Consider the following 288,358-nt stretch of genomic DNA (forward strand, 5'->3'; position numbering starts at 1 on the left):
GGCTATGTAGGGCTGTTTTCGGCAGCCACTCTGTTGACTCAGCCAAACATGGCTGCTGCTGGCTTCAAGGTGTGCATTGCGCCTGCGTGACGTGATGCATCATCTGTGACAATAGAGCGTCACTGTTGTGGTATCTTCTCTGACATGTTTTCTCACCCTTGAGAAAACCCACTTGATTGGTTGAAACATGTCTGAGAAGATACCACGACAGTGACGCTCTATCGTCACAGGATGCATCACGTCGCGCAGGCGCAATGCACACCTTGAGGCCAGCAGCAGCCATTTTTGGCAGAGTTAACAGTGGCTGCTGAAAATGGCCCTACAACGCCACATTGTGGCCAGCAGAAGAGTAAAAAAAACTCCCTGGACTCGTGCACGGCAATCGAGCATCCCAGACGGAAAGTCCTTAGTATTGTGAGGTCTCTCTTTACAACCCCCCCCTCTCCTCCGGGTCTAAAGAGACCTACAGCATCTTTCAAAACATTCCTTATTTTGAACAGAATATGCAGTCTATAACAACTGGATCACTCCAAACAAAATGTATTTATTTTAACACAACCCCCCTCCAATGGGGTCCACCTGGAAAAACATACAGGCAGACCTGATCAGACCGCTTGTGTGAAAAGGGACCTTAGGAGGTGCCTCTCCCCTCTCTTGCAGGCCCAGCTCTTGCTGCCATTTTCATCTAACTGGAAAAGGGCAATAAACAATCAACACGACCCTGGTTTTCAGGATTGTGACTTAACAAAATGATTACAACTATCTTCCACTCTGCTTTTTTGTGTATTGATGCTCTAGAACAGTGGTTCTCAACCTGGGGGTCGGGACCCCTTCAGGAGTCGAATGATGATTTGTCAGGGGTCAACAAATCCTGGGCTGTTCCTAAAGCCCACACTGCTTTTGCCTGCCTTTTTGCAGCCACCCAGCAGGCCTGTTCCTGGAGCCCATGGCCGCCCAGCTGGGCTCTTCCTGGAGCCCGTGGCCGCCCACTCGGCCTCTTTGCAGCTGCCCATTCCGTTTACAGCATGGGTGGAGGGCAGAGACTAAAGGACAGTTGACTGGTGAGGAATGTGAAGTGGGAGGGGCTGGAGGAGACCCTATCTCCAGATTTCGGCATAGGTGTCACTGCTACGAGATACCACAAAGTCGGAGATACAGTGAAGCCAGGGACACAGTAACACTACCTGTGATTATAGTGGCCATTAAAAGTCCCCACTACAGTTCTCAGATCAGCAGATGACCTTGATCAAGAGCACCTAAGTTGGCTGATCAGAACTCCCCCCAACACTGCCACTGATCCCAACTCCCCGCCAGCACTGCCACTCATCCCATTACCCCACCCCACCAAGGAGTAAGAGAAGGAATAAAAATAAAGAATACATGGAACGGAGAGGAAAACAGGGGAGGAGAAAAGAAAAAGATAAAGAACAAGAAAGACGGCTAGAGAGAGGGATGGGGGAAAAAAAAACAAGAAATTAGGATAGAGAGGGATAAAAGAGAAAGAAAGGAGAACAAAGAGAATGAGTGGTACATCCTAAAATGTACTATAAGGGGTTTAAATATTGTACGAGTGGAAGAGACTCAGGGAGAGCTAAATGTCCGTGGGTTAGGGGCACAAATTACTTGTCTTGCCTTGGGTGCTGACAACCCACACTACGGAAAAAATAATAATTTTACTGTTAGGGGTCCCCACAACTTGGGAAATTTTCTCAAGGGGTCACGGCCCTAGAAAGGTTGAAAACAACTGCTCTAGAAGATGTCATGAGACAAATATCCAGAATAGCCCTAATCTCCATTCATATGCCCAGAATCTTGTAGCAATACAATGGACAGCTGAAGTTACCTGTACCTACCGTGCATTTCCTTGTGTTAATGCACAGTAAAGGAAGCTGAGAGACTTGTGTTGGAGCAGGCCTGTTTCTTTTTTTTTCCCTGTGTTTTGGTGCATTGCCAGCCCATTTAAAATGAATGCACAACACAAATTAACCCAATGCATCTTACTTCTAGGCCTGCATATAAATTTGCACTGACAAAATCATCAGAAGGATATGTCTAATGTTAACTATTTAGAGACCTAGGGTCATCAACCTAAGCGTATGGTAAAAGAATACATAAACTGTATACCTTTAGTGAAAAATACTCAGTATAGGCAGAAACTGAATGTTTTGATATTGTAGTTTGACTGTAACTTCTGTTCATGCATTACATACACAAAAATAATGACACATTGCGTTAATATGAAATAAAAACTTTATTTGGGACAGTGTACTCCAGTGGATCAACATTACAGTACAAAATGAAACCTGGGAAGTTTCCTTTTACTTCACATAGTGGTAATGCTGGCTACTCATTTGAAGTATTTGACATAATACAAATTATTTGGACCACAGTGTGAACAGGTATAGACTACAAACATATGCAGCATAGGACCTCAGTAGCCTGATGTAGGTTAGACTTCTTACTACAATTTAAGGCCTTGTTCACAAACCTGCACACCAAGGCCTTATTCACATGGCTTTAGCTTCAACAAGAGCAAAGTGTACTGTAGAGCAAGCTTTGCAAAGTATTTGTGAAACGTTTGGCAGGTTTGAGCAGCTTTATTGAAACCTTTAGGCCTCTTCTACAGGTGTGACAAGAACAGGCAATTGAGCTATGGTTGTACCACCCACCTAAAGCCTTACAGGCGTTGTGATGGCACTTTGTTTATTCAGCATGACGTACATGCAAAGCACAGGGTGCTGCTATGTTGAGAGTGACTGCATAGCGTTTTTTTTTTTTCTAAAGTTAGTTCACCTCCAGTTCCAGTTTGGGAATGTTAAACACAGATCTTAATAGGAGTGCTGACTGTCACTTTAAACAAGCTGCTAGCAGGCTTTTAACAAACTTCACATAGTGCAAATGCCAGTTAGTAGCTTGTTTAAAGTGACAGTCGGAACTCCAATTATGATCTTAAGCAGGTGCTGATCTGTGTCAAACATTTGTTGAAGGCCAAGTTCACTTTTTGAAAAAGATAAAAAAAATAAGTGCACATTTTTTGAATTTTGTGCATTTATTATTTTTCTTAGTCTGCATATCGCAGATGCAATCTCGGGCTCCTGCAGACCCTCAGGATAGAGGTCTGACTGTACCAGGTATGGGCACAGGCAGTTGCATCAAAGGACAATGAGGACACTCACCAGTGCCCTCTCAGCTCATTGAGAACTAAAATCCATCAGCTGCCATGGCTGGCAGTGCTTGTAGACACTCATTCACAGGAAACTGTGGGTGAATCCCTGCAAGCAGTGACGGCTGGTGCTCAAAATTTTTTGGGGGGGCGCAAACAAACTGAAAAACTCTAAAAAAAAAAAAAAAAAAAAACCCCATCAAACGCTGCCTCAGTCTGACTGGGAACTTGTCTAAACAACAAAAGCTATACGTTTTGTTGCCAGCCTGCCAGGAATATTTAAAAAAGATCATTATACTTTGGTAAAGTGCAGTCCTCTGAGAGGCAGATATATTTGGGTAAGGTTATTTTCGTTTTACATACAGCGTGCTGAGTGCTGACTGAGTCTTACTTACCTTACAGTCAGCTCCGCTCGGGCTGTGCGTTCCACGGAGCTGCCAACGTCACTTCCAGTTCACCACTAGCATACAGAAACCGGAAGCGACCACTGCAGTTAACTAAAAGAACAACGCTCCCACCCGTAGTAATACTACGGGCGGAAGCTGTTCAGCGCTTTGGAATGCACCACAAAGCATGTCAAAAGCCTACAAATGAAGCGCCTCGTCTGCAATCTAGTGATTGCATTAAAATGGCGCTTCCCATAGTGCACGGCGCACATGCACAGTGCACTTTTTTGTGACTGCTGGGTGGCGGCCCCTGTTCGCCCCCTATGGACGGGCCCCGCCATTGCCTGCAAGGCTGTGCTGTTTTCAAAAATTCTGACAGAGGATGGGATGCAGTAAGAAGATCCCCGCCTGCTGTCACAGGGAGGGAGGAGAAGCTGCAAATGCTGGAACAGGTTACATGTTCCACCCTAAAAACGGCAGGAGCATGTAATATGCTACAAAGGTGAACTTAGCTCTTAACACAGCCAAGAGCCACACAGGCACCATGATTTACATGAATGTGCTCTGAGTCGGTATATCAGTCCAGGAGGTAGATAGTGACCCTGGATGCCTGAACAAAGATGGCATGGTCCTTCTGGAAAAAAACCATGGTCTCTGTGAGAAGAAATAATTAGCTTAAAGTGTAATACTGGCATCATTTAGTATGCATGACCTCAATGTGAAAAACATTTTGGAGCTGAATTTAAAAGGTGTCAATAATTGTTTTTTTGTAAAAGCTTGCTGTACATACTGCTCTTATACAGTTTACAGCCTGTGTGAAGAAGGCCTTAGATTTACTGAACACATAGCTCTACGGATATACAGCAGAGGTCAGCCAGCTTCATGTGGTACCTCTTAAAAAAGGTACTACCTCTTAGGCAGTAATGGGAAACTTGCCCAGCATGCACCCAATAGAGGTGACAAAGAATAAGGAATTTCCCAGAAGACAGATAATTGTACTAAATAAAGAAACAGATAAATGCTTTAGCAGGACTGGCTCACAGATTGAAGAGAAATCAATATTGGGTTTATGTAGGCAATACAAACAGCAAAGCTTAAGTGCGGTGTGGATGCCTAATGCCGCGTACACACGATCGGACTTTACGGCATACTTGGTCTGGCGTATCGGATTTCGTCGGAAAATTCGATCGTGTGTGGGCTCCAGCGGACTTTGTTTTCTCAAAAGTTTGACGGACTTAGATTTGAAACATGTTTCAAATCTGTCCGACGGACTCGAGTCTGGTCTAAAAGTCCGCTTGTCTGTATGCTAGTCCGACGGACAAAAACCGACGCTAGGGCAGCTATTGGCTACTGGCTATGAACTTCCTTGTTTTAGTTCGGTCGTACGTCATCACGTACGAATCCGTTGGACTTTGGTTGATCGTGTGTAGGCAAGTCCGTTCATTCGGAAAGTCCGTCGGACAAAGTCTGCTGTAAAGTCCGCTCGTGTGTACGCGGCATTAGTAACCAACAAATCAGATTTCACTGTGCAGAAATCCAGTGAGTGAAAGATGATTGCTGATTGGTTGCTAGGGGTTACCACACAATATTTTTCTCCTGCCTTGCTGAATGAGCCTGCATGTAGACAAAGCTTGTATTAGACCAAAGCTTACCAGATCAGTGCACACTGAGGATTTCTTTGGGGAAGGTCAACAAAAAAACATTGTAAAAAATATATAAAGTTTGGATTCAAGTATAAATATCAGGAAATTAGAAAAAAAAATAATAATCAGGTACGGTATAGAAAGAGAAATCTTGTATTGTACATAAAAGCATACACTAAATCAGGCACTGAAATAAAAGTGATTATTTTTTTTTTTTTTGGAGAATTTCTGCTCACACTGCATATCATTAGAATAATGTTGGGTTATGTCAAACACATTCTAACATATGGTTTAGTGAATACCTGGCTACATGATGGGAGCTCTCTAAACAAGTTCACTTTGTTTTGGTGTGTGCAATACAGATTCATGAATGTTATAAAGGAATAGGTGGAGGCTGCTTTGTGGAATCGTCTTTCATGAAGCACTAATTGGCAAATTATTTAACAAGACAAAAGCAGAGGTGATCACTTTTCAAATCCTCATGCTACGTGTCAAACACATTGAGGCTCCCACTTCTGAACTTTGTTCTTGGGACAATGATCGATAAGTATTCAGATAAAGAATTCTGACGTTTGTCCAGTCTTGCAAATCATCATTCTTGATCTGGGTCACAAACCTTAGAATTATTCTAGCCAGTTGGCCAGCAGCCAGTCAGATAGCATTGCAGTTACACAAGTTTACACAACTGAGTCTCTTCTGGAATCCACGCTTCTGGTAATCCCCAAGATTTTAAAAAGTTAGCCTTTTTAATTGGCTCGGTTCCAATAACAACCAGGCTATTAATGACAACTGCATTTTGGTGACAGCAGTTTGCCTGAAAGGTTTCATTCCACCTTTTGAACACAGAATGATTATCAGGAATTGTTGGAATATACTGCACTTTTATTGAGTTCTCATATAGTATGAGCTTCTCATAAAAAGAAAATAAAAAAAGATTGCACTTTCACATTGGTGCAGTTTTAGGGGCTGGTTATACAAAATCACCACAGATAGGTGGCTAGGGACGTTTATACTTCTCGGCTTCTATAGAAAGGAAACAAAACATTTTAAGTAGAAAACCAGCTTACTGCTATATATGCAGCTATGATCATTTAAGGGACTACAAAAAAAAAAAAAAAAAAGGAGCACAAATTAAAAAAAAATAGTACAATCAGTGTTTTCCTGCATTGAACACACATTTCAGGCCTTTTGGGTTGAATTACCATACTATACACTAAACTCTGCATGATTTCCAGGATGTACACTGGTGCACCCTATAGTCATGTATATACAAGCTGGTGGGGTTCAAATGCAGTTTTAAGCTTAGATTTTAACAGCAGTCTGCAGTTTTATGAAGCCCTTAGGCTTTTGTATTAACAAAACTTGGCTGAGGGGAGGGTGTCAAACATCTACATGTGGAGCTCTTATTTTGATTTGGTAAGGGGTGCAAAGGACCCCTGGATCAATTTACCTTGAGTGGAAAGTGCTCCTGAAATATATTATATTCAGGGCTGCAATAGGTGAACAGATCACACAGAACACAAAGGCCGGCCATAGATGGTTTGAATCTCAGCCGGTTCAGCAGGAACCGGCCAAGATTAGAACCATGTATGGGCAGGCTGAATGTACCCAAGTTGATTGATCGGAAGAACACAGTTGTTTGGTGGGAGGGATCCCCCTCTCTTTCCTGCAACCCTCACTCCGTGTATGGCCTTCCTTAGAGATCTGTATATCTTCAAAGCAATAGTGCTGTGCTTGGGGTCACTTCTTCAGACTACTATTGTGAAAAGATGGAATATTGTTCGAAAGACACAACCTCTTTCACCGACCTTACTTTAGGCATCAGAGCCTGCCTTAACCCTAAATACACAAAACATGAGATTTGGGCCAGATACCCAGGTTAATACAGACAAGCAGGCCTCCAACTAGACAGATAATTTTGGTAGATTGGTACGGTTTTCGTTTCTATAAGGTGAAGCTGGGGATGCATTTGCACTCCCCAAACTCCATAGCCATAATACATGCCCACTCAGAATATAATGTGTACACATTTATGGAAAGATCTTTAGGCAGTCAGCACCTGCTTATATGCCTGATGTCAAAAATCTGTTTTACACTACTTTGACCGATATCCCATTAATATAATAAACATTATATTAGAGGCAATAAGGGTAATAGTAATTAAGACCACATTAATATTATGTAAACAGGGATGTCCAGTGTGAAGACTATTAAGACTCCATGGATCACTACTAGTCTCTGCGCCCGATGTCTGAATACCTTGCTTTACACAGGATTCATTCCAATTTATTTTTTGCATAATTTCCTGTCCCCCTCAAAAAAATTGTCTTTATAATCCAATAACCTAGGAGTAGACCATCACCATGGATGAAGCAGCAGATCAATGGACTGTCATGGACCACTTTTCTTTATTCTGATCTTTTCCCATAATTCCTCCCTCTGGTCACTGTACATGCACATACCACACTATGTTGATAATGGTGAAAGACATCAATAGACAAACAGGTCGTATGTGCTGACCCAGCTGGATGGGAAGCTCCAATCTGGGAATTTATGAAGAAGTGCATCCAGCTGAGGAGAATGCTGATTAGATCCAAAGAAATAGTGAGATGCTACAGCAACTGTGACCATCCCATCAGAATAATCATCTGAACCCTGAAATAGACAGATATATATATATTACACATGTTCCAGGTCTAAGCACAGATTGTATCACTCAGTTACCATTTTGAAAGAAGCTGTGACAGATAACAAAAACAGAGCACTTTAAAACATCGGCTTATATAATTAATTTGTGCTGAAGAGTCAATACACTATTTTCAAACCAGTCACAAGAACAGGCAGCCAATTTTTCTCATTTATTCATCTCTCCTTTCACCATGAAAAAGGGATTATTTAGCAGATCATGATGACCTGCTTTATAAATCTTCATATTCATATAGGTCATCCAGTGAAATCCTGTTTTCATGGTGACAGAAGTGAGAAAGGTATATTATATGAGATATAATGATATGAGAGGTATAATAGATGAGAAAGGTAAATTTGTTGCTTTTTTTGAGACTGTTCTGATGTATAGTTTCATTAGATTTCCAAAGTGCAGGTACGAGAATCAAAAACAGAATCTAAATGGTTGTTTGGGACAACTGCCATATTTCTTTGAATCAATAAATACCTACTTGGCCTAACTGGGGCTTCTGTAAGAATCTAATTGGGTCAATTTTAAATAAGAATGCAGGCTTACCTAGAAAATATCTTTGCTCCATTATTTAACTTCATTTAGATCAGCGGTCTTCACATTGGTTAACACAAACTAGTAGACCAAACCATGCAATGAGAAGGCCATGCGTGTAGTACTTACTAACTAAGCCAAAAGTAGGGGACAACCAAGTGGCAGTGGGTGCTGAGCAAGCAATAGCATTCTAACACCTGGCAGTTTAACACAGGGAGTACAGGGGTGAAGTGATCTCCTGCCTGATGCTGCCTGTATAGTCCCAGCCGTGATGTCACTACAAGGAGTGGAGCGGGACATGGAGCCTGTAATCGTCATGCGTACTGAGCACACCAATAGCTGTGTGTAGCAGCCATTTTATTCATATGGTCAGCCATTACATTTTGTTCTGTGTTAAAACAGGGATCCAGCACCTCTGATTGCTTCTCCCCCCTCCTCCAGAACATACACTCAGAACTCTCCATTACCCAATCCACAACTTATATCTGGAAATCCAATTAAAACTGTCACCCTTGCAAGCTTGAGCAATCCAGAGAACAGATACCGGTCGTAAATAGCTCAGTTTAAGGGGACGGCCAACACACAGCTCTGCTAGACTGGTTAGCAGTTATATATCTGAAACTTCAGCATGTTTTATAACTCATGAAATAATAATAGCACAGACAGAATCTAGACATATTTACCTCCCTCAGTTAATTGGTAGCATTTTGAGCCCAAACATCGTTAACCTAGAAGTACTGGGAGCAGAACCAGTCCAATTCATCTCCTAGGTGAACTGGGCAACCCAAACCTGTCAAGTTTATATTCATTTCACAGCTAAATTCTAGCTGGATAATAATCTGCATGCTAGAAGGCTGTACCCTTTAGGTACTCAGAGATATACAATCCTATAGAAAACTGTATCTGGGACATAGTCATAACCACAGTGACATCCAAGAAACCACACCTCAGCTGTGTAATTGGTCAGATGGCCTCTGTCAACACCCCTTTGATACCAGAGAAAAAAGGGAATGCCAGGACAGTTTGACAGCTCTGGTTAACATCAAACCAAGGAACACCTAACAGGACTTGTGAAAGCCACTGTACTGTGGCTTCCTTTTAAACTCCTTTTATTTTTCTGTTGCATTATTGTCTTTATTTTTTTGTAACACCCTTTTTCTGTAAATATTTTATTTGCATCATTTTCCCTTTTTTATTATTAAATCCTATTTTGAAAAAAGTTGAAAATTGTCTCTAGAGCTTTTAATGCAAACTAAAAGAATCTCTCTGTCTCTTGAAGAGTGCTACTGTAGTATAAATCTCTGAAGATACCACATACTGTGGTGACAGTGTGCGTTACAGATGTTTATTCTAAAATCATAATTGGTATTGCAAATCTTGTGGAGGTTCCAACTCTTCAGTAAAATTTGGTGGTGGCAATTAAAGGGTTAATTGCTTAATTAACTTAACACAGTGACAATCGCTCTCAGGCTGCTGGCACCTAGATTGTGGGCCCACGAGCTGGAAAATGTTTGTGCAGGGTGCAGCTGAGATTGGCATTGGTGCGTAAGTGACAGCATGGTGTGAGATTGCCCAGTCCTGTGTCACTCGCTGGTGAGAAAGGCAGGGGTCTGATACAGCGTTTCGTCGCAGAGCCCAGAATTGCCATTGAACACCAATGATGGGGCAATATTCTACCCACTGACCACTGATGTTGGGGTGTTTATTCCTCCCAATGATCACTGACACCGGGGCATTTATTACTCCTACTGTCTACCAATATTGGGGCATTTATTACTCCTACTAACCACTAATGCCAAATCATTTATTACTACCACTAATATGACATTTATCGTTCCCACGGACATTTGATACCTTTATCATTTCCACTGAACAAAGAGAATTTTTTTACTTCTTCTTGTACTCCCACTGACGCCAGAGCATTCATTTTTCTTACTGGCCCTCCAACACCTGGGAGTTTATTACTCATTTACAACCTCAATTCAAAAAAAGTTGGTATGCTGTGTAAAAACTACATAAAAACAGAAGACTGTGCTTTGCAAATCAAATGAACCCATATTTTATTCACAATAGAAAAAACTTTCCAATGTTTAAACTATGAAAATGTACCATTTTAAAAGAACATTATTCTGAAATTGTTCGACAATTTTTAAACACAGCTTTTCAGACTGACCGACATCTGCCCATCTTTATTTTTGATACATTATGACTCTCTAAGATGCCCTTGTTATAGCCAATCATGTTACTGATCTGTTGCCTAACCTAATTAGATGCAAAATGTTCTTCCAGCTCTTCCTTGTTAGTAACGCTTACTTTGCCAGCTTTCTGTTGCCGTGTCCCATATTTTTTCAGATGTGTTGCTGCCATCAATTTCAAAATGACCCTTTTTTTTCTTTTTTTAAATGATACATTTTCTCAGTTTAAACATTTCATATGTTTTCTATGTTCTACGTAAAAACCAGAATGGAATGAATGATTTGCAGATCTCATAAACCCATATTTTTTCACAATAGATTTTACACAGTGTCCCAACGTTTTTGGAATTGGGGTTGCATCACTCGCATTTTTTTACTCCAGTCCAGTCTAGCTTCCAAACAGTCAGACAAACCTTGAACTTATGTAAATATTTTGGGGACCCCTTATTTAGAATTTCTGACCCTAGTAATGCTTAATATCATGCTGATAACACATGTATGAGCATGAAACTAGGCAGCTTACATGGACAGCAACTATCAAATAGGTAACCAAAGACACCTTACTTTCAGAGGTTAGTTAGAATCAATCTCAGACAAAGCAAATTAAGCTAAATACAGAGGCAAACAAATATTTTATGTGCTATTTTGCACAATTCTAGTTAATCATTTAAAAATGAATATACAGATTTTTACTTAAGCCCAGTTCAGACTGATTCCCTTAAATATACAATGCTGAACATAGATTTTTGCTTTTCTGTTCAAAAACACAAAAGATTACTTCTACATTTAATCTGACAGTGTCACAAAGTCGGCCCTTCAAGGGTTATTTCTTGTGCTCACCTTCAATTCAATCCAAAATTTCCATACTGGAGCCTGCAGGCCATGGGAGTAATATACAAAGTAGTCCCCACCATTGCTTGGCACTGGTATCCCATCACCCAGAGACCAGCTAGACAGCACAAAAGGGTCATGTGGGCGCACATATACCGTCATGTGACTTGGTCCTAGGGTGAAAAAAATAAATACATTTGAAAACTTTGCAGTGATTAAAATTTTGATATATCGCTATTCTCTTTCCACTACAAGGTTTCCAACTATAGCAAATATGAAAACTTTAGTTATACAGATTGTTTAAGGAAAACAGAATGATAATACTGACACTATTGGAACACTCTCATGCCCAGGAAAGGCACAAAGAACAAACAATATTACAGATTTACCTTAACTTTAAAATCATACCAGACATGGTGCCCAGCAGTGGATGAAAGCAGAGATCAGCTATGTCCCTAGGGAGCTCCACATCAAGAGTTCTAAATTCAACAATTATCCATGTTCTGCCCTTCATCCCAAGAAACATGCGTTATATTTTTGGACTCAAGCTCATTTAAGTCAGCCGAGTGTCCACTATTAGGGCTTTTTTTTACATGGTAGTTATAGGACTACAACTACTGCCAGACAAACATTGCACTTCTCTTGCACAACAGCTTCAATAACAAACAGTTGATCGCTCTGTAATCCAAGTAGAAAATTAACTGGTTGTTATTGAAAACTTAGTCTGTCTTCCTATGCTGACTGCCTAAAAATGCTAGTTGTCCAACTTCACAAACCCAAGATATGAATGCTGGGAATAAAATTGAAGTTTTATAAAAAGAAAGGTCAGCAATTACATTCCACATTTTTCGGTCATCACGTTTACTTTAAATTCGGTTACATTAGTTAACCACTTCCTGACCGCCTGGCGTACATATACTGCGGCAAGGCGGCTCTATTACGCAAAATCACGTACCTGTATGTGATTTTGTCGATGGCCACTGGGGGGCGCATGCGCACTGCCGAAGCAACAATCAGGCGCTTATTGGCCACAGGGGAAGCTAATCAGCGGGCCCGCAGGATGCGATCGCAGAGACAGAATGGTACTTTGCTGCCATTCCACGCAATTTTAATGCGTGACATGTTAAGTATCCATTTATTCAGCATAACAATCTTTCATATTTTACAAAAAATTTGGGGTATATATTGTGTTTTGTTTTTTATAAATTCATTAAAATGTATTTTTTCCAATAAAAAATTGCATTTGATAAAAGTTGGCAGTGACTGCAATATTGTGGCGGACTATCAGAAAATAGTTGACACTTTGCAGGAACCAGTGTTAAAAATATGCATGGTCACTGTACTAATGACACTGTCTTGGAAGGGTTTGGACATCTAGGATGATCAAAGGGTTAACTGTGTGCCTAGCCAGTGTTTTTGTGTACTGTATGTATTGCTTTCACTAAGGCCCCTTTCACACTGGGGCGGTTTGCAGGCGCTATCGTGCTAATAATAGTGCCTGCAAACCGACCCGAAACAGCCGCTGCTGTCTCTCCAGTGTGAAAGCCCCGAGGGCTTTCACACTGGAGCGGTGCACTGGCAGGACGGGAAAAAAAGTCCTGCTAGCAGCATCTTCGGAGCGGGGAAGGAGCGATTTATACACCGCTCCTTCCCCACTCCTGCCCATTGAAAACAATGGGCAGCGCAGCTATACCGCCTGCAAAGTGCCTCTGCAGAGGCGCTTTGTGGTGGTTTTTAACCCTTTCTCAGCCGCTAGCGGGGATAAAACCGCCCCGCTAGCGGGCGAATATCGACGGTAAAGCGCCGCTAATAATAGCAGCACTTTACCGCCAACGCCGCCCCAGTGTGAAAGGGGCCTAAAAGGAAGAGATCGTTTTGCTTTGCAGACAGCGGATCATCTCTTTCCCCCCTCAGAACTGAGATAAAGGGTAGACTAGATAGTCTTTGATCGCCTCTATGGCCTTGGAGGACAGGAGCGATGTTTACTTCCACCGGCTCAGCTTGGGTTGTTATTCTTCTGATAATGACTTTTATTATGTTCTAAGGCCAATGCAGAGTTTACATAAAGCAACTGTACAATAAAATATATACTGTTCCACAGAAAAATATATGGAGAATTTAACCGACCTTTAACCTCAAAGTTCAATCGAGTAGCACCCCATGGCATCTCTTCCCTGGATGCAAGTTTAAACACCATGTTTTCAGACAAAGGAGGAGGGGGTGTTGGGAGATACCAGTTCTTCCTGTTAGAAAAGTTAAAGGTACATCTTGAGTAAATCTGTGTACAAAATACTTGTGTACTGCTGTGGATTTCTAAAAACAACCAAAAAAATTACAAACCTCAAATTAAAAAAAAAAAACAAACAAAAGAAGAAAAAAAAACAATAATGAATATAAAAAGGTCCGTTATTCCCAAATGTTACTTAAATAAAGTTCTAAAGTCCAATGTGATAAAGTGCTCCAAACAAAGAGCAATCCTTGCTCCTCAGTGCATAAAACGGGATAACTTGCTTTAATACCAGCCACCAACTAATCCACTTCTACGTGCAATGCATGCTCACCTCCATGTTATGACCAAAAGGCCACAATCACAGTAAGGATGATCACTAAGCTCGATCAATGAACATGGCCCTCTGGACCAGAAATGATGTCGCAACAGCAGATTGGGTTTCTTTTTTTTGCAATGTACAAGATGTCAATATTGTGACTTGATTGGTTAGCTTCTAAATAAATTCTAATGTTTTAAACATACTGCACGATGAGATACTCTGTTTATTTGCGCATTATTGCAGAGGGAACCTAATCCACATACATATATGCTTCTTTATAGTTTTGTTTTTTTTAAATTAGCGCACCATTTTTTCACATTATTGTTTACATTTTCAATAAAGCAAAGAAACATTTGCATAACAGTAAAAACAATATTCTGTTTCAAGATGTTGAGCAAGAATTTTTTTTTTAAATACACAAATTGTAGGCAAACCATGATGTCAAAGAGTAAGAAAGGCCCACAATGCAGGTGGAGCATATCAAAACATCAATTACAAAAACTAAGATCTGACTACTATGCCCCATAGTCATCTACAATTACAAAGAACCACCATATATAAAGTACAAGTTCAATATAGCGATAAGGAACTATTGTAAAATCACTAAAACAATATTCTAGCACAGTTAAGTCCTCAGTGATTTGTTGCATTACTGTACATGCTACTGCAATGTGTTGCACATGTACCCCAAGGTACATGGATCATTTTAAAGAGGAACAGAACTCTGGAGATTTCCAATAAAAAAAGCAGACAGAAGGCAAAGGCTGTGCCCACAAAAGGCAGGTAGCATTGCTTGCGATTTCTATGCAGCCAAACATTGCCCATAACTGAATTAACATAACAGGTAGGCACAGCTACAGAAGTGCTCTATGAAGTAATTTTAAATAATATCTCACATGGCATCACGTTTGCTAATCTTGTGTTTATTGTGCATTTTGATTGAGTTTCTTTATCAGAAATCTTTTCTACAAGTGTTCGTTATAGAAATGAAAAAAATTGTGATAAGACCTATTAAAACACAATTCCTAGGTGTGTGTATATTGAGGACTTTCAAAATACAGGGTAAAATATCACTACCTGACAAATACAATCAAAATGTGCAATAAACACAAGACTATCAGGCATGTGATCACATGCAAGATTATATTAGTAATGACTTCATAGAGCACTTCAGTAGCTAGATAACGGAGTGAAACATAAACCCAAGAACATACTGTATATTGCAGATTACCCACCACCCTAAGATGTGGTGGCTCCATTTACTTTTTTTCAGGCGAAGAACATTTTCAGCAAGTACAGAAAATACTATTTGGTACTAGAGCACTTTATCATCTTTAGCGCTGCAATTTATTTATATAAATTATACATAGTACCAATGCTGAACCTTTCTAAGCACCTTGGATAAATTCTAAAAAATATTCAACACTCTGTATCGCTGCTCCAGGTGATTACCCTCCAATGATCCCACAACTCCTCAAGTCAGGTGCCAGCCCAGCTTGCGTGCTGCACAATGGAAGACTAGGAAGATCTGGATGGCTGCACTCCAACAATCCACTTTATTTGGTATAAAGATTCAAATCAAATGCAAGCCAGAACAAGTGCAGTGGGGGACAAGTAGTTAGACGCGTCTCACGCTAAAGTCAGCGTTTAATAATTACCTTATTCATGGGGTAATGATTAAGCACCGACTTTAGCGCGAAACGTGTCTACCTGCTTGTCCCCCGCTGTACTTGTACCATCTGTCTGGTTTTAATGTTTATACCAAAGTGAATTGTTGGAGTGCAGCTGTTCGGATCTTCCTCGTCTCCCTATAAAAATAGGCACTGCAATTTTCCAAGCCCCACTGGATCAGAAAAGTCCTAGTAATAGAAAAAATACAACTGTTAGGATAGCCATACAATGCTGATTTTTAGAAAATTTTAACCACTTCAAGCCAACAGAAATTAGAAATACCAGCACCAAGTAATTGCCAGAAACAAAGCCTTCTACCACCCATGGGTTCAACTGAGCATCAAAATTCAGTAATTTATCATTTTCCGCTGAATTCAATAAAAGCAATTACAATCCTTGCATTGATAAAAACTATAATTTTAGGTCTTAAATTGTTTTGCAATTGTAACATAAGATAAAGGTCGGAAATGCAATCACTTAGAGGGGTTGTAAACCCTCAAGGTTTTTCACCTTAATGCATTCTATACATTAAGGTGAAAGACCTTCCGTACCTTTTACCTACCTGAACCCGAGCATTCAATCGACGGGGACGAGCACAGCAGCTCCAGCCGCTGTCTTGGGTCCTTATTGGATAGATTGCCAATGGCTGCTCCTCTATCAATCAAATCCAGTGACCCTGGGGGGGCCAGGCCATAGACGCAGCAGCAGGACTCGGGAGCGCGCCTGCACGGGTATCCGAGGGGTGACCCCAGAAGAGGGGGATTGGGGCCACTCTGTGCAAAACCCTTGCACAGAGGAGGTACCTATAACATGTTTGTTATTAAAAAAAAAAAAAAAAAACAAACACACACAAACCTTTACAAGCCCTTTAAGCTGCCGTGTGTGTGGCAAGCATCAAGTTTCATTTGATCCATAATGGATGTTTATTATACTGGTGTTTTTTTTTTACAAGTTAGAGACAGTCATGAAGATGACTAGAATATATATACCATGACATGACCACTAACCTGAGCAAAAAATGAACAGGAAAAAACCAGGGGTATCCGCAGAACGGAGCATCCTCACATGGGGCTCTGACTGTGTCATTTAATTCAGGTATATGAGGAGTGACATGAAATAATCCACTGTAATCAAAGGCATTTATCCATATACCAGAATCTGTCTTTACCACCTCCCCATTCAAATTGTGAAAGGTCCGTGCTGTATGCTAACAGTAGAGAGAAAGAAACATGTCAGGGATTATGACAAAAAAAAAAACAAAACACACACTCTAAGTACATCTGTGGAATACATACACATTCCCCCATGTGTCACCCCTTTTGCAAGTACAGAAAAATAACTGTTGACGTGCCAGAAATATAGAACGCTCTTACCTTCCACTCTGACATAAAAACACACCTCTGAATTCTTAAGCATGTGATGTCAATCCCTTGCCTACTTCATTTCTGATGGATCACAGGCTTGGGGTCTCCATCCATGATTGTCCCAATAAACCTTTGCTTTTTGCAAAGGACATACTCCAAGAGTCTCCAACTACCCCCGAGCTTACATGCCTGCTTAAAAGAATTTGTGTCCTTGGGCTACAAGTTTAATGACTCTAAATCGGAAGCCCTGCCTATAAATTTAAGCTTCTAATCTCTTGAAACACTTTGCTCCTCCAATCAGTACTCCTGGAATATCTAGGAATCAATTTGACACCTGAAACTCAAAAATGTGATTAACGCAATCAAATATTATTATTATTATTATTAATAAAAAACAACAGTGAATAGAGTGAAATCCTATTCTCTGGGGGTTGCTTGTCAACACTTCAAAAATAATTTTACCACACTAATGCCCCGTACACACGGTCGGATTTTCCAATGGAAAATGTTTGATGGGCGCCTGTTGTCGGAAATTCCAACCGTGTGTAAGCTCCATCGGATATTTTCCATCGGAATTTCCGTCACACAAAACTTGAGATCTGGATCTCAAATTCTCAGACAACAAAATCCGTTGTCGTAAATTCCGATCGTGTGTACACAATTCTGATGCACAAAGTTCCACGCATGCTCGGAATCAAGCAGAAGAGCCGCACTGGCTATTGAACTTCCTTTTTCTCGGCTCGTCGTACGTGTTGTATGTCACCGCGTTCTTGACGTTCGGAATTTTCCGACAAGATTTGTGTGACCGTGTGTATGCAAGACAAGTTTAGGCCAACAGCTGTCGGAAAAGATTCATGGATTTTGTTGTTGGTAGAGATGGGCCAAACACCCCCCCATTCGGTTCGCACCTGAACATGTGAACAGGCAAAAAATTTGTTCGAACACGCGAACACCGTTAAAGTCTATGGGACACGAACATGAAAAATCAAAAGTGCTAATTTTGAAGGCTTATATGCATGGTATTGTCTTAAAAAGTGTTTAGGGACCCGGATCCTGCCCCAGGGGACATGTATCAATGCAAAAAAAAGTTTTAAAAACGGACGTTTTTTCGGGAACAGTGATTTTATTAATGCTAAAAGTAAAACAATAAAAGTGTAATATTCCTTTAAATTTCGTACCTGGGGTGTCTATAGTATACCTGTAAAGTGGCTCATGTTGCCCGTGTTTAGAACAGTCTGACAGCAAAATTACATTTCTAAAGGAAAAAGTCATTCAAAACTACTCGCGACTATAATGAATTGTGTTTGTGGTTACCACGCTCGCGGGCATAACGGGGAACCTCCGATGGCGGAGGATTGAGCGTTTGCTGGACTCCTCCTGCCGCCGGTCTTCCCCCATCCCCCCCTCTGCTGCGCTGGCGTGACGTCGGCGGCGTCATCGTCCCGGCGCCCATATGGGCGTCCCTAGGGCGGATGCCGGTTGACAAGGCTTCCTTCACTTTTCATACTTGAACAGCACACATGGCTGCTGCATTCAGCCATCCTCACTCAGGTAATTCATCTCTCCTCATCACTTTTTTCTTTGTCTTCCTCACAGTAGTCACTAACATATCCCCTTTTCCCTACCTCACCACTTTCACCTTCCCCCTGATTTGCACGTCTCACTTCTGATGGGTGGTTATCACCATCATTCACCTCTCCCTTTCTCTTCCTACCCACCGTTAGGCCTCACTGGCCAGTTCTTCACTTTCCCCACCGCCCTCCAATTGGCTTCACTCACACAATGTTTCCCCCCCCCCCCCATCCATTCCTGTCCAGGTTATATGGAATATCTTCCATTCCTCCCCAGGTTGCCTTGCCTTCTTGTGCCTGCTCTGGCCGACGCCTACCTGGGTATCTTGGATGATATGTCCGCCGCGGCTCCCGGTTGGGAGCATTTACCCGGAGAGTTTGGTACCCCGCTTTCGCACCACGACCATACTGATACCCTCTAGTAACAGGTAATTTAATTGAGTTGAGGGTTTTATACCCCATTATTATACTCACCTACCTTACCATAATACTTCATCCTTTTCTTATAGAGATATCTTGTGCTTGCTCCTGACGAGTGGCCCTCTAGCCACGAAACGCGTAGAGCTGCCATACGCCTTACTTCCAATATTACCACAATACCAAGTTTACATTTAATACCCTTATTAGGATCAACAAGACCATGGGTTTTGCAAGTTTTACGGTGCATTACTGTTTTTATAATGACCATATTGGTGAATTCTGGAGGGATGATTAATTGCCATTCTACATGATACTGTTTTTATGAATCTATACCATGTATCAATGTATATTTATTATTGTTGTAATCAAATGTTATGGATGTCTATTTTGGATGGCAATTAATAAAACTTTTTATATTTTTTCACCTATCTACCTTTCTGCAACCAAGTGTTTCATTTAAAGTCCCACTTCCCTTTTATTTTCCCCTTTTTTGATACATGACAGGGATGGAAACTTGTAGCCTTACCAGGCCACAGTTTCATATAAAGTCCCGAGGGATGGAACAATGGTGTTCTACCAAACCATTTGTTCATTCAAAGTCCCTATTTATTTCCCTTCAACCCCATTCATTGAGTATTCATAGGGATGGAAACACTTGGTTTGCTGTACCATTTACATCAGGTTCACTTCCCCTTTTTTTTTTGCAACCCTTTTCCCCATGTGCAATCCTTTTGATCCTTGTACAATTCCTATGTTAGCTATTGCCTACTAATTGTACCTATCTTTTTAATTTTTCATCATCTTTTGCCCATTCATGCTTCAACATCAACTGACTCCTACTGGGTTCAGTTCTGGAGGTGATGTGAATTTAGTCGGGATTGCCTGCTGCCCGGCTGGTTCTCCACTTCCGGGAGCCGTGACGTGCCTGGCGGCCCCTCCCCCCTAGGTTTGGGAGGATTTGGTTGCCGTCACTGCACGTCAACGTTGCGCATCCCAGACTGGACGTGCGGCGCGCACTCAGCGCGGGCCCGCCCATGTTTGTGGTTACCACGCTCGCGGGCATAACGGGGAACCTCCGATGGCGGAGGATTGAGCGTTTGCTGGACTCCTCCTGCCGCCGGTCTTCCCCCATCCCCCCCTCTGCTGCGCTGGCGTGACGTCGGCGGCGTCATCGTCCCGGCGCCCATATGGGCGTCCCTAGGGCGGATGCCGGTTGACAAGGCTTCCTTCACTTTTCATACTTGAACAGCACACATGGCTGCTGCATTCAGCCATCCTCACTCAGGTAATTCATCTCTCCTCATCACTTTTTTCTTTGTCTTCCTCACAGTAGTCACTAACATATCCCCTTTTCCCTACCTCACCACTTTCACCTTCCCCCTGATTTGCACGTCTCACTTCTGATGGGTGGTTATCACCATCATTCACCTCTCCCTTTCTCTTCCTACCCACCGTTAGGCCTCACTGGCCAGTTCTTCACTTTCCCCACCGCCCTCCAATTGGCTTCACTCACACAATGTTTCCCCCCCCCCCCCATCCATTCCTGTCCAGGTTATATGGAATATCTTCCATTCCTCCCCAGGTTGCCTTGCCTTCTTGTGCCTGCTCTGGCCGACGCCTACCTGGGTATCTTGGATGATATGTCCGCCGCGGCTCCCGGTTGGGAGCATTTACCCGGAGAGTTTGGTACCCCGCTTTCGCACCACGACCATACTGATACCCTCTAGTAACAGGTAATTTAATTGAGTTGAGGGTTTTATACCCCATTATTATACTCACCTACCTTACCATAATACTTCATCCTTTTCTTATAGAGATATCTTGTGCTTGCTCCTGACGAGTGGCCCTCTAGCCACGAAACGCGTAGAGCTGCCATACGCCTTACTTCCAATATTACCACAATACCAAGTTTACATTTAATACCCTTATTAGGATCAACAAGACCATGGGTTTTGCAAGTTTTACGGTGCATTACTGTTTTTATAATGACCATATTGGTGAATTCTGGAGGGATGATTAATTGCCATTCTACATGATACTGTTTTTATGAATCTATACCATGTATCAATGTATATTTATTATTGTTGTAATCAAATGTTATGGATGTCTATTTTGGATGGCAATTAATAAAACTTTTTATATTTTTTCACCTATCTACCTTTCTGCAACCAAGTGTTTCATTTAAAGTCCCACTTCCCTTTTATTTTCCCCTTTTTTGATACATGACAGGGATGGAAACTTGTAGCCTTACCAGGCCACAGTTTCATATAAAGTCCCGAGGGATGGAACAATGGTGTTCTACCAAACCATTTGTTCATTCAAAGTCCCTATTTATTTCCCTTCAACCCCATTCATTGAGTATTCATAGGGATGGAAACACTTGGTTTGCTGTACCATTTACATCAGGTTCACTTCCCCTTTTTTTTTTTGCAACCCTTTTCCCCATGTGCAATCCTTTTGATCCTTGTACAATTCCTATGTTAGCTATTGCCTACTAATTGTACCTATCTTTTTAATTTTTCATCATCTTTTGCCCATTCATGCTTCAACATCAACTGACTCCTACTGGGTTCAGTTCTGGAGGTGATGTGAATTTAGTCGGGATTGCCTGCTGCCCGGCTGGTTCTCCACTTCCGGGAGCCGTGACGTGCCTGGCGGCCCCTCCCCCCTAGGTTTGGGAGGATTTGGTTGCCGTCACTGCACGTCAACGTTGCGCATCCCAGACTGGACGTGCGGCGCGCACTCAGCGCGGGCCCGCCCATGTTTGTGGTTACCACGCTCGCGGGCATAACGGGGAACCTCCGATGGCGGAGGATTGAGCGTTTGCTGGACTCCTCCTGCCGCCGGTCTTCCCCCATCCCCCCCTCTGCTGCGCTGGCGTGACGTCGGCGGCGTCATCGTCCCGGCGCCCATATGGGCGTCCCTAGGGCGGATGCCGGTTGACAAGGCTTCCTTCACTTTTCATACTTGAACAGCACACATGGCTGCTGCATTCAGCCATCCTCACTCAGGTAATTCATCTCTCCTCATCACTTTTTTCTTTGTCTTCCTCACAGTAGTCACTAACATATCCCCTTTTCCCTACCTCACCACTTTCACCTTCCCCCTGATTTGCACGTCTCACTTCTGATGGGTGGTTATCACCATCATTCACCTCTCCCTTTCTCTTCCTACCCACCGTTAGGCCTCACTGGCCAGTTCTTCACTTTCCCCACCGCCCTCCAATTGGCTTCACTCACACAATGTTTCCCCCCCCCCCCCATCCATTCCTGTCCAGGTTATATGGAATATCTTCCATTCCTCCCCAGGTTGCCTTGCCTTCTTGTGCCTGCTCTGGCCGACGCCTACCTGGGTATCTTGGATGATATGTCCGCCGCGGCTCCCGGTTGGGAGCATTTACCCGGAGAGTTTGGTACCCCGCTTTCGCACCACGACCATACTGATACCCTCTAGTAACAGGTAATTTAATTGAGTTGAGGGTTTTATACCCCATTATTATACTCACCTACCTTACCATAATACTTCATCCTTTTCTTATAGAGATATCTTGTGCTTGCTCCTGACGAGTGGCCCTCTAGCCACGAAACGCGTAGAGCTGCCATACGCCTTACTTCCAATATTACCACAATACCAAGTTTACATTTAATACCCTTATTAGGATCAACAAGACCATGGGTTTTGCAAGTTTTACGGTGCATTACTGTTTTTATAATGACCATATTGGTGAATTCTGGAGGGATGATTAATTGCCATTCTACATGATACTGTTTTTATGAATCTATACCATGTATCAATGTATATTTATTATTGTTGTAATCAAATGTTATGGATGTCTATTTTGGATGGCAATTAATAAAACTTTTTATATTTTTTCACCTATCTACCTTTCTGCAACCAAGTGTTTCATTTAAAGTCCCACTTCCCTTTTATTTTCCCCTTTTTTGATACATGACAGGGATGGAAACTTGTAGCCTTACCAGGCCACAGTTTCATATAAAGTCCCGAGGGATGGAACAATGGTGTTCTACCAAACCATTTGTTCATTCAAAGTCCCTATTTATTTCCCTTCAACCCCATTCATTGAGTATTCATAGGGATGGAAACACTTGGTTTGCTGTACCATTTACATCAGGTTCACTTCCCCTTTTTTTTTTTGCAACCCTTTTCCCCATGTGCAATCCTTTTGATCCTTGTACAATTCCTATGTTAGCTATTGCCTACTAATTGTACCTATCTTTTTAATTTTTCATCATCTTTTGCCCATTCATGCTTCAACATCAACTGACTCCTACTGGGTTCAGTTCTGGAGGTGATGTGAATTTAGTCGGGATTGCCTGCTGCCCGGCTGGTTCTCCACTTCCGGGAGCCGTGACGTGCCTGGCGGCCCCTCCCCCCTAGGTTTGGGAGGATTTGGTTGCCGTCACTGCACGTCAACGTTGCGCATCCCAGACTGGACGTGCGGCGCGCACTCAGCGCGGGCCCGCCCATGTTTGTGGTTACCACGCTCGCGGGCATAACGGGGAACCTCCGATGGCGGAGGATTGAGCGTTTGCTGGACTCCTCCTGCCGCCGGTCTTCCCCCATCCCCCCCTCTGCTGCGCTGGCGTGACGTCGGCGGCGTCATCGTCCCGGCGCCCATATGGGCGTCCCTAGGGCGGATGCCGGTTGACAAGGCTTCCTTCACTTTTCATACTTGAACAGCACACATGGCTGCTGCATTCAGCCATCCTCACTCAGGTAATTCATCTCTCCTCATCACTTTTTTCTTTGTCTTCCTCACAGTAGTCACTAACATATCCCCTTTTCCCTACCTCACCACTTTCACCTTCCCCCTGATTTGCACGTCTCACTTCTGATGGGTGGTTATCACCATCATTCACCTCTCCCTTTCTCTTCCTACCCACCGTTAGGCCTCACTGGCCAGTTCTTCACTTTCCCCACCGCCCTCCAATTGGCTTCACTCACACAATGTTTCCCCCCCCCCCCCATCCATTCCTGTCCAGGTTATATGGAATATCTTCCATTCCTCCCCAGGTTGCCTTGCCTTCTTGTGCCTGCTCTGGCCGACGCCTACCTGGGTATCTTGGATGATATGTCCGCCGCGGCTCCCGGTTGGGAGCATTTACCCGGAGAGTTTGGTACCCCGCTTTCGCACCACGACCATACTGATACCCTCTAGTAACAGGTAATTTAATTGAGTTGAGGGTTTTATACCCCATTATTATACTCACCTACCTTACCATAATACTTCATCCTTTTCTTATAGAGATATCTTGTGCTTGCTCCTGACGAGTGGCCCTCTAGCCACGAAACGCGTAGAGCTGCCATACGCCTTACTTCCAATATTACCACAATACCAAGTTTACATTTAATACCCTTATTAGGATCAACAAGACCATGGGTTTTGCAAGTTTTACGGTGCATTACTGTTTTTATAATGACCATATTGGTGAATTCTGGAGGGATGATTAATTGCCATTCTACATGATACTGTTTTTATGAATCTATACCATGTATCAATGTATATTTATTATTGTTGTAATCAAATGTTATGGATGTCTATTTTGGATGGCAATTAATAAAACTTTTTATATTTTTTCACCTATCTACCTTTCTGCAACCAAGTGTTTCATTTAAAGTCCCACTTCCCTTTTATTTTCCCCTTTTTTGATACATGACAGGGATGGAAACTTGTAGCCTTACCAGGCCACAGTTTCATATAAAGTCCCGAGGGATGGAACAATGGTGTTCTACCAAACCATTTGTTCATTCAAAGTCCCTATTTATTTCCCTTCAACCCCATTCATTGAGTATTCATAGGGATGGAAACACTTGGTTTGCTGTACCATTTACATCAGGTTCACTTCCCCTTTTTTTTTTTGCAACCCTTTTCCCCATGTGCAATCCTTTTGATCCTTGTACAATTCCTATGTTAGCTATTGCCTACTAATTGTACCTATCTTTTTAATTTTTCATCATCTTTTGCCCATTCATGCTTCAACATCAACTGACTCCTACTGGGTTCAGTTCTGGAGGTGATGTGAATTTAGTCGGGATTGCCTGCTGCCCGGCTGGTTCTCCACTTCCGGGAGCCGTGACGTGCCTGGCGGCCCCTCCCCCCTAGGTTTGGGAGGATTTGGTTGCCGTCACTGCACGTCAACGTTGCGCATCCCAGACTGGACGTGCGGCGCGCACTCAGCGCGGGCCCGCCCATGTTTGTGGTTACCACGCTCGCGGGCATAACGGGGAACCTCCGATGGCGGAGGATTGAGCGTTTGCTGGACTCCTCCTGCCGCCGGTCTTCCCCCATCCCCCCCTCTGCTGCGCTGGCGTGACGTCGGCGGCGTCATCGTCCCGGCGCCCATATGGGCGTCCCTAGGGCGGATGCCGGTTGACAAGGCTTCCTTCACTTTTCATACTTGAACAGCACACATGGCTGCTGCATTCAGCCATCCTCACTCAGGTAATTCATCTCTCCTCATCACTTTTTTCTTTGTCTTCCTCACAGTAGTCACTAACATATCCCCTTTTCCCTACCTCACCACTTTCACCTTCCCCCTGATTTGCACGTCTCACTTCTGATGGGTGGTTATCACCATCATTCACCTCTCCCTTTCTCTTCCTACCCACCGTTAGGCCTCACTGGCCAGTTCTTCACTTTCCCCACCGCCCTCCAATTGGCTTCACTCACACAATGTTTCCCCCCCCCCCCCATCCATTCCTGTCCAGGTTATATGGAATATCTTCCATTCCTCCCCAGGTTGCCTTGCCTTCTTGTGCCTGCTCTGGCCGACGCCTACCTGGGTATCTTGGATGATATGTCCGCCGCGGCTCCCGGTTGGGAGCATTTACCCGGAGAGTTTGGTACCCCGCTTTCGCACCACGACCATACTGATACCCTCTAGTAACAGGTAATTTAATTGAGTTGAGGGTTTTATACCCCATTATTATACTCACCTACCTTACCATAATACTTCATCCTTTTCTTATAGAGATATCTTGTGCTTGCTCCTGACGAGTGGCCCTCTAGCCACGAAACGCGTAGAGCTGCCATACGCCTTACTTCCAATATTACCACAATACCAAGTTTACATTTAATACCCTTATTAGGATCAACAAGACCATGGGTTTTGCAAGTTTTACGGTGCATTACTGTTTTTATAATGACCATATTGGTGAATTCTGGAGGGATGATTAATTGCCATTCTACATGATACTGTTTTTATGAATCTATACCATGTATCAATGTATATTTATTATTGTTGTAATCAAATGTTATGGATGTCTATTTTGGATGGCAATTAATAAAACTTTTTATATTTTTTCACCTATCTACCTTTCTGCAACCAAGTGTTTCATTTAAAGTCCCACTTCCCTTTTATTTTCCCCTTTTTTGGTATAATGAATTGTCGGTCCGGCAATACACATAAAAGTTCATTGATAAAAACAGCATGGGATTCCCCCACAGGGAAACAGGTCTGGTATGGATTTTAAGGGGAACCCAGTGCCAAAATTAAAAAAAAAAAAAAAGGCATGGGGTCCCCCCAAAAATCCATACCAGACCCTTATTGGAGCACGCAACCTGGCAGGCCACAGGAAACAGGGGGGGGGGGGGGGACGAGAGAGCACCCCCATCCCTCCTGAACCATACCAGGCCACATGCCCTCAACATTGGGAGGGTGCTTTGGGGTAGCCCCCCAAAGCACCTTGTCCCCATGTTGATGGGGAGAAGGGCCTCATCCCCACAACCCTTGCCCAGTGGTTGTGGGGGTCTGCGGGTGGGGGGGGAATCTGGACTCTGAAAGCACCCTTTAACAAGAGGACCCCCAGATCCTGGCCCCGCCTGTTTGAAATGGTAACGGGTACATTGTGCCCGTACCATTTCACAAAAAAAAAAAAAAAAACCCCACACCGTGGGAGAAGTCCTTTATTAAAAAATAAAACTATCCCACGTAGTCCATTCACCGCCGCCGACGGACCGAAAAAAAAGAATATAGAAGATCTGCCTCCATGGGAGGCACACGCCATATGACGCATCCTCGCAGGTGACAGCTCCTTTAAAACTTTAGACATGCAACCTGCGGCCTGCCAGGTTGCGTGCTCGGATAAGGGTCTGGTATGGATTTTTGGGGGGACCCCACGCCTTTTTTTTTTTTTATTTAAATTCTGGCGCGGGGTTCTCCTTAAAATTTACACAGGTCTGGTATGGATTTTGAGGGGGACCCCCACGCCATTTTCTTTTTAAATTTTGGCGCAGGGTTCCCCTTAGTATCCATACCAGACCTGAAGGGCCTGGCATGGAATTTGGGGGGACCCCCACGCATTTTTTTTTTTTTTAATTTTGGTTCGGGGTTCCCCTGTGGAGGAATCCCATGTCGTTTTTATCAGGGAACTTTTATGTGTGTTGCCGGACCTGACAATTCATTAATAGCCGTGAGTAGTTTTAAATGACTTTTTCCTTTAGAAGTGTAATTTTGCTGTCAGACTGTTTTAAACACAGGAAACATGCGCCATTTTACAGGCATACTATAGACACCCCCCCCCCCCGTACTAAATTTAAAAGGAATATTACACTTTTATTATTTCACTTTAAGCATTATTAAAATCACTGCTCCCGAAAAAAACAGCCGTTTTTTAAAACTTTTTGCATTGATACATGTCCCCTAGGGCAGGACCCGGGTCCCCAAACACTTTTTATGACAATAACTTGCATATTAACCTTTAAAATTAGCACTTTTGATTTCTCCCATAGACTTTCAAAGGGTGTTCCGTGGCTTTCGAATTGCCGCGAACACCTCAAATTGTTCGCTATTCGGCGAACGGGCGAACAGCCAAGGTTCGAGTCAAACTCATGTTCGACCCGAACATAAACCCATCCCCTAGTTGTCGGAAGGTCCGATCGTGTGTACGGGGCATTAATGTGTTAAATATCCGATAACCTAAATATAGTGTAGCGCAACTCCAAAAGCTTGTGTATAATCACACTTATACAATATAAAAACATGAACAGAGCATAAAATCACAAAAACCCATGCATTTAAAATCACAAATAAAGATCTAAATAATTTTTAAAATAAAATTGCAAAAAGTATATACAGAACAAATTAGTGAAACAGTCCAACTTATATGCAACCACCACTGTGTCCAAATATAAATAATTCCAAGTGTCATATGACTTCACCACCGGGCAAACCAGTAAGGTCATAAGACACGGTTAACCCCTTCAGGGAATGAGATTCCAGATGCCACTTTCTATATCCTCAAAGCTTCCATATACAGGTGCGTTTGTCCCAAATATGGACAGTGTACACGTGGGAGCAAAGAAAGAACACAGGACCTAGTGTTCTTCTTTTATATTAAATAATTTTTAAAACAGAGAAGAGGTATTGCATTTACACATAAAGCACTTGAGCCAGTGCTGGCTGCCAGTGTTTTATTTGTAAGTGCAATACCTTATCTTTTATATCAAATACGTTTTAAAACGACGAACACTAGGTCCTGTGTGCTCTTTGCTCCCACATGTACACTGTCCATATTTGAGGCCAACACACCTGTATATGGAAGCTTTGAAGATATAGAAAGTGGCATCTAGAATCTCATTCCCTGAAGGGGATAATCGCGTGTTATGACCTTGCTGATGATGCAGGGGTCATAACAGTGAGGTGAGCGCCCAGTTTGCACGGGTGGTGGAGTCATATGACACTAGGAACTATTTATATTTGGACACAACGATGGTTGCATATAAGTTGGACTGTTTCACTAATAATTTGTTCCGTATATACTTTTTGCAATTATAATTTTACAATTTTTTAAAATCTTTATTTGTGATTTAAATGCATGATTTTTTGTGACTTTATGCTCTGTTCATGTTTTTGTATTGAAGAAGTACGATTATACACAAGCTTCTGGAGCTGCGCTACACTATATTTATGTTAGCAGTTATCAATTTGACCCCTAACCCCTCATACTTTGTACGAGGCCAATTACCCAAGTATTTTCGGCGAAATCAAGCAACTCCTACGTTTTTTGGACTGGCCGAATTATATCCATAACTATATTACTTTATTATTTCCAAACACTTCCTGTGAAAATTACCCTGTCTCACCTTAATTTGTTGCAAAAGTATCTTTTATAAATATACTTGGGAAAAACCACACGTCAGAGTTGCTCATCTCCCTTAAAAACACACTACTGTGCATCTCACCTTTGATCAGCAATACTTTAGTTTACGTTGTACTCTCTTCCAATAAATTTTCTGAGATCCAAAGACTGCAGTTAGCCCAATCCATTGTAACTCTTTGATTTGGGGACCCTCTGCTGATTTCAGAGGTCTAGACCTTGTCACTGCAGTGAAATTTACATGTAAATTTGATTTGCAAGTGTTCCAATTTCTATTTAAAGTGGAGTTCCACCCACTTTTACAACTCTTCAGCATCCCTCACTAAAACTGTGCACTGTAAACAAATTGGATATTTTTTTATTTTTTTTCTCAGCACCTACTGTATATCTGCTGTATTCATTTTTCACTTCCTCCTCCCTGGCCGCGGCCCATCGCATCATTTCCTGTTTGCAATGCCTTCTGGGAAGGGGCGGCAACTTCCTCTGAAACTGCCGTTGCTATGGAAACCTGACCTGAAACCTATTACACTGCTTGTGCTGCACTGAGCATGTGCGAGATCTGCAAGGATGATATCCAGGAAGAAATATAGTCTGGCTTCAGATGCCCACACTTAAGATGGCCACGGCCTGCTGTAAGTTTATAAAATAACAAACTACTGCTATAAACTAACACAACAGACCTTAGTTTACAGACTAACTTTACTAGAATACATTAAGCTTGTGTATTATAGGGGTATTTTTATTTAAAAAGTATCATTTCGGCCGGAACACCACTTTAACATCTCCCACATCTTCTCTGGTCTCTTTTCTCTATACTCTGGCTATACTAGAAATAGTATGGTTAAGAAAACCTAAATCTCTCCTGTAAATTGGCAATACCTTAGCTGTATGGACCAAAAATTCTTCTCCCTTTTGCTACTTTACAAAAGTGGCTTGAACTACTATCTAGATAACTTTTTAGTTACCTTCAAATAAAACATTTTGTGCAAGCTATTGCACCTAGCTTAACCTCCTCTTCCCCCTCACCCTTTGAAAAGTTTTGCATTGCAGGAGCAGCATGCAGAGGATTGGTTTATAAGTTTTGATGGCTTCAATCCCTGACACACCCATAAGGTACTGTATGAATAAAAAGGAATGAATCCTAAAAAGAGAGTTTACAAACAAAGGATTGGGCAAAACTTGGGAGGCTGCACACAATCTCGATTTGCAGTCTATAAAGTGAACCAATTTAAAATCTTTTATCATTGCATTTCTCCATACCCTTGACTATAACATGTCAGACTCCTGTTGGAGGTATCTGGACCATTAAGGGACATTGTTCCACATATACTGGACTTGTCTTAAGAAACACTCCTTTTGGCAGGAAGTAGAAACTCATCTACACTTTTACAAATGCGACTCAAATTTAACCCAGCCACATACAGTACACCTGCCTGGTCTCCCACCATCCCATGTGTCCATAAACGCTAGAAGGTTGATGACGTATTATTGGCCACAAGATGTTGAACTGCCTCTCACTGGCAGGGGTAGCATGAGCTGACCACACTTGACCTGCATTCTCATTTTTGAGTGGCAAAACTTATGAAAACCCTCACAGCCAGAATAAATACCAGCCTTAAAGCTTAGTGAGTGTGGGACCCTTGAGTCGACTTTGGTACTCGTATGAAGCTTCCCTACAAGACACTTTCCAGAATTACACCACATCATTGTTCTACTCTCTCCCATCCTCCTACTTCCTTTAATTTTATTATGGTTCCTCCACCTTCTCTAAACTCACTCAAATGCAAAACTCTTTCCTTCCTCCAGTTTTCCAATCCTCTTCATTCTACTAGTTTCCTGGACTATGAATATCTTTTTTGATATGTTACCAAAACCTGGATTCTGGCCTCTCGCCCCCCAAGCCATTGCTACTCAGTCAATTTTTCTTTGTGGCCTGGCAGGGTATCCAAAAGACTATTGCTCCATAAAGAACTATGGATTGCCTATCCTTAGAACGATTGCTCTTTATGTTGACTGCTATAAAGCTTGTCATTTAAGGTTACGTCTGTTTTAACCCATTTCTCTGCGGATGTGGATCATTGTTTAAGCATTTTGTTCTCGCAGGTGTGCAACCTGAATGCCAGGTGATCTATTGACCCTTGAAGCGTTCTTAAAATAAAAACACATGTGAAGAAAAAAATAAATATAATAAAAGAGAAAAAACAAAAACAAAAAACACAACATACAGACACTCCTTTCATCTCATCCCCTTCTCATCTCAGTAATTCCAACTTGTACACAGGCAGACAGCACAAGAAGTTACCAGTTCACAGCATTTCTGGCAAAATCAACAGGTATATCTGAACGGATATAAGTAAATACTTTTGAGGGCATATTTAGTGAAACAAAAAAGGGAGGAGAGCAAATAGGGTAAGTGAATTTATAAGGGTTACATTCACTTTAAGCAATGGATAGGGTTGAATGTGGCTGTGCTGCCACAGAGATAGCTGATGAACAAAACCAAGATAATGCAATATAGAGAAGAGGCATGACTATTTTTGAAAATGAGCAGCATTGGCCATTTTGTTTTTGTTTCAAAAACACCGCTATACAGAGACAAAAAAAAAAAAAAAAAACAGGCAAATAAAATATAAATAAAGACAGTCTAACACACAGCAATCAGCTATAGAATAATAAAAGCATCTATTGGATTTTCCACTGACAACAGGGCACACACTGCAAAGGGAGAATCCTTTAATTTATCTGCAGTGCATACAATATACAGTAGAAAAGGATTACCTGTAGGAAGACCCTCTTTGGCTTGGGACTATCCATACTGCCACTATATGGAAAGAACAGGCCACTACAGACAAGGACGAACGTCACACCAGACACAAATGCCAAACACATCATTAACTTTTTGATGCTCTTGACTAGATAAATAAACTTGATCTAAAACAAGGAGGAAAATGTAAAGTAAATCATGTATGTATGTTTGCCAACTACTTTTAATAATAGTATAGACCTGTTGGGTTTACTAAACAGGGAGACATACCCTGAAAGGATCTTACTCAGGGATACTACAATATTTTATCTTGTTTACTGAAAAAACTGCAGGTATTTATCTCCAGAACATTTCTTATCTCGATGTGGCTAAAGTACACCTACATGGGCTAGTTAATCTGGCATCTTAATTCCACGCATGCCATTAAAATAAATTCCTGTGGATGACATATCTGTATGTATATCAGAACTGGGTGGAACGATCTTCTAACCACATTTATTTGTGCTGAATGGTCCTACAGGTTTCTAAAAGACTATGCATACATCAGTAATCCAAATGAGACTGGCCCATGTTACTGAAGTGTGGCTTACAAGTATAGGAGGCTGTTATGAGGAGGACTTTTACTGAATAAGCTTGACATAATAGTTCATTATAGAAAGCACTGACCGGTTCCTCTACTGGAAAATGTGTGAAATCTGGTAATTAAGTGTATTTTTAGGATAAGACACGTTATAATTTACATTACCAATACCACTATTCGCAGTTGTCAGACTAGCTAATTTAATGCTTCTAAATATGTGGTCAAACATGACACTACAAATAAAGTATTTATCTCGAGGAAAGAATGAAATGATCTCAAAGACTGCATTGCCAATACTATTATAAACCTTAAAGAATGCTACAGTGACAGCAGAGTTTATCCTACCAATGGAGTATTTACCCTGTATTTGAAGTAACCAATATGGGTACTTACAAAGTAAGATAGAAGAATAACTGTACAAGCAACCATAAAAGCAGCCATCACCACATCAGGTGGGATTTCTGTTCCACTGCGTCCAAGGATAGGTGTGAACATCTCAAACACTGCCCACACATGATACATGGTGTGTAGGTAAGGAAAAAATAATCCCAACAGGTATATGGAAATGTATTTATAGGATGAACCTGTGAGGAAAAAAAAAAAAAGGAGCACAATTTTACTGTGTACTTGGAAAATGTAATATATGCAAATCAAGAACCTCTGTTTTCAATGCAATGCTTGCTAGAAATCTGTTAGATATATAGAGCTGCACAATTAGTCTTCAAGAATCCTTATTTCAATTTTTTCCCTATTGCGATCTTGACAAAAGTGTTTCAGGATTCTGTCTATGCAAAGAATTCTCTCTGCTCTTCTGAAGCCACAGCTGTCAAAAGAAAGAAAGGAAGAAAAAAAAAAAAAAAAAAAAAACGGGCAGTCTGCCAAGAATCACAATATTCTTTAGCACTGAATCTTAAGTATAAACATTGTAACAATTTGGCAGGAATTAAGGAATACACTTCGTGTAAATGAGGAAAGCACTTAAACAATAAACCTTTTTCTGACATTTGTTGGTTTCAAGTTAAAATCTTTTTTTTTTGCTAGAAAATTACTTAGAACCCCTAAACATTTTATATATTTTTTTAGTAGAGACCCCTATGTCACACTGTATTTGCGCAGCAGTCTTTCAAATGCAATTTTTTTGGAAAAAATAATTTTAACCACTTAAGCCCTGGACCATTTGGCTGGCAAAAGACCAGAGCGTTTTTTGTGATTCAGCACTGCGTCGCTTTAACTGACAATTGCGCGGTCGTGCGACGTGGCTCCCAAACAAAACTGATGTCCTTTTTTCCCCACAAATAGAGCTTTCTTTTTGTTGTATTTGATCACCTCTGCGTTTTTTTTTATTTTTTGCGATATAAACAAAAAAATAACGACTATTTTGAAGAAAAGGCATTATTTTTTACTTTTTGCTATAACATCCCCAAAAAATATATAAACAAACATTTTATTTCCTTAGTTTAGGCCGATACGTATTCTACATATTTTTGGTAAAAAAAAAAAAATATCACAATAAGTGTTTATTGATTGGTTTGCACAAAAGTTATAGCGTCTACAAAATAGGGGATAGTTTTATGGCATTTTTATTAATACATTTTTTTTTTACTAGTAATGGCGGCGCTCAGCGATTTTTATCATGACTGCGACATTATGGCAGACATATTGGACACTTTTGGCGCTATTTTGGGACCATTCACATTTATACAGCGATCAATGCGATTAAAAATGCATTGATTACTGTATAAATGTGACTGGCAGTGTACGGGTTAAGTGTGTCTTAGGGAGTGATTCTAACTGTGGGGGGAGGGGCTATGTGTGACACGACACTTACCACCGCTCCCGAGTACAGGGAGTGGAGATCAGTGTCCTCCTTGAGATGACTGCGGGTATCCCCGCGGACATAGAGTCCGCGGGACCCGCAATCACACTCACGGAGGTCCCGGCGTGCGCGCCTGCAAACCGCTTCTTAAAGGGCAATGTACAGGTATGTTAATCTACCTGTACATGCCCTTCTGCCGACGTATATCAGCGTGAGAGGGTCGGCAAGCGGTTAATGAATTAAAAAAAATAAAAGCAAAAAAAAAAAAAAAATAAACCAGTAAAGTTAGCCCAATTTTTTTGGTATAATGTGAAAGATTTTACGTCGCGAGAATCATGAGAGAATCGTGATCTTTTTATTCTAAGCAAAAAAATTGTGATTCTCATTTTGGCCAGAATCGTGCAGCTCGAGTATATAGCATTAAGCAGAGTTCTATGTACTGTAGAAAAAAATCTAATTGATTCCACACAAGTCCTCTAGGGGGCATAGCATTTCTGCATCTCTCAGTCACACTCTAGGAGTCTAGTGAATATTTTACAGAAACCTTTAACCAGGGTGCCTTCAGGTTTTTTCAGGGTGCTTTGGCAAAATGCATTAAAAAAAACTGTATACAAGCCAGAGGGTGGATCAAGCCTGCCTTTTAGTTGCACAAAGCCACAGGTTTTTATTCTACACCATTACAACCATTTAGATGCCAGCATCCTAATAACCAATAATGTCATTGGTTGATAAGGAGGACATCTGGCGCCTGCACAGCATCGTTGTTTGGCCCTACCCTGCCCCTCTCTGTCAGCACTGGGGTCACATGATCAGAGTGAGGGAGAGGAAACAGAGGGAGAAGAGAAACACTGGAATACTAGTCAGTACCAGTGTACAAAAGTGTATTTGCTTTGGAAGAATAAATCACTTCTAATGTTGGTGTCCTAAAAACTATCAGACTCCTTTCACACTGGGGCGGTGCGGGCGTTAGCGGTAAAGTGCCGCTAGTTTTAGCGGCACTTTAACACTGTTATAGCAGCGGTCGAAGAAAGGGTTAATAGCGCCCGTGTTGCAGGGCTGCCAAAGCGCTTTGCAGGCGCGTCGACAGCCCTGCCCATTAATTTCAATGGGCAGGGCATTTTGGGAGTGGTGTATACACCGCTCCCGCACCATCCCAAAGATGCGGTTTCCAGGACTTTTTTTCCCGTCCTGCAAGCACACCGCCCCAGTGTGAAAGCACTCGGGCTTTCACACTGGGGTGGTTAAAGAGGCGCTTTACAGGAGCTATTTTTAGCGCTAAAATGCCTGAAAAGTGCCTCAGATTGAAAGGAAGAATAAGGTTAGAATAAGGTTATTGCTTAGCAAGAAAAAAATCTCTTCCGTGAGACTTTGTTGCAGCAAAACACGATATACGAAAAAATTCATTAATAATAAAAAAAAATCAATATTTATTGTACAAAAACAATAAAACAATCACTGAAAATGCACATTATTTCATATTGCCTTGCAGTACATGGTGAAACAAGGCAAAAAAAGAAAAAAAAAAAAAACACGTATGCAACTGTCTGTTGTGAAGAAATTACCAATCCCCATCCTCCAACACGGGGGAGAACATATAATGCATGTTGGTTGCTGGATACGTGAAAATTCAATCACTGATTTCCCTCTCCCAACGCGTTTCAGTTATATAAAACTTTCCTCAAGGGATATGAGGTGAAAGTGCTCAAAATATATACAGATAATGAAAACATGACACAAGTGTCACCAGAGCAGGAAAAGAGGGGAAATCTTCCAATGAGGGCACTAGTTTTGGTGACCTTGGTGACAAAAAGGATTCCCTCACTTTTGTGGGATTTGTATTAATTTCCTGTTTCAGCTATGGGACAGGTAAAAAAAAAAAAAAAAAAAAAAAAAAGGTAAATCTCCCAATGGGACACAGATGACAAAAAAATTAAAAAATACCCCTCTCTTACTCTATCCAAAATAAAAATAAAAAGGTTTGCCTTTAGTTCTACTTTAACCACTAAGCCACCGCCCACCGTCATATGACGGCTGGACGAGGCTTCTGTTATTCTGGGAGGACGTCATATGACGTCCTCGCCTTCCCGAGCCACTAGGGGGCGCGCGCCGTGTCACTCGGGACCCGGTGCGCGTGCCCGGCGGCCGCGATGTCCGCCGGGCACCCGCGATTGCCGGGTAACACAGCAGGAGCGTGGATCTGTGCATGTAAACACAGATCCACGTCCTGTCAGAGAGGAGAGGAGACCGATGGCGTGTCCCTTGTACATAGGGACAGCGATCGGTCACCTCCGCCAGTCAGTCCCCTCCCCCCACAGTTAGAATCACCTCCTTAGGTAATACATTAACCCCTCGAGCGCCCCCTAGTGTTAACCCCTTCCCTGCCAGTCACATTTACACAGTAATCAATGCAATTTTATAGCATTGATCGCTGTATAAATGTGAATGGTCCCAAAAATGTGTCAAAAGTGTCCGATGTGTCCGCCGCAATATCGCAGTCACAATAAAAATTGCAGATCGCCGCCATTACTAGTAAAAAATAAATAAATAATAAAAATGCTATAAACCTATCCCGTATTTTGTAGACGCTATAACTTTTGCGCAAACCAATCAATATACGCTTATCGCAATTTTTTTTTACCAAAAATATGTAGAAGAATACGTATCGGCCTAAACTGAGGAAAAAATTTGTTAAAAAAAAAAAAAAAAATTGGATATTTATTATAGCAAAAAGTACAAAATATTTTGTTTTTTCAAAATTGTCCCTCTTCTTTTGTTTATAGCGCAAGAAATAAAAACCGCAGAGGTGATCAAATACCACCAAAAGAAAGCTCTATTTGTGGGAAAAAAATGATAAAAATTTAATTAAGGTGCAGTGTAACACGACCGCGCAATTGTCATTCAAAGTGCGACAGCGCTGAAAACTGAAAAATGGCTTGGGCAGGAAGGGGGTGTACGTGCCCTGTATTGAGGTGGTTAAAGTATGTGTACATCGATTTTGAAGCAGTCGAAGATGGCAGCATCAGTATGCAATTCTCATACAACTGCTTGAATTGCCCCCAGACTACGAGACAAGACATTTCATTATAATTTCATTATAAGGGCAACCTTCTGCATGACAGCAATATCAGAATGGAATTTATTTATTCAAAAAAGGTTTACTGGAGTTTGTTTAAATGCTACAGTGTCATGTATCGCTAATCATACCTTAAAACAAACATACCTTGATAAACAGATTCTTGCCGAAGTAACACCTTTGTGATCAAAGGAAAAATCACCCACATGGCGAAGAAATAAGCAGAGCACAGGCCTTTATTAGTAAGAAGCACCATTGGTATGCCCCATGAAAGCAAGGATACATCAAAGAATAGATCTCCAAGGTATTGCTTGTTTGTGTTCTGGAGAACCGAAAGAAGAAAATAAAGATATGCCTAAAACGGGAGTCAAATCACACAACATCCAGCATACTACATATTCTGTCATATCGTTCAGGAAACTGGCATGAGAAGGAGACCAGTCTACTATAGCAGCAAAGTAAAGGGTAAGTTTACTACATTGGCAACTTTCACTTGAGCTAACAGCTGCCATCTACTGTCCAGGCTAAATACTGCAACAAGCAGTTGGAAATAGGGCTTTATAAACTAGACAGCTTTGCTTTAGTCTAAATAAAAAGCAATGCATGGCTTTGACCTAATAAAAAAACTGTCCTGTGCCCATTCAGGGTCTCTAGAACACAACATATACTCCCTCGGTACCACAATCCCTGTGGCTCCATAGCCAGTGCTTCTGAGTAAATGGGAGTGACCTCCTCCCAGGATGCAGAACTGCCAGGTCCAAAACTCATGTCTAAGCCCTTACACAATCCAATGCAGCCTACACAGGGTTTGACAAAAGGGAAAGAGCAGCACTGTATCCTTGAAGGAAGTAATTATGCTTCCTCCTACCCAGAAGCACCAGGTACTTCACAAGGACAGGAGATATGGGTGAAGGAGGGAGTATAGATAGGTAGAGAGGTGGACTATCAACAGACTCTGAGTGGGCAAAGTGATGAGTTTAGGCCACTTCAAATGATATAGCAGAACGGATATTTGCTAGACACTGCAGAAACCAATTGGTCATTAAAGGATGTTGATCATCCATGATAGTTCTATGGTCATGGTTTTCTTATATCAAGAACGAGAAGATCTTAGCAAAATATACATTAATGATATGCTAGTACATTTAATATCTTTGCAATGCCATAGAAAAAAGACAGTACATTGGTTAACCAATGTGGACAGTCAATATTGTCTACCAGCTTTAACCCAGTAAAGCCAAATCCTCCTGGGAACCATGAATTCTGCTACATACACTCCTCTGCATTGTAATCAAGAGGCCGTGAGAAGCTGTGCACAATATCACGTTTCCCACTTTCACCTATCTACAAAAAAGACCTAGGTGTTAAAGATTGCAAAATCAGAGGAAAAACATATGATTTTTTACTTCTTTTATTATCATTTCTTCTCCTTAACCTAAGCTGTTCCAAACATTGGTGTTCTAATTCATCCCAAAGCTCCTACTAGGCAAGTATTGCAGCAGAGTTTGGGTCAGTTTAGGTTACAGAGCAGCAAGCGGGGGCAAGGAATAGCCAACATTTAAATTATGGGTTTAGATCCACATTAAGGCATTGCTTTTTCATTGTAGTTCTCGTGTGTGTGTGTAATCTCTTAAAGTTATGAGAACACTTACTGCAAAATAGAATTGTTTAGCCAACGAGTGCATTAATAGGAGCTTAGCTAGACCAGCAGCACCATACAGAGCCACAGACACATAGAAATGTGTATACCATGAGAGAGCACAGCCACTCAAAGTGACCAGCACCGCCATGATGAGAACAGTTACTATAGCTGAGACCCAGCTTGTCACTGTGATGAATAGTCCAACCATGAGGTCACGAGCATAGTTCATACCTACACAGAATAAAATAAAATTAATAACTTCACAATGAATACACCTACATTATAAAATTGCAGAAATAGTTTAAAAAGAACTGAAACTCCTCCTTCCCCAATTCTGTTGCCTGTTGATTTGTCCAGTATGAACTGCCCAGATTTGATCACCCACTAAATGTAGTGAATCATCATTACTGTTTTGTGCGAATAGCAATATCCTTTCTGTTCCATTGTATTTGTTACTTAAGTTATGTGTAATAATAAAGAAATCCTTAGTTTAATATATTATACATACTATGCATGCCTAAATACAAAAACGGAGCAGCTGGAAACTAAGAAAAAAAATGAATTGACTTAATTTTGAATTGAAGTAAGGAAATCTTAAGAGCAGCAATTGGACTTCAACTGTACTGACATAGTAGCAGTAACAATGTTTGAAATGTTCCCGAGGAGTTGTTTTTTTTAAAAGCTGAACTACAAAAGCCAGAAATCTTTCAACAAAAGCTGGCCACAGATGTTTTTTTTTTGTTTAGATTGCTACATCCACACAAATGAGGTGGATCATGGAATTTCCCTACTCCACTACCTAAGAACACCCCCCCCCCCACGCCAGGTAATTGGAATTTGACATCGGCATGCACTACTTGCTATCAGACTACTCTGATTAACAGCTGCAGCCACCGATTGAAAAAGGTTTCCTAGCTTGTCCCTTGCCCGTTTGATTGACTTCTGGTGAGTAGAGACAGCCACAAACTGATTGACATTTCAATCAGTGTATGGCCAGCTTAAGTTTGGCTCTAAATTTCTGCCATGATGACAGACTATAAATTTTACAGTTTATTTATTTATTTTACAATTCCTGCTTACACCTAACTAGCCTTAAAGGGGTTGTAAAGGTAATTTTTTTTTTTTTTTTTAAAATAACAAACATATCATACTTACCTTCACTGTGCAGCTCGTTCTGCACAGAGTGGCCCCGAACCTGGTCTTCTGGGGTCCCTCGGCGGCTGTTTCAGCTCCTCCCCGCAAGCATTTACCACCTTAATGCGAGCTCCCTCGCATGGTGGTGAGTGCTTGCGGGCGCGCTCCCGTGATACAGCCGGCGGCTATAGCCGCTCGCTGTATCACTCGGCCCCGCCCCCCGGCGCGCCGCGTCATCGGATGTGATTGACAGCAGCGCGAGCCAATGGCTGCGCTGCTTTCAATCCATCCACTGCAGCCAATCAGCGACCAGGCTGAGCTGCAATGAGGACGAGCAGCGAAGATTCGAGGCGTCAGGTAAGTAAAACGGGGGGGCTGGGGGCGGCGGTACTGTCAAAAGTTTTTTCACCTTAATGCATAGAATGCATTAAGGTGAAAAAATGTTTATCTTTACAACCCCTTTAAAAACGGCCCTGTCCCCCTCCTAACACCTATGCTAACTAACCAATGTAAGAAAGATGTATATACTTACCCATTTTCAGGCTGCTTTGGTCCAGCTCCCCTGTCTTTGGTCCAGCGCGGCTGCAGCAGAGAGGAGGGAGAGCCAACAATGGATGGACCACTGAAGCCTATGGGTGATGTCAGTATCCGGGTATTACTAGGAGAGCATTCCCTCCTCTGCCTTGTAGCCACGGCTGGTTGACACAGGGGAGATCATGTGACCTGACCAGAAAGGCCTGAAAATAGTTGGGTTCAGTATATACATCTTTCTTACACAGGTTAGTTAGCATATGTTTTAGGAGAGGGGAGCAGTTTTAAGGCTAGTTAGATGTAAGCTGGACTTCGACTTTAATTTTTTTAATCAGCACTGATACATACAATAGCTTACCTGCTCGCTTGTATTTAATGGTGTTTTTGCTTAGATAAAACAAAGCAACTGTGCCAATGATGTAATTTACAATGGTACCAATGCGAGCTGGATAGGACAGCACAAAGAAGCCGCTCATATCAAAGAAAACCAAGTTCCCATGACGATATTCTGACGAGTCAGCAAGAAGATGTGAAGATGCCAAGTATTTCAATACCCCCATTATATTGTCACCTGGGTGAAAAACATTTCACATTAAAATATAATACATACAATATGAGTACAGCATGGAAAATGACAAATAGTTTAGATGTTTTACAAAGAGTTAGAATAAAATGTTACTAATGAAGTAAAAAGCATATAACACAAAGTCTCTGCTGTACCTCCTCTGTACCCAAAGCCTCTGTGGCACCTGGAGTTGCCACTGCATCCACCATCTCAACCTTTACTGCACCCACTGTCTCAGTTGCACGTTTGTTGCACCCACAGCCTCCCCTGTGCCCCAACACCATTTCCTGACAGTTATGCAGGTATCTATGTCCCCTACCAGACAGGAGCACAGGAGACATCAATGTACTGTGAACGTTTTCCTTGTGCTCCTGTCCTAAAGCAAGTTAGCCTTCAATGCCAGAAAGATGTTATATCCACAACACTAGGCATATCATACATCGTTTCACACTTGAATTTCTGCAGTAGAATGGCATTTTTGAAAATGCATCTAATGATATTTAATGTAACTGTACTAAAAAGGGAATTTAACATATTTGCATTGATTTTTTTTTCCACAAGATATTTCCTTATGTTTGTCACAGCAAAATATGTTAGACACAAATTATTACCAACCTGCTCTTTGGATGGAGTCTGTGTGAATTCTATCTGATGTGTCATATTTTGTATGGTATATGAAGCCATTCTCAATGAATGCCAGGTCAATACCTAAAATGATAACAGGCATTACAGAGATTAAAAAAAAAAAAGGTAAACACAGCAAATGTCTCCCAGGACAGTCAAAATTATATTCAATAATGCAAAGCAAATTGCAGACTGAAAAACATGCTGTACACTTCCCATCTTTAAGATTTACCACTAACAAGACCCAATTTATTATGATTTAAATGTATGGCTGTGTATATTCGTATTCATCCACTTCGCCATGGGACAAACTGCATATCCACACAGAGTCACCATCAAATTGCAGAATCACACGGTAACAGGTTCATACATAGGCTATACACAAGAATTAAAGGGTACAACTATGTGAACGAGCATGGATAACCTACAGTTAAAAAAAAAAAATTTAATCTAGAAATTTTATATAATATATTTTATATATATATATATATATATATATATATATATATATATATATATATATATATATATATATATATATATATATATATATATATATATATACATACATACATACACACACACACATACATATATATATATATATATTTATTTTAAGTATACACGCAGTATCTCACAAAAGTGAGTACACCCCTCACATTTTTGTAAATATTTTATTGTATCTTTTCATGTGACAACACTGAAGAAATTACACTTTGCTACAATGTAAAGTAGTGAGTGTACAGCTTGTATAACAGTGTAAATTTGCTGTCCCCTCAAAATATCTCAACACACAGCCATTAATGTCTAAACCGCTGGCGACAAAAGTGAGTACACCACTAAGTGAAAATGCCCAAATTGGGCCCAATTACCAATATTCTCTCCCCGATGTCATGTGACTCGTTAGTGTTACAAGGTCTCAGCTGTGAATTGGGAGCAGGTGTGTTAAATTTGGTGTCATCGCTCTCACTCTCTCATACTGGTCACAGGAAGTTCAAAATAGCACCTCATGGCAAAGAACTCTCTGAGGATCTTAAAAAAAGAATTGTTGCTCTACATAAAGATGGCCTAGGCTATAAGAAGATTGGCAAGACCCTGAAACTGAGCTGCAGCACAGTGGCCAAGACCATACAGCGGTTTAACAGGACAGGTTCCACTCAGAACAGGCCTTGCCATGGTCGACCAAAGAAGTTGAGTGAACATGCTCAGCGTCATATCCAGAGGTTGTTTATGGGAAACAGACGTATGAGTGCTGCCAGCATTGCTGCAGAGGTTGAAGGGGTGGGGGGTCAGCCTGTCAGTGCTCAGACCATACGCCGCACATTGCATCAAATTGGTGTGCATGGCTGTCGTCCCAGAAGGAAGCCTCTTCTAAAGATGATGCACAAGAAAGCCCGAAGACAAGGGGTCAGAGAATACCAACCAGCTGTGTGGCTAATAGAAATGTGCATGTCAGAATCAATGTTCACAGAACGGCCAACAGAAATGCGCATGCAGACGCGCACACGACCACGCATGCAGACGCGTGCACAATGTTTCTTGGTGCCAGACGGGCCATTTAAGGATGCTTCTGCCTGTGCTCTATAGCTTTCCCTGTGTCCCTCAATCTTGTTCCCTTGGTTGCTGACCTGGCTTACTCCTCACCTGATATTGGATTCCTCTTCTGTCTTGTCGTTAGTTTCTGACTCGGCTTGTTCCTGACTTTGGCTCTACTCCTGATTTGGTACCTTGTTGCCCGCCTGTTGACCCTGGCTATCCGGTAACCACGTTCCTGCCTCTGATCCTGACTTACCGCCCTGCTCGAGTGTCTGCCCAGCTGTCTGCTGCTGCAGTTCTGTACCACGCTGAACATTCCTGCTGCAAGTCTGCTGAGAGCTCTGATCAGCCACACACCCTGGCCCTGCAGCGCAAGTGGAGTGCTTTCTTAACCTAAGCTAAACTGCTGTGCACTACACAGCAGTTGCTGTGGCTACGGTTCCAGATCTGATGATTCTCCTGCTGCCTCGCATCTCCTGCTGCAAGTTCCCTAACCTACATCTGCAAGCACTCATGTTCCTCCTGTCCCTTGGCGCCCTCTGTTTCACTTCCAGTGGAACCTGGGTTGGAGATACAAGAGAGCCCAACCTCATCATTTCAGTCTTCGCTCAGGTACGTGACAGTACCAGTCAGCCTGAAGTTCCAGTACCCGTCATCGGCCTGCTGAGCCGGTGCCCGTCACCCAGCTTGCTGAGCCGATGCCTGTGACCCAGATTGTTGAGCCAGCCTGAAGTTCCGGTGCCCATTACCCAGCCTGTTGAGACTGTCCCGTACCTGAGCGGAGACTGAAATGACAAGGTTGGCCTCTCTTGTATCTCCAGCCCAGGCCAAACTGGAATGGCAACCGGTGAAGCTCTGATGCCCAAGAGGGTTAAGGCAGTGCTTGAAAATAATGGTGGCCACACAAAATAGACACTTTGGGCCCAATCTGGACATTTTCACCTAGGGGTGTACTCACTTTTGTTGCCAGCGGTTTAAACATTAATGGCTGTGTGTTGAGTTATTTTGAGGGACAGCAAATTTACAGTTATACAAGCTGTACACTCACTACTTTGTAGCAAAGCGTCATTTCTTCGGTGTTGTCACATGAAAAGATATAAATAAAATATTTACAAAAATGTGAGGGATATACTCATTTTTGATAGATAGATAGATATATATATATATATATATATATATATATATATATACACACACACACACACACACACACACACACACACACACACACACACACACATCACTCTCATTAGTCCCCACTTAAAACAGAGAACAGGTAAAGACATAGGTAAAATGCAAGCAGGAAGGGAAACTGATATCAACCTATAAGTTCTTATTTGTTCCCTTCATCCCTCTCAGTATATCTGATAACAAAACAAACATGCAAGACAAAATGCAGCTTATTCAGTTACATCAATGTAAGACAAAGGTCCATTCCACAACAAAGAGTCCGGGAAAAATATATTATGAAAGTAGAAAAACGTCAGAAAACGACATACAGTGGAACCTTGGTTTACGAGTAACACTGTTAATGAGCGTTTTGAAAGACGAGCAACTTTTTTTTAAAATTCTGACTCAGTTTGCGAGTGTTGTCTAGCAAAACTAGTAAAATTCAAGCTAATGGGGTGTGCAGCACCGCATTTGGCCAGAGGTATGGGGGCGCCGGGGATACTCAGAATGGTTTGGAGCCGTTGAACCACTCAGAAACACTTGGTTCCTGAGTGTTTCTGAGTTCAGCCGAGCTGTCCCCGAGTATTTCCAAGGCTCTCCAGTGCCCCCCCCAACTCTGGCCACATGCGGTATTGCATGTAATAGAAGTCAATGCGGAACGATTTATCTTTGTTTCCATTGACTTCTATGGGGAAACTTACTTTGATATGCAAGTGCTTTGGATTACAAGCATTGTCCTGGAACGGATTATGCTCGTAATCCAAGGTTCCACTGTACCATTCATTTGCAAATTAAACAAAGTTTATAATGTATAAACATATAGCATTTAAGATAATAAGAGATCATTAGCTATAACATTAAAACAAACCTGGAATATTGCCAAAATCTCTGTAAATGCGGAAATCTGTATCTGAAGGGATAATACCACTCTGGAATATCTCTTGAGCCACCACTGATGCAAAAGGGTGGATGGCAGCCTCTGCATATGCTTGTACCAACCATGGGTTTTCAGGGCCTGTCAAAACAATTATAAATCGAAAAAACATAACTATAGATAAACCAGTAACTAAATAATGTGCACACTCTAGTCTTTAATCAATACTTAGGCAATTGTATACATCCTCTGGACTAATATTATGGTCCAGCACTTGACCTACATTGCCTTGTAATGTCACACACACCTGGCAATTTTTGTGACTTCTTTATACTTCTTACATTATATGCTTTATATGGTTGTTTAAAAAAAAATTTAAAGTGGAAGTCCAGTCAAATAATGAAAAATGTTCTATTATTTATATGTAAAATATCTTTATCTTTGACATTATTCATTTTCTGTATAGCCGATTGTGTCGCTTAGAATGTCTAGCTTTGATTGTGTCGCTTAGAATGTCTAAAATTACAATAAGCGTATATTGCTTGGTTTGTGCAAAAGTTATAGCGTCTACAAAATAGGGGATAGAATTACGGCATTTTTATTATTTATTTTTTACTAGTAATAGCGGTGATCCACGATTTTTAGCGGGACTGCGACATTGCGGCGAACAGATCGGACACTTTTGAAACTTTTTTGGGACCATTGACATTTATAGAGTGATCAGAGCTAAAAAAAATAGCCACAGATTACTGTATAAATGTCACTGGCAGAGAAGGGATTAACACTAGGGGGCGATCAAGGGGTTAAATGAGTTACCTGGGAGGTGTATCTGTGGGGGAAGTGTACTGACTAGAGGAGGAGAGAGATCGCTGTGCCTGATCACTTGGAACAGCAGATCTCTCTCTTTACTCCTGTGTCAGAACACAGATCTGTCTGTTTACATTGACAGATCCCCGTTTTGGCTCTCTGAGGAGCGATCGCGGGTGGCTGACAGACATCGCGGCCACGCAGATCGGCTCCAGCGTCGTGAGCGTCCCCCTATAGCTTCTTAAAGCGGCCAACGTACAATGAAGGCGGTTTGCGCAGCTGTGCCAACCTGCCATAGTACAACTGCGGCGGCTGGTCGGCAAGTTGTTAATAAAAGGTGTCAGTTTTGCCTATCACATGAGAAACCCACACTTTGTTCTTTTCGTTTCTACTACAGAGCCTGAGAATAGATGGGGGACTTGCCATTCCTGCAGCAACCTGTCAAGCCATGGAGATCCATTCCCGTGTGTAGTTCCTTTTCCAATTGAGACTTTAGGACTATTAATCATTTGTTTTGAATTCCCCTATACACTCATTTTATTTGGCTTTAAGGCGGCTTTTGCGCTTTGCGTTTTGGCTTATAAATTCATGGATGAAGGTCTGCTTTAAGATGGCAATACAAGGTTAAATTGGAAGTCCGGGCTAGAACTAAATAAGCGTAAAACTGCTCCCCACCTTCTAACATCTATACTATGATGTTTACATTCCTTGGGACAGCCATAAAACTGATATTAAAAAAAAAAAAAAAAAAAAAAAAAAAAAAAAAAAAAGGGCCCCTGTCCCTCTGTGCTCAAGCGCAAAGGCGATTGCACACATCAGTCTTGCATGCATGCAAACAGAGATCATCCCACACATGTGAAGTATCACTATGAATGGCAGATCCTGGGCAGCAATTCTAGCACCATACCTCCTGTGTAAATCTAAAGTGGTAACCCGTAAAGGATTTTAAAGCGTCACCTATGTACAATTAAATGTAAGTAGTTTGTTGCCATTGCACGGGCATGCACAATTTTAAAGCGTGACATGTTTGGCATTTATAAAATTAAATTTAAATTTTAAAGTCAATTTTAGAGTTAATATAACACTGGATTATGTATGGTGTTTATTTGCATTAAGATTCAAAAAAGTGCGTTTGAAAAACCGCTGCACATATACCGCTGCTTTAAAAAATATATAATGTTTGGGGATTCTAACAAATTTTCTAGCAAAAAAATACAGATTTTTACATGTGCCAGAAAAGGTCTGTTCTTCAATGGCTTGTCATTTTTTTTCTTTTTTTACACAAATTTGTACATTTTTAAATGTTTCTAACACATAGTATGTACATACCAAGAATTGCACCCCAAAATACATTCTGCTACTACTCCCGAGTATGGCGATACAACATGTGTGAGACTTTTCCACAGCCTGATCACATCCAGAGGCCCAACATTCAAATAGCACCTTCAGGCTTCTAACATATAGCATGTACATACCAAGAATTACACCCCAAAATGCATTCTGCTGAGCAAGGCTAAACAAAAGATTACCTGTGGTTTAAGTAGTGCAGTTGTCCACAGAGGAGAGCATTGGTCCAGGCAGCAGGCAGGGACACGGTCAGCGACAGTGAAAGGAAACGTCCATGCAGTAGGAAGGAATACTATCCATAGTCAGTACAGGCAGAGATATTGCCAGCACAGAAAAAGCATTGGTCCAGGCAGCAGGCAGAGATGTGGTCAGCAACAGCCAAAGCAATTGTTCAAGCAGCAGGCAGATACATGGTCAGCACAGCCAAAAGCACTGATCCTGTCAGTAGGCAGGAACATGGTCCATAAGCAGGTAGTACAGGTAGCAGGCAGAGGCAAGATTGATTAACAGGCCAGGGTCAGATGGCAGCAGGCAGAAACATCAGGCTTAGGGACTCGGTCAGGTAAGACCTGAGCACAGGGGGTAGGTGGGTCTTCCCACCCAAATCTCTTCATAGCCTATGGGTCTGCAGACCCTAATCAGAGAATTACAAAACCCAGAGAAAGACAAAAACTTTTCTCCACTCGTATAAAATATTCTGGTGCGCCTCATAGAAGTGAGACCCCTGTGTTGTCCTGAATCCCACGAATACAGTGGCAGGACAAAAGATCAGTTCAGGAGGCAGGAAACCAGCATTGTAGTTTAACAGGCTGAGGTCAATTCACATGGAAGGAAGAAACATGGTCGATAATTCAAGTGGCAGGCGGCAGGCAGAGGCATCGTCAATAAACAGTCCAGGGTCAGTTCAGGTGGAAAGCAGAGGCATTGTCAAAAATAGTCCAAGTCATACAGGGAAATAGCAGATGCTGGACACTGGAAAAATAACTTTACTTCACATATACACTATATTACCAAAAGTATTGTGACGCCTGCCTTTACATGCACATGGACTTTAATGGCATCCCAGTCTTAGTCCCTAGGGTTCAACATTGAGTTAGCCCATCCTATGAAGCAAGGTCCATAAAAGACATGGATGAGCGAGTTTGGGGTGGAGAAACTTGACTGGCCCGAGTCCCGACCTCAACCCAATAGAACACCTTCGGGATGAAGTAAAGCAAAGACTGCAAGCCAGGCCTTCTCATCCACATCAGTGCCTGACCTCACAAAATGCACTTCTAGAAGAATGGTCAAACATTCTCATAGACACTCCTAAACCTTGTGGACAGCCTTCCCAGAAGAGTTGAAGTTGTTATAGCTGCAAAATCAATATTGAACCCTACGGACTAAGACTGGGATGCCATTAAAGTTCATGTGTATGTAAAGGCAGGTGTCCCAATACTTCTGGTAATATAATATACTTCACCAATAGTGTAGTGATGTGTGAAAGATCCAGAAGCATTCTCCAATACAGAGGCCTGGCTGGGAGGGACATTGGGGACAGTAGTATCAGGTGTCACAGCGAATTCCATTACTGGAACATACACCACAGCTTTTTTGGGGTTTGCGGCCTGTTTGGGTAAGAGGGAGGATATCGGGGAAATGCCTTTCATGAAGTCTGGGCAATGAATCAGAGAGAATTTGTTCATGAGCATAGCCATGCGGATAGAGAAGGGCCGTAACAATGTCTTCTTGGTATTTTAGGTAGGTTAGGGCTCTTTGTGCGCACTTAGAAAAGATGACATACAAATTGTACAGGGGTAACTGAAACAAGTAGATGGCGACCTTTTTTTAGCAACAGGAGTGATCTCCTGGTGGCCTCTTGTTTGGACTCTCTCCTCCTCAGAATCTGTTGCTGAGCCACTGCTTTCAACTGGTTCATACTCAGAATCTGAGTCTGACGGAGAGAGTTCCCTGCTACTCTCAGCCACCATACTCAGTATCTGGAGAGCCTCCTTGCTGCTGTATCTTTTTTTTTTTTTTTTTTTTTTAGACATGTTGATGCTTCATTGCTGATGTTAATCCCTGGTACCGTGTGCCAGATGTTGATCCCTGGTACAGATCTGTTCATACCGTGTGACAAATGTATAAATATAATATTCCACTCCATGTTCACCAGTTTCAAACAGCATGTCTTGATATGCTTGCAGGGATAAACTCCAGATGTTCAACGATCATATATAGAAAAGGGAGAAGCCTTTTGAGGGTAAAAAATTTGAGCATGAACTATATCACTAGTGGCGGTATCAGCCTACCAACTAGTTCAGATAGTGTAGAAAGTACTCTCCGATCCGACGCATTTCCACACAACTGTCGTCTACTGGGAAATGGAGAATACCCAGTAGACAGTTGTGTGGAAACGCATCGGATCGGAGAGTACTTGCAACGCTATCTGAATTAGATGGCTGGCTGATACCGCCGCTAGTGATACAGTTCATGCTCAAATTTTTTAACCTCAATGTAAATGTAACTTATCTTTTAATAAAAAAAGTTGGCTGATTTACACTTCTCTCTTTTCTATATATGATCCTTGAACATATGCGTTTATCCCTGCAAGCATATCAAGACATGCTGTTTGAAACTTCCACACATATGATCATTCCTGCACAAGCTCCTTTAATCTCTGTAATAGGGATCCATCGGATCTGGCAAAGGCCATCCTCTTTTCTTGTGGACGGAGCACTTTTTCATTTTCTTTGAGCACTGGTGGACACGGAGTGGAATATTATATTTACACATTCATTTGTTATATACATTTTCCATCAAGTGTGTGGACTTGCTTTATGGACTCGAGCTTCTGGATTCAATATAACTTTTTTTTTTGGCACACTGAAAATCGTTTGAATAATGCACTATTTATTGTGACCATTGTTTTGCATCACCAGTGCTGAATTTATGATTAGAGTATATACATCATTTACATTTATTGTTTGAGCACAAGTTATAGGAGTGATTGTGTCAAATCAATTCACTCACATTATTTGCTATTTCAGCACATTATCACGAGTGCGCTACTTTAAAAAAGGAACAGCGCACCATTAGTATATTTTTTGTTTATTTTATTCCTTCCAGGATTTGGGTTGCAGAAGTTCTATACCAGACCAGTGCAGAGATATACAGTAAAACCTTGGTTTGAGAGCGTTTTGCAAGACAGGCAAAATGTTTTCATAAATTTTGACTTGATACACAAGCGATGTCTTGATATACAAGTAGCGTCAAGTCACAACTGTGTATAAAAGAGAAGAGAGGCACCTAAGTGTGAATGAAGTGAGTTGCTAAATGAAGGTACAACATTTAGCAACTCACATCCTCCCAACTCATCATTCTCTGCACCGCCATCATCTGTTCCACTCTGCGCTCCACGAGCGGTTCAAGCCTCGCTCTACCGCAGGGTAGTCTTCCCGATCACAATTGCAGATGGACATCGGTGAGAGCCGGAGGTGCGGAGGATGTTCTATGTGGACAGCTTTACCCCAGATGCCTGCATACTTAGATGTGCCGGTTTTAACCATCAACCATGTGAGTTACCTTCATTAAATGTAACCATATTGCTACACTTCGAGGAGCCTATCTTCTCTTTTATATTCTGTAGCTCCTGTTGGATTTTGCTTCTAATCCCCTTGTAGAGGTGGCCATTTGTCAATGGACATTTTATGGTTACACAACCGATCACATTGCTATGATCTTTTTATATGGACTATAAACTGAAAGACCTATGAATAAATGGTTGTGGAACAAATCATCTGAGTGCTTTGGAATACAAGCAAGTTTCCAGAACTAATTATGCTTGCAATCCAAGGTTATACTGTATTTATAAAAACTGTGTGACAGATATTGATCCCTGGTACAGATGTGTTGATACCATGTGACAGATTTTGATCACAGGTACAGACGTGCTTATATCGTATGACAGATGTTGATCCCTGGTACAGATGTATTGGTACCGTGTGACAGATGTTGATCCCTAGTACAGATGTGCTGGTACTGTGCGACAGATGTGGATCACTGGCACAAATGGACAGATGTAGATCACTGGTGCAGATGTGTTGATACCATTTGACAGATATTTTACACTGGTACAGATGCGTTTTTACTGTGCATCAGATGTTTTACACTGACAGCACACTGTGTGGGGATACTTGCTGGGTGATCAGTATGTGTAAAGCAGTAAAAGTGCTGATACTGTGTGACAGATGTTGATCACTGGTACAGATACTGTGTGACCGATGAAGATCACTGGTACAGATGTATTACACTGGTACGGATGTGTTGGTACCATGTGACAGATGTTTTACACTGACAGGACACGGTGTGGGGACACTTACTTTACTAATAACATCCATTCCTTTCATTCACCGCTTCATTATTGGACTGAGTACTTTGGTGGGTACTTTTTCCTCACGTTTTTCATCATTATTTTCCATTGATTAGTTTTATTCCCTCACCTCTGCACAAATCCACTTTTCACCCCATACAGTCACTATTCACCATTCCTAATTTCACTCATCATCTTTTTCCCCCAGCAATCCCCATTTTGGTGATTTATCCATCACCCTGAGTGCTCCACAGTCTCGGGTCCACCCCAGACCATATCTGTGGTGGCTGTCATCGCTGGGCTGCCTACCTCAGCCCCCGGTCATGGTGTCCCCGGATGGCTCACTTCTCTCGGCTCCTTCACCATCAGCACACGGATTCCAGCGAGTACACATGTATTTCGGGGGGTCATTGCTACCTCATCCATTGTCATGTGGATATACGATAGACTACCTTTCTACTTTTAAATTATAGTCGCAACGCACATCTGCTCCTGAGGCACCGAGCCACGAAACGCGTCAAGCTACCAGATGCCTTGCTTTAATTTTTATCTTATGCTACTTATATATGGTTTATGTTTTATTAATTACACAGGAATACCAAGGTCATAGGTCATGCAGGCACTACCTTGCAGTAACTGTATATCTTTAACATGCCATTGGTGGGTTTTGTAACCTTATCAGGCTTCCTAGATGTTATCAGTGTTATCACGTTTAACAGTTTTTTAAACTCACATCAGCATTATATATGTTACATATTGTGTATGATTTATTAAACATTCCATCTATCCACCAATCCATAAAATTGCAAACCAGGTGCTTCACTTAAAGTCCCACCGATTTGTCGCTTGCTTGCTGGTTCACTTGCTTTGCTGCGTGCATGCTTGCTCACCCCTTTTTTTGTCACTGGTACAAATGTGTTGGTACCGTGTGACAGATGTTAATCACTGGTACAGATGGACATATGTAGATCACTGGTGCAGATGTGTTGATACCGTTTGACAGATATATTTTACACTGGTACTGATGTGTTTTAACTATGCAACAGATGTTTTACACTGACAGCACACTGTGTGGAGACACGTGCTGGGAGATCAGTGTGTGTAAAGCAACAACAATGCTGGTACTGTGTGACAGATGTTGATAACTGGTACAGATGTTGATCACTGGTACAGATGTACAGGTACCGTGTGACAGATGAAAATCACTGGTACAGATGTGTTTTTACTGTGTAACAGATGTTTTACAATGACAGGACACGGTGTGGTGACACTTGCTGGGTGATCAGTGTGTGTAAAGCAGTAAAAGATCTACAAGTGCTGATTATATAATGTGTCCAATCAGCTAAAAGTGCTAATTGGACACAGCCATCATGTGATAAGAAGGGCCAATCACAGAGCCCAGGTACGTCGAAGCTCCCACCTGTTTAAGTGCAGTGGCCGGTTGGGGATTACAAATAAAAAAGGTCTAAAACATAAGCAGCTTCACTAAAACAAATGTTTCACATTGAGGACTACATACCTGTCTGAAATACCAGCTCCTTTCCACCAACACCAGCAGCCTCCAAATTGATGAAAGCACGAATAAGCTTGGCCCATGGGTGTTGAGTAATGAAACCATGGCTGCCCTGAGACAAAAAAAAAAAAAGTTTTTTGCATTCATATGGTATTATCTAAGCAAATGTATGTTTTCTGTTAGTGTGGGTATGCAGTGGTATTTGCACATCTCCCTTAGTTACCTTTCAGCGCTCCCAGGTGCACAGTCACTGAAAGTGCTCCGATACTCACATACCAGCCACAATTACTTTTCAGGCAGATTTTAGCATTTTTGTCCCCATAGACTTCAATGCAAACGCCTGAAAAGTGCGACAGGAGCTTTTATCAAATGTTTTTGCAAGTGTTTTGTTGCACATTTTCTGCTCAAACAGCAGCTCTCCACACCTTTGTTGAAGAACGCCTGAAAAATAGCCTGACAAAAGTTACAAAAAGTGTGCAACTATGCTCCACAAAATGCTTTAAAAAACATTTGAAAAAAACTCTTTAAAAACATGATGCCTGGTGTGAATACCGCCTTAGAAAGCTTAAACTTTCCTACCCATATGATGGGTAGTATCACTAATGCTGCGTACACACAACCGGACTTTACGGCATACTTGGTCCGGCATACCAGATTTCGTCAGACAATTCGATCGTGTGTGGGCCCCAGCCGACTTTGTTTTATCAAAAGTTTGACGGACTTAGATTTGAAACATGTTTGAAATCTATCCGACGGATTCGAGTCCGGTCGAAAAGTCCGCTCGTCTGTATGCTAGTCCGACGGACAAAAAACGACGCTAGGGCAGTTATTGGCTACTGGCTATGAACTTCCTTGTTTTAGTCGTACGTCATCACGCACGAATCCGTCGGACTTAGGTTGATCGTGTGTAGGCAAGTCCGTTCATTCGTAAAGTCCGTCGAAAAGTCCGCCGGGCAAAGTATGCCGTAAAGTCCGGTCGTGTGTACGCGGCATAAGAAATGAGAGGTGTGAGAGGGGGCAGGAACACATGCCAATATCCCGGTGGAAGCTCATGTTTGCATATTAAAGTGAGCAGGGTTTGTGGGCTCCTAGACACTCTGGAAAGTAACTGGGTACCTGCACTAAAGATTCTAGTTTCTACATGATGTAGAACCAAACAAATTCTCAAATTTCTATGCCAGTGCTGTTTAAACATGGGTCAGAAGAGCATATTTCCTAGGCCCAAAGAAAAGCTTAGATTGCAAGTCTGAAAATGGGCTCGTATCTCATAATCCAGAGTTCTAGAATGCGAGGAAACTCCTTTTATTTAAAAGTAGGAAATATAGCCTGTCAAGTTATAAAGCAATGGGATCTCTAGTTGTTATTTTCCATATCCCTGAACATCTATCATTTTTTCCCCCATTGACATCAACTGTGGAAGGGAGTTCCACATTCGTACTGCTCTAACAGTAAATAACCCCCAACACCAGGGGTCTGAAACTGGCAGCCCTCCAGCTGTTGCAAAACTACAAGTCCCATCATGCCTCTGCATGTGGGATTCATGCTTGTAACTGTCAGCCTGCCTTGCAATGCCTCATGGGACTTGTAGTTTTGCAACAGCTGGAGGGCCACAAGTTTAAGACCACTGCCCTACACAGTTTAGGAATGAACCATTTCTCATCCAACTTCAATGTTTGGCTGCATGTGTTCTTTTAAAGAGCTTAGGGTACTTTACTCCCAATGCTAGAGTCATTATTTAAAGATTTCTATATTGCAATCATATCCTCTCTTAGGCGTCTCTTCCCCAGGGAGAATAGGTTTACATGTTTGTAGTCATTCCTCATAACATAGGTCCTCTAGGCCCCATATTAAGTGTGTTGCCTTTCTCTGGACTCTCTTCAGTTCAAGGAAATCCTTCCTGAGAATTGTTGACCAGAACTGGATGACATACTCAAGATGTGGCCGAACCAGAACTATGTAAAGTGGCAGAATTATAGTTTTATCTCTTCTATCCTTTTTGAATGCATGTTAATAGACTGCAGGCCATGCTTGGTGCAGCTTGGCAATGTATGCTACTTCTGAGTCTGATCTACTAGGACCCCCAGATACTTCTTCCACCCTTGATTCCCCCAAAAGTCTCCCCCCCCCCCCCAAGCGTGTAACTTGCATTCACATTTTTTTTAGCTCCCAAGGGCAATACTTTGTTTTTCAATATTAAACCTCATCTGTTATATAGATGCCCATCCTTTTATTTTTAACTAGGTCCTCCTGGACACTTGTGCACCTCAAGGATTAAATCTTCACTGGGATTTTGATTTGTATTTGAAGTGACCCTTTACCTTCCCCTGTCTGTTACATCCATTACACTTATTTTACGCTACATGGGCCAGTTCACACCATGAATCGCACAGGAACGTTTCTGTCTGATTCACATGCAATCTGGGTGCAGTGCAATTTCAGCCCATTCATTTGAATGGGCTGAAGTGGCACCAGCCCACAGTAAAGGTAGTGCACTACTTTTCAAAACACAGAGCCACTGGATCCCATTTTACTACTACCATGCAATCGGGTGCAGGCAAATGCACCCCATTTCTGATCTGCGTTTAGGGCATCAATAGCATTGCAATGACAACCGCTGCAGATTTGAAGAGCAGTGCGCTTTGAACGGGTGTGGGAAACATGCATTTATTGCGGGTTTTTCACACACAGCGCTGTGGTGTGAACTGGCCCTATATTGGTATGGATCCATTAGTACCGCACTTATTCTTGTTAATAGACATTTTGTATCTTTTGGTATGTGTTATACATATCCATTTTGTGCTATTTTGTTTTTGCTGTTTTAACTGCATGTACCAATTATGCACGGTTTCCTCCCCCTTGTTCTTTAGGTGGGAGAGGACAAGTATTTATTGGTGAATTTTGTATGTTTTGGGTAGCTATGACTAAGGCCCCATTGGTTGAAATGCGTTAGCTTCCTTCACTGGATATTTAAAATTCTTGCTTAAAAAAATGTATGTTTCCTTAGTGGTTTACAATGTTGTTGGCTCTTTCTTTTGAATTGCATATAGAAAATATGCCATTAATCACCACCTTCTGGACAAGCCCCTGCAATCAGTTTTCTATCTAGGTACATACAATCTAACCCAGGGGTCTTCAAACTATGGCCCTCCAGTTGTTCAGAAACTACAATTCCCATCATTCCTAGTCATGTCTGTGAATGTCAGAGTTTTACAATGGCTCATGGGATGTGTAGTTCCGCAACATCTGGAGGGCCGTAGTTTGAGGATCCCTGATCTAACCAATGCTAAAAGACATTACATTTGTAAATTAACCTTTATGGGGTATTGTAAAAAATGCCTTTGCAAAATCCAGATACACTACGTCCACAGACCTTCCTCTATCCAAATTACACCTCATCTCCTCATCAGGAACGCATCATGAAATCAGTGGGCCAGTGTGCAAGACCAAAAGTGGACCCCAGGGATTTTGGGGACCCCAGGGATTTTGGGAGTAGACGTGGTTTAAAAATTGTGCTAAATACTGGGCTTGGCTTAAAGGGGGTGTGATTAGAGTCTGAGATGACTTACATATTGCAATACTGCATACTGCAGAATGTGGTAATGTTAAATAGTGAATGTACAGTCGTGAGAGGAGTGCAGAGTATATGGCGGTCACAGGAGGTGGGCAGCCCCCTGCTCCGTCCAGGCGGCAGGGCAGCAATCTGCATGGATCACCAGCCATACACCTTCTGGCTGGGCTCCCCGCTACTCAAATGAGGAGCACTTCTCATTCATGATGGAGCGGACCAGTCCTACCTTCTCTCTGGGACCGGCTTCCCCCCTGATCACTGTACTGTTGCTGTTGGTCGGGTTTGCAGAGGATCCTTCTACACAAGCATCCATTGGTGCAGTGTGGGTCAGAGTACAGTGTGCACCCCCTTCCTCGGAGCCCGTGTGCAGTGCACACATTGCTCCCATGGATGATATGCCACTGTTCATCATAGAATGTTAAAAGGTCTGCCCATTGGCTGAGATACCCCATATACCCATAACCTGACCTTGGGTTGCCCTTCCCATATCTAGTACAACCAAGTACCTGGCCACCTAGTGGTAGAACAGAAAAGTGCAACAAGACCAAACTTAGGGAGAAATCAATGGATCTCTAACAATCAACCAGGATAACTACTGCATCCCTGCCTAAACTCCAGGGTGCTACATAAGTTTTTCTAGTCTTTTTTGAACATAGGTTTCTGCCACATATAGTATTGTACATGTAATAAAATACATTGCAAAGTATGTAAATGTTCAAACTTAACCACTTGACGACCGCCTCACGCCGATGTACGTCGGCAAGGCGGCACGGACAGGCAAAATCACGTACAGGGTACGTGATTTGCCTTCCGCGGGTGGGGGGTCCAATCGGACCCCCCCCCCGCCGCCCGAGGCGGTCCCGTTCTGTCCCCCGGCGATCAGAGACGAGGGGGAGGCCATCCGTTCGTGGCCCCCCCCTCGCGATCGCCGCCGGCCAATGGGAACACTCCTTTGCTGCTGTATGCTAAACAGCAGCAAAGGAAGTGATGTAATCTCCCCTCGGGTCGGTAGTTTCCGTTCCGGCCCGAGGAGAGAAGACATGTGAGTGAATGCACCAACACACACACACACAGTAGAACATGCCAGGCACACATTACACCCCGATCCCCCCCCGATCCCCCCCCAATCACCCCCCCCCCGTCACAAACTGACACCAGCAGTTTTTTTTTTTTTTTTCTGATTACTGCTGTGTCAGTTTGTGACAGTTACTGTGTTAGCACAGTTACTGTTACCCCCCTGTAGGTCTAGGGTACCCCCCTAACCCCCCCTAATAAAGTTTTAACCCCTTGATCACCCCCTGTCACCAGTGTCGCTAAGCGATCATTTTTCTGATCGCTGTATTAGTGTCGCTGGTGACGCTAGTTAGTGAGGTAAATATTTAGGTTCGCCGTCAGCGTTTTATAGCGTCAGGGACCCCCATATACTACCTAATAAATGTTTTAACCCCTTGATTGCCCCCTAGTTAACCCTTTCACCACTGATCACTGTATAACCGTTACGGTTGACGCAGGTTAGTTTGTTTTTTTTTTATAGTGTCAGGGCACCCGCCGTTTATTACCGAATAAAGGTTTAGCCCCCCGATCGCCCGGCGGTGATATGCGTCGCCCCAGGCAGCGTCAGATTAGCGCCAGTACCGCTAACACCCACGCACACAGCATACGCCTCCCTTAGTGGTATAGTATCTGATCGGATCAATATCTGATCTGATCAGATCTATACTGGCGTCCCCAGCAGTTTAGGGTTCCCAAAAACGCAGTGTTAGCGGGATCAGCCCAGATACCTGCTAGCACCTGCGTTTTGTCCCTCCGCCCGGCCCACCCAAGTGCAGTATCGATCGATCACTGTCACTTACAAGGCACTAAACGCATAACTGCAGCGTTCGCAGAGTCAGGCCTGATCCCTGCGATTGCTAACAGTTTTTTTGGTAGCATTTTGGTGAACTGGCAAGCACCAGCCCCAGGCAGCGTCAGGTTAGCGCCAGTACCGCTAACACCCACGCACGCACCGTACACCTCCCTTAGTGGTATAGTATCTGAACGGATCAATATCTGATCCGATCAGATCTATACTAGCGTCACCAGCAGTTTAGGGTTCCCAAAAACGCAGTGTTAGCGGGATCAGCCCAGATACCTGCTAGCACCTGCGTTTTGCCCCTCCGCCCGGCCCAGCCCAGCGCACCCAAGTGCAGTATCGATCGATCACTGTCACTTACAGAACACTAAACGCATAACTGCAGCGTTCGCAGAGTCAGGCCTGATCCCTGCGATCGCTAACAGTTTTTTGGTAGCGTTTTGGGGAACTGGCAAGCGCCAGCGGCCTAGTACACCCCGGTCGTAGTCAAACCAGCACTGCAGTAACACGTGGTGACGTGGCGAGTCCCATAAGTGCAGTTCAAGCTGGTGAGGTGGCAAGCACAAGTAGTGTCCCGCTGCCACCAAAAAGACAAACACAGGCCCGTCGTGCCCATAATGCCCTTCCTGCTGCATTCGCCAATCCTAATTGGGAACCCACCACTTCTGCAGCGCCCGTACTTCCCCCATTCACATCCCCAACCAAATGCAGTCGGCTGCATGAGAGGCATTTTCTTTATGTCCTCCCGAGTACCCCTACCCAGCGAACCCCCCAAAAAAGATGTTGTGTCTGCAGCAAGCGCGGATATAGGCGTGACACCCGCTATTATTGTCCCTCCTGTCCTGACAATCCTGGTCTTTGCATTGGTGAATGTTTTGAACGCTACCATACACTAGTTGAGTATTAGCGTAGAGTACAGCATTGCACAGACTAGGCACACTTTCACAGGGTCTCCCAAGATGCCATCGCATTTTGAGAGACCCGAACCTGGAACCGGTTACAGTTATAAAAGTTAGTTACAAAAAAAGTGTGAAAAAAAAAAAAAAATATGAAATAAAAAAAAATAGTTGTCGTTTTATTGTTCTCTCTCTCTCTATTCTCTCTCTCTATTGTTCTGCTCTTTTTTACTGTATTCTATTCTGCAATGTTTTATTGTTATTGTTATTGTTATTATGTTTTATCATGTTTGTTTTTCAGGTGTGTAATTATTTATACTTTACTGTTTACTGTGCTTTATTGTTAACCATTGTTAACCATTTTTTTGTCTTCAGGTACGCCATTCACGACTTTGAGTGGTTATACCAGAATGATGCTTGCAGGTTTAGGTATCATCTTGGTATCATTCTTTTCAGCCAGTCGGCTTTCATGTAAAAGCAATCCTAGCGGCTAATTAGCCTCTAGACTGCCTTTACAAGCCGTGGGAGGGAATGCCCCCCCCACCCCCACCGTCTTCCGTGTTTTTCTCTGGCTCTCCTGTCTCAACAGGGAACCTGAGAATGCAGCCGGTGATTCAGCCAGCTGACCATAGAGCTGATCAGAGACCAGAGTGGCTCCAAACATCTCTATGGCCTAAGAAACCGGAAGCTACGAGTATTTCATGACTTAGATTTCGCCGGATGTAAATAGCGCCATTGGGAAATTGGGGAAGCATTTTATCACACCGATCTTGGTGTGGTCAGATGCTTTGAGGGCAGAGGAGAGATCTAGGGTCTAATAGACCACAATTTTTTCAAAAAAGAGTACCTGTCACTACCTATTGCTATCATAGGGGATATTTACATTCCCCGAGATAACAATAAAAATGATTAAAAAAAAAAAATATGAAAGGAACAGTTTAAAAGTAAGATTAAAAAAGCAAAAAAATAATAAAGAAAAAAAAAAAGCACCCCTGTCGCCCCCTGCTCTCGCGCTAAGGCGAACGCAAGCGGCGGTCTGGCGTCATATGTAAACAGCAATTGCACCATGCATGTGAGGTATCACCGCGAAGGCCAGATCGAGTGCAGTAATTTTTCCAGTAGACCTCCTCTGTAAATCTAAAGTGGTAACCTGTAAAGGCTTTTGAAGGCTTTTAAACATGTATTTATTTTGTTGCCACCGCACGTTTGTGCGCAATTTTAAAGCATGTCATGTTTGGTATCCATGTACTCGGCCTAAGATCATCTTTTTTATTTCATCAAACATTTGGGCAATATAGTGTGTTTTAGTGCATTAAAATTTAAAAAAAGTGTGTTTTTTCCCCAAAAAATGCGTTTGAAAAATCGCTGCGCAATTACTGTGTGAAAAAAAAAAATGAAACACCCACCATTTTAATCTGTAGGGCATTTGCTTTAAAAAAATATATAATGTTTGGGGGTTCAAAGTAATTTTTTTGCAAAAAAAAAAAAAACTTTTTCATGTAAACAATAAGTGTCAGAAAGGGCTTTGTCTTCAAGTGGTTAGAAGAGTGAGTGATGTGTGACATAAGCTTCTAAATGTTGTGCATAAAATGCCAGGACAGTTCAAAACCCCCCCAAATGACCCCATTTTGGAAAGTAGACACCCCAAGCTATTTGCTGAGAGGCATGTCGAGTCCATGGAATATTTTATATTGCGACACAAGTTGCGGGAAAGAGACAAATTTTTTTTTTTTTTTTTTTTTTTTTGCACAAAGTTGTCACTAAATGATATATTGCTCAAACATGCCATGGGAATATGTGAAATTACACCCCAAAATACATTCTGCTGCTTCTCCTGAGTACGGGGATACCACATGTGTGAGACTTTTTGGGAGCCTAGCCGCGTACGGGACCCCGAAAACCAAGCACCGCCTTCAGGCTTTCTAAGGGCGTGAATTTTTGATTTCACTCTTCACTGCCTATCACAGTTTCGGAGGCCATGGAATGCCCAGGTGGCACAAAACCCCCCCCAAATGACCCCATTTTGGAAAGTAGACACCCCAAGCTATTTGCTGAGAGGTATAGTGAGTATTTTGCAGACCTCACTTTTTGTCACAAAGTTTTGAAAATTGAAAAAAGAAAAAAAAAATGTTTTTTCTTGTCTTTCTTCATTTTCAAAAACAAATGAGAGCTGCAAAATATTCACCATGCCTCTCAGCAAATAGCTTGGGGTGTCTACTTTCCAAAATGGGGTCATTTGGGGGGGTTTTATGCCACCTGGGCATTCCATGGCCTCCGAAACTGTGATAGGCAGTGAAGAGTGAAATCAAAAATTTTCACCCTTAGAAATCCTGAAGGCAGTGATTGGTTTTCGGGGTCCCGTACGCGGCTAGGCTCCCAAAAAGTCCCACACATGTGGTATCCCCATACTCAGGAGAAGCAGCTAAATGTATTTTGGGGTGCAATTCCACATATGCCCATGGCCTGTGTGAGCAATATATCATTTAGTGACAACTTTATGAAAAAAAAAAAAAAAAAAAGTGTCACTTTCCCGCAACTTGTGTCAAAATATAAAATATTCCATGGACTCAATATGCCTCTCAGCAAATAGCTTGGGGTGTCTACTTTCCAAAATGGGGTCATTTTGGGGGGTTTTGTGCCACCTGGACATTCCATGGCCTCCGAAACTGTGATAGGCAGTGAAGAGTGAAAGCAAAAATTTACACCCTTAGAAAACCTGAAGGCGGTGATTGGTTTTCGGGGCCCCGTACGCGGCTAGGCTCCCAAAAAGTCCCACACATGTGGTATCCCCGTACTCAGGAGAAGCAGCTGAATGTATTTTGGGGTGCAATTCCACATAGGCCCATGGCCTGTGTGAGCAATATATCATTTAGTGACAACTTTTTGTAAATATTTTTTTTTTTTTTTTTTTTTGTCATTTTTCAATCACTTGGGACAAAAAAAATAAATATTCAATGGGTTCAACATGCCTCTCAGCAATTTCCTTGGAGTGTCTACTTTCCAAAATGGGGTCATTTGTGGGGGTTTTGTACTGCCCTGCCATTTTAGCACCTCAAGAAATGACATAGGCAGTCATAAACTAAAAGCTGTGTAAATTCCAGAAAATGTACCCTAGTTTGTAGACGCTATAACTTTTGCGCAAACCAATAAATATACGCTTATTGACATTTTTTTTACCAAAGGCATGTGGCCGAATACATTTTGGCCTAAATGTATGACTAAAATTTAGTTTATTGGATTTTTTTTATAACAAAAAGTAGAAAATATCATTTTTTTTCAAAATTTTCGGTCTTTTTCCGTTTATAGCGCAAAAAATAAAAACCGCAGAGGTGATCAAATACCATCAAAAGAAAGCTCTATTTGTGGGAAGAAAAGGACGCAAATTTCGTTTGGGTACAGCATTGCATGACCGCGCAATTAGCAGTTAAAGCGACGCAGTGCCAAATTGGAAAAAGACCTCTGGTCCTTAGGCAGCATAATGGTCCGGGGCTCAAGTGGTTAACCAATCCAAAGCTGCATTACTACTTACAAAATAATATAAAAATATGCAGACTAGGAAGTGCAAACTGATGAAAAGTAAAAATGAGGTACACTGTATAACAAAGGTTAGCAGTGAACACTAGAGTAATGTAGTACTTATCTAGTACTATATTGTGCCATATTAAATGTAAATCTCCTCGATTTGCACCTTTCAGGATGGCAGTAATATGACTGCACCTGGCGGCTGTATGAGCCTACAGCCTACATCCTAGCCATTACATAGGAGATTAATAGTGGGTGCAAATATATATAACAGTTTAAAATTGCTATCCCCTCAAAATAACTCAAACACACAACCATTAATGTCTAAACTGCTGGCAACAAAAGTGAGTACACCCCTAATTGAAAATGTTCAAATTGGGCTCAAAGTGTCAATATTTTGTGTGCCCACCATTATTTTCCAGCACTGCCTTAACCCTCTTGGGCATGGAGTTCCCCAGAGCTTCACGGGTTGCCACTGGAGTCCTCTTCCACTCCTCCATGATGACATCACAGAGCTGGTGAATGTTAGAGACCTTGCATTTGAGGATGCCCCACAGATGCTCAATAGGGTTTAGGTCAGGAGACGTGCTTGGCCAGTCCATCACCTTTACCCTCAGCTTCTTTAGTAAGGCAGTGGTAGTCTTTGAGGTGTGTTTGGGGTCGTTATGTTGGAATACTGCCCTGCGGCCCAGTCTCCAAAGGGAGGGGGATCATGCTCTGCTTCAGTATGTCACAGTACATGTTGGCATTCATGGTTCCCTCAATGAACTGTAGCTCCCCAGTGCTGGCAGCACTCATGCAACCCCAGACCATGACACTCCCACCACCATGCTTGACTGTAGGCAAGACACACTTGTCTTTGTACTCCTCACCTGGTTGCTGCCCCACACGCTTGACACCATCTGAACCAAATAAGTTTATCTTGGTCTCATCAGACCACAGGACATGGTTCCAGTAATCTATGCCCTTAGTCCACTTCTCTTCAGCAAACTGTGGTATTTCTTGTGCATCACTTTTAGAAGAGGCTTCCTTCTGAGACGACAGCCATGCAGACCAATTTGATGTAGTGTACGGCGTATGGTCGGAGCACTGACAGGCTGACCCCCCCATCCCTTTAACCTCTGCAGCAATGCTGGCAGCACTCATAAGTCTATTTCCCAAAGACAACCTCTGGATATGACGCTGAGCATGTGCTCTCAACTTCTTTGGTCGACCATGGCGAGGCCTTTTCTGAGTGGAAACTGTCCTGTTAAACAGCTGTATGGTCTTGGCCACCATGCTGCAGCTCAGTTTCAGGGTCTTGGCAATCTTCTTATAGCCTAGGCCGTCTTTATGTAGAGCAACAGTTCTATTTTTCAGATCCTCAGAGAGTTCTTTGCCATGAGGTGCCTGTTTGAACATCCAGTGACCAGTATGAGAGAGTGAGAGCGATAACACCAAAATTTAACACACCTGCTCCCCATTCACACCGGAGACCTTGTAACACTAACGAGTCACATGAAACCAGGAGGGAAAATGGCTAATTGGGCCCAATTTGGACATTTTCAATTAGGAGTGTACTCACTTTTGTTGCCAGCAGTTTAGACATTAATGGGGTGTTGAGTTATTTTGAGGGGACAGCAAATTTAAACTGTTATACAAGATGTACACTCACTACTTTACATTGTAGCAAAGTGTCATTTCTTCAGTGTTGTCACATCAAAAGATATAATAAAATATGACTAGATGTATATACAGTGGAGCAAAAAAGTATTTAGTCAGCCACCAATTGTGCACGTTCTCTAAAAAGATGAGAGGTCTGTAATTGTCATCATAGGTATACCTAAACTATGAGAGACAAAATGTGGAAACAAATCCAGACAGACAATCACATGGTCTGATTTTTGAAAGCATTTATTTGCAAATTATGGTGGAAAATAAGTATTTTGTCAATATCAAAAGTTCATCTCAATACTTTGTTATATATCCTTTGTTGGCAATGACAGAGGTCAAACATTTTCTTTAAGTCTTCACAAGGTTGTCACACACTGTTGCCGGTATGTTGGCCCATTCCTCCATGCAGTTCTCCTCTAGAGCAGTGATGTTTTGGGGCTGTCGCTGGGCAACGCGGACTTTCAACTCCCTCCAAAGGTTTTCTATGGGGTTGAGATCTGGAGACTGACTAAACCACTCCAGGACCTTAAAATGCTTCTTGCGAAGCCACTCCTTCGTTGCCCGGGCGGTGTGTTTGGGATCATTGCCATGTTGAAAGACCCAGCCACGTTTCATCTTCAATGCCCTTGCTGATGGGAGGAGGTTTGCACTCAAAATCTCACGATACATGGCCCCATTCATTCTTTCATGTACATGGATCAGTCGTCCTGTTCCCTTTGCAGACAAACAGCCCCAAAGCATGATGTTGCCACCCCCATGCTTCACAGTAGGTATAGTGTTCTTTGGTTGCAACTCAGCATTCTCTCTCCTCCAAACAGGACGAGTTGTGTTTCTACCAAACAGTTCTACTTTGGTTTCATCTGACCATATGACAGTCTCCCAATCCTCTTCTGGATCATCCAAATGCTCTCTAGCAAACCTCAGACGGGCCCAGATATGTACTGGCTTAAGCAGGGGGACACATCTGGCACTGCAGGATCTGAGTCCCTGGCGGCGTAGTGTGTTACTGATGGTAGCCTTTGTTACGTTGGTCCCAGCTCTCTGCAGGTCATTCATTAGGTCCCCCGTGTGGTTCTGGGATTTTTGCTCACTGTTCTTGTGATCATTTTGACCCCACAGGGTGAGATCTTGCGTGGAGCCCCAGATCAAGGGAGATTATCAGTGGTCTTGTATGTCTTCCATTTTCTAATTATTGCTCCCACAGTTGATTTCTTCACACCAAGCTGCTTACCTATTGCAGAGTCAGTCTTCCCAGCCTGGTGCAGGTCTACAATTTTGTTTCTGGTGTCCTTCAACAGCTCTTTGGTCTTCATCATAGTGGAGTTTGGAGTGGGACTGTTTGAGGTTGTGGACAGGTGTCTTTCATACTGATAACAGGTTCAAACAGGTGCCATTAATACAGGTAATGAGTGGAGGACAGGGGAGCCTCTTAAAGCGGAGCTCCACCTTAAACAAAAACATTAAAAGCCAGCGGCTACAAATACTGCAGCTGCTGACTTTTAATAAATGGACGCTTACCTCTCCCAGGGTCCAGCGATGTCGGCAGCCGAAGCCGATCGATCGCTCGTCTCTCGGCTGCTCCCATCGCCATCCTCGGTCAGGGAATCAGGAAGTGAAGCGTTGCGGCTTCACTGCCCGGTTCCCTACTGCGCATGTGCGAGTCGCGCTGCGGGTCTACACTGGTCCCCGTTGTGTTGTGGGAACTGTGTGTTTCCCAGAACACAATGGGGGGGGGTATTATACAGGTATCTGCACCCCCCTCCCCCCTGAAAAGTGCCAATTGAGGCACCGGAGGGGGGGGGGGGGAATCCGATGAGCGGAAGTTCCACTTTAGGGTGGAACTCCGCTTTAAAGAAGAAGATACAGGTCTGTGAGAGCCAGAAATCTTGCTTGTTTGTAGGTGACCAAATACTTATTTTCCACCATAATTTGCAAATAAATTCTTTCAAAAATCAGACAATGTGATTGTCTGGATTTGTTTCCACATTTTGTCTCTCATGGTTGAGGTATACCTATGATGACAATTACAGGCCTCTCTCATGTTTTTAAGTGGGAGAACCAACTTGCACAATTGGTGGCTGACTAAATACTTTTTTGCCCCACTATAATATAATATAATAATAATATATTACACACACACACACACACACACACACACACACACACTTATGTAAATCATGATATTATATTAAAAATGCTAATACAATATTCTGCGCATTAGATTTTTTTTTTAGTTAGTTGTGAAAAAAAAAAAAAAGAAAAAAAGAAAAGAAAAAAAAAAAAGAAAATTTGTTGTAGTACTGCAGACTACAGATTAATAGAGGGTTGGTAAGCCACTTAGGAGTTAGAATGAAGAAATCACTCAAGAATAAAAGGATACCGGCAGGCATTAAGCACTTCATATGACACATAAGAATGCCTGACCATTCACAAAGAAGAGCTACAAAGCTAAACCTAACAATCATGCTATGTGGTACGCACAGATATCAGCATAGCTAAGAGGATAACAATAAGAGGAAAAATAGGCTTTCAGTGGAAAATCTGTATCTCACTTGATGAAATCTTCATCTGACTGTGTTGGCCTGAGAATTTCTAACATATTCCATAGGCACAAGTTAGAGTATAATAACTAAGTGCTATGAGTAGTAAAGAATAGATGACTAGATTGATACCTGCAGGATATTTTCTTCCGCACCATTGAACAGGAATATAATTGCATGTTTCAAAGAGACTGGTGTACTTGACAGCGATCCTAGGATTTCAAGTAGTACAGCACAGCTTACAGCATCATCACTGGCACCTGCAGAAAGCCAACATGTGTGCAGTAATTATTATATGTACCTTTAGTGTTCATGATGGGCATTTCAAAAAGATATTACTCATTTTTCTGAGAATTCATTTAGTACATATTTTTATAGAATAATTAATGAACATAATATTTCCTTTATTTACTTTACATTGTTCATTCTGCTTGTCACTGTAGTCTGTACACATTAACCTGCAATAAAGGATTTATCAGCAGCCACCAATCTATTATTCTTTACTCTTTAGATAATCAGAGTAAAGACAGGCCTTGTGCAAGCAGGAGTCAGAGATTGTGAATTGACTTTAGTGTCACTGCATGGTGAACTTTGACATGTATAACTTTGTTTCATTGGTCAATATTCTATACCTAGTAAAAGGTGACAGGTAACTTTACTAGGCTCAAAACACCAATGAGTCTAAAAGGAAATGAATATAGTTCCTAGTCAAACTAGCCAATGATCTCCTTACCTGGGGTGTTGGCTACTGAATCAAAGTGGCAGTTAGCAAGTACAGCATGGTGTGCTCCCCGTGCTGGTTCCAACTTCACAGCTATGTTAGTTATGTTATCATAGTAACTGGTGAAACCTCCAAGAAAGTCGATGCTGAATGACCCAGTAGGTCTTTGTACATCTACGGTTATCTTGTGCACTTTGTTTTTCTGCTTCTGAATGTCTCTGATACTGTCCAATATGTAGTTGACTGCAAGGATTTCATTTGCAGGGCTCCCCACTGTCCTGGAATCAATAGCTGTGATCTGCTCCAGATACGTCCTACAGCAAACAGCATGGCATGAATACACTAGCTTTTACCACAAGATCATAAACATTTGAGAACTGCTGAAATAGGCAATAGCTTACTAAGGATGTGCAAAAGCAGCCAGATAAGGGTGGATATGGATAATTGGAGAGAGATACAGCAAACCTCTTCACAGTATATGGGTTTGCTCCATTATTTTTAAAAAAAGAAAAAAAAAAAAAAAAAATGAGGGGTACGGCTAAAAATCAGAGAAAGAAAAAGTCAAAGAACTGATCAAAGACAACTTGAATTTACTAGTGCGGGTCTGAAATATATATATATTTCGTGTTCCTATTGTCATCAGAGAACCATTAGAAAAAAATCTCCCTTGCAGTCTGCCTGTGATTACATGAAGGAATGATAAAATCTAAGCCTGCACAGGGAGTGAATAATTTGATAACATCTGCGCTAATGCTTGATGAAGAGAATAATGAATCACACCACATGCATACAAATATAACCAGTTTTACTCCAGAGAGTATGTGAGATGGAATTACATTTAGTAGATTCATTTCTACAGGGCAACCTCAAAACAACTGCTTCTGCAATGATGCTACGGGCTCCCACAACAGAGACATAACCTGTTCAGAGGCCCTGTTAATTATATTAAAAAATACACACACCCAAACATAAGCACTAGCGTCTAGTGCACTGCCTATCACTTAATGACTGAATACCTCCACTATATCAAAGTTAAACAGTAATTGACAAATAAGGAACATGGCCCTTCCTGTTCTGCAGCAGTTGCTAAACATCTTCCTCCCTTCCAACTCCAAACATGCCCTGTTGGCATCCATTATTACAACACAAGCCTTCATTTTCTTCCTCAGCTGACTACAAATTTCACAGTCTGCTGATATAGTTGATCAACAAATTCTGAACCAAACTTCAATCTACTTTGATCCAAAAGACACTACTCCAGCATGGTTCACTACTTTTCTGACCATTAAGGTTTCTACTTCAGGGTAGATTTACGCCTAGTCAATCTAGGTAAATGACTAGAGCCCAACAGATATCATGGGGCCTATCCACCTCCCACTGTTCTCTGAACTAAAGCGATCGTTAGTCTTAGAATTTTCCAATTTACAGCAACACTGGGTGGAATGTAGACAGTGACGTTACAGCAACATCACCCCAAGTGCTTACCCATCTCTGCGCCTTAGGCTACCTGTACATTGGAACTCCCCTAGACGTTAAAACTCCTGGCAACAGAAAAACTCTCAACACCACAAAAAACACATGTAAACTTGGTATTGCGTTTACCCACGTTCAGTGCTTGGAGGTTTATTCAATTCATTAGCCAGAGTACTTGCCATAGAAATGAATAAACGCCGCTAGCGCTTAGGCCCATTTAAACGTGTTTTGGCCACTTTTGCTTTTTTTTGCCAAAACGTTTCTCTCCTGAACACGATTGTGCATTCAGGGCACCTGTCTTTGCTGTTCCTCCTTCCCAGCCCTGGGTCAGTCTCGTTGACTGTCTCCAGGGTGGGTTTGCCATGCCGGTGAGGGCCGGCTGTGGCGCGTCACTCCGTGGTGGAGTGACGTTTCTGAAACGCGTCGGTTCAGTGAGATTTACCTACTTTCATTGATAGTCTTTTTAATATATTGTATTTATGTTCACTTTAATATATGTGATTGTTGTGTGTTTTTATTTTTGATTTGTATTTTTGCTATGTAATAAAATTACTTTTTATATAGTGTACTATTTGTGTGGTAGTGCCTTCAAAATCCCATCCTAGGGGAACCCCCGTTCTTTTCAGTGCATTCAGGAGAGGGACGTTTAACTGCACCTAAACTCTGGAAAAAGCTTACTATACACCATATTTTAGAGAAAATGTTTGCAACAAAGTGCATGGAAGGGACACCCCTTAGGATTTTGTAGGGCAGGAAAAAAAAAAGGTATGAAGAGTGAATATATATATATATATATATATATATATATATATATATATATATATATATAAAAAAGGCACAAAAATGCCAACTTTATTGGTGTACAAAAAATAGAAAATATTTAAAAGGCAAAATACAGTTCATTTTAAAGGACAATAATTTAATGAGTTGATGTGAATAATGTACATACAATTGATATCACCCAGGGCTAGTAATCCCAATTGACCGCCTCCATGGGAATTGGGTTCGGTCTTTGGGATTGGTAGCTATAGTGTACATCCCGACAGGTTTCAGAAAAAAACACAATCAAACCGCATATATTCCTTCTTCAGGGGTGTTTACACAGTTTGGGTAGGAATATTCTTTTGTCTGAAACATAAAAATGCATATACATGTAGTCATAATGAAACAAAAACCATCAAAACATGGCCTATCGTGTCATTGTACAAAGTAGCTAGATACATGGTACTTACATATTCAGACTCATTTAGGAAAAATAAAAACAAAAATAAGAAACACGTGCTGGCTGCAAAAGTCCACACATGGCAAAGGAAAGTCCATGTGTCCATATGCCGGTCCACAGGGGCGCATTCACAAGTGACGCCCAGTCCTCCCAACAGCGATCAAACTAATGTCACTGTGGGGAAAGATTATGCCAAAAGGGTATTAGAAAATCCTCATGTTGTAAGAAGCGGAGAAATGCAGCACATGTAGTGTACACCATAATGATAATGGTTGCATGGACAAAGGCTTTTATTGAGTTGAGTTGAGTTCAGGAGCTTTGTCAACAAAATGCCAAAACTCATGTTTAAGAGCAGCAGTGTACATGAGGCCTTACCTGGCTTCTGCCTAAGCACTCTGCATGCTGCCAACTCGAACATATGCTCTACAGGCAAAGCATCAGCAAGGAGCAGGAGGCACAGACCATAATGTGTGAACTTATGGCATAAGCTAAATCTAAAATCATATATTCATTTTCAGGGTTGCACCGATACCAAGTATTTGCACGAGTATCGGTACTCGTGCAAATGCACCGATACCTTCAGGTTCGGCTTTCATCTGTCAGCGCGATTCCCCTGCTGACAGATGAAATGTATACAAAAGAATGCAGGCAGTCATTAGTTGTTAAGGAGTGTGGCTGCCGCATCCTTAACAACCAATGATGTTTCAGCTGTCAGTGGGGATTTCCCTTACTCGCAGTGGATCAGCCCCCTCCCGTGGCAAATCTGTTTTTTGTGTCCTCCGGCGATGTGCTTCTCCTCCTCGGGCTACTCTGCGGGCGGCTGCAGGGTGACAGATCTGCCTGCCTGGTGAATAATGTGTCCTGCGCTGAACCAGGCTTTGCTGCTGCAGAACTTCTTGGAGGGGGAGGACAGGTTTGCTGGGTGTTGAAGTACAGCGATTGGGTTCCCAAATACCCCCCTCCCCTCCACTCTAAACAATAACTCCCTCTCCGCCCAATACATTAACCCCCCCCCGCCCTAAACAATAACAGCCCTCCATACCTCTCCACCCTAAACAATAAACCCCCCCCCCCCACCAACCAAAAAAAAAAGTTAAAGTTATAAAAATGTAGCCAAAATAAAATGTAAAAAAATAGGTATCAGCGAGTACTTGAGGAAAAGAATCGGTACTCGCACTCGGTCTTAAACTAGTATTGGTGCAACCCTATTAATTTTTACATCGTATTTCAATTATCTCTAGCCTACTCCTATTACTCTGAATGATGTTGAAGTTTCTGAACTTACATTGTGAAGATCCCCACACATTTACATTCTTGAACTCAACACAAAATGGCTATGCTATATTGGTGGGTACTGCAATGTCACACATTTCACGGAGCCTGCCTTCTTAAAGTGGATGTAAACCTGATTCATGAAATTTGAGCTGGGCACATACATCTGCAGTGTTTTCTTATATCTCTCAAAAGCCCCAAGTCCTGTGTCTTTCTGCTGCTCAGTTCTTCTGTTATCAGCCTGATAACTTCTGACAATTTTCTGAGAGCCAGCCTGTAATATGTGTCGGGGATGGTGCTATAAATAGATTAGCAGAGAGCCTGTCTATTCGCAGTACAGCTCTGCACATTCCTTCGATCCTCTGCCTATGTGGAGGGGGGGGGGTGCTTTTCCTCCAATCGGCTGTCACACAGTGTATGCCAAGACTTCACTCCCAGTGCTGAACAGGAAGAATATATCTCTAACACAATAGACAAAAGAGTATGGTCTGAGTGGCTCTATGATGTCATGCACCTCATCACAGCAAGCGAAAGTGTAAATATAGAGGGGTGGGATTGTAACAGGGCTGTGAACAATTAAATCACAACATACTGAATAAAAATATACTTTATTTTTATTGATACAACAAACAAAAACAAAAAGCAAACAGCAATCAAAATATGGAAAAATGGTTAAAATCAGTAGTATAGGGGCGTGGCTTGGTGCGCAGTGAGCAGTGAGCAGTCTCTCTGCCGTATAGCAACCGACAATGAGCAGGCAGAATCCTTTCTCACAACACACCCGATCCCGCCGCTCTAATGCTGCATCAGCCGGGAGGAACATAGAGATTTTCAAGAACCAAGCCGTGATACAGGGAGTTACTGCAGGAGGGAAGATGGCGCCGGTGCAGTGCGAGGAGGAGCTCAGCGAAGATTCCCTATCTGCTACAGAGGACAATGGTAGGAGAAGTGCACGTCCTGATCATCCCCTCACTTATGCAGATATGTCCAGCTTTGCTGCTAACATTAAAGCCTCATTTTCTGCAGCTATCACGGATCTCAAAACCAATCTGTTAGTCCTCACAGAAAAGATGGCCACTGCTGAAACAGCAGGAAAGCACAGAGACAAAGCCATAAATAGGCCGGACAGGGTAGTTTCCTCTCATGCGATCCATTTTATGGAGATGAAGACACCTGGAAGATTTCGATAATAGGGGGAGAAGGAATAATATCAGAGTCCGAGGCACACCAGAATCAGTTAATGCTGACCAAGTAATTCCTGTCCTCCAGAGGGTTTTTAACAGCCTCTTGGAGAGACCAGAGCATGCGGACATTGAATTTGTCAGAGCACATAGAACTCTAAGAGCCAGAGGCCCACACACGCTACCCCTTGTGACATCATTTGCTGCTTGCAAAGCTTTTCTCTTAAGGAGGAGATCATGTTCAAGGCATGCAGAAACAAGCAGATAGTGTTTAACGGTGCACACATAAATTTCAAGATCTTTCCCAAATCACGCTGAAAAATCGCAGGGCTCTGCGACCCTTGTTAGAGGTGTTGCGGGAAAAAGATCTCCGTTACACGTGGCGCTTCCCCTTTGCTCTCTTAGTGTCGCACAATAGCAAACAACACATACTCCACACTCCAAGTGACCTCCTGGATTTTTGCAGCGCCCTTGACCTCCCGGAGTGGTATCAGGAGTTTATGCTTCCCCCCGGGGATAGAAGCCCACCACACTCCCCTTTGGCTACTCCGGGGGAAACACCATGCAAAGAAACAGAAGCAGAGTCGGCAGGAAGGTTCAATCGCTGGCACCCCACGAGGCAAGGCACACTCTTCCAGGAGGTTATTGGATGCCTGAGCGCTAGAGCTTTACCCTTTACCAGTGTACTGTTTCGTTCTGTTTCAACTGCCACTTTAACATTTTTGCTACCTGAGCAGGTACTCTGTTAAATTCATAGTTAAGTTCTCCCGCAATGGCTCCCCACACAGGATCATCTGACACTCGGATAAAACCCATCATTACTATTGTCATCATTGTTCACAGTTCTGTGGAGTGACAGGGGTGGTCGTTCAGCAGAGATCTGGGAATCACCTAGCCACCTTACAAAATGGTCTCACAGGACTCCCCTGGTGAATCCCGCAGACTCTTGTCCTGTTTATGGAGACTATGTCAGCTTATTGGGAACTTTGGAGACCAAGTTTCAGCCCAGGGTACTGACACACCTCCCATACAGGAGACACGACACACATTGCGGGATGGTTTGCCCCTATAGGGGGTTCAGGTGGACCTTGGTGATTGTTCGGCTTACCTAGAGACTCAGCAAGATTCTCATACCTCCTATCTACTTATAGTGTCACTTCAAGTCAAAGTGGGACTCTTAGTTAAATGTAGAGTTTAAGCTCATTTCTTCTCCTTTTTCTCCTATTCACAGGTATTTGGTTCTTGCACTAAGTGGCATCCATGCAGGGGGGGGGGGGATGAGCGGGTCGGGGGGCAACTTTGCCTTTACCGTTCTGGTCCTCCAACCCTATATGTTACTAACAGTTATTATAGTTGTTGCTTGTTCCGTTCCGTATTCTCGGTTGAAGTTTTATCCCAATCGTCCATACGGCAGAGAAGACCACCAGGCATTGTCCATTTGCTAAGATGGGCTGCGGTCTGGCTGTCCCAAGTCCCTGACAGTTCGTTTCTTGTTTTTTTTTTTTCCTTCATCTTTTTTACACTTTTGGATAAGTTGGGGTTGGTATCTGGTCGTGTGCCTCCCGCGTCCCCACAGAGTGTGGCAGGGGGGGTTATAGGTCCACCCCCACACACTAAGTATTGACCCACTCAGACGGTGTAATTGTCTGGGAGGGTTGTAAACCTTCCTCTCCGTCTTTTTACTTCTAATTTCTTACTATACTCCTTTCTCTCTGTCTACTGACCTCCACTTTTCTTGGTCTGTGACTGAGGTGATACAATTACATATAAGTGTTCAGATCTAACAAGTATTTTTATAGTTGTGATTACAGGCACTCTCTGAAGTCTCTCTCCGCCCCTAAACAATGGCTTACTTTGCATTAGGTCGAGCCCCTACGGTGGTGTCTCAATGTCAAGGGCCTAAACGTACCGGAGAAACGAACTACTCTCTTGCGGGAACTAAAAAAAGGTAAGCCCAAGATTGTTTTCCTGCAAGAGACCCATTTTAAGACAAACCAGGCTCCCAGGCTCACCGACTCCTACTTCACAGAGGCACACCACGCCACAAACGATAGTTCAAAATCTAAAGGAGTGTCAATCCTGCTCAGTAGGGAGGCTTCATTTGAGATCACAAAGTGGTTGATCCAGGGGGGAGATATATTTTTATCAAAAGGGAAATATTCTGGGGTGCCCACCACATTTGCAAATGTATATTTCCCTAATACCTCTCACCTGTCCTTTTGGAGGAAGCTGGTGAAGGAGTTGGAGGGCTTCAGCAATCCTAGGGGGAGATTTTAACATCCCCCTAAACTCGCTAGTAGATACTTCAACAGGGAAAACTTTCATTACCTTTAAAATCTTAAAAAGAATCAAAACTCTCCTCCACGTTTTAGATCTAGTTGACACCTGGCGTTTCCTACACCCTGATGACAAAGAATTCTCTCTTTCTACTCAATCCCACATGGTCGCCACACCAGGATTGAATATCTCTTTATTACACAGAGGGATCTCCATACAGTCAGAGAGGCAAACATAGGGATACAGACGATTTCTGATAATGCCCCAGTTTCCATTGGCCTAAATCTGACCGATACCTTGGTCAGATCGGGAATTTGGAGACTAAATTCCTTCTCTCTTAATAGATGCAGTTTTGTTGCCCAAACTGACCGCAGCTTTAAAAGAGTTCTTCAGGCATAATGTGACCCCAGGTATGGACCCACTAATAGTTTGGGAAGCCCTCAAGTGCTCCATCAGGGGAGAATTGGATTAGGATGGGTGCACAAAAAAGAAAGACCAAGAAAGGGAAATTCTCCAACTGATGCAAAAAATCCGTCATCTAGAATCCTTGCACGAGCAATCATTGACATCCCAATTGGCGACAACGCTTATCGAAGCGAAAATGACCCTTAAACAGCTTCTAGAATCCAAAACAAAACGATTCCTTTTTTTTTTTGGAAAAAAGTCTATTACGAACAAGGTGACAAACCCGGCTATCTGCGCGACAGAGCATTAAGAGGACCTACTGCCAAATATAACATCACAGGCATTCAAAACAAAGGGGGCAAACGGTAGACAGAACAACGGACAAAATAGCACAACACTTCCAGGAATTTTATACCAATTTATGTAATCTCCCAACCCAACATAGACCACATGACCTGCAAGGAGAGAGGCTCCAGGTGAAGCAGGATTTCTTGATGGATTCCGGCCTTCCTCCGCTTAAAGCAGAGGACGCCGCATCGCTCGAGAACCCCGTGGACTTGCCGGAACTCAGACTCGCTATTAAAGACCTAAAACCCGGTAAAAGCCCGGGTCCTGATAGGTTCACGGCTATATACTACAAGACGTTCGTTGACACCTTAGCCACATACCTCCAAGACGCATTAAATTCCCTATCAAAGCCAAGAACGGTCCCTCCAGATTTCTTATCAGCTTACATTACCGTATTACCCAAGCCAGATAAGGACCCGCTTCATTGTTCCAGCTACAGGCCTATATCACTATTGAATTTAGATGTGAAGATACTGGCCAAAATAATTTCCAACAGACTGAAACCTCTACTACATGATGTGATAGGATCGGAACAGGTGGGCTTTATGCCCGGAAGAGAAGCGTGGGACAACGTCACCAAAGTCCTAAACCTGATTCATGCTGCCCATGAGTGAAAGATCGAGAGTCTTCTCTTGTCTACGGACGCGGAGAAGGCCTTCGATCGAGTAGCCTGGGACTACATGTTTGAAACTTGCAGACACATAGGCTTGGGACCAGGCATGATGGCCTGGATAACCTCCCTCTACCAAAACCCTTCGGCCAGACTCAAAAAAAGACCAAGATCAACTTGTACCAGAGTGGTGGGAAGAGAAGAGTATGGAGAAGGAAAGGAACTGCTCATGATCCAAAGCATACCACCTCATCAGTGAAGCATGGTGGTGGTAGTGTCATGGCGTGGGCTTGTATGGCTGCCAATGGAACTGGTTCTCTTGTATTTATTGATGATGTGACTGCTGACAAAAGCAGCAGGATGAATTTTAAAGTGTTTCGGGCAATATTATCTGCTCATATTCAGCAAAATGCTTCAGAACTCATTGGACAGCGCTTCACAGTGCAGATGGACAATGACCCAAAGCATACTGCAAAAGCAACCAAAGAGTTTTTTTAAGGGAAAGAAGTGGAATGTTATGCAATGGCCAAGTCAATCACCTGACCTGAATCCGATTGAGCATGCATTTCACTTGCTGAAGACAAAACTGAAGGGAAAATGCCCCAAGAACAAGCAGGAACTGAAGACAGTTGCAGTAGAGGCCTGGCAGAGCAACACCAGGGATGAAACCCAGCGTCTGGTGATGTCTATGCGTTCCAGACTTCAGGCTGTAAATGACTGCCAAGGATTTGCAACCAAGTATTTAAAAAGTGAAAGTTTGATGGATGATTGTTAATCTTTCAATACAAATACAAACTTGTAATTCCCTGATTTGGCTGTAAATACCCTCAAATTAAAGCTGAAAGTCTGCAGTTAAAGCACATCTTGTTCGTTTCATTTCAAATCCATTGTGGTGGTGTATAGAGCCAAAAAGATTAGAATTGTGTCGATGTCCCAATATTTATGGACCTGACTGTGTATATATATATATATTTTATATATATATATATATATATACACACACACACACACACACACACACACACACACACACACACACCTTTTTTTTAAAGTCCTAAGTGTACTTCCGTCCTAGCTTAGCTGCGCGCAGGACGTCATGTCCTCTTCTGCAGCGAGCCCTCCTCCTTCACCTCCGCTGCCTTCTGGGACCTGTGTGTCTCCCAGAAGACAAGCTGACCGCTCACAAAGCGCCGCACGACTCGCACATGCATAGTAGGAAACCAGCTGTGAAGCCTGAAGGCTCCACTGCCGGTTTCCCTTAGTTGTAATGGTGGCGCTTGCACCCGTGGCGGTGGACGAATTGGCCTTAGGGGGGCCGACATCGTGGGCTCCCTGGACAGGTAAGTGTCCTTATTAAAAAAGTCAGCAGCTACAGTACTTGTAGCTGCAGACTTTAAAAAAAACAAAAAATATTTATATATATATATATATATATATATATATATATATATATATATAGCGGCTGGAACTCCGCTATAATCCTTATTTAGCAGTTTGTCATAGTAGGACGCTAAGGGCACGAGTGAGGTATTTTGACTATTTTCTGTTTCCTTTGTCTCTACTGCAGGTTGTGATGTGTATAAATGAAATAGCTAAAAACGTTGGTTTGGGAACGGAAAGTATTCAGACCCCCTTAAATTTTTCACACTCTGTTATATTGCAGCCATTTGCTAAAATCATTTAAGTTCATTTTTTTTTTCCTCAATGTACACACAGGACCCCATATTGACAGAAAAACACAGAATTGTTGACATTTTTGCAGATTTATTAAAAAAGAAAAACTGAAATATCACATGGTCAAGTATTCAAACCCTTTGCTCAGTATTTAATAGAAACACCCTTTTGATCTAATACAGCCATGAGTCTTTTTGGGAAAGATGCAACAAGTTTTTCACACCTGGATTTGGGGATCCTCTGCCATTCCTCCTCGCAGATCCTCTCCAGTTCTGTCAGGTTGGATGGTAAACGTTGGTGGACAGCCATTTTTAAGTCTCTCCAGAGATGCTCAATTGGGTTTAAGTCAGGGCTCTGGCTGGGCCATTCAAGAACAGTCACGGAGTTGTTGTGAAGCCACTCCTTCGTTATTTTAGCTGTGTGCTCTAGGGTCATTGTCTTGTTGGAAGGTAAATCTTCGGCCCAGTCTGAGGTCCTGAGCACTCTGGAGAAGGTTTTCATCCAGGATATCCCTGTACTTGGCCGCATTCATCTTTCCCACAATTGCAACTAGTTGCCCTGTTCCTGCAGCTGAAAAACAACCCCACAGCATGATGCTGCCACCACCATGCTTCACTGTTGAGACTATATTGGACAGGTGATGAGCAGTGCCTGGTTTTCTCCACACATACCGCTTAGAATTAAGGCCAAAAAGTTCTATCTTGGTCTCATCAGACTAAAGAATCTTATTTTTCACCATCTTGGAGTCCTTCAGGTGTTTTTTTTAGCAAACTCCATGCTGGCTTTCATGTGTCTTGCACTGAGGAGAGGCTTCCATCAGGCCACTCTGCCATAAAGCCCGACTGGTGGAGAGCTGCAGTGATAGTTGACTTTCTACAACTTTCTCCCATCTCCCGACTGCATTACTGGAGCTCAGTCACAGTGATCTTTGGGTTCTTCTTTACCTCTCTCACAAACACTCTTCTCCCCCGATAGCTCAGTTTGGCCAGACGGCCAGCTCTAGGAAGGGTTCGGGTCGTTCCAAATGTCTTCCATTTAAGGATTATGGAGGCCACTGTGCTCTTAAGTGCATCAGAAATTTTTTTGTAACCTTGGCCAGATCTGTGCCTTGCCACGATTCTGTCTCTGAGCTCTGCAAGCAGTTCTTTTAACCTCATGATTCTCATTTGCTCTGACATGCACTGTGAGCTGTAAGGTCGTATATAGACAGGTGTGTGGATTTCCTAATCAAGTCCAATCAGTATAATCAAACACAGCTGGACTCAAATGAAGGTGTAGAACCATCTCAAGGATAATCAGAAGAAATGGACAGCGCCTGAGTTAAATATATGAGAGTCACAACAAAGGGTCTGAATACTTGACCATGTGATATTTCATTTTTTCTTTTTTAATAAATCTGCAAAAATGTCAACAATTCTGTGTTTTCTGTCAATACGGGGTGCTGTGTGTACATTAATGAGGAAAAAAAAATGAACTTAAATGATTTTAGCAAATGGATGCAATATAACAAAGAGTGAAAAATTTAAGGGGGTCTGAATACTTTCCGTCCCCACTGTATATGCTTTTACAAAAGAATCTGCTACATATTTTTGGTAAAAAAAAAATCCCAATAAGCGTATATTGATTGGTTATGGGATATTTTAACCACTTGCCAACCAGGCCAATTCTGACATTTCTCTCCTACATGTAAAAATCATCATTTTTTTGCTAGAAAGTTACATAGAACCCCCAAACATTATATATTATATATATATTTTTAGCAGAGACCCTAGAGAATACAATGGCAGTCATTGCAACTTTTCATCTCGCACAGTATTTGCACAGCAATTTTTTAAACGCTTTTTTTTTTTTTTTTTTTTTTTTTTTAAAAGCAAACAGTAAAGGTTAGCCCAATTTGTTTGCATAATGTGAAAGATGAAGTTACGAGTAAATAGATACCCAACACGGCATGCTTCAAAATTGCACATGCCCGTGGAATAGTGCCAAACTTCGGTACTTAAAAATCCCCCTAAGCAACACTTTAAAATTTTTTACTGGTTACATGTTTACAGTTACGGTCATGGCGACACCTCACGTGTGGTTTGAACACCATTTTCATATGTGGACAGGACTTATGTGTTCGCTTTTGTGTGCGAGCACACGGGGAAACGGGGGCACTTTACATTTTTTTTTAATTGTTAATTTAAAGCCCCATACACACTATCAGATTTTCTGCTGTTTTTTTGTCTTCAGATTTATCAAAACTATGTAGTGCAAGGGCCTGCCTGATTGCATACAAATTGAAACTCCTAAGGTTTGACCTCATATTATATGGTTTTCGTAAATCTGAAGGAAGGACGTCCCCTCTCGCCGCCCGTAAGAACAATCAAGCGGCTTACCTTGGCACCCCAGATGTTTTGGAACTACATTTCCCATGATGCTCAACTACACTGCAGGGTGCATGAGCATCATGGGAAATGTAGTTCCAAAACATCTGGAGTGCCAAGGTTCGCCATCACCGTCGTAGGGAATCGCTGGCTGAAAAAGACTATCTGAATGATGCCTGTAGCTGCAGGTATCATTCAGACATATCCGCACAAAGTCAAGGACATCATATGACAGCTGGCGGTCAGGAAGTGGTTAATGGAATTTTTTTTTTTTTACTAGTAATGGCAGCGATCAATTTTTAGTGGGACTGCGACACTGCGGCAGACAAATCCGACACCTGACACTTTTGACACTTTTTGGGGACCTGTGACATTATTACAGTGATCAGTGCTAAACAAAAATGCACTGTTACTGTACTAATGACATTGGCAGGGAAGAGGTTAACATCAGAAGCGATCAAAGGGTTAAGTGTGTCCCTAGGGGATGCTTTCTAACTGTGGGGGATGTGCTTTCACTAAAGGAAAATTGAGATCTGTGTTTCTGCTTAGCAGAAACACAAAATCTTCATTTATCCCTCTGCAAGAATGGTGATCTGCCTTGTTTACATAGGCAGACCGATGTTCTGCCTCTCCTTGATCCTCAGAACGATCAGCGAGGTGTCCAATCGCAGTGGGAGTGGGGCTCCAGCAGAGCACGCATGCGCCCTGTCTAAATTGGCCCTAGTATATGAATGTGAGTTAGGGACCTTAGGAGTGCAAGTTCCTTGAGGGTAGGGACCAATGTGAATGTACAATGTATATGTAAAGCGCTGCGTAAACTGACAGTGCTTTATAAATACCATAATAATAAATCAAAGGCTTATTACCTTCCTGACACAAAGAATTGCATTATGTATCTAGAACAGGGTGGTTCCACAACTTTCACATGTCCCATCCTGTTCTTAAACAATCATCTGCCTTTCCATGGTGACTGTTTAACCACTTCAATACCAGGCACTTATGCACCTTCCTGCCCAGACCAATTTTCAGTGCTCTCACACTTTAAATGACAATTACGTCATGCTACACTGTATCCAAACAATCATTTCTTTCTCACAAATAGAGCTTTCTTTTGGTGGTATTTAATTACCACTGGGTTTTTATTTTTTGCATTATAAGCGAAAAAAACTGCGAAAATTTCAAGAAATTAAAAAAAAAAAAAAAAACCCACAACACAACTTTTTTTAGTTTTTATTGTAAAATTTTGCAAATAAGTAATTTTTCTTCATAAATTTTGGCCAAAATGTATACTGCTACATATCTTTGGTAAAAAATAACCCAAAATTAGTGGATACTATTTAGTCTGTGTGAAAGTTATAGAGTCTACAAGCTGTGGTGCCAATCACTGAAAATTGATCACACCTGATGTGGACAGCCTCATTTCTTGAGACCCTAACAAGCCAGGAAAGTACAAATACTCAACAAATGACCCCTTTTTGGAAAGTAGACAGTCCAATGTATTTACTAAGAGGCATGGTGAGTTTTTTGAAGTTTTAATTTTTTCCACTACACCCCAAAATACATTCTGCTACTCCTCCCGAGTATGGCGATACCACATGTGTGAGACTTTTACAAAGCCTGACCACATACAGAGGCCCAACATCCAAGTAGCACCTCCAGGCATTCTAGGAGCATAAATTACACATATTTTCTGACTACCAATCACATTTTTTGAAGGTCCTTCATATTTCTAACACATAGCAGGTACATACCAAATAGCAAAAGATTACCTATGGTTTTAGAAGTGCAGTGGTCCACAGAGGAGCGCATCGGTCCAGGCAGCAGGCAGGGATGAGGTCAGCGACAGCAAAAGCAATCATCTAGGCAGCAGGCAGGAATACTGTCAATAGTTCGCACAGGCAGAGATACTGTCAGCACATCCAAAGCATTAGTCCAGGTAGCAGGCAAAGGTATCTGAAGCCCCTCACATGTGTGAGACCCCTGTGTACTAAAGAAGGGCAAAAGATCAGTCCGAGTGGCAGGAAAAAACATGGTCGATTACCAGGCCGAGGTCGGTGCATGTGGAAGTCAGAAATGTGGTTTAAGGCAAAGACATCATCTGTAAACAGGCCAGGGTCAGTTAATTAACATGGTAGAAACATGGTAGCAGGCAAATGATCCACGCAGGTATTTGAAATAGGGAAATGGCAGTCTGTTAATAAGGGGAACTAATATCTGATGGATGTGTGATAATTTTTGAAGCAATCTCCGATGCACAGTCCAGGTCGGGAAAGACATTGGGGACAATAATAGCTGGTATCTCTTCTAACTCCTCCTCTGCTGCATACACGGCATTTCTTTTGGCGTCTTCTTCCAGATTCTGTGGGGAGGAATGTTAAAGTGAAAATGTTGCTCGTGAAGTCGATTCACACTATCAGAGCGAATGCTTCCTGGGGTAGGACCTTGTTGGTAAATCAGGGCAGTGACGATTTCTTCAATATACTTGAGGTAGGTGATTTGTTGGTTTCGAGTTGCTTTTTGGTAGCAGATAAACAAATTAAACAGGGCCAGGTAAAAAAAAAAAAAACAGGGCCAGGTATGAAACAGGTAAAACGCAACTTTCTTATACCAGTAATGGGACTTTCTGGTTGACAAATAGGGTTGTAGCATCTGATTGTTTAAATCCACCCCCCACCCCCACCCCCACGTACAGATTGTAGTCGTGGACACATTCAGGCTTTACAACGAGGCCGCATCTTCTCTGGATCTCCACCACGGTGTCATTGTGGATGGTAGAGATGATGTGGACATCTTTCTTGTCCTTCCACTTCATGGCCAATACCTCCTCATTTCTCATGAATGCCGATTCTCCATTTTGCAACTTTGTTATCAGATTTTGCGGGAATCCCTTACTTTTTTAAGGTACAGGCAGGCCAGGGTTTGTTTACTGTAAAGGTGACGAAAAAGGGGCAGGCTGGTACAATAGTTGTCAACATATAAGTGGTATCCTTTTTTGAACAGGGGGTATGCCAGCTCCCAGACAATTTTCCCACTGGTTCCAATATATGTGGGGCACTCACCGGGCTGGAGCTGGGAGTCTTTGCCTTCATAAACACGGAATGTGTACACGTATCCAGTGGCTCGATCACACAATTTATTTAATTTCAACCCATACCTGGCTCTCTTACTTGGTATATACTGCATGAAATGCAATTGGCCAGTAAAATGTATAAGGGATTCATCCACACAAATTTTTTGGTCTGGGATAAAAACTTCTGCAAATTGCTGGGAAAAGGAATTGATTAGGGGGCATATCTTGTACAATTTGTCGTGATTGGGATGATCTCGGGGAGGGCACTGCGAATTATCGTTGAAGTGTAGAAAACGCATAATCATGTCATATCTTGTCCTGGACATGACAGCAGAATATATCGGCATGTGGTGGATGGGGTTGGTGCACCTTTTTTGTAAGCCCCATACTGAACGTAAGTCCCAAAAACAATTTAAAATCGTCCAGTGTTAGACGTCGCCACTGGAACATGCGGGCGAAGGATGAATTGGGGTTGGCAGCAATAAATTGGGATGCATACAGATTGGTTTGGTCCACCATATTCTGCAGAAAATCTTGAGGGAAAAATAAATCAAAATAATGTAAATGGGAAAAATTTGTAGTGTTGGGCTGCACACCTGGCTGTGCATTGAAGGGGGGGGGGATTATAGTGGATCCTGAGTTGGCAGGCAACCACAAGGGGTTTACCAGGGAATTGGGAAGGTAGGACTGGGGCTGGATTCTTCGGGTTGAGCATGTAACTCCAGTACTTGTACTGGGCTCCTCTTTCTGGGGTCTGGCGCTGCTGGTGGTGGGTAGGTCTTCTGATCTTGGTCCTGATCTCCTTATTTATAATATACATTATAGCGGTACTTATTTGCGGGCCAATGTGACGGTACTGCCGATGGGCCCGCGTGGCGGTACCGATAGCAGTATTTGAGATGGGCCTGTGTGGCATTACTAGTGGCGGGGCTGTTTGACACAGGGGCTGTGTGACTGACAGATCCAGATGAAGTTCTGACAGGTCCTCTTTATTGGGGAGGGCCGTGTTGTGCACAGTAAAACAATAGACTTCACAGGCAGCTGTAGGCATCATCCCGGTACCGTTGTTCACAGCGGGCGATCGGCTATCCAGATATATCAACCAATGCAGCTAAAAGCCGCTTGGCTGTTATACCAGAGCAGCGGGAGGGGACGTCCCCCCCCCTCCCACCGCTCTTACCAGGCCTCCCGTGCCATCGGGAGGCCCGGTGACCAATCGGGTGCCTCCGGCGGCTGGCTGGAACGAAGCTGTGGCCAGCTTCCTTCCAGCCTTCCAATTGTAAACGCGGAAGCGACATCATGACGTCACTTCCCGTTTACTCGGCTGCCAATGGCGCCAGTTTTAAAAAGATACACAGTATTCAGAATTGCTGTTTTCGGCGATCTGAATACTTTGAAGTGCAAAGGAGGGATCGGGGGTCTCTTAGACCCCCGATCCCTCCATAAAGAGTACTTGTCACCACCTATTGCTGTCACAAGGGATTCTTACATTCCTTGTGACAGCAATAAAAGTCATCAAAAAAAAACAATTTTTTTAAAACACAATTTATAAAAATAAAAATAAATAAAATAAGAAAAAAAAAAAAAGTTTAAAGCGCCCCCGTCCCGTGAGCTTGTGCAGCAAAGAAAACGCATACGGAAGTCATGCCCGCATATGTAAACGGTGTTCAAATCACACATGTGAGGTATCGCTGCGATCGTCAGAGCGAGAGCAATAATTATAGCACTAGACGGTAAACCGTAAAAATTTAAAGCATCGCCTATGAAAATTCTTAGGTACTGTAGTTTGTCGCCATTCCACGAGTGCGTGCAATTATAAAGCATGACATGTTTGGTATCTATTTACTCGGCGTAACATCATCTTTCACATTATACAAAAAAATTGGGGTAACTTTACTGTTTGGATTTTTAAAAATTCATGAAAGTGTCCCTTTTCCCAAAAATTTGCGTTTAAAACACCGCTGCACAAATACCGTGTGATATAAAATATTGCAACAATCACCATTTTATTCTCTAGATTCTCTGCTAAAAAATATATATAATGTTTGGGGGTTCTAAGTAATTTTCTAGCAAAAAATACAGATTTTTACTTGTAAACACCAAATTTCAAAAATAGGCTTAGTCATGAAAGGGTTAAAGTACATTCACACTTGCGAATACACCCAACAATTAAATGCGAGAACCCCAGCGGGGGTTCCAGATGGCTAGTTGTGAGAGGCAGCCCTTTTGAACACAATGGGGTTGATTTACTAAAGGGCAAATATACTGTGCAGTTGCTCCAGAGCTTAGTAAATGAGGTAAAACTTCACTTTGCAAAGAATACTCAATCACATGCAAGGAAAATAAAAAAAACAGCATTTTTGCTTGCATTGATAATGGGATGATTACACAGGGAAATCGCATGGTGCTGCATGTTTAAATGCCTGAGGTGCCATTAAGAATGAATGGCAGCCCCACACATCTGTAAAATAGTAGCACGTTTTTAATGCAGGTACGGAAACAGGTATGATAACCGTACCCACACAAGAGTGAACTTAGTCTAATCTATTATAAGAACAAAAAAAAAAGAAAGTATTGTAAAAAAAAAAAAAAAAAAACCCCACACAACAAAAAAAAATTAATTGTAAAAATATAAATAAATAACTACTGACACAATCTACGTTTTATCAGTGCTGCATATTAGTGCCACGGTCACATGACATTAAAAAAAAGTATCGGTATCAGCGAGTATGTGAAAAAAGTATCGGTACTTGTACTCGGTCTTAAAAAGGTGGTATCGGTGCAACCCTAATTGGAATATCTGTCAGGTTTTTTATTACTGTCTGTGTCCCCATTAGGGAGATTCACCCTCTCTATTTATCCCATTTACCAGTAACATTGAAAGTAAAAGAAAATCCCAAATTTTGGGTTCCCCCCAGAACAGTAATAGAGGGGAAATATTCAAATGTGGGCACTAGTTTTGGTGACTTGGGGGTCCCCGAGAGAATCCCTTATTTGCAGAGATTTCCTTTCACTTCCTGTTTGGCTATGGGACAGGAAGTGCAGGGACAAAGAAGGCAAAAATAAACCTTATTTGGGTTATAACAAAATACCAAAAAAAAAAAAAAGAAAAGAAAAAAAAAAGTTTTGCCTATAGTTCTACTTTAAGTATTTAGTGATCATTACACAGGAACTTTTGTGCTAGAAAAAAAAAATAAATAAATAAACAACATGTAATAGGACCAGTAACATTTTTACACCCATGTGAATGTAATAGGGGTGCAACAGTTAAAAAACTCACGGTTCGGATCGTTCCTCAGATCAGCAAAAAAAAAAAATCTCCCCACTGTAATATCCACATCATCTCCCCCACTGCTGTAATATCCACAGACATCTGCCCCACTGCTGTAATATCCACAGACATCTGCCCCACTGCTGTAATATCCACAGACATCTGCCCCACTGCTGTAATATCCACAGACATCTCCGGCACAGTATATCCACAGACATCTCCCGCACTGTATATCCACAGACATCTCCCGCACTGTATATCCACAGACATCTCCCGCACTGTATATCCACAGACATCTCCCGCACTGTATATCCACAGACATCTCCCGCACTGTATATCCACAGACATCTCCCGCACTGTATATCCACAGACATCTCCCGCACTGTATATCCACAGACATCTCCCGCACTGTATATCCACAGACATCTCCCGCACAGTATATCCACAGACATCTCCCGCACTGTATATCCACAGACATCTCCCGCACTGTATATCCACAGACATCTCCCCAACTGTATACAGTATAGGAAGACTAGTGTTTAGTCTTACCTTACCAGAATAGAAGCCGGTGTAACGACATATTCGGTGACCCATCGTAGTTTGCTACGGAAGTGAAGTTCCGTCGCCGCCATCTTGCTACACCCCACACTCGTCCACACTAAGGATACACTAAGAAGGGGGAAAGCGAACATGCCGTTACACCCACCGGAGTTTTGCATTTTACATGTATTTATAACAGTAAAGTCAGTTTATATAGTGAAATACAGTACTTAGAACTCCGTCTGAATGTTTAGATGTTGAATTTTAAAAGCAGTGAACTTCTGTCAGATTAGCAAACCTGTGAGATGAGCAGGGCTGACGCTGCTTTTAAAATTCAAGATCTAAGTAGTCAGATGGAGCTGTAAGTCCTGTATTTCACTATATAAACTGACTTTACTGTTATAAATACGTGTAAAATGCAAGACTCTGGTCAGTGTAACAACATGTCCGCTTTCCCCCTTCTTAGTGTATCCTTACTGTGGACAAGTGTGGGGTGTAGCAAGATGGCGGCGACGGGGCGTCACTTTCGTAGCAAACTGCGATGGGTCGCCGAATATGTTGTTACACCAGCCAGAGGAGTGATAACGTCAGCGCGCAGCTCACCGCCGCCACCGGGTGTACCAAGATGGCCACCGATCCGGAGCTAGGCCGAAGCCGCGGCCTTTCCTAAGGCCGAGGCAGCGGAGCGCTCCCCAGATCGCGTGGTGTGCCGATCCAAACAGGTTGACCTGTTTGGAACACGGATCGGTGACGATCGGTTGCACCACTAGAATGTAAGCTTAAAAAATGGATCAACTTGGCTTATGGCTGAGGCTAGAAAGGAGTGAAGGATGGATGTTACCCGGTGCAAATGAATACCTGTCACTGGGTGAATGGTTAGACAGTTATTAGAAGGTGAAAAGAGATACAAAATGATCTGAAGAGAAATGAGGAGTGTGATTTCTTCTCCATTGATGATCTGCCATCCTATATAGACTATATGTGATCACACGTGGGATCTACCATCCCATCTACTGACTAGGTAGGTGGACATGAAGCATGATCACACCTGGGATCTGCCATCCAATCTACTGACTAGGTAGGTGAACATGAAATGGGATCTACCATCCCATCTACTGACTAGGTAGGTGAACATGAAATGGGATCTACCATCCCATCTACTGACTAGGTAGGTGGACATGAAATGGGATCTACCATCCCATCTACTGACTAGGTAGGTGGACATGAAATGGGATCTACCATCCCATCTACTGACTAGGTAGGTGGACATGAAATGGGATCTACCATCCCATCTACTGACTAGGTAGGTGGACATGAAATGGGATCTACCATCCCATCTACTGACTAGGTAGGTGGACATGAAATGGGATCTACCATCCCATCTACTGACTAGGTAGGTGGACATGAAGCGTGATCACACCTGGGATCTGCCATCCCATCTACTGACTATATGAAGTGTGATCACACCTGGGATCTGCCATCCCATATACAGACTATATAAAGTGTGATCACACCTGAGATCTGCCATCCCATATACAGACTATATAAAGTGTGATCACACCTGGGATCTGTCATCCTATATACAGACTATATAAAGTGTGATCACACCTGGGATCTGTCATCCTATATACAGACTATATAAAGTGTGATCACACCTGGGATCTGTCATCCTATATACAGACTATATAAAGTGTGATCACACCTGGGATCTGCCTTCCCATATACAGACTATATAAAGTGTGATCACACCTGGGATCTGTCATCCTATATACAGACTATATAAAGTGTGATCACACCTGGGATCTGTCATCCTATATACAGACTATATAAAGTGTGATCACACCTGGGATCTGTCATCCTATATACAGACTATATAAAGTGTGATCACACCTGGGATCTGCCTTCCCATATACAGACTATATAAAGTGTGATCACACCTGGGATCTGCCATCCTATATACAGACTATATAAAGTGTGATCACACCTGGGATCTGTCATCCTATATACAGACTATATAAAGTGTGATCACACCTGAGATCTGCCATCCCATATACAGACTATATAAAGTGTGATCACACCTGGGATCTGTCATCCTATATACAGACTATATAAAGTGTGATCACACCTGGGATCTGCCATCCCATATACAGACTATATAAAGTGTGATCACACCTGGGATCTACCATCCCATATACAGACTATATAAAGTGTGATCACACCTGGGATCTACCATCCCATATACAGACTATATAAAGTATGATCACACCTGGGATCTACCATCCCATATACAGACTATATAAATAGGGCTGCAACTAACGATTATTTTCATAATCGATTAGTTGGCCGATTATTGTTTCGATTAATCGGTTAATAACCTTAAAAAAGTGTGGTGTACAATTTAGTTATGTAAAGTTAAAAAAAGGCAATTTATTCTTAAATATCTGTATGCAGTGGTAAATATAAATAACCAACTATATGGTTAGGGAGCAAAATATCTAATCCACTCTGAGAATAACAGACCGAAGAGATATACTGTATATACTATTAGAGAAGATATACTGTACTATATACTATTAGAAAAGAGATATATTGTATATACTATTAAAAGGTGAATCTGGTTAATATCATCAGACTCAGAGATCAACATTTTTTATTTAAAAAACAATGTCTCCCTTCAAAAAAAAAATTCATTTTAAGAAAGTTTGTTCAATTTTCTAATCGTTAGTGGGGTCAAATCGGAAAAAGGGAAAATTTGGAAATAAGGCTCTATACACACCTATACAGTTTGCTTTTGATCCGTTTTGCGTTAAAAAAAAGTCCCTGACCCTTTTCAAATATGCAGCAGGTGAAAAAAGCATAGATGTGAATGTGCCCTAGAGCAGTGGTCATCAACCCTGTCCTCAGGGCCCTGAGGACAGGGTTGATGACCACTGTCCTAGAGGGAACCATGTAAATGAACTGTTGTGCGTTTCTGCAAAAAGCACCAAAAAACACATAGATGTGAACCAGGCCTAAGACGTTTAGTAACATAATGGGGGTTAAAAAAAAATAAATAAAATGAGTCCTTTTATAGTACAAAAAAAGCAGATAATCACTACTGTAAGGGGTTCATTTTTTCACCGTAGACCTATGAAAGTAATATTTACAGTAGTGATTTGCTCTTTTTGTACTATAAAGGGCTCATTTTAGTTTTTAACCCCATTATGTTACTGGGCGATTAATCGATTATGAAAATAGTAATCGATTAATTTCATAATCGATTCGTTACTGATTAATCGATTAGTTGTTTCAGCCTTATATATAAAGTGTGATCACACCTGGGATCTGCCATCCCATATATATATACAGACTATATAAAGTGTGATCACACCTGGGATCTGCCATCTCATATATATATACAGACTATATAAAGTGTGATCACACCTGGGATCTGCCATCCCATATATATATATATATATATATATATATATATACAGACTATATAAAGTGTGATCACACCTGGGATCTGCCATCCCATATATATATATATATATATATATATATATATATATATATATATATATATATATATATACACACAGACTATATAAAGTGTGATCACACCTGGGATCTGCCATCCCATATACAGACTATATAAAGTATGATCACACCTGGGATCTACCATCCCATATACAGACTATATAAAGTGTGATCACACCTGGGATCTACCATCCCATATACAGACTATATAAAGTATGATCACACCTGGGATCTACCATCCCATATACAGACTATATAAAGTGTGATCACACCTGGGATCTGCCATCCTATATACAGACTATATAAAGTGTGATCACACCTGGGATCTACCATCCCATATACAGACTATATAAAGTATGATCACACCTGGGATCTACCATCCCATATACAGACTATATAAAGTGTGATCACACCTGGGATCTGCCATCCTATATACAGACTATATAAAGTGTGATCACACCTGGGATCTGTCATCCTATATACAGACTATATAAAGTGTGATCACACCTGAGATCTGCCATCCCATATACAGACTATATAAAGTGTGATCACACCTGGGATCTGTCATCCTATATACAGACTATATAAAGTGTGATCACACCTGGGATCTACCATCCCATATACAGACTATATAAAGTGTGATCACACCTGGGATCTACCATCCCATATACAGACTATATAAAGTGTGATCACACCTGGGATCTGTCATCCTATATACAGACTATATAAGGTGTGATCACACCTGGGATCTGCCATCCCATATACAGACTATATAAAGTGTGATCACACCTGGGATCTGCCATCCCATATACAGACTATATAAAGTGTGATCACACCTGGGATCTGCCATCCCATATACAGACTATATAAAGTGTGATCACACCTGGGATCTGTCATCCTATATACAGACTATATAAAGTGTGATCACACCTGGGATCTGCCATCCCATATACAGACTATATAAAGTGTGATCACACCTGGGATCTACCATCCCATATACAGACTATATAAAGTGTGATCACACCTGGGATCTGCCATCCCATATACAGACTATATAAAGTGTGATCACACCTGGGATCTGCCATCCCATATACAGACTATATAAAGTGTGATCACACCTGGGATCTGTCATCCTATATACAGACTATATAAAGTGTGATCACACCTGGGATCTGCCATCCCATATACAGACTATATAAAGTGTGATCACACCTGGGATCTGCCACCTCATATATATATATACAGACTATATAAAGTGTGATCACACCTGGGATCTGCCATCCCATATACAGACTATATAAAGTGTGATCACACCCTCCCTGGGCAGACCGGTTCCCAATACTAGATGTATGTAGAAGGTGAGGCGTGCAATGAATGGAGTAGCAGGAAGTCGTCCATAATACACAGGCTGGCCCTATACTCCCCATGAGCCCCCCTCACCTGGCGGTGCTGCCGTTGAAGTGACTGTTACGGGCTCCCGGTGTGACCAGTTGTCGCAGTGATAGGTGTACCAGTCCTCTTATCCCGAGCACATAGAGGAAGAGAAGGACAGGCACCCCCGCTCCGAACACCAAGCCCCGGCTCCGTGTCTTGCGCTCATTGCCGCTGTTCTCCTCCCGCCGGTTCCCGTGACCTGAGCCCACCACATTGTGCCGGGACCTCCGAACAGCCGACCCTACCTGCCGCTCCATGCCTGGAATACACAAGCCCCGCCTCTACCTACCATGACAACCGGCCAGCCAATCCTAGAGCGCCCGTCGTTGATCTGGCCAATGCGGAAGCCGTAAGGGAGCCGCTGACAGGCAGAGAATGGTCAGGCTGTCCTTGCCTGCGAATGACAGGCGGCTAGAGGGTTCATTCATTGGTTGTACTGTACATGGAGTGTGTACAATACAGAGGTGCCGGCTGTAGCCGGACTGACACACATTAGGAGCCAGTCACTGTAGTCTGGAGCTATACAACGCTCATTAAAAATGCCATTGTTTTATGCCTGTTGCTTGAAAAAGTACAGGAGCTTCACAATCACACAGATTTGGTCCAATACACTTCAATGGGAACACCTGAAAGAAACATGCAGGCTGGTTCACACCACAAAAACGCACTCCAGGTCCGTTATGGACACGTTCCAGTGCGTTTTAAAGCGTTTCCTCTTCTTTTTTCCTTTTTTTTTTCCACTGTACTGGGGTCTGGTGTGTTTTTTCATGCGTTCCAGTGCATTTTGATGCGTTTTACCACGTTTCAATGCAGTCCAGTGCAGGAAAAATGCATGACATCACTTCCCGGATTACTGGCATCTTAAAGGCGCCAGTTTTAAAAAACGTTTTGAATACTTTCAAGTGCAGAGGAGGGGTTTGGAGTTTTATAGACCCCCGATCTTTCCATAATGAGTACCTGTCACCACCTATTACTGTCACAAGGGATGTTTACATTCCTTCTCACAGCAATAACAGTGAAAAAAAAGTGTAAAATTATTTTTTTTAAATGTACAGAATATCAGCAGACAATATCGGCCTGAGAGGTTGCCAAAATATCGGTATCGTATCGGCACCTAAAAAATGATATCTGTCGATCCCTAATTAAAACAAAAAATATCTTAAAAAATCTTATCAAAAAAATAAACATATGATTCTACTAGATCTAATCTAGCAGGATCTAGCCAGAATGATCACCATGGGGACACGGATAAAATTTACTCAATAGTGGCCCCCAGTGGTCAAAATGGAATTTTCAACTAGCCAGAACTAAACTATCCGGACACAATGAAATTACAACCAAGGATTATTATTATTATTATACAGTATTTATATAGCGCCAACAGTTTACGTAGCGCTTTACAACTTGAGGGTAAACAGTACAAATACAATACAATTTGATACAGTAGGAATCAGAGGGCCCTGCTCCTTAGAGCTTACAATCTAAGAGAGCTTACAATCTAAGATAGTTCAACATTCACGTTGATGTCATTCTCCAGGTGACACCATCGGATGGCCACGCACCATGGCTATATAAGAGATGTCAGACAGCGGGGGACGTTACAACGGAGGAAGACAGCCTCAGGACAAGAACGGCCTTTTTTGTTTTTAGCGGGTAACCGGCGGCGTGGAAGAAAACAGCAGCGCGGAAGAAGAGAGCTCCGGGAGGAGACGGCAGCAGGAGAAGATGGCAGGGGAAGAAGACAGCTTAGGGAGAAGATGGCTCAGAACTATTTTTTTAATAAAGGACTTTTTTGTTGAATGGGTAGGGGTTCCCGATACCCATGCACATAGGGGGGATGGGATCTGGGGGAACCCTTGTTAAAGAGGGCTTCCAGATTCCGACAACTAACGGCCAGGGTTGTCGGGAAGAGGCCCTTGTCCCTATCAACATGGGGGAAAAGCGCCCACCCCCTCATGTTGAGGGCATGCAGCCTTGTATGGTTTAGGATGGAGGGCTCACTCGTGCCTTTCCTGACCTACCGGGCTGCATGCTCGAATAAGGGTCTGGTATGGTCACGTTTTTTTCGTGATTTTTTTTTTAGCTGGCAATTGTTTTTTTACATTCAGCTGTCAGTGGGGAAGAGAAGATGACAGCTGATGACTCATCGGTTGTTAAGGACGCAGAGGCCAGCTTCCCGACCCGCTCCTTAGCAACCAGCTATATACAGTGAATGTAAAAAAACAAAATCACAAATCACAAAACGCAAGTCGTGGCAAAATTACGGTTACAAAAACGCAGAAATCATAGCAAAAAGCACTGAAGAAACGCTCAAAAGTGATATGCATAGATGTGAATCGAGCCTTAAAGTGTAAGTCCACCCTAACACTAAAATCCCTGCATCTACTAGCATCCACGATCTGACGCTAACCTATCTAACCCTGTAAAGAAGAAATCAGTATATACATACCTTTTTTGAAGCCGATCCGGTCTCCATCAACGGAAGCTCTGCAGAGGACACAGCCAACAAAGGCTATGAAATGAATGTGGAGTGATGTCACCCATAGACTTGCTATGGGGCTTCCGTTGTCGGCTGCCTCTTCTGCACCCATCTCCACCGCGAGCCGCTGCTGACAGCTCAGCGTGGGACCAGGCCGGAGCGGCTTCACATTTTTGTAACTATTTTGTTATATCTTTTCATGTGACAACACTGAAGAAATGACACTTTGCTACAATGTAAAGTAGTGAGTGTACAGATTGTATAACAGTGTCAATTTGCTGCCCCCTCAAAATAACTCAACACAGCCATTAATGTCTAAACCGCTGGCAACAAAAGTGAGTACACCCCTAAGTGAAAATGTCCAAATTGGGCCCAAAGTGTCAATATTTTGTGTGGCCACCATTATTTTCCAGCACTGCCTTAACCCTCTTGGGCATGGAGTTCACCAGAGCTTCACAGCTTGACACTGGAGTCCTCTTCCACTCCTCCATGATGACATCACAGAGCTGGTGGATGTTAGAGACTTTGCGCTCTTCCACCTTCCATTTGAGGATGCCCCACAGATGCTCAATAGAGTTTAGGTCTGGAGACATGCTTGGCCAGTCCATCACCTTTACCCTCAGCTTCTTTAGCAAGGCAGTGGTCATCTTGGAGGTGTGTTTGGGGTCGTTATCATGCGGGAATACTGCCCTGCGGTCTCCAAAGGGAGGGTATCATGCTTTGCTTCAGTATGTCACAGTACATGTTGGCATTCATGGTTCCCTCAATGAACTGTAGCTCTCCAGGGCCAGCAGCACTCGTGCAGCCCCAGACCATGACACTCCCACCACCATGCTTGAGGTGCTGTGCTGGCAGCACTCATAAGTCTGTTTCCCAAAGACAATCTCTGGATATAACGCTGAGCATGTGCACTCAACTTCTTTGGTCGACCATGGTGAGGCCTGTTCTGAGTGGAACCTGTCCTGTTAAACACCTGTATGGTCTTGGCCACTGTGCTGCAGCTCAGTTTCAGGGTCTTGGCAATGTTCTTATAGCCTAGGCCAGGGATCTTCAAACTACGGCCCTCCAGCTGTTGTGAAACTACACATCCCATGCGGCATTTTAAAACTCTGACATTCACAGACATGAATGAAGGTTTAGACATTAATGGCTGTGTGTTGAGGTATTTTGAGGGGACAGAAAATTTACACTGTTATACAAGCTGTACACTCACTACTTTCAGTTTCAGTGTTGTCACATGAAAAGATATAATAAAATATTTACAAAAATGTGAGGGGTATACTCACTTTTGTAAGATACTGTATACTGATTTCTTCTTTACAGGGCTAGATAGGTTAGTGTTAGATCATGGATGTCTGTAGATTCTGGGATTTTAGTGTTAGGGTAAGGCACCATTCACACCTGAGCATTTTGGAATCACACAATTCTAGCCACGATTCCACATCTGCAGTAAAACATGGGACGTGTTTTATTTCTTAATTGCACCCCAAACACAGTGCAATTTTGCCACGATTGTAGTGCGCTAAAAAACGCACGCAAGTCACAGCAAAAATCGCGACACCATATGTGACTGGCTCTGTGCCAAAATTTGGCACTGAGCCTCTTTGGCGCGTTTATTGGCACTTTTTTTGGAGCAGAGGGAGGCCCATTCAAATGAATGGAGCTGCTCTAAAAACACGACACAAAAATGCGTAAAAAAAGGGGCACAGCAGGTGTCGCTGCAGTACACTAAAGTGTGAATGGAGCCTGAAAGCAAAACGGTGCATTTTTAGTTCAATAGACTTCAATGGAGAAGCTGCAGGAAAGCATGTAGTGTGATTTTGCCGCAATTTGAGTTTTGCATATTTTAATTCACCCAAAACAAATCGGCCAAAAAAAAAAAACCCATTAAAAAATATAAAATGCATCAAAAAACGTGTGCAAAAATGTGTGCAAAAACGCAAAAAGCACTACAGAAATAGATCAAAAGCAAACTGCATAGGTGTGAACGAAGCCTCATGCACATTTTTCAAATGGTCCCATAATAAAAGTCTATAGGGCCTAAAAAGCACGATCCTGTCCCAAAGAAACTCTCAAAAAAGGGCTCAGAAAAAAATGGAAGTGAAAATGCTAATTTCTATCTTCATTACTTGCAGAGGAGATCAGGGAACTGATGTTCCTCCATATTCACCTGCTCTCCAACTCCTTCTCCTGCTCTCACCATTGGGGCAGTTGAAGAAAGCTCTGGAACCACCACTGGCTTGGGGCCAGTTCTTCTTATATTTCTCATATCTGGGAACATTTGAAAATCAGAAATCTTTAGCAATGGGGGGGGGGGGGGAGTGGTGAGTGGAGCTAAAAGCGCATGTTATGTGGTGTGTCAAAATTGCGTGTGAAAAGGGATGTCCACCCTAACACTAAATCCCTGTATCTATAGACATCCACAATCTAACACTTACTATCTAGCCTTGTAAAGAAAAAATCAGTATACATACCTTTATTGAAGCTGATCTGATCTCCAGCGGCGGGAAGCTCTGCAGAGGACACAGCTGACAACGGCTGTGAAATGAATGGGGAGTGATGTCACTCATAGAGCTACTATGAGGCTTCCGTTGTCGTATGTGTCCTCTGCACCCCCCTCCACAGCAAAGCCGCCGCTGACAGATCAACATGGGATCGGGTCGGTTCGGCTTAAAGAAAAGTATGTATACTGATTTCTTCTAAACAGGGTTAGATAGGTTAGTGTCAGATCGTGGATGGTTATAGATGCAGGAATTTTAGTGTTAGGGTGGACTTCTGCTTTAACAGAAGTTTGTACATTAAAGCCTGGTACACACAATGAGATTATCAGACGAATGCTCGTCCGTTTTTTTGGGTTTTTTTGCATGCTAGTCTTGTATTGAAAATAAAAAGTTTACTAAAGTTACGAAAATTCTCGTACAACAGAATAAAAATTCAGAAGTGATATGTAATGTAATACATATGTAATGTATTGTATTGTATTTGTATTGTATTGTATTTTCGTGCGAAGACTGTACTGATTAAACGAAAAACGAGAAAAAATTTGGTGTTTGTCCCTTTGGATATTTTCGGACGAAAGCTGTGTACTAACAATCAGATTATCGTATGATCGCTTCAAAAGTGGTACTTTTCCTACGATTTTCTGATTGTGTGTACTAGGCTTACAATCACTTACAAGTGATTGTAAATGATCACCTTGGAAAACAACCCGTTTAGTTTAAAATAGCAATTAAAGGCAAAACATCTGTGTATATGTAGCACCCTCTAGAAGTGTGCTAGAGTTAGTGTAGGTCTATTAGAGTAGGGCTAAGCCTGAGCTGTGTGATCTGGGTCGGGGTTAATTTAGATCAGGGGCTGGATGACTCATCTGGCATCAAACTCTGGCACTTCCCCCTAGTCTGGAAGTTGGTAGAATCTTCCAGAGCTGGAGGGTGGGAGTAAGGAGGGGCTGTCATGCATATTTGTGATGACCTCAGCCAGTAAAAGGGCTGGCAGGGGACAGGCCACCTCATAAGAAGGCATGAGTCATGCCAGCAGGGGCAGTTGGGTGTAAGATGGAGATGGAGTGCTGAGGAGGCTGTCGGTGGCCCTTGAGGGTGCCCCCTAGTCTGGGGGGGTGACCTTGGGCCCGGGGCTCGGGTGCTGGAAGGATCCCCCACAACACAAACAGGAAGCCCTTCCTGGAGGCATGGGAGCAAGGAGAGAGGACAGCAGGAGCAGGTCAGCACGTCTGGGAGATCTCCTGAGAGTTAGCCGGGTGGGCTGATGAGTGTCAGTCTGGAGGACTGTGGGCCTGGAGGGCTAGTGAAAGGGGCAGATGCAGCCAGGTGGGTTGGCAGTGCCTGTAGAGGTGGTGCTGGGATCAGTAGCCACAGGAGTGATGCAAGCTGGACACTGAAATTCTACTACACATCCAGGGGGCCTTGGGTTCCTGTATACGTGCAGGAAAGGATCTGGACAGCCGCACTCAGGAATAAGCAAATAAAATCTTCTTTATTCAAAACGTGATATAAAATTAGTACATGACACCGCTGGAGCAATACAGTTTGGCCGCTAACGCGTTTCACGCTCTTGCGGAGCGCTTACTCCTTGGGTTTCTGCCTGTAATGGGCCATTGCTTCATCTGACTGAGTGAATGTCAGGCATCCACAATGTTCCAGCTAGGTTCTGCAAGTGAGTGCTGGAGTGAAGAAGAGGAGCTGTATATAGAGACTGTATAGAGACTGTATATAGGAAGAGTTGTCCCTGAAGTTGTTGTTGAAGTCAAATGGGCATCACATAATCGCCCATCCCTATCCAAGTTTATTACCCTCAATAAAGCAAAAAATAAATAAAAAATTCACGGATTGTTCTCTGACTCAAGAGTGCCTGTGAAAATCCAGTATGCCTGGCTGTGCAGGGTGGGGGATCCCAGTTCATATGGATATAAAAAGAAAAACATTATAAATACTCTTTTCCCCCTTTCTTAAAAGTGATTACATTCCTTCTGTTCTCAGCTGCATAAAAGCTGGGGGAGGAGAAATAGCAGCACACTGAGCTTCACAGTGAAAGGTTATGCAGGGGTGGCATATCAGGACAAGTCTGATCATTGGAGGAGAACAGGCTGAGTTTCCAACACAGCTAGAGAACTGACCACAGTGTGCTCTCCTGCTTAGTGTGGTTTGGTAACATACATGGTAAAGGGGTCTGGGTTGGGTAACACACATAGTGCAGGGGTCCAGGTTTGGTAACATATATAGTACAGGGGTCTGGATTGCGTAACATACATAGTGCAGGGTTTCAGGTTGGGTAACATACATGGTACAAGGGTTCAGATTGGGTACCATACATAGTACAGGGGTCCAGGTTGGGTAACATACATAGTAGATGGGTCAGGGTTGGGTAACATACATAGTACAGGGGTCCGGGTTGGGCAACATTAATAGTAGAGGGGTCCAGTTTGGGTAACGTACATAATGCAGGGGTCCAGGTTTGGAGGTTTGCCCGGCAGTGTCCTCCTGCTGTCCTTTCCTTGCTTTCATTCGTCTTGGTCAGGATCTCTCCCCCCCCCCCCCCCAGACTGGGGAGCTACTCTCAAAGGCCCCGAAACCCTCCTGTTGGGGATTGGTCAGGGCCATCAGAACACTCCAGCTAGCTCCTCCTAGACCCCTCCACACTGCTTCTGAAATCTTCTCTCAGTTTCCTGATAGCAGGAGGAGTCACTAGAGAAGCTGCTGATAAGTCATCCAGCCTACCTGAGTCGCTCACCCGACCCAGAACAACACACAAGCTTGGCTGCCAGTGAAGCCTGAAAATGTACCTACACTATCATCACAAAAATTCTATCACTAGCACTCTAGCAACGCTAGGGGGTGCTACATATGACTGAATCCACCCAATTCAAATCAGTTTTGGTGGGCTTAACGGTCAAGCATGTAATATTGTACCCTTTTTTTCTTCTATAGTTCATCACTTACATTTAGTCACTGATAACAATGTTTTAAGGGTCTAGATATACATTTGTTTGACTATGTGTATACCTTAGCAGATTTAATTTTCATTATTTTTGAATGGCAGCATTTAACTCAACACTAGATGTTCCAGATGAATGACTGCAAGCTGTAAACTCATGACCATCATGAGATTGAGGATCAGCCTGACTGAAAATATGTGGTTTCTTGGAAGCTGTGCCTGTGGAATTTTATGTATGATACTGTGTGCAAGGGAATGCAAGCTCTTAAAGGATCAGCCCAGTGAAAACTATTAGGATACTTTCGCCATTCTGCATTTTTCATGCAGTACATATTAGTCACATTAATATATAGTACATTAGTATCACGGTGGGTCCTGGTGATAATCCACTCAAGAATAATGCCGCGTAAACACGAGCAGAATTTCCGTTGGAAAAATCTTGGATGGTTTTTTGGATGGAATTTCGCTCAAGCTTGCCTTGCACACACATGGTCACACAAAATTTCTCTGAATGTCAAGAACGCGGTGACGTACAACACTACGACAAGCTGAGAAAATGAAGCGCGAGTGCCCACATTTTCTCATGCTTAAAAAGGAAACAGCTAGTTAACTCTTCATGCAGGCTGAGACAAGAGGACGTGTGTGTGACGTTGACGCTGGGGGGTGCGGTCTGAGCATGACGGAGTGAGAGGCGGAGCACCGCAGTGGCGCGCTCGAGCAGGAGATCGTGTTCGGCGGGCTGAGTAAGAGACGCCAGGAGCGCCACGAGTATATGCCGGGACGCGGACGAGAGAAGGGCATAGGTCGGGCTGAAGCATCCAGATACCCGCCCATTACCAAGTACCTCACTGCGAAGAAAGAACCAGCCATGTCAGTGGAGACCGGTGCTGTTTCACAGCGTGCTGTACGGGCCGCTCAGAGACAGCTAGCGGCCATGGAGGAATCAGTTATCCCAATCACCTCAAGCAAATCAGTTGGGAACATCCGTACAGAGCTGGTGGAAGCCACTGAAGTGAGTCCCCCAATCACGCCCTGGACTAGGGCTACTACAGAGACTCAGGTATGTTCTGTTAATATGGGGGAAACGATTGCACTGGCTGGTGGTGGTGAACAGGATATTAGGAAGCTTGAGCGATCTAAAGGCGGCGGTAAGGGAAGAAATGAGCGAAGTAGCTGCTAAGCTAGAGGTAATGGACAAAAGATTGTGTAGCTGTGAGTCCTTACAGTCCTCGGCAGACGCCCGCATAGATTTGTTGGAAAGGAAGTTTAAAACACAACATCAAAAACTGCTAATGTTACAGTTGCAAGCAGAAGAATCTGAGAATAGAAGCAGAAGAAATAATGTACGCATTAAAGGGATCCCAGAAATAATAAAAACACCCGACTTGAGAAAAACAGTAACTGATATCTTTAATAAATACTTAGAAAAACCCTCTGAAACCCATATTGAGCTGGACCGCGTTCATAGGAGTCCGGTAGGGCTCATTTCGGAATAAGGGCCCCCCAGAGATGTGTTATGCCGGGTGCACTTTTTCAGAGTAAAAGAAGATATAATGAGAGCAGCGTGGCAGAAAGGTGCACTGGAATATGCAGGCCAGAAGGTCCAGGTGTTCCCAGACCTTAGCTGGCAGACGAAGAGAAGGAGAAGGTTACTGAGACCACTTCTGGATCAAATACGGGCAAAGGGTGCAACTTATAGATGGGGGCACCCATTATCATTAATCATAAAAAAGGATGGCCATACCTTTGCCCTGATGGTACCAGAGCAACTACCGGACTTATCTAAGTTCTTAGGTTCAGAAGTAGTGGAGGTCCCCGACTGGATTGATATCTCTATTGACAATGTGGGGGAGTATACTCAACAGAAGAAACTGCAGAGGAGCAGGAATTGGGAGAAGGAAGCAGAATAATAGTACTTTGGTGGACTTGTTTTTTTTTTATCCGGACTTTATGGGGTACTCCCTGATCCTTTTTTTTTTTTTTTTTTTTTCCGCTTCTCTTCATGTTGACCCCCCCCCCCGTGTGCCCTCCCTTGTCTTGCCCCCTTATGTGGCCCTATTTTTTATTTTTTATGCTTAATGGAGGGTTTCCCATAAGAATTTTATGTATTATGGAATGCAGGTGGGGAAAACCCCGGATATAGAGTCAATGAGACTCAAAGTGGTGTCAGTGGAAGGTTCCTCTGTTCCCTTTTGTTTTTTTTTTGTTTTTTTTTTTTTCTCTTGGTGGTGTGCTGTGGAGATGGTAGATTTATTGCTGTGTTTTGGATGAATAACACGTGGGTTTTTGGAAACACATGATATATTTGATGCACATGAAGAAAGTGATGGTAAAGGTGTAAAGGGGGGGTGGGGAGGTGTGGGTTTTCAAGGGAGGGGGAGGTGGGGGGAGTGGTAAAGAAAAGGGGGGAAGGGGTAAAGGAAAGGGAAATTTTTTTTTTTTTTTTTTTTCTCCTTCTCTTGGTGGTGTGCTGTGGGGATGGTAGATTTATTGCTGTGTTTTTGATGAATAGCACGTGGGTTTTTTGGAAACACATGATATACTTGATGCACATGAAGAAAGTGATGGGAAAGGTGTAAAGGGGGGGTGGGGAAGGGGGAGGGGATTGGGGAGGTGTGGGTTTTCGAGGGAGGGGGAGGTGGGGGGAGTGGTAAATGAAAGGGAGAGGGAAGAGGGGAAAAAAGAGAAAAAAGAAAGATTTTTTTTGTTTTTTTTTTTTTGGTGTGGGGGCCAAAAGGGTGACAATTAATCACAAATGAAGTGGTGATATTCACTAAATGGGGCGGGAGGAGGGGCTTGGGAGGGGGGAGGAGGGAGGGATGGGGAGGGAGGGGAGGGAAGAAAGGGGAAAGAGTTAAGATATTAAATATCAAGAATTGTTTCATTTTGTCACGATAATATTTTCACACTAATTAATACAAAGCTTTCAGTACATCTCATGAATTAGGGTGGGATAGGGTGGGGTAGGACACAAGTAAATTGTTTTTTTTTTTTTTTTTTTTTTCCCCTTCATCGCCCCGCCCTTCTGGGGTTGGTAGGGGGGTGTGGGGGTATTAGGGGAGGGGACCGGGGGAGGATAGGGGTAGAGGAGGGAGATACACGGGGTAATCCATTAGGAGTAAAGGGTAGAGAGGAAGTTGGTTAGATGTGTGGGGAGGGTTGGGGGGGGAGGGGGGGGGTGGGGGTAAATTAAGTACTATGATGGCAATTACCAAATAAGTATGGAAATGCAAATACAGCTGCATAAGGTTATTTTTGCTTTCTTTTGATGTGAAAAGGGAAGATACAGGGCGATGTCCTGAGGATCGGGGAAGACAAATATGTTGGAAAATTTTTTTTCCCAGACCTTAGCTGGCAGACGAAGAGAAGGAGAAGGTTACTGAGACCACTTCTGGATCAAATACGGGCAAAGGGTGCAACTTATAGATGGGGGCACCCATTATCATTAATCATAAAAAAGGATGGCCATACCTTTGCCCTGATGGTACCAGAGCAACTACCGGACTTATCTAAGTTCTTAGGTTCAGAAGTAGTGGAGGTCCCCGACTGGATTGATATCTCTATTGACAATGTGGGGGAGTATACTCAACAGAAGAAACTGCAGAGGAGCAGGAATTGGGAGAAGGAAGCAGAATAATAGTACTTTGGTGGACTTGTTTTTTTTTTATCCGGACTTTATGGGGTACTCCCTGATCCTTTTTTTTTTTTTTTTTTTTTCCGCTTCTCTTCATGTTGACCCCCCCCCCCGTGTGCCCTCCCTTGTCTTGCCCCCTTATGTGGCCCTATTTTTTATTTTTTATGCTTAATGGAGGGTTTCCCATAAGAATTTTATGTATTATGGAATGCAGGTGGGGAAAACCCCGGATATAGAGTCAATGAGACTCAAAGTGGTGTCAGTGGAAGGTTCCTCTGTTCCCTTTTGTTTTTTTTTTGTTTTTTTTTTTTTCTCTTGGTGGTGTGCTGTGGAGATGGTAGATTTATTGCTGTGTTTTGGATGAATAACACGTGGGTTTTTGGAAACACATGATATATTTGATGCACATGAAGAAAGTGATGGTAAAGGTGTAAAGGGGGGGTGGGGAGGTGTGGGTTTTCAAGGGAGGGGGAGGTGGGGGGAGTGGTAAAGAAAAGGGGGGAAGGGGTAAAGGAAAGGGAAATTTTTTTTTTTTTTTTTTTTCTCCTTCTCTTGGTGGTGTGCTGTGGGGATGGTAGATTTATTGCTGTGTTTTTGATGAATAGCACGTGGGTTTTTTGGAAACACATGATATACTTGATGCACATGAAGAAAGTGATGGGAAAGGTGTAAAGGGGGGGTGGGGAAGGGGGAGGGGATTGGGGAGGTGTGGGTTTTCGAGGGAGGGGGAGGTGGGGGGAGTGGTAAATGAAAGGGAGAGGGAAGAGGGGAAAAAAGAGAAAAAAGAAAGATTTTTTTTGTTTTTTTTTTTTTGGTGTGGGGGCCAAAAGGGTGACAATTAATCACAAATGAAGTGGTGATATTCACTAAATGGGGCGGGAGGAGGGGCTTGGGAGGGGGGAGGAGGGAGGGATGGGGAGGGAGGGGAGGGAAGAAAGGGGAAAGAGTTAAGATATTAAATATCAAGAATTGTTTCATTTTGTCACGATAATATTTTCACACTAATTAATACAAAGCTTTCAGTACATCTCATGAATTAGGGTGGGATAGGGTGGGGTAGGACACAAGTAAATTGTTTTTTTTTTTTTTTTTTTTTTCCCCTTCATCGCCCCGCCCTTCTGGGGTTGGTAGGGGGGTGTGGGGGTATTAGGGGAGGGGACCGGGGGAGGATAGGGGTAGAGGAGGGAGATACACGGGGTAATCCATTAGGAGTAAAGGGTAGAGAGGAAGTTGGTTAGATGTGTGGGGAGGGTTGGGGGGGGAGGGGGGGGGGTGGGGGTAAATTAAGTACTATGATGGCAATTACCAAATAAGTATGGAAATGCAAATACAGCTGCATAAGGTTATTTTTGCTTTCTTTTGATGTGAAAAGGGAAGATACAGGGCGATGTCCTGAGGATCGGGGAAGACAAATATGTTGGAAATTTTTTTTTCCCAGACCTTAGCTGGCAGACGAAGAGAAGGAGAAGGTTACTGAGACCACTTCTGGATCAAATACGGGCAAAGGGTGCAACTTATAGATGGGGGCACCCATTATCATTAATCATAAAAAAGGATGGCCATACCTTTGCCCTGATGGTACCAGAGCAACTACCGGACTTATCTAAGTTCTTAGGTTCAGAAGTAGTGGAGGTCCCCGACTGGATTGATATCTCTATTGACAATGTGGGGGAGTATACTCAACAGAAGAAACTGCAGAGGAGCAGGAATTGGGAGAAGGAAGCAGAATAATAGTACTTTGGTGGACTTGTTTTTTTTATCCGGACTTTATGGGGTACTCCCTGATCCTTTTTTTTTTTTTTTCCGCTTCTCTTCATGTTGACCCCCCCCCCCCCCGTGTGCCCTCCCTTGTCTTGCCCCCTTATGTGGCCCTATTTTTTATTTTTTATGCTTAATGGAGGGTTTCCCATAAGAATTTTATGTATTATGGAATGCAGGTGGGGAAAACCCTGGATATAGAGTCAATGAGACTCAAAGTGGTGTCAGTGGAAGGTTCCTCTGTTCCCTTTTGTTTTTGTTTTGTTTTTTTTTTTTTGTTTTTTTGTTTTTCTCTTGGTGGTGTGCTGTGGAGATGGTAGATTTATTGCTGTGTTTTGGATGAATAACACGTGGGTTTTTGGAAACACATGATATATTTGATGCACATGAAGAAAGTGATGGTAAAGGTGTAAAGGGGGGGTGGGGAGGTGTGGGTTTTCAAGGGAGGGGGAGGTGGGGGGAGTGGTAAAGAAAAGGGGGGAAGGGGTAAAGGAAAGGGAAATTTTTTTTTTTTTTTTTCTCCTTCTCTTGGTGGTGTGCTGTGGGGATGGTAGATTTATTGCTGTGTTTTTGATGAATAGCACGTGGGTTTTTTGGAAACACATGATATACTTGATGCACATGAAGAAAGTGATGGGAAAGGTGTAAAGGGGGGGTGGGGAAGGGGGAGGGGATTGGGGAGGTGTGGGTTTTCGAGGGAGGGGGAGGTGGGGGGAGTGGTAAATGAAAGGGAGAGGGAAGAGGGGAAAAAAGAGAAAAAAGAAAGATTTTTTTTGTTTTTTTTTTTTGGTGTGGGGGCCAAAAGGGTGACAATTAATCACAAATGAAGTGGTGATATTCACTAAATGGGGCGGGAGGAGGGGCTTGGGAGGGGGGAGGAGGGAGGGATGGGGAGGGAGGGGAGGGAAGAAAGGGGAAAGAGTTAAGATATTAAATATCAAGAATTGTTTCATTTTGTCACGATAATATTTTCACACTAATTAATACAAAGCTTTCAGTACATCTCATGAATTAGGGTGGGATAGAGTGGGGTAGGACACAAGTAAATTGTTTTTTTTTTTTTTTTTTCTTCTTCCCCTTCATCGCCCCGCCCTTCTGGGGTTGGTAGGGGGGGTGTGGGGGTATTAGGGGAGGGAACCGGGGGAGGATAGGGGTAGAGGAGGGAGATACACGGGGTAATCCATTAGGAGTAAAGGGTAGAGAGGAAGTTGGTTAGATGTGTGGGGAGGGTTGGGGGGGGGAGGGGGGGTGGGGGTAAATTAAGTACTATGATGGCAATTACCAAATAAGTATGGAAATGCAAATACAGCTGCATAAGGTTATTTTTGCTTTCTTTTGATGTGAAAAGGGAAGATACAGGGCGATGTCCTGAGGATCGGGGAAGACAAATATGTTGGAAAATTTTTTTTTTCTTGTTTTTCTTTTTTTCTCTTTGTCTCTTTCCTCTTTTTAGTTATTATCAAAAGGCGCGCCACTGCTATTGCTGATATACTCACGCTCAAACTTTTCGTGTTCAGGGACATTCCCCAATAATAGACGTTTCCCCTCCGAGTGGAGGAATAGTCGGAGGCGTTTCTTAATCCAGTTTTGGAGTTTTTTTTTTTTTTTTCTTCCAACGGCATCGAGGATTCGCGCCGATTGGATTTTTCCCTTAACTGGTATAAGGGAACTGGGGGAAGGGGGGTTTTCTTTTTTTTTTTTTTTTCCCTAGTCTGGGGGTCCTCCTCCTCATAGCCCCCAAGAGATCGTAAAGACATGACTAGAATAAAATTCACTTCATATAATGTCAAGGGACTGAACATTCAGGAGAAACGGATTAGATTACTTGCGGAAATGGGCAGGCTTAAGACGCAGATTGTTTTTCTCCAGGAGACACACTTTAGAAGGGACAGAATACCAAAACTTGTAAACCATAAATTTCCAATAGTCTATCATAGTGCATCTCTGAGCGCCAAAACTAACGGAGTATCTATTATCGTTTCGAAACAGATCCCATGGAAGGAGTTGAAGGTAGTTACAGATGAGGAGGGCCGTCTTTTAATTGTAAAAGGATTAATTGGATCACAGAGGGTCACATTGGTGAACCTATACCTCCCGAATGAAGACCAGGTCGGTTATTTAGAAATTTGCCTGCAAACGATACATCAACATAAAGATGGAATCCTAGTGATAGGAGGAGATTTAAATCTCACATTGGATCCTCTCCTGGATACGTCCAGGGGAGCATCACATCTTTCACTGACAAAAATACGAAGAGTTAAGAAATTACTAAGTAATTTGCAGGTAATAGATTCATGGAGGACACTCCATGTTCAAGACAGGGACTATACTTTCTTTTCGTCAAAACATAAGACATTCACTCGCATTGATTATATTTTGATATCACAGACAGCCATAACATCATTGGTGAGTGCTGATATAGGATCATTCACCTTGTCAGATCATGCTCCGACAGACTGTATGCTGGATTTAGGGGAGGAGGAACGCCGTGAATGGCACTGGAAGATTAATGAGACGTTGCTAAAGGATAAGGAGTATGAGCAAAAACTAAGCCAGGAACTGGATTCCTTCTTTCTGACAAATGAGTCGGATGAAGTCATCCCATTCTGTGTTTGGGAAACACATAAATGCGTGGTGAGGGGAGTTTTGATATCGCTAGGGGCGCATAGAAAAAAAAAGCTCAATGAACTGATCAAGGTTATGTAAAAAAAAATTCGGGAAGTAGAATTAAAACATAAAAAATCCCAGATACAGTCATTAGAGGAGAAATTAGGTGGTCTCCGAGAAGACCTGAACTCCCTACTCATTGAACAGGCAAAAGCGAAATTGAAACGGGGAAGGCGGACACTATATGAATTTGGGAATAAACCAAGCAGGATGTTGGCGAAGGCCCTCAAAGATGCCTCAATACAGTCCCATTTGTCGGGTATTAAAACACAGAGGGGTGAGGTGGTGAACTCATCGCAGGACATGGCACAGATTTTTAGAGAATACTATGAGGGTCTTTACCAACTGGATGGTCACCATTCCCCACAGAGGCATAAAAATAAACAAGAGAGGGCAAGAGATTACCTATGTAACTCAGAAATGCCAAGGCTAATGGAGGAGATAGCACGAGAATTAGATGTACCAATCTCAATAGAAGAATTTAAGAAAGCAATAAACCTTCTAAAAGTAGGGAAAGCCCCGGGCCCAGATGGCTACACCCTGATGTATTATAAACTTTTCGCTGAGAAATTGGCTCCTAGATTCATAGCGGCTTTTAAATCCCTACAGGAGGGACAGACGATACCTAGGGAGATTTTGATGGCACATATAGCAGTAATCCCGAAGGAGGGAAAGGATCCATCCCAATGTTCCAGTTACCGACCAATTGCGTTGCTGAATGTGGATTTAAAATTTTTTTGTAAAATTTTGGCGTTAAGATTAGAAGAGTATATTCCTGCATTGATTCACCCAGATCAAGTGGGATTCACTGCAGGAAGGGAGGGGAGGGAAAACACGCAGAGAGTAATCAATGCGATATACACTGCACAGAGTAGACAGGAATCCCTTATATTGTTTTCAGCTGATGCAGAAAAAGCATTCGATAGAGTTGACTAGATTTTTCTTGAAGCAACTTTACAACATATTGGACTGGGTGAAGGAATGCTGAGTTGGCTTTCAAACCTTTATTCAATTCCAAGTGCGAGGGTTAAGGTAAATGACAGATTGTCGGACCCTTTTAGGATACAAAATGGAACGCGGCAGGGTTGCCCCCTATCGCCAATTATCTTTATTCTCACACTGGAACCTTTCTTAAGGAAAATACGTGCTAATCCTAACATTAAGGGTATTAAGACAGAAAGTGAAGAGCACAAGTTGGCAGCATACGCCGACTACTTGATCTTCTTTATATCCTCCCCAATTACATCCCTTCCATCTCTTCTAAGGGAGATAAATAATTTTGGAGACTTAGCAAACTATAAAGTAAACTATACTAAGTCCGAAGCTATGTGGTTGGAAATGAAGGTAACTGAAACACAACAGATAAAGTCACAATTTAACTTTAGATGGTCAGACTCTCATATAAGTTACCTGGGGACCAAAATTCCAAAGAAGCTGTTTGAACTAAACTATGCCCCGATGCTAAGACAAATTAAACAGGATTTTAGGAGATGGGATAGGGAAACCTTCACTTGGTTTGGAAGGACAAATATTATAAAGATGAACGTGATGCCTAGACTCCTTTACTTATTGCAAACTTTGCCAATAAAGATCCCTTCGAACTTCCTAAAGGACCTTAGATCAAGGTTCCTGAGGTTCATCTGGGCAGGGAAGCCAGCAAGAGTAAGGAGAAACATTTTAGTGCTCCCAAAAGAAAAAGGAGGTATTGGCTTTCCAGACCCAGTGAGATACCAGGAAGCCCTACAGTTAGCTAGAGTGGTGGAATGGTGTGCTTCCGCAAGGAAGCCACACGTACAGTTAGAACAAGCGACGGTTAAAATCCCACTGGAGGGAATAGCATGGATAGCAAAATCGAAATTACCCACTATAGTGAAAAAACATCCGCTAGCAGGCGCAACCATCCGCTCAATTAATATGATTTTCAAAAAAACAAACCTTTCACCTTATCCGAGCCCTATGACCCCTGTATTGGGCTCCCCAGATTTTCAACCAGGCTTATCAGATCGGAGTTATGAGGTATTAAAACACAAGGGGAGAAGCAGGCTTATAGACTTTTCTAGGGATAGCCGTTTGATGACACGAGGTGAGATAGAGGGAGAAGTGGCATCGGACCTGGATTATTTCAGGGCCATGCAGTTAGGAGCGTTTATCTGTTCAAAAATTAAAACATACCCAGAGTTAACTTGTTTCGAGCGGAAATGCTTAAGCGGCGAAAGTATGAGACACTCTCTATCACACTTTTATGAAATATTAATGAGCCTGGAAGCCCCACAGGAGCTCAATTTCATGCAAGCATGGGAGAGAGAGTTAGGGGTAACGTTTTCTCAAAAACAGAAGGTTAAAATGTTAAAATCTATACATAAGACATCGATTGCCAGTAGATACCAAGAGGGAGGATATAAAATCCTTACTAGATGGTACAGAACACCATCAGTTCTTCAAAAAATTTTCCCACAGGTTTCAGATAGGTGCTGGCGTTGTAAGAGAGGGGTGGGTACGATGCTACACATATTTTGGGACTGTGAGGAAATTTAGAGTTTCTGGGAAATGGTCGAGGAAACGATTAAGGATATCACAGGTGTGTCTCTTGGAAATAACCCGGCTGCATTCTTACTAAATGATGTCCCCTTATCGGTGGAAAAATATAAGAACTCCCTGCTCAAACATCTTCTCACGGCTGCAAAGGCCTGTATACCAGCTCTGTGGAAGAGTACAGTCCCTCCGACCAAAACCCAGTGGTGGGCCAGAATTATAGAAATTCAACAAATGGAAAACTTGCACATAAAGGGGGGGTTTTGTGACCTGTCCATACCAGCATTATGAACGCTGACATGTCTCCATCCCAATTAGTAGTACCAAAAAGAGAAAAGAGAAAGCGGGACTTTAATGAGACATGTCAGCGCATAATTATTAATAGATTGGCCAGGCACATATAGAATTGGCCTGTGTCCAATATAAGTATGATCCGGACATAAATATTCTATAACCAGGGAGACACTGGGCGTAATCACAAAGGATTTACAGCAATATTCGTATAAAACATCGTTTAATACTTCATTAGACATAAAGAGAATTGTTAAAAATCAATCGATCAAAGGTATGGTGGATATAAAGCGTATACAGTTACAGTACAGATAGTTGTTAGATTGTAGGCATCCTTAAGTTGTTAACTCTACGCGTTTCTTGGCTTACAACCAATCATCAGGAGTTCAGATGCATAATAACTAGAAAATAATAAAGCAGCCATTAATCTAATGATTGACATAAACATATCGAAAAAGCAAAAAATACAATAGTACTCACAAGTAAAATGGATAGATGATAAAATGAGAAGGTGGTCCGGCCCGTGAAGTCTCACCCGGGGTTGAGGCAAGGACCAGCCCCCCAGAGGTAACCCCCAAAGGGGAGGAGGCTGCCATCAAAACCAGGACACCCCACACAGTATGGCCCAACGAGAAGGGGGAACCTGGCACGCGCATGTGGAGTGCTATGGGGGGAGAAAAAGAAATGTGAGTGGAAGTGAGAGTGAAGTGGGAAAACCATCCATTAATGGACAGATGAAAGTGACAAGGGGTATAGCAAAAAACGTGGAGCACAAGAGGGGAGTGAAGGGATGATGAATAGTGAGGGGAATATGAATATTAAGAATGTGAAAACATGGATGGCTTTGAGCAGTGAGGGAAATTACCTGTGGTGTGCGAGTGTAGCGTGTGCCGGTCATCCCTATACACACCGGGACAGCATGTGGAGTGGGCTAGTCAGAGGCCGCCGCTATATACCCCAGACAGGGGGCGTGTCCCCGCCAGCGTCATGAGGGGACGTCAGTACGGCACACAAGGAGGAGGGAAGGTCCACTCCCGATCATGTGATCTGGGCGGAGTGCCCTCCCCCTGTTGCCATGACTCCCAAAGAATGGAACAGAGACGCCCGCAATGCGGCATCGTGAGACGCCGCACCAAGGGCGCAAACCCATGACGCTGATGCGTCGAGGTCACGGTCCGCCCCCACCGTGGTGTAGGGCGGGTGAGGGGCCGCAAACTGGGCGCATCACAACCCCGGGGATGAGACACGAACAGACCAAAGACCAACCTCCCAGTACCTATATTACAGTGAGTGGTAAAAAACACACATAATGAGGTAGTACAAGTAAAGGAGTGGAAAAGTATGCACTGAATTAAATCAGAATCAAAGTTGCATATAGTGGTCAGCAAATGTTTAGCTGATGAAAAGAAAAAAACAAGAAAAAGAAGCCGAAAGATATAATAAATTGGAAAAATAAATAACAGAGATGATACAATGAGTTCTGGAGTATGGTTGGTCAGGTCACGGAAATGGGTGTTTTCCACCCTAAATTTAATTATGCACATAAAGGGGGGGTTTTGTGACCTGTCCATACCAGCATTATGAACGCTGACATGTCTCCATCCCAATTAGTAGTACCAAAAAGAGAAAAGAGAAAGCGGGACTTTAATGAGACATGTCAGCGCATAATTATTAATAGATTGGCCAGGCACATATAGAATTGGCCTGTGTCCAATATAAGTATGATCCGGACATAAATATTCTATAACCAGGGAGACACTGGGCGTAATCACAAAGGATTTACAGCAATATTCGTATAAAACATCGTTTAATACTTCATTAGACATAAAGAGAATTGTTAAAAATCAATCGATCAAAGGTATGGTGGATATAAAGCGTATACAGTTACAGTACAGATAGTTGTTAGATTGTAGGCATCCTTAAGTTGTTAACTCTACGCGTTTCTTGGCTTACAACCAATCATCAGGAGTTCAGATGCATAATAACTAGAAAATAATAAAGCAGCCATTAATCTAATGATTGACATAAACATATCGAAAAAGCAAAAAATACAATAGTACTCACAAGTAAAATGGATAGATGATAAAATGAGAAGGTGGTCCGGCCCGTGAAGTCTCACCCGGGGTTGAGGCAAGGACCAGCCCCCCAGAGGTAACCCCCAAAGGGGAGGAGGCTGCCATCAAAACCAGGACACCCCACACAGTATGGCCCAACGAGAAGGGGGAACCTGGCACGCGCATGTGGAGTGCTATGGGGGGAGAAAAAGAAATGTGAGTGGAAGTGAGAGTGAAGTGGGAAAACCATCCATTAATGGACAGATGAAAGTGACAAGGGGTATAGCAAAAAACGTGGAGCGTGGGAGTCATGGCAACAGGGGGAGGGCACTCCGCCCAGATCACATGATCGGGAGTGGACCTTCCCTCCTCCTTGTGTGCCGTACTGACGTCCCCTCATGACGCTGGCGGGGACACGCCCCCTGTCTGGGGTATATAGCGGCGGCCTCTGACTAGCCCACTCCACATGCTGTCCCGGTGTGTATAGGGATGACCGGCACACGCTACACTCGCACACCACAGGTAATTTCCCTCACTGCTCAAAGCCATCCATGTTTTCACATTCTTAATATTCATATTCCCCTCACTATTCATCATCCCTTCACTCCCCTCTTGTGCTCCACGTTTTTTGCTATACCCCTTGTCACTTTCATCTGTCCATTAATGGATGGTTTTCCCACTTCACTCTCACTTCCACTCACATTTCTTTTTCTCCCCCCATAGCACTCCACATGCGCGTGCCAGGTTCCCCCTTCTCGTTGGGCCATACTGTGTGGGGTGTCCTGGTTTTGATGGCAGCCTCCTCCCCTTTGGGGGTTACCTCTGGGGGGCTGGTCCTTGCCTCAACCCCGGGTGAGACTTCACGGGCCGGACCACCTTCTCATTTTATCATCTATCCATTTTACTTGTGAGTACTATTGTATTTTTTGCTTTTTCGATATGTTTATGTCAATCATTAGATTAATGGCTGCTTTATTATTTTCTAGTTATTATGCATCTGAACTCCTGATGATTGGTTGTAAGCCAAGAAACGCGTAGAGTTAACAACTTAAGGATGCCTACAATCTAACAACTATCTGTACTGTAACTGTATACGCTTTATATCCACCATACCTTTGATCGATTGATTTTTAACAATTCTCTTTATGTCTAATGAAGTATTAAACGATGTTTTATACGAATATTGCTGTAAATCCTTTGTGATTACGCCCAGTGTCTCCCTGGTTATAGAATATTTATGTCCGGATCATACTTATATTGGACACAGGCCAATTCTATATGTGCCTGGCCAATCTATTAATAATTATGCGCTGACATGTCTCATTAAAGTCCCGCTTTCTCTTTTCTCTTTTTGGTACTACTAATTGGGATGGAGACATGTCAGCGTTCATAATGCTGGTATGGACAGGTCACAAAACCCCCCCTTTATGTGCATAATTAAATTTAGGGTGGAAAACACCCATTTCCGTGACCTGACCAACCATACTCCAGAACTCATTGTATCATCTCTGTTATTTATTTTTCCAATTTATTATATCTTTCGGCTTCTTTTTCTTGTTTTTTTCTTTTCATCAGCTAAACATTTGCTGACCACTATATGCAACTTTGATTCTGATTTAATTCAGTGCATACTTTTCCACTCCTTTACTTGTACTACCTCATTATGTGTGTTTTTTACCACTCACTGTAATATAGGTACTGGGAGGTTGGTCTTTGGTCTGTTCGTGTCTCATCCCCGGGGTTGTGATGCGCCCAGTTTGCGGCCCCTCACCCGCCCTACACCACGGTGGGGGCGGACCGTGACCTCGACGCATCAGCGTCATGGGTTTGCGCCCTTGGTGCGGCGTCTCACGATGCCGCATTGCGGGCGTCTCTGTTCCATTCTTTGGGAGTCATGGCAACAGGGGGAGGGCACTCCGCCCAGATCACATGATCGGGAGTGGACCTTCCCTCCTCCTTGTGTGCCGTACTGACGTCCCCTCATGACGCTGGCGGGGACACGCCCCCTGTCTGGGGTATATAGCGGCGGCCTCTGACTAGCCCACTCCACATGCTGTCCCGGTGTGTATAGGGATGACCGGCACACGCTACACTCGCACACCACAGGTAATTTCCCTCACTGCTCAAAGCCATCCATGTTTTCACATTCTTAATATTCATATTCCCCTCACTATTCATCATCCCTTCACTCCCCTCTTGTGCTCCACGTTTTTTGCTATACCCCTTGTCACTTTCATCTGTCCATTAATGGATGGTTTTCCCACTTCACTCTCACTTCCACTCACATTTCTTTTTCTCCCCCCATAGCACTCCACATGCGCGTGCCAGGTTCCCCCTTCTCGTTGGGCCATACTGTGTGGGGTGTCCTGGTTTTGATGGCAGCCTCCTCCCCTTTGGGGGTTACCTCTGGGGGGCTGGTCCTTGCCTCAACCCCGGGTGAGACTTCACGGGCCGGACCACCTTCTCATTTTATCATCTATCCATTTTACTTGTGAGTACTATTGTATTTTTTGCTTTTTCGATATGTTTATGTCAATCATTAGATTAATGGCTGCTTTATTATTTTCTAGTTATTATGCATCTGAACTCCTGATGATTGGTTGTAAGCCAAGAAACGCGTAGAGTTAACAACTTAAGGATGCCTACAATCTAACAACTATCTGTACTGTAACTGTATACGCTTTATATCCACCATACCTTTGATCGATTGATTTTTAACAATTCTCTTTATGTCTAATGAAGTATTAAACGATGTTTTATACGAATATTGCTGTAAATCCTTTGTGATTACGCCCAGTGTCTCCCTGGTTATAGAATATTTATGTCCGGATCATACTTATATTGGACACAGGCCAATTCTATATGTGCCTGGCCAATCTATTAATAATTATGCGCTGACGTGTCTCATTAAAGTCCCGCTTTCTCTTTTCTCTTTTTGGTACTACTAATTGGGATGGAGACATGTCAGCGTTCATAATGCTGGTATGGACAGGTCACAAAACCCCCCCTTTATGTGCATAATTAAATTTAGGGTGGAAAACACCCATTTCCGTGACCTGACCAACCATACTCCAGAACTCATTGTATCATCTCTGTTATTTATTTTTCCAATTTATTATATCTTTCGGCTTCTTTTTCTTGTTTTTTTCTTTTCATCAGCTAAACATTTGCTGACCACTATATGCAACTTTGATTCTGATTTAATTCAGTGCATACTTTTCCACTCCTTTACTTGTACTACCTCATTATGTGTGTTTTTTACCACTCACTGTAATATAGGTACTGGGAGGTTGGTCTTTGGTCTGTTCGTGTCTCATCCCCGGGGTTGTGATGCGCCCAGTTTGCGGCCCCTCACCCGCCCTACACCACGGTGGGGGCGGACCGTGACCTCGACGCATCAGCGTCATGGGTTTGCGCCCTTGGTGCGGCGTCTCACGATGCCGCATTGCGGGCGTCTCTGTTCCATTCTTTGGGAGTCATGGCAACAGGGGGAGGGCACTCCGCCCAGATCACATGATCGGGAGTGGACCTTCCCTCCTCCTTGTGTGCCGTACTGACGTCCCCTCATGACGCTGGCGGGGACACGCCCCCTGTCTGGGGTATATAGCGGCGGCCTCTGACTAGCCCACTCCACATGCTGTCCCGGTGTGTATAGGGATGACCGGCACACGCTACACTCGCACACCACAGGTAATTTCCCTCACTGCTCAAAGCCATCCATGTTTTCACATTCTTAATATTCATATTCCCCTCACTATTCATCATCCCTTCACTCCCCTCTTGTGCTCCACGTTTTTTGCTATACCCCTTGTCACTTTCATCTGTCCATTAATGGATGGTTTTCCCACTTCACTCTCACTTCCACTCACATTTCTTTTTCTCCCCCCATAGCACTCCACATGCGCGTGCCAGGTTCCCCCTTCTCGTTGGGCCATACTGTGTGGGGTGTCCTGGTTTTGATGGCAGCCTCCTCCCCTTTGGGGGTTACCTCTGGGGGGCTGGTCCTTGCCTCAACCCCGGGTGAGACTTCACGGGCCGGACCACCTTCTCATTTTATCATCTATCCATTTTACTTGTGAGTACTATTGTATTTTTTGCTTTTTCGATATGTTTATGTCAATCATTAGATTAATGGCTGCTTTATTATTTTCTAGTTATTATGCATCTGAACTCCTGATGATTGGTTGTAAGCCAAGAAACGCGTAGAGTTAACAACTTAAGGATGCCTACAATCTAACAACTATCTGTACTGTAACTGTATACGCTTTATATCCACCATACCTTTGATCGATTGATTTTTAACAATTCTCTTTATGTCTAATGAAGTATTAAACGATGTTTTATACGAATATTGCTGTAAATCCTTTGTGATTACGCCCAGTGTCTCCCTGGTTATAGAATATTTATGTCCGGATCATACTTATATTGGACACAGGCCAATTCTATATGTGCCTGGCCAATCTATTAATAATTATGCGCTGACATGTCTCATTAAAGTCCCGCTTTCTCTTTTCTCTTTTTGGTACTACTAATTGGGATGGAGACATGTCAGCGTTCATAATGCTGGTATGGACAGGTCACAAAACCCCCCCTTTATGTGCATAATTAAATTTAGGGTGGAAAACACCCATTTCCGTGACCTGACCAACCATACTCCAGAACTCATTGTATCATCTCTGTTATTTATTTTTCCAATTTATTATATCTTTCGGCTTCTTTTTCTTGTTTTTTTCTTTTCATCAGCTAAACATTTGCTGACCACTATATGCAACTTTGATTCTGATTTAATTCAGTGCATACTTTTCCACTCCTTTACTTGTACTACCTCATTATGTGTGTTTTTTACCACTCACTGTAATATAGGTACTGGGAGGTTGGTCTTTGGTCTGTTCGTGTCTCATCCCCGGGGTTGTGATGCGCCCAGTTTGCGGCCCCTCACCCGCCCTACACCACGGTGGGGGCGGACCGTGACCTCGACGCATCAGCGTCATGGGTTTGCGCCCTTGGTGCGGCGTCTCACGATGCCGCATTGCGGGCGTCTCTGTTCCATTCTTTGGGAGTCATGGCAACAGGGGGAGGGCACTCCGCCCAGATCACATGATCGGGAGTGGACCTTCCCTCCTCCTTGTGTGCCGTACTGACGTCCCCTCATGACGCTGGCGGGGACACGCCCCCTGTCTGGGGTATATAGCGGCGGCCTCTGACTAGCCCACTCCACATGCTGTCCCGGTGTGTATAGGGATGACCGGCACACGCTACACTCGCACACCACAGGTAATTTCCCTCACTGCTCAAAGCCATCCATGTTTTCACATTCTTAATATTCATATTCCCCTCACTATTCATCATCCCTTCACTCCCCTCTTGTGCTCCACGTTTTTTGCTATACCCCTTGTCACTTTCATCTGTCCATTAATGGATGGTTTTCCCACTTCACTCTCACTTCCACTCACATTTCTTTTTCTCCCCCCATAGCACTCCACATGCGCGTGCCAGGTTCCCCCTTCTCGTTGGGCCATACTGTGTGGGGTGTCCTGGTTTTGATGGCAGCCTCCTCCCCTTTGGGGGTTACCTCTGGGGGGCTGGTCCTTGCCTCAACCCCGGGTGAGACTTCACGGGCCGGACCACCTTCTCATTTTATCATCTATCCATTTTACTTGTGAGTACTATTGTATTTTTTGCTTTTTCGATATGTTTATGTCAATCATTAGATTAATGGCTGCTTTATTATTTTCTAGTTATTATGCATCTGAACTCCTGATGATTGGTTGTAAGCCAAGAAACGCGTAGAGTTAACAACTTAAGGATGCCTACAATCTAACAACTATCTGTACTGTAACTGTATACGCTTTATATCCACCATACCTTTGATCGATTGATTTTTAACAATTCTCTTTATGTCTAATGAAGTATTAAACGATGTTTTATACGAATATTGCTGTAAATCCTTTGTGATTACGCCCAGTGTCTCCCTGGTTATAGAATATTTATGTCCGGATCATACTTATATTGGACACAGGCCAATTCTATATGTGCCTGGCCAATCTATTAATAATTATGCGCTGACATGTCTCATTAAAGTCCCGCTTTCTCTTTTCTCTTTTTGGTACTACTAATTGGGATGGAGACATGTCAGCGTTCATAATGCTGGTATGGACAGGTCACAAAACCCCCCCTTTATGTGCATAATTAAATTTAGGGTGGAAAACACCCATTTCCGTGACCTGACCAACCATACTCCAGAACTCATTGTATCATCTCTGTTATTTATTTTTCCAATTTATTATATCTTTCGGCTTCTTTTTCTTGTTTTTTTCTTTTCATCAGCTAAACATTTGCTGACCACTATATGCAACTTTGATTCTGATTTAATTCAGTGCATACTTTTCCACTCCTTTACTTGTACTACCTCATTATGTGTGTTTTTTACCACTCACTGTAATATAGGTACTGGGAGGTTGGTCTTTGGTCTGTTCGTGTCTCATCCCCGGGGTTGTGATGCGCCCAGTTTGCGGCCCCTCACCCGCCCTACACCACGGTGGGGGCGGACCGTGACCTCGACGCATCAGCGTCATGGGTTTGCGCCCTTGGTGCGGCGTCTCACGATGCCGCATTGCGGGCGTCTCTGTTCCATTCTTTGGGAGTCATGGCAACAGGGGGAGGGCACTCCGCCCAGATCACATGATCGGGAGTGGACCTTCCCTCCTCCTTGTGTGCCGTACTGACGTCCCCTCATGACGCTGGCGGGGACACGCCCCCTGTCTGGGGTATATAGCGGCGGCCTCTGACTAGCCCACTCCACATGCTGTCCCGGTGTGTATAGGGATGACCGGCACACGCTACACTCGCACACCACAGGTAATTTCCCTCACTGCTCAAAGCCATCCATGTTTTCACATTCTTAATATTCATATTCCCCTCACTATTCATCATCCCTTCACTCCCCTCTTGTGCTCCACGTTTTTTGCTATACCCCTTGTCACTTTCATCTGTCCATTAATGGATGGTTTTCCCACTTCACTCTCACTTCCACTCACATTTCTTTTTCTCCCCCCATAGCACTCCACATGCGCGTGCCAGGTTCCCCCTTCTCGTTGGGCCATACTGTGTGGGGTGTCCTGGTTTTGATGGCAGCCTCCTCCCCTTTGGGGGTTACCTCTGGGGGGCTGGTCCTTGCCTCAACCCCGGGTGAGACTTCACGGGCCGGACCACCTTCTCATTTTATCATCTATCCATTTTACTTGTGAGTACTATTGTATTTTTTGCTTTTTCGATATGTTTATGTCAATCATTAGATTAATGGCTGCTTTATTATTTTCTAGTTATTATGCATCTGAACTCCTGATGATTGGTTGTAAGCCAAGAAACGCGTAGAGTTAACAACTTAAGGATGCCTACAATCTAACAACTATCTGTACTGTAACTGTATACGCTTTATATCCACCATACCTTTGATCGATTGATTTTTAACAATTCTCTTTATGTCTAATGAAGTATTAAACGATGTTTTATACGAATATTGCTGTAAATCCTTTGTGATTACGCCCAGTGTCTCCCTGGTTATAGAATATTTATGTCCGGATCATACTTATATTGGACACAGGCCAATTCTATATGTGCCTGGCCAATCTATTAATAATTATGCGCTGACATGTCTCATTAAAGTCCCGCTTTCTCTTTTCTCTTTTTGGTACTACTAATTGGGATGGAGACATGTCAGCGTTCATAATGCTGGTATGGACAGGTCACAAAACCCCCCCTTTATGTGCATAATTAAATTTAGGGTGGAAAACACCCATTTCCGTGACCTGACCAACCATACTCCAGAACTCATTGTATCATCTCTGTTATTTATTTTTCCAATTTATTATATCTTTCGGCTTCTTTTTCTTGTTTTTTTCTTTTCATCAGCTAAACATTTGCTGACCACTATATGCAACTTTGATTCTGATTTAATTCAGTGCATACTTTTCCACTCCTTTACTTGTACTACCTCATTATGTGTGTTTTTTACCACTCACTGTAATATAGGTACTGGGAGGTTGGTCTTTGGTCTGTTCGTGTCTCATCCCCGGGGTTGTGATGCGCCCAGTTTGCGGCCCCTCACCCGCCCTACACCACGGTGGGGGCGGACCGTGACCTCGACGCATCAGCGTCATGGGTTTGCGCCCTTGGTGCGGCGTCTCACGATGCCGCATTGCGGGCGTCTCTGTTCCATTCTTTGGGAGTCATGGCAACAGGGGGAGGGCACTCCGCCCAGATCACATGATCGGGAGTGGACCTTCCCTCCTCCTTGTGTGCCGTACTGACGTCCCCTCATGACGCTGGCGGGGACACGCCCCCTGTCTGGGGTATATAGCGGCGGCCTCTGACTAGCCCACTCCACATGCTGTCCCGGTGTGTATAGGGATGACCGGCACACGCTACACTCGCACACCACAGGTAATTTCCCTCACTGCTCAAAGCCATCCATGTTTTCACATTCTTAATATTCATATTCCCCTCACTATTCATCATCCCTTCACTCCCCTCTTGTGCTCCACGTTTTTTGCTATACCCCTTGTCACTTTCATCTGTCCATTAATGGATGGTTTTCCCACTTCACTCTCACTTCCACTCACATTTCTTTTTCTCCCCCCATAGCACTCCACATGCGCGTGCCAGGTTCCCCCTTCTCGTTGGGCCATACTGTGTGGGGTGTCCTGGTTTTGATGGCAGCCTCCTCCCCTTTGGGGGTTACCTCTGGGGGGCTGGTCCTTGCCTCAACCCCGGGTGAGACTTCACGGGCCGGACCACCTTCTCATTTTATCATCTATCCATTTTACTTGTGAGTACTATTGTATTTTTTGCTTTTTCGATATGTTTATGTCAATCATTAGATTAATGGCTGCTTTATTATTTTCTAGTTATTATGCATCTGAACTCCTGATGATTGGTTGTAAGCCAAGAAACGCGTAGAGTTAACAACTTAAGGATGCCTACAATCTAACAACTATCTGTACTGTAACTGTATACGCTTTATATCCACCATACCTTTGATCGATTGATTTTTAACAATTCTCTTTATGTCTAATGAAGTATTAAACGATGTTTTATACGAATATTGCTGTAAATCCTTTGTGATTACGCCCAGTGTCTCCCTGGTTATAGAATATTTATGTCCGGATCATACTTATATTGGACACAGGCCAATTCTATATGTGCCTGGCCAATCTATTAATAATTATGCGCTGACATGTCTCATTAAAGTCCCGCTTTCTCTTTTCTCTTTTTGGTAAATGGAAAACTTGACCATGATGCTGAAAGAACAAGACGAGAAATATCGGAGGATTTGGTCCCCTCTAGTGGATTATAGAATTAGAGAACAGGAGAGGTAGATTATGTAGGATCGAATGGAAATGAGGAGGGGGTATCCCCTGACAGTGCTTCCTTTTTTTTTTTTTTTTTTTTTTTTTGAGGGCGGGGGTACAAGAGGTATGGAAAAAGAAAAGGGAAAATATACTTGCCTTTGGAACAGAGGAGATTTAGAATCATTTTGTAAGGAAATGTGTTATGTTGTTATATTATGATAAAAAGGAGTTATATGAGTGGACAGGAAGATTAAACGAAATGTTTCATGTGGCATGTAATACATGATATTCAAAAAATAAAGAATTTATAAAAAAAAAAGAAAATGAAGCGCAATGCTTCCGAGCATGCGTCGAATTGTTTCCAAGCTTGCGTGATTTTTTTCGCATCCAAATTGCATACAGACGATCGCATTTTCGGATAGGAACTTCTCCCGACCGAAAAACAGAGAACATGCTCTCAATCTTTTGCTGGCTGGAATTCCGTAAGCAAAAGTCCGATGGAGCATACACACGGTCGCATTTTCCGACCAAAAGCTCTCATCAGAGTTTTGCTGGAGGCATTTCCGATCAGGTGTACACGGCATAAGGCAAGCAATGCACAGTTAGAATCTCAGCCTGTTTAGCAGGAGATTCAAACTGTGTATGGGCAGGCTGAATGTACCAAGTTATCGATTGATCAAGCATGCCAGGTTTTACCTGCGATCATTGCTAGCGGCTGTTATAGCCGCTAGCAATAATCACTGTCTTCTCCTGGCGGGGACAGCTGTCCCTGTCGGGAGCAGACAATGGCTCAGCAGGAGGGTTTATCAAATCAACACTGTCTGACTGTTGATTGGGGAATCAAGATGTGCTTTGTGTATGGCCAGCCTAAGCAAACATCTACCCACCCAACACTCTCATGGGGTCATTTAAGAAAACCTGATATGAGAAACATGGAGGCTGTGATTGCTGAGGTCCTCTGATAGTGCTACTTGCCAGAAATAACTAGTTTCACATCACAGCGCGTCGTCAGGGGAACAGGAGCATTGGGCGAGGCCATGAACGTACGATAACTCATTACACTTTTATTTTAAAAAAAATGCTACTTGCCAGGCTGTCATGCGGACCCCTTTGCTTATTCACAATGCTTTGCAGATAAGAATATCTGACATTTATCTGATTTTCTTAGTCTGCATACACAGTATCTCACAAAAGTGAGTACACCCCCTCACATTTTTGTAAATATTTTATTATATATTTTCATGTGACAACACTGAAGAAATGACACTTTGCTACAATGTAGTGAGTGTACAGCTTGTATAACAGTGTAAAATTGCTGTCCCCTCAAAATAACTCAACACACAGTCATTAATGTCTAAACCACTGGCAACAAAAGTGAGTACACCCCTAAGTAAAAATGGCCAAATTGGGCCCAATTAGCCATTTTCCCTCCCCCGGTGTCATGTGACTCATTAGTGTTACAAGGTCTCAGTTGTGAATGGGGAGCAGGTGTGTTAAATTTGGTGTTATCGCTCTCACTCTCTCATACTGATCACTGGACATTCAACATGGCACCTCATGGCAAAGAACTCTCTGAAAATCTGAAAAAAAGAATTGTTGTTCTACATAAAGATGGCCTAGGCTATAGGAAGATTGCCAAGACCCTGAAACTGAGATGCAGCGTGGTGGCCAAGACCATACAGCGGTTTAACATCAGAATAGGCCTCACCATGGTTGACCAAAGAAGTTGAGTGCACATGCTCAGCATCATAGCCAGAGGTTGTCTTTGGGAAATAGATGTTTGGGTGCTGCCAGCATTGCTGCAGAGGTTGAAGGGGTGGGAGGTCAGTCTGTCAGTGCTCAGACCATAAGCCGCACACTGCATCAAATTGGTCTGCATGGCTGTCGTCCCAGAAGGAAGCCTCTTCTAAAGATGATGCACAAGAAAGGCCGCAAACAGTTTGCTGAGGACAAGCAGACTAAGGACATGAATTACTGGAACCATGTCCTGTGGTCTGATGAGACCAAGATAAACAAATTTAATTCAGATGGTCTCAAGTGTGAGCAGTACAAAGACAAGTTTGTCTTGCCTACAGTCAAGCATGGTGATGCGAGTGTCATGGTTTCGGGCTGCATGGGTGCTGCCGGCACTGAGGAGCTATAGTTCATTCAGGGAACCATGAATGCCAACATGTGCTGAGACATACTGAAGCAGAGCATGATCCCCTCCCTTTGGAGACTGAGCCGCAGGGCAGTATTCCAACATAATAACGACTCCAAACACACCTCCAAGACGACCACTGCCTTGCTAAAGAAGCTGAGGGTAAAGGTGATGGACTGGCCAAGCATGTTTCCAGACCTAAGCCCTATTGAGCTTCTGTGGGGCATCTTCAAACAGAAGATGGAGAAGCGCAAGGTTTCTAACATCCACCAACTCCGTGATGTCTTCATGGAGGAGTGGAAGAGGACTCCAGTGGCAACCTGTGAAGCTCTGGTGAACTCCATGCCTAAAAGGGTTAAGGCAGTGATGGAAAATAATGGTGGCCACACAAAATATTGACACTTTGGGCCCGATTTGGACATTTTGACTTAGGGGTGTACTCACTTTTGTTGTCAGCGGTTTAGACATTAATGGCTGTGTGTTGAGTTATTTTGAGGGGACAGCAAATTTACACTGGTATAGTAGCTGTGCACTCACTACTTTACATTGTAGCAAAGTGTAGTTTCTTCAGTGTTGTCTCATGAAAAGATATAATAAAATATTTACAAAAATGTGAGGGGTGTACTCACTTTTGTGAGATATTGTATGTTCCGTTTCAGTGACTCAGAAAGCACTGAAGACAGTGGATCAACATAACAGCATCTTCCCTCTAGGGTTGAGAGCCAGCGTAATTTACCAAGAGACTGAGGACATATTGTGAGTGCAGGGCATCATCATCTGGGGCATCACCATGACAGACGCTCTCACAGTATAATGACTTAGAGAGCAGCGCTGATCCATGTATAGTTTATGAGCAAGCATCAGATTACAAATACTTTAGTACCAACATCCCATAATGTGACAAACTAGTAGGAAACAAGGTAGGGAGAAGGGACTATTCAGGTGCAGCAACATATCAGAATTTTCTATCACGCTTGTAATTCTACATGTTTCACCATTCCAGCTTCTTCAGGAAAAGCCCCTGTATCTCGGGGACACTTGGTGCTAGAAACCCCAGCTTTGGATATTTTATGGTGCTAGTTCCACTGAGTTTGCACACCAAATTTGGGGTTCTTAGCACTAAGCGACCCCGAGATACGGGGCCCCAAAATCGGTCAACTGTGTCCATCTGCAGCAATGTCATTTCGGGACCACCCCAAATTTTGGCTGCAGCTAGGGGGCATCTAGGAACCCTTAACTACCAAGTTTGACGTTCCGGGGACCTATAGCTACAAATGGGCACAGTGAGGCATGCAAATGGGCACAGTGAGGCTGCAAATGGGCATTGTTGACCCTCTTTTCCACTTACAGTAGCTGTGCATTTCTCACCCTCGTCTTATACTCGGGTCACTAAGTTTTTCCCATTTTTTTGTGGTAAATTAGGGCCCCGACTTATACTCGGAACGACTTATACTCAAGTATATATGGTATATGCATTTCTTTACAGCCAGAGTGGAATAGTGACAGGAGGGGAGGGGAGGGGAGGAGTGTTGAGGAGATTGGCTCTCACAACACAGATGACTGAACTGACAGGCAGGGAGGGAGGGGGAGAGACTGACCACACAGCGGGATGATGGAGGGAGGTATCACAGATTAGCAGCTATGACTACTGTGGTCAGTACCCATAGGGGGACACAGGAACAGGCAGAATCAACCAGATATTTTATAACATAGAATGCAAAAAATTACACCGCAGAAGCACTTGCTTTTAGAAGCAAGAAGCAATTTTTTCTTTTAGGGTTACAACTGCTTTAACCACTTCAGCCCCAGAAGGATTTGTCCCCTTAATGATCAGGCCATTTTTTGCGATACGGCACTGCATTGGTTTAACTGACAATTGCCCGGTTGTGTGCGCTGTACCCAAATAAAATTTATGTCCTTTTTTACCCACAAATAGAGCTTTCTTTTGGTGGTGTTTGATCACCTCTGCGTTTTTTATTTTTTGCGTAATAAACAAAAAAAGACTGACAATTATGAAAAAAAAAACAATTTCTTTACTTTCTGCTATAATACATGTTCAAAAAAACGAATTTGTTCATCAGTTTAGGCCAATATATATTCTTCTACATATTTTTGGTAATAAAAATCGCAATAAGCGTATATTGATTGGTTTGCGCAAAAGTTATTGCGTCTGCAAAATACGGGATAGATTTAGGGACTTTTATTTTTATTTATTGTTTTTACTGGTAATGGCGGCGATCTGCGATTTTTTAGTGGCACTGCAACATTGCGGCGGACAAATCTGAACCCAAATGACACTTATTGGGGACCAGTGACATTATTACATTGATCAGTGCTATAAAAATTGCACAGATCAATGTAAAAATGACACTGGCAGGGAAGGGGTTAACACTAGGGGGTGATCAAGGGGTTAAGTGTGTTCTCTGGGTGTGTTCTAACTCTAGGGGGGATGGGCTCACTGGGATATGACAGAGATCACTGTTCCCGATCACTGGGAACAGAAGATCCCTGACATGTCATTAGGCAGAATGGGGAATCGCCTTGTTTACATAGGCAGTTCCGCGTTCTGCCTCTGTACACAGTGGTCACGGGTTGCCGGCGGACATCAAGTCCATGGGACTTGCGCACCGGCTATCCTCTTTGCAAAGACCGACGTACACCTACGGTGGTTTGCTCAGGAGAGCCGACCTGCCGCGGTATAATGACGGCGGCTGGTCAGCAAGAGGTTAATATTAGATATATAAGTCTGTAGCATACATGCTTAACTGAGGCTTTTTAATAGAGTATTACAATCTTCAGTTTCTGTTATTGGTTGCAGATTCCCATGATCAATCACTCCAGACTATTTCCCCTTTACATCCAGTGTCAATAAAAATGATCCATGTAATTTGGGCCTAACTGGAGGCACCTCCTATCTTGTAGAGCTCTTCAGGTACCCCAAATGCCAGGGTGCTCTAACATGCACATAGCAACCAGCTTGCATGGTCACCAGTTCTAGCCTGCCCTTCACCCATCTACGTGTCATTATTGGTTTGTGAAAATGTCCACCAGAGTGATGTGCCCATTTAAAAGCACAAAATGGGACAAGTCAGAGCCAATGACCAGGATAACTAGGTGCTGTTCAAGGCATCTGGGGTGCTCCACAAGAAATATCACCTGTGGAGTGTGCTAGCACACTTCAGTCACAGATTTATTGTTTATTCCTATAACAATCAAAAAGAACATACAGAAATCCAACTTGGTCCCAAATTTGTGGTGACCTTTTTAAAGAAGGGTACTGACAATCTCACTGGTGGTGCCCTTACAACTTAAGCAAACTTATAACAGAAATTGTGGGAAAGAGGTTTTTGAAGGTTAAACTGCTGTTTGCCCCTACATAAGAACTACTTGGTGGGTTATAAGTGATTATTCCTCACTGGAAATTTTACATTCTGTAAATTTTGAATTGTGAAAAACATGTCAAGAGAAATCTCAGTGGAAAATCAAGGGGGTGGACTTTTCCCATTCACCATATTGATATTACTAGATAGAATGCCACCTCTGTATGTGTGACAGCTTTTATAGGTAATAAATGATAAAACAAATGATAAATGATAATAATAATAATAATAATAAATTATAATAAGTGATAAAACAGAAACACAAGCCAAGAGATAAAAGTCATCTGATGACCATTTTATGTAGTGACCATTCTTGCACACAAGGTTGCAGATTTGTTTCATGAGAGTTACTCAGCGGGTGCCTGGATTCTTGAAGGATGAGAATAAAAGGGACTGATCATTACAGCTTTCATGCTAATTAAAATAAATCAAAGGGTTACTTAGAAGTTCAACCCGTGATAGTCATAAGATTCAGGCGCAAAAGATTAAGAGAGAGAAAACAGTTTCTGTATCCATTACCGAAGTGCAGCTCCATCCATTGCGAGGTAGGTCCATGCAACTCTTTCTGTTCATTGGCAAATCTAATTGTAATTCTTGTGAAAGTAATTTTATTTAAAAAAACAAACAGTAATTCTGAATCTAAACATTCAGAATTAAATTCCCTTCTTAATTAACTGTAACCAGAAAATATTTAGAGCAACTGAGCCTTGGACAAAAAACATTTACACAATGCTTCCTATCAAAACTGATTGCTTAATTTGATTTGCTACAGATAATATGCTAATTTTCCAACAGTGTATGGCAATTTACAAAGAATGGGAACTGCAAACAACATAATTGTCCATAAAATTATTTATTTTTTTTTTCTTAACAAGAAAAGATCTATTTTAGTGGCAATGTTCTGCTGAAAATTCCAAATAATTTGCGCAAATCATGAAGCTGTTTTAAACACAATACTTGCATTGTGTCCATTTTTTTAATCAATTGATTTAGTTTAAAAAGAATCATGTATAACTTCAGTTAACAGAAGGATAATAAACAAGTATTTTTTACCTTTTTTTTAAAAAAAATTATGTTTTCTACTAATTTTCCTGTTCAGTACCATGGCTAAACTCTGCTTGCATTTCTATGTATTGCAGATTTTTTATTAAATGCAGCATTTATTAATAAGAGGTTAGCACTCTTGCCTTGCAGCACTATTTTGAGTTCAGTTCTCACTGGGAACACATCTTTGTTAAATGTATACATTCTGAGTGTATTTAATATATGTATTTCATCTAACAATAAAAAAAAACACTGGTGAAATAATTGTCTTTCCCTAATATTGGCTCATGTGTGTATGCAGTAGGGACATTGGACTGCATGCTTCTCTGAGAGAAGTGACTGATGTGGATAGTTGTATTGTGTTAAGCCTCGTACACACGTTTTTTGTGGCATGCTAATCTCATGTCGAAAGTGAAGAGGTTACTCACAATACGAACATTTTCGTACAACAGAATACAACGTCAGAAGTGATGTAATGTGTTGAATAGTTTTGTAAGTATTTTTTAGTTTGAGCATGCGTAGTCTTGCTCCAACTATTTTTTTCGTACGAAAACCGTACTAATGAAATGAAAATCGGACGTTGAGTTCACATCCGACAAAAATTTTCTAGTCTGCAAATCCAGCTTTTGTCTGAAGAAAAAGTGAAATCAGCTGTCCAAAGCACTGTACTAACGATCCGGATTGGCAGACAACTCTTTTGCATTGTGTGTACGGGCCTTTAGGCTCTACGAAATTAATCTGCACCAGAATTATATATATAAAAAATCCCATAAAACAAATAATTCACATAATAACCAGTAATTGTTTTGCTCATCTTTATTAAATGCAGCATTTATTAATAAGAGAATAATACTCTTGACCTGCAGCACTCTTTTATGTTCAGTTCTCGCTGAGAATACACTTTTTTGATGAATGCATACATTCTCTCTATGTTTGTGTGTTTAATATGACAATTAAACAAAAAAATACCTGCAGATTAATTGGCTTTCCCTATTATTGGCCTGTGTGTACGCATAAGATAGAGACATTGGACTCCCCTAAGGGCAGGAACTGATATGCAGGAGTCCCATATAAAAAGGTAACATTTTAAAGTATTAATTCATATGATAACTCATACAATAACCAATAATATTTATTAAATGCAGCGATTTCTGCAAACACATGTCTTAATGTGCTTAAAACAATAAAAAAAAATGTACCCATAAAAAGTGTAAGGCCTGTTTAAACTGTGTTGCATTAATTTTTTTAATCCTTTTTTTTTCTATTGGTTGAACTAGATGGACTTGTGTTTTTATTCAACCCAATTAACTATGTAACTATAAGTAATGGATGTATGTTAATGCGTTATTGTGCATTGATTCATTTCGAATGGGCTGTAACCTTTTTTTTTTTTTTTTTTTTTTTTTTTTTTAAGGCAGCACACCACAAAACAAGAAATGTGTATTCTGGTATGCAGCAGTGTGCTTGTGTTGCTGTAATAATGGAAAATTGTATCATTCTTACTGTCATTTTCATTTCCTGGTGCTTATGCTTGGCAGCATACATGTGATAGAGCCCCGCCTTGACTCCTCCTTCAGGACTAGTGAATAGCATAAATTAAAGGAATAGCCCCTCCCCCAACATTCTCCGTAATATAGAATACCGAGGGTGGTAGTTTATGCTGCCATGGATAGGCACCAGGAAAGGAAAATTACGGTAAGTATGATACAATTTTTATACAATTTTCCATTTTCCTGGTGCCTCCATGGCAGCATACATGTGATAAATAACTAGCTCACACGGGTGGGTTTAATGCTTTAATGAAAAAATGTAATTAGACACAGACATAGTGACATGAAGTGCTCTTCTCCCAAACTCTACTGTTGTAAGAGCAATACGGTAGTATACGGATCAATACTAAAAATCAAACTATAGGGAGTGGCACTGTGTTAGAACAAAGGGTGTGACTGTAAAATTAACAAGTGCTCTGGTGCGTGATATAAACGCTTCTTAGAAATGAATAAATATATTATAATATGAAACTCCCAAAAATCAATGTATCCATATATGTAATTAGTGAAAAATCCTTATTTAGTGGTAGAGGGAATTTTCAACTATGTGTGCAAACAGTAACTCAAACTTTAAGTTATCACCATTATATAACATGTGTTGACAATGGTGTATATAAATCTACTAATTAGTAAATATAAAGACATTTCTGACATTTTCTGTGGTGTAGGCTAAGAAATTGTCCCAAATCTTCGTATATATTGCGTTGGTTGTTGGCTTTCAGGCTTTCAGCAGGGTGGATATGACTTCTTGGGAACACCCTAACAACGCAAACCTCCTCCTTTCAACCTCCATATTCGAAGATCCAGTTTTTGTGGGTCTGGATGGATCAGCCTGCCCTGGGTCAACAACTGCGGGAAGGGGGGAATTCTGATAGGAGGATTCACACTGAGGTGCATGGCTAGGGGGAACCAAGGTCTCTTCGGCCAATAAGGTAACACTGCTAGTATTTGGACTGGTTCCCTTAGGAGACTAAGGAGAAATTTCGAGATGAGTGGTCAGGGAGGAAAGGCATTAGCTGTCTTAAAGATCCAAGGACATGATAGCGCGTCTACTCCCTCCGCTTGTGGGAGTGGAAGGCAAGAGAAGAATCTCCTGAGCTTGGTATTCTCCAGGGTAGCAAAGAGGTCCACCTGTGGGGTCTGCCATAAATGGGAAATTTGGTTGAACACATGGGGGTGGAGTGACCACTAGTTGTTGTCCCCAAATCTCCTCGATAAGACATCTGCCTCTGTGTTCATTTTGCCTGGGAGATATATTGCTCTGAGGTCCTTTCGGCCCAGACCATTATAGATTCCACTTCCCTCAGAAGTGTTTTGCTGTGGGTGCCCCCTTGTTTCTGAAGATATGAAACTGCAGCTTTGTTTTCCAGGCAGAGAAACACCCTCTGTCCTCTGTTGATTTGAGGTGCAAACGAGGTTAAGGCTAGAAAGGCTGCCCTGATTTCTAATATATTGGAAACTATCCCTCTGGTGGGAAAGGACCATCTGTCCTGGATCCTGACCTCTCTGCAATGGGCACCCCACCCCTGACTGTTTGTGTCGGATGTAATTATGGTCCATGAGTGGGAACCCAAATGATGGGACCGGGGGGATTCTCTGGCTTTGTCCACCAGTGCAGGCTCCTGGTTATTAGAGTTGACAACAGAATTGTCTGCGATAGCTGTTACTTTCTCCATTGTGGTAAGGAATCCTGTCTGGAACTGCGTCAGATGCTAGTGAGACCACGGGACCAGAGGAATACATGAGGACATCGTGCCTATAAGGCTCAGACATTGTGAAGCTGATAAATGGGACTTCCGTGTGGTCTTTAACATTTTTTGAATGATGCCCTTCATCTTTTGGTTGAGGTAAAGAGACTGTGCCCAGATCTGTATCGAACATTGCCCTTAGGCAAATCATTTGTTGTGTTGGAATTAGCTGGCTCTTTCGGTGATTCACTAACCATCCCAGCTCCGATAATGACCGCAGAAGTATTTCTCTGTGGGCTATAAGCTGATTCGGGTTGTTTGATAGTAAGAGGGTATCGTCCAGATAGTGATAAATTCTTAATCCCCTCTCTTTTAGAGGGGCCAGGACAGATATCAACACTTTCGCAAACACCCGTGGGGAGGTGCACAGCCCGAAGGGCAGAGCCTGGAACTGCATCCTGCAGGTCTATTGATATCAACCAATCTCTTGGTTGTATGACTTGGATGATTGTCTGCAGCAACTCCATCTTGAAACTCTCGAGATGGATGTATCTGTTGAGTCTTTTCAAATCTATTACAGGTCTCCAGTCACCTGTTTTCTTCTGTACTAGGAAGAGGGTGGAATAGAAACCTGTAAATCGTTCTGATGGGGGGACAGGTACTGCTGCCCCTTGAAGCTGTAGCGACTTTATAAACTGAAGGCCAGAGCTTTCTGTGGGGAGGTCGGCATCTGGGTTTCTTTGAAGGATGTGTGAGGAGACTGATGAGAAAAGGTCCAGAAATGTCCGTACTGAACTGTTGATAGGACCCATGGATCCTGGCATCTGGAAGCCCAGACTGGGAAGAAATATTTTAGTCGGGCTCCTACTGGGGGCGTCTCCACCCCTCTGGCGTCAAAAAGTCTTCGTCACCTCCTGGCGAGCGGTGTGGGTCTTGTTCCTTCTGGCGCCCAGAAAGGATGTCTGAGTGCCTCGCCATGATCTTTTATTATCTTTATTATCTTTAAAGGGGCGAGACTGCCTAAAGTCTCTGGAGTTTGAGTGCCAGAAGCGAGACAAATCATTTCTTGTTCTCCTGACCTTCCTGAGGAAGTTAGCCGGATTTCCCCCCTGTTACTCGGGAAATTGCTGTATCAAGCTTCTTGCCGAAGAGGGATTTGCCATCAAAAGGAATCTTGCACCAATTTTGTTTTGTTGCAAGAGCAGCAGTCCATGGTTTCAGCCATAGGGCCCGTTTTGCCATGACCGAATGTAGCATTAATTTAGCCGAACAACGGACCATGTCAATGGCTACTTAAGCTCCTCCAGAGTCTTGATTATGTCGTCCTTAGGGACATCTTGGCGGAGGGCTGTATCTATGTTTTCCGTCCATGACCTAATAGCGGAAACGGATGTTAGCAGGCCTGCAAGCCGCTCCTGCAGCTAGATAGCTCCTCTTGAGATCCAGATCAATTTGTCTGTCCAGGGGATCCTTGAATGACGTTGAATCCTCCATCAGTAAGGTCATGTTTTTTGCTAGCCGTACAACTGCCGCATCAACCACAGGCATTGAGCTTAAAGAGGAAGTAAACCCCGAGGGGTTTTACTTCCTCTTTTGCTCCCCGCAAGACCTGCAAATTAAAAGCATAATGGGCTAGTATGCATCGCATACTAGCCCATTATATGACACTTACCTGCAAATGAAGCCCATGCTGTCCCCTGTGCAGACTGGGTCCATCTTCGCCCCTTTTCCTTTCGGGGCCGCGGACTCTGGCTCTGTGACTGGCCGGAGCCGCGTGACATTACTCCCGCGCATGCATGCGGGAGACGTCAGTCACAGACAACGCTGAGGGAAGAAACGGCACGGTGGTCCGTTTCTTCACAGCGCATGCGCCGATGATGACGCACATTTAGGAGATATATCCACTACCTATAGGTAAGCCTTATTCTAGGCATACCTATAGCTAAATGTCACACAAAAGGGTTTGCAACCACTTTAAAGACTGTGTATCCATATCTGCTAAAGGATACAATTTGGTCAAACGGCTAAGGAAAACTTTTTTTCTGTTTTGTTCCACTCGTCCTCTATAATTTCTTTGATTTCTCCCATTAGCGGGAAGAAAACTTGTTTTCTTTTAAGGAAAGGAAAATAAGTTTTTGATTTCTGAGGTGGTTCTTCCAGGTCCTCCCAACCAATAGCATTTTTCACCGCCTCCACAAACGGCTGGACCAAGGAAAAACTGAAAGCAGATGGCTCAGTTTCCTATGAAGACTCTCCAGAAGGATCCTCAGGAGAAGAATGCCTGGCTATGCTTCCTGATGTAGGTAGCGGGTTACTGCTTGTTGAAGGACCCAGAGTACCGGGGTCTAGGGTCTTGTGCCTGAACAGCCTGAGAAGCCAGATGGGCAGGAATTATGGCCGCCAGTTCTGAGAAAGAATCTTTCACGGTCTGTTTGAGCAGATTGACCACCTGTCGACTCTCTAGTTCTCGGTTGGCTGCGTAGTCCCTGAGACAGTCCTTACAGACCAATTTATCAGGGAGTGGTACAGCGCCACATGCCCAGCACTTCTTGCTTGACCCTCGAGATGGGGGTGAAGGAGAGCGACAACGTCTTCGAGACCCAGATCTCCTGGAAGACTTATGATGTGAAGAGTGTGATCCTCTCTCTGGACTGTCGTCATTGTCATAGAGTCTTGATGACTTTCTGGACCGTTTTGTGGGAACAGGGCTGAAACAACAGGATTTGTTTGTAAGTGGCACACTCTTTTTTTGTATACTCACAAACAGATGGTCGCATACATATTGGATATAAGAGGATCTTGACTTCGTGACGAATGGCTCATGGTGAAAATTGGCAGGAGGATCAGCTGCAGGAAGACGAAGAAAGAGAAAGAATAGAACCCATTGCAGAAAAACCAACTGAACTACTGCATTAGGAGTAGAAGTAAAGAATGTTACATACCTATTTTGCTGAAGCGTTTTGGACTGCAGGGCACAGACTAGATATGCAGAGCAGCCCTGAGCCCAGTGGAGCCACATTTAAAGGGAAAAGAAGTGGGGGAAGCTTAATTGTCCAACACCTTACTGGCAACAGCTATTGATTTTAAGCAGTTTTCCCTGAAACAAGATGGCGGCCGAGGCCTCACCGCCCAATGCGCCTGCGCTCATGCATGCGCACTAGCAGCCGGGGAAGGCTTTTGACAGATATTGCCTTCAGCCTTGTTATTCCGGGCCGTGCATGCGCACTGAGCCTCGGATACATGGCATGTCACGTCGAGAGGATGCCCCCCTCCACTGCTCAGCAATCCCTCCTCCTCTCCCCACCGCCAGTACAGTGAGCGGGGAGTGGGAACCGGAACCCCATGGCCACATTAGGTACCCTAAGTGCCAAGGGGAGGGAAAAAAAATGGTGCGGATGGTCCCCTAACCCGCAATTCTGGCCAGGAATAGAGAAAACGCCCGAGCCACGCATACACAGATCGGGAACAAAAGTCTTAAAGGGGACAAATTTTTCTGCTCTAGGTCTTTTCCTATATTTTAAAGCTCTTCACCAAAACTTTGTGATTTTATTCTAGAGCATAAAGAAGACCAAAAAAAAAACCTGACCTGGCCAAGGAAGAAAGGAAGCTGACCCTCCCGCCATATTCACCAGCATTCGTTTTACTCTTGAAAAATCAGCAGACTGCGTTCCTGTGAGGAAACTCTACGAGATCCCAAAAGATCCACAGAAGGGGTTCCCAGTCTTACCAGCGCTAATAGCAGCCTAAGAACAGGGACTGCGCACGGGAGAGGCTGAACCCGGCGGACCCTGCCAAGGGCAGAGGTATGGACATACTGCTACTCTTCACCAGTTCCAGAGGTATGAGGAAAAAAAGGAGAAAGGAAGAATATTGGGGGAGGGGCTATGCCTTTAATTTATGCTGTTCGCTAGTCCTGAACGAGGAGTCGAGGTGGAGCTCTATCACATGTATGCTGCCATTGAGGTACCAGAAAAGTACATTGGTGTGGCATTTAAAATTAACTGCATCACAAAACATTACAGTTTGTGCGTATAACTGCATTACTTATTTTCCCACATTACCAAATTGCATAGGGCCTGGTAACACATATAAACTGCAAATGCGTGAACCAGCTATAACTGTGAATGGGCCCTAGGTGTTTTTAATAAGGACCCCTTCAGACCTATGCATTGCAGCAACACACAATAAGGCTCGATTCACACCTATGCATGTTGCTTTTGGGCGTTTTTGGAGGTTTTTTTTTCATGCTTGCCACGTTTTTGAGCAGCGTTTTTGCGGCGTTTTTGCCGCGATTTGCGTTTTGCGTTTTTTTTTTTTTTTTTTTTACAGTTTTTTTTTTACAGTCTAAAAAAAAAATTTAAAAAAAATTAAAAAAAAAAACAAAAACAAAAAAAACGGCAAAAACGCATCAAAAACGCATCAAAAACGCTGCAAAAACGCTGCAAAAACGGTGCACTTGCGTTTTTGATGCTTGTCCATTGAAATCCATTACATGCAAAACGCTGCTTTTTGCATGAAAAAAAGTCCCCGACCCTTTCCAAAAATGCAGAGAAACAAAAAGGCATTGATGTGAACATGTTCCATAGGAACCCATGTTAAAAAATTCCCGTGCATTTCTGCAAAATGCAAAATGCATCAAAAAACGCGCTAGTGTGAATGGAGCCTAAAACATACATTTTAACCGCTTCAGCTCTGGAAGATTTTACCCCCTTCCTGACCAGAGCACTTTTTGCAATTCGGCACTGCGTCGCTTTAGCTGACAATTGCGCGGTCATGCGACGTGGCTCTCAAACAAAATTGACGTCCTTTTTTTCCCACAAATAGAGCTTTCTTTTGGTGGTATTTGATCACCTCTGCGTTTTTTTATTTTTTTGCGCTATAAACAAAATAAGAGCGACAATTTTGAAAAAAACGCATTATTTTTTACATTTTGCTATAATAAATATCCCCCAAAAATATATAAAAAAAACATTTTTTTTCCTCAGTTTAGGCTGATCGTATTCTTCTACATATTTTTGGTAAAAAAAAATCGCAATAAGCGTTTATTGATTGGTTTGTGCAAAAGTTATAGCATTTACAAAATAGGGCATAGTTTTATGGCATTTTTATTAATAATTTTTTTTTTTACTAGTAATGTAGGCGATCAGCGATTTTTATTGTGACTGCGACGCTATAGTGGACATTTCGGACATTTTTTACACATTTTTGGGACCATTGTCATTTATACAGCGATCAGTGCGATTAAAAATGCACTGATTACTGTGTAAATGACACTGGCAGTGAAGGGGTTAACCACTAGGGGGGTGGGGAGGGGTTAAGTATGTCCTAGGGGAGTGATTCTAACTGTAGGGGGGATGGGCTGTGTGTGTCACTACGCTGATCACTGCTCCCGATGACAGGGAGCTGTGATCAGTGACACTTGTCACTAGGCAGAATGGGGAGATGCTGTTTACATCAGCATCTCCCCGTTCCTCCTCTCTCTGTGAGGCGATCGCGGGTATCCCCGCGGCGATCGAGTCCGTGGGACCCGCGACCCGACTCACGGAGCTCCCGGCCGGCGCACGCGCGCGCAGTGGCACGCCGGGGAATTCAAATGGACGTGCCTGTAAGTCCATTTGCCCAGCCGTGCCATTCTGCCGACATACATCGGCGTGCGCCAGTCGGGAAGGGGTTAAAGTGTTTTATTACAACACACATACTGCATTGCAGTTTCATTTTGAATGGCAACCTAATGCAGCAAACTGGTAAACCCCAGACAAACCCATGTTCAAAAGCACTACCAAGTGATGCAGGTCCAATTTTAAGCCCATTGTGATGTGTTAGGCTGGCCATACAGGCTTCGAATCTTGGCCTGATTCAAACCGTTAATAGGCAGGCTGAATGTACCTTGTGGATGGAACGATCAACTTGGGTACAACCAGCCTACTGGATTCTCTTGCAATTATCACTAGTGGCTGGCGGCTGTTATAGCCACTAGTGATAATCACTGTCTTCTCCCAGCGGGGACAGCTCCCCCCCTCCTGCTGGGAGAAGACAACGGCTCAGCAGAAGGGATTCCCACTTTAACACTGTCTGTGTTGAGGGGGGAATCTAGCAAATTTCTTTCCTGCAATTTGCTCCATGTATGGCTGGCCTTAACATCCTATTCAAATGAATGGACTGCCTCAGCATAAAGCACATAAAAGTGGAACTATACTCACCTGGGCTGCAGCAATGCAGCTTCCTGGAGCTCCTTGCTGGCCACCTCTTTGAATGGCCAGCTTCCGGGCATCAGTTGTCGCCACTTTTGAGTTCGCCGAATTTCTACAGTGAGCTGCATGTGCATAGCTCACTGTACAGGGGCAGATAGGCAGGTAGATAACTTCTGCATTAAAAAGCCTGCCTGTTCTCCTTTTTTTAGTTTTTACATAAAGTTGCACTTTAATGTACAACACAGTTGTGAAAGGTGCCCAATACCTGTTACCACCAAAGTGTTAAGCCCCATACACACGGGCAGAATGTTGGTAGACATTTGCCGGTACAAAAATACCGGCTGACATTCTGCCCGTGTGTATGTCGGTCTGTCTGACAGAAGCCAGCCATTCAGTTTGGTTAGTACAGCGGCTCCCGACTGGAGCTGTCAGTTTTTTTTCGTGCAACCCCAGTGTGTACCAGGCTATAGGCAGGCCATAGATGGTGCAATTATCTGCCCTGCAACAATGGGTTACAGGGAAAAAAAATCAGTCAATGATTCTCCCATCAACACAATTAGTGTTGATGGGGGAATCCCTCTTGGGGAGCTACTGTGTTCTCCTAGCAGGAGGGGGAACCTTGCAAATATTTCTAGCAGTTATATCTGCTGACAACAATGGCATGCCAAAAATCAGACATGCCGGTTTGCTGGTTGTACCCAAGTTGATCAATGGATTGACTTGGTTACATTCAGCCTGCCCATAGATGGTTCAAATCAGATTCAAACCTTTTATGTCCGGCTTTATACTGGACCATTTTGGAAAAAAGTCCCATATGCTCAGTCAGGACTGTTGTCTACAGATATTATAGGGATGCTGGTTACAGCTACTTCTGGCAAGCTTTAGAATGATTGTAGTAGTGATTTACATTCATTAGCATGCAGTATTTGGTTATAGTACATGTTTATGAATGCACATGTGTATGTTTTTTTAAAATGGTTAAACCAGTCAGGGTCAACTAGGGTTCCGCCAGAAGTTGCTAGAGGTGCCTTGAGCTGTGGCTAATTGACCTCCCATCTGATGATGCCTTCATAGTTCCAAGTCCATTGCCACTTGGCAGGGCCAGTAACATGACAACAGTGTTTTTTTTTAAAGCTGTCTGTATTCTAACCACCAATGTAAGTTGCATTTTTATAATGACCCCAGATGGGCTATCCTTAGCATGAGTTCCCTGAGACACAGAAAATATTTTAAGTGTTCTTCTGGGGTAAAAAAGTTAAGAAAAAAAAACTGCTTTCACAATGCAGTCTGTGATAGCGTGTGTTACTGCATGTTATCATGCCCCACTATTTATTCTTATGAACATAGATCACTACAAAAAAATTAGTGCCAACATTTTTTTTTATTCAGCAATACAATACATAAAGGTGATCTGAACAGCCTACATTTTAGTATTGACTATTCCTGAGTCAATACTGAGCCTGCAATATAAATATGTGTTATGCCACAGGAAAGCTGATATATAAACAAGCAGTAAGCAAGTTTCAAACTAGCATTTAAAAGCAAAGGATAAATTGTATAAGAACCCTTATCAGTTCAAATTCACAGTTCAGGCATACTGCATGCTGAACAAATTCCTAAATGAGTTAATGGACCCTTAAACACTAATTAGGAGCTGGAAGGGTATACAAGTGTGGGATCAGAGACAGACTTACTATGTGACTGAAGTTATGGTGTCAAACAGCTCTTTGTTCTCACGTTTCAGTAAAAGCTGGTTGTGTGAACCTCGGAGAATGCCCCGTCCTGGTTCATCAAGTGGTCTTGGGACCTACAGTTCTGGCAGAGGCAGGCCACTTGGGCTCAGTGTGGAAGAGTAAGTGTGATTTTTATCTTTTGTAATTATCAGAGGTATTATGCTCACAGCATGTAATTTTCTGAATAAGCTTCACGCTCCAGCCTGGGTTCCAATATAGATACAGCATCAATGTTGCTAATCAATGCCTTTCAAGCAAAGTGGAGGCAGTTTTGGGTTCTGTCACTTCCGAATTGAAGATTTCATGGGTCAAAATTTTGTTATTTTTGGTTTTATAGCAACTGTTTGCTTTTTTATGTATTTTAGGTACCTTCAATGTTGATTGATATGGTTGCCCTTGGCCACCACCCAAAATGGTGCATGGTTTGGCTTTTATAACCAATGTGTGACTTGACTGTTTGCCAAAAATACTTCCTATAGCCTTATCAAGTAATAAAAATAAATGAAACTCAAAAAGGGCATAGAAACAACCTAATATGGTGTTATCTTAACCTGGGTCTTTTTCACCTGCCACTGCACTGATTTTGAACCTGAAAGTGATCAGAACTAAACACCTCTTTATTTACAGACCCTTCACAATGGGATTGGGGTCCTCCTTTTCCTAGATCTACTGGTCTTCTATTCACTGATCACCTAAATTGAATGCTATATTGGGGGGGGGGGGGGGTGCGGAGAGAGAAGCATCCCTCTATTTTGAGTTTAGAGGTGTATGGAAGGCTGTGAAGCTGCCTGAATCACTTATACATGCACAAGCAACTGGTTTAAAATGGACACAATCGCATGTCTATTTCAGCCATGGCTTGTTAATAACCTCTTTATTGCTATAACCGTGGATCATTGCCACCTCTGCTGTTCTCCCACCTTCCCCAGAAGAGGGTCCACCCATAACTTGTGTAATTGTGTGCCATTTCACCCAGCACTAAAGGGCACATTACAGCGTAAATTCATCTATATCAGATAAAAAGCACAGCTGCTGGTTTTGGTAGAAATTTGTAGGAAGTGCAGCGTCACATTAAAATGGTGTAATACATTCTTGGCGGTGTGTGTGTGTGGGGGGGGGGGAGCATTTAACGGTGTTGCTTAGTATGCAATATTATATTGAAGCCTATGGTAAATTTCCCCTAGTAGTTAGGAGTGGATTCTTTTGCAATTATCGCTAGTGGCTGCTATAGCTGCTAGTGACAATCACCGTCTTCTCTCAATGGGGACAGAGTGTGTGTGTGTGTGTGTGTGTGTGTGTGTGTGTGTGTGTGTGTGTGTGTGTACTTCTTTTAAATACAGTCAGAAATAAGGACACATTTTGGTTTTACATGACACAAATGTTACAGCTAAATTATTTAATTTCATTAATTGATGTATGCATTTTTTGTTAGGGATATGCTAAAACCTTTGTCAGGATTTTATCACTTGTTGCCGATTTTTTTTTTTTTTTTTTTTTTTTTTTTTTTTTCTTTACTTCTTCCTGTCTGGATGTCCCCAGAACAGAAAGTGAGGAGAAATCTCTCCAATGGAGCTGTGGGGGCCCTGCACACACCCTATCTGTGAATGAATAAAGTACAAGTCCCATCTTCCATTGCAGCAAATGGCTTGTAGTACTCAATGGACTGCAAGGGTGCTGATGAGCTGTGGGCAAGGCCTACTCGCCCTGCACATGGGGGTACTTTCTTGCGTACGCGCTCCCCAATGCCTGGGACCAGACGGGGCCGTGTTCATGTGAAAGTAAATTTTAAGTCGGAACCCCAGCTTGGAGGTGAGCTGTACACTGTGCAGTTGTGAAGCAACATACAGGGAACTTCTGTGAAATACTGTCCCACTTCACTGCACATCTTGCCAGATTGTAACATATTTAGAGGGGGGAACACCACAAAGCCTGTGTCCCACTACACCAGTCAAGCTTTCCTCTGCCATGTCACACCCCGTGACAGAATGAGGTCCAGACATGCACAAAGTGTGGACCTCATGCATGCACCCAACTCCTTCAGCTCTCCTGTACCATGCAGGTAGGTTCATGCGATCTCCATACCATGGGTTTGGTCTTGATTGCTTTTGGGGACCCAACAGCTAGGGAGCAAGTCAGAGCACTGATCAGCAACCCACCCATGACTGGTACCACTCTCTGCTGTCTGGATGTCTACCAGTTCGTGGTTACCCATAGCAATTGCATGCTTCATCTCTCCTATAGAGCTAATCCATCGTGATGGCCTTCTATACTTTTCTCTTCAACCCTGTGTGTCTGTGCTTTACAGGCCCTGTTCTTCCATGTACATTCATGCACCCCTCTGAGTAACTGCAGACCAGGCTTTTGAACTTTCGGCAACTTTACTTGTCACGCTACAACAATACACTCCAAAGTGCACACAGTTCTTTTCTAACGATATAGTCCTGGGCTGCCTAGGCATGCCTTCCCAGGTAGAAAAATAATTATCCAGTCACAATCAGCACAACCAAATATCTAAAAGATGTGAGTCTATTTTATAGCACAGTTGCTAGCTAAACATTATACAGTGATTTCACAACACCACTCTAGATGTAAATTTTATCATTTGGTGTAGTACAACAATATACTATAATTTCACGTGTAAATTAAACTCAAACCAATATATCTATAAAAAAAAATCAATCCATCCTTGCAAAATGACATACAAAATATAAAAGTCAAATACACCCCAGTGGTATTATTGGTCAGCTATCGTAGTTTCTTCCTAAATTGACTTGTGCACCTCCCAAGAGGTAAACCTGAATCATCTGGGTGGCACAACTCATAAAGCAAACCCTCCGTAGTCCTCAGATTCAGGGTAACTGTACCTTCTGATTCCAAATGTGCTCATGTATCATGAAATGTATAGCTCATATGGAACAGAAGGACAGACCAGGGGCGGATCCAGAGTCTAGTCTCGGGGGGGGGCACTGCCAGAAAATACTTCTTTCTTTTTTTTTTTTTTTTTTTTTTTTATCGGGGAAACGGCTGGTGTTGGCGCTTCAATCATCATGGCACCATGGTTATTATGGTGTCAGGATGTATTATTTCTTACATTGTACTATAAAATGAAATGGTTCAACTTACCAAAATGCAGAATCAGTGGAAGCCCTGAGTGTGTCACTTTCCAAGTCGCCTGCCACCAAATGCAGATTGTCACTTGCCACGTCACCTGCTACACGTTTCGGATTGTCACTTGCCACCAAATGCAGAATGTCACGTCACTTGCCACATGTTGCGGATTGTCACCTGCCGTGTCACTTTCCTGCTAAGGTGGTCTCTTGCTATGTCCCAGAGTCAGGCAGCAGATTACCTGGCAGGCAGCAGAGAGATGATGTAATCTCTCTGCTGCCTTCGAAGTGAGGGAGGAACTGCAGGGATGCAGGGTGGGCGCAGGCTCCCTGATTGGCCAGCAGCCCGCTCACACACAGAGCGGCCCAGCTAACCCCCCCCCCTCTCGCCCGTCCGCTCACCAACCGAGCCGCCCGCACTGTCACCTGCAGAGCTGCCCACACTGTCACACGCATTCTTGGAGGGGGCAATTTCCCCGTTGCTGCCCTCCCGATCAGCCCCTGGGACAGACCTAGTGCTCTCCATTTATAAAATGTATTCAAATACTCTCAAGAATGTAGTATTGGTGCACTTTGTAAAAACTGGCATCAGCCTGCTCATCACTATACATGGAAATGGCAGTGGCATGACATCACTGGCTCAACTCCTTCCTTCTAAATGCATTGTGCCCTGTGATTGGGTGATCAGTAATCACAGTATATTGTTGCACTACGCTAGTTATATACTTTCCAGGTAGTAGTGTCCCCCCCCCCCCCCCCCCGCTCTCAAACTAGAAGCCCATGCTGGGATGGACATGTCTGCAGGAGCCAGACGTTGCACCCACAATCCAGTGATCCTAGGTGAAAAGCAATGCAGGCTCCTTTTTTTTTTTTTTTTTTTTTTTTTTTTTTTTTTTTTCTGAAAGGTGAACTTGGCCTTTTTAAGCATCACAGTGGTGGTTTAAAAATGCTACAAATATACTGCTATTTCAATATAGAAACTGGATTCATACTGTCTCTCTATCCTAGCCAGTACTTGAAGTACTAAATAAAAGAAAATGCTTTTGTCCCAATGTGCTAGTCAGCATACTAGAAAAGGGAATTTCTCCATCTCCACTGAGGCACTGCATACATTTTGTTTGGATCAGCTTGATTCTAGCACACTAATTACAGCTTTTAAAGTATAAGGCATATCTTGGCTTGTGCTTCTCTCTGGTTCTGCAAGCCAATGTAATTTTATTGCAGTGGTACTGAAATTTTAGTGTAATTATACTGTATATTAAAGATTTATAGCTCAAAAATTGCACAGCTGTTATATGAACATTTTAAAATAATTTTTTTAAATGGCCCCTGGGACCATGGATGGAGAATTATTTTTTTTTTTTTCTAAATCTAGCCAAAAAAAAAAAAGCTGTCTGTATTCAGACTGATGCAGGAAGGCTGGATTATGATACAAAAACATCTTTGACATGCTTAAAGTGGTTGTAAATCCTTACACCTATATGTAGTGAAGTGACTGGCCTCAGGTAATAGAGATTAAACAAATCCTTACAAAAGTTGTACCTGTTTACCTGCAACCCTCACTCTACATCTATCCAAAGTGCTGAATTTAAAACCCTCCTGTCCCTCCTCACAGAGCTCAGGCTGTCAATCAGCTGGTGATCCCTCCCCTGTCGCCTTTTCTCGGTGTCAGGAAAACTTGTCAAAAGTGATTCATGCTGATTTGCAGAGGAACAAAGCGGCAGAATGAAATGACACTTGGTGCTCTTGATTGGGACAAGTACACACTATAGAGGGGGATATGCTTTGCTCAGATTTCATGTCTGACTTTTACAACCACTTTGACCATATTTAGGTGCCATACTTTACTGTGTAGTATTTCATTAAATGTATAGCCCCATGAACCTCAGTGTGTGAATTGATGAGTTTGGTAATCTATTTCAGACCCATGTTGCACATTCTACTGATGACATGGACATTAAAGTTTTTCTGTGAGCATTTTCTACAGCTGACACTTCCCAATGGCTGGTTTCACATAAGTGCTTGGTAAAGGATCAGCTTCACTGCTTACTGTGACATGGTTAAAGGATAAGTTCACCTTTTGTAACATGATACACCCTGAATATGGGTGTAACATGTTACAAATCCACGGGCCCTGGCTCCCCGATGTCACAGGCGGTGGGGGTTCTGTGAATTGAATTGCAGCTGTCAGCTTGTTGTTCTCAATTAACTACCAGAGCGCTGTTGAGCGTTCTGGTAGTTCTTTGATGCTTCCTGCTAGTGTGTAACTGCTTGGCATATACATGGTATACGGCCAAACTGCTTACAGAGCGTGCAAGAGCCCCACATCCGCTGATTGTGGGTGCAATGCTTTCTAGGCTCTCAATTTAAAAAAAAAAAAAAAATGCATGTTTTTAACTGCAAAAAAGATATTTAAAGTGACTTTATCCTTACAGTGAACAGTGACGGTTAGCTTTGATGGTGCTATACTTGTTTATTTCAGGGAAGGACACACACACACCTTGTAGGACCAGTAGAGGAATTGCAAAACCCGGTGGAGGTGCGCTGCTGCCATCCCTCTTATGCTAGAGTTGGTGTGTGGGGTTTTTTTTTTTTTTTTTTTTTTGTCCTGAAGCTCAGTCTATTTAATTCTTGGTGAAAGGACTGTTGCTTGGATTTTTCAGGAGGGAGATTAATCCTCTCCGGTTGCGACTACAAAACTAACTTACTTGTGAAAGGACTTGGCTCAGTCTTCTAAAGGAAAAGGTTGGTTTCCTGAAATGGCTACTAAAGGTTACTGGCGTATCCTACAAATCTCCACTAGCTATCGCAGTTTAAGTTTCATTTAAGCATGCCCCTGACCCCTAGACTGGTTAATGAGTCCAAAAGTGTGATCAGAATGGTGTGCCTGGTTGTTGGGGCAGTTACTGGGAAAAAAGATTCCACTTATCTATTCAGTGGCTCCTACAGGGGTACCACTACACCAAGCATGGTGGTCATGTGCAACTCATAGGTGTAAAGCCAGAAAAGGTTAAGCGGACTTTCACCCTCCCCTCAGCACTTTCCACCTCTCCATCTTGCTGCGTCGCTATCTGGGGTTTTTTTTTTTTTTTTTTCCCATCAAATGCTGGGCCTTCACCCCTGTTTCCAGAATTCACCTAGGTGAATGATGTGCAGTCCCATTCAGCAAAGGTGGGGCGGGCCTAGCGGCAGCTGTCACAAGACATAGTGGTGCTGGACCTGTGCAGTGGTTGCAGAGGAGGATCCCAGCAGACACACTGGTCTCAGAAAGGCAGTGGGGGTAAGGAGAGGCTGGATATGGCAGCGATCTTACCAGGAAGTTGGAGTGGGTACCTGGGAGGGTGCTAACAAGCAGAGCTTCCCCTGTTGATTGGAGCTCTGCTTTAAGCTGCAGCTTGGAAGACTTGGATCTCCTCTTTTACAGACTGCTCATTCCTAGTCTTTTACATTATACATATATGCTATTTTGTTTGCTTCAATCATGTTTCTTGATCCTATTCCAGGACCACTCATGGAAGCACTCTGAATCCTACAGTGATAAGACTAGTACCAACTACTAGTCTCGGGTTTCTCTGGCCTAGTGCTTCCCATGATAGAAATTGACAACCATTTATAATATCTTGGAGTTTAAAGCAATATTAAACCCAAAAATGTCATATTGCAGCTTACAAATCCTTAGATTTGGTGGCTGCATTTCTTTTTTAGACTTTCTTCACTGTTTTCACCTGGCGATCTGGCTAGTAACACCTCTTGCATTATATAGACCCCACTCTGGATGAATGGGCACAGGGGCACCTTTTAGACAGCAGCATTGTTAGTCTTGGGGGAAGGGAGTATTAGATGGACTAGCAGATTTATATTCACTAACCAATTAAATCAAAAGGAAAGTGTGTGTTTGCACGCCATACCGCTATAAGTCAACATACAATCTGACACTTTGTGGGAACTAACTGCCACTGATATTGCCAGTGACCTTATTACTTTTGATAGTGCTAATGCCCTCTTTAAATGCAATCAGGCAGTCCATATGGTGAGACTTCTTGATTTTGGATTAAACATGCAGCCTTCAAAATATGGGTAAGTTTGCAGCAGAATATGGTTACACTCCGTTACAAACCTTACCATGGCCACACTCTTCACCCCCACCTTAGTGGGACCCACCCATTAATTGGTAATATCCTCACAGTACTTTCAAAAGTGGGCTATTTTCCACCTTCTACCTCTAAACTTGCAGGCTCACTCCCAAGCCACTAATCTGTCCAGTCACACATTGCGCTTGGCCCTGGCCCTGCTCTCATTGGCTCACTTGTTGTGATTCACAGTAGTGGGAGCCAATGGCTGTCTCAGCCAATGAGGAAGAGACCTGGGAAAGCTGCTGCTCTTGTGCACATCACTGGATCAAGATGGGGCTCGGGTAAGTTATAAGGTGGGGCTGCTGCACACAGATCTTTTACCTTCATGCATGGAGGTAAAAAAACTTGAGCCTCTACAACTCTTTTAAGCTAAAGGGAATTGCAGGGGGAAGCTGGACAGGACCATTAAATCTATGGTGTGTGTGTGTGTGTGTGTGTGTGTGTGGCGCTCTGTAAGTGAATGAACTTTTACATTTATTTTTTATTTTTTTTTTTTTTCCCCTCAGGACTGCTGGAATTGCTATTCTTGCCATCATAGTTGCCCTTGTTCTAATTATTGGATGTTGGTACTTTAAGAGGAGGAGTGGCTATAAAATACTTGGGGTAAGAAACTTTTTACATATGCATGTACAGAAACTTTTTTTTGTACTACACAAGTCTAACTATTTTATTTTTTAACAAGACTCAGCAGTTCCGTCCTTCTGCGATCCGTGCTATGATTGGTGGAACAAGAGAGCCTGCAGAGTGTAAAGTGCCATTACAGGATTACAACACACTGAATGTTGTAAGTTTTATAATTTGCTTCTCTATCTAAACCAAATGTGTAAAACATAAATAAAATATTGAGGCCTTCATTCTGGTAGATTCCACCCTTCCTTATCCATGTAGCATATGCACTGTAAGGCACATACAATCCAGGGAGGTTTCCTGAAATATTAGATCTGCTGACTGATATTCAATTGTTCTCCAGTTAGCTGTTGCAGATCAGACTTCAAAGATGGTAGTCCTAGCCAACAACTGGTTGCAACTACATAAATAAGATTTTTCGCTACTATCTCTTTAGGGATTATCCAAAAATGTAAGCAAAACTGTTGGAACAGAATACCTTGTGCCTAAACAAATACTCCCAACCCCCATCTGGTAAAGCTAAGGTCCACAGCATTGTAGCAGCCATTGACTGTACAAATCATGTGTGCAAATAGGATTTTTTTTTTTGCTGAATGCACTTAATACATAAAGTTCTCAGTGGGTTAATATTTTTTTTTTTTTTTTGGGGGGGGGGGGGGGGGGGGGAGAAACATGTAGTGACACAATTGTTAGAAGCATAAAATTATTTAATTTTGTGAGTAGATTCTCTTCTGTTCTATTACAAAATTGCATTAGAAAGTGATAAGGTACTGAAGCTCTTCATGAAAGATCAATCAGACGTGAGAGTGGTTCCTAATCTGTTAGTGATGGGATGCAAACAAAGGTGTTTAAAAACTTCTCTGCTAGTGATGCTGACTGATATCTATACCAATTCATGTGGTGGTCGTTCTGGTCTCCCCCCCCCCCCCCCCCCCAAAAACAAACAAAACAAAAATGAAACTGCTTCAATGTTCTGTTGCTGGTAAATGCTTTGGTGCAGACTGCAGTAAAAACACAGGACGTTTCATGACATGACTAGTTTAGAATCTTGAGGTCCCCAATATTTAGAGCATAAGTCTATAAAGCGCTTTTAACCTTTACTGGGCATTTTGATGAAAGCACATCGAGATGGACCTGTGTTGTAGTCCCCCTGACACTTGCCTCCCAGTCTGGTACTCTATGGTCTCTGATCTTGGCTGTGTGGGCTCCTGTAAAACTAAATCTTGATTAACATTTTCTCATGTTCAACCTTGATGTGTACAAAAGTGACTCAAGAATTAGCCTTTGTTTACTAACCTACATTATGTTTTGAATTTGCAGGCTCCAGGAGCTCCGCCAGCATATGAGAAGATCTCTGCAGAAGCTCAGCCTCCACCATATACTCCCTGAACCAAATGTCAGCCATGTGCCTGTGATCATTCTGTGTTAATGGATCACTGCCAAATAAAGTTGGACAAAATTGTTTCTGAAAAGTGGTGACTTGTTGTAAGGGTTGGTGTGTTTACTTAGAGCCATTAAAGCTATAAATATTTATGAATTATAAAAACTGCTTTAGTACATTTTTAAACTCTAAAATGTAGGAATGGCAAGACTAGAAATGTGGAATTCTCATAATTGCTAACAAATTCTGAACTTACAAACTCCATTTTTACCTCACCCTTAACTCGGTGCCTGGTTAGTTGCTACATTGAAAAAGTACATGGGTTAAGAGTGACTTCGTTGGCTATATGTTCTGTATCTATGACTTGCTGGTAGTGCTTCAGGAGTAGCAACCCTAGTGTATCCTATGTTTATCTAGTCCTCTGTCCAGGACAGCACTAGAGAGATGGGCTCCACCTCCGGAGGCAGGAAACACGTAACCAGATCTTTTAAAGGTGGCTTCTGTCCCTCTTCCTCAGTATTTGTTTCCTCCACCGGAGGAGGCTGGATAGGAGCTCTCCTTCCCCCTGAGCCTGGGAGCTGCCCATGGGAGAAGGGGAAGAAGGTCTGCGTACCTGGTGACCTAAGGTGGCAGGCATCTGGGTCCCCCCGGCCAGGCTAAACGTAGCTGGTGCCAGCGTCCTCCCTGATAGCCCAGGGAGAGATGGCGTTAGATGTGATTGTGTGTGTGTGGCGTGGGTCAGGCGGGGGGCGAGCGTAGGCCTTGAGTTCTGGTCTATGGAACGCAGGAGGAGGATGGGGACTTCCGGCGCACCACTTCAGGTTCCGGGTCACGTGGTGAGCGTGGACGATGGAGCCAGGGTGGTTTTCCTTTTTAGTCCGGATCCAGTCTATTAAAGTCTTCTGAATCCTGTCAGCGGCTGGTGGGGGTGCACATGGGTGTTGGTGAAGGACACCCATAGATTGCTAAGATTTTGTTGTTAGCTTGTCTTTTGTTTCCCTTCCTTCTTTCCTCCTTCTCTCGTCTTAGGCTCTGCTCAAAGAGCCGGAGAGGTCAAGGGGGGAAGAAGGTGTCCATGTACGAACAAATTTAAGGGGGGGTGGAACAAGCCCCTCTGTAAACCCTGTATTGACAAATTGGTTTACAAGGAGGCCACGGGGCCTGCAAGGAATTAATTTATGGTGTTCAGAAAGAAATGAAGGCCATTAAGTCAATGCTGGCAAACCTTGAAACCCCAAAACAACCAGCCTTCAGCCCCAGAAGTGGGTGATGAATCGGGGAGAGGAATCAGATTCTTTGGATGAACCAAGTGAGGAAGCATCATCCAAAGATATTCTGAGCCAAGGGACAAGTTCACCCAGATACAGGCTCTCACTCGAGGAGGTTGATGCCTTATTGGGGGTGATCTACGAGACTCTTCAGATTAAAGAAGAGCAGGTCTCCCTGTCCTTACATGACCCGATGTATCAGACCCTGAAAGATGACCAAACCAGGGTTTTTCCAGTACACAGTGCACTGGCGGACTCACTTAAAAAAAAAAAGTGGGTAGAATCAGAGAAAAACGTTTTCCCAAAAGTTTGAAGAGGAGATCCCCTTTCAGTGAGGATTCCACCTGTGTCTGGAACAAGGTGCCCAAAGTAGACGCAGCCTTGTCCCAGTGCGCCAAATCAACAGACCTCACCTTTTGAGAACATGGGTGTCCTTAGGGAACCCATGGACAAGAGGAATGGAGGTACTGTTGAAAAGGTCATGGGAAGTAGCCATGACCAACTTAAAACCCGCAATAGCTACAACAATAGTGGCTCGTAATTTGGAAGTCTGGCTGGACCAATTACAAGGTCATTTGGAAAGTGGGACCTCCAGGAAGGAAATTTTGGATTCCCTTTCCATGCTGCATAAGGCAGCAGGCTATATGGCAGATGCATCTGCTGAGTCGGTCAAGCTATCAGCGAAGACCGCTGCCCTTATAAACTCCTCTCATAGGGTGTTATGGTTAAAATCCTGGTCGGGGACCCGGCCTCAAAAGTTAGGCTGTGTGGCATCCCATTTGAAGGAGACCTCTTGTTTGAGCAGGATCTAGAAAAAAATCCTAGACTGTACTGCAGACAGGAAAAAGGCATTCCCTACCAAGAGTAAGAGCCCCAGGGGAAACGTGTTATTTTTCAACCTCCAAAGACTTGGGTTGTCACACGGACAGACCTCCCAGGGATCCTCAGAAGGCGACGGCCTTGTCACAAATTGGTGACTTGGTAGATCAGCGGGTTCTTGTTCCAGTGCCACGGCAAGAAGTAAACCACGGTTTCTACTCTCTCGTTTTTGTAGTAAAGAAACCATCGGGCAAATTCAGTCATATTAAATTTGCAGTTACTAAACAACTGGGTGACATACAAAAAATTCCGGATGGAAACAATCTTTTTGGTAAACTCAATTCTTCCCCCAGATTGTTTCATGGCCTCACTTGATCTGAGGGACGCCTATCTACACGTGCCCATCCAGGAGGACTCTCAAATTTTTGAGGGTGGCAATCCAGTAGGGAAGGCAGGTCTGACATTTTTAATTCAGGACCCTACCATTCGGCCTGTCCTCATCCCCCAGGATTTTTACGAAAATACTGGCGGAAGCACTGGCTCCCCCTGAGATTGAAGGGGATCTCGGTCATACCATATTTGGACAACCTTTTATTCTTTGCCCCCTCCATGCTCCAATTACAAGGAGATCTGTGGGCGGCCATTTCCTTTATTAAAAAAAACTAGGGTGGTTGATGAACGAAGAAAAGGCTAACTTAATCCCGACACAGGTCTTACAGTACCTAGGGATCTTTGTGAACTCAGTGACGCAAAAGATCTATCTCGCAGAGGAAAAGGTGAAGGCGACTGCAACCTTTTTTCAAAACAATCTGGCAATTTCCCTCCGCTCAGCTATGTCAGGTCTGGGTTTCCTGGTAAAAATAGCCCAAGGGCGCTGGGAGAAAATACAGTCCCAAAGATCAGCCAACTGGAGGGAGTTACAGGTGATCTGGGAAGTGCTAAAGACATTTGCCAGAGAGCTGAAAGGTCACTACGTACAGGTCCTCTCGGACAGTGTGTGTCAGAGGGCGTACCTCGGCAGGCAGGGCGCTCGCGGTGGTGTGCGGCAGGGCGCGTCGGTGCGCGCGTTCCTGTGGGCCCCGCCGTGCGTGTCCCTCGCGGTGCTGGTGTGTGTGTCCAGGGTCGTCCTGCTGTGCACGCCGGTGTGCGGGGGCGCGCGCGCGGGCGTTGGCGGGTGCGCGTGCCTGTGTGTGCCGGGGCGCACGCATGCACGTCGTTTGGCGCCAAAAGCTGCATTTAAGCCGGCGTGCCCCTGTGACCAGTGCTGCCTAATCAACAGCTAGTCGTTCTTGTGCCTGACCTTGTACCTTGTCTGTTCCTGATTACCTACTGACCCGGCTTTGTCCCCCGATCTCTCTCTGAACTCTGCCTGTACCTGACTTTTGCTTGTTTGACCATCCGCTTGCCTGCTCCACTGTACCTTTGCCGTTTGCCTGTTACCGAACCCGGCCTGTCTCCTGACCATCCGTCTGCCTGCTCCCTTGGATCCAAGCTGCCTGTCTGTTGTCTACCCAGCCTGCTTTCCAAACAAACCTGCTCAGTCTTGTGCCTGAACTCCAGCCAGCTTCAGCCTTCCCATCTGTTAACCCTGCAGTATCTGGACAGTGAATACAGGCTCTCATACCACTCCGTACTTTCGTGCCTTCTGTTTACTCTACCAGGGGCCGTCAGTCGGACGCGTAAGGGAGCCTACCCTCTGCCCGATTGGACTCGCCGGTCTGGTAAGTAGGAGCCTGATAGTGTGGTAGCAGTTTCTTATTTAAACAAGCAAGGGGGAACAAGGTGTCCCTCCTTAATCAGACTAACGAGTGTCATCTTGTTTTGGGCCGAGAGATCCCCTGATGAAGTCACGTGATTGATGTTACGCGTAGGGACGGGATAGGCACTCTACACTGACTGAGGCTAACAAGCTCGCCGCTCGTAGGAGATATTTTGTGTTTTGCTGCATTATGTGAGTACATCCTTAATCGTTTTAATAAAATTCACTTCTGTTTGAAATACTACACTATCCGGTACCCCTTTTTGTTTTTGCATTACCCCTTCCACATGTATTGAGGGACCAAGACAGAGAAAGTACCCACTCTGGTCCAGGGATCCTAAGGAGAGGCACCTTCTACCGGCATTTACTCTTTTGCGGTTACCCCATTACCGCGAGGTAAGGGGCCATTGCTTACTTTTGTGTGATTCGTGCACGAAGAGGAGACACGCTTTCTTTCCTCAAGCACCTCACTTCGCTATTTGCACATTGGAATGTTTATTCACTCAAAAGAAATATTTTCACTAGACTTTTGATCTTTTTTAATTTTTTTTTTTTTTTTTTTTGCACACTATTGCACTTGTGCACACCCTGGATTTTTCAGATTTATTTAACAGACTCCTATTTTGGCACAATCTGATTACGTTGTGATTGGAGTGTGTATGCCACACACCGCATTGCACTTTTTATGCTATCGTGCACTTTTGCACAGGAAGTTCTATTTATTGCTGAGTTTTGCACATTAGTTTGCTTGCACTGTCCATGCAGGGCTGCACGTATTGTACACTAGTCTGTGATCTTTTGCACTTTATTATTATTTATTGTTACATATTTTACCACAGTGTATACACATACCCATGGAACTCCTTTCCATGTTAGCCAATGTGTCCATGCACACTATGGCTTCTTCAGGATTTTACAGGGAGAAAAACCCCACCAAACATGTTTTTTTTGAGAGGAGCTTTTTAGCACAAAAGACACCTAAGTGCCCAAAAAACACGCAAGCGTGTGAAGCTCAAACACACAGAGGGGCTGAGGAGGGTTTGAAGCTTATGCTCAAAAAAAAAATGTGCAAAAGAGACCAAGTTCAAGCTGAAATAAAAGCTCAAATGTCTGGTGTGGTGGGTTTTTTAAATTTTTTTCTGCAGTGTGCATTATTCCTAAGAGCAGATTTTTTGAGGCCTGACAAGTTTAGACTCCCTACCTGCGGAGTGAATATTAGTGCTGTTAATCTTTTACAGCCAGCTATTGATGGACATTAATACAGCATATAAGAATGTTCTTAAAGGAATGCTCTGTAAAATGCCATGCACATTGTTACTAAGTCCATTATATAGGCAAGCCGAAGGCACAATAGGCTAGTTGCAGCAGTTTTAGTAGCTCTTGCTATGAAGCAGTATTCAGCCACCTTTCACTACAGAGCAGCTGTCAGCAAACTTTTGAAGCAAAGGGACAGTTTACTGTCTTTCAAACTAAATTTTTTTCTACATCTTTGGGGTCAGTGAGAGGAATAGAGCCCCAAGGGCCAGATGAGGGTAAGCAAAGGGCCACATTGGGCTTGTTGGCTACAGTTTGGAGACCCCTGCTATAGAGTATGTAGGCAGAATAAGCTGGTTGCTTTTTTTAAAAAAGCCGCACCTGCTATAGAGCAATGTTTGTTTACCCACCATTCACTATGAGGCGAACGCAGTTGAAGATAGACAGGCAGGTGGATAAGGGAGCAGCAGAGAGCAAAGGCTATTAGTTAGAACCTAATGCCCAGGTTATTTACACATTCACTACAGTTGGTCTGTCAGTCCTTGGGGCATTAGCTAATCATACTTTCCAACTGTACCAGATTTGCCAGGACAGTCACGCTTTTTTTTTTTTTTTTTTTTTTTTTTTTTTTTTTTGTGTGTGCTGTCCACCATGGCTCAGTTCCAGGATCAAGGAGGAGGGGGCAGCAGCAAATGGGACTCCCTACTTCTGAAAAAAATACTATTAGTTCAACAAGGGCTGCAGCAGAAGGGGAATATTTCTCAAATCGCCTTTCAGGACAACCTTGGAGTGAGCGCAGCTCTGCCCCTTTTAAATCCCTCCTCTTCTACCATGGCTTCAGTTATTGTTTCCTCTGCCATGGGTAAAGTGCATGCCGGAACCAGGGAGCTGTTCAAGGTGGAGGGAGAAGGCTTACCTTTGTGAAGTTATGCACTGACCATCTCAGCACCCCTCCAGTACGGGGGGGTTCTGGAGTCCCCGGTCTCTCCAGCTCAGGGAATGCAAGGGCCCGCAGGAGGCGTCGGCGTTGTGCGCCTGGGGTCCGCTGGCATGGCCCTGGTGGCCATGCAGGTGCTGCTGCTGGTCAGCGGCGTGTCCTGCATGATAGTTCCGGATCCCAGCCGGCGGGTGATGTCATGTCCGGCGACGTGGCTTCCTGCGGGGGCGTCACACGAGTGGTTCCAAGTGCCTGGAGCGCAGAGACTAGGGGGCGGGTCTGTCGACCGGCGCTTCCGGTTCCGGCCCACGTTGATGATGCCAGGACCGGGTGATTAAGAAACCAGATGGGTTTTCTCAGTACCCCGCTGCGCTGTCTACTTGGATGGAGGAGAAACCAACCTCTACAGTGGAAGCAGGCACCGGTCAAGCCCAGGTAAGAGGGGTACAGTGTTGCCTTTTATTCTTGTCTGTATGAGCCTATGTTTGGTTGTTTTTTGGGATCCTCCCTGCACGGAGCCTGTGGCTGCACAGTCAGAGGTTACTCTGCTCGGACCCTGCAGTTTGGACTTGGTGGTTGCTGGGGGGATTGAACTACTCTGGGCACTGTTTCCTTCTGTCTGGTGGTCTAGTTGTGCACTAAGGGTTGGAGCAGCAGAAACAACATCCAGTGCGCATGAGGGCTAATTCTTTACACTTTAAAAAAAAAAAAAATTTTATTAAACTATTTTTTTTATCATATGGGGCAAAAAGTCCCTTTAATGTGATTGAGTTGTGTGGTTTTTTTTTTTTTTTTTAGTGACAGATTTTCTTTAACGAGGCATCAGGGGTCTAAAAGACATCTTGATCTATTAGGCTCCGTCCTTGGGCCTCTCCTATTCTCACTCTATACCTCTTCCCTGGGCCAGTTGATAACCTCCCATGGCTTCCAATACCACCTCTATGCCGATGACACACAGATCTATCTCTCCACTCCTCAACTCACCCCCTCGATCTCCTCATGGATCTCAAACTTACTGAATGACATATCGGTATGGCTGTCACACCACTTCCTCAAACTTAATCTTTCTAAAACTGAGCTTGTTATATTTCCTCCTTCATGGTCCCCCCCCCCCCCGTGACTTCACCATTAATATCAACAACACAACCATTGGTCCCTCCACACATGCCAGGGTCCTGGGTGTAATCCTTGACTCTGACCTCTCCTTCAGCCCCCATATCCAATCACTGGCTAAATCCTGCCGTCTTAACCTCCACAACATCTCCAGAATTCGACCCTTCCTGACTGACATCACAAAGCAACTTATTCATTTCTTGATTATTTCCCACCTTGACTACTGCAACTCTCTCCTTAATGGCCTACCCTTAAGCAGGCTATCCCCCCTTCAGTCTATTATGAATGCTGCTGCTAGACTAATACACCTCACTAATCGATCCATGACTGCCGCCCCTCTCTGCCAATCTCTTCACTGGCTTCCCCTACCCCACCGTGTAAAATTCAAAATGCTAACCACAACATACAAGGCCATTCACAACATCGCCCCTATCTACATCACCAACCTCATCTGCAGATATCGCCCAAATCGTCCCCTCCGCTCTTCCCAGGACCTCCTGCTCTCTAGCTCCCTTGTTACCTCCTCCCATGCTCGCCTTCAGGACTTCTCCAGAGCCTCTCCCATCCTCTGGAACTCCCTGCCCCAGTATATACGATCAGCCCCTACCCTGTCCACCTTTAGGAGATCCCTGAAAACTCATTTATTCAGGGAAGCCTATCCCACACCCACATAACAACTGTCCCCGAGCCACCCCCATCAAATCATTCTCTGCAGCTATTACCTTTTGTACCACCACCCCCTCCCTTTAGAATGTAAGCTCTATGAGCAGGGCCCTCCTGTACCTTTTGTATTGTACTGTAATTGTGTTGTCCCTCCTATACATTGTAAAGCGATGCGTAAACTGTTGGCGCTATATAAATTGCGTATAATAATAATAATAATTAGGTTCTACCCTGGTCATACCAGCTGGAGAAAGTGACACCAGGACTCAAGTGACATTTTACAGGTTGCTTCCATGTCATTAGCAGTAAGGGCAGATCAGTGAACCAAGGTGCTCTGATCTCACTCCCCTCTACCTAGCAAGACCAACATGCTGGTCCTGGTTTTGCTGATGGGTGCCTAGAGCTCAGAAAACATATTTACAGGGAGTGTGCTTCCAGCTGACAGTTGACATATCAAATTTGCACACTCTCCTCGCAGCAGTGTGTGTAAAACCCTCACCGTCACAGACTCCTTGCATACAGCGGTGGTGGTAAAAGGGGTTAAGGGCTAATGCTATAAATAAAACTATGCCTGTTTTAGCTGCAATTTAAGAAGGTTTTTCTTCATGGGACGATACAAATCTTCTTGCCACCGTGCTATATTTTAATTGCATTGCCTTTCCTCTGCTACTTAGGGTCATATTTATACAGCTGTGGAATATGACATTAATGAAACATCAATCACTAATTAAAACATAGGCAGCAGGATCATTCACCTGCAATGAAAGTTTGGTAAATGTCACAATCTCTGCTTTATATATATGTCCCTCACCATTCCATGCATTCTTTGTAGAGTGTCCAGAAGATGCTAAGGGGAAGATTTACTAAAAGTGGAGGACACAGAATATGGTGTAGCTGTGCACAGTAACCAATTAACTCTTAGGTTTTATTGTCAAAGCTTAAAGTAGAACTATAGGCAAAACTTTTTTTTTTTTATTATTTTGGATAGAGCAAGGGAGGCTTATAACCCCTGTCAGTTTTTTTTTTCTCCATCTGTGTCCCATTGCCGAGATTTTCCTTCACTTCCTGTCCCATAGCCAAACAGGAAGTGAGAGGAAATCCCTGCAAATTAAGGGAATTCCTTGGGGACCCCCAGTTTACCAGAACTAATGTCCCTATCAGAAGATTTCCCCCTCTATTACTTTGCTGTAGACAACCCAAAATGAGGGATTTATTTTACTTTCACTTTCAACGATAAACAGGACAAATAGAGAGGGTGAATCTCCTTAACCGGGGCACAGACAGCAATAAAAATCCAACAGACGTTCTAATCCCTAGCCACACTATCCAAAACTAAAAAAAAAAAAAGTTTTGCCATTAGTTATACTTTAACTGAACAAGCTGAAGTTAGAAGCTGGTTACTATGCACAGCTGCACCAGATTCTGTGCGCTACAGTTTTAGTAAATCCCAAAACTTCCCCCTCAAATGTGAAGTGCTGTCTAATAAAGATTGCAATATTATTGTTTGCACAACAGAAACAAAGGACATGCCCTCTAGCTGTCATTCCAGGACAGCATGTGAGGATGACTTCACCCAGCAGAGTCAGAAAACACAATTTTCAGATAGTGGAACTACCCCAGAAACACAGAGGGAGGCAATATACAAGCCGGTAGGTGATTTACATCTCGCAAATTAAGAGCAACATATTAAAGTGATATTAAAGCTTGTGGGTTTTTTTTTTTAACAACAAACATGTTCTACTTACCTGCTCTGTGCAGTGGTTTTCCACAGAGTAGCCCTGGTCCTCTTTTTTTTCCGGTCCCCTGTTGGCGATCCTGGCTTCCCCAGAGCAGTAACTCCAGAGAAAGCCACTCTCCCTGGGGAAACCGCCATCCATACGACACACAGAGCCGTAGCTCGCCCCCCCCCCCCCCTCTCCTCATTGGCTCATTGGCTATCATTGACAGCAGTGGAAGCCAATGATAAGAGAGAGTCCCCATGCAGCCAAGGCTATTGTGAACATCAATGGATCAGAGGGGGCTCAGGTAAGATTTGGAGGGGAACTGCACACAGAATCTTTTTTTTAACCTTCATGCATAGAATGCATGAAGGAAACAAACTTTCAGCCTTTAGAACCACTTTAACTGTTCCATATAATAAGGCAATTTGAACACCTGAATCTTTCAGCTTTTATCCTGCAAGCTGCAACAATCATCATATGTCAACACACTTAGTGTTACTAAACTCACAACAGTAAAATCTGTCTGTATATGCAGAATAGCATGCTTGCTATACTCACTGTGGAACTTAAGGGGTTAATCCCCTGTATTGTGTAAAAGTGCTCTTTGATCCTGTATGGACAGATCCTCCCCTTCCTGCAGGGTCACTCTTGGCAAGCCCAGATAAGACACAGTGAGGGTAGTACTGCTGTACATGCTCAATTTAGTCTATTGCTGGAGAGAACATTTCCTAGTTTGTTTTTCAGGTCACATGGTATGACATCACAGATTTGGGCGTGTATACTGAACCTAAATGACAGCTCAGTCCCTCCCTCCTCCTCCATGCCCAGTAACTAAAAAAGAACACAGTGGGTGGGATGTCACAGCTTGATTGATGGATGATCCGCCTGCCAGGACACAGGCTGTAGTGGAAATCCCCTCCTACCTGAGCTCTCAGCACTCAGGCAGACCCTGCCTTTTATCATCTGACCGTGGTATACAGATCAGCCAAAAAGGTATATGGTGGCAATATTTGAATGTAAAAAGAAGATTTATAAGCTGTGGCACTGGGGGATGGGGGGGGGGGGGGGATAAACTATTTTCATATTACCGGGTTTAGTAACACTTTAATGCAACATCAAACATTGAGTAAGGTGTATGCTTTATTCAGAAGAAAGATATACAGGTGCATCTCAAAAAAATTGAATATCATCCAAAAGTTAATTTATTTCAGTAATTCAATTCAAAAAGTGAAACTCATATTTTATATAGATGCGTTACACACAGAGTGATACATTTCAAGCAGTTTTTTCTTTTAATTTTGATGATTATGGCTTACAGCTAGTGAAAACCCAAAATTCAGTATCTCAGAAAATTAGAATATTACATAAGACCAATAAAAAAAGGATTTTTAATACAGAAATTTTGGCTTACTGAAAGGTATGTCCATTTACAGTATAGTATGCACTCAATACTCAGTCGGGGCTTCTTTTGCATGAATTACCGCATCAATGCGGCGTGGTATGGAGGCGATCAGCCCGTGGAACTGCTGAGGTGTTATGGAAGCCCAGGTTATGTTAATAGTGACCTTCAGCTCGTCTGCATTGTTGGGTCTCTCATCTTCCTCTTGACAATATTCACAGATTCTCTATGGGGTTTAGGTCAGGCGATTTTGCTTACAATCAAGCACAGTGATACCATAATCATTAAACCGGGTATTGGGACTTTTGGCAGTGTGGGCAGGTGCCAAGTTCTGCTGGAAAATGAAATCAGTGTCTCCATAAAGCTGATCAGCAGAGGGAAGCATTAAGTGCTCTAGAACTTCCTGGTAGAGGGCTGCGCTGACTTTGGACTTGATAAAACACAGTGGACCAACACCAGCTGATGACATGGCTCTCCAAATCATCACTGATGGAAACTTCACACTGGACCTCATGCAAATTGGATTCTGTGCCTCTCCACAATTGCTCAGCAGTCTGCTCTGTGAATGTTTAACCTACTGAGAAACCATTTATTTTAAACACTCAGGAAACCTTTACAGGTGTCTTGATTCAATTATCTGATTAGAGTGTGACACCATGAGTCTACAATATTGAAATTTTTCACAATATTCTAATTTTTTGAGCTACTGAATTGTGGGTTTTCACTAGCTGTAAGCTATAATCATGAAAATTAAAGGAAAGAAATGCTTGAAATGTATTACTCTGTGTGTGATGAATCTATATAGTATATATTTCACTTTGTGAATTGAATTACTCAAATAAATGAACTTTTTGATGATATACAAATTTTTTTAGATGTACCTATACTATCTTGAACTTTTAATTTGTATGAATGGAAAGATTTTCCCACTGTTCAGTTTGAGTAGTGATTCACCGGGATAAGCACTTCCTTGCTTGAGCTGCTAGGGGCATGGGTAGATCCAGTGAAAGAGCCTGCTATTTTCATGCTGATAGAATATTTACATGGAGAGTTCTAGACTGGAATTGGGGGAGAGGTACTGTCTGGAAGGAGGCCACAATTAGGCCCAGAATTCTCAAGGCAAATTTCACTGTGGGATCTCAATTGTCGAGCATGAGCTCTTAGAGAAAATAGGATTTTTATAACAGTTTACCTGTAAAGTCCTTTTCTTTGAGTACATCACGGGACACAGAGCACCATAGTAATAATTATGTGCGTTATACTCCACTTATAGGTGAATGGACACTGGTACACTCAAAAAAACAGGAAGTCCCCCTCCCTATATAACCCCTCCCATACAGGGAGTACATCAATCTTTGTAGCAAAGCAACATATACTTATCCCAATAAGAGTGGTGGGATCTCTGTGTTCCATGATGTACTCCAAGAAAAGGATTTTACAGGTAAGTTGTTATAAAAATTCTATTTTCTTTATCGTACATCACGGGACACAGAGCACCATAGTAATAACTATGTGGGATGTCCCAAAGCAATGCCGCCTGAGGGGAAGGAGACACTAAGCAAAACAGCCGCCGCCAGGCGTGAGGACCTATACTGCTGCCTGCAGCACACTGCACCCGAAGGCGGTGTCCTCCTGCCATCTTACATCCATTTGATAGTATCTTGTGAATGTATGTACTGATGACCAAGTAGCGGCCTTGCAAACCTGAGCCACAGAGGCTTGGTGATGCACTGTCCATGAAGCACTGACTTCCGTGTAGAGTGTGCTTTAATCTGAAAGGGAGGAACTTTTCTTTTTAGACCATAAGCCTGACTAATCACCTGACAAATCCACTTAGCAATAGTGGATTTTGATGCTGCCTGGCCCTTTCTAGGGCCTTCTGGCAACACAAGCAAAACATCAGTTTTCCGTATATGAGCTGTTGCTTTCAGATAGGCCTTAACTGCTCTCACTACATTGAGAGAATGCAATAATTTTTCTTCAACAGAACGAGGTTCTGGAAAAAAGAAAGGTAGGGAAACATCTTACTTCAGATGAAAACCAGATACTACCTTTGGTAAAAAGGTTGGGTGAGGACGCAGCACCACCTTATCCTTATGCATGATTAAGTATGGCTCTTTACAGGAGAAAGCAGACAACTCTGAAACTCTTCTTGCGAAGGTTACCGCAACTAGGAATACCAATTTCCTTGCCAAAATGAGCAAAGGAATATTACATATAGGTTCAAAGGGTTTTCTTCGCAACACTGACAAAACCAGATTCAAATTCCATGGGTACAAGGGTGCTCTAACTGGTGGAGTTATCCGAGTTTCCCCTTGTATGAATGCCCGGACTAAAGAATGTGAAGCAAGCAGCCTTTGGAAAAATACTGCCAAGGCCGAAATCTGACCCTTGATTGTACTCAAGGCCAGCTTCATTTCTACTTCTAACTGTAGAAAGGCCAGAATTGTTCCTATGACATACTTTCGAGGATGCCAACCCTTTGTTTCACACCAGGCGACATAGACCTTCCAGACCCTGTAATAAATGGTCCTGGAGGCCGGCTTTCTGGTATTAATCAGGGTGGTTACTACTAAACCTGAAGGCCCCCGATTCTTTAGAATGTGGGCTTCAATAGCCACACCGTTAAATTTAGCGACTGTAAGGCAGGATGGAATACCGGTCCCTGCGACAGCAGGTCCAGACGAGATGGAAGAGTCCATGCCTCCCCTACTGCCATTCTCACGATCCCTGCATACCAGGGGATTCTGGGCCATGCCGGGGCTACTGAGATTACCGGCTTCCCTTCTTCCCTGATCTTGTGGAGCAGCCGTGGTAATAGCTGAACTGGAGGGAAAGCATAGATCAGTGAAAACTGATCCCATGGAGTCACTAAAGCATCTATTCCAAGTGCAAGTGGATCCCTTGTTCTCGCCACAAAGTTGTCCAACTTCTTGTTGAACCTGGACGCCAACTGATCTACGTCTGGCGTACCCCATCTTTGGCATATGGCAAAAAAAAATCAGGATGTGGAGACCTTTCTCCCGGCAACAACTGTTGATGGCTCAAGAAATCTGCCTGCCAATTTTTCACTCCCGAAATGTAGACTGCAGATAGGCAAGGAACATGTTTCTCTGCCCAAGACAGAATATGGCCCACCTCCCTTTGGGCTGCGTGGCTTCTGGTGCCCCCTTGGTGATTGATATAGGCCACTGCTGTGGCATTGCCGGATTGTATCCTGACAGGAGAATGCCTCAACCTGAACTATTAGAGCCAGACGTACTGCCCAAATCTCTAGGATATCGATGGGCAAGGTCTTCTCGGACTCTGACCACTTTCCTTGAACCGTGGTCTCTTCTAGAACTGCTCCCCAGCCCCATAGGCTGGCGTCTGTTGTTATTACTGTCCAGGAAACTGGAATGAAGGATTTTCCTTTCTGTAAATTGCTGGTTATCAACCACCATTTTAGACTCTGGTGTACTTTTGGAGCCAGATTCATTGGACAATCCAAGGCTTGGATCTGTTTGTTCCAAGCAGACAGAATACTGTGTTGCAACAGTCTTGAATTAAACTGGGCATAGGGAACCGCTTTGAAGGCAGCTACCAACTTCCCTAGTAATCTCATGCAAAGGCGAATGGAAGGACCCTTCCTTGCCTTGACCACCTGGATCAGATCTCCTAGAGCATTGACTTTTGCCTGAGGCAAAAACACCCTTTCCTGGGTTGTGTCTATGACCAGGCCCAAATACTTTCTCTAGATTGAGAATCCAACCCAGGTGTCCCAGATAACTGACTGTTCTGGACAACCCATGGTTTAACCCTGCTATTGACTGATCTACCAGTAGCAGGTCATCTAGGTATGCCATTAATGCTGTACCCTGGCCCCTTAGTCTTGCTAGTACTGGGGCTAGAACTTTTGTAAATACTTGGGGATTGGTGGCTAACCCGAAGGGCAAGGCCGCGAACTGAAAGTGGCGCTGCTCTACTGCAAAACACAGAAACTTCTGGTGAGCGGGAAAGATTGTCACATGTAGATACGCATCTTTGATATCTGTGGATGCTAGAACTTCTCCTTCCCGTAGGGTAATTACAACTGAACGGATTGACTCCATTTGAAAGGGGCGGATGTTTAGGAAGTAATTCAGATCTTTGAGATCTAGAATAGGTCTGACATCCCCATTTGGTGTTGGTACCGTAAAGAGATTTGAATAAAACCCTATGTCCCTCTCTTCTGAGTGGACCTCTATTATTACTCCCTGAGACCTTAACTGGTCCAGTGCCAAAAATAAGGACTTTTTCTTTACTGGGTCCTTGGGAACGTTTGATCTTAGAAAACGAGATGGTGGAAATTCCTGGAACTCTAGTTTGTAGCCCAGGGCTACCACAGAGAGGACCCATTTGTCTTGAATCTCCTTTTGCCAAGTTTCTGAAAACCATAGAAGTCTTCCCCCCACTCGATCGAGCGGGGGCGCCTCTTCACAAGGAAGCCTTGGGATTCTGTTTTGTGAACTTCTGACCCCAGGGCTTCTTCTGGCCCTGTGTTTGGTTATGAGGCTTACTCTTTGCCCCTGATGGTGGAGGCTGTCGCGACTGCCTTGAGGCTGTTGCTCCAGGCATCGGGGGAAAGTATATTTGAAAGAAGAAGGTTTATTCTTTTTCTTAGCCAGCAGAAGGGTACTCTTACCCCCAGAAATCTTTTGGACATATTTATCCAAATCTTCCCCAAATAACCTTTCACCATGAAAGGGAAATCCAGCCAAGAGCTTTTTGCATGGCTGACCAGTTCTTTAGCCACAGAATCCTACGCATATGTATCATCATAAGCGCAAGGCGAGACGCCTGATGGATAGAATCCTTGATAGCGTCCGCTGCAAAACATAAGGCCCTAGGTAGCTCAGCTAAACTTTGGACCTATTCAGTTTGAGCAGGAACTCTTTTAATAACCTGCTTGAATTTGTCCCTAAGGGATTGACATATGCTTGTTGCTGCTACTGCAGGTTGTGCTACTGCACCAGCTACAGCAAATGAGGCTTTAAGCAGAGATTCCAACTTCTTATCAGCTGAATCTCTAAATACTTGGACATTGTCCACTGGACAAGTTAAACTCCTGTTTACAGAGGAGATAGCAGCATCTACAGCTGGCAAACCCCACCTCTTTGTAAAATTTTTCTACATAGGATAAAGAAGAGAGAACTTCTTAAGAGGAGAAAACTGCTTATCTGGGTGATCCCAATCAGCATAAATCAGTTGCTCCAGTAACAGGTGCATAGGGAAAGCATGTGAAACCTGTGGGGGTCTTAGCGAACCCAAAGAGGAAAAGGAAACATCATCCACCTCTGCAGGGGGCAACTTATATCCAGAACGGACCAACTCCGTAAGGGATTGGATTAGCAATTTCTGAGATTGCAAAGTTGAGAAAGGTTCTTCAGATGCTGAACCCTCAGAAGAGGAGTCATCCAAACTTCTTTCTGCGTGATCCCCCAAAGATACCCCAATACCTACTGCCAATTCTGTTTCCAATACTGTAAGGTCAGGGGCGGGAGAGGGGGATCTGCTGCGTTTTCTCCCCTCCTGGGAGGAAGATGCAAGCATATCAGCTATTTTCCCTTCCAAACCAGCCAGAACCAAAGCCAAATCGTCCTTAGTGATGTATGCAGAGGCTGAAATGTTGGAGGTAGCCATAATGCCTGAAAGTCTAGGTGGCTCAGACTGGCCAGATGCTCCAGGTCTTTCAGGGGAGGATTGAACTGCGGACGTGCGACCAGGAGCCTCAGACTCTGACCGCAGCGACCTTGGACTCCCCCCTGTTGTATTCCCTTTTTACGGGAAGACATAGTCCTAAGCACAAAAAGAGGTACTAACACAGTGCATTTACTGCTGAGCCTTAGTCTAGCAAATAAATAATATGCTGCTATAAATGCTCAGTCTAAATGCTGAGTAAAATGTACCCTCTTAAAAATGCCTGTATCCAAAGACCCATATAGCTTACATGCCCTTGTATGCTCAGTGTCCCTCCTTCAGCCAACCAGACACTTTCAAAGTGAAATGCTTTTAAAGCTAGTAAGCCTTGCACCTGTGCCGTGTAACATGTGCACGCCGTTTCCACGTGCATGCCGGCTGCATCTAAGCCACGCCCCCGCATTCCTAGGCTCCACCCCTTTTTTCCAAAAAAGAAAATCTTTTCCCGCGCGTGTGCGGAGGACAGGCCGGTCCCATAGCGGGGACGGTTTGGGGGGGGGTCTCAGCAGGGGGGAACCTGACCGCTGTGCTGAATGCGGATGGTCCCCCCAAAACCCCTACTGATGGCAGACAGAGCAGAGAGGAAGCAATGCTGTCCGCAGAAGCCTTTGCTGACACTGAGCATAACACAGGGGAAGCATGGAATGTTGGAAGCCAGGTATGTTGCTTATACACCCTCTAGTGGCAAAACACAGGCAGGGCAACACATACAGAAGAAAGACCAAAAGTAAATCGTATATATATATATATATATATATATATATATATATATATATATATATATATACATTCCTTAGGATCTTTCTGACTTACTTGGTCCGCCGCAAGACTGGTGGAGATTATCACAGACAGATCCAGCCATCACCCATCACGGCGAGCCGTGTCATGACAGACCTTCAAGGACCAGGTCCCCCTTTACGGGGTCCACTCCCTTGGACCTGTACAGCACCCTGCCGGAGAACTCTTTGGCTGTATAAACATGAGCAAGGTGACGGATCCCAGGGTCCAGCTCTCAAAAGAGAATGCATTACAGGCAGAAACTTTGTTTCTTCTTCCACGAGGCCCGGGTACCATCCATTTTGGCTTTCAGGCACTTTGGATGGATCCGTTTGCACAGCTCCTTGATCCGTCAGGGATTGCTTAGCTGAGCTCTCCTAGCACTTCATCGACCAACACCTTAGCCACTGGCGAAAAAACTGAGGTACTCTCTGTATGGGAGGGGTTATATAAGGAAGGGGACTTCCTGTTTTTTTGAGTGTACCACTGTCCATTCACCTATAGGTGGAGTATAACCCACATAGTTATTAGTATGGTGCTCTGTGTCCCGTGGTGTACGATAAAGAAAGAACTTTCTTTTCTGGAAGAAAAAACATTTCCTGGGATGTATCCAGGATCAGACCCAAATATTCTAGGTGCAAGGAGGGCTGGAGAGCAGATTTGAAGTTGATTGTCCGGCCAAAGGCCTGAAGCAGCTGAATTGTCTTTTGGACATTTGCTGAGAGTTGTAATAGATGACATCTTCAAAGAAGGTTGTCTAGATAGCCTTTTACCCGGATACCCTGAGTTCTGATAAGGGCAAGCAATGGTGTTATAATTTTTGTGAACACCTTGGAAGCAAAAAACAGGCCAAATGGCAAGGTGACAAATAGAAATGGTTGTCTGCCACTGCAAAGCATAGGAAATGTTGATGAGGTGGGTAAATGGGAACATGCAGGTAAGCATCTTGCGTGTCCGTAGATGTCATGTTCCTCTTGTCTCAGAGAGGCAAGTATTGACCATGCAGTTTTGCATAAAACCCCCTTAAAGCTGTCTTGTGGCAGTACTGGTACAACAATTCCTTGTAACAAGAGGTGGCTCATGGTCTTTTCTTAAATCTAACTGTCTTTTTATAAGTTTTTGGTTGATTTGAAAAAAGGAAGTGGTAGAGTTTTGAATTCTATCTTTTACCCTTTTGAAACCATTGAACACACAGGTCTGGAACCCAGAAAGATGCAAACTGCAACAGACGTTCCCCCACTCATAGAAGTGAGAGCCTCCTTCATTGTGCAGAGGGCTTGGTGACCTTTGTGGGCCAAGCTTTGTGCTGAAAGGAAGGGCTTAACTTGAAGCCTGGGTACAGTGTGGACATGCTCTGCATTTAGAGGAGCTAGGAGCTTTTGAGAAGATTTTTGTCACCTTCTTCTGAGGAAGCAAAACTTTCCAACCTGTGACCTCTTTAATGAATTGCTCAAGTGCCTCACCAAACAGAAGGGCATATGTGTGAAATGTATTTTACAAGCAGCTTCTGCTGTCCAAATCTTTAGCCAGAGAAATTCAGTGCATATGAATGGAGATTCTGGATATTTGTCTCATGATGTATTCCAGGGCATCTACACAAAAAAAAGTAATAGTTGTGATTTCTCTGTAATAGTATGATCCTAAAATACAGGGGTATGCTGTTTATACATTGTTCTAGTCCAGTTAGCTGCAGTCTGACAGACAGAAATAGCGGCTGCTGCTTGCTGGGTTGGGCCTGCCAGGTTAAAGGGAGCTTTAAGCTTTAAGCTTTTTGTCTCATATTTTCAATCATCAGAATCTTTAAAAGACAGAGCATCTTCAATAGGCACAGAGATAGCAGGGTCAGCCACAGGAATAGCTGATTTGTATGTAAACTGTTTTTTTCCACTGGGTAGAGTTCAGCAAAGATTTTTGGGGGCATAAACATCCTTTAGGGAGTAACCCAGTCATTATCAACTGCACATTTTATCTGTTCATGAACAGGAAAGTTTTTGTAGGTCTTTTGTGCCCAAAGGGGTGTTATGCGATGGAGGCTAGTCCTCCAACACTGCCTCAACATTCTCTTAATTCGCCTTTGAGCAGAAACTCCTGCTTTTGTCAAATAGGCCACTAGAAAAGTTTACACTGTGAACACATTCCAAACATAGCCACGTTTTACACAGTAACAGTCAGAACTACAGGGTGACCCTGTCTTACCTGCTTACAATGCTTGACTGTATATAAAGTGCAGGCTTCACCCATCATGGTTTGCATACCCCAGAAGTACTTTTGAGAAACTGTGAATGACTACAGTCCTGAACCCTGTGGATAACTCAAAGCTTTGCACCAAGTGCCAAGGTGAGCACCACACCCAAGATCCAGTGCCTGAAGGAATATTACTGGCCGTCCTGACAGCATGGCACCCAGGTATGGTTCCCAAGGTTCTACTGAGGTTGCACCAATCCAGATATACTTCTTCTGTGTAGGCATTAGAAGACAGTGTGTGCTGATTGAAGAATCAAAAGAAAAATAATAAAGAAAAATGAAAATACTAGTGAAGCTAGTTTCTTTGCGAAGAAGAGGCCATCACCTACAACCACTAGGAAAAAAGACTAAGGACTCACAGAGTGCAGTAGGGTTTTAGGGGAGGTACTCCAGGTGGTCGTGTCCTAACAAAATTGTCAGTTTCCAATCACCTACATTGAAGATATATTTAGATCGTAAGATTTTTCCTGAGGGGTCTTCATTTCCACAAGAGACCATTTTAACCATATTGACTTATTGGAAGAAAAAAAAGGAATGACAGGTTAGATCAGTATTTCCTGGATTTGAAGCAGCTCTTGATTGAGCTTCCTAGCACAAAAGTGGAGCAAACAGCAGGGCATATTAGGGAGAAGACGTTAAAGTTGGCTCCCTTTGAGATCTTTTCTTTATTTTGCATCAGATAATCTGGCAGCTCCACCTCCTGCTGACAAAGTCCCGTAGGACATAACTCTTAAGGGAGGTGGAGCTGCTGTAACTAACGTCACCTGCCGCTATCCCAGGCTCGAGTGCGAGCTCGCTGTACTTTTTCCTGGATGTTCGTGAGTGTGTATACATTTATGCGAAATATCAAGTGGTTTTAATGTGAGCATTTTATTCACATCTAATAAATTACTGAGTTTTAATATACAGAGAGCACAATTAGTCTTGTATGCTTTTCCCATATGTGACCCAGGATTGTGTCTGCTTATCGGGACCGGACGGACTCCATTGAGCATTCTTACCCCGGGGGGGGTGGGGGGTGTACAAGCTTGTTAGACCTTCCTTAGACCTTCCTGTTCATTCAGGGGTCACAAGTCTGAGGTGAGCGGCCAATCCTTACCTTGGTGGTGGTAGTGTGTCACCTCAGGTGTGTCAGTTCCATTTTTCCACCCTGGTGTCATCGCAGTGCATCATCTGCTTTCAAACTGCTTATGATACCCCCTTTCTAGGGAGTGGACTTTTATTGCGTTGCACTGATTTAATGTGTTATACAATAATAGTGGAAAGAAAACAGAGAGAAAGTGAACAAAGACATGGGGAGAGAAGACTGATGATATCTCAGCAGACTATGTCGCTGGATCCACAGTTGGTTTTAGGAGTGAGGTGGATGAAAATGTGGGAGGGAGTGTTGAAGAGACTTGGAAGAGAGTGAGGGTAGATAGGCCAAAGGAAGTAACATGAAGTAAAAAAATGACCCGGGGTGATATTTTTATGCAACATTGATGGAGAAAGTGTATTTTTTTCCCTGCTATGGCTCACTAATACATAAGAATGCATCCCAAGCCTGGTTAAGGGGCCATATAAGAATGGATCTAATACTACAGGAATGATTTACAAACTGCCCAACTGACCAAACCCCTTCAGGAATGTGTGCGGTCTTCCTTAACAGATAATACTACTTTACATGGGTTACAATTGGTTATTACTACCAATTATTCCTGTATATACCACAGCCCAAACTGGAATAAGTTAGTCTCTCACTAGAGCTGCTTTATGCACTGATCTGGTTTGATCATCTGCCAAGCTGTTGGAAAACAGGTCGGACTCCTTGGTGAAAGGAATCTATAGTTACATTTTTCCAATATTATTACATTTGTTATCTTTATCTGTCATTTCTTAATTAAATGTTATTTACAGTTTGATGTTACTGCAAGTGTTTGTGTGATCTCTCTTTTCACATCTCAAAAAAAAAAAAAAGTTATCTATTACGTACCCGTGATAAAACAAAGATGAAGAACAGGTCAAGTAGGAGGTGGAATAATGGTTGGCAGAGGGACCCATTGAGAAGATGGAATGGGAGACTCGATGAAGTGCGGAGGTGAAAGTTTTGCCCTCTACAAAATTAGAGAGATGGAGATGCTGAATGTGACAACCAACGGAATGTTTTTTAGGAGGAGGAAAGTGGCAGGGATACCCAAAATGAAGGAATTATCACGAACAACAGAGATGGAGATAAATGGTGACACTACCAATAAAAACAAGTCAAAGATGACACGGGGGACATAGGCAGAGGAAATTAAACAAGCACGTAAGAGATTGGGTGCAGTTCACCCCAAGGGAAAACAAAATGGGAGAAATGAAACAGCTCCATCTAAGTGAAGCATAAAGAAACAAACTATTTTATTTCCACAAGTAAGCAACTCACAAGAAACACCAAGGAGAGCGCTCATCTAGCTAAGCTACAAGCCCCACTGGCTGTCCCAGGCTGTGCTGGTGGCTCCCAGCACTTCCTGCTCGGCTTGGATTCACTGGGCAGGTGGAGATGATATAACAGCAGGAAGTGGTAGGCATTCGGAGCATGCATGCTCTTTCTTCAGGCCTTAATGGTGGTGCCACGTCCAACACTTGAAGTTGAAACAGCCTGTCAGTAGCGTGTACATATGTCAGGTGGGACAGCCTCTAGCAGCAAGAGAGATATTGTTGGCACCTGTTCTGCAGCGGTCTGTCTCCCATAGCAACAGGAGCAGACTCCTGGGGCCAAGGTTCTCATCCTGCCCAAAGGTAGGGAAGTCAAGAGTTAAGTAAATGCGCACATGGAGCCCACTCTAGGAGCACGGCGGGGGCCCCATTACGCTACCAGGGAGAGGTAGTGGCAAACGCTGGACAGGTGGATGTGGACATAAGCTCAGCGTCTCCCTCCTAAATGCAAGCTACAGTGAGAGGTGTATGTCCATCACTGAGAGTGGGGGCCCGCCTTAAGGTTGAGTATTCCCCTATGGCAACCTCAGGGTATTGATGGAAACAGCACAGAGTAAAGGTACACGTGATTTTGGTGATGCTTAATACATCAACAGAGTTTACAAGAGTTCATTCATGTTTGTCACCTACTGGGTTGTGAATGTGGTTCAAGTAAAGGTACCACATGTGTGAGAAAAGTGACCCTGTTACGGGTGCCTAGCATAGCCCAGAAGAACTCACCCTGGGGGTAGTTCTCTCATGTGACCCAGAACTAGGGATGAGCTTTCTGTTCAGGTCGAACATGAGTTCAACTCGAACATTGGCTGTTTGCCCGTTCGTCGAAAACCGAACATTATGGGCCATTTGCGCTAAAATCGAGCGGCGCGTAACGGCCCATAATGCACTGCAGGAGCGCAGTGCATTGCTGTATGATGATTGGCCAAAGCATGCCCCATGACCTGCATGCTTTGGCCAATCCCAGCGCCCTCAGCTAAGAGAGCCATAATTGGCCAAAGGCAGGGTGCCTTTTGCCAATCATGGCTCAGGGGGACTAAGTCTACGCCCCACACTATATAAGGCTGCCTGCACGTCGGCCCCGTGTAGTGTGTTGTTGGCGTGGACGGAGAGAGAGTATCATTTGGATTGAGCAGGCAGGCAGGTTATTCAGTTAGCTGCAGTGTATTTAAAATATATATATATATATATATATATATATATATATATATATATATATACAGACAGTCTCGTATATATATATATATATATATATATATATATATCCACTGTATCCAGTTTAGCTATATCTGACTGCAGGCCGTTCCTGGTGTACTTTTTCTAATATACTTCAGGCGGTGTACACAGTACTGTGCACCCATAGTGCAGTTGCTACTACTTTTCTGGTGCTGTACAGTTCACCCATAGTTGTTATTACACTTCTGTTGGTGTTCCACAGTACCGTGCACCCATAGTGCAGTTGCTACTACTTTTCTGGTGGTGTACACAGTACACAATACATAAAGTACACCCATAGTTGTTATTACACTTTTGTTGGTGTACACAGTACCGTGCACCCCTAGTGCAGTTGATACTACTTTTCTGGTGGTGTATACAGTACACCCATAGTTGTTATTACACTTCTGGTGGTGTTCACAGTACCGTGCACCCCTAGTGCACTTGCTACTACTTTTCTGGTGGTGTACACAGTACACAATACATACAGTACACCTATAGTTGTTATTACACTTCTGGTGGTGTACACAGTACCGTGCACCCCTAGTGCACTTGCTACTACTCTTCTGGTGTACACAGTACACAATACATATAGTACACCCATAGTTGTTATTACACTTCTGTTGGTGTACACAGTACCGTGCACCCCTAGTGCACTTGCTACTACTTTTCTGGTGGTGTACACCATACACAATACATACAGTGCACCCATAGTTGTTATTAAACTTCTGTTAGTGTACACAGTACCGTGCACCCCTAGTGCAGTTGCTACCACTTTCCTGGTGGTGTACACAGTACACAATACATACAGTACACCCATAGTTATTATTACACTTCTGTTGGTGTACACAGTACCGTGCACCCCTAGTGCACTTGCTACTACTTTCCTGGTGGTGTGCACAATACATACAGTGCGCCCATAGTTGTTATTACACTTCTGTTGGTGAACACAGTACCGTGCACCCCTAGTGCAGTTGCTACTACTTTTCTGGTGGTGTACACAGTACACAATACATACAGTACACCCATAGTTGTTGTTAAATTTCTGTTGGTGTACACAATACCGTGCACCCCTAGTGCACTTGCTACTACTTTCCTGGTGGTGTACACAATACATACAGTGCACCCATAGTTGTTATTACACTTCTGTTGGTGTACGCAGTACCGTGCATCCCTAGTGCAGTTGCTACTACTTTCCTGGTGGTGTACACAATACATATAGTGCACCCATAGTTGTTATTACACTTCTGTTGGTGTACACAGTACCGTGCACCCCTAGTGCAGTTGCTACTACTTTTCTGGTGGTGTACACAGTACACAATACATACAGTACACCCATAGTTGTTATTACACTTCTGTTGGTGTACACAGTACCGTGCACCCCAGTGCAGTTGCTACTACTTTCCTGGTGATGTACACAATACATACAGTGCACCCATAGTTGTTATTACACTTCTGTTGGTGTACACAGTACCGTGCACCCCTAGTGCAGTTGATACTACTTTTCTGGTGGTGTACACAGTACACAATACATACAGTACACCCATAGTTGTTATTACACTTCTGTTGATGTACACAGTGCCGTGCACCCCTAGTGCAGTTGCTACTACTTTCCTGGTGGTGTACACAATACATACAGTGCACCCATAGTTGTTATTACACTTCTGTTGGTGTACACAGTAGCATGCACTCCTAGTACAGTTGCTACTACTTTTCAGGTGGTGTACACAGTACACAATACATACAGTGCACCCATAGTTGTTATTACACTTCTGTTGGTGAACACAGTACCGTGCACCCCTAGTGCAGTTGCTACTACTTTTCTGGTGGTGTACACAGTACACAATACATACAGTACACCCATAGTTGTTGTTAAACTTCTGCTAGTGTACACAGTACCGTGCACCCCTAGTGCAGTTGCTACTACATTTCTGGTGGTGTACACAGTACACAATACATACAGTACACCCATAGTTGTTATTACACTTCTGTTGGTGTACACAGTACATTGCACCCCTAGTGCACATGCTACTACTTTCCTGGTGGTGTACACAATACATATAGTGCGCCCATAGTTGTTATTACACTTCTGTGGGTGAACACAGTACCGTGCACTTCTAGTGCAGTTGCTACTACTTTTCTGGTGGTGTACACAATACATACAGTGCACCCATAGTTGTTATTACACTTCTGTTGGTGTACACATTACCGTGCACCCCTAGTGCAGTTGCTACTACTTTCCTGGTGGTGTACACAATACATACAGTGCACCCATAGTTGTTATTACATTTCTGTTGGTGTACACAGTACCGTGCACCCCTAGTGCAGTTGCTACTACTTTTCTAGTGGTGTACACAGTACACAATACATACAGTACACCCATAGTTGTTATTACACTTCTGTTGGTGTACACAGTACCGTGCACCCCTAGTGCAGTTGATACTACTTTTCTGGTGGTGTACACAGTACACAATACATACAGTACACCCATAGTTGTTGTTAAACTTCTGTTGGTGTACACAGTACCGTGCACCCCTAGTGCAGTTGCTACTACTTTTCTGGTGGTGTACACAGTACACAATACATACAGTACACCCATAGTTGTTATTACACTTCTGTTGGTGTACAAAGTACCGTGCACCCCTAGTGCACTTGCTACTACTTTCCTGGTGGTGTACACAATACATACAGTGCACCCATAGTTGTTATTACATTTCTGTTGGTGTACACAGTACCGTGCACCCCTAGTGCAGTTGCTACTACTTTTCTGGTGGTGTACACAGTACACAATACATACAGTACACCCATAGTTGTTATTACACTTCTGTTGGTGTACACAGTACCGTGCACCCCAGTGCAGTTGCTACTACTTTCCTGGTGGTGTACACAATACATACAGTGCACCCATCGTTGTTATTACACTTCTGTTGGTGTACACAGTAGCATGCACCCCTAGTGCAGTTGCTACTACTTTTCTGGTGGTGTACACAGTACACAATACATACAGTACACCCATAGTTGTTGTTAAACTTCTGTTGGTGTACACAGTACCGTGCACCCCTAGTGCAGTTGCTACTACTTTTCTGGTGGTGTACACAGTACACAATTCATACAGTACACCCATAGTTGTTATTACACTTCTGTTGGTGTACACAGTACCGTGCACCCCTAGTGCACTTGCTACTACTTTCCTGGTGGTGTACACAATACATACAGTGCACCCATAGTTGTTATTACCTGTACCTGTACCGCTTCCACCACCCGTACCGCCATTGGTACCACCACCACCCATACCGCTATTGGTACCACCACCACCCATATCCCCCCCTTTCACCACACAGCCAGGTGTGCAGCCCGACACTACAATTTTTTCTCAATTTGATTATTTTTCTTTATTTTTCCCACACGATTTTCTGCAGAATATGGTGGATCAAACGAATCTGTATGCATCCCAATTTATTACTGCCAACCCCTATTCTTCCTACGCCCGCATGTTCCAGTGGCGACGTGTCACACTGGATGAATTTAAATTGTTTTTGGGCCTTACTTTCAATATGGGGCTTACAAAAAAGAATGAAGTCCATGCATATTGGTCCACCAACCTCATCCAACACATGCCCATATATTCCGCTGTCATGTCCAGGACAAGATACAAAATGATTATACCTTTTCTCCACTTCAATGACAATTCACAGTGCCCTCCCCGAGATCATCCCAACCACAACAAATTGCACAAGATACGCCCCCTAATCAATTCCTTTTCCCAGCGATTTAGAGAAGTTTTCATCCCAGACCAAAAAATTTGTGCGGACGAGTCCCTCATAGATTTCAATGGCCGACTGCACTTCAAGCAGTATATACCAAACAAGAGAGCCAGGTATGGGCTGAAATTAAATAAATGATGTGATTGAGCCACTGGATACGTCTTCACATTCCGGATCTACGAAGGCAAAGACTCCCAGCTCCAGCCCCGAGATTGCCACACATATATTGGAACCAGTGGGAAAATTGTCTGGGAGCTGGCATAGCCCCTGTTTGAAAAAGTATATCATTTATATGTCGACAACTATTATACCAGCCTGCCCCTTTTTCGTTATCTTTACAGTAAAAAAAACCCCAGCCTGCGGTACCTTAAAAAAAAACCGTAAGGGATTCCCACAAAATCTGTTGACAAAAAAATTGCAAAACGGAGAATCGGCATTCATGAGGAACGAGGAGGTGTTGGCCATGAAGTGGAGGGACAAGAAAGATGTCCACATCCTCTCTACCATCCACAATGACACCGTGGTGGAGATAAAAAGAAGACGCGGCCCCATTGTAAAGCCTGAATGTGTTCACGACTACAATATGTACATGGGAAGGGGGGTGGATTTAAACGATCAGATGCTACAGCCCTATTTATCAACCAGAAAGTCCCAATATTGGTAGAAGAAAGTTGCGTTTCACCTGTTTCACATGGCCCTTTTTCCTTGTCAAAAGAAGTTTATTGAGTATACAATGTTATAAAGATACATAAAGTAAGTTTACAAGGATCTATAAAGTAAGCTCATTGTTTTACAGTAGGGTTTATATAGGTAAATATCATGAAATTTCAAATATTAAACATTGGGTTCACATAAACCTAAATTAAAGATATATATCATTTCCTTAGTTACTTTTGTAGGTATTTAAATGATTTATACCTACTATACATATTGTTTACAAGTAGAGTGTATATAGGTCAAATAAATTCTGATAATGAGCTTTAATCGTAAGGTGGAGAAAAGGAAAGAGAAAGAAGAAAAAAGGTTGAAAGGTAGAGGTATGGTCCACAAGGTTGTCCCGCTCGTCAGTTTATTATTCTTTTTAGTTCTCTTTGAAGCCTTAGAATGGGTGTCTCTGTAAGTCATTTAATCTGTTACCATGGCAACAGGACAGAGTCATTGAAGTTTGACAGGAACTGTTGTTTTATCCAAGGATGCCAAAATTTTTCAAATTTTGGAATTTGATTTTGATCGATGGCTACCATCTTAGCATGGGACATTGTATTATTCATTCTGTGAATTGTTTCTGCTAGTACCAATGTAGGAGATTTCCATGCCTTGGCCACTGTTTGTTTTGCAGCCGTTATTAGTTGGATCATAAGTTTGAATTGAGAGAGTGTTAACCATTCCGGTTTTAGATTAAGTAAAGTTAAATATGGATCTGGTTGTATTATTTTTTTAAATATTTTAGATGCAATCACGAAGACTTCCTTCCAGAAGGTTTGGATTACTGGGCACGTCCACCATATGTGTAAATATGTGCCTATTTCTGGGCATCTTCGAAAACAAAGAGCTGAGGTATTAGGTGAATATTTTGCCACTCTAGCGGGTACAAGGTACCAGCGAGTTAGGACTTTATAATTTGTCTCCAGTGCTAAGATGTTGGGTGAAGATGACTTAGATGTGAGCCATATGTTAGACCAGTCCGTGTCTTCTAAAGTTCGTCCCAGGTCCTCCTCCCACCTCTGAACGTAAGAGGGTCTATTAAGATTTGCTACTCCATATAATTGCTTATAAAGTGATGAAATTGTACCTTTAGCAAATGGATCTTTTGTACAGATTGATTCAAAAATGGATAATTGGGATAATGGTGTATCCCCCTTTAGGAATGGTGTATAGAAATTTTTGATTTGGAGATATCTAAATATCTCAGAGTTTGGTAGATCATATTTTTCTCTAAGCGATGGGAATGAAAGGAATGATTTAGATGCTATGAAGTCATTTAGTGTCTGAATGCCTGATGTTGTCCAAGCTTTAAAAGAATTTGGGTAGATCCATGCCGGATAAAAGGCCGGATTTCTGATAAAAGAAAGGAGAGGATTGTGTGGAGATTGTAACTGATATTTGGTTTTTAGTTTATCCCAGAGAGATAAGAAGTGTTTAGTTATGGGATTATGAATTTTAAAGCGGTCTTTAGGATCAAGCCATAATAAATTTGATATTAATAGAGGGTCATTTTCTGAAGCCTCTATAAATACCCATAATGGGATTTCCTGTTTTGCATGGTATTTGGACAGACTGGCCAAGTGTGCTGCTCTGTAGTAGTTAGTAAAATTAGGGTATCCCAGGCCTCCTTTATTTTTGGGAAGATGTAGTGTGTGTATAGGTATACGTGGTTTAGAAGAGCCCCATATAAACGAAGTTGCTCTTTTTTGTACTATTCTCAAAAAATAGGAAGGAATTGGAATAGGGAGGACTCTGAATAGATAAAGCAATTTGGGTAGAATAGTCATTTTGATTGCATTAATCTTCCCTATCCAGGATAAAGGAAGTTGCGACCATTGTTTTATTAGATTTGTGATCTGTCTTAATACAGGAGGATAATTGGTTGAGAATAAGTCAGAATGAGATGCTGTTAAATGAATTCCAAGATATGGGATTGATTTTTCTGCCCATGTGAATGGGAGTGCAGCCCTATCCGGGATCAATTCCATGTTTGTGAGTGAAATATTAAGCACTAGGCATTTCTTAGGATTAATCATAAGGCCGGATAGGGCTGCAAATCCATCAAGAGCTGGTATTAAGTTAGGACCAGAGACCTGTGGTGATGATAGAAAAAGTAATATATCGTCTGCAAATATACATAATTTGTGTGTAATACCTCCTACTTCAATGCCAGTTATAGTTTGGTTTGTTCTGATGTATTGGGCCATGGGTTCGAGTATAAGGGCAAATAATAAGGGAAATAATGGGCAACCCTGTCGGGTACCTCTTTCGATATTAAAGGCTTCAGATTTGTATCCAGCATATTTTATATAGGCTTTGGGTTTATTATATAATGCTTTGATCCATGTTAAAAAGTGGGGTCCAAAACCCCATTTTTGTAATGAATATTGCATATATTGCCAGGATACTGTGTCAAATGCCCTCTTAATATCGAGAGATAGAAAACATAAAGGGATTTTCCGTTTTTTAGCAATATGTGCCAATAACACTGCCCTGCGTATATTATCGCCTGCCTGTCTATTTGGCATGAAGCCTACTTGATCTCTATGTATTAATTTTCCTATAATGCTATTGAGGCGTTTTGCTATTATTTTTGCTAATAATTTAATATCGAGGTTTAACAGAGAGATAGGCCGATAATTCACACAGGAAGTATCATCAGAAAGGGGTTTTGGGATCATACAAACAATTGCCATTAGTGTTTCTTGCCAAAAAGAATGTCCATCTAGAAGTTTGTTAAAAGTTTCAGTGAGAATGGGAGAGAGTATTTCTGAGAATGTTTTATAGTATAAAGCTGAGTAGCCGTCTGGGCCTGGTCTTTTGTTAAGTTTTAGGTCTTTTATGGCGTTAGCAACTTCATCTATAGTTATAGGCTCATCCAAACTGTTTTTTGATTCTGAGATAACTCAGGTAAGGTTATTTCTGAGAAGAAGGATTCAGCCTCTGTAGGATTAAATTCATTGTTTGTCTTGTATAAAGTTGCGAGATGTGAGTGAAATTTATGGACTATTTTAACTGGATTGCAAGTGTAAACATTTTTTGATAATTTCAAACGTATTGGTTTGAAAGATTTGTTAGTTGAATTTAATGCCCGAGCCAAATATGTACCTGGTTTGTTTGTATTCATGTAGAAATTGTGTTTGGAGCGTTTGAGGGATTTATCAACTGACTCAGTGAGAAATAGATCGTATTCCAATCTAGATTTTTCCAGATGAGATTTTGTACTCTGAGATGGATTATCTTGAATTGATATGTAGGCTGCATTAAAATTGAGTTCTAGTTTTTTTGCTAGATTTTTGCATTCCCGTTTAAATAGTGCCATTTGTCTTTGTATTGTACCACGCAAGACAGGCTTATGAGCTTCCCACAGTGTTATTGGGGAAATGTCTGTTGTATTATTAATTGATATGTATTCCTTTAAAGCTTGTTCAATGGCCATCTGATGTAGTGGGTGTTTGAGCATTATGTCCGGTAAGTACCACGTTGGGTCATGCGCTTTTGGTATGGCTGAGGCTATAGTAGTGTATACTGCATTATGGTCAGACCACGGAATCGGAATTATATCTGATGCAATAATTTCTGGTATCATTCCTATTGTTAGAAAAATATGATCTATTCTGGTGAAGGTTTGATGAGGGTGCGAGAAATAAGTGAATTTCTTTTTCATTGGGTTACTTTCTCTCCACGAATCTACCAGATTGTATTTGGAAAGAAGTTGAGAAAAAGGTAATCTAGAGGTTATTTTGGATGGTGTTAAAAGGTGATTTATCTAGAAATGGGAGGAGGACCTGGTTCGAATCCCCACACATTATCACTGTTCCTATTTTGTGTGTATTAATCACTTGTAATATATGTGAGAGGAATGGTGTAGGTTGTTTGTTAGGAGCGTAGTAGGAAATCACCGTGATTGCTGTATCCATTATATAACCCATGAGTATCAGGTATCTACCTTCTGGGTCTTTAATTTCTGATGATAAGGTGAATGGTGTGGATTGGTGAAATGCAATTAGAGTTCCCCTTTGCTTGGTACAGGCAGAAGCCGTGTAAATTTGTTGATAAAAAGGAGAAATATATTTTGGAGTAGAATCTTTGGTGAAGTGTGTTTCTTGGAGGCATACTATGTGAGCCTTCTTGTTATGGAAAGTACGGAAGGCTTTGGTCCTTTTTTGAGGGACATTTATTCCCTGAACATTCAGGGAAAGTATATTCAGTGGTGCCATGGCAATAGATCAAATAGTTTTGACTTACTTTTTGTTATGCAGAGCTGAATGCGCAAATCAACCTGTGTGGACTGAAGAGATGAATAGATAGAAAAGAAACCAGTGAATTCTGGAGTAAAGAGTAAACAAAAAACATATGAGATTAGATGATACATTGTATAAATTATTTTTTGCAAGTAATCACAATTTACCAGTGAAAGAGAATAAATATCTCTCTCAGGGGAATAAGTGCCTTCGTCACACTCCCACATAATATGGTTGGGAGAATGAGGAGGGCTAATGGGGGTACACGGATCTTCCGCTTACAAGTGCTATGTCAAAAGACATCAAAATGATGTTTCATTAATTGGAGTGCAGAATATAGTTTTTGTTGAAATTATTTATTCCAGGGTGGTTGTATATGGTTAGTCTTGCCCTAGGTTAAATAATTCAGTTAGAAAGGTACTGTTAATAACTTTGGTATTGATGAAGATAGTTTGAATTATTTTGGGATTTTAACCCTTTTAGAGTAAACAATTACATATTTTATTCATATGTAACTGTTTAGATATGTTAACTCATAAAATTGAGGTTGTATTGCTTCAGATTAGAATAAACAAAAACATAATTCTAGGAACTAGTTAGGTAATAATATATTTGTTTTAAGAAAAGAAAGAAAAAGCTTCCATTACTTCTGGGTTATTGAACATATTTGTCCTAAAAAGTAATAAATCTATTGTTATTACCTGATAATATATAACTGAACAAGAATTTCCTTATTTCACTTATATATTCTAAGGCTATATGAATCAGAAGTAATAAGAAATATAACTGGAATGTAACATGATCCCACACAGTGTGCGACTATCAGAATGCAGTTACATTCAGTTATAAATACAGGTTTTTTATAGAGAACCATCTCTTAGTATAATAAATGAAGAGATATCAGGAATTAGGATGTCAGTCCATTGAATCTTCTTGGTCCATGGATGATGTGGCATAACGGCCTCTTTTACGAGAATGATGATTCCCATTTTGTTCTGATATTTTCTGGGTGCTGCCTGAAGGTGAAGATGATGCCATTCTTCTGCGTGTGGGAGTGTTGCTGCTTGTGGGTTCTGTCAGATTTAATTTTAAAAGGGTTTGTTGTAGTTCATCTGCTGATCTGCTTCTGTAAATTGTACCTTGGTAGTTAAATCTGACTGAAAAGGGGAAGCCCCATTGATACATAATGTTGTGGCGTTGCAGTTCCATTAGTTGGGGTTTCATGGATCGTCTTTTAGTAATAGTAAGTTGGGATAGGTCAGCAAAAATTTGATAATTGTGTCCTTGAAAATTAAGTTCCTTTTTTTCTCTTGCAGCAATTAGTATTTGTTCTTTCGTTCTGTAATAATGAAATTTTGTGATTATATCACGTGGGGGTCCATCTTTCTTTTTGGCTGTGAGGGCTCTGTGTACTCTGTCCAGTTCTAAACGTTCAATAGGGATATCTGGCTTTAGTTCTTGTAATAGAGCAGTAATAGTAGATTGCAGGTCTGTCACAGTTTCAGGTATTCCCCTTATGCGCAAGTTTGAACGTCTGGCTCTATTTTCGTAATCTTCAAGCTTAGTTTGAAGTATTAAATTCTCTTTTTTTAATTGTTCCAATTCTGTTATATTTTCTTGGGTTGTAATTTCAATTTCATCAATTTTTATTTCTAAGGCTGCGGTGCGGTTTCCCAGCTCTCTTATTTCTTTGGTTAGGCTGTTTGTTATTTGGTCTGAGGTTTGTTTTAAAGCCTTATGAAGCATCTTTTCAAATTGTAATAATATTACTGGGGATGCTGAGGAGTCTTGTGGAGAAGTTTGTGAGAGGATTTGTTCTGTATCTGACTCAAATGGAGAGTCTTGCTGTGACATTTTCTGTCTGTGAGAGCGCCCTGATGCTGTATATTGTGAGGTGACTGGAGCTGCTTCAGCTGCAGTGAGTGCCTGTGAGCTCTTTGTGAGGTGATTTTTATTTCTGCCACAGTTTCCTCCCAGTACCATATTTCCTGCCCAAACTTTCACAGTTTGTTCCCTGGGGCAAAAAGGTTCAAATGGATACCTTTTAAGCCTGCAGGCTCCGCTTTGTCCTTCTCTTCTCTCCTCAGCGGTGTGGAGCTCTAACAATGCATGTCTGCTCCGCTAGGCTCCACCTCCTGCCCCTCCACATGGCCCTTTTTCATTTGTTTGTCTGCTACCAAAAAGCAACTCAAAACCAACAAATCACCTACCTCATGTATATTGAAGATATCGTCACTGCCCTCATTTACGAACAAGGTCCTGCCCCAGAAAGCATTCGCTCTGATAGTGTGAGTCGACTTCACGAGCAACACTTTCCCTATAGCATTCCCCCCACAGAATCTGGAAGAAGACACCAAAAGAAATGCCGTGTATGCAGCAGAGAAGGAGTAAGAAGAGATACCAGTTATTATTGTCCCCAATGTCCCTCCCAACCTGGCCTGTGCATCGGAGATTGCTTCAAAAATTATCATACATCCATCCAATATTAGTTCCCCTTATTATTAACAGACTGCCATTTCCCTGTTTGCCTGCTACCCTGTTACTACCTTCAATGTTAATTAACTGACCCTGGCCTGTTTATCGACGATGTCTTTGCTTGCTGATTTAAACCACGTTTCTGACTTCCACGTGCACCACCCTCAGCCTGTTTACAGGCGATGCCTCTGCCTGCAGATTTAAGCCACGTTTCTGACTTCCACGTGCACCGACCTTGGCCTGTTAATCTATTTGTTTTTGCCTGCCACTTGGACTGATCTTTTGGCCATATACTTTAGTACACAGGGGTCTCACATATGTGAGGGGCTTCAGACCAGCGTTCTGAGTAGAGAAAAAGTTTTTCGTTTTCTGTGCTCCCAGAACAGGGTCTGGTTGCCCAGAGGCTTCAAAGCGATTTGGGTGGGAGAAGCCTCTACCCCTGTCCCCCTGGCCCTAAGCTTGATGGTCCTTCCTGCTGCCTGGACCAATACTTTGGCTGTGCTGACCATATTGCTGCCTGTAATGACCCATGACATTATGGACCATGTTTCTTCCTGCTGTTTGGACCAATACTTTGGCTGTGTTGACCATATATCTGCCTGCTGCCTCTACTGACTTTGGACAGTATTTCTGCCGGGACACCTCTGCCTGCTACCTGGACCTGTGCTTTGGCTGTGCTGACAGTATCTCTGCCTGTACGAACTATGGACAGTATTCCTGCCTGCTGCCTGGATGATTGCTTTTGCTGTCGCTGACCTCATTCCTGCCTGCTGCCTGGACCGATGCTCTCCTCTGTGGACCACTGCACTTCTAAAACCACAGGTAATCTTTTGATATTTGGTATGTACCTGCTATGTGTTAGAAATATGAAGGACCTTCAAAAATGTGATCGGTAGTCAGAAAATGATATGTGTAATTAATGCTGCTAGAATGCCTGGAGGTGCTACTTGGATGTTGGGCCTCTGTATGTGGCCAGGCTGTGTAAAAGTCTCAAACATGTGGTATTGCCATCCTCAGGAGGAGTAGCAGAATGTATTTTGGAGTGTCATTTTTGCTATGTACATGCTATGTGTTATAAATATCTTATAAAGTGACAACTTTGTGTAAAAAAAATGCATTTTAATTTTTTTCCACATTTTCCAAAAACTTCTGGAAAAAAATGAACCGTTCAAAAGACTCATTATGCCTCATAGATTATACGTTGGGGTATTTTCTTTCCAAAATGGGGTCATTTTGTGGACAATTCCATTGTCCTGGTGCTCCAGGGCCTTCAAAAATGTAATAGGTGGTTGAGAAAAGATATGTGCAATTTATGCTTGTAGAACGCCTGAAAGTGCTACTTCAATGTTGGGCCTTTGTATGTGGCCAGGCTTTGTAATAGTCTCACACATGTGGTATCACCATACTCAGGAGGAGTAGAGGAACGCATTTTGGGGTGTCATTTTTGCTATGTACATGCTATGTGTTAGAAATATCTTATAAATGGACAACTTTGTGTAAAAAAAAAAATGCATTTTCATTTTTTATCCACATTTTCCAAAACCTTCTGGAAAAAATGAACCGTTCAAAAGATTTCTTATGCCTCATAAATTATACCTTGGGGTGTGTGCTTTCTGAAATGGGGTCATTTTGTGGACAATTCCATTGTCCTGGTGCTCCAGGGCCTTCAAAAGTATAATAGGTGGTTGAGAAAGGATATGTGCAATTTATGCTTGTAGAACACCTGAAGGTGCTACTTCAGTGTTGAGCCTCTGTATGTGGCCAGGCTGTGTAAAAGTCTCACACATGTGGTATCGCCATACTCAGGAGTAGCAGAATGTATTTTGGGGTGTAGTTGCAATTATGCATATGCTGTGTGAGAGAAATAACCTGTTAATATGACCAGTTTGTGTAAAAAAAAAAAAAAACATCTTAATTTTCCCAAGAATTGTGGGAAAAAAATTACAACTTCAAAAAACTCACCATGCCTCTTAGTAAATACCTTGGACTGTCTATTTTCCAAAAAGGGGTCATTTGGGGGGTATTTGTACTTTCCTGGCATGTTAGTGTCTCAAGAAATGAGATAGGCCTTCAGTACATCAGGTGTGATCAATTTTCAGTGATTGGCACCATAGTTTGTAGACTATAACTTTCACAAAGACCAAATAATATACACTAATTTGGGTTATTTTTACCAAAGATATGTAGCAGTATAAATGTTGGCACAAATTTATGAAGAAAAATTACTTATTTGCTAAATTTTACAATAGCAACTAAAAAAAAAGTGTGTTTTTTCAAAATTTTTGCTGTTTTTTTTTTGCTTATATCGCAAAAAATAAAAAACCCAGTGGTGATTAAATGCCACCAAAAGAAAGTTCTATTTGTGAGAAGAAAATGATAAACATTTTGTTTGGATACAGTGTAGCATGACTGAGTAATTGTCATTTAAAGTGTGAGAGCGCTGAAAGCTGAAAATTGATTTGGGCATGAAGGTGCATAAGTGCCTGGTATTGAAGTGGTTAATAAACCCCAAAATACCTAATAATTTGGGGTGTACACAGCAAAATGCCTAATTTCAACTGTGGTGCATGTCTATGGCCCATTTAGACCTTGTTTAATAGAAAACAACAGTTGCCTTCCATGCGCAACTGCTGTGTGCGTGGAAGTATGTACCCGTGGCGCATATCTGGTTCCCGGAAGCGGTGGCCAGCACACAGGAATGACATCACGCCCCTACAGGAAGTTGCTTGTACTGCTGCTAATTTCTTCCCACCACCATGCCCCACTCACTGTTCTCTGAGGAAGTGATGATCCTTACTTGCAGATTAAGATCATTTTTTATTTATTTTTACATGGGGTGGTGTTTGTGTGGGTCACGTGTGTATGTCTAAATGATTTGGCCTCAAAACAAACAGGCCAATGTATATTGCTTCCTGCTTTTATATATATATATATATATATATATATATAGATAGATAGATAGATAGATAGATAGATAGATAGATAGATAGATAGATAGATAGATAGATAGATAGATAGATAGATAGATAGATAGATAGATAGATAGATAGATAGATAGATAGATAGATAGATAGATAGATGTAGGTTCTTGTGTCCACCAGAAGTTGGGTAGATACCACACTCCCAATTCTGGAGGCATAATAACAGCCCTCAAGTTGTTCAGGAACTACAATTCCCATCATGTCTAGTCATGTCTGTGAATGTCAGAGTTTTACAATCCCTCATGGGATGTGTAGTTCTGCAACAGCTGGAGAGCTGTAGTTTGATGTAAACAGCATCCCCCCGTTCTGCCTAGTGACAAGTGTCACTGATCACAGCTCCCTGTCATCGGGAGCAGTGATCAGCGTAGTGACACACACAGCCCATCCCCCCTACAGTTAGGATCACTCCCCTAGGACATACTTAACCCCTCCCCACCCCCTAGTGGTTAACTCCTTCACTGCCAGTGTCATTTACACAGTAATCAGTGCATTTTTAATCGCACTGATCGCTGTATAAATGACAATGGTGCCAAAAATGTGTCAAAAATGTCCGACATGTCCGCCATAACGTCGCAGTCACAATAAAAATCGCTGATCGCCGCCACTACTAGTAAAAAAAAAAATATTAATAAAAAATGCCATAAAACTATCCCCTATTTTGTAAACGCTCTAACTTTTGCGCAAACCAATCAATAAACGCTTATTGCGAATTTTTTTAACCAAAAATATGTAGAAGAATACGATCGGCCTAAACTGAGGAGAAAAAATGTTTTTTTATATATTTTTGGGGGATGTTTATTATAGCAAAATGTAAAAAATAATGCGTTTTTTTCAAAATTGTCGATCTTATTTTGTTTATAGCGCAAAAAATAAAAATCGCAGAGGTGATCAAATACCACCAAAAAAAAAGCTCTATTTGTGGGAAAAAAAGGTTGTCAATTTTGTTTGAGAGCCACGTCGCATGACCGCGCAATTGTCAGTTAAAGCGACGCAGTGCCGAATCGCAAAAAGTGCTCTGGTCAGGAAGGGGGTAAAATCTTCCGGAGCTGAAGCGGTTAAAGTTCAAGATCGGAAAAACAAATTTTATTGAGTTTAGAAACACTTCTTTGTTTTTTGTAATATATTGAAAGATTTGGGTAAAAAAAGAAAAAAAAACACATTTCAAAGATATATCAGAAGTGATAAGAATGAGTTCAAAAGGGTTAATTAACTGAGAACACCTACTAATTGCCGAACAAAACACATCCAATGAGATGAAATTAACCAATTGTATTGGGCGTGCTCTATTATCAGTGAAAAAACCACAGTTACTGTAGCGGTAGTTGCAGTTTACATATGCAGGTATCTATTATCGCTATTTGCGCTTCAATGTGTGCCGGGTTCGCACGTTCGATTAATGACTTTTCCGGTGCACCAATTAATGTATGAACTGGTGCAGTGCCTTCTTCTTAGTAAATCACCCCCTCTGTGTGAAATCTACAATCTATTCACAAATAAATAGAAAACATATCAAATGTTTAAACTGAAAAAAATGTACCATTTGAAAAGAAAAAAAAAAGGTAATATAAAATGATGTCAGCAGTGGTGAAGTTAGACTTCTTTCACCTGGCGCAAAGACTCAGTTTGGGTCCCATACCCCCAACTCCCCTCCCCCCCGAGACAGAAAAGCCCACATGCAATAACCGCGTAGGTGAAACACTATAGGATTGTAAAAGACCTGGGACTCCTTGGGGTGCCCCAAGGAGAGTAGTAATGCGGCGTGCCGCAGTGAACAGTGGGTGTGGCCAAATTGCGTTACCAGTGGGAGGGGCTTAAAGGGGCATGGCTAATTAAAACAAAAGCATTCTTTTACCCATAAAATATGCTTAGATTAATAATAATAACTTCTCTATTCCCACCGGGTCCTTCTATGGCCCCTTTCACACGGGACGGATCCGTGTTGATCCGCCCCGTGTTTATCCGCTGCTCAGCGGGGATCGCTCCGCTTTCCCCAGCTGAGCAGGCAGATGACAGGGCGGGACCCGCACACTGTGCAGGGACCGCCCTGTCAGATCTCCGCTCTCCCCTATGGGGGATCGGAGGAACACGGACCGTCTGTCCGTGTTCCTCCGATCCGCTCTGCAGACGGATAGAAAAATAGGATTTTCTTCCGTCCGCAGAATCGGACGAGAGCGGAGGCGGACGACATCGGGCGTTAGCGGATGTACATCTGCTGACACCCGCTATCCCATAGGGATGCATGTATGTCCGTATTTCATCCGAAAACGGATGGATGAAATACGGACATACGGTCCGCATGTGTGAAAGGGGCCTACTGCAGGCAGCATGATTAGTAATTTATCTCTGGCAGCCCATCCTCAGAGATGCTGCTCAAATTGGGCTCTGTTCCTACCTGCACTCAGCCTTCATAGCTGTGTGCTCTGCTCATTGCTACAACAAATTCTATTCAGTTTTCTGTCTATTGATGAGTCCTCTCGCCTCCTCAGTCCCTGGTGTGCAGGCAGTGAAGAGATGATGTTCTGTAATCTTCATCAATCAATCAGTGAGCTGTAATGATGTGCTGTAATCTCTAACAACCAATCAGTGAGTGGTAATGATAAACAGTAACCTATAGCAACCAATCAGTGAGCGGTAGGGATGTGCTGTAACCTCTAGTAACCAATCAATGAGCAGTAATGATGTGCAGTAACCTCTAGCAACCAATGGGCGGTAAAGATGTGCAGTAACCTCTAGCAACCAATCAGTGAGTGTGGACCAGTTATTTATGTTTATGAAACTCTTTTTTAGATAAGTCTATGTATGTTTTTTGGGATGTTGGGGTGGAGAGCGAAATTGCACTGGGAGGGGGACCTTGTTAATGCTGAATGATTTTACTACTTGACCTCCAGAAGGTTTTACCCCTTCATGATCAGGCCATTTTTTTGCAATTCAGCACTGTGCTACTTTAACTGGCAGTTGTTCATGCAACGTTGTACGTAAATTAAATGTATATCATTTTTTTCACACAAATAGAGCTTTCTTGTGGTGGTAATTGATCACCACTGTTTTTTTTTATTTATATAAGCGAAAAAAGACCCAAAATATTGAAAGAAAAACAATAGTTTCTACTTTCTGTTATAAAACATTTCCATTAAAATCAAATTTCTTCATAAATTTAGGTCAAAATGTATTCTGCTACATTTCTGTGGTAAAAAAATCCCAATAACTGTATAATAATTGGTTTGTATAAAAGTTATAGCATCTACAAACTATGGTATATACATTTGAAAATTGATCAGTCCTGATGTACTGATCTCATTTCTTAATGCCCTTAAAGGCTCTAAGTTCACTTTTTAGTTTTCTAAATTCTAGCTCCCCTATGTACCAATATACCATTAACCACCTCAATATAGGGCACTTTCACCCCCTTCCTGCCCAGGCCATTTTTGAGCTTTCAGCGCTGTCACATTTTGAATGACAATTGCGCGGTCATGTTACACTGTAACCATGTGAAATTGTTATCATTTTATTCACACAAATAGAGCTTTCTTTTGGTGGTATTTAATCACTTCTGGGTTTTTTTATTTTTTCCTAAAAAAAAAAAATACATAAAGTTTTGAAAAATTTTTTTTTTCTTAGTTTCTGTCAGTAGATTTTGTAAAGAAGTAATTTTTGTCCTTCACTGGTGGGCGCTGATGAGGCGGCACTTATGGGCACTGATGAGAAGGCACAAATATGCCGCAATTATGGGCACTGATAGGCAGCACTGATATGTGGCACTGATGGGTGGCACTGGTGGGCACAGATAGGCGACACTGATGGCCAGCACTGACTGGCATCACTAATGGCCACTGATTGCTGACACTTGTGGGCACTGATTGCTGGCACTGTGGGGGCTTTATTGTAATCAGGGCACTGATGATCAGTGCCCTGATTACATTTCTAGATGTCCTCTGCGAGGAGATGCCGCTGATCGGCTCCCCTCACACTCTGTCAGTGTGAGGCAAGGAGCGCCGATTACCGGCATTTCCGTGTTTACATGTGACCGGCTGTGATTGGGCACGGCTGAGCACATGGTCAAAGAGCGGCGGCCGCGGCTCTTTAAAGAGATCGGGGTCGCGCCGTATCCTAGCAACACGGGGCAGCCGAGATCGCTGCAGGCGAGCCAGAGTGGCAATCTGGGAAGCCGTCCACCCAAAACGAGAGCCACACCGTCCCGCAGTCATTTGACGGAGGGTGGGGGCAAGTGGTTAATGTACTTCTGTTGCAGAAAAATATAGGCTTTCTTAGATTTTTAGAACAAGGCCTTACCTTAGCCCCTGGTGTGTTTCATGACTTCCTGGATTTGGGACGTAAAAACCAGTAAGCGGGAAGCAGTTCACCAGTTATTAGCACACACACACCTATGTTTGCATGACATCCCTCCCGGCGTGTGTTTGCCTGGCTTGTTAATGTAGGCTGCCACAGCTGCTATGTTTGCACAGCATCCCTCCAGATGGGCCCAGGCTGCATACAGCCCGTGAGAGTTTAGCATTTGGCCTGGGGCCATCTGGAGGGATGCTGTGCAAACATAGCATCTGTGGCAGCCTACATTGACAAGCCAGGCAAACGCATGCCTGGAGGCATGGCGTGCGAGCATAGTTGAGTGCAGGGTGTGTGTGCGCTAATGAGGTCAGCTGGTTAACTGCTTCCTGTGTCTTAGTAGTTTTTACATCCTAAATCTACATACCAGGAAGTCATGGCCTTTTCTATGGAACATACCAGGGGCTTAGGCAAGGCCTTGCTGTAAAAATCATAGAAAACCTGTATTTTTATGCAACAGTAGTATATTGGTACATAGGGGAGCTGGAATTTAGAAAAAAATGTTAACTTAGCCTTTAAAATGCCAGGACACTACAAATACCCCCCCAAATGACCCATTTTTGGAAAGTAGACAGTCCAAGGTATTTAGTAAGAGGGATGGTGAGTGTTTTGGTGATCAGGGACTATTTTTTTTACATAGTTTCATCAGAGTAGTTTAGTGTCACGATAGTAACAGCAATGGCATCACTGTAACAGCAACGTTTGGAATGTTTATTAATGGGTTACATTCATAACAGCTGCAATTACTAGTGATCTGTGATTGGCTGCAGCCAATCACATGGTACAGGGAGCTGTGATTGACCCCAGTAACATATAATTGCTGTGGGCCAATCACAGCATCACTATAGGAATCACAGCTGTCATGAATGAAATCACATAGCGATCACATGATCCCCCACTTGGCAAAAGCAGGCGGTTAACGGGGTCCCCAATTAGCTGTATCCTGTGGACACAGTGGTTGAAGTAGCAGCGTGCTGGATGGTGTACATGTACATGATCCAGCTTGCCCGTGCCACCCATCCGCTTATGATAGGCTGATGATAGATTTTCTATCATGAACAAAATATGGGTTTATGAGAGTTGCAAATCATTGCATTCTGTTACGTAGACACAGTGTCCCAACTTTTTTGAACTGGAGTAGTACAAGAATCAATAGCGTGCACATAACACAGCAGTGCAGAATTGGCCAACAGGAGGACAAGTTGAAAAAAAAAACACACAATCAATATCTAGGACAACAGAATGTTTGAAGACATGGGGATTTTTAAATGTTTTCTTTCACTTTAAATAATTAATTTGGGCCAAGTTCAGCTACATATAGTATGCAGCACTGTGTTCCGTCAGTGATACGGGAACTTTTCATCTGCTGCCAGAATAAAATTGAGGCCTTATATTTTTATCTGTGAATACAAAGCTTCCTTTTAATTGGACATTGTGATGTCATCTGACCCCCCCCAGCCAATCAGAGGAACCCTTATATTCATTGATAAAAATAGGCCTCCTGTGAATGGCTGAGCAAGGCTCAGCTCCATTCGATTTTGTTCTGGCAGCAGACGAGAAGTCTGTCCCTGTACCGCTGCTGAAACACATTACTGCACTGATTGTGTAGCTGATGCTTTGAACTTTTTAAAGTGAAAATTAACATAAAGTTAGGTTTTTAAGGACCCGATGGATAAAAGGATGGAAGCTCTGCTCAAAAGAGCTTGGGAATCTTTCTTAAACCAGCGTTAGCCTCAACCTCATAATCTTAAGTATTGGATAACACAGTTGTATGACTATCTGAAAGATGCTTGAATCGTATTTCTACTCTTACCAAGGCTGTAGGATATATTGCTGATGCCCCTGCAATATCTGCATGAATGTCGGCTACATCCTCAGTACTTTTGACTGCACCCGGCCTGGTCTTTGGCTCAAGATCTGACCAGGGGATCAGTGAATAACCAGAACTCATTCTGGTGGAGGAGAGCTCAAATCTTTCCAAAGGTCTTCTTTGGTCCTTTCAGTTACCAGATAGATTACTCTTCCATTCGGAAGGAGTTTTTTACCTGGAAACTTCTATTTTGAAATTCCTACAGCAAAGAGCTAATCAAGGGTTGACCATTAGTACCCTGAAAGTTCAAGTTACAGCAATAGTGTAATCTTTGAAAGAAAGTTGTCAACAGATCCTCTGATTGCCAGATTTTTGAAAGGCTCTATCAAGATCCAGACCTGTTCCCATTAGGATTCTTCCTAAATGGTGTTAGTCAGTGGTTCTGAGGCCGTGTTCACACTATTGCGAATTGGATGGGGGATCCCCCCATCCAATTCGCAATAGCAGAAGAATGTGGCTGGCTCTCTATGGAGCCGATTCACATATCTCCGATGCGGCTCTGGTGCGAATTTGCACAGGAGCCCTCTGCGTCTTTTGGTCCGTTTCAGGTCCAAATTCAGCCCAAAATTCGGGCTGAAATCGGACCTGAAACTGTGAACCAGGACACACAGGACCCCTGCTGGGAGCCACATCAGCATCCAGTGTGAACCAAGCCTAAAGGTTTTGTCTACTGTTTCATTTGAACCAGGGTACTTGATAATTACAAAACTGTACTGTTGGTAGAAGTCACAACAGCTAGATGCATTGGGGTTGAAACTGGAGAGTGCAAAATCTGGTGCAGCTCTGCACAGAAACCAGCTTCAAGTGTGTTTTGTCAAAGCTTAACCGCTTAAGGACCGGGCCTATTTTTCAGACTCTGTGTTTAAATTAAAATATTTTTTTTTTTGCTAGAAAATTACTTAGAACCCCCAAACATTATATTTCTTTTTTTTTAGACACCCTAGAGAATAAAATGGCGGTCGTTGCAATACTTTATGTCCCACCGTATTAGCGCAGCAGTTTTACAAGTACAATTTTTTGGGAAAGAATACACTTTTTTAACTTAAAAAATAAGACAACAGTAAAAAGTTAGCCCAATTTTTTTTATATTGTAAAAGATAATGTTACACCGAGTAAACTGATATACAACATGTCACGCTTCAAAATTGCGCCTGCTTGTGGAATGGCAACAAACTTTTACCATTAAAAATCTCCATAGGTGACGTTTAAAAATTTCTACAGGTTACCAGTTTTGAGTTACAGAGGAGGTCTAGGGCTAGAATTATTGCTCTAACGATCATGGCAATACCTCACATGTGTGGTTTGAACACCGTTTTAATATGCGGGGGCAACTTATGTATGCATTTGCTTCTGCGCGCGAGTGCGGCAGGACGGAGCGCTTTAACCACTTGCTGACCGCCGTACGCTGATCTATGTCGGCAGAATGGCACAGGCAGGCAAAAAGGCGTACCCGTACGTCCCTTTGAATTTGCCGCCAAGGGGCCGCGCACCGCAGTTCCAGCGAACTCGATGTTCGCCAGTGACACGCGATTGAGGCAGAACGGGGAGATGCCTATGTAAACAAGGCATTTCCCTGTTCTGCCTAGCAACATGACAGGGATCCACTGCTCCCTGTCATCGGGAGCAGTGATCTCTGTCATGTTGTAGTGAGCCCATCTCCCCCCCTACAGTTAGAACACATTCAGGGAACACACTTAACCCCTTGATCGCCCCCTAGTGTTTAACCCCTTCCCTGCCAGTGTCATTTATACAGTAATCAGTGGCTATTTGTAGCTCTAATCGCTGTATAAATGTCAATGGTCCCAAAGATAGTGTCAAAAGTGTCTGATCTGTCCGCCATAATGTCCCGATAAAAAAAAAAAAAAAAAGCTATAACTTTTGCGCAAACCAATCAATATACACTTATTGCGATTTTTTTTTTACCAAAAATATGTAGAAGAATACATATCGGCCTAAACTGTGGAAGAAATTAGTTTTTTGGGGGTATTTACTATAGCAAAAAGTTAAAAAATATTGCTTTTTTTTCAAAATTGTCAGTCTTTTTTTGTTTAGAGCGTGATCAAATACCATCAAAAGAAAGCTCAATTTTGGAAAAAAAAAAGAAGTCAATTTTATTTGGGTGCAACGTAACATGACCGTGCAATTGTCAACTAAAGCAACGCAGTGTCGAATCACAAAAAATGCTCTGTCAGGAAGGGGCTAAATCCTTCCGGGGCTGAAGTTGTAAAATTATTTTTATTTCTTATTTATTTTACTTTTTATTTTTTCACCGTCCTTTAAAAAAAAAATAAAAATTGGGTCACTTTTATTCCTATTACAAGGAATGTAAACATCCCTCGCAATAGAAAAAAAAGCATGCCATGACCTCTTAAATGTGTGATCTGGGGTCAAAAAGACCTCAGATCTTGTATTTACAATAAAATGCAATAAAAAAAAAAATGTCTTTTTAAAAAAAAAAAAACCCCCTTTAAGAGCAGTGGGCGGAAAAGATGTTTGACGTCGCTTCCGCCATCCAATGCTATGGAGCCCAGTGGGGGCCACCTTTCCCTCACTCGGCATCCAGCCTCACAGGGGAGAGGACGCTACCGACGTCTCCGGTAAGCGGCGGAGAAGACCGGAGCGTGGTGGGAGGAGGGCCTCTCCCGTCACCGATAAAAGTGATCTCGTAGCGAATCCACCACTGAGACCACTTTTATATGAAAGCCAGCCGCCTGCTGTTTTTAAAAAATACCAGGGTTATAGCAGCTAGCTGCTGCCATAACAACGGTATTTGGCGTCAAAATACCAACAAAGAACGATGGCAGCTGGTCCTTAAGTGGTTAATTAACCACTTCCCGCCCACCCACCGTCAAATGACATCCTGGGCTTTGAGCGGGTATATTTGAATGATGCCTGTAGTTACAGACATCATTCAGATATTGCCGGTTTCAGCCGGCGAATCTCTACACCATAGGAATGATCATAGCAGCCGTTCCGCCGCTTGATCGTTCCTATGGGAGGCGAGAGGGGACGTCCCCCCCCTCCCGCCGCCCCTCCAGAGCATGTTCCGACTCACCGTTACGATCGGTGAGGCAGAGAGCGGATCCGCCGGCGCCAGATGTAGATCATAGAGTCTCTATGATCATTGGAGGCCGGGCGCGATGTTATGACGTCACGCCTGGCCTCTCCATTCAAAAAAACTGCGCCGCTTCGGCTGGGAAGCGGTGATCGTTTTATTTTATTTTTTTTATTTCAGGCTTCCCAGCCTAGTGGTGAGATATGGGGTCTTATTGACCCCATATCTCACTATTAAGAGGACCTGTCATGTCATATTCCTATTACAAGGGATGTTTACATTCCTTGTAATAGGAATAAAAGTGATCAAATTTTTTTTTTTCAAAAAAGTGTCAAAATAAAAAAAAAGAAAATATAATTAACAATAAAAAAAAAAAAAAATTTTTAAAGCGCCGCTGTACCCGTGTGCTCGCACGCAGAAGCGAACGCATACGTAAGTCCCACCCACATAAGAAAAAGGTGTTCAAACCATAAATGTGAGGTGTCGCCGCGAACGTTAGAGCGAGAGCAATCATTTTGTCCCTAGATCTCCTCTGTAACTCAAAACATGTAACCAGTAAAAAAATTTCAAGCGTCGCCTATGGGGATTTTTAAGTACCGAACATTGGCGCCATTTCACGAGCGTGTGCAATTTTGAAGCGTGACATGTTAGGTATCTATTTACTCAGCATAACTTCATCTTTCACAATATGCAAAAACATTGGGCTAACTTTACTGTTTTATTTTTTTTTAAAACACAAAACTGTTTTTTTCCCAAAAAAAAGGCGCTCGAAAAATTCCTGCGCAAATACTGTGTGAGATAAAAAGTTGCAACAACCACCATTGTATTCTCTAGGGTCTTTGCTAAAAAAACATATATAATGTTTGGGGGTTCTATGTAATTTTCTAGCAAAAAATTATGATTTTTACATGTAGGAGAGAAATGTCAGAATTGGCCTGGTAGGGAAGTGGTTAAACAAGCTGAAGTTAGAAGCCAATTGGCTACCATGCACAGCTGCACCAGATTTTGCACCCTCCAGTTTTAGTAAATCAACCCCATTTGGACTGCACTGTCTGTTTTGAGAACACTTACAGGTTTTTTGACAAAAGTTCATACCTTAGAACCAATCCTAGTTTTGTTCCTAAAGCCCGTTGTACCCTTCACAAGACATTGTGTTGCTTTCACTTTGCAACAATCCAACTAATAATAAGCAAAAAGTCTTACTTTTTAAATTAGAATTTTTACTAGTAAAATGTGTTTCCTGGAATAGAGTACAAGGCACAGGCTTCTTAAATCATTATGACTAGGATAAATGCAGCTACCTTTGGTTATTTGGACACTTGCAAAAAAAAAAAAAAGAATTCTGGTGGGACCTCCCCTATTAACCCTTCCCACTTGTAGCATGCAATAGGGAGATCATACAGAGGGGAGGGTTCTGTGTCCTGTGCTGTGCTCCAGGAAACATTTTACTGTTTACAAGCTTCTTTAAAATTATTAGGAATTGGGTATTAAAAGGCAGTCCAATATGTGGTAGCACAGCGAATATTACCAACGAGGCCACAAACAAGTCAAAAAGGACTTGATAGACTCAGAGAGCAGCTTATGGCACCTTATGCCCAAAAACTGACTTCTAAGGAGAATGTCCACCTATGCGCTAACGGAGATGAGAGGAACCCTATCCTTTAGACTATAGGCTCTAAAGATAACATGTCTAATCCACCTAGCAAGGTGGAGTGAGAAGGAGGAAGACCCTTGTGGGAACCTTCAGGAAGAAGGAATACAATTTCCTATAAACAGCAGTAACTGAGAGGAATAATCTCACAGCGAGCAATGTGTCTAGACAGTGGAAAGAAATTTCACTAGGATGTTTTGCAGCAGGACTTAAGCTAGGCTCACATTTGTGCGATGCTAGAATGCATGCAAAAAAGTGCATCTCTTTTGAAGGTTTGCAGCGATTAACTCCTAATGACAGTTCAATGTCCCTTGCTAAAACGTGCATAAAATCCTGAGCCAGAACACATGAAAACACACTACCATGTGTTTTGGTAGTAACCAATTAAAAATAACAATTGTCATGCACTTCTTTTGTGCAATTTTTGCTCGTAGGGCCCTTTAAAATACATGGGCTGCCCTAAAGGAGCACGCACCATCACACCTGCATAGGTGTGAATGAAGCCTTGAAGTAGGAGGGACAATAACCTGATTAAGGTGGCAGAGACCACCTTCAGGAGGAAGGTCTTGGGCTTCAAGACAACCTTGTCTATGTGCAACACCAAGAAGGGCTCCCAACAAGATATGACTGCAAACTCAGAGACTTTCCTCCCAGAGGTGATAGCCACAGGAATGGCCACTTTATGGGAAAGGTCAGACAGAGGAATACCCCTGATATGTTCAAATGGTGAGGTCTAAAAAGCCAAGAGAACCAGTTTGAGGTCCCAAGGGGATACAGGGTAACAAGGAGGAGGAGAGATGTGAGCTACTCCTTGAATAAAGGCCTTATGCCCTTTACACACGATAGGATTTTCCGACGGAAAATATGTGATAGGACCTTGTTGTCGGAAATTCCGACCGTGTGTAGGCTCCATCACACATTTTCCATAGGAATTTCCGACACACAAAGTTTGAGAGCAGGCTATAAAATTTTCCGACAACAAAATCCGTTGTTGGAAATTCCGATCGTGTGTACACAAATCCGACGCACAAAGTGCCACGCATGCTCAGAATAAATTAAGAGACGAAAGCTATTGGCTACTGACCCGTTTATAGTCCCGACGTACGTGTTTTACGCCACCACGTTTAGAACGATCGGATTTTCCGACAACTTTGTCCGACCGTGTGTATGCAAGACAAGTTTGAGCCAACATCCGTCGTAAAAAATTCATGGATTTTGTTGTCGGAATGTCTGATCAATGTCCGACCGCGTGTACAGGACATTAGAGTGAGTGGCCAAATGCCTCTGAAACAGAATGAGCAATGTCTTCTTTAGAGTGTTTTTTTTTTTTTTTTTGAATTTCCACATTATTCAAAGCTCAATAAAAAGAAGAATTGAAAAAAAAAAAAAAAAATGTCCAAGATGGCGAATTTGTAGTTTAATGGTCCACAAGGCCAATTGGTTGTCCAGAGCCGATATGGTGTTTTTTAGCCTGGAAATTATTTCAGTTGACTGAGGCTCCTCGGGAACAAAGTCCTCCATTAAAGTGGTTGTAAACCCTTACATATACCCAGTGAAGTAACTTGCCGCAGGTGATACACATAGATAAAACACATCCTCATACACAAAGTTGTACCTGTCTATCTGCACTCTTCTCTTCATCTGTTCAAAATCCAGAATTTAGAAAGGTTTTCTGAGCTGTACAAAAAGAGGGCAGAGAGCTGAAATTACACTCTGCAGAGCTCATTGTGGAGAGCTCTGAGAGTATATTGGAGGGAAGGGACACCCTCCCTTCACATAGCACACAGAAACAGAGCTGAGGCTGTCAATCAGCTGGAGCACCCTCTCAGTCACCTTTTTTCTCTTGTCAGTGACTCGTGCTTATTGAGGAACGAAGCAGCAGACAGAAATGACATTTAGTTCTCTTAATTCAGACAAGTACACACTATAGAGGGATAGGCTTTGTTTATTTTCATATTGTTCATATTTCAAGTCTGAGGTTTACAACCACTTTAAAGGATAAGTTCACCTTTACAGAAAAATCTGTAAGATGAACTTACACAGGATGCCCTCCTCACCCCCCCCCCCCAGTCCCACTGACCTGGAGAGGTGCGATCATCCGCACTGACACATCGGGTCGCCACCCCACCGGTCTGGGGCTTAGAAAACCCTGCAGCTTAATCTCCAAAACGTACCTTGTCAGGAGGTACGTTTAGGAGCATTCTAATTGGTTGGCACCATCACATGGACCAATCAGAACCCACGTAGCCCATCCTGTCACTGCGGGCAAAAAGGAGAGACAGCCGCTAGGATTTCAAATCCCCGGACAGGTACAGCGGCGATACGAGCGATCAGTGTGGGTGATCGCCAGACTACAGGTTAGCGGGACCAGGGGGGATGGGACAGGGTCCAGTGTATGTTCACCTTACAGATTTTCTGTAAAGGTGAACTTACACTTTAAGGATTTGTGACACACTATGTCAGACAGTACATCTACAGCAGAAATCCCAGTGGCTGCAGCAATGTAAGATAAAGATTCTGGAGGCAAAGGCATAGTACTACACTTACAACAATCATATTTGCAGGTTGGCCCATTAAAGTTGAGGAAAAGGCTTGGGTTCAATTAACTCACCACAATCAGTTAAACAATGTAAGTCCATTGTTATGCGTACATTTTTTTTAGAATCTGTGTGTCTGTAGCTTTTATTCATTATATGGCATTGCAGTCAAGTGACTGCAATGGCGCTCAGTTTATACAGCTAGGGTGACTGGTGGGTGTGTCTCCTTCCTCCTGTCACAGCACTCTCATGAATGAGGATGCCTGTGCATCCTCATTCATGAGAAAATATATGACATCATAGACAGGGCTAGGAGGAAAAGGGTCTGGGCAGGGCCGGGCAGGGCCGGGCAGGTTGGGGCTTAGTGGAATTCCACTAGCATAGCTGCACAGAACTCTTCCCCAGATAATGCAGATGAGAAGGGCACATCTGACAGAGCCTTTGGGAGACTTCAAGGAGTGAGATGACTCAAGTAAATACATGCTATCAACATCAGGTCCTCTAGGAGGGAAACTGCAGGTCACCCCTGGAACAGTTAGTGGATTGTCAGCTATAAAGACCTGATGCAGTGGGACTGCTACCTTTGTGCCTGGGATTGGACATGTAAACAAGAACGACTAATGCCCCGTACACGCGGTCGGATTTTCCGACGGAAAATGTGTGATAGGACCTTGTTGTCGGAAATTCCGACCGTGTGTGGGCTCCATCACACATTTTCCATCGGAATTTCCGACACACAAAGTTTGAGAGCTTGCTATAAAATTTTCCGACGACAAAATCCGTTGTCGGAAATTCCGATCGTGTGTACACAAATCCGACGCACAAAGTGCCACGCATGCTCAGAATAAATTAAGAGACGAAAGCTATTGGCTACTGCCCCGTGTATAGTCCCGACGTACATGTTTTATGTCACCGCGTTTAGAACGATCAGATTTTCAGACAACTTTGTGTGACCGTGTGTATGCAAGACAAGTTTGAGCCAACATCCGTCAGAAAAAATCCATGGATTTTGTTGTCGGAATGTCCGATCAATTTCCGACCGTGTGTACAGGGCATAAGAGAAAACACTAGGTAAAAATCTTAGTTTATTCACAACTAACTACTTAAGGAGAAGAGGTTAAAAGCCAGAAGCAAATAGGTAACTGTAGCTGGCAGCAATGACCAACTGAGGTGACAAAGTTTATCTTTTGCAGATAGGAGCAATGGCAAGAAGCTACCACATGTTGAAGGAAAAAAGGCAGAAACACAGAGGGGAGTGAGTGCACTACACAGAACAATGTAGCATGTTATAGCTCATTATATTAACCCTTTCCAGCATACAAAAACAATCAGCACAGGGTTTCCATGATGTCCCTATACCTTCCCTTCGTGTGTTTCCGCCAAGTGATGCACTTTCCTCTCACAACCCAGGAACTTGCTGCTTTGATCTTAACCCAAACTGGGGGTTTGGGCAAAGACAATTTTGAAAGGTTTATACTCTGGCATTTGATTAGGCTCTTTCTTTTTTTCTCCTTGATTGTTATAATGTGGATTGATACCACAAATGATTTTGATAGGGTCGGTTCACACATGGGCAACACGACTTTAGCGCGACTTTGTACCGCGACTTCAACGCGGCTTCAGCGCGACTTTAGCGCGACTTCAGCGCGACTTCGGCAAATTACGAGGCGACTTGAAGTCGCCTCCATGACAGGCGACTTCGCCTGTGGCCAATCACCTCTCTGGGAGGGAGGGGGGGAGGGAGGGGTTTTCTCTGCAAAGTCGCTTGACTTTACAGAGAGATCCGACTTGCAGGCGACTTACATTGAGTTGAATGGGTACAAGTCGCCTACAAGTCGGATAGAAGTAGTACAGGAGTCTTTTCTGAAGTCGGAGCGACTTCAGTAGTGTCAATTAAGACGCTCCCATTGCCTACCATGTTAACCTAAATGCAAAGCGACTTGGGGCGACTTGGGGCGACTTGAGGGCGTACAAGTCGGATCCCAAGTCGCCCCAGTGTGAACCGACCCCAATACCTTTAAAAAAAATAAATAAATAAAAAGTACGGAAAAGATAGTACTCGCAAGAAATAAATATGTGGGGTAAAAAATGGATTCCCTTCCCCTTATTGAAAAGCTAGTATCATACAATTAGGTCATAGGGCTATGACTAATGCTTTTGCTATAGACAAGAACATACAAAAAAAAAAAAAAAATACAGTGACTCTTGTTTATTTACTACATGCAGATGAGTCTGCATTAATGCTAAACAGTACACTGATCTGCAAAATACTTAAAAAACTATACATTATGTAAACAAAACATAAATAAGACAATGCTCTTTATACATATGGTTTAGTTAAGAATGTTAAAAGGTAAAGAATATATACAAGTTTATATTTCGCCTAAAATGTTCAGAACGCATAAATATTCATGAAAAAAATTGGTTTTCTTTACAAATGTAAAAAGACAAATACTGTTCTAGACAAACTCCAAGACGTATTGTGCAAATAGCTAGACTATCAATTTTAAACTATAAAATGGTACTGGCTGTTGAAAATGAACCTTCTAGTTCATGGAAAAGAAATTGAACTTTAAAACAAAAATTTTAGGTTAACCATTTAAATTCTTCATGAACAACATAGGAAACAACCAACAATACATTGTCAGTTCAGTAAAGTAAGTGCTACATAGCTTACTGTTTTCCCCATATTTAAGTCTGCTTTACGTTGCTACAGTGTACGGCTTATCAGTTGTTAAGGACTGATGCCTAAAACTATCAGTATCTTCCCTCTTGCTCTCCGACACGGCAGATGCAGGCAAGAGATTGTTAGGGGGGCTTGCAATGTTCAACATAACTGCCTCCGTCAATGGTGTACCTTTGGAAAATGGCGCCATGTTGGTTTGTTGTGGATAACTTCCCCTTTGTATACAAGGATCAAGAAGTGGTTGAAGTGCAGTTGTTGATGGGGTTTTGTTAACTGAAGACAGAGAGCATGGAGAGAAATCACCAGATGTTATATTTACAATCTGAGATGCAGGCTGGATATTATGTAGAGACCTGGACAAATCAGGTGCAGCAGTGCACGGATATGTTTGTACTGGGTACCGTGGTGGTGATATGTTTTGTTTTAAAGCAGGTTGTGGTGCTGTAGTACTAACAAGAGGAGAACCATGACACACTTGTGTGCTACCATATAAAGGAAGTCCTTGCTTAGCATTAGTTGACAGGAGCAGCACGTGACTGCCAGCTCCTAGACCTTGTGGAGGTACAATAAATCGTGTACCATTAATTGTGATTTGAGTTCCAGGAGCAAGTGGTGTGCTAGTGTTAATAACCAGTTTATGTGCTGAAGGTTCATTCATCTGTGGCCTAACTTGATTTAGAGTAGATGCAGGCAATGTTGGCAAGGTCTGCGAAGAAGTATGCCAAGGCCCAGTTTTACATAATGTGGGTAGCAAAGATGACATTGTGGCTGAAGGGTTGGTCACATTTGTTGACACTACTTTATGAATGCTTTGAGATATGGAGTTGTTAATTTCCCTTTGCTCTCTCAATGTTGGCTGATATGTAGATACAATAGGATTTGCGCCTGAGCCTGAAATTGTCCCAGGCAAAGTTGATGATACCAGCCGCTGCAATGATGATGATGCATGCTTTGTCATTGGATTAGTTGACAGCAGAACAGATGATGAAAGATGCCCAGTTTTCACAGTTGAAATGGCAACAGTACTCCCTAAACTTGTTGTAGGTAATCTGCCAGACACAGATGATAAAGTCTTTAAGAAGTCATTCCCTTTTCCTTCAGTGGCACTATACTGGACTGTATTGGCAGGTGCTACTACAGCACATGCCGCTGAACACTTTGTAGAAGCTACAGTATAATCACAAGTAATATTTGAACTTGTTACTTGTTCATTGTATGCTTTTGAAAAAGTAGACGGCGTTATCACAGCAGAGTCTTTCCGAGTGCCTGCATCTCCTTTTCCCAATGGATTCTGCAAAATGTTAATTGGTAGAATATTTTTCATGCCAGCAGTATTATTAACAATAGTCTGCCCTATGGTTAGACCAATCTTTACATCTTTAACTTGAGAAACAATAGGTGGGGAGCTCATTTTTATTTGTGACCCCATGGTGGAAGGAATTAGGAAAACCTGCTGCTGTTCAGGAGGCCTGATATATGTTTTACCAATATTAGTATTAATAGCTTGCTTTGAGGCAGCTGATGTTATGTTTGCACTTGATGAACTGGCTGGAAGTTGGGTATTAATAAAAACAAACTTTTTTGATGGTACCTGTGCCAATGTAGGCGAAGCAACAATTCCCACATTTTGTGAAGTACCAGGTGGATGTATTGAAGGTGCTGTAAGTAACATGACTTGATGTATGGAAGAGCCACTCACAAAATCACTCTTTGATGGAGTAGTACTGTCAGGCTGTACCACAGAAACACTGGCTGTCTTGGTTTCAGCTTGCTTTAAATCTGTTCCAGCCTTCCTATTGACACTACAGTCCTGCCCAGTACTATAGCAGGAAATAGGAGTTACAGTCCCTGCTGCTGTATTAATAACGGAATTTGTAGAAGGACAAGTGCTTGCTTGTGAAACAATTGGAAGAAAGTTAGATTGCACAGGGTTACCAACAGTCTGATTAGTTACCCTAGGAGCAGGATGCTGCACTTGTGCCCAGTTAGTGTTTGATTCTGTCACCTGGTTTATACCAACAGATGCTGATGAGAACACTGGTTGGGTTTGTGATGTAGTTACAGAAGTGAAAGTAGAAGATGCTGAAGGTTTAGTTCTTGACACCAGAAATGACTGCAGTTGTGGTGTAAAAGTGAATATAGGACTTGGAGATATAACAGAAGGTCCCTGATCTTGGCTTGATTGTACTTTTACAACACCAGTGTTACCACCACGCGTCCTCACAAGAATTGACTGAGAATCTCTAATGCATACAGTTCTTAATTCTTGCTTTGCTTCAGATATTTCCCTTTGAGGTGCTGGAGACGAGTTTGTCATTTGCACAGGAGGATTACCTGTGCTTGATGTAACACGTCCAAAGTCAGACTTAATATGTAAGGACTGGTTGTAATTGGATGATACCACCGTTGCTAGAAAATCTGGAGCTCTGTTTTTATATGTTTCACATGTTGACATTGATGTGCTGTTTGCAAATGTGGATACTTGTGGCTGGGAAACTGGAAGAGTAGCAAAATTAGTGGAACTTAAATCACTCTGCCTTAAAGCTAATGGCGATGTCCTAGAACCAGTGTGGCCTGTGGTGGAACTGGACAACGGCACTTTAAGAGCACAGTGCTGATGAGCTACCTCACATTCACTAGGCTGGTTTACTTGGGGTGTTCGGTCATCTTTTTGCTGTATAAAAAGATTTTTAGGTAGAACCAGGACTTGCTGCATGAGCCTATCTCCAGTTTTAGCATCTACCACAGGCTGCATCTGAATCTTCACAGAAGAATTCTGAAGATCAACTGGGACACACTGGCCATCTGGGAGCTTATAAATCATCTGCAAGGGAGCTTTAAAAGAAGTCTGGCAAGACAAGGGAGATTTAACAGGGTTTGGGGCTGTAGGTGAAGATGGTGTACTTTCAGAACAAGGCACAGTATTGCTAATAGTGTGGGTTGGCTGATTCATTAAGGTCATATTCTTTGCCAGCAAAGTTTCAGTCAGTTTCGGTCCTTTATATACATTAAATGGTGAATTACCAAGAGCTTCTCTGCTCATTTCTAGAACTCCTGCATCCGTTTTCTGAAGATCACTGGCAACACTGTTGTTTGCAGGTGTTTCTTCTTCTGTGGAAGTAGAAGAGATCTCAGGGGTGCTTAATTTGATTTTCTTTTGTGCTAACATGCCTTCAGCTTCAGCATCTACTAATCTAAGCTGACGCCTACTACTACTCCTTGTTTGGGATTTTGACAGATATTTTGAAATATGTTCCTTCTTAGGGCTCTTGCCTTTCCCACAGATGTCTGTCTCAGCATGCTCTAATTTATCTGTAACACAGAAAATAAAAAAATATTATGTTATAATGCTGTTTAAACATATTCCATTGGCCCAACTGGTTTCATTGAGCACAACATAAGAACCATAATCACTTTTTCATACATAAACCCAATTCCTGTATACTGAAAAATTAGATATTGCAAGGTGAGGCAGTGAAAATGTCACGTTTGTAAACAATTCATTTTACATATTAAGCAGCCTACAGTATCCACTGTTCCTTGGGAGACACTTGGCTTCTTTCTAGAGTAAATATAGACACAGCTTACATAGTGCCATTCCTTAAAGTATTTTCATGTGTTAGTTATGATTTTTATTATATAATCCTGATTTATTTGCTGTATTTTGTGTAGACTTACGAAAGGTGTAGTACACTGTATATTATTGGGATAATTAGCCTAGTGCAATAGATAGGTTCTTGATTATGCAGAGACTGCATTTTGGTTTACTAACCATATGTCTTAAACTGCTCTGTATGCTAGTACTGTTCAGGATTACAATGCTGCAGTCCATTTTACTGTATTTCTTTTCCCTATTTTTTCTTGTGTTCGTTTTTTTTTTTTTTTTTTTTTTGTGTTTTTCTTTTTTGTATGCAAGTTTTTTGTAAAACCTAAAAAAATTTCAATAAAAACAAATTTGATCAAAAAAAAAAAAAAAAAGTATTTTCAATAATAATCATTACCCCATATCTGCCAGATGCAAACTTTCACTATTCAACTATAATTTTTCAGTGTATGTTTGAGGAAATGCTGGCAGTTCTTTATAATGCTTTGATAAATGAGATTATTGTAAATGTAAAGCTTAAAAAAACAAACAAAACAAAACCATGATATACTTACCTGCTCTGAGCCATGGTATAGCACAGAGCGGCCCCAAAACTCCTCTTCTTGGTTGTCCCACTGGCGCTGTCAGCTCCTCCTCTTGTTGGTGCGCCCCAATAGCAAACCACTTCCTATGGGGGCCAACCTGCAGGCTTGATCCCGAGCGTGCTCACGCCTGCTTCCATAGACGGCACTATCTGCTCACAGAATTTGATTTACAGCAGCAAGAGCCAACGGCTTCCGTTGCTTCCTCTATTAGCAGAGAGAGCCACTGCAGACGGGCACAGGTAAGTTTAAGGGGGTTGAGGGTGCAATACAAATACAGGGAAATGTTTTACATTATTGCACACAATACATTAAGACAAAAAAATGCCCAGCCTTCACAATTACTTGAAATGCCTTCATTGTCTGTAAATAGCTGCTTTTATACATCACATCTTGGAACTTTCTCTTGTCAAGGTGTGTTCCTTGTCTATTCTGTGTTTACAGTTTTTACGGCAAAAACCAAGGTTAAACATTTGCTGAAAGGGGGAATATGCTTTACAGTGATTCGTTTATCAAAAATCTTACATCATATATTTACATCAGTGCTATATTACTAGAGGAACTTTCGCTAAGACCTGAAATGCATAGAACTAAAAAAAGGAGAGATATAGATAGAGAGTATATATACATACATACATACATACAGTATCTCACAAAAGTGAGTAAACCCCTCACATTTTTGTAAATATTTTATTATATCTTTTCATGTGACAACACTGAAGAAATTACACTTTGCTACAATGTAAAGTAGTCAGTGTACAGCTTGTATAACAGTGTAAATTTGCTGTCCCCAAAAAATAACTCAACACACAGCCATTAATATCTAAACCGCTTGCATCAAAAGTGAGTACACCCTTAAGTGAAAATGTCCAAATTGGGCCCAAAGTGTCAATATTTTGTGTGGCCACCATTATTTTCCAGCACTGCCTTAACCCTCTTGGGCATGGAGTTCACCAGAGCTTCACAGGTTGCCACTGGAGTCCTTTTCCATTCCTCCATGATGACATCACAGAGATGGTGGATGTTAGAGACCTTGCGCTCCTTCACCTTCCATTTGAGGATGCCCCACAGATGCTCAATAGGGTTTGGGTCTGGAGACATGCTTGGCCAGTCCATTACCTTTACCCTCAGCCTCTTTAGCAAGGCAGTGGTCATCTTGGATGTGTGTTTGGGGTAGTTATCATGTTGGATTACTGCCCTGCGGCCCAGTCTCCGAAGCAAGGGGATCATTGTTTGCTTCAGTATGTCACAGTACATGTTGGCATTCATGGTTCCCTCAATGAACTGTAGCTTCCCAGTGGTGGCAGCACTCATGCAGGCCCAGACCATGACACTCCCACCACCATGCTTGACTGTAGGCAGGACACACTTATCTTTGTACTCCTCACCTGGTTGCCGCCACACACACTTGACACCATCTGAACCAAATACGTTTATCTTGGTCTCATCAGACCACAGGACATGGTTCAGTAATCCATGTCCTTAGTCTGCTTGTCTTCAGCAAACTATTTGCGGGCTTTCTTGTGCATCATCTTTGGAAGAGGCTCCCTTCTGGGATGACAGCCATGCAGACCAATGTGATGTGGTGTGTTGTGTTTGGTCTGAGCACTGACAGGCTGACCCCCCACCCCTTCAACCTCTGCAGCAATGCTGGCAGCACTCATACGTCTATTTCCCAAAGACAACCTCTGAATATAACGTTGAGCATGTGCACTCAACTTCTTTGGTCGACCACGGGGAGGCCTGTTCTAAGTGGAGCCTGTTCTGTTAAACCGCTATATGGTCTTGGCCACCGTGCTGCAGCTCAGTTTCAGGGTCTTGGCAATCTTCTTATAGCCTAGGCCATCTTTATGTAGAGCAACAATTCTTTTTTTCAGATCCTCAGAGAGTTCTTTGCCATGAGGTGCCATGTTGAACTTCCAATGACCAGTATGAGAGAGTGAGAGCGAGAACACCAAATTTAACAATAGTGATATAGAAAAAATGCTCCTGCACACAAGTGGGTACCAGACAAATGACGTATAGCCACAGACCTTGCTGCCCTCAAGGATGGGGAATCCTAACAGACAATGAGAAAAAAGAGAGAAAGGGCACACCGGCCATGTGCATTATCCTTTGGATGTACATTTATTAAAAACATGATAAAAAGTAAGAACTTACAAACAGTTGTAGAAGCTCTCAAGGTGTGAACGGTCTTCAAATGACAGCATGCAGTAAAAGATCAGCAGAGCCCACCAGAGGTACAGAGGAACTCACAGCAATCACTGCTGATGCGTTTCGAGGGGAACATCCCCTCTTCCTCAGAGCACAGCAGTGAATCCTCCTTCAGCAGTCCCCTTATAAATATATGACCATATGCACCTTCAATCAATGAGGACAACTAATAGTGGCCCCTCCCTCTCACGCCCCCGGATCACGCATTTATTTACTGATTGACCCGTGGATCCGGGGGAGTGAGAGGGAGGGGCCACTATTAGTTGTCCTCATTGATTGAAGGTGCATATGGTCATATATTTATAAGGGGACTGCTGAAGGAGGATTCACTGTTGTGCTCTGAGGAAGAGGGGATGCTCCCCTTGAAACGCGTCAGTTAGCAGTGATTGAATTCCTCTGTATCTCTGGTGGGCTCCGCTGATTCTTTATTGCATGCTGTTATTTGAAGACCGTTCACACCTTGAGATCTTCTACAACTGTTTGTAAGTTCTTTCTTTTTATCATGTTTTTAATAAGTGTACATCCAAAGGATAATGCACATGGCCGGTGCGCCCTTTCTCTCTTTTTTTCTAACCAAATTTAACACACCTGCTCCCCATTCACACCTGAGATCTTGTAATAAAATGAGTCACATGACATTGGGGAGGGAAAATGGCTAATTGGGCCCAATTTGGACATTTTCACTAAGGGGTGTACTCACTTTTGTTGCCACCGGTTTAGACATTAATGGCTGTGTGTTGAGTTATTTTGAGGGGACAGCAAATTTACATTGTTATACAAGCTGTACACTCACTACTTTACATTGTAGCAAAGTGTAAATTCTTCAGTGTTGTCACATGAAGAGATATAATAAAATATTTACAAAAATGTGAGGGGTGTACTCACTTTTGTGAGATACTGTGTATATATATATATATATATATATATATATATATATATATATATATATATATATATATATATATACACACACACAAATGTGCATATATACACAAAGACGCACACACAAACACTACTTTGTGCAAAGAAGTTTTAGGCAGGTGTGAAAAAATGCTATAAATTAAAAAAATGCTTTCAGAAATAGAAGTGTTAATAGTTTACTTTTCTCAATGAACAAAATGGAAAGTAAGAGAAACGGAAGAGAAATCCAAATCGAATCAATATTTAGTGTGACCACCCTTTTCCTTCAGCATTAATTCTTCTAGGTATACTTGCACAGTTAGGTTGTTTTAAACATCTTGGAGAACTAACCACATCTTCTGTGGATGTAGGCTGCCTCAAATCCTTCTGTCTCTTCATGTAATCCCAGAAAGACTCAATGATTTTGAGATCAGGGCCAAACCATCACTTCAAGGACTCCTTGTTCTTCTTTACACTGAAGATAGTTCTTAAAGTGGTTGTTAAGCAACTTAGTGTTGTTGCTACTATTCTGCCTGTTATATTAAATGCTGTGCCTCACTGTATGTGTTTTATAAAAAATCTCCTGATAAATACCTTATTTTATAGCGCCGCTCATATGACTGGTCATCTCTCTCCTCTCCAGGTCTAACAGCAAAGTGGGCGTAGCCGAGAATCTCCCGCTGACATCAGCCGGGAGGAGGAGAGGAGAAGAGGAGAGAGACAGCCAGGCACTGGTACAAGCTGACAGGCAGGGAGGGGAGGGGAGAGAGCAGAAAGGAGACAGCGGATGACGGAGGCACGTAAACTGACCACGGTGTCAGAGATCAGCAGCCATGATAATCTGTGGTCATATTTACAAAGGGGAAAGCAGGCAGGATCAGCCAGGTATTTCAGGTGATACAGGGGGCCAAATTACACAGCACAAGCACTGTGCTGTATAACATGCTTTAAGGGAACAGAATCATTTTTTTTTTTGGGTAACAAACACTTTAATGACATTGGCTGCATGTTTGGGGTTGTTGTCCTGCCGCAGATTAAATTTGGGAACAATCACACTCCTCCCTGACGACATGGCATGATGGATAGGTATCTGCCTGTATTTCTCAGCACTGAGGACACCACTGAGCCTGACCAAATCTCCAACTCCATTTGCAGACATGCAGCCCCCAACTTGCAATGCTTCACTGTAGATGGGTGTACCTGGGTCCCCCTGTTTTCCGCCAGTTCTGTGCTGATGGCACTGCTTAACATCTTCTAATATCGAAGAGAAGTAAGCATGATGAGTATTTCATCTGCTGCATTTAGTTTTCTTGGCCGACCACTGCGTCTATGATTCCTAACATTGCCAGTCTCTTTGTGCTTCTTCAAAAGCACTTCAACAGAACATCTTGAAACCTAAATCTGCTCTGAAACCTTTGCCTGGGAGAGACCTTGCTGATGCAGTAAAACTACTACCTTGTGTCTTATTGCTATGCTCAGTCTTGCCATGGTGTATGACAGGTGACGTGAAACTGTCTTCCAATCGCACTGTAGCAGAGTTTGGTTGTTCCTCACCCAGTTTTAAGGCTCCTACACAGCTGTTTCTATTTCAATGAATGATTGTGTTTCAGCCCACATATGAAAGTGATGATCATTAGAACTTACTTGGTATAATTGGCTAATCATACACCTGAAACCTACAAATACCTGACTTTGTGCAAATGTACAAAGTGGGCAAGCTTAAGAATTGAGAATTGATGCTGGTTTGAAGCCAAAAATGGTAGTCATACCAAATATTAATTTGATTTAGATTTTTCGTCTGTTCGCTCACTTTGCATGTTGTAAATTGATATAAATAAACAATTAAAATGTATATTTTTTAAAGAATTCTTACTTTACAGCATTTCTTCACACTGCCTAAAACTTTTTCACAGTATTGTGTGTGTGTTGTGATCTGGGGTAGCTCTAGAATGACCACCAGCTAGTTTGGTAAAAGCAAACAGTTTCAGCCAAAGTCAATAAACAGTCCAAATCCTAGTACAGTGAAACCTTGGTTTGCGAGCATAATTTGTTCCAGAAGCATGTTTGTAATCCAAAGCACTCTTATATCAAAGCGAATTTCCCCATAGGAAATAATGGAAACTCAGATGATTAGTTCCACAACCATTTATTCATATAAAAATGATTATGGCAAAAAAAAAAAAAAAAACAGTATAAAGTGTACTGTAAACATAAAACAAATAAAACGGGACTTCAAAATAAAGTACTGTACAGTAGTAGGAATACTGTACTGTACCTCTGTGTTGCAAAAGTTTTAAGGTTAAAAAAAAAAGAATGTGCACAGTGACAATGTTAAGGAGTCTGGTGCCCACCTATTTAAAGCCACGGTGTATACTGTATGTAGAGTAAAGCTGCTGGTGTACACAGATCTGTATGTGGCCAGAGGTTGGTTCTCATCTATTTAAAGCCGCTCTGTATACAGTACTGTATGTTCAGTAAAGCTGCCGGTGTACAGTACAACGCTGTATGTGGCCACAGGTTCAGCTCAAAGAGCTTCCTACAGAACTCGAAAACTGTTGACATCACTTCCGGGTACGCCCACTCCTACTGGGAGTGTCTGAGTACCTCCAGGAAACCTTGGGAGCCACCATCTCCCGCAAATCTCTGGCCACATACAAAGCTGTACTGTATGCTGTACACCAGCGGCTTCACTGTACACATACACAGCAGTTTTACATGGATGAGCAGCAGACTCCTTCACATTGTGAGTGTAATTCTTTTTTTGACATTAAAAAAAAACCCAAAAAAAGCTCTTATATCAAGACAGCGCTCGCAGATCAATACAACTTTTTAAAAAAAAAGTTGCTCGTCTTTCAAAACGCTTGTGAACCACGTTACTCGTAAACCAAGGTTTCACTGTATCACAAACTAAACAGCAGGCTCACTGCTAACCTTCAGTCACATGCAGGGGTTAGGCTCCTCCATAGTAAGGGTGCCAGGCAAGCCACACAGGGGGGTTAGCAGCCATGTTTCAGCTTGTGTCTCTCTCTTCCACTCACTTCCCTGACACAGGTGCTGATTTCCCTCTGCTGCCTTTCAAACTTCCCTCATCTGGGACTTAACCCCCTTGGGACCAATGTCCGGGTAGTCAGGGTTTGGAGGCTGTTCCCACCTAAGTCTCTTTGAACCTCTGAAATCCCGGGTCCCTAATACAAATTTAGCAATCCAGAGAGTACTGGAAGTCAGTCCTCTCCAGCCAAACCTAATGCGGGACACCTCACCTCTCTAACTCACATGAGACTTACAGATTCCCTCAGTCCCCTGGACTCGCCTAGTTGTCCCAGTCTCCCAGACACACGTATCCGCCCCCAACTCTTAGCGCAAGGAACAAAGGAGTCTTCCACATAAAGGGCTATATCCAGAGTCGAGCACATCTGTCTCCAGACGGGATCAAACACCTGTCTTCAATCAGGAGTACACAACCTGCAACAATTCTCCACCAAGACCTGGACACATGACTGAAGGCTTGGTCCCACCCAACATACTTTGAAGCCTTCAAGCTCCAGGCCTGGATTCGGCCAGTGTGTTACAATGCGCAGCAACGCACATTTGTGTTGTGTTTTAGGCCTCATTCACATCATCACGAAGAAGCTTATTTGTGTACCTATGACTCAAAGGTGTTTGTGTACAGCTGTGGGCAGCAGCCGGTACAAATCAATGACAGGCTGACAGACACCGTGGCTGTACACATGTAATCGTACATCCGAACAGTAACAGTTACATGCACATAGGGATGTATGAGCAGCCCAATTTGCCGCCAGGGTGTGATATTACATGCATACAACCACAGAATCTGGAAGCGCCTGTCGTTGATTCATACAGGCTGCTTCCTGCCACTGTACACGAACACCTGTGACTTCTGGGATCAGAAATGCGCTCTGTGTGTGAATTAGGTCTTGGGGCTCATTCACACAGGCGCTGTGGCCTGTACAGCATGATGAGCAGTTTCTTTATATGGCTAGAGCCACTTAGAACTGCGTGCTGACAGCCTATGTTAATCTATGGGGAGGCAGCAGCCATTTCAAATAGCCGCAGGTCCTAATTTAACAGGTGTGTGAGTGCGGTTGCATGGCCCTGAATGCAGACAGAGTGCATTGGGTATTGTTTACCCGCACCTGCACACCTGTCAAACTAGGACCTGTGGCTGTACTCATACAACCTCTGTGTCCACATAGAGTAACAAAGACTGCCTTCACGCAGCTTCAGGTGGCTTCATCTGCATAAACAGATCACTCGGTCATGCAAGCATACTATAGTGTACGCCTATGCAAGGGCTGTATTTCCTCGCACAGGGATGCACAGGAGTTCCCTGCATCCTTATGCAGGCAGTCCCATTCATGTCAATTGGGATGCAGCAGCAGCTGCACAGACATAGCCACTTCTCCTAATCTGACAGTGATGACTAGATTGAGCTTATAGCAGAATGGAAAATGTAGCCCATGTAAGGCATACTGACCTGGCCAGGTGGAAACAGTTCTGTGCTGCCATATGACTTATGTCCACGGCAGTGAAAGGGTTAAAGCAGGGTATCATCAAGCACCACTATAATAATACTGTAGGTTAGGTTTGTAGAAGTGCCACTATAATAATACTGTAGGTTAGGTTTGTAGAAGTGGTGGCATAGCCCACAGAAAGAATCACTTTTATCCACTTGACCTTTGGAAGATTTTACCCCCTGAATTACCAGGCTATTTTTTTGCTATTCAGCACTGCACTACTGTTCAATGGATATAAAAAGTCTACACACCCCTGTTAAAATGTCAGATTTCTGTGATGTAAAAAAAAAAAAAAAAAAGAGAAAGATAAATCATTTCAAACTTTTTCCACCTTTAACGTAACCTATAAAAACTGTACAACTCAATTGAAATACAAACTAAAATCTTTTCAGGAGGGGGAGGTAAAAATAAAAAAAATAAAATAATGTGGTTGCAGCTACATCCCCAGTCCTTTTATAACTTCCGCTGACTGGATTACTCCGCCTCTCCGGTGCCACATTTGGCACCTTTCAGGTGGAAGCAGATACCTGTCAAATCCAGGTATCTGCTCCCACTTCCGGGGAAAGATCTCTGCACATTGTGCAGCAAACTATGCAATGTCCAGCCCCTCCTCCTAAAACCCCCCCCCCCCCCATGCCTTTTTGGATACACACAGGTCCCAGAAGACAGGAGGGAACATTCAGAAAGTGCGGCGCGACTTGGGCATGCGCAGTAGGAAACAGGCCAAGTTTCCCTTAGTAATGATGCTAGTGGCTGCCCCCGGAGCAGAGGGACGGGTCGGCTTCAGGTGTCGACATCTCAGGCTCCCAGGACAGGTAAGTGTCCTTATAGTAAAAGTCAGCAGCTGCAGTATTTGTAGCTGGTGACTTTAAAAATTTTTTTACCCAGGCGGAACTCCGCTTCAACCTCAAATAAAGTTCAACTGTTCTAGTAGGTCTTTCCTGACATCTTAGCCGCATCCTACAGTAAAAGCCATGGTCCGCAGAGAGCTTCCAAAGCATCAGAGGGATCTCATTGTTAAAAAGGTATCAGTCAGGAGAAATGTACCAAAGAATTTATAAGGCATTAGATATACCATGGAACACAGTGAAGACAGTCATCATAAAGTGGAGAAAACATGGCACAGAATCTCCCGTATTCTTCATATGTCTGGGCTATGGGGTAGAGTGGCAAGACGGAAGCCTTTTCTTACGCAGAAAAACATCCAAGCCAGCTAAATTTTGCAAAAACACATCTGAAGTCTCCCAAAAGCATGTGGGAAAAATGTGTTATGGTTAGAGGTCGAGCGATATATCGGCCGATATTTGGCCTTTTTTAAGAAATCGGCATCAACACTGATCGCACCGTGCCCCGTCGACCCACAAGTGTTCCTCCTCCCTTCCCCACACTCCATTGGCAGAGTGGCGCTTGACACTTGCCAGAGCCGCTGAGTGTGAGACACCACATATGTAACTGAATGCAGAGAGAGAGAGGAGCTGTCAAAATTCAGCGTTGATGTCGGGGGTGGGCGGGACCCAGCAGCTATCAAACACAAGCCAATGGGATCTGGGCGGGCCGCTACATTATGTGACCCCGCCCCCTTTCTTAAGCAGCCCAATCATTGGCTGATGTTTGATAGCTGCTGGGTTCCGCCCACCCCCGACATCAATGCTGAATTTTGACCTTTGGTCTCTGTCTGTATTCAGTTACATATGTCAGTTACACTATATTGGCTCAGTGTGAAATCTGCCAGTGCAAATCAATGCCACCTGCCAGTGCCAATCTGTGCCAACTACCAGTGCCAACTGTCAGTGCCAACCAGTGCCACCTGCCAGCGCCAGTGCTACCTGCCAAAAAAAGAAAAAAAAATAAGCCTAAAATATCAGACGCAAAAATCGGTAATCATATAATCGGCCATCCCGATTTCTAAACATCGTCATCGGCCAGAGAAAAACCCATATCGGTCGACCCCTAGTTATGGTCTGATGAAACCAAGGCTAAACTATTTGGCCATAATTCCAAAAGATATGTTTGGCGCAAAACCAAAACTGCACTTCACCAAAAGAACAGGGGCCTTAGTCAAGGTAGAGGGCATTATGAACAGTTCCAAATACCAGTCAATATTGGCACAAAATCTTCAGGCTTCTGCTAGAAAGCTGAACATGAAGAACAACGTCATTTTTCAGCATGACAATGACCCAAAGCATACATCCAAATAAACAAAGGAATAGCTTCAACAGAAGAAAATTAAAGTTTTGGAATGGCCCAGCCAGAGCCCAGACCTGAATCTGATTGAAAACCTGTGGGGTGATCTGAAGAGGGCTGTGCACAGGAGATGCCCTCGCAATCTGACAGATTTGGAGTGTTTTTGCAAAGAAGAGCGGGCAAATATTACCAAATCAAGATGTGCCATGTTGATAGACTCATATCTCAAAAAGACTGAGTGCTGTAATAAAATCAAAAGGTGCTTCTACAAAGTATTAGTTTAAGACCCCTTTCACACTGAAGGCATTTTAGTGCTAAAAATAGCGCCTGAAAAACGCCTCCTATGCCATCCCAGTGTGAAAGCCGAGTGCTTTCACACTGGGGCGGTGCGCTTGCGGGACGTTCTGAAAAGTCCTGCAAGCAGCATCTTTGGGGCGGTACACCCCGCTCCCAAAACACCCGTCCCATTGAAATTAATGGGCAGCGTTGCCGAAGTGCCTGCAAAGTGCTTTGGCAGCCCCGCAACATGGGCGCTTTTAACCCTAGCGGGGGTTAAAGCACCACTAGTGGCGCTTTACTGCTAACGCGGCGCGGCCCCAGTGTGAAAGGGATCTTAGGGTGTGCACACTTATGCAACCATATTATTTTTATTTTTTATTTTTACTTACCTCCACCTAAACGATATTAGTTTATTGTTCAACTAAGTTGAACAGTTTATAGGTCACATTAAAAAGGTGGAAAAAGTTCTGAAATGATGTCTCTTTGTCTCATTTTTTTACATCACAGAAACCTGACATTTTAACAGAGGTGTGTAGACTTTTTATATCCACTGTAATTTACAATTGCGCGATCATGCAAAACTGTACCCAAATGAAATTTATATCATTGTTTTCACACAAATTTCCTTCACACCCGCCCTTCAACACAGCCACAACCCACCCTGCAACAGCGAGGCACAATCTGACAACTACGGTCTCCCTCCGCTGTTTGCATAGCTTTCAATTGTGCCTGTCAAATGGTGTCTCCCATCGAAAAATGCCTCCTATGGATGTGCGCATGCGCTATGGTGACATCACGCCAGCTGATCAGGAAATCAGCTGGAGAGCCCTTCTGTACTGCGTGGGCACTTTTCGATGGAGGGCACTATTTAATAGAACACCAGCACATCTGCACGGTCAGTAGAGAGATCTGTGTTGTTTACCTACACAGATCTCTCTCCTGTTATCAGCCCTGACTATCGGCGGACCCCGACTATGAATCATTGGCTGGGACCCGCTGATCGGCATGTGCTCGAGCCAGTGGCAGCACAGCCAGATCTGCGGGCACACACGTGCGTGCCCCTACCTGGAAATAAACAATCACATATATATATATATATATATATATATATATATATATATATATATATATATATATGATTCTGCGCAGCCAGCCTGCACTGTAGCAGTAAAACTACAGTGCGCAGGTGGTTATTGTGCAGATTCTGCATGTTTAAAAATCTGACTGATAGATGCATGCCACACCTCCAATGTATGAATTTAATTTAAAAGGCCATAATTATCTCTTGTTATTCTGGCATTTTTTAATTTTTTTATTTGAATAGAGTAATAAAGGGTTGGAGCCTCTGTCAGGTTTTAAATTGTTGTCTGTATCTTTGTTGGGGAGATTTTCACCTCGCCTCCTGTTCAACAGGGACATAGACAAACAACACATTTTTAGTATTTTTTAGTTGTTCAGTGAAAAAGAGTTATATCTTCTGAAAGTGTTTGTATTGCTGTAGGTGCAAAAGTTTCCGCAAGACATACCCTATACCCAATATAAAAATAAATATGTAAATAATAATGGAACATGCCACCAGCTTATTACATTTATGAATCAATGAAAATAAAACCGACCCAGCAAACTTGAACTGAGTGTGTCACCATATAAAAAAAATAAAAAACTGCAACTGGTGAAGCGGGGGTGATGTCAACCCACACCGGTCAATCAATAAGGGCCTGAAGATTGGCACCCAGAAGAAGCCAGGGAGAAGATGGGGATGAGGGAACAAGCGAGCATCGGACCTTTGGAGAATAGGTGATTATTTCTGCCTTTAGTTCCACTTTAAGGCATGTCTTGAAAGATAACCATTACAGATACTAGTGTGCTTATGTTAGCTCGCAACCGAACCGTCAAGCCATCAAATGGCTGGTGCCATATCTGATCACATGAGAAGCATCAAAGCAACTGAAGATAAAAGAAGAGCTAAAAGGGAACCTGCTGTGGCTGCAAAGGATTAGAGGGTTTAGTTCTACTTTAAGCATGCTGGACAGGAAAACGTGACACAATACTCCCCTAACTATAGAGTATTGCAGGACTGTCTGAAAGTAAAAACTAAATGAATGGATTGTAATTACTTTGCCAGGTAAAACAGATCACACACATGTAGATATAGCTGTTTGGCTACAGTTTTGTTTGAAATCATACCATGACAATTGTTCTTCTCGATTTCCTTGTGACAGACTTCAGACGATTTAGGTACAGAAATTGGAGATTTGCTTGGCTCACAATTACCACGAGAAGATGATTCTCTGGTAAAATTGTCAGATTCTGGCAGCCTTCGGAAATCATCATAGTCTTTTCTAAGACGTGTACTGCAAGAGGGCATATAAAAAATGTCAGCAACTACCACTCTTACGTGTTAATGCTGCTACAGATGCATTCAGGACTGATGTTACATGATACAAAAGGTGAATAGCATATCTGAATATTGATACTAACTATATGTAGAATACAGCTCTACTGTGTTATGGGAAACAATGTATAGATTTATAGGATCCATTCAGTTTTCAGCTATTGACGATTTACAATAAAGTAAAATGCAATATCCATCTGCTAAACAGGAGACTACATACTATCTTTTGAGTAAGCAATGATCATATATGCTAGGTTTACAGTGTGTTATTACCGATTTTTTTGAAAAGCCTTCAGTAGCTTTGGTTCCCATGGCAACAGTTCATTTAGCAGACGTGTCAAGGTGCCATGAAGCTCTTTTACAGCTTGCCTTCTTAAGTGCCATTTTCCCTAAAACAATAATTTAGGTATAAATCATTGCAAGAAAATGAAAAATATATATATACAGCACTTGTTTCCAACCTATAAAAAAGCTGAACAAATCTGCAGGCAGCAACAAGTGGCTACAGCCCAGAAATTACCTTAGCTGTCACAAGCAACAGACAGAACTAAACTGAAAGATTATACAGACAATGCATGACTTACATGTTATAACAATAAATGTAACAACAATTTCAGATTGACAATGTTGCTGTGGATAAGTATTCACAGTTCATGAAACACAAGTACTTCACTAATATTATAATAAAATGCAGGACTAGACAACTTTAGTTTTTTTTTTTTTTTAACCAGATATAGGAACATTAAATATATATTGCTGAATTGTATTAACAGTTTTTTATGCCATCAAAAATGCTCTCACCGATTTCTTTTTGTTGTTTTCCAATGTTTTGAGCTCTCCATCGATTTTCTTAATCAGCTCCCTGAGGTCATCAAGATTTGTGCAAACAAGCTAAAAAGAGAAAACACTTATTATAAGAAATGTATATATAAAATAAAATCCTGACTCTCAAACAAGCACTCAGCTAACAGGGTCTCTTACATACATGGTGCCACTTTTCTAAAGGGAAGTATTAAAGCATCAATATACAGGATCATCTAACTTGTTCAGACACACAAAAACTGACCTCATATACAATTATATATATACCTGTTCCTTGAGTCACTAACTTAGGCCCCTTTCACAATAGTGGACTAATCGGGTCTGCCTGTCAGTTTCTCTGGTGGACCCGATCTGACCTTCGAGTCTCCTCTATGGAGCAGCAGGGTCAACAGACATGTGTCCGTTGACGCCCGCCGACATCCAATGGCGGTCTGTTTGCATTGGACCCCACATAGAGCACAGCGGGCTGTGTCTGTGTCCGCTTTGCATAAGCAGAGCGGACACAGACCAGCCATCCCTCTAATCAGAGGGGATCAGGAGAGCCCACCCTGTGTAATATATTTCTTAGTTGTACAGCTTCGCTCCCGTTTAAAATTGTACAATTAAGTTGTGCCCACAAGACAGCTGCTGTTTCCCTTTGTAAAAAGCAGTCTCTCTGGTTTTGTTTAATTTTTTTATCGGAGCCAGAAATGATGGCAAAGTCCTACCAACTAGCAGTTTACTTGACATTGTAATGGCTGTAAGTAGAGCTTCTACCCTAGAAATAAGAAATTAAAAGTGAGCTGCTACAAATACTGTAAATGCTGACTTCTTGGACACTTACCAGTCCAAGGATCCAGCATGGTTCTCACCTGAGCCAGCTCTTTGTCGGTTTTCGGCTCCAGACGCCGGCATGTTTACTTTGGGAAGCCAGCTGTGACTGCTTGGGGCTTTACAGCTGGCTACCCAATGTGCATGCACGAGGCGCACTATGCTTTGTGAATGGTCCTGTAGCATTCTGGGACCTGTGACAAGTACCTGGCAAAACGAGGTACTTGTTTGGTGTGAGGGACAGAGCCATGCTTACCATGGAGCAGCATCCCCTATTCTTTTACAAAACTCTGTAAACATCTGGGAACTGAGGAGACCAGTTGCTGGAGTTTTGGGAGAGGAATGTTGCCCCATTCCTGCCTGATATAGGATTCTGCTTAATAGTCCTGGGTTGTCTTTGTAATATTTTCTGTTTAAAAATGCACCAAATATTTTCAGTTGGTAAAAGGTCTGGACTGCCAGCAGGCCAGTTAAGCACCCAGACTTCTCTACTATGAAGCCATGCTGTTGTCATAGATGCAGTACAGTATGTGGTTTAGCATTGTCCTGATAAAATATACAAGGTATTCCCTGAAAAAGAGAATGTCTGGATGGGAGTATATGCTGCTCTGAAACCTGCATTTCAGCATTGATGGTGCCTTTCCAGATGTGCAAGATGCCTGTTTCATACACACGAATGCACCTCCATACCATCAGAGATGCAGGCTTTTGAACTGAGTGCTAATAACAAGCCTGAATGTCTCTCTCCACTTTAGTCAGGACACGGTGCCCATGATTACCAAAAAGAATGTCAAACTTCGATTTGTCTGACCACAGAACAGTTTACCACTTTGCAACAAATATTTTAAGTGAGCTTTGGCCCAGAAAAGACAGTGGTGTTCCTGGATCCTGTTCAGATATGGCTTAGCATGATAGAGCTTTAACTTTACTTTTTGGTTAGTATGATGAACTGTGTTCACAGTAAATTTTGGGAGTATTCCTGAGCCCATGCAGTCCATCACAGAATCATACCTGTTTTTAAAGGATAAGTTCACCTTTTGGAACATGTTACATGGTCCACCCATATTTAGGGTGGAACACGTAACATGTTCCAGCAGCTGCAGCCCCCCCCCAAGCGACAGCGAGCGGGCATCTTCTCCAGGCACCCGCTGTCACTGTTTAAATATGACGCAACCATGCGGGGCTCTGGCTTGTAGTTCTCAATGAACTGACAAGTCTGCAGGAGTCCTGCAGGTGCAATTCTTTACAGTAAAAAAATTAATAAATGCACATTTTGTGTCACAGTACATGTTGGCATTCATGGTTCCCTCAATGAACTGTAGCTCCCCAGTGATGGCAGTACTCATGCAGCCCCAAACAATGACACTCCCACCACCATGCTTGACTGTAGGAAAGACACACTTGTCTTTGTACTCCTCACCTGGTTGCCGCCACACACGCTTGACACCATCTGAACCAGATAAGTTTAACTTGGTCTCATCAGACCACAGGACATGGTTCCAGTAATCCATGTCCTTAGTCTGCTTGTCTTAAGCAAACCGTTTGCGGGCTTTCTTGTGCATCATCTTTAGAAGAGGCTTCCTTCTGGGACGACAGCCATGCAGATCAATTTGATGCAGCATGCGGCGTATGATCTGAGAACTGACAGGCTGACCCCCCACAACTTCAACCTCTGCAGCAATGCTGGCAGCATTCATACTTCTATTTCCCAAAGACAACCTCTGGATACGACGCTGAGCACATGCACTCAACTTCTTTGATCGACCATGGCGAGGCCTGTTCTGAGTGGGACCTGTCCTGTTAAACCGCTGTATGGTCTTGGCCACCATGCTGCAGCTCAGTTTCAGGGTCTTGGCAATCTTCTTATAGCCTAGGCCATCTTTATGTAGAGCAACAATTCTTTTTTTCAGATCCTCAGAGTTCTTTGCCATGAGGTACATTAGTGAACTTCCAGTGACCAGTATGAGAGAGTGAGAGCGATAACACCAAATTTAACACACCTGCTCCCCATTCACACCTGAGACCTTGTAACACTAACAAGTCACATGACACCGGCGACGGAAAATGGCTAATTGGGCCCAATGTGGACATTTTCACTTAAGGGTATACTCACTTTTGTTGCCAGTGGTTTTCACATTAATGGCTGTGTGTTGAGTTATTTTGAGGGGACAGCAAATTTACACTATTGTACACTCACTACTTTACATTGTAGCAAAGTGTCATTTCTTCAGTGTTGTCACATGAAAAGATAATAAATTATTTACAAAAATGTGAGTTGTGTACTCATTTCTGTGAGATACTGTATATTCTTCTACATATTTTTGGTAAAAAAAAGTAAAAAAATGAAAATCGCATTAAGCGTATATTGATTGGTTTGTGCAAAAGTTATCGTGTCTACAAACTATGGGAAAGATTTATGGACTTTTTTTTTTTTTTTTAATGTTTTTACTGGTAATGGCAGCCATCTGTGATTTCTAGCGGGATTGCGATATTGCAGCGGACAAATCTGACCCCAAATGACACTTTTTTGGCGACCAGTGACATTATTATATTGATCAGTGCTATAAAAATGCACTGATCAATGTAAAAATGACACTGGCAGGGAAGGGGTTAACACTAGGGGGCGATCAAGGGGTAAAGTGTGATCCCTGGGTGTGTTCTAGCTGTAGGGGGGATGGGCTACCAGGGACATGACAGAGATCGCTATTCCCAATCACTGGGAACAGCAGATCTCCATGGTGTCTCCTGTCAGAATGGGGATCGCCTGGTTTACATGGGCAGATCCCCATTCTGCCTGTGTACGGTGATTGCGGGTCGCCGGCAGACATCGAGTCCGCGGGACCCGCAGCGTGTAGTGGGTGTGCGCAGTGTGCGTACGGCAGTTTGCGCAATCGAGCCGACCTGCTGCCGTATATATACAGTGGCTGGTCGGCAAGTGGTCAAGAAACAATATTTAGAAATTGTTCAACAATTTTTAGACACAGTTTTTCACAGATTGGTGAACCTCTGCCCATCTTTACATCTCAGATACTCTGTAGTTGATTTACTAAAACTGAAGAGTGCAAAATCTGGCGCAGCTCTGCATTGTACCCAATCTGCTTCTAACTTCAATTTGTTCAATCGAGCTTTCACAATAAAGCCTGGAAGCTGATTGGTTTCTATGTACAGCTGTATCAGATTTTGGACTCTACTGTTTAAGTAAATCAACCCCTCTGACTCTCTAAGATGCTCTGTTTATACCTAATCATGTTACTGACCTGTTGCCAATTAACCCAATTAGTTGCAAAATGTTCTTCCAGCACTTCCTTGTTAGTACCACTTATTTTGTCAGGTTTTTGCTGCCCTGTCCCAACTTTTTTGAGACGTGTGGCTGCCATCAATTTCAAAATTACCTTATTTTTTTCCTAAAATGGTCAATTTTCTCAGTTTAAACATTTGAAATGTTGTCTATTTTCTATTGTTAATAAAATATGGGTTCATGAGATTTGCAAATCATTGCATTCTGTTTTATGTAGATTTTACACAGCACCCCCTTTTTTGGAACTGAGGTTGTATAATCTCCTTTAGATCTACCATTGGCCCTATTTGGTAGTGCAAGAGTCTGCCTGATTTGATAATAATTGAATACATTGATTAAGTATCTCCTCATATTATATAGCTTTGGCAACTCTTAATGAAATTGTACAGAAATCGCACAATCAGATTGTGTAGTGAACAGCCAGCCTTATGGTCGCCATATATATGTTACAAACTGCCCCATAAAATCAACTTCAGATTTACCAAAACTATGTACTGTAAGGTCCTACCTATTTCAACCAACCAATCATTGTATCCAATCAGACAGGCCTTTGTACTACATAGTTGATGGTAGATCCAAAGGAGATAGCGCTTTAGGGAGACTGTACAATCAGACTATGTGTGTGGCTAGCTTTAGGCAAGACAATTACTAGTTAAACAGAGTAGAGGTTCATGTTGAGTGACAGAAAATTACCTCCGCTACACTGGCATATCAGACATTCTTAACCCCATGATGGAGGGTAAAACAAGCCCTAATGCCCAGACCCAATTTTGCAACTTTGACGTGTTAGTAAAACTGTACTTATCATCACAACTACTTTGTACATTCAGGTGGATTATACCTTGTTTTTTTCAGGACAAATTGGGCTTCCATTTGGTGGTAAATGGTAACGGATATCTCCCGAAAATTGGCCCAAAACCGTTTTTTAAATTTAGCTGTATATTTCTCGCTATTACCATAACTAACCCCCAAAGACCAACCCAAAATATATTCTCCTGCTCCTGACGATCGTGGCAATACCACATATGTGTATGTTATTTGTTGTTTGTACCCGTAGTAGGGTCCAGAAACAATAGTGCACTTTTTTTTTTTTTTTATTCTAACTAAAACACACTGACACTGATACTAACTTTAAAAATGCAGTTCTTTTTTAATCCTACCTAAAATATGCTGACCCCCGACATTGACTTTTCACCCCAATACTAACCCTGTCCTAGATCAAACCTTGATATAGCTATTTTTTTCTTAATTTTTTATTATTATTTTTCTACACACTTTTGTTTGTTTACACCTTTCTCTCCTGCAAGGAGAGAAAGATACAATGCATCTTTCTTTCCATTCAGAAGAGAAAGGAAACACATGGCAGGCTGCTGTGACAGCCAATCAGAGTCTCGCACAGCAATCAGGTGACCAGAAGTTCTGGGTCCCAAAAGGTTAGTATGAGACCCAGGGCTCTCAGTGAGAGTGCGGCATGCTCCCAGCACAAACACAGGAACACGTACATGCGGTGTCCAAGTTTAAAGCCCACCTCCTGGGCATCGCATTTATGTGTTACTAGGGTTAATATTCTTTTTAGCTAAATGTTTAAAGGCTAAATAAATGCATATTATTTAAAGCTGAACTCCAGACCCTTGTATTGGGGTAATTAAAGTAGAGCTACAGACGAAACTTTTTTTTTTCCATTTTGGATACCCCCGGCATTTTTTTTTTTTGCCATCTGTGTCCAATGGTGGAGATTTCCCTTCACTTCCTGTATTATAGCCAAATCAGGTAGTGAGAGGAAATCCCTGCAAATTAAGGGAATCCATTGGGGGCCCCTAGGTCACCAGAACTAGTGGCTCCATTGGAAGATTTCCCCTCTATTACTGTTTTGGGGACAACCTAAAATATGGGATTTTCTTTTACTTTTGATGAAAACGGTAACCAGGACAAATAGGGAGGGTGAATCTCCCTAAAGGGGAGGAGGTAACTAAAAAACAGGAGATCTAATCCATCTACACTCTATCCAAAACTAAAAAAATAAATTGCCTTTAGTTATAGTTTAAAAACTGTAGTTGAGAAAAAAAATGTTCTGTGCAACAGCTGCAGCCAGATGTCGGAGTTCCCCTCACATTTAGACTGGGTAGGTCTGTTCCTGAGGCATGTGGTGTGTGACTTTCTATCTGTTTGATGTATCCCCTATCAGCTTCAGACATTAATTTAGTATTTTTTATGTAACTCCTGGATTGTAGACCTGGATTTTTTTGGTTGAACTGGATGGACTTGTGTCTTTTTTCAACCTGACTATGTAGACCTTTGGAGTAGTAAGGTTTCTTTAGAAAAAGAAAAAAAAAAAGTCGCTGCTGAAACTGCAGTCATATATTACCTGGAATTCTGGAGTAGCAGATGAAGCCACAGCACTTTTCTTCTTCTTTACAACCATATTTGTAGGGACAGTTTTTTTTCCTTCCAAAAATGAATAGGGAAATACCCTCATAAGTATTCTGTTACATCAAACTGGTCAATTCTTACAAATTTGTTAATATAAAATAGTCAGCAAAAATAAAAACAAATCATGAAACATTTTTTCAAATGTAATAATAGGATTTTTATAACAGCTTACCTGTAGAATCCTTTTCTTGGAAGTACATCACGGGACACAGAGCACCACAGTAATAACCTTCAGGTGATGGACACTGGCATAATTACAGACAGGAAGTCCCCCTCCCTATATAACCCCTCCCACACAGGGAGTACCTCAGTTTTTGTAGCAAAGCAATATAAACATATCCCAAAAAAGAGGGGAGGGACCTCTGTGTCCCGTGATGTACTTCCAAGAAAAGGATTTTACAGGTAAGCTGTTATAAAAATCCTATTTTCTTTTTCGTATATCACGGGACACAGAGCACCACAGTAATAACTGTATGGAATGTCCCAGAGCAATGCTATCTGAGGGGAGGGAGACACAAAAAACAATGCAGACCGCCGTCAGACGTGAGGACCTATACTGCTGCCTGCAGAACACTGCGCCTGAAGGCGGCATCCTCTTGTTGACTTACATCCACCTGGCAGAATTTTGTGAATGTATGTACTGATGTTGCAGCCTTGCAAACCTGAGCCATGGAGGCTTGGTGATGAACTGCCCAAGAAGCACTAACTGCCCTGGTAGAGTGTGCCCTAGGACAAAAAGGTGAAATTTTCTCTTTTAAATCATAGGCCTGAATAATGACCTGACGGATCCACCTAGAAATAGATTTTGACGCTGCTTGCCCCTTTCTGGGACCTTCTGGTAGCACAAACAAAGCGTCAGTTTTTCTTATCTGAGCTGTTGCTTCCAGATAGAATTTAACCATTCTTACTACGTCAAGGGAGTGTAGTAAAAAGGTAGGGCGAGAATGTAAGACCGTCTTATCTTTATGAATGATCAAGTATGGCTCTTTACAAGAGAAGGCTGCTAACTCAAAAACTCTCCTTGCGGAGGTTAATGCAAAGAAAAATACCAATTTATTTGTCACAAGGACCAATGGAGCATCAGATATTAGTTCAAAAGGAGGTTCCTGAAGGACCAACAAGACCAGGTTCAAATCCCATGGACACAGAGGTGATCTGACCGGAGGATTTATACGCGATATTCCTTGTATAAAGGCCCAAACTAAGGAATGAGAAGCAAGAGGTTTTTGGAAAAAAACTGACAAACCCGAGACTCAACCCTTGATAGTACTCGCGGCTAGTTCAATATCTACTCCCGATTGCAGGAAGGATCAAATTCTATTTATGACATACTTGCGAGGATGCCAACCCCTACTCTTGCACCAGGAGATGTAAGCCTTCCAGACTCTATAGTAGATAGCTCTAGAGGCTGGTTTTCTTGCATTAATCAGTGTAGTTATTACTGAACCTTAAAGCCCACCACACTCTAGAATGAGGGTCTCAACAGCCAAACCGTCTAATTTAGCGTTTGTAAGGCAGGATGGAACACTGGCCCTTGCAAAAGCAAATCTGGGTGGGACGGGAGAGTCTAAGGATCCCCAACTGCCATTCTCACGATTTCCACATGCCAGGATCTCCTGGGCCAAGCCAGGGCCACTAGGATTACCAGTTTCCGTTCTCCCTTTAATCTGCATAGACATGGGAACATGTGAACTGGAGGAAACGCATAGATCAGTGAAAACTGATCCCAAGGAGTTACTAAAGCATCTGTTCCGCAAGCTAGCGGATCCCTTGTCCTTGACACAAAATTGTCTAACTTTTTGTTCAACCTGGACGCCAACAGGTCTACGTCCGGGGTGCCCCACTTTTGGCATATGGCCTGAAAGACGTCGGGGTGCAGAGACCATTCACCTGGGAGCAACTGTTGGCGACTTAAGAAGTCTGCCTGCCAATTTTCCACTCCTGGGATAAACACCACAGATAGGCAGGGCACATGCTCTTCTGCCCAAGATAGAATAAGGTTTACCTCTCTCTGGGCAGCATGGCTCTTGGTGCCACCTTGATGATTGATATAGGCTACTGCCGTGGCATTATCGGACTGAATCTGGACAGGACAGTTTCCTAGTCTGTCTGTCCAGACCTTCAAGGCCAGACGTGCCGCCCGAATTTCTAGAATGTTGATGGGTAGGAACCTTTCGGAATCCAACCATTTCCCCTGGACAGTGTCTTTTTCCAAGACTGCTCCCTAGCCCAAAAGGCTGGCATCGGTTGTCACTATCTTCCAAGTGACAGGTACGAAGGTTTTCCCTTTCTGCAAATTTTTGGCTGACAACCACCAATTGAAACTCTGATGAACACTTGGAGTCAAATCCATTGGACAATCCAAATCCTGGCTTTTCCTGCTCCAGGCAACCAAGATACTGTTTTGCAGAAACCTTAAATGGAATTGGGCATAGGGAACCGCCTCGAATGAGGCTACCATCTTCCTTAACAACCTCATGCAAAGGCGGACGGAAGGACTCTCCTTTGTCCTGACCGTGAGCACCAGTTCTCTTATGGCGCAAACCTTTGCCTGGGGTAAAAACACTTTCTTGTGGGTGGTATATATGACTAAACCCAAGTACTTCAGCCTTTTTACTGGCCATAAGGATGACTTTTCTATGTTGAGAATCCAACCTAAATGTTCCAGATATCTGACCGTGCTTATCACATGCTGATCTAGCCCTGCTATGGACTGATGTATCAGCAGCAGATCGTCCAGGTATGCCACCACTGTTATACCCTGGGCTCTCAATCTTGCCAAAAGTGGAGTCAGGACCTTTGTAAACACCCGAGGTGCAGTGGCCAACCTGAAGGGCAAGGCCACAAACTGAAAATGCTGCTGTTCTACTTATGAGATTCGCAGGAATCTCCGAAGAGCGGGAAATATTCAAACATGGAGATATGCATCCTTAATGTCTATTGATGCTATGCTAGAAGTTCTCCTCCCCGAAGGGAGGATACTACTGAGCGAATTGTTTCCATGTGAAACGAACGAATGTTTAGGAATTGGTTCAGACCCCTGAGATCTAAAATGGGTCTGACACTTCCATTTGGTCTCGGCACCGTAAAGAGGTTTGAATAAAACCCCAACCCCTGTTCTCTAAAGGGAGTCTCTATGATCAACCCCTGAGATAGCAGCCAGTCTAGTGCCTGAAATAAGGGCTTTCTTTTTATTGGGTCCTTGGGAAAGCTCGATCTTAGAAAGCGAGACAGTGGAAATTCCCAAAACTCTAGTTTGTACCCCAGAGACACTGTGGGGATGACCCATTTGTCCTGGATTTCCTCCCGCCAGACTCCTGAAAAACTGCCGGAGCCCCCCCCCACTAGATCGAGCGGGGGCGCCCCTTCATAAGGAGGCCTTGGGACTCTGCTTTGTAGACTTCTGCCCCCAGGGCTTTTTCTGACCCTTCGTTTGGTTCTGAGGCCTTCCTCTTGGAGTTGACGGCGGAGGCCGTCATAACTGTCTGGAGGCCGTTACTCTTGGCGATGGAGAGGCAGAACATTTGAAAGAGAAACGCTTACTCTTCCTTTTTACTGGAAGAAGGGTACTTTTTCCACCAGATATCTTCTGGATATATTTATCCAGGTCATCCCCAAATAATCGTTCCCCATGAAAGGGAAAAGGAGTCAGCAGCTTCTTGCAAGACAACTCTGCTGACCAATGCTTAAGCCACAAAACCCTGTGCATATGAACTAACAGAAGGGAAGGCGAGACCCCTGATGAATAGAATCTTTAATAGCGTCAACCGCAAAACAAAGGGCCCTGGGCAATTCTGCCAAATCCGGGACCTCTCCTCTTTGATGACTTGTTTTAGTTTGTCATTAAGAGATTGACAGAAGCCATGGAAAAAGAGGCTTTAAGCAATGTCTCCAGTCTCTTATCTGCTGGATCCTTAAATACCTGAACATTGTCTACTGGACAAGTAAGACTCTTATTCAGAGAAGAAACAGCCACATCTACTGCTGGCAAACTCCATTTTTTAGTAAATTTCTCCTCCATAGGATAAATCTGAGAGAATCTTTTAGGAGGAATAATAAAGAATATCTGGATGATCCCAGTCAGCATAAATAAGCTGTTCTAGCAACGGGTGTATAGGAAAAGCATGTGAATCCTGAGGAGGCTTCATTAAACCCAAAGAGGAGAAAGGTGCGTCAGCTGTCTCTGCTAAGGGTAATTTATAACCAAAATGCATTGAACTAGCAACCTTTGCCACTGTGAAGCTGAAACCGAATCCTCTGGGATAGAGTCCTCAAATGAGGAACCATCCTCCTGCTCCTCCAGTGGGCCCCCAGGGGCACATCCGAATCCTCTACCCACTTTACCCACTTCTGATCCGCAGATGCCGAGTCCAGGGCAGGGGAAGGGGATGTTTCGCGTTTCCTCCCAGCCTGGGAGGAGGATGCGCGCAAACTAGGTATCTTTCCTTCCAAACCAGCCAGGGCTGTAGCAAAATCGTCTTTAGTGACATATGCAGAGGCTGGAGTGTTGGAGGTAGCTACAATGCCTGACAGTTCCAATGGCTCAGCCTGGTCAGCTGCTTCAGGACTTTCAGGAGGGGATGATACTGTGGAGGCATGACTAGGGTGCTCAGACCCTGACTGCTGCGCTTTTGCGCCCCTTCTCCCTGCTTTTGTTCCTCTCTTTTGGGAATACATAGTCCTAAGCACACAGTTGAGGTACTATTACCATGCATCTATTGCTGAGCTCAGTCTTAGCAATGGTTAATATGCCGCTATCAAATGTCAGCAAGATGCTAAGTAGATGTGTCTGAATTGCCTGTAGCCAATCCCCCAGCGCTTACATGCCCTTGGACAGTGTCTGTGTCCCTCCTTCAGCCAGCACTCTGTACACAGCAATGGTTTATATAAAGCCGTCAGTCCGCGCCTGCGCCGTGAGAAAGCGTGCATGCTGGTCCACCTGCACGCCGGCGGCATCGAGCCCTGCCTCCTTGTACCGCGTGGCGGTACACATCGGCAATCCTGGGGGGGTAAGGGGGTGAGTATACTGATGCCTGGATTCTCCCCCCTTCTTCCCCCTACGAGTAGCTGCTGACAAGAGCCTAGGAAGCAGACCCCTCCACAGGTACAGCTATCCATAGGGGCTAGCATGAGATGTTTAACACTACATATGTCAACAACACCCTCTAGTGATTGAAAATATAAATACAGGCAAGACAACATCTACTTAAAAGAAGTCCATAGGAACGTCTCAGGATCTTCTTAACATACCATTCCTGCCGCAGGGTACAAACTGGAATACTCACAGTGACCCAATCTTTACCCATCACTGTGGGCTGGAGTCATGCCAGACCTTCAAGAACGGGGTCCCCTTTTTAATGTAGGGTCCACTGCCTTGGACCCGTATAGTGCTCTGCCAGAACAAAACCTGTGGTATGAGAATGTGACCAAGGCGCTGGATCCCAGGGCCCAGCCCTCTTAAAGAGAAGGGTTACGGGCAAAACCTCGTTCTTCTGTACCGAGGCTTGAGTACCATCCATCTTAGCCTTTGATTGTAGCCTTTGAATGGATTCGATTGTGCAGCTCCTTGACCCTGACAGGCTTTTCCAGGGAGCTTCTTTAGCACAGATCTTAACCATGACAAACACCTCAGACACTGGCGAAAAAACTGAGGTACTCCCTGTGTGGGAGTCGTTATATAGGGAGAGGGACTTCCTGTCTGTAATTATGCCAGAAATCAATATTGCACAACCAAAGATAATGCCTGCCTATTTATATATACTAAATAGCAAATACATTTTTCAAAACAAGACTTACAATAGCCAAAGAGACAGGTAGCAAATATACTCACCTAACTTCCCCATCTCCACTGCTGCTGGTTCTGGTGTGGGACTGCTGGGTTCAGCACTGACAGCTTCAGGTAAGTTAAAAAAGGCATTTAGGTTTTTTTTTTGTTTTTCTTTTAAAAGGGATTGTTTAGAGCAGTGGTTCTCAACCTCTCTAGTGTCGTGACCCCGTGATAAAATTTCCCAAGTTGTGGGGACCCCTAACAGTAAAATTTTTTTCGTAGTACGGGTTGTCAGCAAGGCAAGACAAATAATTTGCACCCCTAACCCACGGACATTTAGCCCTCCCCGAGTCCCTTCCACTCGTACAGGATTAAAACCCCTTATGGTACATTTTAGGATGTACCACTCTCTTTGTTCTCCTTTTATCTCTGTCTATACTAATTTTTTTTCCTCATCCTTCTCTCTAGCCGGTTTCTTGTCCTTTCTCTTATTCATTCTCTCCCTTTTTCTTTGTTCCTCCTCCTCTTTTCCTTTCCTTTCCATGTATTCTCTATTTTTATTCCTTCTCTCACTCCTTGGTGGAGGGGGCGTGGGGGGAATGGGATGAGAGTGGCAGTGCTGGCGGGGAGTTGGGATCAGTGGCAGTGCTGGGGGTGGGTGGGATCAGTGGAAGTGCTGGGGGGAGTTCTGATCAGCCAACTTAGGTGCTCTTGATCAAGGTCATCTGCTGATCTGAGAACTGTAGTGGGGACTTTTAATGGCAATTATAATCACAGGTAGTGTTACTCACTGTGTCTCCGACTTTGTGGTGTCTCATAGCAGTGACACCTATGCCGAAATCAGGAGATAGGGTCTCCTCCAGCCCCTCCCACTTCACATTCCTCACTGGTCAGCTGACCTCTAGCCTCTGCCCCCCAGCCATGCCGTGTACTCAATGGGCAGCTGTGGCCACCCAGCTGGGCTCCAGGAACAGCCCAGCTGGGTGGCCACAGGTTCCAGGGACAGCCCTGCTGGGTGGCCGCGAAAAGGCTGGGAGAGCAGCGCGGGCTTCAGGAACAGCCCAGGATTCGGTGACCCCTGGCAAATCGTCATTCGACCCTCAGGTTGAGAACCACTGGTTTAGAGGGTGTATGTTTCTATCCCAGAGGGGGCTTTAAAAGCCTAACTCAGTACTCCCCTCTAGCATAAAAACAAAAGAAACAGCAGGCGCTGCCATCTAATTGTAGATTTATTTGAAACAATAAAAAGTAGTTAAACAGCACTCAATAGCACTGTTTCAAAGAACTACACTTAGATGGAGGCACCAACTGTTTCTTTTGTTTTGATAGTGCAAAAGTTAATATCCTGAACTACAGAGGAGCTGCAGCCATTTCAAGTGGACACATTCATTTTAGGACTCAGCACATACTTTTACTACTCCAAACACACTTTGTATGTTTTCCCTTTTTCTTTTTTGACTTCATCCACACTCCACTCCACCGCCCTAGCTATCTTAGCACCATGTTGTTTCTTTTTGTGCCCAACACGAGCATACCACCCCTTTCCCTGTGTTAATCTTTTTTTTTGAACATCTATTCCAGATGTCTTCCAAACTTCTTTCCTCCTCTGTCTTTGACAGAGAGTAGTACTAACGCACTGAAATCAGCGCTGTTCTCTTCATCTTTACACTGTGAGTACAGAGTGTTGTGTTGATGCCCCCTCATTGGGCAGTCCTGTGACCCTTGTACTCCCTCACAAGATATACTCAGTCTGTCCCACTGCATGGGACAGCTCTAGAACCCAGATAATGCAGTAAGAGCTGTTTTATACTGGCAAAATGGACAACTGAAATAAAAGCAATTGTCTTATGTGCACCTGAATGCCTTTGGTATATTGGCGCAAAGCAACAAATAAGTGAAAAGAGAAAGTACTGCTTATTCTACAAAGATATTCTAAAACGCCTGGACAAATTTATTGGTACCCCTAGAAATGATTATACAACCCAATTCCAAAAAAGTTGGGATGCTGTGTAAAATCTAAATAAAAACAGAATGCAACGATTTGCAAATCTCATAAACCCATATTTTATTAACAATAGAAAACATGAAATGTTTAAACCCCTAGTGCCTTTTAGTATTTGATGTGCAGCCCTCAGACCTCAGCAGTTTTTAGTGGGAACACTGATTCGGGTAATAGCATTGATCCCTACTAGCCTCATGTAACACGTTCCCATTTTCATATTGTCTTCTGCAGCATATCCCCAGCCAAAAACAATGTATCTTGTCCACACTCTCTGACCCTCATTTCCTCTATTAGGTCTGCAGTTTCTAACAGCCCTCTAAAGCATTATTATTTTGGTGATGTCAGGGGCCACATTTGAGGCCCCCTTTAGTTCATAAGTTGACAACCACTGGTTTAAAGAAAGAGAAATTACCATTTTAACCACTTCAATACCGAGCACTTTTACCTTCTTACCCAGGCCAATTTTCAGCTTTCATCACTGTCGCACTTTGAACGACAATTGCGCGGTCATGCAACACTTAACCCAAAGTGTTTTTATAATTTTGTTCCCACAAATAGAGCTTTCTTTTGGTAGTATTTAATCACCACTGGGTTTTTTATTTTCTAGCCAAAATGACCCCTTTTTGGAAACTAGACAGTCCAAGGTATTTAGTAAATGGCATGACAGGTTTTTTAAAGTTATAATTTTTTTTTTTTACAATTTTTATTAACACACTGCGACCAGAGCAATATAATGTTACCTTAGTAACATTATATGTACTCTGGGGAAGTGATCAGGATTTTTTTTTTCTACACATGTTTGCTTATAGCAATGCATTACATTGCTATAAGCAAGCATTTTACTGAATGAAACTGAATCTGTCTGCTTAGTTGTGACTAGCTGTGATTGGTACAGATGGGCTGTGATTGGCCCTGTCTTTACCATGTAATCAAATTGACCAATTACAACTACAAGTACAAGTGTAATGAGACCTGCTGTGCTTGGTCACAGCGGTCACATGGTACTAGTTAGGTACTCTGATCGGTCAAGTTGCTATTGGCCGGGCAGGAACTGGTTAAGAAAAAAAATGAATTACGTTCAAAAGTTAACTTTGAAATTGATAGAAATGGGACAGGGACATGTTGACCACAATGTAGCATCCTCTCTTCTTTTAACAACACTAATTGTCTGGGAACTGAGAAGACCAGTTGCTGGAGTTTTGAGGGAGGAATGTTGTCCCTTTCTTGTCTGATATAGGATTCTAACTGCTAAACAGTCCTCGGTCTTTGTTGTATTTTTCATTTAAAGATGCGCCAAATATTTTCAATTGGTTTAGGGCTCTTTCACATGGACGTATCCGTGTACGGAGCCCGCTCTGCTCAGCAGGGGATTGCTTCGTCGATCCCCACTGAGCAGGCAGATGACAGGTCCGTCGCTGCACCTGTCAGAGCGCCGCTCTCCCCTGTGGGGGATCGGATGAAGAAGGACGGTAGAGTCCGTTGTCACCCGAACCAATCCGCAGACGGATGGAAAAGTAGGTTTTTCCTCCGTCGCACTTTTTCGGATCGGAGCGGGTCGGATGTCAGCGGACATGTCACCGCTGACATCCGACGCTCCATAGAGGTCTATGGAGCGTCCGTTCAGGTCCGCCTAAAAAACTGACAAGCCGACCTGAACGGATCATTCGTGTGAAAGAGACCTTAAAGTCTGGACCGCAGGCAGGCCAATAAAGCACCCGGAATTTTCTACTATGAAGCCATGTTGTTATCATAGATGCAGTTTAGCCTTGTCCTGCTAAAATATGCAAGGCCTTTCCTTGGAGAAGATGGCGGTGTTTATGGATCATGTTCAGATATGGCCTCTTTTCTTTTTTTTTTGCATGATAGAGCTTTAACTTGCATTTTTGGATAGCAAGGCTTACTGTGTTCACAGACAGCGATTTCTGTGACAATGACAACTGATTTCCTCGGCCCATGCAGTCATGTCCATCAGAGAATCATGCTTGTTTTTAATGATGTGCTGTCTGAGGGCCTTGTCCCTTGTACACAGAGGTTTCCCCAGATTCTTGGAATCTTTTGATGATATTATGTACTGTAGATTGGGGGTCCCCAACCACTGGGCTGTGGCCTCTCTGCAGTTGGGCTGCGAGTGCGGTGGACGAGAGTACAGGCGGGTGGGCGACATGAGAGAGCCAGCAGGTGGGCGAGCAGACGAGAGAGCAGAGAGATGACATCAACACTCACCGCCCGCCCTGCATCACCGCAGTTCCACCCTCACTGTGCAGCCGGGGGCAGCAGAAAGATTACATCATCTCTCACTGCCTGCCCTCACTCTGGGACCCAGCCAATGCACATGTGCTGAAAAGCTGGGGAGAGAAGCCTCTTTCTCTGCTGTCACTGTTGCCTGCCACCAAATTGGCTTTACATTTAAAAAGTGACAAGCTGCATCTGGTATTTTTTGGTGGCAGGCAACAGTGGGAAGCTTCAGCTGGTGGCAGGATAGTGACAATCCGCATCTGGCGGCAAGCAACGTGGCAAGTGACAACCTGGATATGGTGGCAGGCGACGTGGCAAGTGACAATCTGGATATGGTGGCAGGCGACGTGGCAAATGACAAGCTGCATCCAAAGGCAGGTGGCATGAAAAGTGACAAGCTGCATCTGGTGGCAGGTGACGGTGGCAAGTGACAAGCTGAATCTGGTGGTATGCCATGGCGGCAAGTGACAGGCTGCATCTGGTGGCACGCCATGGTGACAAGTGACAAGCTGCATCTGGTGGCAGGTGACGGTGGCAAGTGAAAAGCTGGATCTGGTGGTACGCCATGGTGGCAAGTGACAAGCTTCATCTGGTGGCACGCCATGGTGGCAAGTGACAAGCTACATCTGTTGTCAGGCCATGGTGGCAAGTGACAAGCTGCATCTGGTGGCAAGTGACATGCCTAGGGCTCTCACTGATTCTGCATTATGGTGAGTTGAACTATTTCATCTTATATTACAATGTAATAATATAAATAATGAGCTTCAATCATCCTGACACCATATCAACCATGGTGCTGTGATGATTGAAGCGCCAACACCAGCCATTGCCCCAACAAATTGCCCACCAAAAAACGCTACCTCCCCCCTCCCCCAGGCCTTAGCATATTTTCTTCCACACAGCCAGTCCCCGGTGCCAAAAAGGTTGGGGACCGCTGCAGTAGATGATTATATATTTAAAGTATTTGCAATTTTATGTTGAGGAACATTATTTTGATATTGTTCAATAATTTTTAGACACAGCTTTTCACAGATCGGTGAACCACTGCCCATCTTTACATCTGAGACACTCTGTCTTTCTAAGATGCTCTTTTTTATACCCAATTATGTTACTGACCTGTTGCCAATTAACATAATTAGATGCAAAATGTTCTTCCAGCACTTTCTTTCTAAAGCCCCATACACACTATTAGATTTTCTGCAGATTTTTGTCTTCAGATTTACCAAAACCTTGTAGTGCAAGGGCCTCATATTATATGGTTTTGGTAAATCTGAAGACAAAAATCTGCAGAAAATCTAATAGTGTGTATGGGGTATTAGTACCAGATTTTTGTTGCACTGTCCCAACTTTTTTGAGACCTGTTGCTGCCATCAATTTCAAAATAACATTTGTTTCTTAAAATGGTCCATTTCTCAGTTTAAACATTTGATGTGTTTTCTATTGTGAAAAAAATATGGGTTTATGAGATTTGCAAATCATTGCATTCTGTTTTTATGTAGATTTTACAGTGTCCCAACTTTTGTTTGTAAATAATGGGTAAATAATTGGATCTTGGTGATATTTTGAAGTGTTTTCCATTATTAGTATCAAACAGCTTTTGTATTTTTAATGGTTTAATTGATCTGACAGTCTTCTTAAATGGAGAAAAATAGTCTGCTTTTTGTTATCATTGTGTGCACCACACTGAACATGACCAAATAAACCAAAGGTAAGAGTTGTCTGAGGAGATCAGAAAGTAAGTTATAGTCCAGCATGTCAAATGTAAAAGTCATATACAACCATCTCTCAGCAGCTTAATGTTCCTGTGACTACAGTTGAAAATATTATTAAAAAGTTTAAAGTGGATGTAAACCCTATTCATGAAATTTGAGCTTGGCACATATATCTTCAGTGTTTTGTTATCTCTCTTCAAAGCACTATGTCCCTGCTGTTTCCTGCTCTGTTCTTCTGTTATCAGCCTGATAACTCCTGACAAGTTCTCCGTCACATGATAAAAGCAGTCTAAGTTTTGTGTTGGGGAGGATGCTATAAATAGATTAGCAGAGCCCTGAACTATTCAACGAATCGGGAAATTCTGTATAGACATCGTGTGTGTGGGGGGGTTGAATTGAGATTGAGTTCACGATTTTTTTTTAACGATTAATCGTACAGCTCTAGTACCTGTCACATGATTTACTGATCATTCATTTAAGGACTATTTTTAATATTTGATCATTTGCCTAATTTAAAGCGTACCAGTAACTTTAAATTGCAAGTATTGTTCACTTAAGGATTATTTTGCACATCAGATGTTATCAATGTTTGTAATTTTATTTATTTGTTTCTGAGTAACAGGAGCCCTTGTCGCTTTACAAATTCAATGAATAGAATAAATTCCAATGAATACGTTTTGGTAACACTGAGGTTTATCTACCAAATTGGAATTAAATAGAGCACCAGGGAATTTTATTACTTTCACTTTTATTTAAAGGGCACCACACATTTAAAAATATACTCATATACTTTTCAGTTAGAGGGCTGAGACAAACCATTTAACACTGACAGGGGTGCTTACAGTGGTCAGATTTTATTCATTTACGTAAAACCTTAATGCCAAAAGGGAAAAGTTGTCATAACTGCTTCATTAACCACTTGAGCCCCGGACCATTATGCTGCCTAAGGACCAGAGGTCTTTTTCCAATTTGGCACTGCGTCGCTTTAACTGCTAATTGCGCGGTTATGCAATGCTGTACCCAAACGAAATTTGCGTCCTTTTCTTCCCACAAATAGAGCTTTCTTTTGATGGTATTTGATCACTTCTGCAGTTTTTATTTTTTGCGCTATAAACGGAAAAAGACCGAAAATTTTGAAAAAAAATGATATTTTCTACTTTTTGTTATAAAAAAAATCCAATAAACTCAATTTTAGTCATACATTTAGGCCAAAATGTATTCGGCCACATGTCTTTGGTAAAAAAAATGTCAATAAGCGTATATTTATTGGTTTGCGCAAAAGTTATAGCGTCTACAAACTAGGGTACATTTTCTGGAATTTACACAGCTTTTAGTTTATGACTGCCTATGTCATTTCTTGAGGTGCTAAAATGGCAGGGCAGTACAAAACCCCCCAAATGACCCCATTTTGGAAAGTAGACACCCCAAGGAAATTGCTGATAGGCATGTTGAACCCATTGAATATTTATTTTTTTTGTCCCAAGTGATTGAATAATGACAAAAAAAAAAAAAAAAAAAAATATTTACAAAAAGTTGTCACTAAATGATATATTGCTCACACAGGCCATGGGCCTATGTGGAATTGCACCCCAAAATATATTCAGCTACTTCTCCTGAGTACGGGGATACCACATGTGTGGGACTTTTTGGGAGCCTAGCCGCGTATGGGACCCCGAAAACCAATCACCGCCTTCAGGATTTCTAAGGGTGTAACTTTTTGATTTCACTCTTCACTGCCTATCACAGTTTCGGAGGCCATGGAATGCCCAGGTGGCACAAACCCCCCCCAAATGACCCCATTTTGGAAAGTAGACACCCCAAGCTATTTGCTGAGAGGCATATTGAGTCCATGGAATATTTTATATTTTGACACAAGTTGCGGGAAAGTGACACTTTTTTTTTTTTTTTTTTTTTTTTTGCACAAAGTTGTCACTAAATGATATATTGCTCACACAGGCCATGGGCCTATGTGGAATTGCACCCCAAAATACATTTAGCTGCTTCTCCTGAGTATGGGGATACCACATGTGTGGGACTTTTTGGGAGCCTAGCCGCGTACGGGGCCCCGAAAACCAATCACCGCCTTCAGCGTTTTTAAGGGCGTGAATTTTTGATTTTACTCTTCACTGCCTAACACCGTTTCGGAGGCCATGGAATGCCCAGGTGGCACAAAACCCCCCCAAATGACCCCATTTTGGAAAGTAGACACCCCAAGCTATTTGCTGAGAGGCATGGTGAGTATTTTGCAGCTCTCATTTGTTTTTGAAAATGAAGAAAGACAAGAAAAAACTTTTTTTTTTTTTCTTTTTTCAAATTTCAAAACTTTGTGACAAAAAGTGAGGTCTGCAAAATACTCACTATACCTCTCAGCAAATAGCTTGGGGTGTCTACTTTCCAAAATGGGGTCATTTGGGGGGGTTTTGTGCCACCTGGGCATTCCATGGCCTCCGAAACTGTGATAGGCAGTGAAGAGTGAAATCAAAAATTCACGCCCCTTAGAAAGCCTGAAGGCGGTGCTTGGTTTTCGGGGTCCCGTACACGGCTAGGCTCCCAAAAAGTCTCACACATATGGTATCCCCGTACTCAGGAGAAGCAGCAGAATGTATTTTGGGGTGTAATTTCACATATTCCCATGGCATGTTTGAGCAATATATCATTTAGTGACAACTTTGTGCAAAAAAAAAAAAAAAAAAAAAAAAATTTGTCTCTTTCCCGCAACTTGTGTCGCAATATAAAATATTCCATGGACTCGACATGCCTCTCAGCAAATAGCTTGGGGTGTCTACTTTCCAAAATGGGGTCATTTGGGGGGGTTTTGAACTGTCCTGGCATTTTATGCACAACATTTAGAAGCTTATGTCACACATCACCCACTCTTCTAACCACTTGAAGACAAAGCCCTTTCTGACACTTATTTTTTACATGAAAAAGTTTTTTTTTTTTTGCAAGAAAATTACTTTGAACCCCCAAACATTATATATTTTTTTAAAGCAAATGCCCTACAGATTAAAATGGTGGGTGTTTCATTTTTTTTTTTCACACAGTATTTGCGCAGCGATTTTTCAAACGCATTTTTTGGGGAAAAAACACACTTTTTTAAATTTTAATGCACTAAAACACACTATATTGCCCAAATGTTTGATGAAATAAAAAAGATGATCTTAGACCGAGTACATGGATACCAAACATGACATGCTTTACAATTGCGCACAAACGTGCAGTGGCAACAAAATAAATACATTTTTAAAAGCCTTTAAAAGCCTTTACAGGTTACCACTTTAGATCTACAGAGGAGGTCTACTGCAAAAATTACTGCCCTCGATCTGACCTTCGCGGCGATACCTCACATGCATGGTGCAATTGCTGTTTACGTTTGACGACAGACCGCCGCTTGCGTTCGCCTTAGCGCAAGAGCAGGGGGCGACAGGGGTGCTTTTTTTTTTTTTTTTTTTTTTCTTTATTATTTTTTTGCTTTTTTATCTTATTTTTAAACTGTTCCTTTCATTTTTTTTTTTTTTAAATCATTTTTATTGTTATCTCGGGGAATGTAAATATCCCCTATGATAGCAATAGGTAGTGACAGGTACTCTTTTTTGAAAAAATTGGGGTCTATTAGACCCTAGATCTCTCCTCTGCCCTCAAAGCATCTGACCACACCAAGATCGGTGTGATAAAATGCTTCCCCAATTTCCCAATGGCGCTATTTACATCCGGCGAAATCTAAGTCATAAAATGCTCGTAGCTTCCGGTTTCTTAGGCCATAGAGATGTTTGGAGCCACTCTTGTCTCTGATCAGCTCTATGGTCAGCTGGCTGAATCGCCGGCTGCATTCTCAGGTTCCCTGTTGAGACAGGAGAGCCAGAGAAAAACACGGAAGACGGTGGGGGGGGGGGGGGCATTCCCTCCCACGGCTTGTAAAGGCAGTCTAGAGGCTAATTAGCCGCTAGGATTGCTTTTACATGAAAGCCGACCGCTGGCTGAAAAGAATGATACCAAGATGATACCTAAACCTGCAGGCATCATTCTGGTATAACCACTCAAAGTTGTGAATGGCGTACCTGAAGACAAAAAAATGGTTAACAATAAAGCACAGTAAACAATAAAGTATAAATAATTACATACCTGAAAAACAAACATGATAAAACATAATAACAATAACAATAACAATAACAATAAAACACTGCAGAATAGAATACAGTAAAAAAAGAGCAGAACAATAGAGAGAGAGAATAGAGAGAGAGAACAATAAAACGACAACTATTTTTTTTTATTTTATATATATTTTTTTTTTTTTTTACACTTTTTTTGTAACTAACTTTTATAACTGTAACCGGTTCCAGGTTCGGGTCTCTCAAAATGCGATGGCATCTTGGGAGACCCTGTGAAAGTGTGCCTAGTCTGTGCAATGCTGTACCCTACGCTAATACTCAACTAGTGTATGGTAGCGTTCAAAACATTCACCAATGCAAAGACCAGGATTGTCAGGACAGGAGGGACAATAATAGCGGGTGTCACGCCTATATCCGCGTTTGCTGCAGACACAACATCTTTTTGGGGGGGGTTCGTTGGGTAGGGGTACTCGGGAGCACATAAAAATGCCTCTCATGCAGCCGACTGCATTTCGTTGGGGGATGTGAATGGGGGAAGTACGGGCGCTGCAGAAGTGGTGGGTTCCCAATTAGGATTGGCGAATGCAGCAGGAAGGGCACTATGGGCACGACGGGCCTGTGTTTGTCTTTTTGGTGGCAGCGGGACACTACTTGTGCTTGCCACCTCACCAGCTTGAACTGCACTTATGGGACTCGCCACGTCACCAAGTGTTACTGCAGTGCTGGTTTGACTACGACCGGGGTGTACTAGGCCGCTGGTGCTTGCCAGTTCAATAAAAAGCATCCAAAAAAACTGTTAGCGATCGCAGGGATCAGGCCTGACTCTGCGAACGCTGCAGTTATGCGTTTAGTGTTTTGTAAGTGACAGTGATCGATCGATACTGCACTTGGGTGGGCTGGACTGGGCCGGGCGGAGGGGCAAAACGCAGGTGCTAGCAGGTATCTGGGTTGATCCCGCTAACACTGCGTTTTTGGGAACCCTAAACTGCTGGGGACGCTAGTATAGATCTGATCTGATCGGATCAGATATTGATCCGTTCAGATACTATACCACTAAAGGAGGCGTATGCTGCGTGCGTGGGTGTTAGTGGTACTGGCGCTAACCTGACGCTGCCTGGGGCCGGTGCTTGCTAGTTCACCAAAATGCTACCAAAAAAACTGTTAGCGATCGCAGGGATCAGGCCTGACTCTGCGAACGCTGCAGTTATGCGTTTAGTGCCTTGTAAGTGTCAGTGATCGATCGATACTGCACTTGGGTGGGCTGGGCTGGGCCGGGCGGAGGGGCACAACGCAGGTGCTAGCAGGTATCTGGGCTGATCCCGCTAACACTGCGTTTTTGGGAACCCTAAACTGCTGGGGACGCTAGTATAGATCTGATCGGATCAGATATTGATCCGATCAGATACTATACCACTAAGGGAGGTGTACGGTGCGTGCGTGGGTGTTAGCGGTACTGGCGCTAACCTGACGCTGCCTGGTGCTTGCTTGCCAGTTCACCAAAATGCTACCAAAAAAACTGTTAGCGATCGCAGGGATCAGGCCTGACTCTGTGAACGCTGCAGTTATGCGTTTAGTGTTTTGTAAGTGACAGTGATCGATCGATACTGCACTTGGGTGGGCTGGGCGGAGGGGCAAAACGCAGGTGCTAGCGGGTATCTGGGCTGATCCCGCTAACACTGTGTTTTTGGGAACCCTAAACTGCTGGGGACGCTAGTATAGATCTGATCAGATCAGATATTGATCCGATCAGATACTATACCACTAAGGGAGGCGCATGCTGCGTGCGTGGGTGTTAGCGGTACTGGCGCTAATCTGACGCTGCCTGGGGCGACGCATATCACCGCCGGGCGATCAGGGGGCTAAACCTTTATTAGGTAATAAACGGCGGGTGCCCTGACACTATAAAAAATAAACGAACTAACCTGCGTCACCCGTAACGGTTATACGGTGATCAGTGGTGAAAGGGTTAACTAGGGGGCAATCAAGGGGTTAAAACATTTATTAGGTAGTATATGGGGGTCCCTGTCACTATAAAACGCTGACGGCGAACCTAAATATTTACCTCACTAACTAGCGTCACCAGCGACACTAATACAGCGATCAGAAAAATGATCGCTTAGCAACACTGGTGACGGGGGGTGATCAAGGGGTTAAAACTTTATTAGGGGGGGTTAGGGGGGTACCCTAGACCTAAAGGGGGGTAATACTCACTGTCCCAACACTGTAACTGTCACAAACTGACACTATGCAGTAATCAGAAAAAAAAAAAAAAAAAAAAAAAACCTGCTGGTGTCAGTTTGTGACAGGGGGGGGGGGGTGATTGGGGGGGGATCGGGGGGCGATCGGGGGGGGGATCGGGGTGTTTTGTATGCCTGGCATGTTCTACTGTGTGTGTATGTGTTGTGCACTCACATTGATGTCTTCTCCCCTCGGCGCTGGAACGGAAACTACCGAGCCGAGGAGAGATGACATCATTTCCTTTGCTGCTGTTTAGCATACAGCAGCAAAGGAGTGTTCCCATTGGCCGGCGGCGATCGCGAGGGGGGGGCCACGAACGGATGGCCTCCCCCTCATCTCGGATCGCCGGGGAACAGAACGGGACCGCTTCGGGCACCGGGGGGGGGTCCGATCGGACCCCCCACCCGCGAGAGGCAAATCACGTACATGTACGTGATTTTGCCTGCCCGTGCCGCCTTGCCGACGTAAATCGGCGTTAGGCGGTCCTTAAGTGGTTAATGTAACAAGTGTAGAGAGTTGTCTGCTCAATAGAAAAAAACGGGGCAGCCTGCCAAGTTTTCCACAACATTGTCCCCGCTGGTAGATAACTATAAACATTGTAACTTTTCGTTCTTAGATCAAAGGAATGAACTTCGGTCTGTAAATGAGGGAAATTGAACCACTTAAAGCGGAGTTCCACCCAAAAGTGGCACTTCCGCTTTAAGCACTCCTCGCCCCCTTACATGCCACATTTGGCACATAATTTTTTCTTGGAGGGGGGGAGTGGGTACCTTCTTTTTGGAGGGACTTCCTGTCCCACTTCCTCCTTCCGATTCTCGGACGCCTAGGCGACTCCTATCCCCCTAGGAGGTCCCCCCTCCCTGAAATCTTCTGGGACATGTCACAGGTCCCAGAAGATTGCCTGGCCAATAGAGCGCAGCGCGACTCGTGCATGCGCAGTGCACGCCCAGCCATGAAGCTGTAAGCTGTCACAGCCAGGTGCCCACAGTTGCTATGACGGCGCCGCGGAGAGGAGGGGGAAAGGAGCGAGGCTCCGGGCACCCGCATCGTTGGACCGTGGGACAGGTGAGTGTCTGTTTATTAAAAGTCAGCAGCTACAATTTTTGTAGCTGCAGACTTTTAATACACTAAAAAATGGGTGGAAGTCCGCTTTAAAGACAAAACCTTTTGCTGACACTTGTTTCTTACAAAGTTAAAATCAGTATTTCTTTGCTAAAAAAATTACTTGGAACCCCCCCCCCCCCCAAAAAAAAAACTAAACAGTAAAGTTAGCCCAATTTTTTGTATAATGTGATAGATGATGTTTAGCCGTGAGAATTGTGATCTTTATTCTAAGCAAAAAAATCGTGGATTCTCATTTTAGCCAGAATCGTGCAGTTCTAACAGGTGCTCTTCAATCGGGCATATCACAAATTCATGCTTGTGTTGGTGCTTTACTTTGTGCTCCCCCAATGGTACTGCACTCACCAGAAAGCTCTCCCCTCTAGGGGGCATCTCACATTCACAGTTTATGCCACTGTGTAGCCGACCCAGATCCAAGCCTTTATGCATCTCTACTCTCCTTCCTTTTTTAGTGGATATGGGTCTGCTTTACAGTGGCATAAACTGTGAATCTGAGATACCCCTAGAGGGTAGAGCTTTCTGGTGACTGCAGTACCATAGGGGGAGCACAAAGTGAAGCACCAGCACAAGCATGAAGTTGTGATATGCACGATGGAAGAGTACCTGTTACATGATTTAAAGAGCACTGGTTACTTTAAATTGCAAGTATTGTTCAATTAAGGATTATTTTGCACATCAAATGTTATGAATTTTTGTCATTTTATTTGTTTCTGAGCAACAAGAGCACCTGTCACATTACAAATTCAATGAATAGAATACATTCCAATGAATAAGTTTTGGTAACACTGAGGTTTAGATACCAAATTGGAATTAAAGTGTTATCACAGAAATGTATTTCACTGCCAGCCCCTTTAATATAACGAAGCATAACACACATAGTACATTTTTTCTAAAACGGATCTTGCAAATACCGTTTTACAACTATGTTCAGGCCAGTCACGTGTTTCTGAGCAACAAGAGCACCTGTCACATTACAAATTCAATGAATAGAATACATTCCAATGAATAAGTTTTGGTAACACTGAGGTTTAGATACCAAATTGGAATTAAAGTGTTATCACAGAAATGTATTTCACTGCCAGCCCCTTTATTATAGCGAGGCATAACACACAGGGTACATTTCTTTCTAAAACGGATCTTGTAAATACCGTTTTACAACTATGTTCAGGTCACGTGACTCCCAGACAGTCTCCTACTCCGATCCAGGGCTACTGCGGGAGGGGCAGAGATCTCCCTCTGACGTTAGCCAGGGAGGTCACGTGGCCCTGGATCGGAGTAGCAGACCGGCCTGAAGATAGCTGTAAAACAGCATTTACAAGCTTCATTTTCATGACAATTGGTAATTTTATTTTTTAATAATAGTGGCAGGAGGGAGGGGCAGAGACAGAGACAAAGACAAGGAGCCGACAGGCAGGGAGGGAGGAGGACAGAGCAGAGCTGCAGATGACGGAGGTATGTAAGCTGACCACTGTAGTCAGGGCTCAGCAGCCATGATTATCATGGTCAGATCACAGAGGGGGACACAGAAAGTGGCAGGATAAGCCTGCTTTTTTTACAGTTTAGAGAGGGGCAGATTAGACAACACAAGCATTGTGTTGGTTAATTTGCTATAAGGAAATAGGATCTCTGTTTTTTTGTTTTATTTTTTTTTTAGGGTTACAAACACTTTAAATAAATAGAGCACCAGGGATTTATATTTCTTTCACTTTTATTTAAAGAGCACCACACATTTAAAAATATTAGAGCATTGCCATACCTACTACCCTCATATACTTATCATCTTAGACTCTACTTAGGTAGCTGTATTAGTAGGGGCTGCAGTTCTCACAAAAATAAAAAATAAATTAAGCAACAGCCATTTGCGTGGAATCACCTCAGTTTTTCAGCCCTCTAACTGCTGGATCACTTTTTCTTTTGGGCTTAGATACGCTTTAAGGATATTACATTTGTCAATGCCATTGTAATTTGTTTTAGCCAAAATATTCTGTTGAATCACAAGAAAAAGAGAAGCAAAGTCTGATTGTTTATGAAATATAAAATAAACACCGATAGCTTATTTCAGTAGAAAATTGTGGGTTCTTTTTCGTGGAAAGGTACCAACAAATTTGTCCACGTTTGTATGCATGTGTGTATATACAATAATTATTATTTTTTTAAATCACAATGGCTACCTCGTTCACAACCTGAAAAAAAGATGGCAAGTTAGTGTTGACCAAATCATTTTTACGAAACTTACCAGACTTGTGCTTCTTGTGTTTGGCTCTTTTTTTGTTAAGCAACAATTTGTTATGCATTTCAGTCTTAAAAGATTTAAATGTGTTTTGAAGATTTTCATATCTACCCTGTGTATTTTCTGCCAAAAGATCTTTCATTTTTTTCTTCTTCTTCTTCTTTTTTGCTCTCCGAAGTTTCAGTTTTTCATGGTTCAGTGCAGAATGATCTAAAATAATATCCATCGCCACTCGGTGGCAAAAGCCTTCAGTGTTGTTGGTGTGGTTGCCATTCACATGGACTTGAAACATTTTAAGTGCATTTTCTTTCAGTGGACTAGTGTCAGTTTTGAGAAGGGCAGTATCTGAATATTTCTCTACATTTTCCAGAATCCTGATTTCTCCAGGACTCAGGGGTTCTCCGTAACCCACTAGTTCTCCAGGGCTACTAGGCTTTTCTATGTTCTCTTTGCAAGAGCCAGGCTTATTTATGTCACAAGGATCTCCATCTTCATGTTTCCTGACTGTCTTTGCATCAAGCTTTGTGCTACTCACACAACTGTCCATATGACAGTTTCCATGATAGTCAACATTTAGCTCCACATTAGTCCTTGAGGAAGGAGCTACTACTGGCCTAACAGTTTTAAACTGACCGTTTTTCTTTTTTGTAAATTTACATTTGGATCTACGGAATCTTGCTCGCGGTGTTCTTTTAATTTTAATTGGAGGGATAGGAAACTCGGGGGCTTTCAATGGCCTTTGTTTGTATACTCGCACATCTGCACCACAAAATTGTGGGAAGTGAATATAGGAATTTTCTTGAACATCATAACCTAAAATCACTTCTCTACATTCATGGATTGGCTGTCCAAGTACTGCATCCTGTACTTCGATCTGTGTTTCATACACAAAGTCACAAAGACCTTTAAGTAACCAGACCTTCTGTTGAAATGTCAGTTCATGAAATGTTTTTTGCTCAAGAGGATTAACTTCCCCAAGGACCTTGAAGAATTGAGAACACAGTCCAAGCTTCTCAGCACAATTCTCAGGGTTCTCTGCCTGACCTATAACTGTATACCATTGCTGAACCTTCTGCCTAAGTGCTGCTTCCCAAGCTCGGTATAGGAGATTAGGCCTACGGTGTAAAGTTGGTCTGCGATGTGGAGGGCTTAATAAAGAAGTCATTATCTTTGACAAAAATACATTGCACTGAGGCATGAATAAACATCTTTCTAGTTCATAAAATACTATTTCAGGAAGATTTAATATTTGCTGTGCTAAACAAAGGAAATGACCTATGGCTGGTATTTCCCACATTGTCTCCATGCATGAAGGTGCAGCAAGAGCCAGGAGGTTTTTGTCCCATTCATCCATTTCTTTTTGGCTAGCTTCCTCTGCTTCCTTGCGCTCTTGTTCTTTAAGTCTGTGTAGACATAAAAGAAAATACAACATGTCTGTATACCATTTTTGCATTTGTTAATGCACAATTGCACCTTTGTATAAATAATCCTGCATGGAGTCTTCCATTTCCATCCCCCTTCGCTATTATAGCATTTATGAGACTTCAGATGAAGCACAATCCCACTTTACATTGCCCAGCTTTCTGCTAAGTAGACAAGGTTTACACTGAATTCTCCTCTGGTCGCTTGGAGTCACAGCTGAATGGGTCAGACCGCAGATATACATCAGCAACTGTTAAAAAATAGGCCATCTTTTAGAGAACAGACAGCTATTTAACCACTTAAGTACCAGAAGGATTTGCCCCCTTAATGACCAAGCCATTTTTTGTGATACGGCACTGCATCGCTTTAACTGACAATTGACGTGCGACACTGTACCCAAACAAAATCGACGTCCTTTTGTTTCCCCACAAATAGAGCTTTCTTTTGGTGGTATATGATGACCTCTGCGGTTATTATTTTTTGCGCTATAAAAAAAAACAAACCGACAATTTTGAGAAGAAAAAACTTTTTAATACATATCCCAAAAAATATTTAAAAAAAAAAAAATGTCTTCATCAGTTTAGGCCAAGATATATCTATCTATAGATAGATAGATAGATAGATAGATAGATAGATAGATAGATAGATAGATAGATAGATAGATAGATAGATAGATAGATAGATAGATAGATAGATAGATATTTTTTTTTGGTAATAAAAAAAAACAAAAAAAAAACGCAATAGGCGTATATTGATTGGTTTGCGCAAAAGTGAATCTATGGGATAGATTTATGGACTTTTTTGTTATTCTTTTTACTAGCAATAGTGGCGATCTGTGATTTTTAGCGGGACAGAGACATTGCGGTGGACAAATCTGATCCCAAATGACACTTTTTTGGGGACCAGTGACATTATCTTGATCAGTGCTATAAAAATGCACTGATTAATGTAAAAATGACACTGGCAGGGAAAGGGTTAACACTAGGGGGCCATCAAGGGGTTAACGGTGTTCCCTAGCTGTGTTCTAATTGTAAGGGGGGGGGGGGGGGGGCTGCCAGGGACATGATAAAGATCACTGTTCCCGATGACTGGAAATAGACAGAGTACGATTGGCCCACGGGCACGCTCCCGCAGTGTGTGACGCCGTCGGCATGCCCGTCATTACGCCTACGCGAGCTGCCGTACAGCTATGGCGATTCGTGCAGGAGAGCCAACCTGCCGCCGTATGACAGCTACAGCAGGGTCACACTTTGCCGGAAGGCCATCATAGGACGTCCTTCTGTGCTCGCGTTGCCTGCCTGCCCCCTGCGGTGCGCATTGGCAGTGATATGTGACCGCTGCATTCTTCTGATGCAGCTGATCACAGATTGTGGTAAAGATCCAATCACGGTGGCTCTTTATCACGTGATCAGCTGTGTCCAATCACAGATGATCACAATGTAAACAGGATTTCCCAGTTATCAGCAATCTTCTCCTCACGCTGACAGCGCGTATGGAGAGGAGAGCTGGTACCCAGCAAATCCACACAGGGGACATCTACACTGATGGTCAGTGCAGCCCCAACAGTGCCCACCAGTGCTGACAATCAGTGATGCCTCATCAGTGCCGCCTTTAAGTTCCCATCAGTGCAGCATCATCAGCCCACATCAGTGAAGGAGAAACATTACTTATTTACAATGTTTTATGACAAAAACTAAGAAAAACATTCTGTTTGTTTAGCAAAAAAAATAGAAAAAAAACCCAGTGGTGATTAAATACCACCAAAAGACAGTTCTGTTTTAAAAAAAATTAAAAAAGATAAACATTATGTTTCCGTACCATGTTGCATGACCATGCAATTCTCGTTTGGCCAATTTGCCTGGGTAGGAAGGCGGTGTAAGGGCCCAATAGATAAGTGGGTAAACAATTGAACACCCGGTATATAATTATAAGATAACATCGCAGCAATTGATAACTGCTTTTATTACTGATTCTGAATGCTCTTGGTAGATGGAATGGTATGTTTTGTTGGTAGTCTTTAATAAAATAAAAAAAAAAAAGGTGGAGGGAAGAACAAAGCATTTGGAAGGTGCCCCAGTCTTTAAAATTTCTGGTCAAGGGGATGTTAAAGTAACTCCAGGCTAAAAGTGTAATCTCAGGATTTCACCTCTGTCGCTGTGCTGCGAAAACAAAGCTACATGTCAAATCTAGGAGTTGAACCTTGTCAACCTCTTTCATTCAAGTCTATGGTAACTTGACAAACACATCTGTGGGGGATTATCAAATATCAGTAAATGTTTGATCCATTGATTGACTTGGTTACAACCAGCATGTCAGACTTTTACATGCAATTATTTGCCAGTGGCTATAGCCGCTAGCAATTGTTACCATGTTCTCCCGGCACAGACGGCTCCCTGCAACGCCCACCCCCCCCCCCCCCACCCCCGCCGGGAGAACACAATAGATCAACACTGACTATGTTGATGGTGGAATTGAGCAATTTTCTTTCCTGCAACCTGTGGTTGAATGAAAAAAAAAAAAAATAGTCGGATAATCTATGGCCTGCGTTAGGATGACAAATTTTGTACAAAGAAACTGAGCCGAGCCTTGACTTGCTCCTTATGCTGCCTCTCCATCTTTTAGATTGAGTGGTTTTGGTCAGTAAATTACAAAAGAAAGCATTAAGACAAATTGTATTGACAAATGCATTTAATGAACAGCTGAACTGTATTATAGCATATCAAGGGACAGATACATTTCCCTAATCGTCTTCCAGGACAGCTTCCTGAGAGATAACCGTCTGCACCTTCAACAGGAAGCACAAACTGAAAAGGAGGTTAAAATATCCTCCCACTGCCCTTATCCTCAATTTCATTGCATTTCTGGCCATCCAGGAGTGCACATCATATCATTTGTTTATTTCTCTGGGTCTACTGATTGTGGTCATCTGCCCCCCTCAATGTAGTCAGGTCCCAGTCTTTGAGCTGTGTCTTGCCTTCTTATTGTATGATTTTTCTTTCTGCCAAGCTGGACCTCATTTCGCTTGCGGAAGTTTGGTGCACCCTGGTCAGCAGTTCGGTAAGTTGGACATACAGTACAGACTGGAGTGAACCAGAATGGTGTTCAAATCGGTTTCTGCCAGTGGAGAATGATGCATGTCGAGAAAGCAGGCGATGCACTTCTGGCAGACGGCTTAAACAGCGAGGCAGCCTTGCTTTACCTGGCCACACTACAAGAAGTCTCCTAGGGAGGGGGAGCGTTGCTACCACTTGGCCTCGAGGCTTCTGTCTGCCCTCGCTTGGCCACGATACACAGCAGTTGCAGTCTTACTGCACTCCAACCATGAATGAGGAAGGGAAAGGGATGCAGAAGCAAAAAGGGACGGTTTTACAAACAAGATGTGGTTCTTCCTCAGCTTCTAGATCTTTGATGTACGGGGTATGCGTGGGCTTTTTGGCTGCATATTGGGGTTTGTCTGTGGAAGATTTTTGGTTTTTGTTTACTAGAAGCATACAGTACCTTGAAAAAGTATTCACACCCCTTGAAATATTCCATTTTTTTTTTTTCGTGTTACAACCAAAAATGGAAAATTTATTTTATTGGGATTTTATGTGATATGTGCCACTTTGTGATGGTCTAATTGTGAAATGGAAGGAAAATGATAAATGTTTTTGAACAATTTTTACAAATAAATATCTGAAAAGTGTGGCGTGCACTTGTATTCAGCACCGAGTCAATACTTTTTAGAACCACCTTTCGCTGCAATTACAGCTGCAAGTCTTTTTGGGTATGTCTCTACCAGTATTGCACATCTAGGAGGGTGAAATTTTTGCCCATTCTTCTTTGCAAAATAGCTCAAGCTCTGTCAGAGTGTATGGAGAAACTCTGTGAACAGCAATTTTCAAGTCTTGCCACAGATTCTCAATTGGATTTAGGCCTGGACTTTGACTGGACCATTCTAACACATGAATATGCTTTGATCGAAACCATTCCATTGTAGCTCTGGCTGTATGTTTAGGCTCGTTTGTCATGCTGGAAGGTGAATCTCCGCTTGCAGACTCTAACAGGTTTTCCTCTAAGATTGCCCTGTATTTGGCTCCATCAATCTTTCAATCAATTCTAACCAGCTTCCCTGTCCCTGCTGAAGAAAAGCAATCCCACAACATCATGCTGCCACCATGTTTCACGGTGGGGATGGTGTGTTCAAGGTGATGTGCAGAGTTCGTTTTCCACCACAAATAGCGTTTTATTTTTAGTCCAAAAAGTTAAATTTTCGTCTCATCTGACCAGAGCACCTTCTTTCACATGTTTGCTGTGTTCCCCACATGGCTTCTCGCAAACTGCAAATGTGACTTCTTATAGGTATCTTTAAACAATGGTTTTCTTTTTGCCACTCTTTTATAAAGACAAGATTTTTGGAGTACACAAACCAAAAGTTGGCCTGTTGACAGATTCTCCCACCTGAGCTGTGGATCTCTCCAGCTTCTCCAGAGTTACCATGGGCCTCTTGGCTGCTTCTCTGATTATTGCTCTCCTTGTCCGGCCTGTCTGTTTAGGTGGACAGCCATATGTTGGTAGGTTTGCAGTTGTGCCATACTCTTTCCATTTTCGGATGATGGAGATTGAACAGTGCTCTGTGAGATGTTCAAAGCTTGGGATATTTTTTTTTTTATAACCTAACCCTGCTTTAAACTTCTCCACAACTTTTTTACCTGACCTGTCTGGTGTGTTCATTAAGGTTCCCTAACAAACTACAAACAAAATTACACACAGGTGGATTCTATTAAATTAGGTGACTTCTGAAGGCAATTGGTTCCACTAGATTTTAGTTACGGGTATCAGAGTAAAGGGGGCTGAATATAAATGCATGCCTCACTTTTCAGATATTTGTAAAAAAAAAAAAATTGAAAACCATTTAGCATTTTCCTTCAACTTCACAATTATGTGCCACTTTGTGATGGTCTATCACATAAAATCCCAATAAAATATATTTACGTTTTTGGTTGTAACATGACAAAATGTGGAAAACTTCAATGGGTATGAATATTTTTTCTGTTTCAATAGTTTTTATTACGATTTTGAGAAGAGTGAAGGCAACAAGAGCACTGTGCAGAGCAGCGAACAATCCTTGCATGCTCTGTATGTACAATAAATTGGTAAATAAGTGGGGGGAAGCAACAGCAGAAAATCTTGGCTCATAAGTGAGCATTTTACCACCAACAGAAGTGGACAAGAATAACATATTTTGTGTTATAACATGGATATAAAAACAACAAAAACATTGTGAACACTTGGAGGTGGTCATTCGTATGATCACCCCTTGGCTCAGAACGTGGGACAAAAAAAAACAAGATTTCAAGGTCGAGTCCACCTTAAATCGTATTTCCTGGAAGTAGGCCTACCAGGTAGGAAAGCCCACGTCCAGTGACCACGGTTCAAAGTTTAATACTCGTTGCCAAGCATTGTAACGCTCCCAGAAAAGGGACTCCGGGCCCTCAAATATAAACATCAATTTAAGTAAGAAAGGAAAAGAAAAAAGCTAAGTGAACGTGATGCCAAGGCTGGCAGGAGTTAAGGAAACAAAGAAATAGATAAGAAGAGGAAAAGAGAAGAAGAAAGGAAATAGATTTGTCCAGGGATCCTGGATCAACTTATTCATATGATAAGATTCATTCATCTGGGACCTGCAAGTAAGCAAGCCAAAGGGACCGTATTTTGTCGAAAATGGACTGTTTATCTCGTAAGGCACTCACAATGTAAAAACATGCGTGTTTTCGTTTTACTATCGCAATATCTATGATAGGGCTTTTCCACGCTGCCGCTATAGCGATTTTGCCTGCTAGAAACAAAGTAGATTAAGGTCTGAGTATGTCGTGGAACATTTTCAACAGGCTTATTTAGTAGGGCAATACATCTTTAGTGATGTGACCATCGTGACTTAAAAAATAAATGAATGAACCCTCATCCAAAAACGACGAACCTTGGGGCACAACCACCACACATGCAACGGCGAGCCTATCTGGCCACAGCCCCTGAAACAGGTAGCCAAGGTGCCTGCGTTCATTTTTAAGAGGCGCTCCGGCACTAATTACCATCTGGTGTGAACCTGCCTCAATCAAGGCAACATTAAGTATCCCTTTATGGATTTGCGTACTCCATTTACGCCAGTCCTCCACCTCAGGGTCTATGGACAGATCCCTTTCCAATGCCACCTGGTAAGATAATCTAGCAGTGGAGTCGACCAACAGTTTGTATAGCATGGAGACACCCACTCACATAGCAGCATCCTGCATGCATCTGATTTTGAACACGGTATGGACTGCTAAGTCAGAGCTTTCCTTCTGCAAAGATTTGAGAAAGTGGTAAATTTGTTGCAAATGGAAGCTCTCCGCGGGGGGCATCTCCAAACTTCCCGTGAAATAGGAAGGGGGGGTGTATGCCCCTATGATCGAGATAGTCGCCTATACGGTATAATCCCTTGTTCAACCACCAGCCAAATCTTTCAGGTTGAACACCTGGTGGAAACAGGGGATTGCAAAAAAAAAGGAGCTACCAGGATATGTGCAGAGCGCAAAGGCCACCTCCTACAGTTCGTGTCCCACACATGTAATGAGTGGGAGAGCGTAGGGCACAGTATAGCTTTACAATGTTTTCGTGGAATTCAAAGGGCAAGATCTATTGTAAATGGAGAGCACACCTGGGTCTCTATAGAAACCCAATCTGGTCGATAATGTTGGCTGTAAAGTTGGCATAATTGGGCGAGCTGTGCAGCCACATAGTATTTCCAAAATCAGGCATGCCTAGTCCGCCTGAATCCTTAGGAGCATACATTGTGGCCCGAGCTATCCTGGAGCCTTTGGTTCCCCAAATGTAATGGAAGATTTTTGATTGAAACAGTCACGTGGCATGAACCGGGACCTGGATAGGCAAAGTGCAAAAATAATATAGTAACCTAGGTAGAACTTAACTTCACGAAAGCGATTCTACCCATCCATGACAGATTTACATCAGACCATGTCCGCACAACCTCTAATAGCTTAAATCGAACAAAGTCAGATAATTAGCTTTGTAAATTGAAGAGATGGTGGGAGTCAGTAGGATTTCTAAATAGGGAAGGGATGTCTGCTGCCACTGAAAGGGGTATTGAGTCTGGATACTCCGCAAAGCAGAGATTGGCAAGTTGATATTCAGCGCTTCTAAATTTATCATGGTTGACCACGAGCCACGAAATTTTCACAAAATGGTCCGGTATGAATACTTTTTCAGGGCACTGTACATATGCATCAAACCCAAGAAAAAGTATGGTAATTCCATGCTTTCAAGCTTATGGAATTTTGGCCTTATGCGAAGATTGCATCATGTTCCTGCCAATATCTGAGGCCCTGTCCTACCCAGAATTCCCCCTGGTGGTGGTACCCAAGTTCCCCTTCTCTCACAGGGAAGCCTTGCTCTTTTTGTCAAATGAAAGTTTGGAATTTTGGACTGGATGAGATGGAATCAGTCTTTTGCTCCTTTAGATCAGTTATCTCAGACCTAGTGCCCTCCATATCACAATCTGTTCCTCAGATAGAGACACCAAGCCTATATCTTTAATTTCTCTCACACTAGTCCTGGTAACTGAGATCCCATTCTCAGGTTAAGAAGGAAGGAGAAGATTCAACACATTCATTAGAGTGCATATACACATCTATGCAATCATAAGGTATTCAGCCTGCTAACTCCCAAGATATAGAGATTTATAAGGAGTTTACAGGAGCTAGAAGGGGATGACTTTCCTGTCCATTAATATCTTAAAAATATGTTTTTTTAAAAGCAGAAACAAAAAAGTGAAGAATTACTTCTCCATAGAGAGAGAGAACCCTGCCTGGTCAGAGGATAGATACCCTTAACTTACAGATAAGATTTCAGGATGGAGTATGCTTTTCCCCTTTTTTGGTTTGATATCATTACAGATCAGTAAGATTCTTGGTGCCCAAAAAAGTGTTTGTTATCAAACTTCATGTCTCCATCTATTTCTGCTCCGGCGTTTCTACCGATTCAGCTAGATCCCCTGTGTCAGGGTTCGGCATGACACTCGAGCATTCAACTCTGTCATCTGAAAGCCTGGAGACAGAAAGGGGGATTTCCAGACACAGATTGTTTTGAGAAAGTAATTGAAACCCTTCTCTGTAGTGATACATTGACTACTAGGAAAGGAGATATGCTAAAGCAATGTTTCTCAACTCTAGTCCTCAAGTACCACTAACAGGTCATGTATTCAGGATTTACCTCAGACTGATCAAATCACCTGTGCAAAATAATGGTGAGCCTGAAACCTGTTGGGGGTACTTGAGGACTGGAGTTGAGAAACATTGTACTAAAGTATGGAACTAATTTTTTACTTGGTGGGTGAAAAAGACTATACAAGGTTTATTGTTCAATACCTGCCATCCCTGAATTCCCGCAGGCTGGATTAGATAAGGGTTTGCCACCTAGTACCCTTAATGTAGAAATAGCAGATTTTTCAGTTTTTGTTTGAAAGCTAGGTTGGCAGAGGATGACCTTTTTTATGAGATATCCAGAGAACACTGCAACTCACAAATTGTTAAACTACTGCTCCCTGGGATTTAACTTTAGGTTTGTATCCTCAAACAACTCATCTGGGATTGTCTCAAACTCTCAACAATAAAGATGTTGTTCTTATTAGCCATTACATGCACTGGGGGGATAGGAGACTTGCAAATTCTTTCATGTAGGGACCCATGCTTGTTCATCCTAGAAGATGCGGTAATCCTAAAGTCAGTCCCTGTGTAACAACCCAAGGTAGCTTCAGGTTTTCATAGATTACAAACAGTGACTGTCCCAACTACAGCACCCAGATAAGTCAGAAGGAAGCCCAAAATTCAGATTTGTTAGATTGAAATTGTTTCACTTGAGATACATTAGAAGGTTGTCATCTTCCAGTTCTACTTTGTGGCTAAATTAAGGGGCTTCAAGCATTGAAGATTCCATAGCCAGATGGATTAAAGAAGTGATCCTTTCCACAAATAATAGGATAAGTCATCAGACTCCAGCTAAGAGAAAGACACATTCAACAAGATCTTAAGATTACTGTTTTGGTTTGCATTCCCAGTTGAAGGTGGAATCAACCATCTCTCAGGTAGCCGACTTCTGGAAATACCATTATTATTAGGTCTGTTTTTGTTTTAAGTTTTGGGTAGAGAAGGAAATGGATAAAAGATCTGCTTTTATTTGTTCCTGTCCGTAACTCACAGGGGAAATTTTCCTTAGCTTCCTGTCAATCCCTCTTAACTTAAAAGGGAATACTCTCTTTCAACAGGTGTCCCTATTTATAGAACCTAATCTTTATCATTTGGCAGATGAAATAAAATTATTCACCTAGCTTAGTATTCTCTGTCCCTTTTCAATTTCAGCCTGTGGGAGTGATGACTGGCAGATCTGCTGCTGCAGTCTGTGATGGAGTAAATGGTCAACGGCTCACAACATCATCACACTGTGCAGCATAAAAAGGACCCTACCACTTTTTTTTTTTGAAAAAACGCCCCAGTGTGAAAGGAGTCTAAGGAAGATTGCGGTTGATAGAACACGTCAAGACCTGAATGCATGGCATTACCTGACTGTACAATCTTAGATTTACAAAAAATAAATCCTGCAAGGCCCTTCCTACCCAATGAATTACATTTATATCCATGAAAGCCCTTGCACTACATATATGTACAATCTGATTGCAATTAAGTTTCAATGTGTCACCCAATTACCGAATATATTTTTATACCTTTTTTCTTCTTTTGCTCTTAAAAACTCAGCTTGCTTTAGAACCTGCACCATTACAGATTCCATTGCTCCTGTGTTAACACTGGCTAAACTTCTTGCTGACGATCTCCGTCTTGTTAATGCGCACTCTGATGCTTTATCTTCTTCCACTCCACAGAGACTTGTAGATGATGCAGTTAACAATGTTCTATCTCGAAAGCTCCTATAAGATTAAAATATATACATTCATTAATTCATAGGAATCAAAGACTGCTTTAAGTAGGAAAAAATAGACATTAGTATTTCTGCTGACTATATCTCTAGAATAGAATCTAAGAAACACTGCAAATGAAAAAAATGAAATTGTTTGAATAAAAACACACAACAAATACAGTACAAAGAAACAGTGATGGGTTTGGTGCTAAATATTGTATGCATAAATAGTTTTTTGCTAATGTGTATGAATAGGTGCTGCATTCACAACACCTAATGAACTTTCAAAGCAAGAGATAAATAGATATATCTATAGATAGATAGAGATAGAGATAGATATAGATATATATCTATATATATATATATATATAGATATATATCTATCTATATTTTAGTGCTGCACGATTAATCGCGGAGAATCGTTATCGCGATTCTCCGCCCGCCATAATCGCAACTCTGGATTTGTGCGATTGTGACGATTGAGCTGAAAAGCACGCGCCGCGCCGCTGCACACTGAACAATGTTGTCCCTGTGTTAGAGCGGAGGGGAAGCCGTCGGAGCCAGCGTGCTGACGTCACTCGGCAGAAGAATGTGATTGGTCAGAAAGTATGTCAGAGTGACAGCCCCGCCCCCCGGTGTTGGTAGGTAGGGGACGTTGCTTGTGATGTCAGCGGGAAACATTGCGGAAAGCAGGAGCGGGCCGTACAGCCCCCACGAAACCGGAGAGCCCTGACCGGCACCGCCCAGATCGCCCGGATGGGGGTCTCTCTGCTTGGGGTGCTCTGCCTGCTGTGCCAGGTGTGTCCCACCGGGGCCACAACACACTGGGTGGTGACAGGACGGCAAGATCCAGCTGCAGGTGAGGTGACACCTGACAGAGGGGGGACACATGACAGACGAAGAGATGGGGGGGACACCTGAGTGCAAGGGGGACACCTAATATAGAGGGGGGGCATCCTGGGATTGGGGGCACCTGACAGGGGGAAGGAGATCACTAGAGAAAGAGGTGGAAAAGGGGGATGCCTGAGATAAGTAGGGGTACCTGAAAGGATAATAGGGGGATACTTGAGAGGGAAAAGGGGGGATCACTTGAAAGAAAAGGGGGACACTTAAGAGGAGAGGCTCTCAATGAACCTCTCAATCAATCTATCAATCTCTCTCTCCTAAAAAAAAAAAATTATGTCGCGAGAATCGTGATCTTTTTATTCTAAGTAAAAAAAAATTGTGATTCTCATTTTGGCCAGAATCGTGCAGCTCTATTATATTTATATATATATATATATATATATATATATATATACACATACACACACACACATATACACACACACATATATACATACCCACATATACATACAATATTATATACCACCCCCATCAAATCATTCTCTGCAGCTATTGTCTTTTGTACCACCACCCCCTCCCTTTACAATGTAAGCTCTACGGGCAGGGCCCTCCTGTACCTTTTGTATTGAACTGTACTGTAATTGTGTTGTCCCCCTATACATTGTAAAGCGCTGCGTAAACTGTTGGCACTATATAAATCTTGTATAATAATAATAATATATATATATATATATATATATATATATATATATATACACATACATATACACACACACGGAAATAAGTATTTGATACCCTGCAGATTTTGTAAGTTTGCCTATATACAAAGAAATTAAGGGTCTAGAATTTTTATCATAGGTGTATTTTAAATTATGGAGACAGAATATCAACCAAAAATCCAGAAAAAAAAAACACATACAACAAATGCTATACATTAAGTTGCAGTTCAGTGAGTGAAATAAGTATTTGATCCTAAAGCAAAACATGACTTGGTACTTGGTGGAGAAACCCTTGTTGGCAAGCAAAAAGGTAAGATGTTTCTTGTAGTTGGTGACCAGGTTTGCACACATCTCAGGAGGGATTTGGGTCCACTCTTTTTTACAGATCTTCTCTAAATCTTTAAGGTTTCTTGGCAACTCAAAGTTTCAGCTCCCCCCACTACTGGATGTCTCAAGGGGCTCCTCTCATCTTTCCTTTTCCTGCCTTCGGCGGATGAAGGCAGACCTACAAACTCTGCACCTGGTAGACCCCCTGGCGGTTGCTACATCCACAGAACTGTGACTATTCCTTTTTTTCCCCGGTCCATCCCACCTACTCACGGCTTGATTATCTTTTGATAACGCACAAAGACCTAGCTAGAGTAGTGTCAACCTCTATTGATGTTATCTCCCTCTCCGACCACGCTCCGGTCCACATGACACTCCAATTGGGACCAGTGCCCTAGACTGGAGACTAAATGAGTCTCTGCTCCAATCGGAAGAGATCCACACCAAACTCCTGACCACCTTACGGGAGTATTTCTCCATCAATGAAGCCTCGGTCACCAATCTATTGGTGGTGTGGGAGACCCAAAAACGGTCATCCGGGGAGCATTGATCAGAATAGGAGCTTGCCTTAAGAGAGAGAGGACTAATCGTACAGAAGAACATATTACCCAGATGCGTAATTTGGAACGCTCCCATAAGGCCACTCTTGCCCGCTCCACCTATCATGATGTCCTGAGAGTCCGCGAGGAACTCCGTTCACTTATATTTCACAAAACAAAGCAAAAACTGGCCCGGGCACATCGTACAACGAATTCTCAAACTGGATACATTGCTTGCGCGGGCATTGCTTGGTCCTCGCACAAAAACCTACATTTCCAGCGTCATGGTCCCCTCAGGTCAGAGGCTGACTACTTCACCTGATATGGCAGTGGAGTTTAAGTCCTTCTATTAAGGCCTCTATAACTCAGACTGAGCTCCCCTCACTGCCTCCCCCTCTGATGGTGGAACAACCCCACAGTCCTACCTAACCTCCTCTGGCATGCCCTTGCTCTCTCTCTTGCAGTACAAGAGGAGCTGAACTGGGTGTCGCTTTGGCCCACTCGAAACCGAAAAAGGCTCCCGGCCCTGATGGCCTTACCTCAACCTATTATAAGGCCTTTTTTAAGACACTCTCGCGACCTCTGGTCTCAGCCCTTAATTCTATCACGGAAGGGGAAACCTTCCCACTAGACACCCTGAGAGCCTATATTTCTCTGATCCCAAAGGAGGGTAAGGACTCACTGCGGTGTGGAAACCTTCGCCCGATAGCACTCCTGAAAACTGATTTGAAACTGTTTGAAACTGTTCGCCAAAACGCTATACATTATTTGGGCGTTGACCTCACCTCTGACCCCACCAACCTGTAAGCAGCAAACTGTGCCCTACTGCTTGCTCATATTAGAACTGATCTTCTCCACTGGCACTCACATTAACATGGTTTGGCTGCTATAGCGCCCTCAAGATGACCATGCTGCCAACGGTGTTGTACTTGATGCAGGCGCTCCCCATTCGAGTTCCATCTGCGTTCTTTAAGCGAATTAACTCTTTATTTTGCGACTTCGTCTGGTCTCCTCGCAGGCCACAAATCAAATTTCAACTACTCACTGTCCCAAAGCATAGGGACAGGCCGTCGGGTGCCCATGCCCACTTGAGGCCGTCGGGTGCCCATGCCCACTTGAGTGGCCGCGACTTTCATTCCGGGTTTTTTCTAGTTAGCCGCCTGACGCAGCATCATGTGATGCAGGTCAGGATTCAGGGCGCGCACGCGCACATGTATTCTGCTAACTCTCATTCCGGGTTCATTTAGTTAGCCGCCCGACGTAGCATCATGTGATGCAGGTCGGGATTCAGGGCACGCATGCGCGCATGTATTCTGTCGATTGCTTTCCAGGCTATTGCGGAAGTCCGATGTAGGTGGAACCCAGAGTAAGGCTTCTACTGTATTATTTAAGGGAGGTGACGTGATGTGCCCCTGGAAGACGCAATTCTTTTGCGAAACGCAGCGTAGGGCTGAGCGGTGTCATCGCGTCACCTCCCACTGTCGTCGTAACTCCAGCAGGACGGGCTGTCTGTGAACATCTGGCCGGTGCCACAGACTGTTCTTCTTCAGAGGACGTTTTTTCCTATTTTACATGTGAGTGTTTACTATATTTTTAAATAAATACCATTTTATTTTACACTATCGGAGCCCTCCTCTCTTTCTCTTCTATGATGATACCACTCTGCTGAGGGCTAAGCCTTTTTCCCTGTGGATCCATCCATCTGCACTACAGTTCCTGATGTCCCATTCCAGCTTCCATCTTGACCCCTTGGTGTTCCAGAGCAGCAGGATCTTACAGCCCATTTAGACCCTCTGTAACAGGGGGTCATGGGGTTCTGGTAAGTGGCCAGCCACTCTATCTATGGTGGTGGACCCATACACCTATTACTCCATACAATTGGACAATCTCGGATTGTTACATCACTTTTGGGTGTTTTTGTATATGGACTATTTTCCACTATTTTTTATTTTTTTCATTTGTTTGCATCATACATTGCAGCTCTTCATGTTTATGTATTTATTTGCACCACAATTTTTTTGATATACCATTATATTTGTTCAAGGGGAGTTTTGATCACTTCTTCAATCTTACACATTGTAGTTTGCTATATAGTATCATATGTTTTTTTTGTATTTGGTTTCCATTAAGGTTGGGATTACCTTCCAGATATACACACTGTAGTCTGTCAAAGCACGAGTCACCAATTTTCTATACTCTAAAGTAAATGAGCTATAGATACAGTACGTATAAGAGATATGGAAGATCTCACCGCCACTCTGCACAACCAGGAGACCTTTCGTGAGACTTGGAGACCCTGGCACCACTTTGTGTACACCGACGCATATCTCCAGGTTTCGGAATTCGGGGGACCTCCTGGATTTAGCTCTACTCACTTTCTCTCTCCCCTTTCCTCTACCCTATTATTCCTCCCACATTAGAGACACCCACTATCTTCTTCCCCCCTCCCTCGTTTAATTAATCTCCCCCCGCCCCTCCTTATTCGAATATTAGCTTTAGTTGTGGGTATTGCTTTTTTGAATATAGCTTATATTCACATCCAACTTTATTGTTATTTAATTTTATTTATTGCTAACTTTACATTATACCCTAATCAACCGGCCATCGGGACGCTCAGCATCCCGATATTGTTTGTATTTTTATTTTCTAGCACAGCTTGACATTTATGTTTCATACTAGGGTCCCCCTTAAAGTCGCTTGTGGATTCCCCCAGCTCTATCTGTTGTTCACGATTCTTGAAACCGTTATATCCTATGTGCCCATCTGATTAGGGTATTGCTGGGATGACTGATTTGTACATTTGCCGATGTGATCCTACTGTTCCTCTTACATGACCGTATTATATGTTTGATGTCATTTACTTGGGTTGTAAGCCATATCCTCTTTGAAAAATAAAGGAATTACAAGAAAAAGTTTCAGCTCCCTCCATAAATTTTCTATAGGATTACGGTCTGGAAACTGGCTTAGCCACTCCGTGACCTTAATGTGCTCCTTCTTGAGCCACTCCTTTGTTGCCTTGGCGCTATATTTTGGGTCATTGTCATGCTGGAAAACCCATCCACGACCCATATTCAGTGTTCTGGCTGAGGAAAGAAGGTTCTCATCCAATATTTTACAATACATGGCCCCATAATGCAGCAAAGTTGGCCTATACCTTTAACAGAAACAGCCCCAAAGCATCACATTTCCACCTCCGTCCTGGACTGTAGGGATGGTGTTCATAGGCAGTCAAGCACGTAGGTGGAAACATTATGCTTTGGGGCTGTTTCTCTACTAAAGGTACACACTGACTTTGCCACATTGAGGGGTCAATAGACTGGGCCATGTATTGTAAAATCTTGGATGAGAACCTTCTTCCCTCAGCCAGAACACTGAAGATAGGTTGTGTAGTGCTGTATAGTCATTTGGCTCTGCACAGCGCTGTTCATGTGCCTTATGTCAGTAATTCATGAAGACAGTTTGGGCATTTTAAAAAGCGAGTGCAGTTAAGGCCCCTTTCACACTTGTGCGACCTGAAAGTTGTGCGATTTTGACGCGACTTGAAGCAATGCCTGTGTAATCTTGAGGTCTATGGACCTCAAGTCACATCAAAGTCGGACCAAAGTAGTGCAGGGACTACTTCGAAGTCGCTGAGACTTAAAGTTGTACAGATATGAATGGTACTCATTAGAAAGCATGGTCCTGTGACTTGGGACTGCAAAGTCACATACAAAGTCGCACAAGTGTGAAAGGGGCCTTATTAAAAAGTTTTAATAAATCTGTTTTCTGCAGTGAGCACTATATTTTGTTTCTATAGTATTATTTTTGTGAGCTTCTCCTTGCTGGATGATTGTCGAAGCTATAAATTAGAGCAGAAGTAGGGTGCTACTACCCAATATGAACAAGTCCCGCAAGGCTGAAACGCGTTTACATCTGCTGTCTGTGTGCTTTCTAGGGAATCAATACATTTAAGAGTTTAAAAAGCAAGCAAGGAGTTGTGGACCATCTTTTCTCACGATTGTTGAAACCATTCCTTGTAAGCCTAATGGAATTAAGCTGTTAGGATACGACTGAGGCAGACTGGAGGGTTACTACTACTAATAAGCACCTTGCTCGATCCTGGTATAATAAAGATGTGTGTTTTGACCATTGTAACTAGGGTCAAACTTTAACCACTTAAGGAACCAGCCTTTTTCTGATATTTGTTTACAAGTAAAAATCTGTATTATTTTTTGCTATAAAATTACTTTTTTTTTTTTTTTTTTAGCAGACACCCTGGAGAATAAAATGGCCGTCGTTGCAATTTTTTATGTCACACGGTTTTTGGGCAGCGTTTTTTGATGAATTACAGGTACGTCATCCAGCCTGGACATGCCACCCAGAAGTGGTTAAGGTGAGCGTTTACACTTAAGGGGACAGTGGTGGTCATTCACCTGGGGGTGCACTATTGCAGAGTTTTGGATATCTACCCCCCTCCCCCGACATAAGACGGTTTTGATTTAACACTATTTAGATATTACAGTGCACCATTTGTTCACATTGGGTTCATGAAACTAATATTTTTGTTTGTTGAAATGTTCACCTATTCATGCGTGCAAATTGATTTATTTTAATATATTTCGTTTTATATTGCATTGAAAAGATCATTAAGCATTGTGAGTGCCAGCACAGATTCATATACATATTCTGATAGCCACATGTGGATAATATATGTAATGACAGTATCTGGTATACTTTCTTAAATTATACATGTCCTTTATGTTTACATACAGAAAAAGAGAAAAATTTTCAGGGGATAAGAAAACAGTATGCCAGAGTGCTTGATCTTGCAACTTTAATTTTTTTTTTTTTAAACGCTGGCTGGCCGCCTTACTATAAATTTATAATATAAATAAAATCTCACACACATACATACACACAGTCAGCAAGTGGTCAAGCACATGACTGCAGCTGCAACCCCCCACAGACGGTGATCGATTGTTCAATAAAAGTGATCTGGGCAGCTCTACAGCCACCCACTTTTACTGAAGTGAGAAGGGCCATTCCCCAGCAAGCCTGTGGTGGCTCCCTGGCTCTCCCATCCTCTGGGGAGTTGCAGACCGCAGCAAATGGCCAGGATAGGTAATCACAGAGGAGATGGAGAAACATCCACTCCCCCACCTCCTCTTTGTCTAATGAAGCCAAAGCATTGATAATCACTTCTGGTTTCAGAACTGTCTGTTACCAGGGGGGTCATTAGAAGCGAGGGGGGACATTGGTGGTCTAATACCTCATTTCCACTGAGCGGATTGGTTCAGGTCAGTACAGTTTGGAAGGCCTAGAATGGTCCGGCCTATTCAGGTGAGCGTTTCCACTGCAAGTCGGACCGCCAGGGGCCATACGTGGGTTTAGAAAAAATGCCTAGCATGGCGTCACACGTCCGCCAATCGGTGGAATGTATTGTAGCTCCGCCTTAACCGAACTGTACCGTTTTCTATGGCCCCACATCTGAAGCAGGACCCAGAATGGTGCAGTTCGGTTGTATGGGCCGCTTTCATAATGGAAACACTCAAAATAGCGTACTGTACCGAACCGCTCAGTGGAAACAAGGCATAACAGACCTGATATCTTCAGAAAGAGTACCTGTAACCTGCCCAAAGCTTGTTAGCCCCGTGTGATGGCAATGAAGTGAAATTTTGTCAGTCAGGAAGGGGCTCTTACTCTTCATCTCAAACCCGATGACCATACAGGGACCTCTCAAATTATAAGATAAACTTTGCCAAATTAGAAGCACTCAACATTTCCATCAAACCCTCTAGAGCAGGTTATCTTGACAATCCTTTTTTTTTCATTGAGCCTGTTCCAGCTTTAAATACCTGGCCATCAGTCTCACACCTGACCCCGATAAGATGTACAGGGCTAATCTTCGGCCCCTTCAAACCAAGATTAGCTCTGATTTACATTTCTAAAAGATCAATGAATCTGATTTGGTTTGGGAGGAGTAGTGCATTTTAATTGGCCACTGTCTCAGGTGTTATATCTCATTCCAACACTACTATAGTACAAAAGCTTGCACACCATTCATGGACCTAGGCCATGAGTTACTTGCTTCACATTAACTGCATTCCACTAATTTGTTACAACAAATCCTCCCCAACTGTTCTTTTTTTTAATGGCACACGGGCTTGCATGTGAAAACAGACTGGAACCCCCCCCCCCCCCAATTATCATCAAGGTTTGCTAGAGTAAATGAAATTAGAAAAATACAGGACCTCGCTGCCTCCCTTCATCACTGGGGAAGAGGTTCCAGGATACGTGAATTTCTCAGGCTGCTTTCTTCTATTTGTCAGCCTACCAGGACTTGCTGAACTCTCCCAGCTTGGATTAAAAACAAAAGTGTGGCCTCCAACCCAGAGTTCCTGAGTAGGTCGACCTCACTTCGACAGTACTGATTAAGATGCCCCTGCCGCCAAATACACTTTTGGACTTTTAGGATTAAACTGAACTCAATTTACCCCTGATTCCCCCTTTACCTTCTCTTCCCATCCCTTTTTCCTCTTAAGCAATTAAGCTAGAGGAAATCAGAAGATTCCTGCCACTGCAAATTGCACTGGGCTAAATCTCTGGTGTGAATGTAGCCTAATTCCAAAGTTCGGCTATAAAACCCAACTAAACTTTCAGTTTGAATCCATTCCAGGTACAGTGCCTTGCAAAAGTATTCACCCCCTTGGCATTTTTCATGTTTTGTTTCCTCACAACCTGGAATTAACATGGATTGTTTGAGGATTTGCATCATTTAATTTATAGAACATGCCCACAACGTTGAAGATTTTTATTTTATTGCGAAGCAAACAACAAAAATAGGACAAAATAACAGAAAAAGTCAATGTGCATAACTATTCACCCCCCTAGAGTCAATACTTTGTAGAGCCACCTCTTGCGGCTATCGCAGCTCCAAGTCTCTTTGGATAAGTCTCTACGAGCTTGCCACATCTTACCACTGGGATTTTTGCCCATTCCTCCTGGCAGAACTGCTTCAGCTCCTTCAAGTTGGATGGTTTGCGCTTGTGAACTGCAATCTTTAAGTCTGACCACAGATTTTCTATTGGATTGAGGTCTGGGCTTTGACTAGGCCAGTGGTGTCCAAACTATGGCCCTCCAGTTGTTAAGGAACTACAACTCCCATCATGCCTAGTCATGTCTGTGAATGTCAGAGTTTTACAATGCCTCATGGGAAGTGTAGTTCCGCAACAGCTGGAGGGCCGTAGTTTGGACACCCCTGGACTAGGCCATTCCAACAAATTTACATGTTTCCCCTTAAACCACTCACGTGTTGCTTTAGCAGTGTGTTTGGGGTCATTGTCCTGCTAGAAGGTGAACCTCTGTCCTAGCCTCAAATCACACACAGAGTGGTACAGGTTTTGCTCAAGAATATCCTTGTATTTAGCACCATCCATCTTTCCCTCAACCCTAACCAGTTTCCCAATCCCGACGGCTGAAAAACATCCCCACGGCATGATGCTGCCACCACGTTTCACTGTAGGGATGGTGTTCTTGGAGTGATGTGATGGGTTTGCGCCAGACATAGCATTTTCTCTGATGGCCAAAAAGTTCAATTTTAGTCTCATCAGACCAGAGCACCTTCCTCCATTCATTTTGGGAGTCTCCCATATGCCTTTTCGCAAACTCAAAACGTGCCATTTTGTTTTTTGCTGAAAGTAATGGCTTTCTTCTGGCCACTCTGCCACAAAGCTCAACTCTATGGAGCGTATGGCTTATTGCCGTCCTATGTACAGATACTCCAGTCTCAGCTGTGGAACTCTGCAGCTCCTCCAGGGTTACCTTAGGTCTCTGTGCTGCTTCTCTGATTAATGCCCTCCTTGCCCAGTCCATGAGTTTTGGTGTGCGGCCATCTCTTAGCAGGTTTGCTGTTGTGCCATGTTCTTTCCATTTGGTTATGATAGATTTGATGGTGCTCCTGGAGATCAAAGATTTGAATTTTTTTTTTCTAACCTAACCTGTACTTTTCAACAACATTGTCCCTTACTTGTTTGGAGAGTCCCTTGGACTTCATGGCAGCGTTTGGTTAGTGGTGCTCTTGCTTAGGTGTTGCAGCCTCTGGGGCTTTTCAAAAAAGCGTGTGTATATGTAATGACAGATCATGTGACACTTAGATTGCACACAGGTGGACATCATTTCACGAATGATGTGACTTCTGAAAGGTAATTGGTTGCATCAGAGCTTGTTATGGGCTTCATAACAAAGGGGGTGAATACATGCAAATTATCAGTTTTTTATTTCTGAAAAATAGTTTTATGTATATATTTTTCTAATTTTACTTCACCAACTTAGACTATTGTGTTCTGATCCATCACATATAATTCAGATTAAAACAAACAAAAAAAAGCCAAGAGGGGTGAATACTTTTGAAAGGCACTGTACATCAAAACAAAAGTCGATCAAAGACTAACCTTAAAAAGCAGCCACATTCTGATTAAGGACTCATTCACATGGGCAATTGGAGCCATGCATTGCCCAAATCAGTGTATTTTTGCAGCAATTATTACCAGAGATTTACGATCAGCCACAGACAGGAAGCCTGTACAAATCAACAAAAGGCTAACAAAGTCTATGCCTGTCTGCTTGTAGCCATCACCTAGAGTTAGGAATGAATGTGTGCCCCTGGATTCAGAAAGTTAATGCCATTGATTTGTACAGGATTCTTGTCTGTGGCTGATAAACACCTGGTCATATCTGCCACAGAAATACACCAATCTGGGCAGTGTATGGCCCTAATTGCCCCTGTGCATGAGCGCAAACATACAGGCGCCAGCATGCTGCAAAGATGGGCCCTTGCTCTCTGCGTGGAAGAAATGGTCTATCTGCAGACGTTCGACATGTCTTTTTCAAATTCAGACCTAGAACTCTGCAATCAGCAAAGTTGATGTAATTGATTAAATTCAGTTGGGCTTTAACATGCATGTCAGTCATCTTAGCTTTGCAAACTAAGAAAATCAGTAATATTTAAATGTGAGATGTATGTTAAAGTGGTTGTAAACCTCTGATATGAAATATGAACAAAGCACTTGTCTCAATCCAATGCATTAAGTGTCATTTCAGTTTGCTGCCTCGTTCCTCTGCTATCTGTATGAGCCACTTCTGACAAGTTTTCCTGACATCAAGAGGTAAAAAGATGAGGGAAGGGAGGCCCAGCTCTGTGTGTCCATTTCTTTCATTCAGCTCTCCTCACTGAGCTGTAACTTAAGCTCCCCCCCCCCCCTTCTTTCTGGGAGCTTGGACAGGCTATATAAATTCTGCACTTTGCACGGATGTAGAGAAAGAGAAGACTGAAGATAAAAAAAAAAACAGGTACAACTTATGTTGGGAGGATTTGTTTCATCTCTGTTTATCACCTGAGGCCAGTCACTTCACTGGGTATGTGTAAGGGTTAACAACCACTTTAGGCTTCCTTTTAAATGGAGCGGCAGTTGAAAAATCAGAGACAAGTGCATGTAAGAAGTAAATAGGGGGAGCAGAGGATTGGTGCTGACCATTGATCTATAGCAGGTGTCAGTATAACAACTCCTCCCTGGGTCAGGCTGCACAGCTATTAATGTATATACAAGAACATCCCCCCCCCCCCCACTTTGCACTGAAAGTGCACTTGGAAGTAAAGTCGCTGTAGATCCGAGGGGGGCATGCAAGGAAAATAAAAAACAGCATTTTAGCTTGCACATGATTGGATGATAAAATCAGCAGAGCTTCCCCTCATTTCAGATCTACCCCTTAGATTTAGAGCGACTGCACTTCCAAGTGCACTTTCAGTGCAAAGTGGATTTGGCTTTCGTAAATAACCCCCATTGTGTTGCTTTGCAGCCTGAAGATAGACAGGGTTGTTTTATCCAGCTGTATTTACCGAGTGCAACTTATAGTATCCAAGTAAAACATATAACACCAACATGTCAGAAAAAAAGTTGCAGAGAAACACCCCCATAACAGGATATTACCCCCTCCATGCTTTACTGTAGGAATGGTGTTAAATTCTTCAAGGTGCGTTTTGGCAAAGCTCAGTCCTGACTGCATGTGGCCTTTCTTGGAAGAGTGCCTTTTTTCTTGCAACCCTCCCATACAAGCCACATTTGTGGAGAATTTGTGATATTGTTGTCACATGCATGCAATGACCACTCTTTGTCAAATTCCTGCAACTGCTTCAGAGTTGCTGTAGGCCTCCCTAATAATAGACTTCACTGTGCTTCTAGGCATTGATAAAGCCTTTGAAACTTTTTTGTATCCACCTCCTGATCTGTGCCTGTCCACAACATTATCCCAGAGATCTTTTGACAGTGCCCTGCCACCCATAGTTGATTGTTTGCTTCAGTTGCACTACCAGGGACTGAAAATCTCTTTTCATGGTAAACTAATCAAAATGACAACAGCTGATCAGTTGAGAGTCAAAAGGGCCCCTTCACTGGTCTTTCCGATCAGGTCCACCTGTCAGTTTTTCAGGCGGACCTGATCGGAGCCTCACTCCTATGGAGCAGCAGACATCATCGGTGATATGGCCGCTGACACCCACTGCTATCCAATCTGATACTGTCCATGAAATCCAGACAGATAATGACGCTATTTTCCATCAGTCTGGTGGATCAGATTTTAATAAAAAATAAAAACAAAGGGAAAGGTGGTCCGTTTTCATCCGATCTCACCATAGAGGAGAGCGGGACTGACAGATATGCACAGTGAGCGCAGACGGACCTGTCATCCACCTGCTGCGGCGCAAAGCTGAGTCTGTTGGGTGGACCGCCCATGTGACCCAAATGGTCATGTGTGCCATTGAGAAGATGATTAGCTACACCTGATTGAGTTTAACAAGTCATTTTTAGGAGGGGTGATCCTTTTTCCAACATGTTGATGTTAGAAGTCGGCTCTGAGGAAAGCGGCATGACCCCCAAAACACATCAGTTTCCAACCTGGGACACGTTTAACTGCAATTATGGTAATGCACAAGGTGTTTGCGCCCTCCTGTGTGTGTTTTTTGCAGTGTATAGCAGGTTTCAGTATAAGAACTCCTCCCCAGTCAGGCTGCACAGCATGTGTATGTAAGAAGTAGGTAGGTGTAGGAGATGACTGGTACTACTCATAGATCTACTGCAGGTGTCTGTATATGAACTCCTCTCTGGTCAGGCTGCACAGCTGTGAGAAGTAGATGAGTGGTACACAGGATAATAAGCTGCCCCCCAGTCAGCCTACCCAGCATGTGTATGTAAGAAGTAGGTGATGACTGGTACTACTCATTAGGTGTCAGTATAAGAACACCCCCCTGGTCAGGTTGCACAGCTGTGAGTGTAACTGAGAAGTAGATGATCGGTGCTGTCCATTGATGAGATGTACATATTATAGCGGTCCTCCCCAGCATGCCTGTGTATGTCAGAAGTAGGTAGGTGTAGGAGAGGACTGGTACTACTCATAGAACCATTACAGGTGTTAGTATAAGAACCCCTCCCTGGTCAGGCTGCACAGCTGTTGAGAAGTAGATGAGTGGTGCTGCCCATTGATGAGATGTACACAGTATAACGGTCCTCCCCAGTCAGGTTGCACAGCTGTGAGTGTATGAGAGAAGTAGATGAGTGGTGCTAATCATTGATGAGATGTACACAGCATAATAAGCCGTCTTCCCCAGGTACTACTCATAGATCCATAACAGGTGTCAGTATAAGTACCCCTCCCCGGTCAGGTTGCACAGCTGTTAGAAGTAGATGACCAGTGGTGCCCATTGATGACATGTACACTGTACAGCAATCCTCCCCAGTCAGGTTGTACAGCTGTGAGAAGTGGACTGGTACTACTCATAGATCTATCACAGGCATCAGTATAAGAACCCCTCCCTGGTCATGCTGCACAGCTGTGAGAAGTAGATGGCTGGTACTACTCATAGATCTATCACAGGTGTCAGCATAAGAACCCCTCCCCGGTCTGGTTGTACAGCTGTGAGAAGTAGATGACTGGTACTACTCATAGATCTATCACAGGTGTGAGTATAAGAACCCCTCCCTGGTCAGGTTGCACAGCTATGAGAAGTAGATGACCGTTGCTGCCCATTGATGTCATGTACACAGTACAGCGGTCCTCCCCAGTCAGGTTGTACAGCTGTGAGAAGTGGACTGGTACTACTCATAGATCTATCACAGGCATCAGTATAAGAACCCCTCACTGGTCATGCTGCACAGCTGTGAGAAGAAGATGACTGGTACTACTCATAGATCTATCACAGGTGTGAATATAAGAACCCTTCCCCGGTCAGGTTGCACAGCTGCAAGAAGTAGATGAGTGGCACTACTCATAGATCTATCACAGGCATCAGTATAAGAATCCCTCCCCGGTCAGGTTGTAAATCTGTGAGAAGAAGATGACCGGTACTACTCATAGATCTATCACAGGTGTCAATATAAGAACCCTTCCCCGGTCAGGTTGTACAGCTGTGAGAAGTAGATGACCGGTACTACTCATAGATCTATCACAGGTGTCAATATAAGAACCCCTCCCCGGTCAGGTTGTACAGCTGTGAGAAGTAGATGACCGGTACTACTCAGATCTATCACAGGTGTCAATATAAGAACCTTTCCCCGGTCAGGTTGTACAGCTGTGAGAAGTAGATGACCGGTACTACTCATAGATCTATCACAGGCATCAGTATAAGAACCCCTCCCTGGTCATGCTGCACAGCTGTGAGAAGTAGATGGCTGGTACTACTCATAGATCTATCACAGGTGTCAGTATAAGAACCCCTCCCCGGTCAGGTTGCACAGCTATGAGAAGTAGATGACCGTTGCTGCCCATTGATGTCATGTACACAGTACAGCGGTCCTCCCCAGTCAGGTTGTACAGCTGTGAGAAGTGGACTGGTACTACTCATAGATCTATCACAGGTGTCAGTATAAGAACCCCTCCCCGGTCATGCTGCACAGCTGTGAGAAGCAGATGGCTGGTACTACTCATAGATCTATCACGGGCATCAGTATAAGAATCCCTCCCTGGTTAGGTTGTAAAGCTGTGAGAAGAAGATGACTCGTACTACTCATAGATCTATCACAGGTGTCAATATAAGAACCCCTCCCCGGTCAGGTTGTACAGCTGTGAGAAGTAGATGACAGGTACTACTCATAGATCTATCACAGGTGTCAATATAAGAACCCCTCCCCGGTCAGGTTGTAAAGCTGTGAGAAGTAGATGGCTGGTACTACTCATAGATCTATCACAGGTGTCAATATAAGAACCTTTCCCCGGTCAGGTTGCACAGCTGCGAGAAGTAAATGAGTGGCACTACTCATAGATCTATCACAGGTGCCAATATAAGAACCCCTCCCCGGTCAGGTTGTACAGCTGTGAGAAGTAGATGAGTGGTACTACTCATAGATCTATCACAGGTGTCAATATAAGAACCCCTCCCCGGTCAGGTTGTACAGCTGTGAGAAGTAGATGAGTGGTACTACTCATAGATCTATCACAGGTGTCAATATAAGAACCCCTCCCCGGTCAGGTTGTACAGCTGTGAGAAGTAGATGACAGGTACTACTCATAGATCTATCACAGGTGTCAATATAAGAACCCCTCCCCGGTCAGGTTGTACAGCTGTGAGAAGTAGATGAGTGGTACTGCCCATTGATGACATGTACAGTACAATGGTCCTCCCCAGTCAGGTTGCACAGCTGTCAGACTTCTATGTGTTGTCTATGACTCACCGGGGCAGCAGTGCCAGCTTCTGCTCCAGCACTAGCTCGAGTTTCTGGGCTTGCTTGGACAGCCAATGGTCGGCGCCGTAGAGCCGGTAGCAGCCCTCCAGCATGCTCCTGAAGTCAGTGACGAATTGGTCTATAGCGCGGTACTGGCCCGCGAAGAACTTCTCCTCTATCCTGAGAAGAGACATGGTGCCCGCCGCCGCCTCCTCCTCCTCCGCCCGCCCAGATGTCCTCGGACTCCCGGGAGCCGGCTCGGTGTCGCCTTCCTCACACGCCGAGCTGCTGACCTCCTCCACAGCCCCTGTGCCGGGCGTCCGCACCACCACCGTCCCTCCGCCATCCTCTAAAGGTGACGCTCCCGGCACCTCAGCCATAGCGGAACAGCTGACACGTCCGCTCCCGTCCCGCACTGACTCATTCCTACCGGCAGCCAAGCCCCAGGAGCCGGTTCAGCGCCACCACACACAGAACAATCCGGTGTACCGGAAGCACTGAGGTGAGGAGCTAAACACTTCCCTGCTGTCTCCCCGGCCCCGCCCTCCGCACTGCTCGCAGCCACTGGAGAGCTTGGGCGCCGCCTGCCAATCGCAGGACGTCATTTACCCGCGGCTGCTAGGTGAGAGGAGAGAGCTGATTGGATGGGGCCTGCTTGTTTTGACAGCTCTCACCTTGGCATTGCTAGGACAGGTGCGAGAAGGCAGCGATGGAATAGTCAATCGGCCGTACTGAGAATGGCAGGAGCGTGACAAGTGCGATTATAAACCGAGAGAATTATGTGGGCTGCCATTCCTGACCTGATTCTGAAAATGTCGTTTTCTGCCTGTTTCCAGTCCCAGAACAAGCGTGTAGCAAGTGAAGCAAAAGCAAAGTTGGAACATATATTGATCTGCATACGTTTTAGGTCAGGGACTTTTAGCATAGATTTGTTCATACAGCACCTAATGATAAAATACTCAGTTTTAGCATGAGGGCTGCTGTCAGTCCAGGAGCAATGAGGTTGCAATGTGAGCTGTACTATGAAGTCCGCTTTTTTTGGGGAGATTATGAGAAATGATCTTCCCCAAACAGGATATTGCCATAAACCTGTAGTTCAGGGCTGTCTTAATGCATTGGCCCCAGGTACATGAGGGCCCCATGATAATCTTGCATTACACCATACTTGCCAACTTGCTTTTTACTAAGCTGTCCCTGGATGGCTGTGCTAGGATGGAGGCATCCCAAAACCTGTACTGTGCACAGCTGATCCCAGGATTGTGCCATCCTGACCACCCATGTACTGTGCATTTCTGCCTCCCCTCCCCGTATTGTGTCCTTTGTGTTGATTAGTCTTTGAATATGGCATTGTTTCTTTTTGTTTAAAGTAAATATTATTCAAAGTACTAATAACTATATGTTTAATTCTATCTACTATTTATACTTTAAATCTTGAAAGCAGTTGTATAAATTGGGGCAGGATGGTAGGGGTCCCAGTGCCTTACTTTGCCCAGGGGCCCATAGTGCTATTAAGACAGCCCTGCTGTAGGTAAATAAAGCCTTGTTTCCACTGAGCGGATCGGTTCGGTTCGGTACGGTACGCTATTTTGAGTGTTTCCATAATGAAAGCGGCCCATACAACCGAACCGCACCATTCGGGGTCCTGCTTCAGATGTGGGGCCATAGAAAATGGTACGGTTCTGTTAGGGCGGAGCTACGATACATTCCACTGATTGGTGGACGTGTGACATCATGCTAGGCTTTTTTTCTAAACCCACGTATGGCCCCTGTCGGTCCGACTTGCAGTGGAAACGCTCACCTGAATAAGCCAGACCATTCTAGGCCCTCCAAACTGTACTGACCCGAACCGATCCGCTCAGTGGAAATGAGGCATAAGAGAACCAGAATCTGCGCTAAGTGCAAGAGTGGGCTTGTTAATAAAGTTGGCAGTGCCTCCACATGGGACAGAGTCCATGAGAACAGAGGGGATTCCCTCTCTAGGAAATTAACCCGTAATCTAAACAAAGTAATTGGGAACAGAAGAACTACTGCAACCAGCATATAACATTAACCATAAGTATATAGATGCACACCAGTATAGAAATAATACACACATCTGATGTAGAAACAGGTATTTTTGGCAAAGGGCCCCGATAGAAATCCTGGTGGAATTGTGAACATATACCCAGGTATATACATTATAATTATTAATAGAGATACCTCCAGATGAATCTTGCAGCAACGTTCAGTTTCAGGGACACCTATTTGTGTATTGCAGTGTCCATCTTGATGCTGAAGATAAGAGCAGCAGTGATGGAGACATCTTCCAGCCATCCTCTTACCAGCCTGGAATGCGCTTCTCACCAACAAAAACTGAGGTGTGATACTGGAACTCAGAGTGAACCTATCTCTAGTAGTAGTCTCTAATCTGTCATGCAACCAGACTTCTAACTAGCAGAAGTGGTAATCAGATGCCTAATCTGGCTCTATCCTATGCTGGTTATTGAGCCCTGAGCTAAAAGTAGCTATAGAATCCCAGACCAGAAGAGACAGGGTTAACTAAAATAACAGGAGCTGCATATAAACTCTATTGCAATAAACAGGTTCACCTACTAACATACAGTAGGGTGAACACTACACACACACACACACACTGGGGGGGGGGGGGGGTATTGACTAAATCTGGAGCGTGCATCATCTGCTCTGAGAGAAACCAATCAGCTTCCAGGTTTTACTGTCAAAGCTTAACTGAACAAGCTGAAATTAGAAGGGGGGGGGGGGGGGGGTGCTGATGTCTAAACATTTTTTTGTAAAAGGAGGTGCAGCGCTCAGAGATAATGTCTTTAAGGTGATGATTCCTCCAAGGGGCTTAAACATCATTAAAGGAACACTTGGTCAGGAAAAGAGGGGAGAACCACCACCGACACCTGAACACACTGCCTCTCACCCTCCTCTGTGGATTCTTATTACAGGGGTAAGATGAGCTTTGGATATAATGAAATCCTTGATCACAGCACACCAGGATCAAACCAGGCAGGATGAACACAGATGATCAGGTTTCCACAGGCCATTCCCAACTTTAATAGCATTAGTTCCACACCAATGTACATCCCATGAAACATAAATAAATCGACCTCATGGTGCAGTAATCCTTGGAACAATTTAGTGATATAAAAACAAATGGAAATACACTTACATGATGATTAAAAAGTGCTTGTTTGCTAGATAAAAATCCACAGCACACATACCGCCAACAAGATGGCCGCCACGTCCCGGCATACACTCGCTCCAAGTCTGGTCACAAGCTCCTCCCTACGCGTTTTGTCATGTATTGAGGCCCTTTGAGGAATCATCATCTTAAGGACATTTTCTCTGAGCACTGCACCTCCTTTTACATTTTTGGTATTGTTCAACTATTTTTGTGCTGGCTGCTTGGAGGACTTTTCATTCATATTTAAGTTCATTATAAACACGTGTGTAGATTTGTTTCAACCAGCGCAGCAGATTTTCCACATTGTTATCTAAACATTTTTTACCTTAACCACTTCAGCTCCGGAAGGTTTTACCCCCTTAATGACCAGGCCATTTTTTTGCAATACCGCACTGCATTATTTTAACTGATAATTGCGCAGTCGTGCGACGCTGTACCCAAACATGTCCTTTTTTTCCCCACAAATAGAGCTTTCTTTTGGTGGTATTTGATCACCTCTGCGGTTTTTATTTTATGCACTATAAACAAAAAAAGAGTGAAAATTTTGAAAAAAAACAATATTTTTTACTTTGTGCTATAAAACATATCAAATAAAAATATGTAAAAAATCAAATGTCTTCATCAATTTAGGCCAATATGTATTCTGCTACATATTTTTGGTAAAAAAATCCCAATTAGCGTATATTGATTGCTTTGCGCAAAAGTTATCACGTCTACAAACTATGGGATTTTTTTAATGGTATTTTTATTTTTACTAGCAATGGCGGCAGTCAGCGATTTTTAGCGGGACTGCAAGATTGTGGCGAACAAATTGGACACTAAGGAGGTTATTTATGAAAAGCAAATCCACTTTGCACTGAAAGTGCACTTGGAAGTGCAGTAGCTATAAATCTAAGGGGTAGATATGAAATGAGTAGAAGCTCTGCTGATTTTATCATCCAATCACGTGCAAGCTAAAATGCTGTTTTTTTATTTTCCTTGCATGTCCCCCTCGGATCTACAGTGACTTTATTTCCAAGTGCACTTGCAGTGCAAGGTGGATTTTCCTTTAGTAAATAACCCCCATAGTGACACTTTTTGTTCACCAGTGACACTAATACAGCGATCGGTGATAAAAAAATTCACTGTCACTGTATAAATGACACTGGCAGGGAAGGGGTTAACATCAGGGGCAATCAAAGGGTTAAGTGTGCTCCTAGGGAATGCTTTATAACTGTCCACGGGATGGACTGACTGCAGGAAGAGAGACATCTGTATTTCTGATTAGCAGGAACATAAGATCTCTCTCTCTGTCTGACAGAACGATGGTCTGCCTTGTTTACATAGACAGACCACCGTTTTGTCTCTCCAGCGAATGATCGGCGAGTCCCTGAATGGCTCCCGCTATGTCCAATAACAGCAGGAGGGGGCCTCCAGCAGGGAGCGCAGGCGCCTGTGACCCAGAGTAGGAAACAACATACAGGTATGTTGTTTCACGCAGCCGGGCCACCTGGTTATGTGCGGTGGGCGGTCTGGAAGCTGTTATTGCAAGAAATACATTAAGGTAAAAAATGTTTAGGCTTTAGAACAATTTTAAATTCTCTTCTTCATCATCATGACTTTTAAACCGATCCCCATACCATCTGCTGATCCACAGTTAGATACAGTATATCATAACTAGTGTTAAAGTAGAACTGCAAAGTCCTTTAGAGCAGGTGTGCAGTGCGATCCAGCTGAGATCAGCACAGTGATGACGTGCTGTGCTCGGCGGATCACATTGTTTCCTTTTATTTATTTTTTCTAACAAACCTTATTAAGATGTTGCAAAGACATCTTATAAAGTCCAATTGTTGGCAGCGAGGTGTGAGGCAGTGGATATCTTTTTACTGCGCTGATGAAAAGTACTTTTTTTCAGCGCACTGTGCCCACACTCCACTGCAATGCAGCACTGCAACTTTTCATGCATATACGAATGATTGACTGTCCAAACCTGGAGACAAATCTGCACAAATCTCACCCGGACACTGAGGACTCCACCAGACACGGTTGACCTGCACCGTGCATGAACAGACACTGGACTGATGTCCTGAGGAAGTCACGTCAATGACAGCAGCAGTCCCTTGCAATACCAAACTCGGCAGTGATTCAGACTCGCTTCCAAAGGGATCTTTCTTTCATGTCTCCATGGACCACAAGTAGATTCTGGACAGCTGGAGGGCAGTGGTCTCATCCAGGCCCGGATTTACTCCCTTTGCCGCCCCAAGGCGGGGCCTTCAATGCCGCCCCCCCCCCCACACACACACCACCATTCTCGTCCTTTATCGATGACTGCTACAATAGATCAATTAAAAACATATCTCCATACACGAGAACACTGAAAACAACTGGCTTTAATTGTACAGACTAAAAATACTTCAGGGTATGCGCGCGAGGGGTAAGGATTTTTCGCTGGCAATTTTTCAGGGCAATGGCTGGTGTTAGTGCCTCAATCATCCCCGGCACCATGGTTGGTATGGTGTCAGGATGATTGAAACACATTACTTCTATCATTACATTGTAATGTAAAATGAAATAGTTCAACTCACCATAATGCAGAATCATTGGGAGCCCTGAGCGTGTCACTTGCCACCATCGCTTGTCACTTGACACTATGCCTGCCACCACATGGGGATGTCACTTGCCACACTGCCTGGCTGCCACCAGATGGGGATGTCACTTGCCACGCTGCCACCAGATGGAGATGTCACTTGCCACTCTGCCTGCCACCAGATGGGGATGTCACTTGCCATGCTGCCACTAGATGGAGATGTCACTTGCCACACTGCCTGGCTGCCACCAGATGGAGATGTCACTTGCCACGCTGCCACCAGATGGGGATGTCACTTGCCACACTGCCTGTCTGCCACCAGATGGGGATGTCACTTGCCATGCTGCCACCAGATGGAGATGTCACTTGCCACGCTGCCACCAGATGGGGATGTCACTTGCCACACTGCCTGTCTGCCACCAGATGGGGATGTCACTTGCCATGCTGCCACCAGATGGAGATGTCACTTGCCACACTGCCTGGCTGCCACCAGATGGGGATGTCACTTGCCACCAGATGGAGATGTCACTTGCCACACTGCCTGGCTGCCACCAGATGGAGATGTCACTTGCCACGCTGCCACCAGATGGAGATGTCACTTGCCACGCTGCCACCAGATGGAGATGTCACTTGCCACTCTGCCTGCCACCAGATGGGGATGTCACTTGCCACACTGCCTGGCTGCCACCAGATGGGGATGTCACTTGCCACACTGCCTGGCTGCCACCAGATGGGGATGTCACTTGCCACGCTGCCACCAGATGGAGATGTCACTTGCCACTCTGCCTGCCACCAGATGGAGATGTCACTTGCCACACTGCCTGGCTGCCACCAGATGGAGATGTCACTTGCCACGCTGCCACCAGATGGAGATGTCACTTGCCACGCTGCCACCAGATGGAGATGTCACTTGCCACACTGCCTGGCTGCCACCAGATGGGGATGTCACTTGCCATGCTGCCACCAGATGGAGATGTCACTTGCCACACTGCCTGGCTGCCACCAGATGGAGATGTCACTTGCCATGTTGCCACCAGATGGAGATGTCACTTGCCACACTGCCTGGCTGCCACCAGATGGGGATGTCACTTGCCATGCTGCCAACAGATGGGGATGTCACTTGCCACACTGCCACCAGATGGGGATGTCACTTGCCACACTGCCACCAGATGGGGATGTCACTTGCCACACTGCCACCAGATGGGGATGTCACTTGCCACACTGCCACCAGATGGAGATGTCACTTGCCACGCTGCCACCAGATGGAGATGTCACTTGCCACACTGCCTGGCTGCCACCAGATGGGGATGTCACTTGCCACACTGCCTGGCTACCACCAGATGGGGATGTCACTTGCCACGCTGCCACCAGATGGAGATGTCACTTGCCACTCTACCTGCCACCAGATGGGGATGTCACTTGCCACACTGCCTGGCTGCCACCAGATGGGGATGTCACTTGCCACACTGCCTGGCTGCCACCAGATGGGGATGTCACTTGCCACGCTGCCACCAGATGGAGATGTCACTTGCCACTCTGCCTGCCACCAGATGGAGATGTCATTTGCCACACTGCCTGGCTGCCACCAGATGGAGATGTCACTTGCCACGCTGCCACCAGATGGAGATGTCACTTGCCACGCTGCCACCAGATGGAGATGTCACTTGCCACACTGCCTGGCTGCCACCAGATGGGGATGTCACTTGCCATGCTGCCACCAGATGGAGATGTCACTTGCCACACTGCCTGGCTGCCACCAGATGGAGATGTCACTTGCCACGTTGCCACCAGATGGAGATGTCACTTGCCACACTGTCTGGCTGCCACCAGATGGGGATGTCACTTGCCATGCTGCCAACAGATGGGGATGTCACTTGCCACACTGCCACCAGATGGGGATGTCACTTGCCACACTGCCACCAGATGGGGATGTCACTTGCCACGCTGCCACCAGATGGGGATGTCACTTGCCACGCTGCCACCAGATGGGGATGTCACTTGCCACGCTGCCACCAGATGGGGATGTCACTTGCCACGCTGCCACCAGATGGGGATGTCACTTGCTACGCTGCCACCAGATGGGGATGTCACTTGCCACGCTGCCACCAGATGGGGATGTCACTTGCCATGCTGCCACCAGATGGAGACCTCACTTGCCACACTGCCACCAGATGGGGATGTCACTTGCCACGTTGCCACCAGATGGGAATGTCACTTGCCACACTGCCACCAGATGGGGATGTCACTTGCCACACTGCCACCAGATGGGGATGTCACTTGCTACGCTGCCTGTCTGACAGTGCTGCCACCAGATGAAGGAGGGCGGAACAGCGGTGCTGGCAATGAGAGATTTCATCTCTCTCCCCCCGCCGCCGCACCGCTGACATTACTTGTTAATCTTTTCAAAAATGGCAGCCTAAAAGGGGGGGGCGGCCGCGAAGTCGCCGCAGGAGCGGCGCCGCCCCTGCACCGCTGCCGCCCCGAGGCCTGGCCTCGGTGGCCTTATGGCAAATCCGGCCCTGGTCTCATCTCTACCCTACCAAGTTTACCAAATCGTTATCTACAGATTGCAACTGTAGGGGACCCTCACTTTCCTGTGTATCTGGATGTTTATGAAAGAGCACCCACAGAGACACCAGTGGACAGAAGGCCTTTGGTACCATACTCTTGAAAACACAGGAGACCTGGTTGGCCTGGTAACAAAAGCTCTCTAGACCTTGCGATACATGCAGGTCATTCTATTAAGGTGAGAGTTCTGAGAGCACTGTGGTGGCACACGTTTTATTTATCAAGTGTACTTTGTAATTTCACATCTTTAGTGACGGAAGCAACAGTCATTTGAAGAATTAAGTAAAGAGAACACACACTGGACATTTCATTTAAACTGAATTTGGCTGATTTCAATTGGTGTGGTGTGTGTGTGTATTTTGTGAATACCGGATGATGATTACACTGTCACAGTTTTTACACTTTATTACTTTATTAAGTAGTTGTTTTTTGTCATTGATGTATTGATTTATTCATTAGCAGCGCATCACTTTTATTATACAGATTTTACATTGGTTTATCGTGGGAACACAATTATGCCACGACACGTACACACGGTCGGAATTTCCAACAACAAATGGGATGGGAGCTTGTTGTCGGAAATTCCGACCGTGTGTAGGCTCCATTGGACATTTTCCGTCGGAATTATCTGGATCTCAAATTTTCCAACAACAAAATCCGTTCTTGTAAATTCCGATCGTGTGTACACAATTCCGACGCACAAAGTTCCACGCATGCTCTGAATCAATTACGACATAGAGGCGCTCGGTTTGGTAAAACTAGCGTTCGTAATGGAGATAGCACATTCGTCACGCTGCAAATTTTGAAATCTTTTAATGCAGCGCATTCTCTTCTTCTTTATAATGCTAGAATAATGAAGTTGTTTTGCTGCTCATATTCACACAGAGCTCTGAAAAAATGATTTCTTTATTATTAGTACCCTACTACACGCCAAAAGCGCTCACCCCAGATCACTTATCAAAAGTATCCCATACGCACAGTATATAAGACTACGCCGTAATTGTACTCACTTAGAGTAATTCAAATCTCAGGCGGACGCACTCCGTAACAGACCACTGGCGAGAGGATACACCAAAACAATACTACGTATCGCCTACAATAAGGCTATACGTCAACCAAGGAATTCGCTATTATTCAAGAAAAAACCTATCACAACTAATCCATCGGTGAGATTTATCACAAAATTCTCGCAACAACACGAGCAACTTCGAAACATTTTAAGTCAACATTGGTCGATCCTCCACGAGGACCCCATCATTAAAAAATACATTGGCCCCTGCCCCCAAATCACCTTCAGACGAACCAGCTCCCTGGGTGACCAACTAACTTCTAGCCATTATCTGACTGCCCCAAAACAAAAACCATCTAAACAAGGGATTTCCCACTGTGGCAAATGCCCCTTTTGCCCATGGGTCAAAGTAGGAAAAACATTTACATTACCAAATGGAGAAACTTTCACCCCAAAATTTCATGCAAACTGTGATACTGATGGAGTAGTATACCTCATGTTATGTCAATGTGGCATTTTTTACGTGCATAAAACCATCAGACACCTACGATGTAGGATCAAAGACCACGTATACTACTCAGGAGAAGGAAAAATGGTCACAGCAGTGAGTAGGCACTTAGACCTTTATCACAGATTTGATACTTCCCTGATCTCTTTTATTGTCTTGGTAGTAGTTCCCAAGGATCCCAGGGGTGGAGATTGGGACAAAAAAATATGCCAAAGAGAAACTATGTGGATAGAACGCCTCAATGCCACACATTTTCCTGGCATTAATGAGGCTCAAACCTACAAGCCCTTTTTATGATTTATACTTGAATTGCATTATTTATTGTGTGACTTTTGAGGCCTTTCCTTCCCTCTCCCCTTCCCTTGCCCCCTCCCCTATACTAGTCTACCCTTTCCACTACTTTCACTGTTGGATCTTCTAGCTCTTTCCCCCATTCCTCCCCATCCAGTGTACCCCCTCTTCCTCCCTCACCTTTCCTCTCTCCTTTCCCTTCATTTTTCCTTCCTTCCCCCCCAGTTAAACCCCCCCCTTCCTTCCCCCCCTTTTCCATTCCCCCTTCCCCTTCTCCCCCCCCCTGCCTCTTCCTTTCCCCCTTCCCCTCTCCCCCCCCCCTTCTTTACCCCCCCCCCTCTCCTCCCTCCTCTATAGTCACTAAATAACTATGTACTTGACTAATTGGTATCCATTATTTATGATGGCTCCTATTGCCTGTCTATATGTACTCAACCACATCTTAGCTATTTTGTCAACAACCATATCCTGATTATTGTCATGTAAAAATTAGTCGCCTTAAATACTAACACTATGTTTCCTATATTTCCTTATTTATCTATTTACATAGTACATTAATTTCATGCAATGTCTGCATGAATCCATCGCCTCTGTGACCATGGTAAGTGCAACCCACTATGTCCGAGTGTGTCATCGTTACTATGCGGCCGCCCAGCGCCATGCCCTCAGCTAGGGTGATTGGTGCATCACGGTACTCCTGGTATCCAGGATACCTAGATGCGACTGCTCCTTCCCCCTCCAATGCGTCGGCTGTTGCTATGCCGACGCCCTGGATTGGGACATGCGCAGTGCGCAACAGCGGCCGGCTTGAATGACGTCACATCGGCTCCTCCGATTGGTGACCACAAGCGGGGCGTGCGCACAAGAGACGTCTGCGGCGTCTCTCGTGTTACATTCTACACTACCAGTCGCTCCGAATTGAGCTGCTGTGTGGAGCTACTTTGCTGACGCCCAGCTCTCATTAGTTTGGTCTCCTAAAAGGTAAGCTAATACTCAACCTTTATAATGATAAAGGACTCCTATATACAAATACTCATTCTTATGCTGACTGATTATAACACAGATATTTATTTTAAGTTACACTGATTTCACTTAACCACTTGCCGCCCGGCCTATTACAAAATGACGGCGGCAAAGTGGTTTGATATTCCTGACCGGACGTCATATGACGTGATCAGGATATCGAGCCGCTGCGAGCCCCCGGAGGCACGCATCGCGGCCTTCGTTGTTTGCGGGGTGTCAGTCTGACACCCCGCAACTCCGATCTAGGTAAAGAGTCTCTGACGGAGACTCTTTACCACGTGATCAGCCGTGTCCAATCATGGCTGATCACGATGTGAATAGGAAGAGCCAGTGATCGGCTTTTCCTCACTCGCGTCTGACAAACGCGAGTAGAGGAGAGCCGATCGGCTGCTCTCCTGACAGGGGGGGTCTGTGCTGATTGTTTATCTGCACAGCCCCCCCTCAGATCCTACCCAGGACCACCAGGGAAGCCGCCCAGGACCACCAGGATGGCCACCACATGGACCACCAGGTATGCCCCCTAGACCACCA

At 43.1% G+C, this 288,358-nt stretch overlaps 3 protein-coding genes across 6 annotated transcripts; 1 reads left to right on the top strand and 2 right to left on the bottom strand.

Annotated features, from left to right (window-relative positions):
* Positions 1-2,232: 2,232 nt before the first annotated feature.
* On the bottom strand, positions 2,233-93,200 carry ERMP1 (endoplasmic reticulum metallopeptidase 1). The gene is made up of 15 exons (XM_073635142.1): positions 92,889-93,200; positions 68,233-68,534; positions 67,632-67,759; positions 53,475-53,580; positions 45,445-45,591; positions 41,862-41,954; positions 41,040-41,252; positions 39,027-39,247; positions 37,522-37,696; positions 32,879-33,069; positions 31,920-32,072; positions 16,675-16,874; positions 13,575-13,690; positions 11,457-11,620; positions 2,233-7,847 (listed from the first exon to the last, which is right to left on the bottom strand). Exons 1-15 carry the CDS (start codon positions 93,137-93,139, stop codon positions 7,683-7,685), a joined length of 2,625 nt encoding a protein of 874 aa, XP_073491243.1. The 5' UTR covers positions 93,140-93,200; the 3' UTR covers positions 2,233-7,682.
* MLANA (melan-A) lies at positions 83,392-150,166 on the top strand. Of its 4 annotated transcripts, XM_073635167.1 has the most exons (6): positions 129,038-129,163; positions 136,456-136,703; positions 140,836-140,943; positions 148,571-148,667; positions 148,747-148,848; positions 150,012-150,166. In XM_073635167.1, exons 3-6 carry the CDS (start codon positions 140,864-140,866, stop codon positions 150,078-150,080), a joined length of 348 nt encoding a protein of 115 aa, XP_073491268.1. In that variant the 5' UTR covers positions 129,038-129,163; positions 136,456-136,703; positions 140,836-140,863; the 3' UTR covers positions 150,081-150,166. The 4 variants fall into 4 exon arrangements, with proteins under 4 accessions (XP_073491276.1, XP_073491260.1, XP_073491268.1 ...); XM_073635175.1 differs by lacking the exons at positions 129,038-129,163; positions 136,456-136,703 and adding an exon at positions 83,392-83,535; XM_073635159.1 differs by lacking the exon at positions 136,456-136,703 and having other exon boundaries at positions 129,032-129,163.
* A 53,183-nt stretch (positions 150,167-203,349) lies between these two features.
* BRD10 (bromodomain containing 10) lies at positions 203,350-277,224 on the bottom strand. Its single transcript, XM_073635186.1, has 8 exons — positions 276,682-277,224; positions 260,363-260,563; positions 249,193-250,589; positions 227,707-227,786; positions 221,213-221,302; positions 220,685-220,800; positions 220,204-220,370; positions 203,350-207,031 (listed from the first exon to the last, which is right to left on the bottom strand). The coding sequence occupies exons 1-8, from the start codon at positions 277,050-277,052 to the stop codon at positions 203,736-203,738; spliced, it is 5,718 nt and encodes a 1,905-aa protein (XP_073491287.1). The 5' UTR covers positions 277,053-277,224; the 3' UTR covers positions 203,350-203,735.
* Positions 277,225-288,358: the final 11,134 nt, after the last annotated feature.

The sequence above is a fragment of the Aquarana catesbeiana genome, linkage group LG01 (genome assembly GCF_042186555.1).
Source record: "Aquarana catesbeiana isolate 2022-GZ linkage group LG01, ASM4218655v1, whole genome shotgun sequence".
Lineage (NCBI taxonomy): Eukaryota > Metazoa > Chordata > Amphibia > Anura > Ranidae > Aquarana > Aquarana catesbeiana.

Excerpts from the sequence above, each read along its gene's own strand:
- ERMP1 (XM_073635142.1), bottom strand. The coding sequence starts at position 93,139 with ATGGAGCGGCAGGTAGGGTCGGCTGTTCGGAGGTCCCGGCACAATGTG. Across the intron at positions 16,875-31,919 it reads CAAAGAGGGTCTTCCTACAG|CATACAGCACGGACCTTTCA; the intron begins GTAATCCTTTTC and ends CTCTACTGTTAG. Across the intron at positions 11,621-13,574 it reads ATTGAACTTTGAGGTTAAAG|GACCAAGTCACATGACGGTA; the intron begins GTCGGTTAAATT and ends TTTTCACCCTAG.
- MLANA (XM_073635152.1), top strand. The coding sequence starts at position 131,320 with ATGCTGCCATGGATAGGCACCAGGAAAGGAAAATTACG. Across the intron at positions 140,944-148,570 it reads CTTGGGCTCAGTGTGGAAGA|GACTGCTGGAATTGCTATTC; the intron begins GTAAGTGTGATT and ends TTTTCCCCTCAG. Across the intron at positions 148,849-150,011 it reads ATTACAACACACTGAATGTT|GCTCCAGGAGCTCCGCCAGC; the intron begins GTAAGTTTTATA and ends TTGAATTTGCAG.
- BRD10 (XM_073635186.1), bottom strand. The coding sequence starts at position 277,052 with ATGGCTGAGGTGCCGGGAGCGTCACCTTTAGAGGATGGCGGAGGGACG. Across the intron at positions 221,303-227,706 it reads CTGCTACTCCAGAATTCCAG|CTTGTTTGCACAAATCTTGA; the intron begins GTAATATATGAC and ends TTCTCTTTTTAG. Across the intron at positions 220,371-220,684 it reads AAGGCTTTTCAAAAAAATCG|TACACGTCTTAGAAAAGACT; the intron begins GTAATAACACAC and ends GCCCTCTTGCAG.